Source organism: Anser anser (assembly GCF_964211835.1).
Source record: "Anser anser genome assembly, chromosome: 2".
Taxonomy (NCBI): Eukaryota; Metazoa; Chordata; class Aves; order Anseriformes; family Anatidae; genus Anser; species Anser anser.
The window spans coordinates 79,987,737-80,225,765 of NC_139721.1; the positions used below are offsets into that span (position 1 = coordinate 79,987,737).

A 238,029-nucleotide genomic window follows, 5' to 3' on the forward strand; every position below is an offset into this window, starting at 1 on the left:
GGTTTGAAAGGACCATAGTGATCACTCTGCCATGGGCAGGGACACCTCCCACCAGACCAGGCTGCCCAAAGCCCCATCCAGCCTGGCCTTGAGCACCTCCAGGGATGGGGCATCCACAGCTTCTCTGGGCAGCCTGTGCCAGTGCCTCACCACCCTCACAGTAAAGGATTCATCTAATCTAAGTCTACCCTCTTCTAGTTTAAAGCTAATAGGTCATGGAATCATAGAACTGTAGAATATCCGAGTTGGAAGGGACCCAGAAGGATCATCGAGTCCAACTCCTGGTCCATCTCCTTCTTGTGCTGGGGGCCCAGAGCTGAGCGCAGGTCTCCAGGTGGGGTCTCACAAGAGCAGAGCAGAGGGGGACAATCACCTCCCTCGACCTGCTGGCCACGCTGCTTTTGGTGCAGCCCAGGATACGGTTGGCTTTCTGGGCTGCAAGTGCACATTGTCAGCTTATGCTGAGCTTCTCATCAACCAACAGCCCCAGGTCCTTCTAAGGGCTGTTCTAACCTATTCTCCACCCAGCCTGTATTTGTGCTTGGGATTGCCCTAGCCCAGGTGCAAGACCTTGCAGTTGGCCTTGTTGAACCTCACAAGGTTCGCACAGGCCCACCTCTCAGGCCTGACCAGGTCCCTCTGGATGGCATCCCTGCACTCCGGCGTGTTGACTGCACCACACGGCTTGGTGTTTCCTGCAACAGAACCACAAACATCACCAACAGAATTTCAACATTCATGCAAAAAGACCAAAGTGCACCTTCAATGGTATCTGCAACCAGAGGATGTGACAGAAAACAGACTGCAGAATTTGACTTATTATTAATAATGTCTCAGAAGCCAGTGAGAGCTTAGCATGATTTTATTTTATTTTAGATCCAACAGTGAAGCTAGGGCAAAATATCTTTTTCTTTAAAAATCAATAAATTTAATTCCATACTTATTTCAGTTTCCAGAATATGGAGGTATGTCTTACTCTTTAGAGAATAGTTCAGCTGCCCACATTTTTAGAAATGCGCCTTTTACTGTCACCCCAGTCCATTAAGTAGCAGTTTTCAGGCAGAGGGAGCACCATAAAATACAACATTCTGTTCTGCTAAATACTTTGGCAATTATCTCAGACCTAAAAGCAGTGTTGGCTTAGAACTTTGGTTGTAGACCACTCTCTATTGCTTCTGTGCATAGAAACATAATTTGCTCTCTTCCCTTGATAAATAGTTTTCTGTATTTTTGTCCCCTTGGATTTTAACCTCTTGTATGGAGTTAGCAGAAACGACTGAGGAAGGAACATTTCTTAAGAGCTTCTTATGTGACAGACTGGGAAAGTAAGCATTCACATGCTGCCAAGACTGGAAGGTAAGGAGAGAAAGGGCATGTTTTGGGCAGGATGGGGATATTTTGTGGTAAACTGTCATACTAATCTGAGGTATTTTAGCCCAGAGAACTACAGCTGCTGTCAAAGAGAAAAGCTCTTCATTTCTGCTGATCTCGCAGCTTTGGATAACGTGTATATTTGCTGTTGCCAGTAAAACAAAGGGTTCTTCCAGAGGGCACTGCTGATCTAGAGGGCAAAGTTATATATATAATATTTTTTGGTATACCATGATATGTTGGTCCTAAGGGAACTCAAGCATCCAGGAAAACTGAAGTTAGAAACGTGGGTGGAAGCTTTACAGCCCACAGATATTTCTAAATCCAAACGACATCCTGAGGAAGTGAGTCTGGAGAGGGACTTTCTCATGCTGCGCTCTTTCCCAGCTATTAACAGCATTATGTGCTTCACAGCACCGTTCGTGCAACAGAAATGCAGTCACTTATCAGAGATGAAGGCTATTTAATCTACTAAGGAATTCAGCCTTTGGATTAATGCATGGTATGCTGCTGATACTCCCTCTCCAAACATAATGTATTGCAGCCATAAATGGTGAAATTAGGCATGACAAATTGAGACTTGCAGTCTAACTGCCTCCCAGATGGGTTTGGGTTTTGCATAGCCACCCACACTGAAAAGTGTGTCCTCAGCCCCTCAGCCATTTTAGGCGCAGTTGGAGCAGTCGTAGCTTTACGGAAAATGGCTATTTGCTACAGGTACTGGTTAAATCTGGGCACTTGTAATTGGATATGTAAATGCATAAGGAAGACACTTTTGTGGTGTACTGAACACAATTTTTAAGCATTTAGTTCCTGAAATTTTGAGGCAAGTATATGTCATGAGCAATTGGGCAGCTCAAAATACACGATAATTAGCTAGATGGAGTTGTCTACACTTCCTTCATTTGACTCTTAGATTTCTTTGGGTTCTTCTTTCTTTATACCACCCTCCTCTGTCCAAATGACAACATCTTTGTCTTTGTTCCAGATATCCTAAACCCAATGCCAGTTATGATTTCTGTACATTACTCTCATTTCTTTTCCCACCACGGACACAAATTAATAGTTGAAAGAAACAAAATGAGAGAAAAAGCCAAAATAGCGGCTGCAGCAGAGTAAGTGGTGAAACATATATACTGTTTAAAAAAAAAAAAAAAAGTTGGAAATGCTTTTTAGCATATTTGAGTCTGCAAAGGACTGAACTGCTGGGGAAGTCACAGCTTTATGATCTGAGAGCAGCTCTGTCATGGGATACCTCCTAGTGAAGATGTAACATCTCTGTGCACACACACATATACAAACACCCCCAAAACACATCTAGTATTACCTGGCATTGTAGAGATATCATAGGTAGAGTGTATTTTACCTAAAAGTTTTGGAATGATTTCACACAGCAGTTTCTTTGAATTTATGGCACCATTATAGCACAGAATTATTTCTATTTTACAGATGAAGAGAATCCGAGTCAATAGGGCTGGTGAATTAAGGACAGGTTAGAAGAAAAGGCTTAGGCAAATAGAGACAAATATAGAAAGGTATTCAGAAAGCTAAAGAAAAGCTGGATATTTTTTTGAACCTAGATAATATCTAACTATCATAATTCCCTACTGATAGCTTCATCAAAAAGGCTAAATAATTAAGAAACATGGAAAATAAACTGTTCTTCCCTCATTTTAAAGATCTCCAAAGCTGAGAAGAAGCCTCTTGGAAAGGGGTGGGCAGATGCTCATACTGGTACATGTGCAGCATGATTAAGAGTTTTTCAGTATTTATATCTTTCACAACAGGGATGCATTTTCAAAGAAAGAAGCACGAACTACTAGCAAATGACTTAGTGGCCTGTACAAATAAATAAATAAATAAATAAATCAGAAACTCTTAGGAGAAAATTACAGATTTAAATTTTTTTTTTTGAACAATGTCTTGCCATTACAAATCCTATATTACATGCCACTCACATCACCGCTACAGATTTCAAATTGTTCTGAGCATTTATTATGTATATTTTCAAAGACTATCTGGTACATTAACCATTTACTTTCCTTTAGTGGCATCAATATCCTTGTTATTGGAGTCTTTCTCAATCTTCCTGTTATGCTATGGTAACATCTGCTGGTGGAAAAGTCTCTATTACAGTAAATGACCTTCAAATATCCAAGCAACTTCTAGAGTTAGTTTATCAAGCTGCTTAAAAAAACTAGTTCTAGGAAACACTTTTAGGTGGTGTCAATTTCAAAAAGAAATTCATTAGGATCATAGAAACAAACAAGAGCGGAGGAAGGTCAGCATGTTCCAGCAGAGGAGAAGAATTTATTTCCCAAGTCTCCAACTTACAATAATATGCAGGGTTCCAGAGATTTTTCTGATCAAGTATTAAAATTCCTTCTCTCTAAAATGTGCTGCTTGCAAATGTTTGCATTTTGTACAGGAGCAAGGCCAGAGAACTGGTAGCTGGTGTGGTATGATAGTACTGGAGTTGGGTAAGGGAAATAAAATGAATTTATATCGTGACATCTGATTTTCTCTCTCAGTTAAAAATACGCTATCCTAGACAGGGACATTCAAAGAAAAATGAATGAACAAATAAATAAACAGGTTATGTTTGTAGGTACCCCAGTATGAAATCCAGATTTCTCAGACCTAAAATTCAGAGGTCTGTCTGAATTAGGACAGAAAGGATCAGACACAGGTACATTAGACTGTGTAAAAACAGAAGGAGAAGGAAGCTTCCTTCAGCAGATCCTATGCCAATAAACGAGTATACTGGCCGGAACACAGGAACAAATCTGTCCAGGGAAGGGATATCTGTAACTGGTTATTACACAGTCCCCTGAACCTTTGTTGGACGCAGGGCAGCTGGGCTGGAGAATGGCCTCACTGACTTGCCTTTTCTCAGGCTTTTCTGGCAGCAAGGCTGATGTGTCTTCAAAGGGCTCATTCACACTTCAGCACCTGTGACACTCAAGATGATAAAGAATATTTCCTTTCTCCCCCTCCCGATTAGATACTCCATGTCCATGATGTATTTTGTAGTAAATTATTTCTCAGTCCCCCTGCAAGCTTTGAAAGAGATTGAAAAAGAAGGAAAATAATGTTCTATGCTGCAGAAATGGCAATGGAAACAGCTTTCTTATGTGCCCGGGGGCTCAGCTTATAAAGACTGATTTGGTGCTATCTCCCAGTTTTGTGTGGGGGTGTTTTTTTTTAAAGGAGAGGTGAAGTGGGGGGAGCAGCTCGACAAACTTACCTGAGTTTTCTTTATTTCAAGCATTTCTTGTCAGGACTTACTGAGAAAAAAAAAAAAAGAAAAAAGAAAAAAAAAAAGAAAGAAAAAAATATTTAAAGAGCAAAAGCAGGAAAGGGCCATTTGGCTTATCTTGTTCACTTCCTGAAATCCAAACAAACTTTCAGAAAAGTCTGTATCACACCCTATCCATTCACCCTGTTTCCCTGCACTGAGGATGGGAGAGTCTAGACAAATCTCGGCTTTGGGAAGCCTTTGGAACTTTTTCTGAAAATAAGTTCCAAATATTTTGCATGCAAAGGCTTTGAACATATTGGAGAACACTAGCTGGGAGGTTTTTTTTTCTTTTTGTTTTATTTATTTGTTTTCACTCTAGGCACCGTTGCCAAGAGCGCAGGAGAGATGGGCTGGGAGGTCTGCACCAGCGAGCAATGACTCGCATGACGCGGTTTGGGTGACTTTGCTGGGATACCACTTGCCAGTAGTGACTCAGCCAGCACCACCCGAGGTCCAGCCGCAGCTGGATGTGACAGCCCAAGGGACCCTTCCACGCCTCAGGCGAGCTCCTGCCTTTATACCTCTTGCTCCAGGTGCAGCGGCCTGGTTTTCCAGCCTCTGCCGACCAGGCCTTCCTCTGGCTGTGCCCTGCGGCTCCTTGCTCCCTGTGAAGTTCAGCAGCACGGCTCCTCTTTACGAAGGCAGCTTTCTGGACCCGAGGAGACGTGGGTGTGAGAAGCTGCAGCCCCTTCCTGGTTCCCATGCCTGGTTTGCAACGAGTGGAAGCCAGGGCTACAGCCACATACAGGCACTGCACCCACATAAGGTGTCCAAAAAACTTTGTGTGTCTGGGCTTTGGTTTCTGCTGAACCAGGGTGTGTTTTAACTGGTGCCCGACATTTTCTAGACAGGCGAAAATCTGATTCTTCTTGCAAGTCAGATTAAACAAAAAAAGAAAGAAGAGCAGTGATGCAGATATCCACTGCAATACAGAAGGGAGGAACTTCCTCAGAGCTTACGCCCACCTCCTTTCCATGCTCACTCTGTTGGCCTTCTGCTATGGTGCTGGCTAATAAGTGTATTTTTTTCTTCTCTTGAATCCCATCCTTCACAAATATTCTGTTCTTTCTCATGTGTCCTGATGGAAGAAATGCTCTAGAAATGAGCCCATCTGTCTGGACATCCCAGGAAACACGTCTGTTAATTTTCTGGCATAAAATTGAAGCAGCCAGTGCAGCCTCTTCAGTCTGTGGAGATGTAATTGACAATTCACTGAGATAAGGGATGAAAGTTGGGAACCTTCATCGTAGACTGAACTTCTTAATGTCTTAAGCCTTTCTTGTGAGAACTATAGAATGGGCATGTTCAATCCTAGCTGTTTAAAGTGCTTTATCTAGTCAACCTATTTGCTTAAAAGCAACAAAATTATATATGAGGCTTTCAGAACACTTTTACTACTTGTGTAAACTTCTAAAATTTATTTTAAAAAGTTGGAAAATCCAAATGTTGTATAGCATTTTTGACCAGCTCAGTTGACCATAGAGCAACTAACAACCTTAGGAATGCTGTCAGGAAAAAAATATGGGACGATGCTTCTGAGATAAAATGAAGGATTTAAGAAAAAAATGCCACCAGAAAGATGACATGAAGGAAGTTTTGACTGGTTTCCTGTTAATATGAAAATCAACCCTCATAACACTGGTGTGAGCTCCTGAAGTAGCCCAGTTCCTTCGTTTATCTTATTTAGCAGTGGCTGAATGACTTTGGGAAAAAGCTAACTCACATGCTTTCCTGGAATACAGGTTGAGATTTGGGAAAGTGTGGGAAATTTGTGTAAACGCTTTTCACACACCACAGCACAACTTACATTTAGAACTGGAAGAGAAAAGAGTGGAACCGGGTGGTGAATTGGATTTTGGTGGTTCTATGTTTCTCATATATCCAAAATCAAGGCATTCTGGGGAATTCATAAGGAATCTCTATCTCCAGTGAAACTAGGACCAATTTCTAGTTTGGCCATGCACAGTAACAAATTTGGCTAATCTCCTGTAAGTTTGGATTAAACTGTTAATAAATTAAGCCTAAGCAGCAGCCAAATTTCACAACTTGCAGCTAAAATCTGTAGTTGATTGAAAAACCCTGTAGCCTGAAAGAAAAAGGAATTTTGTGCCAGTTTTATGTTGTTCCTTGGACCGGCACTCAACTGTCTCCTCATGAGAGGCTCGTGAAAACCCAGGGCCCTCCCATGACCTGCCCCGTGCCAGGAGCACGGACCCCCTGGTCCCCTCCCATGGCCCCTCTCCTGGCTCACACATGGCCACTTTTTGCATTAGCAAGCTATAGGGCCCAAGTGGACTATGCCTCATTGCATAAAGAGGAAGACAAATCCAAGGCACTCAGCCAGTTTGTACGGATTAAAGGGCATAAATAGTCATGGAAATGCCTGGAACTTAAATGATTCCTAAGAAGGGGGGAAAAAAAAAAAGGCCCCAGTCCATCCTGTAAATGGCAGCATGAGCATAATATCTCAAATGTGTGGTCCTCCTGTTTAAATAGAGAACTTTTGTTGAGTGAAAAATATGGGAGATATTTTTCATAGATTACATCTTGTAATATATATTCATGACAGGAACAGAGATAGGACTATAAAACAGAGCACTCCGGTACAAATTGTGGTCTCCAAAAAAACACATCCCAAAGTATTGCACCCTTCCACCTACCTGGCCAACAGCCCCTTTGGATGCACTACCTTCTGAATTTCCTTCATCTGGTAACAGGTGGTGGGGCAGGGAAATCTCACTGAATACCAGAGAGATGAAGCTGACTTTTGAGAGTTAAAAAAAAGGGGGGAGATGTAGAGAAGGGACAAAAACAGCTTTTGAAGGGTGGCAGAGGCAATTTGCCCCTCTGTATACTGCCACTTTTAATCTTTGAGCCAATTCTGTTGCACATTTATGACCAAGAAAAAAGGTCAAGCTGGCAGAGCCTTAAATTTGGGGTAAAGGGAGGCACTGGTGTTGTGGTTTGCTGTTTACTTTGGTTTCTTTGTTGAGAGGTGTTTTTTTTTTTCTTTCTTTTTTTTTTTCCTTTTTCCTCCTAGTCTGAGCTACAGTGATCCATCCATCTCTAAATGTTGACACTTTAACCCAATACAAATCCCCCTGCCTAGCTTTCTGTCTTTTCCATTTTCAGTTCAGATTTCCCTCGTGGACTTGCAATTCACTCTCAGGTCATTAATATCCTTTGCTGGCAAATCCTTCTCGATGTATGAAGTAATAGCGCCTGCCGACGACTGATCTTCCCTCACCTATTACTTCCAATAAGAAATGCAACCTCAGCTGCCTTTTGACATTTCCAGCTCCTATATTTCTACCCCTATCGTTCGTAGTTGCACAATGGCCACTTTACCTCAGTTATCAAGGCTCTTTATTTTTGCCCACTCTCTGCTGACGTTTGCCTGTAACCTCACTTTTCTGGAGGGGTGGCAGACAGGAGGCAAGGTGGACTCAGGCTGCTGAGCATGGGCTTTTCTAACTATCCAGGATGTGGCGCAAGCCAAGAAAGTTCCCCAGCGCTCTGAAGAAATAAGGACGGGGCGGAAAAAAAAAGAAGCAGCAAGCAAGTCTCAAAACCAATTTAGGCAGAATGAATGGGTCTTTGTTCTCTAGGGCAGGGTTTGCATTTATATTTGCTGTGTTAGCCACGGTCATGATTTAATTGCACATCTTAATGACTTTTGGTGTTTCCCTTAAAGAGCCAGAAGCTGGAATCAAGGGATTCCAGAAGGCTCTCTGCATTCATTCAGAGCAAAAGGTAAACCTTTATTTTTGCAACAAAGAGGAAGAAAATTCTCCCCAAAAGACTCCAAAACCCAAAGGAAAATAAAAAGAAATTGACTTATATTTTATTATTTTTTTAAGAAGTCTCAGCATCTTTAAGCCACTCTCAGGATTTTGGAAGGTGTTGAAGCTTTGATGCTCAAAATTAACAGTGCTGCCTTTACATGGAGTATGCTACTACTCAGGAGTTTGCTCAAGAAATTAAGGCCTCCCTCCATCTGCTTTGCCAGCACTTTTGGTCTGTTCCTTATTCCTTTGGTTCAGGTGGTAGCAGAGAGAGAAGATGCTGCCCATCTCACTGTGGCTGTCTTTCGAGATTGCCCATCGCTCGTGCCTTTGCTGGTTAGGCACCCTGTGATACCTGAACATGAAAGTTGGTGTCAGCACATGCTATACAGCGTGGAGCTTTTCCCATTTAAATGCAAACGCAAGAACACAGGGTTGGGGTTGGCAGAAGAATCAGGCCAGTGTTTGACCTCTCACTGTGCTGGGGTGAGACCCTTCCCCACAAACCAACACAACCGATGGGCCCCATCCCTGTCTATCCAAATCACCGGTAACATTGCCTTGCCTTCAGAGGTGCTCACCACGGCAGGAAGCAGAGCGCGAGTGGGATTGTGTCCTCCACCTTCTGCTGCCTGATTTTGCCTATTTGTAACAAACTATTTTCTGTAGCCTTCTCCCCTCCTTTACCCATTTTATCCTCAGGATGACTAATAGATTTGTCAATGTCTAGCTGAGCTGCTGGGCTCACATTCATGTCCCCACTTAATCGCCCACTTTTTTCAGGTGACCTAGCCACATTCCCTGCCTGTGTCAGGGACTTGTGCAGGCAGCAGGAGCTGCAGCTGGGATAAGCACCAGAGGCTGGAGCTGAAGCTCTTCCACAGAACGTGCTCGCTGGTCCACCAGCCTGCAGCCAAGCTGGCTGTGGACATGAGAAGCTTCATCCCACCCCTGGCTGTTCATCATCTTCCCTCTGCCAGAGCTGCACTTGTGAGTGTTTATTAGCTGCTCTCTGTCAGCATGAACTGGGTTAGCAATGATCTACTGCCTGAGCTCTGTTTTCGCTTGGGAAAGGCTGGGGAGCACTCACAGAAGTGGTGAAGCAGCACACCTGGGTGGCAGGGGCTTGCTGGTGGTAGTGGTGGGTGGTGGCCAGCAGCTGGGAATGCAGCTTGTTTAGACAGGAGAGCAGCGTGTGAGCAGGGCTGGAATGGGAGCAGACTCTGGCCAAGCCACTTTGCACCTCTGTTCTCTTTACAAGCTTGCTTGTCTGCTCGGACTGCAAACTGTGCGGGTGAGGGACTCTCTCAGTCATGAGATGGAAAAGCAAAATGATCTCAGAGCAGGACCCCTGGACATTATCATGCTATGGCAGTAGTAGTAAAGGTGCAAAGCAATTAAGCAATGAAGCAAATGAATTTGTTCTCATTTCTTCTCCAACTTCCATTCAAACATTCTGCTAAACTTTCAAAAGTACTTTTTCCTCACTGGCAAATGTAATACTGCTAGATTTCCTCACTCCTACTAGCATCAATATCGTGAGCTTACAGTGAGCCAGTTTTCCGATTTTTCTTAAGCCTGGATTACTTCCTAGCTCACTGCCATACTTGCTGTGGATATTTTCCTTCCCTTGACCCCCACAAACAGAGCCTTTCTTTATTTATGCAACATTTCCATAACAAGTCTTCACTGTTGATGCCACTTGTTTCTTTGGAATTTAAGCTTTGATCGAGAGGGTATATAGCTCCAGCCACCAGGGACTGGGGTGAAAACCCTTGGACTGACCTGAGACACTGCTGTCATATGGGTTCTGCACCTGGCACACGGAGAGAAGGCAGGGTCACTTGTGGAAAAACAGCATTTATTTTCGGGAGCCCAGGAACTGCCACCTGCACACTGACGTTGTTAGCCAAGTGCCAAAGGAATGCAGGCCTGCTCAAGGACTGGGAACTTGTGTCCTGGCAAGTGGTGAAAGCCAGGCACTGGGAACTTGCAGGTCTTTGCTGTAAGTTATTGACCTGATGACCACCAGCAAGGCTAATGGCAACCAGGAGCATGGAAATGGGCAGATGGGGAATGAATACGAAGGACCCCATTCTTCTATTACACCTGACACTGAGGTGACAGATAATGGCATGCCGTGTTGTATTACGGTGTCTGCAGTTTAAGAATGGCATCAGAAAGCAAACGTATGCATATGAAAGAGATACATGAAAATGGTGAAAAAGGGAAAGAGAATTATCTTAAAGAAAAGGTAATGAATGGGCTTGGTCAGTCTAGAAGCACATAAGTGAGGGGAAGATGCTTGCTAGTAGGGATTTGTTCAACCTGGCAAATGTAGGGCAAGACCCAAAGGCTGAAAGGTGAACAAAAGCAGAAGACGTAAGATGTATTTTTTTAAATGTGCTAAAAAAAAAAAAGTTTAAAAAGCAATTGCGTGAGCATTTATGCCATTTTATGTATTGAACAGCAGACATGGCCATCACAGAAGTCTTCTCAGATCATATAATTTCTGTTTCTACTTCAGTTATGTTTGTTTAGCTTTTATAGAAACAGAGGAAGAGATAACACATGGAACTTGAGACCTCTTTTCTTGTCCTTTTCCTCAGGACAACCATAGGATTTCTGTGCACAGAGTGAAGACAGAATAGGTGTTTTACTACGTAAAGAACCAGCCCTAGTTGTTGCCTAATGCTCTCACATCCCATTCAAGCCAGTAGAAGAGTGGTCGTCATCTCACTCAATGGATTTAATATCTGATAGGATCTCTCTCTCGATGTACAAACCATATGGTGGAGAGCTCTCTGTTTATGAGAGGGGTGTGCACGTTTCTTCATGCTTTTCTACTTATGTCAGCAGATTTATATGCAAATCCTAAATCAGATCTGTCTGCTGTTCCTGTTCTGCAGAGGAGCTAAGGTAGCGCTGTGGCTAAAGTGAGAGTGGTATGAAACAGCAGTAAGCAAAAAGCTCTCCTGGCTCCTCCATTTGTTCCCCACATTTGCCTTGGCCAGTCTCCGTGTTGCACAAACCCTCTGATCCCTTTCTGGTATCGTACCTCAGGCACTTCCCTACGTCCTTCTACGTCATGTAAATACAGGCTAAAACCTGTATTTTGTGCAGTGCCTGAAAAAAGTGTTCTATCAGTTGGAGGGGTTTGAAAGGCCACCCATCTCCGCATGGAGGGGCTGGCGAGGCGGTCCCTTAGTGGGACTTGGGGGTGCCACAGCACTGCGCACCCCAGCCAGCGTGGGCAGGTCTGGATACAGCTTGACTTTCCAAGGCAGCCCCTCAAGAAAGAGATTGGAGGGACCGTTTTATTGACTAAGAAACAACAATGCTGACCTCTCGCGGCCACAGCAGCCGTTTGCAGCAAGGTGTCTCAAGCGGCATCCTTGCTCAGCATCAGCTGCAGGGCTCTGCCTGGGGCTGCCTGGCCCTAGGGGTTGTACCAGCTCTTCGCCTCTTGAGACGCTCCCCATGGGGACATCACCTTCTCATTGCTCTCAGCTCCACCCCAGTGGTGCTGGCTGGCTGCTGATTTTGGCCACAGCTCAGGAAGGCATCCACGGTCAGGATCCATCTCGCTGATATGCCGGGAAATCAAGCTAGCTGCACGCTTGCACACTGAACAGTGACCAGACTGAAGGACAGTGACCATAACACATTTCAGTGAGGAAAGACCCTGCCATGTATTTCTAAGCCATCTCCAGCCTCTGAGCCCACACAGTCCAAAATGGAATTGGTATAGTTAAGGAATTTGCTCTGCTGCAAGTGAGTTGTCTTGGTATCTTCTCTGCGGACTCACTTTTGCTTCTGAAGGACCGAGATCACCCTTGAACATCATTTGCCATGACCTGTTTTCAGTGGTCAGATGTCGCACCTACATATGTTATGGAGATAGCCAAAGAAGAGGTTATGAAACCATGACTGGACACCTAAAGCAAAGAGGGGAGGTGCATTTAAGTTAGCTGGTGAGGGGTGGGTGAGTCTGGAAAAGGACAAGGTTCACTTCCCTTCCTCTTTCTGATCTGGATAAGAATCAGTTATGCCCTGAAGATTGCTTCACATCTGATTTTTGGTGGCAGTGAGCATGTTCCTCGTGTACCCAGTGGGGACGGGTGCAGGTCGGGAGGCTTTGGGCTGGGCAGCTCAGCACCTGAGGATAAAATAGGAGCACAGCAGAGGCAGGAGCAGCACTGAGGGGAAGACAGTCCACATGCTCCCTGGTTCACACCAGCGCTATTTGGCTTGCGTTTATTTCCTTATAACTGCTTGCGGTATTCAAGGGCGGAAAGTAACCTGCTTCTGATCTTAGGATGTCAAAGGTTGTTTCTGTGTGATTTTTTACATGACTGTATGCACTGCACTGGCTGCCAGGGCTTCCACTGGTTTGTTTCCTGATCTAAAGAGGGAGAGAAGCACTCTGCACGTCCAGCCCTGAGATAACATCACCTGGAGCTGTGAGCACTGGGTCCTCGTGTCCTCACCTCTCACCAAAGTCACCGAGAGCCGAGGGACCCACAACTCCCTGAGTACATGATGGATTAGCTCCCAAATGAATACCTGCCATGGGCAAGAAAAGTGCGTCACCCTTGGTGAAGTGATCTTTTTTTTTTTTTTTTTTCCCCCTTCCCTTCTCTTTGGATGAGGAGTCTTCAAGAGAGGAATTTGGAAATCTCCAGTCCCTTTCCAAAACCTTTCATTAAAACAGCCCATAAAAGCAGTCTCTGGAAACTTTAGGAGGCCTTTAAGAAAAAAAAATAAATAAAAAAAATTAAAATTAAAATTCGTTTTTATTGAACAAATGGGCAGGACTGAAAATATTCAGAAAATTAAAATTAATTTGAAAATAATTAAAACTAAGAGAAGCTTAGTGTATGTTTCCAAGTCCTGGGTAATATTAAAGTAGCATTAAAAAATTGCAAAAGAAATTTACTGTGAGCAGGTGTTTGAAATAATTGGGGGAGAAAAAGGGTTGACTATTAATTAATGAAGAATTATGAATGTCCCTTGTTGGACTTTTTTCCTGTAGTCAACATATTTTTAACCACATGCACCTAGCGAACACATTTTAAAAGTGTGGAGTTGCTTTACAGACACATATAGGGAGCCGAGTGTTATTTTATCCACATTATTTTATTTTTGCCAGTGGCATGTATTTAGCAGGAGCTGTTGAGATGACTGAGGTACTATGGCAAAGTCTTCCTCATCAGCTATAAAGCCCAGATGCTAATATTTTCAAGGAAAAAAAAAATCCTACATGAGGGTTAAAGGCATTTAAAACTAAAAAAAAAACAGTGACTGGCTTCAGAAAAGCAAATGAAGAGCAAACATGGGTGCAGCACCTCAATAAGTCCAAATAACACCATGTCACAGATAACATTAAGGACTGTTAGAAGACTTTTTCAGGAGAAAGGGAAGACAGAGCCTTTGTGCAAAGGCTACACAGCCCGCTGACTTGGAAGAGCAACCTCTCATCTCCTTGCATAGGACACACACCGAGAAAGAGGCTACCCAGCAGAGCTCTGTTGAAAGGATCGCTGGTCTCAGGGCTGCATTGAGCTGGTGCTAAGAGGCAGCATCTGCATGTTCTACACTCAGCTCTCAGAAAATTGTTTCCTGGGCTCTTTGCTCCCTCCAGCCCCAGGATCTACCAGCTGGGTTGTGCTGGCTTTGCTCTGTGTTGGCAAGGATTGTGGCGCTCCCCCGGGGATGGGGGTAACTTTTTGGTCAATTTAACTTATAGATTAACCAGGGGGTGTCCTGTTGCATGCTTCGATCTTATACCTGGAAAGCTTGGAATTAAGTGTGACTTCTACTGTAAGAAATCAAAGCCGGTCCTCAGGTCCTCAAGCATTGTAAATGTCTCAAGTGTTGCAACCAGAGTTGTGCATAAACCATGGAGGAAAAGTGCTGCCCACTGAATATAGCCCAGTGCCAATGAGAGGTTGCTTCCTGCTTTCTTATCCTATAACATTTTTCTACTTTCCTTGCTTTTTTTTTTTTTAATTAGAAAGTCCAATCTGAGATTAATTTAACACTGCAGGAAACATTCCTTTTGATTTCAGGTTGTTTTATTAGTTGGTGATCTCCTACATGGGTTAAGTATGTTCCTCAGACAGCAATACTGAATAACTAGCCAACAGTCCAAAGTGTAACTATTTAGGGATAAAAGACTGGCACCAGCTGCATTGAATGAATGAGCACTAGAAATATCAGCAATTTCTTCTTTCCTCTCCACTGATCTGATCTGAGGATGTGCAGCAAGATTTCATCCAAGGGTACGCCAAGCCCTAGTGATTTGCAGAGAGAGCAGTGGCTTTGCTACAAGGGGTGAGTAGAAACTGTAAGCCTGAGCAGACCTTTGGCTTAGGTATCTGCATTTGTTTCAATGGAAATTACTCTTCCTTTATGTACCTAGAGACCTTCATAGCTAGTACCTGGCAAAAAGTCACTGTTTCTTTCTATTGCTTACTAGCATAAATGACAGGCACATTAAATACAATAAACAAAAACGATGGAGTAAACAAAATCAGCATTTATTCCTGTCATCTGTTTACAAGGTTGCTTTATGTTTTTCATGAAAGAACACGTACGGGAGATATATGAGTTAATCTACAAAACCAGATGTGCAACGAAAATGATATGGTACATGAAAATCCACATGCTTTGTGATTTAGTTCTCATATGCCTGTTGTCTAAGAGAAGTTGCTGTGGGGTACACAAACATTAGTTCTGCCACACCAAAATGTGATTGCTAACTCTACTGACAGAGCTAAACAACATATTTACAAAGCATTATATCTACCAGTCTTCATCTAATACTTGAAACAGGTAGTTAGTTGTTCAGCTATTAAGCCTTCATGGAAGGTGAAAGAGTCTAATGTCCCTAAATGGATTCATGCAGTGTTTAGTTTTATTCACAGGAGACATGAGGACAAGTATATATCGGTGACACCGGAAGTAGTATGTGAAATTGCAGCATCCTCCTTGAAAGCAGGAAGGAGTTTGGAGCATTGGTGCTCATTCATCACCACTGCAGTCTTGACACTAAGCAGAATTACAATCCTTATCCCATATTAAGACACCACAAGCTAAGAAATGCTCTGCTTACTGGTGAGGCCAGGGGGAGGGGATGGGAAGTTTTCAGATCCCCATCAGTGGAGAAAAGCAGAACACTTGCTGGCAGGGGCCATTTTGCTGAAAAAGGCTGCCAGTAATTTGTAATGTCAGCACTGAACTGAAGATCTAAAGTATCTTGACTCTTACTACAGCAATTTAACCACTGCAGAAAAATATATCTTCACTGAACTACTTCAACTGCTAAAAAAGTAAGGTTCTTTTTATTTTAACTGCTGAAGACTAGGGCAAAGTAGGTTTTTAAAATTTATTTATATATATATATATTTTTTTTTTTTTGGTGAGGAGGGGAGATTAAACTGGGGTCTTGTGCTACTTGCATCTCAAAATGTGGACCAAGCATTTCCCTTATTTAATTCTGTGGAGCTGCACTGTTATTCCTGCTAGGAATCAAGTTATAGAAGAGTTTATCTTAGGTTTTAAGTTTTTTTTCAGCTTCTGACATTAGAGGAATATGGAAAAGAAATTAAAAAGTAGCTTCTGTTGTAATCTCCAGACCAGATTATCACAGATTGCCAGCTGCTTAGTCTATGAGGGTACTCAGGGGAGTGACCAGCTTCAGGTTTACACAAATATGGATATGATAGTATGGAAATATTTCTGTGGTAGAGGTTTTTACCCATTTCATAGCCTCCAGGTTGTTCAACACGTAAAGAGTTGGAAAGCCACTAGCATCCCACCTTGAATGAAACAAATTTGCATATAACTCTGATGATAATGTTAGACTACTCTAGTAAAACCTGAGCAAAACTCAGAGGTTTTATCTAGCTGGATCTCTCTGCTGTATCTATAGAATTAGGAATAACAGCATCCTAAATCTTTTAAGTGCCGGACAAATGAAGTTGAGCTTCCCTAAGTAAAGTTACCTCCAAGACCATGGGAGAACTTGGCAGTCAGAGAGTGTCTTCAGCTCCCCGTGAATTCCCACAGGTCATTCCTGCAGAAGGGTTGCTGTGTAATATAATTGTTAAAGCTGCCTGTGTGAACAGAAAGTTCTTTTCCTTTCTGCAGCCTAGCAGAGAGTCTGTATGCAAACTTGGGGTCAAGTCATCGCCCGGTATAAATCACTGTGTTCCAATGGTATGACCTCTAATTTTCATGTCTGGAAGAATACAATGGCATACACAGAACAAATACTTCATCTTGGCACTTTATCTCTTCTACCACAACTGATGTTTCCAGATCACTCTGTTCCCTTGTGATTCTTGCAGAACCTGCAGCCACCTCTGACTGTCTGTGGTTATAGAGCTGAATGGAGTAACTACAGCTAAAGTAAAGTGCCCTTCACACCTAAACCCGCTCTCAAGCACGGTAATTCACAGTTTCCAAATAAAGTCTCTAAAACCAATATGCAACAAAAATGAACAATAAGCAAACTCACATAGATGCAGTTGACTTATTAGAACTTAACCGACTTATTATTACCTAGTAGAAAATAAATAGTGATGTGTCAAAACAATAACTTAATATAGCAGTCTTTAGTTATTAGTCATTATAGAATATATTTAAGGAAAACTATCAACAACAAACTTAAACACACACAGAACAGCATGCTGCTCAAAGTGCGATGAGACAGAATTAGGAAGGCACTAAAAGGGAGCTGTGTCAAGTATTATTTAACTAAACTGCAACAGTCAGCAAAGATACAAACAAGCATCTCTGGAGACACTTTTCTCAGGCACACCACTATACATGGTAGTGATAATTATGCAGCAGTGTAATTCTTTTTACCCTTAATAGCACTTATGTTCGTAGTAATGCATATGCCTCCCTTTTGTCTCAGTGCTGCAAATCTAGTCTTTGGGGCAATAGCAAGAAGTACGCTTGGGATTTTTCCTCCTCAGCTGGATACCTGTAGTCCTGTGCTTGTGCCAGACATCAGTCACTGTAGACACTCGCGCAGTCAAACCCCCTCCAACTGTCTCATCCCTGCTTCACCCCTCGTTACAGGAGCAGTGGGGCACTTTACAGATGAGACTCAAGAATGTGACCATCATTATCCATGTTAGTGACAATGGAATTTAAATCCCTCGAAAATATTAGCACCCTGCCCAGTTGCACAAGCAAGGAAGTAGAGAGGTACCCTCTCCTTGACTCATGCCTTTTGAAAGGGCCTTCCCTCTCAAAGCAGGTGAAATATGTCCACCCTCCCTAGTAATTTATGTGTGTGTATTTCTGACAGAGAGCTGTACAGATGATCTCTGTGGCTGTGTGTAAGAGGCCACGTTCCCCAGTAGACTCCTGGAGTATCAGTGCCTGACTCAGTGCAACGCACCCTAACATGTGGCTGATCCTTATGGCACGAAGCTCTGCATCACAACTCAGCTGCACAGATCTACAAATGATAAATTCTCTTAGTTTAACTGATCAACAAACCAGATAAGACTATAGTCACACTGTTATTTTAGTATAGTTTTAGTATATTTAGTATAGTTACTAAGAGTCAAAATGACATGCAATTATTCATACTCATGTAAATGTCCACCACAGGAAAAACAAAACTCAAACCTACAATACTGGCACTGAAGTGCACGATGAGATCTAGTCATTCCAAAGTTAGCCTGCTGTATGTTAGTATGATCGTTGAGTTGTTTACTGCACAAAAAGCTAACTGTTCTGAAGGTAGTCAGATAGGAGTGGGAATTCCAGCCCTAACAGAAAGGTAGCTTCTCTGTTTATTTTGCACATGGAAACTTGAATGGTGGCTAAAAATAAGCAAACTAGTTTCTATCCTAAGGTCATATTCTGGTTTTCTTGCATTGAGGCTGCTCAAGAGCAACTTTCCCAAAGAGACTTCCATTTCTGCTAGTCAACATTTACTTCAGTTAAGACTACAGATAAGGATTTTGAGGTGGCAGTGCTCTACATGGTATCATAGTTACATGGTAAACCATTGTGTGATTGTAGTAATGGTTCTCATCTATTTGCAACAACTATTACAACACGTCAGTATTTCTTAGATTTCACAGCTGTAAAAAGCCCTGTTTGTTTACAGAAGCAGTCTCAATAGATCTACTACAATGGCGTTAAAGCATTGGATCAAACTGGCTCTAGAGAATGTCATGATGTGATGTCCCATTAATGGGCCCCTTTTATTTCATATATGAGTGCTATTCAGAAAGGACAAAGGTATGAAAACAATGCATTGGGTAGTGATGAATAATGCTGTTGAGTTTTGTCTTTATGTTGATCCCCTTTAATAAAAGACATAATTCAAATATAAACATGTATGAAATGTATAGATAAATATATAGATAATACTATGTTAATATGTAGTTTGATCAGAACTGGATTAATCAAAGAAAACCTAAAGGCACTGCGATACGTGAGCATCACGGAATAAAATACTTGCTATATTTTGCATGTATGTAGTTCTGAAACCAAGCAGTCAGAAAGCCATATACAGCAGGGAATAATTCTTATTATTTTAACCTCGCAGCCCAGGCAAGTAAGATTCAGATTCACTTAATGAAGAGCCATACTCAAACAATATCAGGTAAAGAATTCCGTTGTTTTGATTCCCATTTTTTCCTTACTTAAGAATCAGAAGGACTTGGTAGCAATATAAGAAATGAAAACTAGAAAAACAGAGGTTATAAGGAGCAGCTCTGAGTTACACTTGCATAGTGGAGAAAAGATCCTGCATGGATATGAGTGAATATTGCCTTGTTTTCTTTCTTGTTGAATGAATCCAAGTGTATTTAAAATGAACAGCAATTCATCAGGCTAAAAAAATCCTAAAATGTATCACGGTTGCAGCAAATTCACCTACCTGCAAGGAAAGCCTAATTTCTCACTTCCATTGGTAGTACATTATCATGGCTTTAACTTTCATTGAGCTAATCCTTAGCTCATTTTAGGATGACAGGAAAAACAAACTTCAAATCTACATAATGCAGCTTTAAATTGGCTCTTTGTTTGTTTGTTTGTTTGTTTTTCCTATGATTTGATTCCAGGGTCAAATCATTTTTGGCTACACATATAACACAGTGCCAATTTGCCTTCTGGCTGAGGAGAAACAGTCAATTTAACCTGATAATTTGAATCCTAACAAGCTTTGATAACTAAATGACCCTCATGAAGGCAAGTTAGAGAAAAGATTGTTGTGAAACCAAGCAAATGTAGCACTCCCAGACATGGAGAACATGGTGCTCTAGAAGAGACACCTTCCTCAAACTGGAGAAATACTTTCCTTCTTTTGAGAGCTGAATATAGAAGCAGCAGCTCAGCAATGCTGGGATTTATCCTGCAGCTAAAATGCTGTTGGTCCATTTAGTAAAAGACTCGGTCATGGCAGGGGGGTAAAGCACCAAGACTGCTGATATTTTCAAATCTCTTAGCAGCAGTAACCACACAGCAGCTTTTCTGCAAAACAAACAAAACAAGAATCCAGTTAATTCAGCAGTGTGCTTTTTTATTTGGTTACGCGTTCTAGGACAACCACATGGTGGTTTCTTTGTGCATAAGGAAAAGAAAGCAGTGCTGAAGCTTCTTGCTTACAAAGGGTTCTTGCAGCCACCTTATTAAAAGACACCTTAAAAAGACAAAGCTTCTTTATTAAGTGGAGAAAAGGTCCTGGAGGTCTCCCTTGAAATGTAGCTACTCTGCTTTTTTGCCACTCTTGTCATACAGATCCCAGCACGGAAAGGGAGGGTGTAAACCTCTCCATTTATTTGTGTTACCGCTGCAAGCATTTATGATGCCAGGCCTAAATCAGCTGGCACTTGAGTGTATTATTTTGGGTTAAATGTGGTAACCACACTACTTGCCTGATAAAAATAGCTAAAGGGATTCTTTAAAAACAAAGTAGTGCTATGACTTTAGATCCTCTCATTAAGTAAACTCAAACTCCAAATAGAAAAACACACACAGAGGAAATAACACTGCAAAAGCCAAAACCAGGTTTTCCTGCAGGTTAGATCATGGGTAAGTTATGACTTTACAAAACTATAAAAGGTTTATTTAAAAATAATTTTGACTACCATTGGACAGACAATTTATCTCAAAGATGATCTTGGTTACAATAGTAATCTGTGTAATACAGTGCTTCCTGGTTTAAAGCAGGAGAGTTTTCAGCATTTGGTTGCTGTGCAGACAGTAGCTTGAAACGGCAAACACAGATTAAACAACCAGGAAAATCTGTTTTGAAATCTGCTATGTAGAAGCGCACCAGTGATTGGACCAAAGCTTCGTGTAACATGTCCCCGCACCACCGAAGCTGGGATGAATGCTGAGGGTCACAGAGAGCTATTCATTCCCAGTGGATTCCCACTGCAGAAGGTGGTGCTGGGACTTTATGTATCAGGAAGTTATGTGGCTTCACAGGGCAAGCAGGAGATAAGAACAGAACCTTAGCCTTCACTGACCTCCAGTGTACCATGGAAAGGCAGCTTCACATACTTAAGAGAGCTCATTTAAAGATAAATAACTTGTGTGGGACTACACCACACTCATAAAATCTGTGCTAATCCTATGCTTAGTCAAAAATTTCAACCACTCACAATAACCTGTCTTTTTTAGATGTTTCTGGACAAAACCCGTTGCAAGTAAAACCCACCACATCTCCTGCCCTATCAAGCAGATGGTGGATGGTGACAGCACTAAAAACTTGCAGGCGGTGAGAAGTGGACCACTTTTATTTTGGTGTCCTGGTTGTTACGCATGATGCATGATTAAAAGGAAGTGGTTTTACAGTGTGTGTGTTCTCAGCTTTGTTCACATCTTTACCCTCCACTGAGTCTTGTCCAGAGATGCCCCCAGAACCTCTGAGTGGTTCCCATGGTCCTTCAAGAGAGGCCCCACCTCCTGTGGTAGTTTGTAAAAGGGGCTGTGGGAATTGGTGTGCTGGTTTATGGAGATGTTGCGCTGCCTGAGGTAGCCGGTTTTCGAAGTGGCTGAGTGAGCATGCTTTGGTCAAAGACCAGAGACACAACATGAGAGCAGACTTTGCCTCTTCCTGGCCACCCTGGGGGAAGCAGCCAAGCCAGCCTGAGAACCACGAATGAAGAGTTTGTTGATGAAAAGGCAAGGACAGGGAGCCAGAAAAAAAAAAAAAAAAAAAGGTCAGAGAGATGCTGTTGAGATTGTTCTGACCGCTACACACTGAAAGAGCAGAGAAGTGCCCTGTCAGAATCAGGTCCTCTAAAGTGTGGAGCAGCTTCTTTTAGGGGACACCTCACTTTTCTTTCAGTACAGTTACTGGAACTGCCCTAAGGGTCTGGCCCGGGCTTTTGCTAAAAAGTAATTACTTTTCATATTTCTAGCCCTTTAAAACCATACTCCTAACCACAGCATGAAAACCTGAAAGCTTTCAACACTGAGAAGTTATTGGGTGAAATCCTGCCCCATGAGAGTCAGGGGGAGCATAACCATTCCCTCTAAAATGGCCAGGGTTTGCAGCACATATGGCTTCGTATATATGAGGGGTTCTGTACATTGCTGTGACTTGGTATAAGTGATAGGGCCAGCTTACATTTTGAATGCATTCCAAACAACAGTGAGGATGGTAGTGGTGAATATATTTTGGCCTGTACAGTTAGGACTGTGCAAGGTTTTTGGCCTCCCACCGATCCCTTACACACAGGGGCTATGGTATTTATGTCTGAAGAAACACTCAGGACCCCATACAAACCTTCTGTTTGGCAGCTCTTTCAGAGAGATTATGGAGCCGAGGGTGCTTGGGACACACAGGTGCCTTTAGCCTTCTTCTAGTGAAAAACAAACAAACAAAAAAGATAGTGAAAGATAGTTGCCATTATTGGAGCATTAATTGAAGATCAGTCCCATCTTACCTCTAGTTAGGGTATTGGCAGAACACTGCAGCATCAGCATGTTTAGTGAAGCTAGTTTAGAAAGTGCAAGAGGTACAAACAGAAAAATACCAGAGGAGGAGCCACAAGGATGAAATGAGTTGCGAGGTTTCTATGAGGATAGGGTTTCCCCAGAAAAAAATTGCTGATAGGAAGCAGCGTACCAGCTGAGCAGCCTGTACCTTTGCAGCATTTAGAAAGCCAGCCTGTTCTCCAGGCTGCAGCAATCAGAGCTTCACTGGAGCCAAACTAAAGGGGTTGAATGCTACCCTATGAAATCCTCTACAGTAGGTGAAAAACTCTCTTATTTTTACTGTGTATGCTCATTTATAAATCTAATAATCTTATGGTCATTGTTATACTTGGAGATTATCAAGAAAATTAAGTTTCAATTAAAGTGATAACAATTTATTTGATTATTAGTATTTCCCATTTCATCCTATTTCTAGTTATCCTTACTTTGTTTAATAGGAATATCTATCAAGGATAGAGCTGTTAGGACACTACTCAGTCCATCCTCCCCAAAACTCACACCACCTTACAAGCAGAGCTACTATTGTTTTATTATCATTGCAATCTTTGATCTTATTTTAATAAAATTGTTGTATTAATTAGTAAGATGGTCTAACTCTTAATGCTGGCTGCAGTTCAAAAGGCACCTTGACATATAAGTCCTAGGTACTACAGCGGTCATTTTATTTAACATAGATGTGCTTTGCCTTGAAAGGAATAGTGAATATTGCACTCCAAACTGAAGACAAAAAAAAAAAAAAGGGACCTGCTTAAAATGATGATCCCCCTTGAACCACTAAACCACAGCATGGACTCAGTTAGATTCATCCAACAGCAAGGTCATCAACAGTCTGAATCTCCCATACTTACTGAGCACTTAAGAGAGAAATAATCAAAATGATTTAAAATCACACTGATTCTCCAACTCAGCCAAATTGATTTTTTTGGGTGAACAAACAATGGCTTTTTTTCTTCTGGCCACTAAGCTGACTATACTTAAGGGGCAAGAAGGTGCTAAAATAAAAAGATATGCACTGGCTGGGGTTCCAAGCCATACTGGGAAAAGTAACCCTTGGGAAGAGATAGGATGAAATCTAACAGCACTCATATGCAACTTCAGGACAGCCTGAAAGACTTTTCAAAGCAGTAAGCAGAATCATCCCCAGCTGAGAAACTCCTCATATTACCATATTTCAACATATGGTAATTCTGTGTTCATTATTTAAACAACCCCATTTTGCTAAGAAATGGATCCACTCAGCAACACACACCAGTTGCATGATGATATATGTCTTCCCAGCCATGCAAGAACTGATAAGCAAGTGTGAGCATGCAAATTATAACAGCTAAGTAAAAACAAAGGGACACACATGGCTCACAGTAGCAAGAAATACGTCAGAAGGGTGGACTCAAAAACAGATGAGAAAAATGTCAAAGCAAATAGTGATACTGCAACATGAGAAGGCAATAGCAGATCTACAATGCACAAGGATATTTAAATTTAGGGACCTGGAGTCTGCAGTGGAGCTTGTGGTCTGATAACCAGGGGTGTTTTAAGGCAGCAGTTGCACTTATTCTCCAGCTAAAGGAAAACCAGAATGCTAGTAAGTGTTTTTCCCAGAATATTACAATCCAACAATTATCTCCTACAGCTCTTGTGTTCTGCCATCATGCAATGCTGTTGTTTCAGGATGCTTTATGCCAGATGGCAGCTAACCCATGAAACCAATAACATGAAAACAAAAACTCATTCACGTAACTTCACAGTACTTTATGGTCATAATGAACATCAGTGAAGTGGCATTGTAATATTTTACATGGACATTAAAAACTTTGATAAGTCATGATAATTCTGCAGTTGGGCAGTATAAGTTATACATCTGTGGCATGATGGCATGGAACACAACAAAAAAAAAAAAAAAGAAAAAGACAAAAAGACACAGTGACTATATACCATTTTTCCTTGATGAGAAGCTTTGAGATGAAATCTTTGGCCTGATCAGAAACACCTCGAAATTCCTCATCTTCAAAATCCCAGCTGCAGGCCAGGATATTGTTGAGAGTCTCACTGTCATCATCACCCAAAAAGGGAGACAATCCACTGAGGCTAAAGTAAAAAGAAATATGTTAAATCCTTCTTTGCCCATTTCTGTACATAATCTCTGATGTGCCATCTATGATTGTTCTGTTACTCCTGGCCCACCTTGCAACTTGCTGTTGTCTAAGAAAGTTTCCGGACCATTCCCATTTTCTCTTTTACTTACATTTTTAAATAATCACCCTTCTTCCCCAACAAATCAAGCATTATTTTCTTTCATTAAATTCTTTCATGTTCCAGACCACTGTCTGCTCTTGTACACACCTACTGGCAGTTTATCAAGAGGTCTACATTATTCTGGAAGTGTAATGTCCAACTGCTCAAGAGAGATGCTTAATGGAACAAAGAAGAAAAGTTCATGGTGCTTGAAAAAGGGGGGGGGGGGGGGGGGGGATTCCTGAATATGGAATTTGGAAAGAGGCCTACATTTTCTATTCTGTCTACAAATTTTGTCAGTATTCCAGTATAACAATGTATTTGGTTGACTGACACACTTCAACCTAGAAACAGCTTACAAAGCAAAGACTGAATCCTACTTACAGCATGTAAGCAATGACTCCTACACTCCACATGTCTGTAGGAAAGGAGACAAACTCATAATTCACAACTTCAGGAGCAAGAAATTCTGGAGTCCCAAAGTTAACTCGAAGTTTTTCCCTGGGTTTATATCTAGGCAAAGGAAACATTAACAAAGAACATGAAATACAGCTCTAAAGTTATGTTGTAAGTTGTCCAGTTGGATTTCAGAAGCATACAGGACATTCAGGAGGAAATCAAGGACAGACAGAGGTACAAAGTAATAATAAATGTACACATATATATAAGAATAAAAAACGTTTGCAAGCTTTATATCATACTTCAGGACAAAAACAAATGGCAAAATAAAGGAAGAAATTCAGATTTCAAGGACTCCTCAGGGCAGCTGTTACCGTCCTTTTGAACCTTCCCTGTATCATAGGCCTGGAATTTTTAACCAGTAAATTCTTCACTGAGGTTATGGTATCTTCTTAAACTAGAAAGCGATATAGCATGGGTTATATTGTAAGAGCCTTTTATGGTTTCTTACAACTCTCTTTTGAAGAACCTCACAACACTGGTAGCAGGAGACCAGATGACAGGTACCAACAGTTTCAGCTGTTCCAATATACTTATGTGCATGCTCGGTCAGAATCAGACCTCTTTCAACCTTCCACCCAAAAAAGGCTTCAGAACAAAACTTTTTACTCAGCTTCAAACCTTCCATATTAGAAAATGTCCCTGGTAAAAAGAGCCATACTAAACTTGTCCCAGGAACAGTAGGAGACCATTATTGGTCAAATGTGTCATTGCAGAAACGTGATACTTTTTTTCATTGTTTCATAGTTCATTTACAACTAGCAAGAGCACATGCACTTACCTTCTTGCCAATCCAAAATCAATAATTTTTATTTGATTTGCAGCTCGGTTCACACACAGGATATTCTCTGGCTGCCAAGAGACACCAGAAAACACTTCAATGAGAAACAAGTATGACATATTGGGCTTTTAGCAAAGTGTAGTATGAAAAAACATCATACAAGCATCTTTTGCTTTCCTCCTTGGTCAGATTTCTCTGCATGGGTACCCCCCTGCTATCACATAGCAGTCGAGGTTGGGTGTTCTGTGCCTTGTAACTGCTGCGTCTCCTTTGCATTTCAATTTGACATAAGGCAGCAGTTCAGATAAAGAACTCATTAGGGGAAGTGGGACAGAGAACACAGACTTCCAAAGAAAGGTTTCAGGATGCTGGCACTGTGATTTTACAGACCTTATTAAGCTGACACTGGAATTTAAAAACAAAAACAAAACAACAACATATTTTACAATTATCTTTTAGCTTTACGTTTCCGAGTTCATGGATGTTGTGGCAGTAACTGTCTGATTGAACACTGGTATGTTAGCTAGTCACATCAACTTCACATTTTCATTAGCTATTATAGCAAAAGGTGGGATTCACAGGTTAAATCCCTCTGGATTTTCACATGGCCAAATGTAGTTCTTCATTCTCTGGCAAGAATCCACTGGCTTCCTAGAATTTGTCCAAATTCATACAGAAAGGACTGAGAATAGAATTTGGCCAATTGTCTTTGAAATGTAAATATCTAAAATAGAGTCTTGTATTCACTGCCAGAAGTTTTATAGCTACTCTGTCTTGTTGCTCTTTGAGTCCTCTTTGAAATAAAACAGCCCTCAGCACTTAAAACATTAGTTAACCTTTGTCACCATTACTAATTCTTTTTACACGTAGGACTTTTAAACACCATATGTCCATGGTTTCTGAGGTCCTGGATGACTATGGTCAGGATGGATTTCTTTCAATTTCAAGCTTTCTTCCTCAAACTCATGTGTCTGTGAGCAAACAAAACAGAAGGGAGAGGCCATAGCTGGGTAGCACACGAGAAGAGAGGTCTCTGGGAAGAATTTCTTGGATTATATATATGTCTTTATGTCAGCAGTTTGACCTCATATTTAAACTGTGCCACCTCCAAGAACATAATTAGCGTGTCCCAAAGAACTTTGTGAAATTCTGCTTGACAGGTTTCTAGTTATCAGTATGTTTATAATCAAAGAGAAAAGTGAGTCTGGTCATTGATCAGCAACTGAAGCAGATCCCAATAAACATCTGCTCATTTGCTTAACCAGTACTATAATGTAAATGCTAACAACATTAAAGATGTACTATGTTAACTCAGTTATTACAAGCCAAAAACAGCACTTGTAGTAAAAATCTCATCAATGAGAAACCCCTCTTGTGCGCTTTTTGTTTCTTTTTGCTTTGTTGTAAAGCTCAGGGATCATTAGGGGGCTTTATAACCAGTCATAAAAATTAAGACATCATCCCCTTTTATTCCTGCACTAAATAATGGTAAGAAACATGTCTTTTATTTGATAAAAACCTGGTTTAAGGGAAAAAGATGCAGCTTAAATGTCCAGCTTAATGAAAAATACCGTTACAACATGCTTTCTGAGGGGTGACAGTTAACCATTAGCAATCAACTAGTGTAAGAACATGCAATTGGTGAATTCATTTTTTGAAAGAAAGAAGGGGAAATTTTGTGTATACTGTTAAATAGTTCACAAAACTAAGCAAGCTCCTGATGGAGAATCTGCTACCCTTTTCTGGACTTTCAGCTGTACTGGCAGCTATTGTTAAACACAACACAGAGATGCCATATCTGTTCCATCAGCCACTGACTGTTTTTTATTGCTTCCATTTTAGCAAGTACATTTTAATGTATTTTCCCTCAGGCTGGCTATCTAGTGATGCCTTTTCATGACCACAACAGTGCAGCATAGACCTTAGAAAGATATGCTGGGTTTTCACTGACCACAAACGACCCTCGAATGACCCTCCACTCACTCTTGCCTTGGTTTCTGCATGGTAAAAATGCAGTTAATTCCCATGGCTGATGCATAAGACAGAGATCTTGTGCAGCTGAATTAAGTAATAGTCACACAATATCTTGAGATCCAAATATCAAAATTGAAAATAGCAAGATATTGTAGCCAGTTGCTGGCTTTCTATAAATTCTGTAGAAAACTCAAGAGCTATAGGGCTTGATGACATGTGACCACATCTCTCATCTAAATTACTTACCCCTGTAATGATTTAACTGACTCAATGTGATTAAAGTAAATACCCATCAGTTTAAGGAAAGCAGAATAAGGACATTTGTTGTTTCTGCCATGGGAATCTGCTAAGCTGTATAGCCTACCCTGAAGAAAGAGAATTTCTACAGCTGTCATTGCACAAAACAAACATGTCAGTTCTCTACCTTTAGATCCAAATGAAGAATGTACATTTGGTGCATGTACTGAATTCCCTCGCAGATCTGTTTTATGAATGAAATAGTATCCATCTCTGTCAAATTGCAGTTTTCATCAATAATTCTGTCAAATAATTCTCCTCCTTCCACACTGATGAGAGAAAGACAATGAAGTGGTGACTAAGCCCAAATCCAAACCCATGTAGTTACAGTAATACATAATTTATACAATTGACTATTTTAATCATTCACAGTCAGGGAGGTGTGCAATATGAGACGGTACTCTCATCTGAACTTTCCAAGTGCTGGGTTTTGATGCATATCGTCCTGAGCTTCTTCAAGGCTTGAGAGCCCAGTCTCCCATTCATTGAGATGTGCCATCTTGGGATGTAGTTTTGCACCAGTGGAATGAATGAAGTCACATGGAAAAACAAGACAATATGCTAGACAATCTGCATTTAAATACTTGGCCTTCTGCCTCAGAGTTTAAGGGGAACATGATCCAAAATCTCAGTGTGAAGCATGCAAAATCAGTGAAAATGACTTCTTAATTTCTTATTACATTTCAGAATGTCTCTAGCTTACCAATTCATATCTACACAGACTTTTAGCTTATGTGTTATGCTAAACATGTAGATTAAATTCATAGGGCTATATAAGAATATACTGAAGAGTCAAGATCATATGACTTCTAACCTTTTCCGATATATTTCATTGTTTTAATTACATTATTTTTGGCTTCCTTAAAATATCTTTTTATCCTGACTTTAAGGCAGCAATTTTGAACCCAATTAGCTTGATAAACTAGCATAAAAGCCAGGTTAATCCTTCTGGGGACCCAATATAAAGATTATCTGCAACATGGACAGTTGGCTCCTCTTCACTCTAAGATGTATTTTCATTTGCCTCACAGAACTGGAGATATTTTGAGATGTCTGTTTCTTAGCTGACACAAAATACCATATGAAATTAAAGAGAATCTGTATAACAGTACTTTAAATGACGTAATGGTTTTAAAGCACCAGTAGTGTGGACCATCACTTGAAAAAAATGAATAGATGGTTCCATGGGACAACTTTTTCTTTAATTCTTGAATTTTTATTTTTATTTTTTATTCCTGGGGACATCTTTTATATCTTTTCACCTGTTAGAAGCCTTATTTCTAATATCAGGAGAAAGTAAGAAGGAAAAAGATAATTCCAGCAAAAGTGGTAAACATGGAAAGGGAAAGAAAAGAACACACTTACTATTCCATTACTAGGACAATATCATTTTTGGATTCAAAGGCATCATACAGCTGGATGAGGTTCACGTGATTCAGCTGGTTCATGACACTTATTTCATTCTTCACTTCATCCTGTAAAAAATCATGAGTACTGTTTCAGAAGCCTTTATTCTAAGAAAGCTACACGAACCAGGACATCATCAGTTTGAACCAAACATCTACATTATCGTCATGTTTTCATTCATGGCAACCATACCCAGGGTTTGCCTTTGATTGCTCCGGCAGTGGTAGATATCTCTGGACTGAACTCATAGCTTGAGCAGGGGACTGCTTCAGTTATATATTAAAAGAAAAAGGAAGGGGAAAGAAAGAGGGAGAGCACCGATGGGCAACTGGTGTGTTCAAAGATATATAAAGAAAAGACAGAAGTGAAACAGGATTTGTTTCAACCAGCTGTAGGTATGAAAAATCAATATGTGTAAGAAATGTCCAAAACAGTCCTCAAAACCTCCCTTTGCAGTCAGGGGAGAAAGACTGGTACCTCCATTCAGCCCAACTATTTTACATGCTTTGGCTCCAATTATGCCATTCTCTCCAGTGACTGTAAGGGGATTCTCAGTGATCAGCTTGGCCACAGACAGCTATGCCTTAGACAGATGGCTGAGACAAATCCCACCCTTGAATGCCATTAATGACACAGCTGTCATGAAAAGGATGCTATGCATGGCTTTCCTGTGAAAGCAAGCCCCGGATGGCTATGAGGTTTGCAAAACATGCCAGACCTGTAGCTGAAGAACAATGTGGGATCCATTATGGAAAAAAGACTCTACCAACCTTCTCTTTAGCACCTCTGGCTTTTATAATTTTGGCTGCTAGCTTGAGACCCGTTGCTTTTTCTTCACATTTGTGCACTTGACCAAATCGCCCTCTAGGGAAAAAAAAAAAAAAATCATCCAGTGGTGCTGGTGTTGATCCTGAATGTAAACTAGGTTATGCACAGCAGAAATGATCCTCTCCCTAATGAGCTCCATTTCAGTTGCTCTATCGTTGCTATTTTGTTGTGTACATTAAACTTGTTACTACTCATTTAGGTGCACCAAATCACACTGTTTTAGCTGATATTCCATTTGTATGATTCAGTAATACTTGCTTCATTACATCTACAAGCTTTTAATATGTTATGAGGTATCCCAGGCAAGCTAACAGCCATACATACTGTAAGGATAATAACTCACTTAAGTGTACAATCTGCCTCTCTCCATGTCATCATTCTTCTCCAAGGGAAGGATGTGATTTCATTAGCAGCTGCTAAGACCATGCTGCTATCAGAAATTACATCACTCTATCCTAAATTATGTCATCATGAGAGATCAAGCAACTCTCATCAAGCAACACGGCCTGGCAGATTAGCTTTCTGATCTATCTGAAAACATGCATTTTCAGGGATGGGCTGTGCTGATGGGGAGAAACCTACATGTCTCTACATTCTGCTGGCTGCAATGTGAAGTACTACAGAAACATAGGAGCACCGTCACAGAGCCTGAGGGCAGCTGGCTGACCTAGAACAACACCAAATACAAGCCAAGTCTGGTGATGTCAAACCTTCAGCCAAAATTCACTCACACAGTAAAATCAGCCTCCTGTTTTCATTCCTCTCTAAAGCACTGTTAGAACTTAGACTTTCATGACTTTGCCTCTAGTGAGGCATGTTGCTTCCATTCACCTCCTGGGGTGTCTGGCTGTAAATTTTTGCCTTGCTTTTTGTCTTGATTGGGTTCACTTGACTTACCCTCCCAGGATTTCATTCTTGTTGACGTTATAATAACTGCTGATCCCCACCCTTTTGGCTGAGACAATCCGGTGATCAAATGGTGCTGGTGGAGTAGAACTATCATCTACAAAAGAAAAAACAAACAGCATATGAGAGGTCACAAGCAATGCTCATATATGTCTCATATATTTTAGTCCCTCTTCCCCCCAAATACGTTAAGAACTGAATATACCTACTGTAAGTTATATAGATAGTTCTTTGTTATTTAAAAATCATTTTACTCCAGAGCTCTGGCTCAGAAAACGGGGTGTTGTAATTGGGAGCTACGCTACCAAGACAAGCACTCATTATTTAGTTAGCACTTTTTGCATTGTGAGTAGCAAGAGTAGCAAGAGGCAAGGTGAAGACAGCTAGACTAAGCCAGTGTAGCTTCATGCCCACAAAGAGCCTGAGCAATTTGCTTAGATGTTTTGGAAGGAATCTGGCTTTTTCTCTAATCAGATTTTTTTTTTTTTCCTCAGGGACTGTTAATAGATGAGTATGTACTGTAATTCTCTCTTGGGGAAGGAAGAGAGAATGAGATCTCCTGCAAGCCCAGCTAGAAGAGGTCATTTCCCTTCATGGAAACACCTTATGGTGTTCATAGTGCAGAAATCCCTTCTCTACTGACAATCTGATTGACACAACTTGTCATTCTCCCCAGCATGGTCATTGCCTTTAAAGATTGCGTTTAGAGCTTGTGAACGTGATGGAGTTTCATCCCGGCAGGTAGCACCTGGGATTTCCACTATGGCTCAGGGCCCAATGTAGTAGGACACATGCTGCTCTGAAGAGTTTCTGTGCTTAATAAAAGAAGGCAGATAAAGGCTAAAAAAGGACACGGGGAAGGGATGGCTTCCCAAGATCACCCTGCAGTGGCTACAGAGTTTTGACACAAATGCAGATCTCCAGTATTATTGTTCAGACCTTCACATGTTGGACCATTCTGCCATCCTGATGTCAAAATCCCTGCTGGAGACCAGCCCTGCATGCCTAATTTCTCTTTGGATTTTTTGCAGGGTGTTGCCATTTCAATTTCATACCCATGTTGTTTTTCATTTGATTGATAATCCCGAGAGTGACCTTTGGCTGACCAAGGTGACAAATACTTCTTCAACTGGTTGGGAGGGCTAGAGCCACAGTGTTTCAACATGAGCTCTCTGGTCTGGAATGCTGGCTCCCTTTTGTGTGGGTCTTGTTGAGCAATTTTAAACCAGTCATTACTCCAGTGAAAATGATTAAAAACACAAACAAAAAACCCATGACAGCATGTAGCTGGCAGGAACACTTTGGTCATTAATGTAACAGTGCATTGTCCTTATTCACAGTGAACGTCCATTTTTCCAGGACACCAGCTGTGTACCTAGATTTTTTTTGACAGTATTAATAACTTACATGGTCAGGAAGTTAGTTCATGGTCAAGGAATTGAGAAAAGCTGGGACTCCTGGAAGTTTGCCACCTACTTGGGATTCTGCAGAGCTTGAATTGCATGTCCTTGAGTATAAGCCTTTGCATGTTACTGAGACCCAAAACTTGCCAAGAAAACCTCTATCCTACAGGAAGAATTTGACCATAATGGCACAAACTCCAAGAGCCCCAGCATGTAAGAGACAGAACATGGATTTTGGAAAGCTCAGTTCTCAAATGTTACCAAACTTTGGGCAAGGAAGTGCTCATTTAAAGAGGCTAGATTATGTGCCAACATTTTAGCTTTCAAGATTTTCTCAATGACAGACCCTCAGTTTTAATTTTCCTACACACCAAAGGGAATTTCTCCCTATTAAAGAATGTTCTGCTCTTACAGATGAAAGATGCTCCAATAGAGAGAAACTAACATTAATGCCACTGGTAACAGTTTACAAAAGCTTAAGACAGATAACAGAGTTCACAGTTTTAGTACACTATCTCTTATTTCTGCTACCAAATCTAAGAGCCTAGCATAGACATTTAATAACTGTTTCCTTTTTCCACTCCACCCTCCACTCCCAAAGCAAAGAAATTCATTGTGTGCTATGCGTGCACACGCACATACATATAGCTTCAAGTGCATCAGGCCACCACCTCATGTTCTATCATTTCATATGCAGGGATAAGCACTGAAATCCTCAAGCAAGAGATCTAATGTTAGAAATCTCTGCTTCACTCTGCTCCAGAGTTCATTGCGTGAACACCATTTATCTGACTGTTTGGCAGCATCAGTCAAGCTCCCACACAACAGTCTGTATTTCTTTATTATATAGACTGCAGTTGTTCTCAATTCAGATTGCAATGGTACTAACAGGAGAAAGTTGGTTTTGCAGGCTATGTCCAGAACATTGTAGATTCTGTGTTAACACATGTTCTTAGTACTTCCACAGGTCAACCAGTTTTACCACATATGATGTAATTTCTCCCACTACTTTATATCTACAAGTTTTAGCTCACTGTTATTAAAAGAAGAGGGAAAGAAGATGGTAATAGTAGAGTAGTTGTGGGAGAAGCAAATCAGTTGCTACTAATTCCTGTCAGAACAGAAGTCTCTACGAAAAGATGATCCAACTCCTCAGGCAGTAAATTTTGGTATAATTTGATGCAAGCAAACAGAACCATGGTATTTCCCACCAGTTTAGGATGTGGCCCATGAACAACTGCTTCCCATTGCAGTTACCATGCTCTTCTTTTTAATAATTATGATCATGATGTCATTCCTTTTTACAGATGTCTTTGCCTGATCATCACTCTCAATACCAGTGGAATCAAATGTTTGGGTTTTCCCTTTAGGACTACTTTCTGTAAGAACTTTTTTTTAGTTTTACGTATGCCACCAGCACTTTCTGCATCTAGCCTGCTCTGTTGTCGTCTTTGACTAGGCCTTCAATGTTCACCCGATGCATACTGCTACTGCTATGCTCAAATTGATGAGTCTGCTCAGTGACTGAACTATAATTTCCTGTACCTTTTCCGCAGCCTTTACACCTGCAAGGACAAAACATGGCATTAGAGTACAGTACACATAAGCAGAACAAATTTAGAAATATACATGAAAAACACACAGACACATATTGCATTAGGCTATTTCGTGTTATGGTGTAAAATAATAAGGTCAAATAAACTGGTTTAATAGTCACTTAGAGGAATAAAATGACCTCTAAGTAATCGTGACAGCAAAATGATTGTCCATTACTGAAATGCCCACTTGAATTCTACTGATTTTAACATTTGGCTATCAATCTCACCTTTAAAGCAATGGGAGAGGACTGGGATTTCATTCTGTTCATATAGGTTCCTGAGAGCTTAAACTGGTTTATCCCTGAAGGGCTAAATATAAATGCAGCACAGAAAGAATTACAGTAAACAAGTTTATCAGTTTAATCGCCTGGGCAAAGTTTCACAGTTTTATATTACCAAGTAAGTTACTAAATGTTGTAGTAACTTAATTACCAGTTGGTACGTGGCCTAACCTAACCTTACTTTGCTCACAGGTTATATGATGCTGCAATGTATAAACATGGCAGAGTGGGAGAATTCTCCTCAAAGATTAAGAATAGCATCACAATTTCCATCGTCCTAACCTTTCTCCCAAGCAAATCATCACAGCACACTGCCAGTACCATAGATTGCCTGTCTGTTCTCAGGGTATAACTTCAGTTTAGAGCTTAGATCTCAGACAGGTAAACTAACTTTCCACTTTTGTATTAGGCTGTATTTTCACCAATATTTATATTAAGCAGCCACTTTGACGTGAAACTTGAATTATGTGTTTTTCCAAAGCAAGTATCTCTTAAACATGTATAGCCTAAGTTTCAGATCTTACCTTCCCTCTGTTGCCTCTTCATCTTGGCTTTGTCCTGCCTCATCTTGATTTGGAGAAAGTGCTGGTGGTTCCTCATCCTCTTTTTCATTCTTATCAGCAACTCCTTCCCCTTCATTCTTCCTCTCTTCTTGTTTTTCAGCTACAGATACCCGATGTTCCTCCTTCCTCTCCCCATCTGCTGGGGACTCACTCTCTATCTCCTGCCCATTTATCCTTTGACAAGCATCATCAACGGCTTCTTCTTCTTGCTGCCTTTCTGTAGTAAAGGATTTCTGAACAGAGCTCCTCCTGTGTCTGTTATAGCTTTCAAAAGCCAAATTTTCTTGCTTCTGCTCTGGCCCTTCAGGATGAAGTCTGGGAGGATCCATTTGAAGCAGAACAGAACTTTCCCTCTTGGCATTTTCCTGGTTGAGTTTATCAACTTCTTCTTCATGAGAGCAGGACTGGCTCTTCTGTATGGCCCCCTCTGTAAGTAAACAGATCAAGAAGGAATCTGTCAGTAATTCCCTGACAGTCAGTAGCGGTATTAAAGTAGGAGTTGCATGCTCAGCATAACTTCCATTGCTTTTTGAACTAGGCACTCACTATCCTTTCCTACTTTCATGTTCAGTGTAAATGTCTCATAAGCAAGAGAAGGGTTATAAGCTTCAGCAGTGTACTTTTTCTTTAAAACTGGGATGTCATGGGCCACAGATTCTTTCCTTTCAGACATAGCACTGGAAAATGTTTTGCTCACTCAAATTTATTAACAGGTTAATAAAGTCCTTATGCAAAGCACTTCTTTGAGCAGTTTGCCACTATGTGCATAGGCACATGACAAGTTAAGTTGCTTGGATGTGATGGCAACGTGATGTTATATGGACAATTCACACTCATGCTGGTGAGCATGCATGTAACCCAAACAAGAGCTGCTCAGGAGAGTAAGGGTTATTTTTGTGAAGAAGTAAGGGCTCTGCAGTTGTACCCTTAGGACAAGAAACTGATCAGAAAAAAAAAATAATAAAATAAATTCTAACCTGTTGAATCTGGAGGTTTCTTCTCTTTTATAGAATTTGTTCCCGTCTCACTTAAATGTGACTTTTCTTTGATGTCCTGTGGAGAAGGCAATGGATATGTTAGTGCGTACAGTATTCATGTTGCATTGTTCCTCATGAAGCTGCAGCCTGATTTGTTTAGTCAAATCCAAATACTCTATGATCTAACTCATGCTTCTCCTATGAACGACGGTGCTTTTTTTAATCACTACCAAGCTGATCAGGTTGGTACTGGTGTAAAGCAGGAGAAATGATCTCAGTTGTAATCAGTATCATTGTTGGCATAAAAACAGCCCAGAAAAGATCAGGATTGAGCCTCAGGGACTGAAAGAAAAGCGTTCCAGGAATGAGCTGTTACCCTGCACCAGCTTTTGCTGTTAAAACTAGGTTAGTTAAAACAAAACTAGGAATATTTAATATTCTACTAAAATTTTTAGTAACAGTCTTACTGACATACTGCAAAAAGATTTTTGCTGTTAATCAACGTCTGGTAACAGCATTTCTAATGATCCATTAATTTATTACAGGCTGACCGAAACAGTTACCATGAATCAGAGCATATAAACCATCCCATCAGCTTTGTAGTGTTCTCTTATCTACATTTTACAATATTACAGTGACATCTAGAGGTGCTCTATGCTTAGCCAGTTCCTCAAAAACTTAGCTATTACTTCTATGTTTGTCCCTGTTTACAAATATTCCTCTGCCATTTGCTCAGTGCATTTTTTCATTGGCCACTCCTCGATGTCGTAGAAAGGTGACCAGTGCTTCTTTTCCACCTACCTTCTTCCTCTCACAGGACTATGGAACTGGCACCATTATTAGTAGTAATAGATCCAAAAGGTGTGAAAAATGCAGATACCTCCAAACATTTTCCAGAGAGACTACTTTCTCTCTTTGAGCAGCATGGTACGTTTCAACAAAGTATACAGGGGTAAGGCACTAAACTTTGAGTGTTTTAATCATGTAAGCAGTCCCACTGCTTATTCATATTGTACTCTGGGCATGAGTCAGTCCTGTTACTAAACACATTTCTGGTAATCCCTCTGCATTTTTATGCCTTTTTTTAATTTTATTTTATTTTAATTTCATCAAGCTATGCAGAAAATAGGCATGAAAGAAACACCCTGAGAAGCAAAAACAGTTACGAAAAACTGGATAAAACTGCATGGAGGGATTTCAGCAGGACTTCTTCAGAAAATCTTAATCTGCAAGGGACAAAGAAACTGTACTGTGAGCATGAGAGTTGAGACTGACAATTCTTTGGGATGCAGTCAGTCCCATGAAGGTGCAAGCTGCAAGATGAGAAATGTCTAAATACAACAAGCCAACTAGCCTTGAAATATAAATTGGAGCCTTGTTCACATGGAATTTAAATATAAATGTCTCGGCTCCAGGTGGATCACAAAGAATCAACCAATGCTCATTCTGTTTTTCACAGTGGAAAAAGCACAGAAAGAGGCACGGAAAAGCCTTGGAGTTATTCATTCTGCAATGTGACCGCAATTAGTAATGCACTCGGATTCCTGTAAGTATGTCAACCTCACCACACCACTGAGGACATCAGCTCTGATCAAATACAGTCAGCTGAGCAAATAGCCAGAGAAACGGCCTCCAAGCTCTTTGATGCATGGTGCCAGATTTCACTTCTGCATTCAGAATTAATTGCAGGCACACAGTGCTTCCTACTCAATATTGCTGTAGTTTGCAGGTGTGAAATATGGAAGCCAGCTTTTGAAAGTCCAGCTAGTGGAACATTGGATGATGCTGAATATCTGAAACTGCCATGGTGTTACATAAATTACTACAGTGTTTATTCAAGCATCACTTCTGATCTCTTATATTTTAACAGCAGAGGAGGAGCTCATACTAATCCAAATGAGAGCAGAAAAAAAAAAAGAAAATACAAATAAAACATTTACTGGTATTCTTCAGAATTAATCAGTGCAACAATTTGCAATTAGTATAGGGCCGGTAGTGCATCAGAATAAGAAAAACAAATACGAGGACTAGATATTTGACTGATACAATCTATAGACACGAGTGGCCTGTCTGTGCACACTCTAGTTCACTCCATGTGAAGGGTTTTGCTCTTAGTAGCAGCATGTGACTTCAACTTGTCAAATTATAGTCCAGCAATAAAAATATGACTTTCCCCTCACTATTTCTTCCCTTGAAAGGGTGAGATCACACCAGATCTCCTGAAGTTGAATGAAGTCAATGGGCTCCTTCACCTGTGAGCAGCCACGGCCATCACACTTCTCTGAGGACCTCATCTGAAAAGTGTGGGGGTTCGTAACACACTTCTTCCTTCAGTGTGGGTACAGCTAAGGGTCCTTTTAACTTAATCCTTATGGGACTTTATTTATTCATGCATTATTCTTCCTGAAATTTGGTGGTGTGACTCTTTTCAGTCCATACTTCCTAAAATTATATGAATTAATATTTCTCAGTGCAAATTTGCCTCCACCCTATTATTTTCCCTTTCTTTAATGACTCGAATATACACAGTGAGGTTTATGGCACTACAGATATTTTCCCTACTCATACAAGCCTGAATCTTTTAATGAAGTTTTCATTTTAGTTCCAGAAAAGGTTAAATATTAAAATTTAAATTGTGAGCCTACAAAATATACCAAAGCATAAAGGTGTCTGTACCCATACAAGTTGGTATTGTGTATTCAAAAATACATTTTCCAAACTTAAACATACTCTTTCATATTCATATTTCATTGTTAGACCCTAAGTAAGAGAGAGAGAACAAAAGCCCACATGGTGATAACAGAATAATGTAAGATACTCTGGTGGCTAAAACTCCAGTATAGATCACAGAAAAAAAGACACTTTAGGAAATTATTTAAATTGACTTCAGAAAGTATGTCATGAAACCTGCAGAAATTAAGCAACAAGCAATCGTATGTATAAATATAACATATTTTAACAGAGATTTCAAGTGCAGTGAGAAATTAATGTTTTTTATAGACATCTGACTCCTTTTTAATGAGCTGTACTTAGTTAAATTCCTTCTTTATACTGTAGCAGTCCTAACCTTGGAATGTTTTCCTAGCTAACTTTCAATTTTTTTTATTCACCTAATAAAACTCTTTGATTTTTTTTTTCCTACTGCAAAAATTTTTGTAATAAATGGCCTCATGAAGCAGCCCCAGGCTTTTAGTTAGAGGTCCTTTATCACTCCATTGCATTTCTCTTGATGTTAGAACATTACGTTCAACTTCAGTCGGTTGATACCAAGACACAAAACTTTGCATATGCCTAGAGCATGCTTCTTACACAGTTTCTCTTTCTCAGGTTTTTAATATACTTTGCAGAGCTTTATTATGGTTTTTGTATAAGACCTGGTCACCAGCCATTTATCAACATGATTTCAGCAACTCAGGCTTTGTGAAGATTTCTTTTCACTACCAGACAGAATTCAGACATGGGTTTTTCCACCTGAGCACAGCACAGTGGATCCTCTCAGCATCTCCACACTGGTACACAGGAGAATGTGTCATGTATGAAAGAGACCTTGGGGCATCAGAGTGCATGGTGATGCCTCCTGTGCTATCCCCAAAAGACAGTATCCATCCTTACCTTGCTCTTCAATATAAACCCTGTTTTTATCTTCCTCTCAAGAACCCAGCAATGTAAAATGTGAATGCGTTTCTGATTCAAACTTATTAATGAGAGAAAATGTACACACGGGAACTCTGCTTTTTCTGTCAGGTGGTACATCTGCCTCAATATCATTTTTTTCTATGCTACACAACCCACTGGCACCTTCTGGCAAAATTTTTGATTTTCCACAATCTTTACAGTGCTCCTCGAACTAGATAACGAAATCACTTTTCTGTATAAACCAAACCCAAGTCACAAGACTCTTTCAGTCACACACACAAATACCCCCGAGCCATGAGTTATTATCTCGGAATAACGTCACCCTAGGTGAGACAGCCTCAGATCCACCCCTTCTCCATACTGCTTGATGTCCTCTTGTATGTGAGAACTGATAGGGTCCCATGTGCTTCACAGGTGCACATGTACGTCATATGTACCTGGGCCACATCCCAAAAACTTCCTAGGTGCTATTCTCCACATTTTTCACATTACCAATAAACATCTCATCCTCTATAGCGGGCTTCACTTTTGTCACACTGTGAGAAAGGAGGGGAAAAGTCAGCTCAGAAGTCAATAAAACCCATAAACCACCCATCTGCCAAACTACTGGGGCAACTTTTTGCAATTGTATTGGTTGAGTAGCCTCATTGGTATGAGAATATTTCACAGGTTTACATACTTAGCTGAGCTAAGCATGCAATGATATGCATGGCAAATATGTTCAGACTTCTTGAACCACTCCTCATAAGTTGCTTTTGGGAAATCACACCATTGGGAGATTTCCAAAGGGTTACAAACTTCAAAAATCATCCTCTGCAGCTCTGATGACTCACTTTTAACTGGAGTCCAGAAACGCAGGTTTCCTAATAACGCACTTCATTTAACATCAAGGGGTTTTGGGTGGTGGTGGGGAAGATCTGGGATTTCTTTATTTCCCTTTTACAGACACACATTTTCCTGTGGCACCTCACCACGAAGGCAGCACACACTGAAAGGAATGTGCTTGGACTCATCCCAGGCTCTGCTGGGGCCGCTGCCCAGCCAGGCATCGCTGCTCCGCATCACTGGTGTGTGCGCACCAAACCCAGGGTGCTGCCAGTACAGCACCAAATTAATTACGTTCCTGAACAGCTACCCTTGTCATCAAAAGCCAGCATGGTGGAGAGCCTGCCTTTAATTGGTGGTCTTCTGATGACTGGCGTGGGCAAAGTCCTCTTGCCTGGGCAAAACCCTCCTACCACTGTCTCCCCTCTTCAAGGAGCCTTTTGCAGGACTCCTCTCCAATAACCTGTCTTGTCTTGCTCCCCTGCACTTACCAGTTACCTCTTTGTCTCATAGGTCTCTCTAGATTTGCAAAGGAATTGTAGTGGATTCCTGAAATGCTGACTGTAACACGCAGCACTGATGTCATGCCAATAAGCCATATGAGGATGTATGCAGTTATTCAGAAATCAGAGGTGCCTGCTTTAATTCCACACGTTCCTCAGAGGTATTGGGGGAGCAAAACCACAGCAGCAGCAGCGCCCAGGGCAGGATGCTACCCAAGGAACATGACAGCAGAGAGCAAGTTCAGAAGCTAAATGAAAGCAAAATTACACAGCATTCTGAATTGGAAGTGCATGAAAAACCTCCTGTGGTTGACAGCAGGGGAGAGAATGGGGCAACATTAGATGAAGATGTCTTGTCTGAATAAAACACCCTGGTTTTATAGAAAGTGAGGGGGGAAAATATAACTTTGATATTTTAAAGCTCACTGGAAAACTGGAATGCTCTAGTGAGGAAATATTTAGGTAAATGCATCAGTCCTGAGGGACAGAAAAGCATTCCCAAATACAAAGGCAGCTAAAGCCCATGCAAGGCTGCAAAGGCAGCACTGACGAGCTGTGTTGCCCAAGCAGTAGACGACACATCTGCTGAGATCCTACAGAAAGATTCTGCCCTCAAAACCACTGAGGATTGCAGAAACTCTTGCAGACAGAATAAAAAAAATGAAAATCAATTCCTGCCTACTTGGCTGGAATATGAAAAATTTACAGAACACAGCCAATCTGGAGAGAATGTAAATAATGCATAAGGGACCAGTTAGTATTTGTAGGCAAAGTGACAGAATGAGAAGAATGGTAAGAGGCTGAGGCTGAACGGATCTTAAAACACAGGTGGCAAACAGAAGTTTCATTGCAGACTTCTGCTAAAGCAAGCAGTGACTTGCAATCACAGTGATACCCGCACAGGAGGGACAGAGGATTGAAACAGAAAGCACAACTCCCACTGCTGGGGAGTTTTAGTGTGGGAAACAGCCTTAAATTGCTAATAGTCATTAGTCCTGTGGCAATGCCTGTAGAAATGGCAGGAGACTGAAATTATAGCAACCTGCAGGCAAATGCAGAAAGTTCAGCACCGCTTTTATGATGGCAACAGAAGGGGCTTTCTGACTCTCCAGGTGAGTATTTGCAGGTTAATAACATAGGATCTCTAAGCCATTTAATTTGGAGGGAATAAGTGAAGTATCGCTTTACCCTCTTTCTTTATGGGTGGAAGGACTAAGACTGCAAATGGAGTTACAGAGTCATTTTGCAACAGGATTATCACGGACTACTTAGAAAGGTGAATATGAGGAAAACCTCAGGACTTTTAAAGACACTTACTGTAGAACTGCTGATTTCCCTGGGCAGTAGTAGTGAGAAAATAACTTCAAACAACAAGTAATGCGTGCTACTCCTCTCAGCCACATGGTGACGGGGTCATGCTGTATGCGGTGGAAAATGGCTGGGAGACATTTGGCAGCAGTGACAAAGCACGAAGTGTCTGCAGGCTACACAATATTATAACTCCAACCCCAAACAGAAATAAACTAACCTCCTGTACGAGGCAGCAGAGGTATTTCAGGATGGCAGTAAAAGGCAGGAAAGCAGAAATTTTGTTTCAGAGAAGAGTGATCCCTATATTTTGCAGAGCACAAAAAGTCCCTGTGGAGGCTGTGATCTGGAAACTGTTCCAGCTGCTGCTGAAGCCAGAAGAGAGATTACACACCCCAGCTGCTTATCACCACTTCTCTACCTCTCTCCCGTTGCCCTTCTTCCCTCCCAACAGAGGCAGCTGTCCCCTTTGTTCTGCCTTTTCAACTGCTCTCTGCTCAATCCGGTTCCGTAAAATGAGCAAGTTAGGAAAAAATCAAAATCATCCCTACAATTAAGAAAGCGGAGCACCTCTCCAAAGAGGGAAGGATGGAAGGGCAGGTGATTCAGCAGTACGTAAGCACTGCTTTATCCAAATGTATGGTGGCCACTTCTTGCACAGCTTACTAGTAACTAAGGATGATTGGATTATTTTGCAGACCCAAGCTGTGGACAGCCAGGTATTTATCAGAAAGCTCAGCCACTATCAGGCAGCACGTGCTGGTAGCTTGGGGAGGGTGGGTGACAAATTGGCCCGTCACCCAGGACACCTGACCACCTTCAGCAGTGCACAAAAGCAGGTGCTGTCCTTCCAAAACAACTGTAGAGAGCGGATCATCTTGCTCATGGCCATAAGGGAACAGAATAGGGCTGTCCATGTCTGGAGCGATGGCAGGGTTGCTCAGTGATGCAATACGGAGTCCACCTGCAGTAACAGCAATTTTGGTCTTACCGACTGGTGGCCAGCACTTCTGTGTTGGTCAAAATTGTCTTCAGGTGGGGGCTGGGGACAGCGATAAGGACTGTGTTAACAGAATAAAGGGTTAATTTTTGCACAACTGGGTAGGTCTGTTCATTGCTATGCCACCAGGTATCACTGATATATTTCAGGTGCAAAATTCTGCAAGGGCGAGAAGATACCCAATCCGCTATTTCTCAATTTCTTTTTGAGAAATTCCGTTTTGCTTTTCTTTTTCTTTTGTCACAATATTTTAAAACTCCATTTGTAAATCTGTTTTGAATAAGTGGCAGGCAGAGGCACAAGCAACCGACTTCACAGTGTCTCATGCACCTGGTGTTTCACTAACTTGCTCAGAGATGCTGTTTCTACCTCCTCAGGCAGGGGAGAGTGCTTGTCCTGAACGCTGATGAATACTGGCTCCTACCAAACTAACACCCAGGCTCAGCAGTCTCTGCTGAAGGATATCATACCGTTTTCCATTATTCTTAATGCAGGGCTGAATTCAAGTCTGTTTTTACTTAAAACCAAGATGACTGAGTGTTTACTAAAGCCAGCTGTTGTTCGCAAGATAGCTTGATAATTTTATGATGGTCCTTTACTAATAAATCAAACACACAGCGAGGAAGGTAATGACAAGCTAACATATGTATGCTATCTAATAAAACAAACATAATATTAACAGAGTAATAATATCACCAGCATGACTCCAGACGTGCTCCTGCTGCCTTTGCTAAGCCCTGGTGCTAGACAAGCTCCTACTGAGGCCACTCTACATTGCCGAAAGTCTGCCTGAACAGCAATGAATTAGCAAGGGGATTACAAATGGAGCTGCTTTTGGAATAAAGACAGAACCCCCCCTCACCCCTCCTCTTTTTGAGTCTTTTTCAGTAGGCTGCCACCGGCAAAAAAGCCAGCACGGTCCCCTCCTCTCTCTTCCCCCATGTTTCTACAGCAGACGACAGCCTCTGTCACCGACACAGGCAGAGCTCTACCTCAGGCTGCAGTGATCGCAGCTTTACACAGATGCCCTCTGCGTCTCTCTCTGTGCATGGGGCTTTCACAACAGATGCCTTTGTTGGTGTTTTAAAAAGTAAAAAGTAAAAGAAGCCTTAACTGCAAAATAAATAATATTTTCTCATCAAGGTAAGGGCACAAAAGAAGGAAACTTCTCTTTTGTTCTCCTGCATTGAAACCAGCCCGACCTGATGTTCAAAGAAGGCCTGTAAAAAATCACTTTTATTGCCTGTCTCCTTTGGCAGGGCAGCAACTTCTCCCCCCAGTTACCGATGTCCTGGGAACAAGGCTGTGCATGTTATATCCTTACATGGTGGCAGAGCAGACAGTTCAATGGATGGAGCTTTACAAGGAGCTCCTCTGCTGCTGTTCAGCACCAGCCGCCGTGAAGTTTCCCATGAGGGCTCAGATGCTTCTGGTCTAGCTGAGAAGTGGGGCTGCCTACAAATAAGCCAGCTGAGCAATACTGGGCGCTTCTGTTTTCAAGGGAGGCCATTTCCAGTGATAACTTCACACGATGCTTCTCCTGCTCAAAAACTTTAGAAAACCAATCTCCCTTAATTACTCTTTAAGTGTATCAAACAGTGAAGCCTGTATGTGATCTTTTTTTTCTTTTCTTAAGGGGGAAAAATAAAGCAAAGCAGAAAAAGAATATGAAAGGCAACCTTTTTGGTTCACTCCGGGTTCAGCATACTTTGTTAGAAGAAATTCCTTCATTTTCTAGTGCTATTGGGCTTCTTTACCAAACAAAGAATAGTCAAACTGCCTTACAAGGGCCTATTCTACTCAGTGGAACCTTTCAAGAGATTTTTGTGGTCTCTTAATCTGGCCTGTAAAGAACAGAACGAAACTCCCATTACGGTGACACAGGCATTTTTTCCCCTGAGGAAGTTTACACAAGCCACAGCTCTGGTTACAGTAACCTTACCTCGGATCCCAGTTTAGAAGCCCTCCCTCCCCACTGATGTCAGCAGAAATACCAGATCGGAACAGCACACTTAAGTTGTTCTTTGAAATAAAGGACATCATACACATGCACAGCCCCAATCCAAAGTCCACTGTAGTCATCAGAAGGTTTTTCATCAGTTTCACTGAGTGTAGACTACACGACATACAACATGACTCCTGAAACTTGATTTCCCCCGATCACTATAAATCTGGTGAATATCACAGTAAAATGTATATCCAGGACCCAAGCCCACTGAACTCTGTGACAATCTTGTCACCGATGTCAGTGACCCCTAACTATGCATTATAACTGTAAGGAGATCATTAGAAAAAAATAAACGGGGTTATCACTAAGTAGATTTTTGTATCTTTTCCACCAAAACTTGCTCAGTTTGTTCTAATACGATTCCTTTTTAAAGCATATGGGTTGTTCTCGCTTAAATGTTAATGAAATGACAGAGCTAAGCATACAGGAGAACATATCTGTGGCTTGCAACGATTCTTGACAAGATGAAAAACAAACCTAGGCTCACCTTTTCAATTTTCTTCTTGAGCAGGGCACCAGCTGTTGTCTGCGAGAAAATCTGCATCCCAAAACCATGTCCAGCTCCTTTTGTGTAATCACCGAACTTATAAAGCTTACGTTTTTGAACATGGTGTTTTAAGCTTGAATGATGAATTATTAATGTTTTAACCTTTTCAGCCAGAGGCCCTACAAGCTTCTGTATTCCAGAAACACTTTGCTCCAGTCCATCTAGTCTTTTAACTTGCTGCTCTGCATTCCTGTTTATATCAGAAAGAGATTTTTTCATTGTAAGGCAAAGCCTCTTCATTTCTTTACTTTTTAGATTTTTGTTTCTTTCCATCCTCGATGCAGGTTCAGATGTCTCCGCTTTTACAATCTCAATATCTTTTTCAATGCAACAGATTTCTTGAGAAACACTGTTAAGCTTCTTAAGGACATTGTCTTGCAGAGTCAACAGCTTATCTATTTTTTGTTCAAGGGAGGCAAACTTCATATCCATGATGTTAAAACTTTCAGATGTGCTGACATCACTGCTTTCAACACGAAGAATTTGGGGTGGCTCCATTGCAATATCAGGCCCTTGGTTTTGCAGAGCATTTGGATCAAATATTTTGGCCAAGTTGTTGACCTTAGTTGTAGAAGAGCTCTGCCTGCTGGATGTGGTCATTTTGCTGGCTTGTGTAGGAAGAGAAAATGCTCTGATGCTCAGCTGCTTGAGGACGCTAGCAGTTGCAAAGGCTTCCCATCCAGACTGCGCAGGTATACAGGCTACTTTGGCAACTCCAGCTCAACTAATTAACAAACTACTCTCATACATTTGACTAAAACAGAGGGAAGAGACACCCAAATTATTTAGGAAGGAAAGCGCCTTGAATCCATTCTTTTTTTACATACATATCTGTTTCCAAATGAAGCAAATAGAGAGGTGAGCATCCTAAATGCACTTGGTTCAGTGACATCAGCCCTAGCAGGGACAGAAGTATTTGCACGCCAAAGGAATTTGTCAGCAAAAAGGCTACACGATATGTGAGAAGCCTCTAAGGGCAGAGGCGCCTTGGCACTGGTGCTGATGCTTTTCAAAAGCCTAGTATGCAATGTGATCCCTGCTCTGAAGAGAACAAGGGCCCTAACAGGGACCTTAAATGTGGCTGCTTGAAATTGCTACGTCTTAAGGTGTGCTTTTCAGATGAAAGCCTCTATTGCTTCAGAAGTCTCTTATTCCAGGCAGGAAGTTGATAGAGTTGTTAAAAACAAATACACTACAGAAAGTAAAAGAAGGAGATACTGGAATGCAGATACTTGAAATAGTCAGAGCTTTTTCTCTACCCCATAGCTAGCTCTCCACACAAGCAATTCCCTTCATAGCCAAAATATCATTTACTTCTGTATTTATTGAGACTATACTAATTTGCCACAACTGAAGAGGCTCTTACGTTTTACTTTGATCTGGTCATATAAATTCCAAAATACAAAGTTTGATAGAGAGTCTATTCTTTTCTTTGTTTGCCTGACAGTAAAAGTCTCAAAACCAGTGGTTAGTATTCATAACTCAGACAGTTTGTTTAATTTTTTGCTTCTGCAAAAGGCTTCCATTTTTTTTTCAGAAAGACAACATCGGACAAAGAAGAATCAGCATGACTGGGAACAGGATTCCCCTAGGCATAGGTCTGAATTGTTGGTCATTTTTCATGTTGGTTGGAAAAATAAAAGCAGATCTAAAAAATAATAAAACCAGAACTTCTCATCTGAAATCAACCATATTCCACATGAACACAAAGCACATTAGTATGGATCACCTTGAGGAAAAAAGGCTGTCTCTGAAATACAAAGAAAAGGTTACCTTGGACAAATGACTGCCACAGATTGACTACGCATAGGTCAATCTGCGCTGGTGCGGTGCCTCTTACAGAAAACAACAAGTCAGCCCGCTGGTTGGAAGACAGACAGACTGTTGCTCTACTCAAAGGATCGGATCAAGAGCTTCTGAGATCCCCGTGATTTATTTCTTTTCCCAACCTCAGTTTCTCCAATCTTTAAATGAGGAGTGTGAGGAATTATGAGGTAGAGCACATAGTGATTTCTGAGTATCTACCACACCATATATCCTGTCAAAATCAGTAAATCAGTTCTGCTCATAAACTGGAGAATGTGAAAGGTCTTCTCCTTATTATTATTATTTTTTTTGGTGCCAAGGATGTCTTTTACAGCCAATCACAGCTGATGTTTTTAAAAGTTTCCAAAGGCATTCTCACACAGTCATTTATGAATCGATATGTAGACAGTGTTGATAAGCTAATTCAGGAGCTTGTTCTTAGGTTACCACAGGTTAATAAAGGAAAAATGTTCCTAGGTACATTTGTCACCTCCTGAGAGCAGCGTGTTACTGTGAGTGAAAGGTGACCTGTGTCCATGCGTGACCCTAAAACGTGGATTGAAATCTTTTCTTTACATAACAGACATTACCAAGAGGTGACCACCACGTGTTATTGTGTGTAGCATGTTCGCTGAGTGGATTGAGAAGGTTAAAGGATTTTAAAATAGGAAACAGGACAGGAAAAAAATGAAAATAAAAAGACAGGGAGTTTAGAGATCCTTATTTCATTGTAAGAATAATATACAGGACAGCAGTTAAAAAAAAAAAAGAGGAATGAAGCAAGGAATACCATGGAGTCTACTACAGAGAGCAGTTATGTTTAAACCCTTTTGCCTTCTTTTGTTCATCTCTGTTAGAAAGATAACTAAACCCTTCTGACATTTTCACGTTTGCAGAAGCCCGTTAGACACAACCTTCCAGGAGAGGTGTTTGCATGACTGTAAAATGGACTGGTTTGAAAAGCCATTTACCTTGGGTGAAGCATCCAGGCAAAAGTTCACTGAGAGCTTTCTCCTTATCCCCAGGTCCCCTGCAAAAACACGAGGCTAAAGGTTTGTTGTACCTCACCACCCATCCAGCTAGGGCTCCTGCTCGGGTGGATTTCACAGGGAAAGCTGTCAGCCACCAGGATCCTTTCCAAAAGGAACATTATTTTGTAAATGCACGGAAACGATAAAAAAAGGAGATACAGATAGTAATGGTAAAATCATGTGTTATATTACTGTGCACAGCCACATATGTTAAACATTTAAGTCTCTTCTAACAGTTGTCCAGGGAAACGTTACATGAAATACCTCAAACCAGTACTATAAACACTAATAAAAGTTTTAAGCACTGTGAGGTAAGATCCTATTATCAGGTATCTTCTGTAAAGTCCTATTGATTTAATATTATGCCATGACATGCAAAAATGCCAGACACGTTTAAAATACAAAAAGTCAGCTACAAAAATGCTTCCTTACAAACTCATCAGTATGTGCTAGTTCTGTCTGAAGCTGAAGTGAGCTGGAAGAGAGCACTGCAGTGTAGTGGTTAGAAAAGAGGAGCAAATGAAAGAAATCTAACAGCAGCTTGCTTTCTGGACTCAGCAAGCTCCTGTCAGTAACTTCTTCAGAGCTGGGAATCTGTGAACCCTGCCTCTTGCTCTGCAAACTGGAAATGCTCATACATGCTCAAATACCTCTCAGGAGTTCAATGGGAGTCAATTATTTAAGGTAAAGTCTTCTGTAAAAAATAGTATTATTTAAAGTATTTGAACATTTCTTTCTTTGCAGGGTGCAAAAGAAATATTACAATATCTCAGAATATTAGCAATATGCCACTACGTTGTGGAATTGACAATATCAGCCCAAAGACTGATATTGAACACTGGGAATTTTTACACACAGTAACAAACACCTGCGCTATATAACATAGTGCAAATCAGCTGTGATAGTTCGTGGTATTTAATAATCTGCCAAGAGTCTTATTTATATCCATACAATCGCTGCTCTTTTTGAATTCTTTTAAATGGCTCATATATTATAATAATAATAATAATAACAACAACAATAATAACAACAACTGTATTTCTTTTTTCTTTCAAGTTCAGTGGGAGAAGCTCTTAAAGAAGCATGTGTAATTTTCAAAGTATATGAGCACCTAAAGTTTGAGAGAAATAGCAAAAGAGTAGCAACGGAAAAGTGGCTGCTCCTGTCATTTTCACATTTTAAACACCTCTACAGACATCATAAAATGAGTCTGCAAGAGATGTGATAAAACTCTATACTTAGCATTAGTGTTACATTTGTAAACAAGATGCATATTTATGGTTGAAATTCTGCCGTTAGATGCATAGAAAATGATAAAGGGGTTAAACGTGAAGACCGGGCAGGCTAGAGAACCAAAAAGTCTTCCTTCTGCTTTCTCTCTTGAACTCCACCTGTGGTCAGTGTTATTTTCTCTGGACACATGAATATGAAAACCTGGCTAGCATTAGGAAATTACCACCAACCAGCCAGTTTGCTACCCCAGGTCCATTAGCTCTCTGCTTCTGAACAACAAGCCCCAGGTTCAGAGATGCCCAGACCAAGCTCTTAGCACGTTCCAATGCAAAGTCTGTGAAGGACAGGAGGACCTCAAGCTCCGTAGCATTTGGATGTCAGTCTCACAGGTATAAGAGAAAAACAACTTAAAAAAAAAAATCCTGATAGCCCAAAACATCCAAACAGTCTATAATCAGTAAAAAGAGCTAGTATTTGCTTTTTTAATATATATTTCAGATGTGAGAGTTTATCAGTGCAAAGAAAGCCCAAGAACTGCTTTCTGCTTAAAAGAGATGTACATTCAATCTTCACCAGCTCTCGGTCCTCTGACGCTACTACTGAGATGCGAAGTTCCCTGCCTTACCTTCTCTTCTTCTACTGGATTCGTGTTATAAGGATTTTTCCTCCCTCTCCCCCAGTTTTGAACCTGAGTCTTTTCAGTTTAGCTCAGTTCTTCACATTTCCTAACTGTTAAAGGCCCAGACAGAGCACCTCGTAAATTTACTGCTGCTGGCATCAACCATTTAAACAAGAGCACAAGTGGAAATGTTTGAGTCCTGGAGTCTAATTCCAACTTTTTGGGCTGTAAGCTGTGCAACGGGATATGCTGAACTGAACTTTATCTGGAGAGTACAGTACCAGGCTCATCTATCTCAAATTGGTCTAAACAACATATCCCCCAAACTCCCATGACTGGTTTGATATTTTACTATTACAGAGGGTTGGGGTGTCTTTCCAGTGCTCTTCTCCCCCAAATAAAATGGGGATGCCTGCCGTGCAGGAGTTAGCAGCATGTGTGTGACGCATGCTCCACATTCCAGCCATTGCTCTCTCCTATGTGTAAGCAGCATGTGTTCTTTTGACTTTTCTGTATTTACGTCCTGGCAAGGATCAGGTTTGCATAGGGCATATATTTATGAAAAGAAAAAAAAGGAAAGTGTGAACAATTAGCTGTGACTTACAATTGCTAATTTAGACCAGGCCACTGTGACCTCCACTTTCAGAAAAAGAGGCATTAGAAAACAACCTCCCCAATCACTCAGAGATGAATTTTATATGCTTTTACACAACCTAGGTAAGAGTGGATAGGATGAGATGTATTTCAAGTTATATCCATACTGAATCATCCTGTACACCTATTATTAAAATGGAGGGAAGATCTGGAGGAAAGACAGCTGTCTTTATGCTGCTAAAAGGCAGCATGTAGCAAATCAAGTTTTTCATACAAAAGCTTGGCTTATACATTAAGCATTTTAAAACTTTCAGTGCTGAAACTCCCATAATTTCTGTAAGCAGTCTGCTGCAGTGCTGACAATTTTCAATGTTAGAAAGTTTTCTTAATCTAAATTCCCCTTTGTGAAACTGAAATCGATTTTTTCGTGTCCTATCTATGGATGACAAGAACAGTTGTCTTCTCCTTTTCAGACGCCTTCTACTACTTGAAGCTTATTATTGTATCCCTCTCTTGGTCTTGTCTCTAGTGTATATGTATATAGTACACATAAAATCATTACCAGTGTGAGTGGACAGCATTTTTGTTAAGAAAAAAAGGGGGAAAATGCTCATGAACATTTTTCTTAAAAAGCTGCCTTACTACTGAATAGAAAGTGGAAAGATTCAAGAGTGGGGTGGAATATGCAACCAATTCCTCTGTGAAAATGGTACAGGTCAGCTTCTTAAGTTGTATCTTCTAGAAACAAAAGTAAGATTTGGCTTTCCTTTGAACATATTGATTTCCTCTTCTATTAAAAAAAAATAATTGCTCACATCCATAAAATAAAATCTCAGAAGAGATGAAAGAAAAAGAGACATTCAGAAATATACAGCAGGAGTTAACTTTTCAGAAGCTCAGACAATAAAATAATCTATTTTTTTTTAATGACTTAAATTAAGACCTTTGTAAAATTAACTTCATCTACAACTTCCTTGTTTTTCTGCCATCTTTTCCCAAGCTGTTTGTTTATTTTTAATCCTTTCAATGTCTATTTTGTGCGTTATAGCACATTGCTCTATATATCTGGGACTTACATATTCTTCTTCCCTCCTTAAAAATGAACTCTTTCCAGCAATCTCGACCACCTTCTTGTCCTCAGCTTTTATCCCAGGGTTTATCTGTACTCATTCATTTAATGAAAACTTAGCCATAAACCAAGAAAGAGCAGGGAATATATGTATGCCTACTTTTATCAAGTTCTACTACAAATTCACTATTCTAATGCTGGATCTTTTGCAAATAAGCAATAACAATCTTTTTCTGAAACTATGATCAAGGGAGATGCAGATTTTGTTCTCAGATTCGCCTTATATTTTGTGGTTGGACTGGCCTTAGGGCTTAGCAGAGAAGTTCCAATAATATTGTGTATCTTTGAATCATTGTTGTATTTTACAGACAAATGATGTATTTGTATTTTTCCCCATTGTGATAGTGGTCATAAACTGCAGACGTCCCTAGCAAGAAGACTTCCTCTTTTAATCATTTGCAAACAAGGCATTTTGAGGAGGACCGTTACATCATTTACAAAACATTTATTTAGAAATCTCCAAAGCCTCAAATAAGAAACAGCTTTGGACTACGGGGTACAGGAGAGCCACTATCTGAAACTTTCGGGGATTGCATATGCTAGTCACGAAGCAGAGAAAGTACTGTATACGGTAGTGCACAAGTGAGAATTAAAGCATGTCTGCTCTTTCTCTAGTACACAACAACATCTCCCTGAGAAACAATATAAGCTTACAGCTGCTCAGCTCTGAAACAGATTAGAGAGCAAGCATGAAAGCTATGAAACAGATTCAGAAAGTCACGCTGTTTACAGAAAGTTCACAGATGTCAATGATGGTAGGAGAGGAAAACCATTTTCTCTCCCCCCTGCCACCTCCCAAAGGAATCAGGGAATTTATCCAAAATGATACATTTCTACAATCAGCAGTCATGTTGGACTCCTTCACCATGGGGGCTGAAATAACTGTATGGCTAAGATTAAGTGACTTACAGTGTCATAAGTGATATACATTTATGGCTCCCCTGGGGACTGCCCAAACCATTAGTCTGGAACTTTGCTCAAGGTCAGAAAAGGAAACAGCTTTATACAGGGCAGAAGCATACAGCAAGGGAAGTCTGGCACTGAACTTCATGAGGTAGGACTAGGGAATTTACTGCTCCACAGGGCTCTCTGCATACAACTACTCTACGACCTGTTAATTAATTATGAATTCTGACTTCCTTTGCTATAATGACCCTGCTAACTAAGTATCCTGGAGATACCCTAGTGATAAATCACGAGAGCAAGTCCCCAAAACGAACTGCAGAGTGAGCCTGGCTATAGTTCAGTGATCAATCTGCAGATGCCATGCAATGGCCATTCAGAACTAACACCACCGTCGATTTCTGAAGCTCTCTGAAAGCATTCCTACAGTCACCTTTTGCAGGAAGGAAAAAAAAAAAAAAAAAAAAAGTGAATTGAGCTTGCATCTTACTGTAGAAAATATCTAGCTCTTTGAAGATGGAGATGATGGTGGAGGACAGTAACCATATTCTGGGGGTGATGTTCTCCATACTGTGGAGCTCTGAAGACCTCTTTTATATGGGAAGATATTTGCTCAGGAGAGGCAATCAACTGCTGCAATCGACTGCAAGACACACGGTGCAGCATTTGTACAGGTCAAGCACAACTCACTCACTCAAGGCATCCCAGAGTTAGCAGATTTCTCGGGGTGAATAAGAACTGCATAGTGCATACAGAAGCCACTATAATCAGCATCTGTATGCTTAACAGCTGAAGCCGAAGGTGAAAGCACTGCACCACTGAAGTTCAATCACCATTGACATTTCTCTGTTGAAGGTCAGTCTCCACTATCATCATCTCCAGCTGTCAAGATATCACCTCAAGAGTCTCACCTCTGCTTGGCTGTCCCCATTTTACTACGTTAAAAAACAAAACAAACCTCAAAACCCAGAGTTTTTTAAGGCTGAAAAATACTGTGTGATAAATTACCCATTAATAGCATAAAACTCTATTTCCAGGAAGCCTGTTTAAAGGAAAATTCCTGACTTTCTGAGGCTAAAGCAGAGGTGTCATAACTCTGAAACAGAGCAATGAAAGAAGTACTGTCTCCAGGTGCAGCAGGAGCTGTACCTCATTTCATCTGCTGGGTAGACTGGTTAAAATCTTTGGTAGCAATCCAAAACTTTCTGGCAGCTAGCATCCTGTATTAAAATTTATAAACCACGAAAGGCCTTTTCTAACAAAAAAGTTAATTCAGGATGGATAGGCTGAAAAGACTTGAAAGGGACAGTCATCAGAAGTGGTTATATGGAAAATTGGATGTAAGTAACACCTTTCGCTCCATCAGAACATACTAAAAATACAGCAAATGTAATTTCAGTGAGAAAGGGAAACTGTATTGATTAAAAGTTCTTTAAAAGGGCTGTGGAGAAGAGCTCCAAAGCTGCCTGGCCTGTTGGGAGGTAGGAGTTTTACAAAGGATGCATTATCTCCTCCAGAAGAAGCATACCAACAGCTCAGGTGGAGCTGTAAAACTTACCTATCACCCAGTCCCTGGTATCAGGAACAGCGGGCATTGTCTGTGGTGGCTGCCCACCCAACAGGCAGCACCAACAGACAAAGCAGGTGAGACCGGTGGGTGTCTCGGGCTGTCACTCTGTGACCAGCTAGATTTGTGAAACTAATCCTTAAAAAGCGAAGGCAATTACCTTCAGATTCATTAGAAATGAACCTACTGCTTACTGTGAGAACACTGCAAAGATAACAATATCAAGCTTAGCGAGGGTCCCAGTGTGGCTACTGGGGGAACGTAGTGCTCTTCTGCTGAATTCCTGCAGACTTGTTTTCACCTGTGGTGGGTGGTTCATTCCCTGCTGCCTTCTGCTGTGAGACTGGCCATGGAAGTGCAGAAGTGGGAAGAAGGGTTTGGGGTTTTTTTGCTTGTTTGTGTTTTAAAATGCCAGTAAACTCTCTCCACAGCTACTATTTGGGTATTGCTGCATCATATACTCACTAAGAAATTATTTTATCCTACTCTGCTGCTAAGGCACTGCACCAAAACCAGGAATCCACTCATCCTGCAGGTGAGCCAGGGCATTGCTTGTTTAGCCAGGCAGGCTCTGCTGAAGCAAACACTTCTTTACCACTATGACTGCAACCAGAGTTGGAATTAAACAGATTTGAACTAGTAAATCAGCATGAAAAGCCATGTGCAGAAAATGATCCACCTTGATCCACCTCGTCTTCTAGAAAGTCTAGTGTGAAAAGTGTGGAATAAATGGCACATTCATATTCAGCATGTATGTCAGAATCCAAGACTGGGTAGAATAAGAAGAAAAGCACCCTGAAATGCACATACTGAAGACCAGTGTTTTTAGGGAAGGGGTAATTTGAGCTGATTTTATATGTAAGGTTTGCCAATTTTGGTGTATATTTGTTGATATTTTAATAGTTTGTAAGTTGTACCTGGCAAGTTTCCATAGCATACCTTTACGCTTTAGGGGAGAAGAATTCAAAGAAAGGGTGTTACATAAAACTTAACTTCTGAGCTATATCAAAAAGACCTAAAATCCAGGAAGTTAAGTATTATAGTTTTCCTGCGTTTTGATCTGTTTGTTGCATACCAAAACAAATAGCCCACTCTGCTCAGTTTCATATGACAGGAGGAAAGGACGTGAGGTAAAGGTCACAGAAATCTCCCTCCCTCTCTCCCTGTCCTGCCTATGGTACAGGTGCTAATACTGTTTTTTGATGGTGGATATTCTCCAAGACAGAAATGCCTTTCAGCTACTTCTTCTTTTGTAGCTATTTTCTTCCCCACGGAGCGATCATCCCAACAAAATGAAACATGCTTAACCTTACAGCTGAACTTTGAAAGCCATCACAGTCACCACCTATTTTTGTATTGCTGAACCCCCACATATTCCAACTAAATGATCATTCCAGATGCCTGGCCACCTGGCTGTAAAGATTAGCCACAATCAGTGTCCAACTGAAGACATTCAAGGAAATGAACAATATCAACATCAATATCAAGCCATTAGAAAGATCCTGTGTGGGACTTCAGTTTTCAATTACCTGATGAGATCTGAAAAGTGACATAGTAGCTGGCAGGACAATAATGTACCAAAAAAAAAAAAAAAGAGTCAACAATATCTTCTATGTTAAAACTTTTTCTCTCGTAATAAATAAATAAATAAATAAATAAAGTCAAACTTTAACAGTTCAGCTTAAAAATTCCAAAAAATGAGCATCAGTTTTGCACTTAATACTGTGAGTACATTCAAATTAAAACATTTCCAAGAAAAAATAAAATTAAAAAATATGTTGTACGTATGCTAAATATATTGTTATTACCACTTAGACAAATATTAGGGAGAGGGGTTTTGCTGACAATTACCTACTTTTTCTAACTGAATAGAAGAACACTTAGACCTCATTGATTTTTAAGGATATTGCAAAAGAGACTTCACAGATTTTGTTCATTCATACTTTCTCCGAATATTATATTTACATGGAATTTGTGATCCTGGAGGGCATTGAGTTGGGGCAGGGTTTTCTTTGCAGATAATTCTCTTGCCTTCAAGAGCCTGTAGTGGCACTGCCAGGTGAACCTCCGCACACTCACATTTTTTTCTTCTGTGCTTTCACTTCACTCTGTGACACTCTTTAGGCAGACTAAAATCAGCAAAGAACCTGTTTAAATGGAATGAAGTGAGTAACACAAAGGATGCACTCAACGTGAAGGAAGAAAAGTCCTGAGAATCAAAATGCTGTGAACAGTCTCCTCTTTATTGTCCAGGAAGGTTACTAAAATATTCTGTGTGAACAGATGTTAGGACAGTCCATAAGAATGAGGGGAGAAACTCTGAGGTTGCACATTCATCGTTTTTCAGCTTCTCAGTGCTTTTCTTGGGAAGCAGAGCTCCTTTAAGCAGGCCAGGAGTAAAATAACAACTTGATTGTCTAGTAAAGAAGATGAGCTAAGGTTTTATTTCATAGAAATGCTGCAAGGAAACTGCTGTCAGAGGACAGTTTGGGCATCTGATGAATACAGTGACCCCAAAGACACAGCTGGATTACGGCACCTATCACTGAAAAACTATTTCCCTACCTTAATGTGCAGGATATGTAAAATCATGCAAGATTTAAGGTTCTTGGCCTTTGGGAGAAGCCCAACTGGCTGAGCAGAAAGAGTGCTTCCTTTGGCCAACCGTAGCTTTTCCCAGACAGAAGTTTCTTTTCACAGAAATTTTATCAACATGCAACGCTGGACTAGTCTGTGGTTTGAATAAACAATAAAGTACACCAGTGTTACAGAAGCTGGCTAAATAAAGCAGTCTAGCATTACTGATTCGTTAATATTCCACTGCTGAAAGGGTGTGTTTCAGCCTGTAAATGTTGAGGAATTACTTCTTATTTTTTTTTCTTTTTAGAAATAAATAATTTATTAGCGTTACATTGCTTGCACTGATACCATGTTGTATCATTTACACAACTGCAGTCCTACTTCTTAAACACCTGAATTCATGTGACTACCGGAGTTTTTTTCTCTCTCCTTTCCTTTTTTTTTTCCCCAGAAGATGTGAGGCAGTGTTTCATTAGACTTTGAAGGACTCCAGTAGTCGGCACTATTAAACCAGGGTCCAGAATGAAAGCCTTGTGCTAATAAAATGGCTTAAGTGCCTAAAGCAAGGTACATTTTCCCAGCAAGTACAGGAGAACCAAACCAATACACTCAACCTGCCTGCTCCAGAACTTAGCAGTTGAGCCATTCCTTTGCCAAAATGCACACATTGTGCTTCCTTTTGTCACCTGCTCCAAATTATAATTCAGTTACAGTGCACACCTGCAGGCTACTGACCCAGAAGCTTTAAGCTGTTGCTAAATCCATGCTGTGGGATTTGGAGTTGGGTTTATGACCAGGACTTTAAGCTAAGGACACCAGAACTGAAGTATGATCCATTTAGGAAGGAACTTCCACATGGGTGGCCAGAACAGGTGCAAGGCAACCTTTGCTAAGGGTAGTCATGTTTCAGTGTGCTTCACCCCCTGGTATCATTATGTGCATCCAGAAGTATTTCTGACTGCTCTTTGAGAAGTCTCAGGGGAGAAGTTTTGCCTGCTGTTTTTTCTTACTTGTGAACTTCTGAAGCCCTGCTTGAACATTCAGGTGAAAACAACTGCACTGAGATGTTATAGCAGGGGGAACTCCTCAGAAGCTGTAAAGTGGCCATCCTCTGAACCAGTCACAGAGGACTCCAGCTGCATGCACTGGCTAGTAGTTTTTTAGTGAAGCAGGTGGCTGGAGCAAGCACTACCTTCCAGAGAACCTCAGTGCTCTCCCAGAAACAAGTTCAGCTAATAGGAAGAGAGGGAAAAAGTTCACACCCTTACCATTCCCACTTGGCCATGTAGTTGGCCCAATCACTAACTGGTTTTCTTATCTTATCCAAGAACAGAAAAGGGGGTGATGATGTTTAGCCAGGATGGTCTGCTTGCACCTGTAGGTTCTCATGCATGAGGGGGACCAAAAGCTATCTTTAACTTTGCGTAGTTAAAAGGAAAGAAACAGGAGAAACGTCAGGACTCCTGCTGCATTGTACAGTTGATCACAGCAAACTACCTGTATTCTGCAGTACTACAACATTCAATAAGCCCTCACAAATAGGAAACTGACTTGAAAAATCAGCAGGATTAAGAAACATTATACTTATGCAATGTAAGAAAAACGAGATTCTTGAGGAGCCTGATCTTTTGCATTTATTGATGTTTTCAGACAACATTGTTTTATTTTTCCATATTAAATAGATAATTAAATAAGCATAACATTGGTCAGAATAAGTTTGTTGTATTTATGTTAATGAAAGATTAGTTCTGAATTCCCAAGTGTCTAGTGACTCTGCTTCTGGGACAGGGAAACACGAGAAGAACAGTCTTGTTATGAAACAAACTCTCCTTTTACCTCAGAGGACCTCTCCCCTCTTCCCCTGACCTATCCTCATCTGCTCACTTCTTCTATTTACAGAACTCCATCAACGTTACTCACTCTAATTTGATCACAAGTTTTTGGGCTCCGTACAGAAACCACCTGGCCAATTTCCACGGCCTCTGCTCCGTGGAAGGGCAGAGCAGAGGATCAAAATGGTCCTTTCTCGCTTCATGCAGTGGTGGAAGCTTATATTGTAGGCTATTTTTCTTTTAAACTCTGTAATGCCTTTGGAATCACAGACATTAAGTCACACAGTTTTTCTCCTTCCTAATTGAAGGGAAAGCATAGGTAGATAAAGCCCTACTGACATTCCTGTCTGGCTTTCCTCTCCTCCTCAGCAGCATAGCCAGTAATTGGTACCATTACACTTGTTAAAGCTGGACATAAGCAAACAAAGAATAAAGTTACAGAACCTCTAAAACCCATAAATCAAACTCTAGTCATCTAAAAGATGTTTTGACCCTCTATAGTCAAGGGAGAGAGAGAGAGCGAGCTCTGCAGGACAGTCACAGTGCAGGACAGATGGGAAGAAGTGTTCCTGGTGGTACTGCTCTTCTTTCTGACTGAAGAGACAGACCTGCTTCAGTTGGACACCTGATTTTTCAGGGATGATGGACAGAGAAGCCTAATCTCACCTTTCATCCCCACTTCTAAAATGGTTACAACAATGCTTAGAAAACAGACTGTCATCACTGCAGAAACTTGAAATACGGCTTTCAGCATTGTTGAAATTCAGTCAAGGACAATCTGGGCAGGACAATGCAGTTGTCCAGCACATTATGAAATGAGTCTGCCCTGATCCAGTGTGGTAGGTTCTAGTGAGAGACAACAGTAAAACAGTCTAGTCTTGGCTCAAAACATTAAGTAGTGGGGCTTTGATTTTGTGAGAAGATGTGGTGGATGGCTTTTTTGTCTTGACTCCTTTGAATATATTGCTCATGAATGTTGCTTGGAGAAATGACATCAGCAGGGATCATGGATTAGACTTAGTCCTAAGGATGGGAAATATATGAGAACTGATCAAAAAACAACAATTACTTCCTCACTCAGCCTACACAACAGAGATTTGCTCTGCAAAAGGGATTATTTCTCACAAAATGTCCAACTTTCACTCTTTGGAAAGGCAATATTCATGAGCTGGAAAAAATCCGTATTCTTTTGAAAGGCAGGGCAATTTCATACAACAATTTCACTTTGCAATTCTGCCATGCTCTTTGGTTCCTTGTTAGTTTGCTTAGCTGGTTTTATAGTTTTGTAAAACAATTCACTCCTTTCCCTCTCACTTGCTCTCTCCCTCTCTCCCTTTCTCTTTTTCTTTTTTTTTTTGGGGGGGGGGGGGGTATTTTTAAAAGAAAATCACTGTTTCTAACTAGTGCTTTTTCCTTAATCTCAGTATTTACTAAAAAGTTATACATATGCCTTAAGTAATATCATGGCTCTAAAAATCATGATCACTGAGATTAATGGGGAATGACTGATTGCTATTTCTCCCAGTGCAAGAAGATGAAGATGCTCAACACAGTTACTACACATCAGGTTTCAAATGAGAAATAACAGATCACCACGGCAATTACATGTTGGTCTGGTGGCAATGGGGTAAATGGACAGAAAAAAGGTATTGGACGAAACCACAAGGGATAGTTTCAGTAGTGGCAATAGTGAAGATGTAACTTCTGGCCAGGTGCTATCTGACTGCCTGAAGCTAAGAGGGTTTCTCTGGGCAAGAATGTCACCTCATGCTCCATGATTTGAGATGCTGCTACTAGACATCTGTAGCTGGGATGCTGACCTAGCTCTAAATCTGGAATATTGAAATGAAAGTCCCTGCTTAATTGCTACTAATCCTTTCTTTCTGCCACTAGAGTATAGTGAAGATATTTCTTTCTTCTAGGTCTGTGCTACCCAACAGCACAGAAGATTTCAGTCTCTTTGGTTTCTCTTCAGTCCTGCTTGTACCTGGAACCATTTTGAAGCCTTGTAATGACCTCATTCACCTTTCCACCTGTGGGATTCAATTTCATGATTGCTGCATTATTTTTACCTAAATTTTTCATTTAACATTATGTAAAATGAATTGTGATTACCAAGAGTGCAAATCTATTCCCTGACCAATTCATATGATCCAATGTGAGAATTAAAAATAGTTGTCACTGGAGCTAATCAAAGAGTTTAGAAACAAAACACTAGACTGTATTGGAAAATGATGGCTCATGAAAACAGATTACTTTGATGGACACATGAGAATGTGCTACCTCCAAATAAAATTAATTGGTGAAGAAGGCAATCAAAGCAATGCTTTCAACCCTATTGGAATGAAGCATGCATACTTTTCATTTCAGTGCAATTTTGTATATTACTTTCCTCTCTTCAAGTGCACTAAATCATTACAGTGAAACTGAAAACCTTATGAGATGAGGCAGATTATCAATTTCTTTGTAAACCAATTTCAACCAGCTTGCTTAGTGAAAGGCTTTGTTAGCTTCTGGAAACCAGCTGGCTGAACCTAAATTATAATTGTGGAGTGGAATCAGCTAAATTTGACATAAAAATATGATCTTATGTGAAGCTAGGTTTTGTTTTAAATGCCAGTCCGCTGAGCACAACATACAGAGTTAAGGCAGAGCATGAAGCTCTGACAGCAGATATATCTATTGGGATTTGCACAAATGTATTTTTTTTAATATTTCTTCTTTTCTTTTTTTTTTCTTTTTACCCCTACACGTCTTCTTCTTGCCATTTTCCTCAAACTATATCATTTCTTAATGTCATGCTTCAGCCACAGTACCCACACAGCACAGCCAAATCCTTCAATTCTTCAGTTTTGCTGTACTAGCTGTTTCAAATTTAATTTCAGTGGTAAACATGCCACAATGGGCAACATCGCCATATATCAAGTAGCTGTGATCAGGCAGATCAGGTACCAGTAATTTTCCTGATGGAGATCCAGTGTCAGAGATCAAGCACGAAGGATCAGATGTCTAGCTTGCCGCAGCTCAGAATCAAGTGTCATGGATCAGGACTGTAACTGCAAGGAATTAAGTGTCACGTGTCACCAAGCAGGGAGTAGATAACGCCCTGGACCTCATGGGGGACTGTGTGTCCACAGCTTCACCACTGGGCATCAAGGATAAATGCAGCAAAGGCAAAGGTGGTTAAATGGTTGCTCTCTTAGTTGAGCACACAGCCTCTTTGCCCAACACTGGTTTGGTGTCATATTATATTCATACAGGTGTGTCTCTGGGTGAGAATTACTTGCAATACTGCTTGTGCACTCAACCTTTCTTGACGCTGCTAATTATGCATTTGACTTGTTACTCTCTTTACATATATATTTACATGTGTTTTAAGAAAAATGCATTGAATGCACATAGTGACAGGGAAAAGTACCAAACATGCAAAACAGTGCTCCTGAAGGGACTGAAGACATGTTATTTCTTGAAATGATCCAATCTGAATCCCAAGGATCCATCAGCACTCCACTCCTCTTGTATACGTTATCATTCTGCTCAGGTCACTGTTTGGCAGCATTTTGTGCAAAGCTGTGGATCCGTGTAACCCAGGCATTTAGACACTGCAGAGCACCTGTTGGTAGCACACTCCCTGCTTCACACTAACTCCATGCACAGCATTTCTTAGACCTTGGAAGTATGAAGAAACTGTAAAAGAATAATCGTTGACTTAACATGGAGATTAAGTATGAAGTTGCTGGTGGGCTCTAATTCCACACCATTTCAGCGCACAAACATGCATTTACCTACCCGAACAGATTAAACTTGACCCAAGAAAATTTTCACTGACAAAAAGAGACTGTCACACATAGCAAGCAATTTATGTGAACCTCAAGGCCTTATTCCCTTACAGGGGACAACGATTTACAGGTCCCAAATAGAAGCTTAGAGGTGTACTTTAATATCAGTAAACAATGCAATTTGCTTTTTTGAGGTTTCTCAGGCTTTCAGTCTCATTGAAACTTGCAAGGACAGAGTTAAAATTGATTGCAGACTAAAAAGTTTCAATCTGCATCACTAGTGCTGCAGTCCCCCTCACACTACAAGTTAGTCTTCTCGAGTTCGGGATAGACTATTTGAGCACCATTGCTTTAAATTTTAGTTTGTTTTTAAAACACTCAACAGAAGATGTAAGCCCACAAAATATGAAAGAGCAAGACTGCTAGACTGAAAGACAAAAAAATAAAAAAAAAACAAATCCAGCTCTTCCACCCTCACACCTTCCCAGTCTATTGGCAGGTACAACAACCATTTGAAATGTGAAATCCTGCAAATGCCTTTAATCTGAAAAATATTTTGGTGGTAGCATGTATCCTGGCTTTCCTTCATCCAAGATGGACTATCTAGACACTGATCATCTGGAAGGACAAAGCTTGTTTCTGCCCTGCTTCCTCTTGAGCTGGGAAGTAAGACAGATGCAAGCAGCTTTATTTTTTTTAATGTTAGTATGGACAGTCACAGATCTGTAGATTTTAGGATACGATAATTGGTTTATAATCATATATTCTAATTAGCTTGCATTAGTTCGTGAAGATTATCTTGAGATTCTCAAGAATCCCCAGAAAACAGCCCACTGTCAAGATGCCTACCATTGCTGAACCACAAAAGGAAACAATACTGCCCTCAGGAACCACTCCTGGAAGGTACTGACACAGGGAGGTTCACAAAGAACATCCAAAACTGTGGCTTGAGGCTATGACACATTTTGATAGTGCTTGGTATTAAGTCCTTGGTATATGAGCCATCTGTAAATCCGATCTATTATTAGCAGGGATAACAGAACATGCCTGGAGCCATTTAAGGAACCATAACAATTGGAGAGAGGTGGACTTGTTACACACAACATTCATTTCACTGGACATCACTTTTAGTGAACTTAGGGGACTTGGGGGCTTTGTTCCTTCAGTTCCCAGCTAGCTTTGACATAAATGATTTAAAAGCTGGGACAGAGGAGCCAGCTACACCCATTGCACCGCTACATCTCGTGTCACAGGTCTGAACCTTTGTCACACCAACACCTGCTGTGCTGCTGACAACTACAGTCTCCTAACTTTTCAAGCTGCCCTGACACCATCAGCATATCTCCAGAGGTCCACAACCTCTCCCAGGGGTGTGAAACTTGATGTCTGTTTACCAGTGCCCAGAGATCACTGGAGAAACCTCCCAGGGTGAGAAACACGTCTGTCCCTGCAGAATTAGCCGTGGCCATGCCTATTAGCAGTTCTTCATCTGAACTCCAGCCTGAGCCCTGAAAATCAAACGAGCAGGCTATTCTTACGCATGTTTGCTCCACAGCGTATTAGGCGTATGCATTTGATTTCCAGGAATTTGCAAAGTTCACAAGGAGCAAACTACGGAGAAATTCCCAGAAGTTATGCTGGCTCCCTGCCACTATGGCACAAATGCTCCCTATCAGCTAGGACTTGAATATGCCCCTTTACAAGCATAGCTGCCTCTTTGAAGCCCAGCATAAGGCAGGCAGAAATGAGATCAAGAAGGGCAACATCTCCTTTTCTTTTACAGGGGCAACTCCCGTGCAGTGTGGCTGTGGCAGAGGTACGGAAAGCCTCCCAAAGGGAAATGCTTAGGGAGGAGTTATGGCAGGGTCAGTCCAAGCACAGTTTACAGAAGAATGATTCTATGCTTTATCTTTCAGTGGGCTGCTCTGCTGTGTTGTTTAATTACTTTGTTTGTTTGCCAGACTTTAGCCCGTCTCAAGCAAGACAAGGTACTCCATTCTGATAATCCCTCAAATAGCTCTTCAAAGAAAGTCCCTGAGAATTAAAGACCCACTGTAACCAGCAAAACCTGGCTCAGAAAGTCAGCAAACAAGACCTCTTTGGCAAATTCTGAAACCTGGTCTTCATACCTGTTTTTTTCTGTGTCTCTACCAAGATATTCCTAGGAAAAGACAACTCCCATTATTTGCTCATTGGCGACTTGGAATACATCCGCTCGAGTCACGCACACATGAATTTACATTCAGAACAGCTGGTCGAAGTCTGATGATTTCTGATCCCTTGCATGCCTACCACACAGCATATTTACTTGGTGTATGAAGTGTAGAAGAATGAAAATCATCTGGGAAAGGCAAATGATTGCTGTATCATATTAGCCAAAAAAATTTTTCCTCCTCTCGCCTATAAAACCACAGATGACCTGACAGCTTGACAACTCTTTGTAGAATCCAGCTCCATTTTCACCCCTGAAGATAGCTCTGTATTTCTACAGGGAAAGGTCAGTAATACTAACAAATGGAAGTATCATTCATTCCAATGAATGAAGCCTCATTCATTTGAGGCAGTCAGGCTAATCTGTGCTGCCCACAGCACAGAAGTCAGCACAGGCAAAGATCTCTAAAACATCTAGGTATATCCTGTCTTGCAGAACACAGAAATATCTTCTCCCACACCCAAAGCCAGATTCCAGCCTCACTATTTCCAAAAATCCACTCTTTCATACTGTTTGTGGGGTCTGGGCTAGCCAGATGGCTAAAACACTACAGAATCAACCCTTAACGTAGAAAACGGAAGAAGACAGTTTAAGTGAAATGGAAAAAGTCCTCAATTAACAACATATGGGAAACTTAACAAATACAGGGGAAAGCTAGAAAGACAGATGAGGAAGGAGCTGAAAGAAATTGTGAGCATTGAGGAGGCTACAGAAAATAAGAAAGAAATGGAAGATTTCTGAGGGGAGGAAGACCAGAACCGTTTTCATGCTATTATACCAGGAAACACATAATCAGCAAAGTCTCATACTGCTCACATATAACATTGCTCCAATGACTATTATTAATCATTATCAATCCAAAAAGCAGGAGAATCCTGCAAGGAAAAAAAATCCAATATAAGAAAAAAAAAAAAGCAACAACAGAAACACAGCACAAAATACAACAAATAAATAAATCTAAATGATTTATGAGACCGAGACCTGCATCACCTAACCCCTCTGATGAATGATTTCCAGCCAGATTTGGGCTATTAGCTATGTCATTCCTTGATAAAGGTTTTTCACCACTGGAGGTCACTGTAAACTTTAGTTGGGCTTTACCACTCCCTGAAAAAAATGAACTCTATGCAAGTTATGAAGGATCCACATTTTGGGGTGAGATTGAACTAAAGCAACACTTGCAGAGTATTTGAAAAACACCTGTAGCTAACCGGTGAGAACTTCTCTGTGCTGGAGGCAGACTTACTCTTGCTCCAACTTACACTAAGTGAAGCAATTGGAAGTACGCTGAAGGAGTAGACGTGCCTGTGTGTACACACTGATCAGTTTTGCATCTGTCAGCCTGCCTCTCTTACCACCAGTCTTGCAGACACTCTGAACACCAGCAAGCAACACGCGGTAAGGTGATGGAGTCACACTGGGAGACCTAATAGTGTAGCTCCTAAAAATCATAGTGGTTTGTTGTTGTTGTTGTTGTTTGTTTGTTTTTGAAGATGAATGACGATTAAATGCAGTAGAATCTCTAAAAAAAGAAAAAAACAGAAACAAAAACAAATGTTCGGCAACCAATCCTAATAAAGAATAACCATCTTAGGTTGGAAGGTTTAATTCCTGTGTAACCCATAGATCACAGTTCATCTGAATGCAATTTTCTTCTCTCTTATCTTTGCATTCAAATGACCATTATTGGGAAGAGTCTTTCAAACAGTACTTAGTACAGCCCATTTAAACAGATAGCAGTACATATATAATATAAGTATTATGGATTTTAAACTGATGCTCAGGAAGTAAAGACATGTTAGTCCAAGTTTCTGTCTCCGATACTGTAGGACTCCTACTAATATGCATATCAGAAGACAGAGCTGATGTTCACAAAACAGAGATGCTGTGCCACTTTCAGGGAAAATAAGTTTGAAAACACTGGAAAAGAAAAAAAAAAAAAGAAACGAGCCCAACTAGTTCTCAATGGCTTTCAAAAAACACAGCTTCTTAAACCAAGGAATTTACATTTTAGGGACACAACTGAAACTCCCATTTGACCACCACTCTGACAATGAAGCAGTGGCAGCTAGGCAAGTTTTATCTGAAATGGACATTATATTTACCAAAATTCCACATTTTGTTGGTGAGAGGGAATCATCTGAATACAGATTTCTTTATTTTCTGCTCACTGAAACACAGCAGATCAATTCATGGCTTGTGTCAACCACAATAGCTCCAAAGCAGTTTGATCTAACGAGAACTTTTGTAAAACAGAAACAACCTGGGTTATTTTAAACAGAAATTAAAAAGGGGCCAGCTTTTCTTCCCCCCTCCTATTCATCTTCTAGCTTTACCTTTACTCCTTTGCATTTTAACTTATTTCAAGGCATCAGCAACAGAAGGCTGATCGCACAACCCACAATACAGCAAAATGCCAGCAAAAACTAAACCCTGTAGAATGCAGCTTAAAAAAAATCCTCTGATGTGATTAAAGCATTATACGGTAAAGCAAAGGATATCAACAAAGACAAGTTCACTGCACTTGATTGCTTGATTGTGTTGTTCTCCTTTTGTTTTTATTTACACATGGAATATGAGGTCAATATGAATACTGAAAGAATAACTGTCTTTTTACTAGTTGTATGTGGGGCTGAGGATCTTACTCAACCTCAGTTCAAATAAATACATATGTTATTAATAATACCTAACAACACTTATTTAACAAAGCATTTCAGCACATGCTTAACTTTAAGCGTGTGATCACTGTGATCGTTTTATCACTGCAAATAATGTGTAATCCAGGACCACCCACGTGCTGAGCTATCTCCGGACATACCCTCTAGCATGTGGTTTTAGCCCACTGGAAAGTAGAAAATCTCAGCTTTCCACTGGGACGAACAGTACTTGCTCGTTTGCAATTATAATTAACTAACAGATAGCAGTACTTTATATGCCTTATGTAGTTCAGAAAGCTATCTTCTAGTTTCATCTAGTTCTTTCTAATAATGAATGACTCTTCTGGACTACTGTGGAGTACCTCAAAGACTGAAAGAAGAATGCCTTTATAAGCTGACAAGGAAAAAAAAAAAACCAGATATTGAACAATGGGTGAAGAGATACTCTAATGTCATGTTAAAATTTATTCTACAAAATGTTTACTTGGCATAAACTTCACTGTTTCATTTGAAACTCCAATATAAAGTCCTGTTCCAAATTCATGCCAATAAATCTTGTATATAACACTACCAACATGAACTTCTTTTCTTCTTGACCTTCCATGTATTGATGTATTTCTATAAATTATCATGATTTCCAAACTGAACTGTGAAATGCAGTTTCTAAAGTCAAATGTGATTTCTTTTTTTTTTTTTAACTTTTAAGAGTCTAATTTTTTCTTTGGTGTCTGCTGAAGACTTTTGGAAAGCATTCATAGTGCCAGACACTGCTTACATTAACAGTATGATTCCAGATGCACGAGATCCTGGGAACCATGGAAGACTTGGCAGATCTGGAAATACAGCTCAAGTCATTATTGCCAACTCATATTCTTCCAATTAAGCATTCCACTGATTTTGGAACCTAGAGGTAGCTAAGAAGCCAATTTTCTCTACCACAGTCACATGATGCTGAAATGGAGATGACTGAAGAATTTGTGGGGGGAAAAAAAAAAAAAAAAGATCCCCCACATACTTGGCAAATGCTAGCTAATAACATAGAGGGTTTCATACAACATGTGTGAGAAAATACATTTCCAGATATATGAAACAGGTGTGATGAGGAAGACATTTCTTTCATTACAAGGGGGTCATGCTGCAGTAGCCCTGGCCTGCATAGCCCTGCTCGTGTCACAGACCTGCTGGGTGACCTTGGATGTTTCTTTCCATCCCCCTGAGCCCCTGCTGCTCTATACAGTTCTATAATGGCCAGCCTACCTACACTGTAAGGTCTCCAAAGTGACAGCTGTCACTCATTTACACTGTTCACAAGTAAACTCTAATGCGGTAAAACTTTGCATTGCCTGAGGAAATAAAGGACCAAATGCGCATCCCAAGCTGGCCTCCTGAACTACCTAACCATGCATGAAAATGCCACTAATGAGGCAGGGGGAAGAAGTACAGCACAGGCGTGAGCCAGGAATAGTGCAAACAGGCACCACACAAACTTTTTTTACAAGTCCCACGCTAGCCCTCACAAATATTTTGAATCACTCTGCTGGCAATTGGTGGCAGACAGAAAATATTTTATTGGGATTCTTTAAGAAGATCATTAAATAAAATCCATTTGACTTGTTAGGAATTTCAACCATGAATTCCTAACTAAAGATTTTCACAGTTGTTCTCTGGAGTAGACAGAGGTAAATGATTTTTACATTTGAGTGACTTACAGTTGAATTTACATTTATACAATATATATATATAAATTACATTATATTCGTACAACTTTGTTATAAAGATTTGTAATACATATTTTATTATGCACTATTTTGTGTACAAGGTGTTCTCTTTATAGAAAGAAGAGTGCTGCAAGTAGTGTGCTTAATGAACGCAGTAACGTGACAGAAGAGGCAGTAGCTGTATGTATGCACCTCACCTTCATCATGTGGAAGCAGGGCACCTAAGAGAAAATGCTTCCAAAGACCTGAGCAATTCAAGTATTTGGATAAACCCACACATTTCTGTGTGTGCCTCTATTTTAACAGACAGTGAATTTTTCTATAACTAAAAGTGAAGCTTGTCCATAGCAGACTTTAAAGATACCAACCTTGGATGTAGTGCTGGAAAGAGGCAGATCTTCTGCCTCTTAGTGCCTAGAATATTGCCTTGAAAGAAGAACAACTTTGAGATTCTAAATGAATAAGGGAAAAATACATCTTTATAGAAATCACAAGTTAATAGTTGTAGTAAATTTATCTGATTCATTTGTCCTAATTATCTGGATTTTTGTCATTTTCCCATTTTAGTACTGCTATATGGACTTAAGATCTTTAGACCCTACAACTCTTTAGATGCCCTCACCAGCAAGCCACATTTCCATACTGTACTTTTTTATTCTTACAAAACCATAATAAAGCCCTGATAGCATTATGAACTGGAAGAAATAAATACATACTGTAAGCTTAAATAGGAGAACTTAGTTACCTTTGGGATGGTCTAAAATAGGTAGAACCAAGATGCTTTAGGCAATTTATCCAGGTTCAGAGCTACCAAACACAGGTCTACCATGAATTTCCAAAAACAAACAAACCAAAAAAGAGCAGAAAATGTTTGGTTTGGCAAATGAGACAGTTCTCTTGGTGAACATGTCCTTTAAAATGCAATGATGATGTTAAGAGCTGTGCTATCATCAAAGGTCAACAGAATATCATCCTGCACCTTGTTGTCTCACTGCCAACAGCCAACATAAAGGGCTGTAATTTTCTCCTACCGTCTTCAACTATAGTCACTATTTAAGATATGAGGTCAAATAAACAGGCTCATAAGTAGATAGGGTCATAGCTGAAATTAAACCTGTCTGCCCATGTATCTGCTCAATCACTGTTTAGTCCAGGCGTGAAGCTGGGGAGATCTTGTGTACCAGTATGTCTGTTTAGTTAGCCTTGGAGACAGGGAACTATGGAAATATACTCTCTTCTCATTTTAGTATCAATAACAAATTCCTTTATATGTATTATAACAACATCTTACATGATTTCTTTAGTGTCAGGACATATTATAGAACATCACTTTCATGTCTCTCAGGAATTTCATTTGTAAATGCCAATCAACTAGTTAAAAGTACTTGACTAAAAAAATTCTCCTTAATATGCTATTCAATGTGTACCTAACAGTTATGCTTTTAATATAAGCAATTAAGGGACTTGTTTAACTCAAGAGAAAACTAAATATTTTCAGTAAACATGTAAGACCCAAACACTAGGAATTATGTTGGACTGTCCATATAAGTGGAAAAATGAAGATCCTCAGCTCCTTCAAATGCTCATTACACAGGAGGTTTCTCTTTGAGATGATGGAAGTGTGACCTCTCCTGTGCAAAGGCCCTTGTTTGGAATCCTCACGCTGGGCTCAGCACTGGAAAGTCATTTTTATTGCACCGTGACTTCTGCTAAACGTGTCCACTAGATGTTGCACAAGAGTGCCAGAAGAGAAAGGTCACAGGGACACTCTGGATTTATCCCCCTGCATCTCAGTGTATATTACAAATTGGCTGGGTAGGTAACCTGTAATGAGACACCTTTGAATGATCACAGCTGAAAGAAGTCTATGCTAAGCCATGCATCCAAGGGCAAAGAGGAGTTTTTAAGGAAAGGAGGTATTTTTCTAACCAGCCAAGATTTACCATTTTTTTTACACTGAAATAAGTCTCTATGCCTTTGATGTATCAAAAGTGATCTGTTTTTCATATGTTTTAACAGCCACAAATTCCAAAGGTTATGATAAGCCTCTCACCACAGTACTCTTAGGATCTAAATAAAAACCAAGGAGAATGAACTGGGGGAAGAAGGAGTAAATTGCAAGTAAACGAACATCAGAAAAATAATGAAAACATCTAGGAAGCCGCTGCGGATTCCTGAAATTTTAGATTCTGGATCATATAGCATGAAGGACCTTTGCAAAGTAATTAGCATTCATGAAATGGCTGGGATCCAGCAGGCTGAGGGTTCTGAGGCATGCCTCTTCCCAGATCTCAGCATATAGCTATGTAAAGAGGATACTAGACAGAGAGTCAGCAATTTCATTTCCATATTACAGTTGTGTCTGACACTGACTGAGAGCATGACCTGAGGAGACTCTTCATCCATCTCTCTGTTTCTGATTTTACTGATCTCCTATCCAGCTGTTCAGACGATGAATTCTTTGGACCAGATCCTATCTGTACAGTGAGTGCCTCATACAATCTCAGCTAGGGTCTCTGCTTGCTCATAATAACACATATAGTAAGTATCAAAGGCTGTTTACAGCCAGCCCACTGAGCAGCTAATAAAAGCAAAGCTAATGAGGGAAACCACAGCTATTTGGAAGTTCGTTTATCATGCTGAACATCATATCTTCCAGTGCTGCACATTCATTACACTCTTTGTGGAAACTGAGTTCTTAGTAACTGAGTAATGGGTCTCTCAGAGGCAAGACAGAACTGAGCACAAGGTGGATGTTTGCTTTCAGTCATAGCTATTATCCATCCAGAAAAACAATAACAGGGCTGTGACGTTCTCCTGCCCAACCATCTAACTTGTCTAGAGGTCAGTCTTACAGACTCTTTCTGTTTAAAATACATGTAAGCTGGCACATGAAAAAGAGAAAGGTCCAAGAGCATAAATACCAATATGCACAGGTCTAATAAGATCCCACAGCCTTCAAAAGATCAATAATGTTGATAGGACAGGATGAATTTAATGCAAAGCTCATCTCATTGCTGGTTGAAGGCTTACAAAAGTACAGTTACCTGCCTACTGGAAGTGTTCTTCTGCTGCGATATCGCATGTAGAAATAAAATGCATCTGCTGGAAGTTGTTTGTTATAGCTCTAAATTTTCTTTCTCAATTAACTCTGCTTTGAGAAGGGAGCATCATGACCTAAGGGCAGCACTGTTCCTTCATAATCCCTTAGGAAGCCAAACTCACATTTTTTCCAGAATCACAGAAAAGTGAGCAAGATCCTCCTAGACACTCTTTAGATCCCATCCCCTTCTCTCTGCACTTTGGGAGTTCCTAAAGTACCATTCTCAAATACAAACTCAACTAGAGATCACCAGCCTTTCTGATCACACCAGCCAGAGGTCCAAAGGTTCACAGGTCTGAGGGCCACAAGACACGTCCCAGCTTGCAGAGGAACCAGGCAACTCTGGGAATGGTTTACTTGCAGATGACAACAATACCTCTCTAGAAAGAGAAGGGAAGGGATGAGTCTGGAATGGACATGCCATGGGGTCCTGAGATGACACTGGTCTCAGCCTGCTGTTGGCTCATTTCCTCCCAGAGCAAAGGATTCAGATTATCCAGGAGTCCCTGCACAAGCACAGCCCTACTGACAGTCCCTGGCAAGGAAGCTTGCTCTGCTTCTGAAATACTTCTGAGTCCATGCCACCTTTCTATGCATGAGGGCTTAGGAGATAACCTGGGAACCTTGAACTTCATATGAGACCTTTTTACTCAAAAGAACAAACATAAAGTAAGCTGCACAGCAACCGAAAAAACAGATGTCTGACAGATGTTACCACGCTGAATTTCAAAAGTGGATTTGTGCCATGTGAAAAAAAAAACTGACAGAGAGCTCAGATAGTCACTGACCTATGCAAAATTTGGGAAAAGAATACTTTAGCACAGGTAAATACTACAAAACAATCTCTGATAGTCTTAACACAAGGTATTTTAAAACCTATTTCCTTCACAACACAATGGTTATGGTCATCTTGCTAACAAATAACAATTAATACACTAGCCTTAGACAGATAGGTCTTAAACACTGGAAAATAATAGTAGCAAGGCAGTAGAAGTACAATAAACAGAATAGTGTTATGAAATGAGCTTCCTTTTCCTTACATACCAAAATTCACCCAAGAAAAAATGCAAAATTTTAGTGACCTAAGCATAAACAAAAAGAGAATATTTTTCAAACTTATCTGCAAGCAAAGTAACAGCTCAAGACTGCATCAGAGATAAAATGCAAATCACTAACCACAAACTTTATTTTTATCTGCCAGTGAACCTAAAGAAGCCCCTTTCTATAAAGATCAGGGTGCTAGTGTGGTTTTGACATGTATATTAGTTGTTTCACTTCTCTTTACCACTCCTGATTGACTGTCTTGCATAAAATGCACAATTATATGCTGTTAATGGCTTAGTAACTGAATGTGACTGAACTTTAAATTCAGCAGAGCTGCATATCCCAGACAGCATTCTCCTTGACAGCACGGTACTCAAAAGCTAGCTCTTCATCTTCTGTCAAGTTGGTTGAAGAGTGGACTGAAAGTTCATTACTTAAGGTGAATGTTTCAAAAAATAAAATAAAATTATCAAATCATCATTCAGTGACACTTTATCAACTTAATTAACAACATGGATAAAGACATTTCTAATATGTTTTTACTTTTTGAGTGTACCCTTAGTTTTTCCCTTCTTTCTACTTCTCCATGCATGTATATACCATAAAGCAGAATCAGTTTAAATGGGAACAGCATCAAAAACCTTAATACTGTCTGGCCTTTTTTTTTTTTTTTTGCTTCTACTTAGAAAAATATTAGTTCAGATTTCTGGGAGAACAATTTTTCTGATGAATTAGAGGACATCCACATAATGAGTTTCTTAGGTTACCATAGAAGAGTATTACAAAGAATTCTACACTACTTCTTGCCTTTCTTCTATCTCCTTATGTATCTTATTATACAGAGTGCTGATATACCTAATAATCTTTCAGTTATTATCCTCATCACTGTCCTTTGAGCTCTTCACCCAGCACATGAAAAATTTTGTGGTATTCCCACGAGATCATGGCTCCCTGGCTAATAGTAGTAGACAGATATGCGGGGTGAGGTTGCAGACATTTCAGAATGCAAACCCTTTACATGAAATCAGTTTTGAGATTACGAGAAAATTCTCGTTTGCAGCAAAATAATTAAAAGCCTAAACATTCAGGCAATTTACAGCCTCAGAGTTACTCTAGAGACAGCGTCTTCCTTTTTGTCTTTCCGAGCTCATATATTTCTTTCATTCAAGCAATGTTTCCTGTCAAGAACTCTTCTAAAAGCTGTTGAGTTAAAACATGTCTGCGCTGTATTACTTTGCGGGAAACCACAACAAACTTATGCACTATCCTTGACTGCAGCATCTAGAGATATAACAACGAAGCACTCCCAAGAATTAGCTGCTAGTTCAGTGGGAAGAAAATGCTACACAGAAGAAAATAATGGGCAGTAAGTAGCCTTTCCGGGGATCTCTGGGTCTCACGTCAAGACGGGCTGGCGACCTCACTCCCACCATGGCCAAAGAGGGTACCCTTGAGGTAATCCCTCGTACTGTACCCAGCAGAGGTCACTAGAGGATGCGTCATGTGTTAATGGAAGCCAAAGCACCCTGACAGCAAGGGCAGAGATGCACCTTTCTGAACAGCACATCAACAGCGATCTGGGACTTACAGCAGGGTATGCTCTCATAAAAGAGAAGAATATGTTCTAAGGGAGAAAAAGACTTTTTTTTGTCCTCCACTCCAAGAAAGAACACACAGGTTTAACTGGCTACATCTAAACACAAGCAGCATTCACCCAGTTAAACAATATCAATACTGATCAGTGGAATACATCTTAATTATTAAAAATATATCTACTACCTGTGTACTTCCAGGAGCAGGAATCTTTCTCTTTCTTCCACAGCTTAACACAGCCCATAATGCATGCCAGAGATACGAAGCCAAAAAGCAGAAACTACCTGCAATCCAGGCAGCATTTCTTTGCAGGGGTAGATCCATCCCTTTACTTTTAATCAACTGATTAACTTGGGTGTCTTGGTCTAGCAGATGCAATTTGGCAGGCACCCTCAAAACCCTCCCTAGTTCCATAAGTACCACCTAGCTAGACAAGGCTTGGAGACGCGGCAGGATCCCATCTCATACTTCAACACATTCCCTGAACCTATAAGGAAAAGAAGTGATGGCCTACTGACAAGTTTGAAACAGGTGCAGAGATCTACACATGAGATGTGTATTGCATGGACTTGAATGGCAATTACTCTGACATCCCAGAACTTCTCAAATGAAAGCAAAGTGTCAGCGCAATCCTTTTACAGTTAGCAGAGCAGGCCACTGGTCATCTACTGGGTCCTTTTCCTCTTTTAGTAGACAAGAAGTGGGAAAAAAAAATGAACAAACAAACAAAATAAAGCGCAAAATTCAAGACATTCACTTAAAATGTGTCATAGTGCACATGCACAGGAAAGTCGATTTGAAATGCCATGGCTTTACTGTCTGCAGTCCCTTCTGTTCTTGTACTTACAGTCTACTCACATTGCTCTCATATCCAAACCACCTCCATGCACCGAGCAGTTCCTACTTCCCCATCTGATATCCAGTATCTGCTCACTTGCCAACTACCAAGGATCTAATGGATGGAGATGCTGGATCATTTCAACCAAAGGGATATGACACTTCCAGTATCATCATGGCAACTTCTTTCCCCTAAAATTTTAAGAAACAGATTTCTTTTGCTGAATTTTCCCAAGTAATTCAATGTGGTGTAAATTCTGCTAGGAAAATTTTGGCTTGAGCAGCCAAAACCTGGAAAGGTTTTAAAAAACTGAAAACAGGATCTTAAAATTGGAAATAGTAAGCAACTTTAGTTAAAAAAAAAAAAAAAAAAAAAAAAAGCCTGCAACCAGCTCCATTACGAGTCCAGGGAAGCTGTTTTACTTATAGAGACAGAAAACTGAAAATCTGAGAAACAAAGGGTGTCATGTTTCATTGGCACATGTGAGGATGCAAAGAATATATAATCCTTACATATAAGGATATATTTAAGAGGTGCCCATAATTACCAACAGTCATTATGGAAGATGAAACAGTAAGAAGACTGCAATTTCTTTTCCACTTGTATATTTCTTTGATCAGGGCAATGAATTTAACACACTCCCTCTGGCTATGGGGAAATATGAGTACTGGAAATCTCAAGTACTAAAAATTCAAAAACGAAAGTATAAAAATCATATCATCATTTGAGAAATCAAGAGATTCAAATATTATGACTGTCATTCTTTCCTTACTCATCTTTTGGTTTCCAAGTCTTCAGAGCACTTATGAATCCCATTTTGAGTTGTTATGTAGTTGTTACGTTGGGGAGGGTGGCTTTGGTTGTGTTTTGTGGTTTTTTTTTTCAATCAGGTAATCTTGATACTCCTTCTTTCTGAGAAAGACAAATTCTTGTAAATATGGGAACTGGGAGCAATAAGTAAAACACAACTGCCCGAAATCATGCAATCGCACATATTGATACACGACAACAGGCTGCCGTGAACTTGGGACCTGAGGAGTGCACTGCAGAAAGGATGTTTTGTACAGCCCTGCCAGACTGAGCTTGGCAACAGGATGCCTGGTGACAGAATTTCAAGCAAGCTAAAAAGGAAGTTGGGAACTTGGTCCGCTTACATTTTTCTGACTATAACAAGGCAACCTTTAGACATGGTGCTTTGATTTAGAGGCTGTAGGAAGCCTTTATTAGTTAAGAAGTCTCACTGAAAATGTACAGAATCCCTTGTAGAATTTTGTCAAAGAGGCATTCTTGATTAAAATGGTAAAACAAGAAATAGGTTTCTGTCAAACTATTTAGATAAATATCTTTATCAGTATTTGTGAGTAAAGGAAAGTTATTTTGGGTTAAATTACTCAACAGTGATCATTTTGTTCCCTGTTCAAAATACTGCCATGAGCCTGACCTCACCTAGAAAAAGAAATGTACAATGGTATCGTTACCACCAAGGCCATTTCCTCCTCTGCAACACAAAGGACGCAGCAGAAGGAACTATTAGAGAAATTGTGGTGGTGGTCAAGAGAAAGAAAGCAGGCCCAAAGGAGAAAAGGTTGATCCCATTCTTATTGGAGACAAGGAATTAGAGGACAAACAGCTAACACCAGATCTAGCTTAACTGAATCCCAAATACTGAGTATATCCAACAGGACTATATCTAACACTTCCAACTGGGATAAATAATTAAAAGTTAGTCCTTAAACTGTTTTCAAAATAGCATTAAAGGGATATTTTGGCATGGAAATCTGTATTGCCAAGTAAAGAAACATTAAACACATGTGGAAAAAAAAAGATTTAAAATTAAATTACTATTTTTATTTTTGATTAAAGAAATTTTCTTCACAAAACGACAACGAGAAGTATTTTTTCTAGCTTTGTTAAAAAGAAAAAAAAAAGACAAGAAAATAATTACCTGTCTTGAAAGTGCTTCATATGTCTCTAGAGCTTCTTCAAAATGAACTGGCATAGCAACGATCTATTCAAATAAAACTAGCTAGTGGGAATTTAACCTCCTTTATTCTTTGTTGCTTTGTTTCCTTATAAGAACACAACTAAGAAGGCCTGAAATATGACCGTAAGGAAAGAGCAGCTCTGTTTCTTGCCAATTCTGTTCTTTCAAGGAAGACAGCAAGAATAGTAGAGCTGCTAGAGGTTATTGCTTATACAATAACAAGCTGCAGCTGATAAAATTACTTTTTTAGCAAACATTAAAATTCACATTTATGTTTACCAATAATGTCAGAAATACTATTCTGGTACATGAGGCTGTGCTTTAGCCAATTTAATATATCTGAGCTCATGAACTGAACTGCAGTGACTAGAGAACAACTCCACAAATGTAAGGTAAAGCATAAGAGGTAAAATCATAGGGAAAAAAGTTTGAATCAACGCCTTTTACCAGTGCCTTTTCTTTCTGTTTTGGAGAAGACTACAGACAAATGTGCATGTAATGTGTGTGTTGCCACCACTCAGTGGACAGCAGGTAATGCATTACCCGCAACAGTCCAGCTGCATCTAAACTCCAGGTAAAGGCTCTTCACAATGCTTATACCTCCAAGGAAAAACTGATGTGCATGTATAGGGAGCAACTCTACTGTCATAGCATGTTGCCCAAATGAATGCTGTACGGGCACTACGTAGCAAATAAGTAAACGGACGGTAAACCAAGGTAATGGCCAAGCCTTGTAGCTGCAAATGATAAGACCCAGAAACCCAACAGTTACCCTGTCGACTTGTAATAGATTCAACCACAGGAACTGCAATTGTAGCTCCAGCTCTCTAGGTTGCTTTAAGAGCAGTAGCTTTATGCTTGGGGAGAGACCCTGAGTTTCAATTCTCTTTCCCTGGGTGGTCTGCCAAAGTTCAGAAAGCTTTGAAGCTTTGCTTAAGACTAGATTTAACTTTTGTCTGATGTTTATTTAATATTGCTCTCCTAAAAAAGTGGTCATTTAATTATTATCCAACGTGGGTGGGTTTACTTCATTTTTAATTTGTAAAATATGAGCCTAGCAGCTTCAATTGTTCTGAACATTTCTAACAGAAAAGAATCAAGCTGTGCCCATCAGAATCGTGGAACCAGGGTTTAAAAACAAGTCATTGACCATGAAGAGGACAAGTTTACAGCATTTAAAATGGCTCTGTCATTAGGGATAGGGAGTTAGTGCTCTAATTTCAGACAATGATTCAAAATAGAATAATGGCGTTGTCTCACCCATCACTAACCAGGTAAGATCCAGAAGGGAGAGACTGCAGCTTTGATGACCATGAACATGCAGCTTTGGCTGGGCCATCAGCAGCAGAGTAGGTGGGGAATGTGGAGCTCACTGGGAGGTAATGCATTTTTGTAAATCATGTGGTAGTTTCACAAACATTTTACCTTTACACAGTTTAGTGCTGTTGTCAAAAGAGTTGGTTTCACCCTCTCACAGCTGCTCAGTCCTACCCTGCGCCACCGCCTCCCTTGGACCAGAACAACCACTTGGTGTGGCTATGCAGTGTAATGGATCGAGGAGAGATTTGGATTTTTTTTATTTTTTTCATCTGGTTCTTACACACAGACAGAAAATTGTTCCTATAAAAAAAATGTCTTTCACTTGTTAATGTATCACCTGAAGCAAAACCCTGTGTTGGTTAAACACGTGCTGCCAACTATATAAATGGAGGCAAGGGGACATTCTAAACAAAACACATGTAGAAGAGGTAAAGAGCCGTTTTATCATGAGTCCTTTTGAGTCATCCTCTCCAACAAAAAAAAAAGGTCCAGGTGGAGAACTGGTGTGGCAAAGAGTGCCATCTAGAGGACTGCAACACTGAAGCTTCTTGACAGTTCAAAGACATAAATATTATACTGTAAAGTCATTATTCATGGCTGATGGTCAACAGTTGGTGGGTTTACTTTCCATAGTTGTACTGCAATGGCTGTGGAGAGACTTTCTGTTTAGAATTGTTTTGTTTTGTTTTGTTTTTACAATACTATACTGAAAGATTAAAATTGTGCTTGCTTACGTTAGAAAAAAGTATTTCTAGAAAAATAGTTGTTTTGAGGAGGGCAATCATTTTCTTCTGTAATTATATCAGTTAGTCGAATCCAGCATTTATTTCTTCTAGCAAGTACAGACTTTGACCACTCTATGCTAGATGGTCTCTTGAGTTGTAACCTACTCCCACCAAAGTGAATAGATATTTTATCTCTGCTTTCAAAGTGAGCAGGACAACATTCACAGAAATTATGTACATATGCCCACAAATATACACATGTAAATGCATACCTCTGAGCAGAGTTTATTGCACTTCCTGCCACCACAATCATCTTTCTTTCCTTTCCCAATCAGTATAATCAAACTTTGTCAGGGAAGCAGACCAAGCTGAGACCTTTCAAAGTAAGGTCTTGGTTTTCCTTTCATCAACATTCACAGCACAGTTAGGACCTAATTCTGTATCCCACTGAGAAATTCCTAAAAATTTTGTGTGAAAGTTAAGCTTTACAATTAACTTCTAAGCTTGTAAAAGCTTAGGAAAAATATAACTGATGTTTATGTATCTGGAAACCTCACTCCAGTGATCTGGTATATTACCAGACTTCAGTTGGACTGCCTTTCACCTTTGAAGTCTTGTCCCCAGGAGACTGAGGAGCTAAAATGGGAATACAGAGCTATTTCTCCAACTAGCAACCAGCTGTTCTTCTTCTAAGCCTATCCACTTTTCCCCTACTGCACCTCCAAACTCTTCCTGGCTTATCTTACAGCACTCCTAACAAAGAGCTAGCTCCACCATTAGACTGAAGAAGCAAACATCAAGGCAATCGGTTAGAGATTTTGCAGCAAAAAGTGAGGAAAAATCCCACCATCTCAATTACTATCTGCAATTTGTCATCAAAGATACATTAACATACACAAAGCAGCTCTCATGGCTATGTATGAAGGTTCACACTTAGTTCCTTCTGCCTGACCGTAAAGAGACACAGGAAGAGTCACGTGGCAGCGATATCAGCTTCTGCTTTCTCACCTGTGCAAGTTGTGATTTTCACTGGAAGAAATCTGTTTTAAAAGAGGTGAATAACAACATCCAAACCACAACCACCCAGATTTTTTTTCTAATTTTCACTGTAATTCTAAATGAAACTCCCTAAACACATCCTACTTATATGAGACGTACTTTGTTTTAATATGCAGAGCATTTTCTTTTACTAAAAATAAGAAGTTATTAGTTTACTGAAGACTGAAATATTTTTGTACAAAAGGGACCTAGCAGATTAAGAAACATCATCAAAAATTATATTTTTTTTTGTAGTTTTGAATACAAACTGAAATGTCACCGAATTTATACCAATGCTCCAGGATATCATATGAACATGAAAATATTCAGAATATTTGAAAAACTGCTCTAGCCTATCAGCACAAATAGTGCACAATCAGCCATAGCACAAATTTTTCTTCAAGCCTTTTCACAAACTAGTGTGTACTAATTATTTCTCATTGCCCTAATGTAAGCTTATTTCCTTAGTTCTCATCTAAGTGACATATCAATAAAAACAGTTGTTCCTCTATACCGTCCCACAGAAAAAGCACCACGATACAAGGAGAGTTTTGCTATTTCCAAACACATTTTGGCTGATTGAGATGGAAGATGGTGAGTCAGTCATCTTCCCGCCAGAGACCACTCAGTGTAGCTCCCACTACTGTTCTTACCAGAGACAAATGTAGCACAGAGCTACAGTGGACAATGCTTGTCCCTGCCACCACGGCACACTGCAAGGAACCATGCCCTATTCCCCCTCTGTTAAAGGGAAGCAAAGGATTAAGCTGCCTTAGTTCTTCTGGGAGATCTGCTCTTCGCATGAGACTCATCCAGTCCCCACAAATTCTACTGCTGTTAGGTAGGACCAATGCTTTCAAAACATGAATCCAAGGGAATCTTAAAAACCTTCTGTTTTTTAAGAGCCGCAGAACCACACAACTTCTTTGGAACTTCTGAATTTAAGTAGGTAAACCCCCAAATAAAAACATACATGCTTATTTCTATGAATCCAAAAGACTAAAAGATGCTGACCAGACCCTTGTAGTGGCAATACACGTCCACAGACAGAAATGAAAAATTCAATTCTACTCTGAAATAGGCATAGTAAACTCTTTAACTAACTGGAAGAAGAAAAGAAGCATGCTTTGGGAAGACAAAATTAATTATGCAGTTAGTTACCTTTTCATCTTCTATTCCAGGATCTGATTCACTGAATTTTTCGTCCTGAAAATGTGTAGTCCTCTCCACTTTTTCCATGCTCTGAAAAAAGGCTGTTTTTTCCAGCCTGTTGCTGTTGTATCGTGTATTGATTTCCTCCAGCCTGTTAATCTTAAGTAGCTTCATACTGTGCCCAGTTAATTTACTGTCTGTTTTCCTCTCCACCTTAGATTCGTAAACCAGTGAACACTCATACCTTCTGATTTCTCCTCTTTCTTGTCTGTACAAAGGAAAGACAAATAGTAAATATCAATGTTATTCATGAATTTTACCTTAGAAAACTGCCAGTGTTGCAAAGTTTTTTATATCTCAAATATCTATTGTTATATATTCTGAACCAATACAAAAATACAGTATTAACAGCACTCTTTGTCTACATTGAACACTAGATAATTCAAGAAGGCTACAGGACCGATGTAATTTAATTTGTTTGTAGAGACTATTTAGCTCTACCAAATCCATATATATTGATGTTGCTTGTAAACCTTGTTTATGGATCACTACCCAGTTTTTAATCACTTGAGTAGCTCCCTGTTGCTCAGAAGTGTTTTCTTTCTCTCCACTGCAGTTCCAGCAAGTGACGTGTGAGAACTCTGGGACTGAGCCCATGAAATTTTAAGATATTAAACAAAGTGGTTTAAGCCTGAACTCACTCCTTCTCTCTCTTTCCATGGTCCTATACCATGAAAAAAAAATGTAATTGTCAAACTGATTGTGATCTCAGGCCTTCTGTAAAATGCTGCAACAGACCACATACCTCAGCTGGGTTCCTTTCCACTATAGGTCCTCACTATGTGTTTAGCACTTATATAGGATCCACTTATATAGGATCCACTTATATAGGATCATCAAGGCTTGTCTAACAGTAAAGTTGGCTGAAAAGTTATTAAGTTATTGCAGGTCAGTTTAATCTCTGGTTGCTACTTTTGATTAATCCTCTATAGAAAAGCCTTTATTCCACAGCAAGGTTGTGGGGCTCCCCCCCTCGCCTCCCCCCCGCCCAAGTAATTCATTACACTTGGAAAATATGTCCTTTTTCACAATTAATTCTATAAGACTACCAGAAACTACACTAAAATTTCACTTAGCAACTCAGAATAGACTCAGGAAATACAGGGCAAAAACCATTTTCATTATTGCAAACCTTCCTTCACTGGACTAGAAACCCAGCTACAAAAGCACTGTAGCAATGCTTTAGTTCTAGAAAGTTGGATCTGGTCAATCTCATTAGTTTTTATTTTAACTTGCATAAATACCATAAACTATATGGCATAATTAAGAATGTATATACAACCTTACATTCATCAGCAGCATGGGGAAACAGCTCTCGGTACACAACCAGAGACCCAATTAAATCAGTTATTTTTACCTAAACACCTTCCAACAGAAAATGTTCCTCGTTGTATTTCAACTCCACATCTGTACACATGCAACAGATTATATGTATACCTACACCAACTCACCTTACAATGCCCAAAGTTATTCCTCCAAACTCTTCCCAGATGCGGAAGATGCCTTATGCTATCACAAGTGACACAGGAGGTGGCTTGCTAGTGGTGACGTTTATAGATCATGGCCAGTAAAGTGCAAGCTTGCAGCTAGCAAATAAGCCTTCTAGGAAGATTTGTTACCACGTTATTGCAACATGGTGGCAATATGGGACCAAGATGCTCACAGACCTGGCAGCAGGTAGAGGGCCCAGGGTAGGAGCGACACCCCAGAGCACACTGTTAGTAAGTGAGATGCATGTACACCAGCATGGAACTGTGAAACGTCCATTGTCTGAACAAGTCTTGCACTCAGTATGCAAAAACTCTAGGTCTGCTGCCTCTAGCCATCATCACCAGCTCTCATGGCTCTGACCTCCCTTCCCACCTCCTTCAGGTGAAAGGACACTTTAAGAGCTATTTCTCTACCAGGTTCTCAGATCAGGGCTTGTGAGTTTTGCTAAATGCACTAACAGTTGCAGGCTACATACCACAAGGGCTTAATCTAACCTTTGAGCCACAATTCTCTAGATCATTCAATCTATACAGCACCAAGAGGTGATGGAACATACTCCAAAGCTGTTAGAAGAAGCGAGTGAGGTTTCCAGATTTCCTACCCCCACCTCCATGTCTACAGCTATTCAAAGCCATGTGTTTTTGAGCTACCTGGCTGTGAAAACCACTTTTGACCTGATGTGACTGCAAACAGGGAAAGTTGATTCAGGCCCTCCATAGTTCTTCAAAGAGCACACCATCCTGTAGGTTACGACCACCAAATGCGGCCATCCATCTAATGAGAATGACATGTCCTGCTGGAAGGGCATGTTGTTCCCTCATAAGTGACTGATGGGTCACTTATCTGGGAAAGTATTAGTGGGGTGGAAAGCCTGAAGGCATTACTGTGCTCCATTACCCAAGAGAGATTAGGATCGAGTCCAAATCTTACTGACTTCTCCCCCATTACCACTTGTACATATTACTGAATTGATAACTTAAACAATGGAAATTTTTTGAGGTGCACAGAGGGCAATTTGTTTGCAACTGCCCCCTGCACAGTCCCAGAGAAGCAATCCCATTCTCATCATGTGCCACTGTGCAATGTGAGGCTGTAGCACTCCACGTTTTTGAAAGGAGAGAGAAGAAAATGTGTTCAATTAGATGTTGAGCTCTGTTTCTCCCAAAGGAGGGTGAACCTTCCCCCCATCATTTATACACCCTAACTTCGATCTGCTTTATTTTGGGTCTTCCTCAGCAAGCCAATCTCTCACTTTAAGCAAAATAACTTGCTTCATGTGTCACATCTTCACTTATACACTCAGAAATCACAGACCTAACACAGCAACACAGAGACTTGCCCAGTTGTATGCAGACGGGGTATATACAATCCTACACAATAGTAGCATGAGCACAATAAAAGTGTAAGTGATTAAGTGAATGCCTTTAAAACTGCTCCAATATAGAAAGAGGCAGGCAAATGCGTGTCAGTCAAAAGAAAAACCCATCAACAACCTTTTTCTTTCTCAGTTTTTAGTTTGTAACCCTTTCAGCCAGAACTAGGTTTACATGATGGGTTGCACAGCACTTTGCTCAAAACTCGGTCCTTTGGCCTCTGTCTTGAGTTCAAATGAAAACTTTATTTCTGAGCTGTTGGTCATTTGCAAACCAGCCATTTTTAATATTTAAGCTGGGAGACAGGTACTATTACATACATAGTAGCCAGACTTGTTTACCTCATAGATCCTGGCATAGCACATCTTGACATTAGACTGACCTGAAATTTACAAGCTGGGAATGATTATGTAATAGAATATAATTAAACCTAAATATATAATTCAGGAAAGAAAACAAGACGTAAGGTGGAAAGAATTACCAGTGGGTCAAATTCAGGTGGTAAATTAGGATGCTAACAGCACTGCTTACTATACTTTTCTTTAACATACAAACCACTCAGCATTCTGTGTAATGCGGGAGCTGTATTTTCTTCTTAAAAAGAATTTATTGGTATTTTGTCAACCAAAAAAGAAGCTTTGGTGTATTTCATCAAATGACCGAGGTGGACCCCCAAATACAGACTATGATTTAATGTTAATCAGCGTGAAACTGAAGCAAGACCACCGCACTTCAGGCCATCTAATCGGGGCTGGTGTGGCCTGGCTCACCCTTTCCCAGTGCTTGGTTGTACAATCTGAGTCAGATCATGCAGCGTGCTGGCTGAAAATGTGCAAAGCAACAACAACAAAAAAGCAGCAGTGATAACCCTATGTTGCTGTGGAATCACAGCCAAAGAGACCACAGAGATGCTGCACATCCCAAAAACTGGAAGAGTTTTTCAACGTGTTTCACCTCGAGTACTGTGTTCAGTTTTGGGCCCCTCGCTACAAGAAGGACACAGAGGTGCTTGAGCAAGTCCAGAGGAGGGCAACAAAGCTGGTGAGGGGTCTGGAGAACAAGTCTTACGAGGAGCGGCTGAGGGAGCTGGGGTTGTTCAGCCTGGAGCAGAGGAGGCTCGGGGGCAACCTTATTGCTCTCTATAGGTACCTTAAAGGAGGCTGTAGCGAGGTGGGGGTTGGTCTATTCTCCCATGTGCCTGGTGACAGGACGAGGGGGAATGGGCTAAAGTTGCGCCAGGGAAGGTTTAGGTTGGATATTAGGAGGAACTTCTTTACCGAAAGGGTCGTTAGGCATTGGAATGGGCTGCCCAGGGAGGTGGTTCAGTCGCCATCCTGGGAGGTCTTTAAAAGACGTTCAGATGTAGAGCTTAGTGATATGGTTTAGTGGAGAACTTGTTAGTGTTAGGTCAGAGGTTGGACTAGATGATCTTGGAGGTCTCTTCCAACCTAGATGATTCTGTGATTCTGTGTTTTCAACATGAAGGCAGAAGACAGCAGCTTAAAGACAAATCTAAGGATGAGCAGGCCTCACTCTGAGAGGTTTGCCCCGGGGCTCCTATGGCTGCGCGGCCCTGACCCCCTGAGGGCGCCCTTTTGGCCCATGCCCGCGGCAGCCATTTCGCCCCGGGGCTGTCGGGGGCTTGGGCGGTGGCTGTGTGGCTCGGACCCCCTGCCCTCTGCGGCATGCAGCCAGGCTCCCTGCGGCTCCTCCGGCCGCTAGGGGCGGGCTGGGCGGCAGCCGGGGCGGACTACAGCTCCCGAAGGGCTGCGGGAGCCGAGGGCGGGCGGTCTCGCTTCCTGCCCCGCCGGTGCCCGCCGCGGGAACCGATGGAGGGCGCGGAGGAGGAGGCGGCGGTGCGGTGCCCGGTGTGCCTGCGGGAGCTGCCGGGCGCGCTCATCAACTCGCACCTGGACCGGTGCTTGCAGGCAGGGGAGGGCGATGCGGAGCGGGGCTGGTCGCCCCCTTCCAAGAAGCCGCGCCTCGCCGCCGCCCCATCGGGGGAGACCACCCCGGCGGCCGCCCCCGTCTTCTCCCTCTTCAACAAGGGCCGCGGCGGCGGGCAGAGCCCCGGAGCCCCCGGCGGGAGGAGCGGGGCTGGGCGGGGGGACGCCGCCGAGAAGGCGGAGGAGGGAGGCCTGGCGCTGGGCGGTGGGACAGCGCTGCGCGGGGCCAGCGTGGCGCAGAAGCTGGAGGGGAAGCCCCTGGCCGACAGGCTGCGGCCGGACACGCTGAGGGATTACGTGGGGCAGGAGCGGGTGCTGGGCGCCCAGACCCTGCTGCGGTCCCTGCTGGAGTCCCACGAAATCCCCTCCCTCATCCTCTGGGGGCCGCCGGGATGCGGCAAGGTGAGTGGAGCCCCGGGCCTCCGGCGGCAGCTCACGCCCAGCGTCTTCCCTGGTTCCTTTCCAAGTCCGATCAACCCCGAGAGTGTCTCTTTTTTTTTGTATTCCCTCGCATTTTGTTCTTTTTTCCCACCCCGTGTATTATTTTGGCTTCTCCATTGACTTTATGCTGACTGATGCCCGCTAGTTTTTGCAGAGAAAAACACAGCTTGCCTCTAGAATGAAATATAAGCAACCCACACTCTACCAGCCAACCTCCCTACAGCCTGCATTTGGATTACACGAGCCAAACTTGATTCATTTCAGACAATTGGCTTGTTTTAGTAAACTCCAAAGCCATTACTAACATGCAAAAGCTGGGAAGCTTGAAAACAGCAAGAAAACAGAATCTATAAGAATATCGAGGAAAAGGGGTGAGATATTGTCAAATTTCTACAGCGTGGCCTGTGAGCGCAGGTTTGGTTTTGCCCACAAATTCTGTCTCCTGACAGGAAGAGACTTTGGTGTGGAAGGGAGCTAAGACAGTGGGTAGGTATACTGTGCTAGGCACTCATCCATCTTCAAAAAGGCAAACCAAAAGTGGTCAACCCTTCCAGCTTTTGGTCACGTATCCTGGCTACTGCATGCTCTTGTTCTGCCTCTTTTAAGATGCTTGGGGCAGGCTGTGGTAAATCACCAAAGGCACTGTAATTGCAGCACAACAGTGAAGGAGTCCACAACTGTAGTGAATGAAAGACCAAATGAATGGCTCAAGTGTGTTTAGGTGGGAGCACTCAAAGATCTCAGCCTAATTTTGTCATTTTTCCCTGTATTCCCAGTTTTTGTTGGAAAGAGCTAAACAAACAAAATATGTAGTTATCTCTGTCAGGCTAATGTGTACACAGCTCCGAGTTTTGCATACATATATATATAGATGTCTTGGCTATGAAGGAGAGCATATATGGGAAATCTGGGATAGGGAAAATAATGACTAATGAATTGGTGCAAGCAGAGGAGTTAACGACTGAGTTGCAGCTTTTTTTTCTTAGTATACTTGTTTGAAGATAAATAGAGACATCGTGTGTGTGGTATTTGAATAATAATCATGGTTAATTACAGTTAATCACAGTTAATAAGGAGCAGGTATGAGAATAATAGATGGCTACTGTTGGCAAAGATGCAGTAGGTTGTTCAGGCTAGATAACATGTACCTGAAAAGAAACAGGTGGTGAGCTTATGTAATCGCTGCTTCCTTTAAAGTACCACAGTAATATCAGGAAAACCCAATGAGATAAAGAAAAGCACATTCTACAAATTTGTTAAAGGGGAGGTTGATTGACTGAAGTAAGACTGCTGGAGAGAGAAGTGGAGTTAAGCTCTTTGGTTAATTAGTAGTCTAGTAGTTTATTAAATAAGTAACTTTCAGGGACCTACTTTCATGTTTCTTCATGTTATTCTGTCTTTGGTTTCTGGTTGTTTGTATTAACAGTGCTTGCTTGGTCTTTCTTGAAACCCTTTTTCCTTAGGAAAAAAATATGTTCCAAACACAGTGGTCACAAAGTGAAGGCCACATACAGTCTCTGGAAACTAGAACTGGACTCAGTAGGCTTTGGATTGTGTTCTGATAAATGCACCTTCTTTGAAAGCCTGTAGAAATGCTTGTTCATAAGGTGGTGATAACTTAGTTGTGTTACAAGGCTTTTGGAATCTCCTGTGGTGCCTAAGATAGGCTTTGAATAACGAGTGGTCAGTTTCCTGTCTGTAGTAATGAAGCTTTCACTCTCCTTTCTCAGGACCTGTCTTCCTTGCTTGTATGCCACAAGTGGAGTTGTATTTAGTAAGCTTGCTTTTCACCAAATGCTACTGTTCATCAGATTAGACTTCTGAATTGCATAAGGACTGTCCCTTTTGCCCCATCAGGAACAGTTCCAAAGTCTGGTACTCTCTCTCCAGATACTTAAGTTCTTGGCTAGTTCATCTCTTTTCTAGGTTCCCCCTCAACAAATAGCTCCAAGGCTTTGCTCTTTCACCTAGCTTTTAACGTATTCTTTTGAAGTGTCAGGACCATATATGCCTGGCTGAACCAGGAACTCCTACTGCAAAAAGCTGAATGTTTCCCCTCACCAATGCTTACTAATATTTCTAGGATGGTGTTGGAGTAAAATTTCAGTTCAGGCCTTCTTCTCCATAAGTAGTGTTTGATTTGGTTAAGTTGCTGAAAGTTCTGTACTTCACTTTTTTTTTTTTTGTTAATTCCTGTCCTTAGAGATTTAAAATGCAAGGTTAAAAAAAAAAAAAAAAAGTCTTCCCTAAGGATGGTAAAAATTGTCTGTGGATGTCTGCTTGCATCTTTCATGTGCTGTTTGGAATGTGCATTTACAAGATGTCTAAGAAAACGTTTCATGAAGAAGTAACCTGAAATGGGTGGAGGACTGATGGACAGCAAGCGTGTTTTCTTTCTACGTGAAGAATCACATAGATTATTGTTTGAAATATTTGAATGATCTCGTGAAATAGAAAAGTACTAGCACTGCCTCAGGTCTTAGTTGGGCTGATAGTTAAAAACTTTCTGTTGCACAGTTCTTTTCAGTGGGGAAAAATATTAACAAATGACTGTATTATCTAGCTTCAAATGTAACAAGCCCACATGTGAAGCTCTGCCCATCAAAGAAGTCGTACATTAGTGGGCAGATGCTAAAAGGAATATTATTAAATATATTGGTCTAAACTCCAAATTGCTGTGTAAGGTGGTGTTTTGGACTTCTTAGACTTCTTCACTCTCCTCCTACCCATGCAATCTGGTTATTGCTATCCGTCTGTGCTTTTTTCCATTTCTACAGCCAAATGCCATGTTAACTGATACTTCTTTTAAAAAGGGTAGGCTGAATCAAAAAATAAGTGGACATTGAGTTAACCCTTGGGGACAAATTTCAAATGAATTTATGTATTATTTATCAGTCTGGGCTTTTACGAGAGGTGTTGTAGTTCAACAGACTTTTTCTGAGCAAGAAGAGAATCTTTGCTGTTAAACTGCTGCAAAAGTATTTGATATTGAAGGTCAAGAACACATAGAGAATTTTTATTATGAAGATAACAAAGTACCTGATTAAAAATGCATTGTGCGTTGTTTTGTTCTGATCAGGTTAACTTGTCCCAGGTGCACTTGAATATTCAAGGAAGCACAATCAAAACCAAAAAGACAAAATCAGGATACTTTCATTGAGGGCTAGCTTTCTTTTTTTGATTTTTCATTTGTATTGTGCCTTCTTACTTTAAGGGAGCGTGATCTTTGTACTTTTATTTTGTCATCCTAATTTCTTATGAAGCCAAAGTGCTTTAGTTGAACTTGCTTTGACTCCATTTTTTTTTTAATTTTGTGACTACTAAGTATTAAACCCATGAATGTATTTTCCACTTTAAGAAGCTGACCAGACGCAGGCCAGAAGAAACACTGCCTCAAAGAGATGCCGTGGTTATTAACTTATGAACAGTTAGCTTATTCATCCTGACTACGCAAATTTTTAAAAGCCTGTATGAATCCTAGTGTAATCCGAGTAAGCTGCACTATGATTTATGACACCTTAATGCAGGGATTTACATTTTTGCTTGTCTGCCATGGGGCGCCAATTTTAGTAGAGTTAGCGGGGGGACACGAGTAACTTGAGCAGAGAATAATTTTGCTGCCACAGATAGGGTTTAAGCTTTATAAACCTGAACATTCTGTTTTTAAATATGGTAAACATTCCCTCTTACGTATGTCGTTTAATGAGGGGAAAAAAGAAGGCAACAAGTAGCTGGAACCTGCTCCCTGTAAACAACATGGCAAAGTGTTCATGCGTGATTTTCTTGGTCTGTGTATGCAATCTGGTACTAAGTTAACATATGCCATGTTGATATAGTGCAAAATGTTTTTTAAAAACACCCAACAACCGCAAGTGGTCTTTGAAGTTTCCATCAGATCTCCACTGAGTTTATGTTTTATTTCTAGGAGTCCCTTATTTCTTCTTATGATTTCTGTTTTTATTCAAGACTGTCATGCAGTGCTTTGAAACACAGGTGGCAATTTTAAGCTGAAAATGCGCGGTGTCTTTTACAGTAGCATAGAGTTCAGAACAGCTCTGAAAAATGGGTTCATCTTTGCAGTTACATGGAAGAAGTGTTCAAAAACTGCATGCTTGAGTTTGCGTATGTCAATTTAAATTGGCAATATCTTTGTATAGTTCTCTGAGAAGAGAAGACTGGAGTTAGCTCATTGTGTTTGTAAAGCATGATGAAACAAACCTGGATGGAGCAAATGAGGGCACAGCTCTGCTTCAGAAAACACCATGCAGTGACCTTGCCTCTGTTTATGCCAGGTCTGGCTTGGATTTTGGAAGTGCTGGAAGCCACTTGCTGTTGTTCAATGACACCTTACTCCTCCAGTAGTCTCCCTGTGGGCTATTTGGGGTGTGAGGAACCAAACAAGAGGAGTAAGAATAGCATCTGCCCTTATATAAATGCCAACTGCTGCCACTTTTGATTGCATTTATCTCAATAGGCAGCGTCCTTGAGCCATGCTCATCTGCTGTCCTGGCAATTTCCTTTAGGCATAACCTGACTCATTGCCCGCGTCTTTGTGACACGGCGTGGTAGCCTGGGTTCAACTCAGTGGTGTTGGATAGGACAGACCCCAGCTTTTTTAAGCTGTATCCCAGGGAGCTGCTTTCCCAGTTGCAATCTAAGGGTGCTGGCACTGTTGGCACTCTTCACGAGGCTGTGCAACCAGGCATGGCCTGTTGTGACTGGTCATCAAGTGCGCTGTGGCCCTGCTGCCCTCTGAGGGAGGGCTAAGGGTGAGGGGAGGCTGCTGATGGTAACACCATGGAAACAAAGATAGAGAAATCTTGGCAGGATAAAGGAAGAGGCAAAAGTACAGGGAATGTCATGGTGGAGGGCAGCAGGATGCTGGAGTAGAACTCGGATAACGTGATTGGAGACCCTACAAGTCTGCAGATGTAGCGAGCCAGCTGGGAGAAGCATGTGTGTTGGAAGAGAGCTCCTGCACTGCAGTGTGTTCCCATAAAGTGTAGTGTGAATGTCAGCTCCTCGGGAAGAGGCTGAGAGACAGGAACAGAAGAGTGTGAGCTGTTCTGCACACCTTGCAGGAGCTCCACAGCGTGACTGCTGAAAGCAATGTAGATGACACTTGAGACTCAGTGTGTTTTCTCTGACCAGCATCTACAACAGCTGTTTTGCCAAATTCATGCAATTTAAGAGCAAACAGGGAAAGGCTTCATGAACAGGAAGCCATGGGCAGATTCGTTAACAAGGTCTGCCTGATCTTCCAGTGCAGCGAGGTAAGGATGACCTTAGGTTTCACAGACAACTTCTTGACTAGGGTTTCCTTTGCTATGATCTGATCGTATACACAACCCTTCCAAGTTTTTCAATTTTACTTTCTGAAGAGAGAGAGGCATTATTGCTCTTAATCCCTACAAGGGGCTGTGCAGTGGGTGGTGTTTAATCACCTGGTATAAAGCTGCAAAAATGAAAACACCACCTTGTTTCCAATTAGTAATGCAAAGTCATTGAACATCAGCCTAAGTGGGACAGGCTACGTTTGTACTTGATTTTTCCTGTTTTCTTCCAGCCCTGGAGGTGAGGTTGCATTTACTAGTGGCAGCACAGAATGAGGAAATAGGTTATGTTCAAAGAGAGCTGCACAATCAAGGAAATTCATAGGTGTGCAGAAAGTTCTTGTCTCCTGCTACAAACATCCTACTAACCAAACCAGCAAATCTGAGGGACTTAGCTGCTCTGACATTCAGAGGTGTGCTTTAATCCAGGACTACTTCTATTTCATTCATAGCTAGTATCAAAGCATGGAAGAACCAGTAGCACTGCTGCTGGGAGTGGGCTTGTTTGGTTAGTGGGATTTTTTCTGTGTTTAAATCTTGGTTTGTTGCAGCCTTTGGGGAAGGAAGTCCCAAGTCGGGTTGACATGAAGAAATTTCCAGTGGAGGAGGGCTTTGGTATTCAGGTGTTCTGTGTGTAGTAGATCTGGAAATAAGTGACTGCAGGGTCAGGTTGAAGGTTATTAATGAGTCATGGTTCTTGACTTTTTGCGTAGCATAATACTGGCTTCTGCTTGAGAAAAAGCAGGAAAATAAATTGGGCTTCAGCTAAAATCAGTTTCTTTTTGGCTAACGACTATCATTTGCTATACTCGTATATCTTGCAAAAATTGTGAGTTTTGACTCGCAATACCAGCTGTGCTGATTGATAGAAAGAAAAAACATGTTCGCTCTGGGTGTAGAAAAAGTGATCTCTGCAGACTTGAATGTCTTGATTTAGACCTGTTCTTAGACTTATGCTGACCGTAACTAGGCCCTTCATCTGTGTGACCTGATGTTGATGAAGTGCGAGCTACCAGTTGAAGTGAAGCTATAAGAATAGCCGTTTGTTTGTTTGTTTTTTCCTCTCACCACTGCTACTTTTAGAGAAAGAAGAGGTACTTTTTTCTTTTTCATCTTCAGATTTGATATATTGGGGTTTTCCATGCTTTCAGTGGTTTTGAGTTATGGATAAATCCTTCAAAGGTACATTCTGAATCAAGTTGCTTTTGTAAGGAAATGCTAACTTTTAGTTTTATGGTTTTATTCTGTTAGCGAAGTCTTAAGTATCACCTTTTTTCCCTGGTCTCCCAGCCCTCCCTGATGTCTGTAGGCTTGGCTGTGAGCACTTTCCAGAGTATTATTCAAGTCTTGTCTTCTGCAGCATTCTCAGGAGGGAAGGGGCTGGCGCTTTGAGCTCCAGCAGATGAGGGGATCTGACACGGGGTTTGTATCTTGTATCAAGAGATGAAATGACACCTCTTCTGAAACCAGTCAGGAACCCCTTACTAAAGCTAAAGCAAGGATAAATAATTATATATCCTTCCCCTTAGCTTCCCTTCTCTCATCTTTGTCTGGTCGCTGTTTTCGGGATGTGGAAATCCATTAAAGAGACGGCAATGCTGGTGGGGCAGCGAAGGAGGTCCCGCCAGCACCACTAGCAGTGGTCTGGTAGGTGGTTGCTCCTGCAGTCTCTCTGCAAGAAGGTCAGGTTTGGAGCACTTGCTGCATTAACCTGAGTACCTAAAATATCTTCTGAAGCAGTTTTGTCAGCACCTGTTCTGCTCCTCAGCTGCTGAGGCTCTCCTGGCTTCTGTCTCCTTGGGCTCCTTCATTACTGGAAGTGAGACTGATGGAAGAATCACCCATTTTTCCTCTAGCTGTACTTTCAAATGGAGATGCACTTCTCAAGACATGCAGATACACCTGCCTTTACAGAGGGGAGTGAAGGAGGGACTGAAAACTATGCCCGTATTCAGGTGTACTCAATCTGTGTGCAAGGTAGCGCTGCAGGCTGCTTCTCTGCTTTAGTGGGTGCAGTGAAATTCCCTATGAATAAATTCTGATGGGAAGGAGTTGTCTACAAGGAAAGGAAGACGATGTGAGTGCTCATTAAAAGCAGGCAATGTTTTGTTCAGCCAGCAGCCCTTTTACTTCCCTGAGCCAGCACTTGGTTACTATTGACTATTTAGATTTAGAGTTATGTTTTCTGAGGTCTGCATATAATTTTTCGGTATTAACTCTCTCATGCTTTTGTAGAGAACTACTTTTTGATTAATTTCATTATTACAAGGGGTGAAAATAGAAAAAGCTTTAGTTAACAATGTTTATGTACCTTTTTCTTTCTTAAGTAATTGCAGTGTAAGCTCTTCTGCAGGTATCTTGGAATGGTCCAGCTCTTTATTCTTTAATGTACTCGACAAAATAGTTGTGTGGTGAATTGTAGTCAACCCATCTTCTGTGACAGCAGCGTATTTGGAGAAGAGTTTTCCTTCAGTGATAAAGGCGGCAGCTGTCACTGCTGGCACTTAAAATATTGAGACTGATACTTAAAAGTGCAGGCCCTAGAAATGCAGTGGTGGAATTGGCAGCCACAATAGCGTGAACTAAAATATCCTACTCTCTAAACTGTCAGCACTGTCCCTTTGTCCTAAATATATAGCTTTGCTCTTTATATACTGTCTTCGCATGAGTACTTTCTGTATCCAAAATGATTGTTACAAGGCTAGCTCCTACCGCTTTTTCAGACCACCCTGGCACACATCATAGCCAACAGCAGCAAAAAGACGGGCACAAGGTTTGTGACACTGTCAGCCACAAGTGCCAAGACAAATGATGTTCGAGATGTCATCAGTCAAGCCCAGAATGAAAAAAGACTCTTCAAGAGAAAAACCATTCTCTTTATTGACGAGATCCATCGTTTCAACAAATCTCAGCAGGTATTGTACTACATCACTTTTTTGGAAAAAGCTTTTGTCGGAACTTCTGTAAAATTCCCCACTTTGCCTTAAGATGGTAGCGCACTTTGGGCTTTTGTTTTTAGTGTTTGTAGTAAATAAATTAGAGTTATGAAAATTAAATTCATAACTAACTTCCAAGCATCAATGTGTAATTACTGTTATTCGAAGATTTAAATAAAAGGCTGAGCTATACTTGTAGCTGACTTACATGCTGGACTCTGTGATATTTTCCTGAAATTTTATTTCTCCAAAGACATGTTAGTAGCATTTGCTGTACCTGTGTTCATTTCAGCCTCCATGCTGGGGATTAAATTCCATGTTACCTTTAAAAAGGTCTGGAATGTGGATGTGCATAGGGTGTGTTCGCTTTAATGTTGTGCACTCTTCCCTTTGAAAACAGAAAATTAAAGCATGGCATGGTACTTTGGTGTAATATGTTGCTGCAGCCATTGCTTGAGTGTTGTAGTATTTTAATTTTTCTTTTCCTAGGTATTATTACCTTTAGTCACGCCATGGAAAGCTCAAATTTTGTCCTGCTGGTTAAATTTTTATATGGAACCATGTTCTGATCCTACAGTTTTCTGAGACATCCTGTTCAATTAGGTAGAGAAATGTAGCCCTAAACATTGGTTCAAGGAGTTAGAAGTAGCCTCATTATTTGATATATTAGATAAGTTATTTTCATGGTATTTTGATTGCCAAACAATAAAACAGTCACATAAACTAAAAATTTGCAGATTCTTGACACTTCCTTTTCAGCTGGGAGGGTCATTCTCAGTGCAGGCATGGGTTATCAAGGTGAGCAGCCCACTGTGTGCTCTATGCATGAAATTAAATCATTTAATTAGCCAAACTGATGAGGTGCCTTGTCAGTGAGGTTATTTGTCACATCAACAGGGAACCCAAAGACTCACAACACCAGAAAAAAAGTATTTGAAAATGCCAGATAGCCTACTCACATGGGATGCTTGAGGTTGTCATTGATTGAGATCAGGTTTTTCTGCTTCCCTCCCATGCTCAGGACACTTTCCTTCCTCACGTTGAGTGCGGGACAGTGACTCTGATAGGAGCGACGACAGAAAACCCGTCCTTCCAAGTCAATGCCGCTCTCCTGAGCCGATGCCGGGTGATCGTTCTGGAGAAGCTCTCAGCTGAGGCGATGGAGGCGATTCTGATGCGGGCCGTCAGGTCCTTAGGGGTCCAGGTTTTGGGCAAAGATGACCAGCCCGACAGCTCTGCAACTGGCAGCGGCAGCGAGAGCTCGGAGTGAGTACTTTATGGGCTGCAGGGTGTTAACGTGCACAGCCTGAGGAATTGACTGCCTGCCAGGGAGACGATGAAGCAGTTGGGGGGTGGGAAGAGAAACCCTAGCCACTTCTGATAGTAAAGAAAAGAGGTGGCAGCATATGGCAGGGGCGGGGGGGTTGGGGGGGTGACAGGAGAGAGAGAATTCAAAGCACTGGCTCTCCATCCAAAACATAATCTCACCGTCTGGATTAGGAGAGAGTTTTATACTTGGATCTGTAGCTCCTGACTCACCCCCCAGGATATTTAAATCCATTCTGCTGCTGGGGATTTACTGTGGAAGCCTGTAACTGAGTCTTTGTCGCGTCCTAATGTGTGTTACTTCTTGTTAGTGGTTGTGAAAACATCGCATTACCATTAAGTGGCAGATGGGGCATCCCCTCTTAAATTAGCTTGGAAGTGCCTGACGGAAGTTTGTTGTTTTCTGAGATTTTTTTGGAATGAGATCAAGAGAGAGTACTACTGTGCTTTAGCTGCAGCATAAGTGCTATGGTATGTTTTACAGTATGCTGGGGAGGGTGTTTGCTGTGAGATGTTAATAGATTATCTTAAAATGTATTTTGTTTTTCTCTGCCCCTTTTTGTCCAAACCAGATAGTCATGTTAAACATTTGGGAGAGTATTTGGAAATACCAAGCTCAAGATACATCCCCCTATGGACGTACATCTGCCTTCTGAAATGGCTAGCTGGCAAATAAGAATAATGCTTGATTCTGCTACTTTCACACAAGATGTTGTTACAGTTTCTTCATGGTGTACTTGTGTGTACTTGTGTGTACTGCTAGTAATTTACAGTGCATTAATGCGGTACTAATTGGGCAGGCACTCTTGATGCAATAAATAGAAGGAAGTACGCTTTTTCCTTTTAGCATTATCACAGAATAGAATCAATAAGAAGCAGTAACCTGAATGCTGAGGTCAGGGCAGGGAATACAAGCTGTCCCTTCCTCCCTCCACTTCTTTTTTTTTTTTTTCCACCAGCGTACCATGCCTCACTTTTACTCATTTATAGCTTTTGCATGTTGTAGTAGTGTGACTTTTAGAAGAGAGGGCAGTACAGCATGTCATCCTTAATGTAATGGCACAGCTGTGGCTGTGGCTACACCCTGACTGGGGTTTGGAGACTTTCCTTTATGTATGGGATTAAAGTAGAAGGCATAGTTTCAGCTGCAGTTGTTTGGGTTTGGGTTTCGCTAGACTCTCGTATCTGTAACCTTCCGTTAGCTATGGATGATTTAAACAGCGTGGTGTGGTGCTTAATCAAACTGAAAGAAGTCTGGCAGGCAGGCTGTCAGACTAGCATGGTTTCAGAAATCTATCCATGAAGAGAGAGTGCCCCATACCAGTGACTAAGCAGGAGCCAGACATTTTAAAATGAAAATAGAGCTAGGAATTTTAGAGCTTTTGTTACAGTTGTGTGTTCAACTTTTCTTATCTTTCCTACCACTGTCTGGTTTTGGTGTGTAGTTAATACATCCTGTTGCTGTTGAGTTTGGCTTTTTTTTTTTTTTTAAACCACCCTGTCCCTTGCTGTGGTTCAGTTTTTGGTCTCCTTCTTCATTCCTTCTTGCTTCGCTCTCCGTGCCATTTTTGATCCTTCGTTTCTTTTCCACCTCCTACCCTGCAGGAGCAGCTGCATCTCTTCTTTTATCTCTTTATCTCCCTACCTCTATGAAGCAGGGCTAGTGTTAGATGCAGGCAGGTAAGAGTTCATGCTGTTCTGAAGAATAAACAAAAGTATATCACAAATTACAGTGGAGTAGATTGTTCACTGGGCTCACATCTGTTCCAGAGTTGGAAAAGGTGCTGCAGGGCAGCATGTCCCCATATGTGAGGCATACCCACTTTAGAAGGGATGCAGAGATCCAGCCAGAAGACAGAAGAGGTGTGGACGTTGTATTATGGATTTAATCTCCTCAAGGAGTGAGTTTTCCTGTCCAAACCATGTGCAGTATGAAGTTCTGCATGTGCTCCTTGGAATCATTTTATCAGATTGTATCACAACACTTTTCTGACATGATATCTGACCAAGGTGAGGTTTTGAAGAAGAGGATGATTCTTTGTGGTCTCTTCTTTTACCTGAAGAGTAGTGTGAGGGTGGGTCTTCCACAGTTTCTACAGGTATATTCGAGCTCAGTGAGAATGCAGCCGCTGCGGAATGATTCAGCAGGTTTCATTGGCTCTGCACTGCGTGCATGGGCAGCAGTTACCAAAAGGAAAGTGTGCGCTACTAGAATCTGTTTACGTTTTCTCACTGGCTTTCTCTTGTCTTGCTTCTTCTGTTGCTGAAGGTTTCCGATAGGATTAGATCACCCGGCTTTTTTCATCCCACTGCATCCTTTTCTTTCTGTAAAGCTGAACTAGAACCACTGGAAGCCATTACAGAATTTGGTATCCTTTTCTGTGTGATGTCATTGCACTTACAAAGTTTCTTTAACAGTTTTTGTATGAGTTACTGGGTTTCTTTAGGATAAGATGTGCTTTGTGTTATATCTTCATCAGCTTCGCTGCCATCAAATGGTGCCTCATAAAGCCTGCAATAAACTAAAAGAGGGGAGATTATGAAAGGAAGTTTACAGGCATGAAGAAGAAAAGGAAGGAGACGTGAATGTGAAAGATGCTTTATATTGCTGAGATTTTGCTTGTACTTTTTGCGGTTTTTGCCATCTCAGTAACAGCACAAACTGTACCAGCTATGCACTGATGCAGTACACTTGTGCTGTGTCACTGACAGAGGAAATCAAATTCTTCTTTTAATTCTTGACTTTTTATTATTTAGGTGCTGCCCTCAGAGTGCGCTCTCTGATTTGTCAGATGGTAAACTGGGTGGTAGATTAATGTATTGAAGTTAGGTAGCCCAGAAGGCACGCAGCTGATTGAAATTGAAGATTCCCAGTTTGTCGTTGGCAAGCCTAGACATCACGCAATTCAGCTTGTTAGTGGCTATATTACAAGTACTGACAGGTTTTGAATTTGCTGGTTTATAAATCAGTATTTAACGTGGGCTTCCTTTGGGTCTTGGGTGTTGAACACCTTTTGAAAATTGTTCTCTTTTTGAAACACCTGTCTAATTTTCTTGCTAAAAATAGAGTTGCTCGGATGAGGCCTTCTTCAAAGACAATGCTGTAAGGCTGTGAATAATTGATATCATGCTGCTTCATTTAAGATGAAGAATTATATTTGTCCATAAAACTGTTTCAATCTGTCCAGGAGTGACTGTAGTGAAAATAATTGCATTATGAATGCTGTAATATACAGATTTATACGTGAAAGAAGCAGTGGATACTTTATCTCGTGCTCTGCTCAATTATTTCTAAACCTTTCATCGTACAGGTTCTCCTTGCTCGGACTTCCTTGCATCTACTCTCATTGTATCAAACGCTGGTTTTGTGCAGGTTTTACGGGTAGTTGATGCTACGTTTCATACTGGTTCTTGGCACAAACTGCGTTGAGGATATTGTGATAAGGAGGGAATTGGAAGAATGATTTATTATCCCATGGTGGTAGTTTTCCATTACTTGAGCTAGTATATCACCTTCGGCTCAGTGAGTGATAGATACTGGGGTGTCCCTGTTGGCTTGTTTTTATTTTTGTCTCCAAGTATCGTCAGTTACAAGGTAGTAACATTAAGCATTGGCATCCAGGGGGTGTTCTGTGTTAATTTTGGAGAGTGAAAAAAAAACAAGACTGCCCATCTGCAAGAGGTTCAGGAGCTTGTGAAGAGGTCAGAACCTATGGGAGTTGTTCTGCCTCAGCGTTTGAGGGTGTGGGGAAGTCAGGGTAAAGAGAAAGGGTGTAGGGTGCCTGAGCTTCTGAGAATAGGATGGGCTTAAAAATGTAAAATACAGCGAATGATGAGATTTAAGATCTTAATTTCTTAGAAAAATGAACTGAATTCACTTATTCTGAGTATAAAACATTATTTATAAATTCTGAGTAAGAAGGGAGCTGAGATTATGGAATTAGGGAAGCATTACGTTATTTCAAATCATTGACTTCATCAATACACCGCGAACAGCTTGCCCATATGTGGAAGGTTTTTTGTTTGTTTGCTTTTTCCCGTGGCCTGTATGTGTAGTGCTGTTGTTATAGACGACGACTAGATTTGCCCAATATATAACACATTATTTGGAGTGAAATTTCTGTTACCAGTATATTGTAACTTGGATTTCACCATGGAAGCGGGACAAGAACTTGCTTGTAACCAGATTTTTACATACCTCGTCGTGTATTTTTATTTTAATTTCTGTAATGCTAAATGCTAGTGTTGAGTCAGTGGGGCACTTACAGTCAAGTAGTGAAACTGAAGAGACAGAAATATAACTTCTCTTTCTTATGCTGCTCTTATTTAGCAATTAAATGGTAACAGGGCTCTGAAACCTTGATTCTTTTGGGATTCCTTGCAGGTTCACATGTGAAACCTTCTCTTCAATCTGCCCTGCTAGTGTATTGAGGTGTTTGCTCAGTGCACTGCATACTTGGTTTTGTTCCCTGTTGATGGAGGTATTAGCAGTAGGGTGTCTGTGTGTAGTGCTTGCTGTGTTTTTACAGATAGCCTTTGCTTTCTTTGTTGTCCTGTTTAGATGCATATAGAAAAATGTGTTGCCCACCTGTAGTGGTGAGAGTGAGCATCGCTCCTTGCTTTCCAAGTAACTTGATGTATAAGCTACTTGACAGAATTAAGGCACTGTGTTGTTATACTCTGCTGTTTCCCCTTTCAAACACAGAGGGTGTTTGAAACACCAAATGCAAGTTTTTGGAAGCTAATGTTGCCATTCAGACTACTTCTGACTAGCATGGGAATAAGGGGGAGTTCAGAGCTGCTCAAATACCTGTAGCTGCAGAGCTGCTTGCAGCTGCTGCATGCTTAACAAAAACATTTTTCATAACCCCATAAAGAGGTGGGCCAAATAATGAAGATTAGTAGAGCTGCGTGTCTGGGAACCCTGGCATTATCTCTTTGTACACCACTGGTAATAGCAGTAGTAAATCTTTCTGGGAATGAGGTGCAGGGCTGTTGGTGAATCCCTAATAACTTGGTGAACAAGGGCTTCATAAGAAATTGCCTCTCCAAGTCCTGTGCGTTAATCCCTTGCTGATGTGTCACTGTTCATTTTCAGTGCAGTTACTAGAAATGGCAAAGTTAAGGTGATTACTTCTGTCATGCTATAACTCCATCGGCTTCTGTTTTCAAATCAGTTGTATCCTATGTCTGGCAAACACCTTAGCAGTTAACTTGTTTATGCAACTGAAGTTTGAGGGTCAAATAACAATATGCATGTGAAATGTGCAGTCAGGTTGGTTTGCATAGCACTGGGAGCAGGGATTGCAACCCAGTGAATGAAAACCTGGAGAAAGAGCTGGAGTGCTTTACTGTCCCAGATTTGCCATAGATGGGCTATGAGACCATGGCAAAGCCTTCACCTGTTACTGCATTTCTCAGCTCTTCCTGTCTTGTTTGTTTATGTTGTGTGTTCACTGGAATTCAGCCTTTTTGTTATGATGCGTTCTCATAGCCCTGGTGTGCTTAAAGCAGTGGATGGCAAGAACAGGGACTTGTGTGTACTGGGGTTACTTCTGTTTTTTCACAGCCTTTCTCTGTGCTGAAATAGCTTCTGTACCCCAGTGACTGAAGTTGTACCTGTTACCATTTCAAATAACAAGGTGGAATGCATATATGCTTTATGATTTACATCAATGCTTCTTGTCATAGCTTTTTAAAGAACATCTGATAGCAGCTCTTAATGTCAGTAACCATTAGTTTAAATACTCAATAGTTACTTTGTGCATCACTATATTATCTCATGCATTTGGATAGCTTTCTACCTCTTCATTGTCCTTTCACCAAGGAATTCTAACTGCTATCTATGAAATGCTGATGGAGTAAAACTGTGTGATGTTCAAATGACTGTGCCAGAACTGTGCTTCTGGCAAAAACCTACCTCTAGTTTCCATTGAACTTGGTGAGAGGAGGTAATCTCAAGGAAAAAATAAGGAGATTAAATAGATGAGAACTTCTGTGGGTTTTTTTGTTTGTTTGTTTGTTTGTTTGTTTTCTGGCATTGTATTTAACATGCATTGGACAGGAGGATGAGGGGTAGGATTCCACAGTTTTATCCCAGGTTCTGCAGTGCTTAATCATGACAGACAGAATGAGTTAAGGACAAAACGTAAGCCCAGTTGCCTCTCAGCAGACTTTGCAAAGAAATGCAATATCTAGCACAATATGCAATGAGAGGAGCACAGCGTGGGATAACAGCTTGTGGTCATTTTGTTGCAGATTCCCTGTGTACATAGAGGAGAAAGCTCTAAGTACCCTAGCCTACCTTTGTGATGGTGATGCAAGGACTGGATTGAACGGACTTCAGTTAGCACTTCAGGCCAGACTGGCAGCAGGGAAGACCACTCCTCTGAGTACTGCCAAAGGATGCTCTGCTGATGGAGTTGTGATAACAGAAGAGCACGTAAAGGAAGGTCTACAACGATCTCACATCCTATATGATCGAGCAGGTGGGTACCTGATGCAGTTTCTGCCATGCAGCATTCTGAAGAGCCTCTGTAATTCCCGCTGCTTCTTCCCCTTTCATACCAGTTGCTCTGGTGAAGCAGTGGCTGTACGGAAATTTGGCCTGAAAAGTTGCATTTCCTTTACAGTATAGCAGGCTCATCCAGAAATTCCTTCTAAGCAGTTTCCTCTCACTGCTCAGGAAGCATAGGTTAGTTGAGAGACTTCCTTGCAGTCCTACAGACAGTCGCATGGTGAAATTACTTTGTTCCTTCAGGTTATTAGAATATTGAGGTCAAAGAGGGTTGCAAGGTGAAGTACTATTTTGATGAGAAGATTTGTTCTTGGAGGGCTGGAAATGCTCTATTGTAGTTTGCTTATATTTTTAGAATTGCTTTTAGAGGTAGTGCATTTTGTAACTTGCTTAGTACAGGTTACATAAATCTAATTGCATTTCAGGCTTCTTAATGGGGTAACCACTCTTGCTATACTTGTAATTTGGCAATGTTAGGCACCATAGTAGTTGGCCTGTACCTCTTTATGCAGGTGGTTAAAGGCCAGGGACTGAATGTTTGAAATTAAATGAATCGCCTTGAATGCATGTGCTAGTTCTTCAGCAGTACTTGAATTACTCTGCCATAGCATCATACAGTTATGCCAGGCAGTGTTTTTCCACTGTATCTGATATGCTGAATTAACTGTCAATGTTTAAAAGCTGTGGTGAAATTTGTAGAGGTTGTTTGCAATGCATTTGCCTGCTCTCAGCCTTGATACAAAGAGGAAGTGTCGGCTCATTGTCAGTAAAAGTCAGCTGTGCAGATATTGATATGTTGGCAGCTGAGAAGGAGAGGATAGGTAGGGGGAGGGAGGAGAAAAAATTTATGGGGTATGTGGCAGGAAGAAGTCATGATTAGGGAGAAGGAGGAAGGGGAAAATCTGTCCAGTTTACTGTTGCGACTCTCCTGTGCTGCGTAGGTCCCTTGTGTGTTTGCTGTCGCCTTGTGGCTGCTGTCACACAACTCATTTGTGGCCATTGCTCCCAGCCATCCTCTGCCTATTTGCTTAGTTAGAGATGGCAGAGTGACTCCGCCTAAGGCTTGTGTGAAGTCTAGGTAGTGTGTGTCAATGATTCTTTGAGCTTTGTGTGGCTTTTGTCAGATTTTCTTTCAGAGGTGGGTGGCAGCAGTGAAAATCCTCTTTCTTGATTGTATGAATGTCAAAAAGCCTGTGATTGCTAATGTCACAGTAGCAAGTTGCATGGGTATGTGCTTTTAAATTTTCTTTTGCAGAATAGTCTGTGTCTGGATTGACCACTTTTGGCAACAATAGAGATAGCTATTATGTTTTATGTATAAAGTGCTTCTGGATAGAGGCTACTGTATAAATATTGATATTTTTGTATTATGCTTTAATGCTTTTTAAATCTCATTTCTTGTGCTGGAATCCGCAGCCTTCTTTTAAAAAAGGGTGGGGGCTTCAGCCTTATAAAATGAAGAGACATGATGCTGTTTAAACATGATGATAGCAGCATACGTTTGAGTGTAGCGTGTTCACATAGCAAGCACCAGATAATTAGTGTTCAGTCTGAGTTGCTTAAATATGGAATTCAGTCTTTATATAGTTTAGTTTTGCTCACCTTAAGCAATATTTGCCAAATGTATACAGTTGTGCATGCCTTCATGTACTCTCACTGAGCAGTCTAGGAAGGAAATTATTCTTAATCCAGGCATTAGCCTATTGCTTTGATTTGGGTACAGCCAAGATCTTTGCGTAGATAATCTATGTATTTTAGCTGTCAGAACAAAGAAACCACTAGACAAATTTCACTGCCAGGCGCAGCCTGCAGCCCTAACAATGTGAAAGAAGAACTGTTTAGTTGTATTTTAGCTTTTAATTGTAGTTACATTTTATTTTGATTTTTTGAGAAAATGATGCAGCAGCTAAATTAATTGTTAACTATAGATGGACAAAGACTTGATTTTTTTAAGACGGAGTTTTATTGTCTCTTTTTGCTTTTATGTATTGTGGCGCATTGCTTCCACTGATTTAATAATGAATACCAAAAATAAAAATCAGAATAATGGCAGGATTGTTGTTTTCATCTGTGTATCAACAGTGTCAGCTATGGTAAAGAAGAGAAATATGTTGAGATGAAGATAAAGTGTTCCAGATTACAGAATGTTAACTGCTGTGCCATCCTATTTTATGAAGGAGGAAAGAGAAGGTGCCTTGTTCCGTTGTATTTGTTTGCCGGCTTTATTGTTTTCTGCTGGGCCAGAATGAGAAGGCCTTTTACCCATGCTCTTATTTCAGCCTTTCTTCCAAGGCTTTATTCTGTACTTTATCAGTGAGCAGTTGATATACCTTTGACTAGGACAGGAAATAATGTGAGACAGGGACTGTTATATTACTTTGGCTCGCTATATTTAGGGATTGCTGAAGGAGTCCATACACTAATTATGGTCAGTGAATTTTTTTTTTTAACCTGTCTACTATCAATAAGATCTTAGAGAAATGAACACCTTAAATTAGCTGGAAAACTCTTCTTAAGCACATAAGTGATTTAGGGGCAAAAAAATGAGAATCAACATGATTTATGTGTCTGTATACATTAGATACTCTAGAAAATACCATCTTCCCTGAAGCCTTTTCTAAAGTGTCTTGTTTCTCGTAGGAAAGGTATTTGCCTGTGTGGGAACTTAATAGAACAGTTGTGTTTTGATTCCAAAAACTCTTCAGAGATTTGATTTCAAGAGGCATCTGGGATGCAGAGCAGCAGTGATAAGTTTGCATATGTATCTCTGTAAGCTGAATTCATAAGGCCAGAATCTACAGTGGCTAACTGGCATGAGAGACAGAGCTAATAAACACAGGTCTCTAAAGAGTTTTGTCTAAATTTTTTAAACTGTTTCTGGTATCTCATGTAGCGTATAAACTGCATATTTAAAAAAGAATCATAATACACAGTTTCAACAGAAGGAAAAATATGCAGTTACATGCATCGGCCAAAGAGATTTTAAGTACAATTCCACAGTTTTTTCTGAATAAGTCTGTCCAGCGTATAAATATTGTCATTATGCTGGTGAGTCAGTCACACAAATAACTTTGAGGAAGGAAATAGAGGGAGAAAACTGTCCCCTTGCTCAGCCAAGTACTCTGAAGGTTGGTGTCTTTGGTCCTAACCTATCCATTGGATTCCTTCTGCCTCTGTAGTTGGCATTCCCAGGCACGACACGTTACAGTAGCCCAAACAGTGTATAAAAGCACTTCATCTCTCCCCCCCCCCCCCCCCAAAAAAAAAAGCAAAAATCCAGGCAGATGCAACCTTTCAAGATATTTAAAGGCTGTCTTCCTTTTGAGAGACCAAAAGACGCCTCTCCCAAGATGATGATGCGAGTCCAGCTGCTTGGGTTTATTGCCACTAACTCAAGTGCTATGACAGAGCACAGACATGCTGTTTATGTTGGCGTGAGTAATGACTACATACCACAGGGCTCTTTGTGTGCAGTCCTATCAAAAATAGCTGTCTGCAAGCCTGTGTACTCTGGGAGTGCACACTCTGAATTCCCCACAGAACCGCAGTGCAGCTTGAGCAGCAACACTGGAAGATGGGCCCAGTTTCTGACCTGGAAGGTGGAAGTCTTACTGACTTTGAAAGGAGCAATTGCAGTGGTATGGAGGCTTTGGTTTTCTTAATGACATGTGCAGCCTTTTATTTTGCAGGGACTACAAATGACAGTGATGTCTTCTGATACAGCCCTGAGGCTGTAAATCCTTTTAGCTGTAGGAAGAAGAGAAATGTTAACAGATGGCTGTGCACGCAGCCAGTTGCCTTCATAATATGGTTAGCTGTGAGCCAAGGAATGCCAGGCACTTTGAGAAGTAAAAAATCAGATTATGTGGAAAGTTTAAAAACCATATCACAGGAAAATACTCTTATAAGTTTGATTAAAAGATATGCATAAGAATCAAACCCAGCTGCATGGCAAAAAAGTTGCAAGCAGGAGGGGTCTCAGTGTACCCAATAGTGCCCCCCTATTTTTAACTATAGCCCTAAAATATCTGTGAAGTGGCTTTGTTTCTCCTTGGAATTCATGCTTAATCTTATATTAAACTTTAATGTTTAAAAAAAAAAAAACAACTTCCTTGTAAATCATTGTCTCCCCACCCTTTATTTAGCAGTCTGGTATTTCAGATAGTTGGTTGTTTTTTGTTGTTGGTGGTGGTGGTGCTTTTTATTTAATTTTGTTGTTGTTGTTGTTTGAACTGGTTATAATTTTTAGGACCTTTCCTAAAAGGTTGCAGTTGTCCACAGCTGAACCCAGCATTTTGTAGTGGTTTTGTCAGGGCTCTGTGCTGTGATTCTATTTCCTCCAAATTTTGTAGTGTCGTCATTATATAATTACAGCAATGTTTTCTTTTTTCCATGTATAATATAGCAAATTCACATCTCATTTACTGGATGCTTCATTTTCAAATTTTATTTGATGTGAAATTTCTTGTTCTAAAATATCACCAGTGTTACACAACTTTTTTTCTCTTCTGTTGCTTCCTCACTGCTACCTACGTGTGTTTGTCAAAAAGCAATGTTTGATGGTTTATACATTCTCATACTTTGCCTATTGTGAATTAGGAGATATAAATGTAAGATCTTCTTCCTAACTGTTTAAAATACCAGTTTTGTTTCCTACTTTTGAAGGAAAGTTCATAGGATATCAAAATCAAATTGCCTTGTAATGTGTAAAAGAAAAAAAAACTTTCCTTTTCATCTGCTGTTGCTCTGATATGCTTATATAGTTAGTGGAATGGTTCTGGTTGTTTTCAGCATCTTCATGTTTTGCTTTGATGAACAACATAATGATACATGCATAAAAAGAACTTGAAAAAGCAGGTTATGTTTACCTACTGTGACTTGGGAAAATATATTCTGTTCTTTTAAATGTATCTCACTTAATTTCTTCCAAATAGCTTTGTATGTTTCTTCTCACCCATTCCAAATAGGAGAAGAACATTACAATTGCATCTCTGCCCTGCATAAGTCTATGAGAGGCTCAGATGAAAATGCTTCCCTTTACTGGCTTGCTCGAATGCTTGAAGGTGGTGAGGATCCACTCTACGTGGCAAGGAGGCTGGTAAGATTTGCAAGTGAAGATATAGGTAAGCAATTGCAGTATTTCTTGTTGGAATATTATGTTAAATTCAGATTTTCCAGCATTCTGGTTTCCAAAGATTGGTACAGGGAGTAATAAATGCTGCATTTGGAATAGGTACAAAATACTGAAATGCACTATATCTGACAAAAGTTTAGTATATGCACACAGAAGCCTACATTTGATGTCATTGTTTTTCCTGCAGTACATAGTCATCACAAAGATATTTTTTTTTTGAGGTTAGGTTTTGGCACTGTATTAATATATATTCTTTCAACTTTGGTGATGATTATAGGTCTCTAGTAAACTTGTGTCACAGAGAATGTGTATTTCAGGGATGTCTGGGTTTTTATTTGTTTTAGTGACTGTTGGAGCTAAAAGCCTACCCTAGCATACAAACTTCAGATTTGATAGCTGGCTCTGAAGTTTTAAGGCATCTTCTTATCCAAAGTAACAGATGCAGCAGTGTTTTTAGTGCATGTGATGGGTGAAGAGTTACTAGATTTGGGGAAGCTATGTCTGTACAGTGTATTTCCCCACTTTTTCAATTCCAAAAAGTAAGTGGATCATACACTATGTGCTACTGCTCAGACTGCCACTGTGTGGCAACAGATTCAGTTTTTTGGGGGGGCAGCATGGAAAAAGGAAGGTTGTAGGTGGAGAGAGTATATCTTAAGTACTGCCAAGTATTGTACCAGACAGTCTGCCATCTGAGACAGTACCTTTGCAGTGTGCATGAATAATCTTCCTTCTTAGAAGAGGGGAAACAAAGGTGATTAAAGTAAACTGACTTTAACCTGCTTTCATCTGATCCTTTTCTGTAGGGCTGGCAGATCCTTTGGCTTTAACGCAAGCAGTTGCTGCTTATCAAGGTTGTCACTTTATTGGAATGCCAGAATGTGAGGTAAAAGCTTCTTTAATTCACTGATATTAAAGTACTGTAAATTGTAAAAAAAAAAACAAACAAACAAACAAACGAAAAAAAACTATTTCTAATTGTAAAAAAGAAACAGATTGCAAGGACAAGGCAAATTTAGTTATTTGCTCATTCTACGCAACACTTCTTTGAGTAAGAGAATATTGTAGCTCTAAAAATAGAAGCTGTAGTTTGAATTTCACTGCATATTTGATATTAAAAAGTGGTATTTGAACTAATTTCAGATTTATCTATCTCTTCTGTTTTCTCTCCATTACAATTAGTCATATATTTTGACATTCTAAATTAGTTATTCATTTCTAGAAGCAAACATCATAAAGAACTGAACTGTTGTTTAATAATATTCATATTGTAGTAGCCCGCAAGGTCAGTATAAAAATACAGGCCTTTTCAAGCTGCACAAAATGTCTGAATAACAGTCCCTTTCCCAAACAGCTTAGAAAAAATCATTTAACACTTTCTCTCTTCTTGTTTGCAGGTCATTCTAGCACAATGTGTAGTGTATTTTGCAAGAGCACCAAAGTCTATAGAGGTGTACAGGGCTTACAGCAACGTGAAAGAATGTCTGAGAATGCACGCAGGACCTCTACCACCTGTTCCACTGCACCTGAGAAATGCCCCGACAAGGCTTATGAAGAACTTGGGCTATGGTAAAGGCTACAAATATAACCCCATGTACAAGGAACCTGTAGAACAGGACTATCTGCCAGAAGAGCTGAAAGGAATGGACTTCTTTAAGGAACAAAAAACATGATGGGCTTGCTCTGAATGTTTTTCATTTTATGATTTATAAATGTGTATTGGGATGAAAATTCCCTGTATAGTTTTAGCCCTGTATTCCTGAGGCTGAAAGTATCAAAGCACTGAGCCTCTGAGATATTTCTCATTTTACTGCTGTCATTCCAAAGTAGTTTTGTAAACAATTCCACTTAAGCAATATGGAAATGCAAAAGTAAACTTAACCAATATAGTATTGTCACCCTCTGATTCAAATTTAATGGTGCAAAACAATGAGACTTGTGTTTCTTACTCTTGCTGAGAGACTAGGAATATTATCGTGCTGCTTTTTAAAATCAGTATCTATTTCAAAAGTTTAGAATGTTTATTTTCAAAAAAAAAGTTGTACCTCCCCATTAAAATATTATAAGCAAAATATAATTACACTGTAATTCTTTTGTGATGTTCCAGAGAAATTTTGTACAACAACATTTATTAAGCTAATAAAGTTGTTGAAAACAGTCTTTGCATATGTTTAAATATTCTTGTGACAGCAGTGTAGTTTTGAAAGTTTGAAATTCCTGTAGCTTTATCATGCCTACTTTCCACAGCAAGTCCAAAATGATTCTGGAAGTAGAATAGTCATGAAAATAGCTGGATTATGTTTGTTTTTAAAGTTACATCACTTAAAATCGTTAGTGTCATGATGTTTTGAGAAACGCTTTTGGAAAGGAGATTTCTGGTAGCAAAACACCCTCGTGTATTTTGAGTTGTGTTTTAGCAATTCCATTAGTTTTTAATTGGAAAGTTGATACACACAAATTGACTTCCTGCTTTTATAATATGAAGATAAAGCCAAATTCTCTAATGAAAACATATCCACATCCAAGGTTGTTGGGTGAATATTTCTGTTAAGTGGAACATAAGGTCATGGCAGTGTCCCGGATGTTGACAGCATTCCTTCATGTAAGTGCTGATTTCTCTTTTTTCTCTTCAATCTTAAGTGCGCAGTGATCTGGTGTGCTGAAAAGCCAGTAACTGCTGTAACAGCATATAACCGTCATAATTACTTCTTGGGTAGTATAAGAGGACTGTTATTGGCTGGAATCACAGTAGATAATTAGCTAAGAAGATTTTCGTTATTGAAATGCTGAGTAGCCACTGGGGCAACTGTCTGCACTTGTTAAAGTGCCATGGAATAATCTGACCGCCAATGAACAGGATATGTATTGTGGCTGAAAAATGCCTCCTACACAAGAGCACGCTGCAGTTACAGCTGGATTTGCTTGCTACATACCCCATATACTTAGCAGGCCTGTGGTGGTTACCTGATGGATATCAGGGATTCCTATGCTGATCCTACTTAGTTTTATGAAATGTGCTGAAATCAAAACTTAGCATGCTTTATGTATAACTTCTGATCTTCTTTTGCTATTCTACTAATAATATGTCCCCACTAAATGAAGAAGGTGGCTCTGCTGACTTCTCTGAGAGGTGCCAGAAAGGTACTAAATCCCCTCCTAAAGGTTTACTTACTACATTTTTTTTTAGAATTATTGAATCGTTTTTTCAAATGTGTTATATTCACTGAACAGTGACTGGTGCTTTATGTCATTTGCAGTATTTGACAGTTTTTTTAAAACTTTAAATTCAGATACCTAACTCAATTTGTAAATGACGATTTCATTTTTTAGGGAAGGAGGAAAAGCAGTTTGCATTGGAGTGATACTGAGCTCCTTGCATCTTTCTTGTGCTGCATGTGTGATACAACCCAGCCACCTGCTGGCTGGCTACCTGGTACACACGAGTTGCAGACAGATATTTCTTAACAGTTGAGGTATTTGGTCCTGTGTGGAGCTTAGATCAAAAGGGATGCCACGACTTTACATCTGGAGTTCATTCAGAGCAGCTTTTGCAGACCAGGAGGTTTGTGGTCTGAAGATGGGGTTCCAAGTCAGGAAGCTAACTTTCCTGGAGGAGGAAATTCAGCTGATTGCTCTTATGTATCAAGATACTTTGGTGGACTCTAGCCTTGATGAAAGTTTTTGAATACACAACCCAAAAAATCTTTGCTAAAAAACTTATTACTGTCTTTTCTTAACCAAGTGTTACTTGTATTGGAATTGATTTTGTTCTGAGGCTGCCAGCCTGGTGGTAGTCATTAAGTTGTTCTCCATGAACAAAGTATAGAACTTAAGCTAACGATCACATTGTAACTTAAATGTTTCAGAAATTAAACTGAGTAAATGTGTATGTACTGCTAGAGGGTTTGAGTCAGATTCTTTATGCATTGTGTTCTTCTTCCTCAGGTAAGTACCTGTATTCATCACAACGGCTTGGTTTAGCAGGCCAGAATATACTTCTGAATTTGTCTCTGCCCTTTCAAGATATTTAGATAAATGGGAACAAAGACAAAAACATGGGGAATGTGTAAATTCTCTAAAAACTACAGGAAACTTTTTGTTTAGGTGAGACTTACCATGAAGGTAATGAAATATTCTTTACCAATAGATGTATGACATAAATGGATGTGTGGGGATTGTCATTCATGTAATTTTATAGAAAAGTTATGCAGTAATAGAAGTTTCAGAAGATGGTTCTGTTAAATGCTAACAAAGGATCAATCCTCATTCCTGACATTACAAAGAAAATGCCTTAAGTGTAAGCTGTAAACTCTTCAGCTGTTCAGGTGTGTAGCAGGGACTCTGTGTTTTATCTGTTGGAAAAGAATGGAGGAGATGAGTGAAATCATTATGTGACTACTTTTGTTAATGAATAATTATAGTGTCTGTCCCATAATAAAGAGTAAGTGAACCTTTGGGAAAAAAAGCAGATTAAGACATTCAGGGTAGTATTATAATGATAAAATGTATGAGACTAGATGTAGTACTTGAAGGGGAGAAATTTTTCATACTTTGTAAAACCTTTCCATCAGCTTTCTTGATCTCATATGTGATAGCCAGAAAATAATTACTTATGGAGATCTGAACTTCAATGTGAAGTGACTGACCAGGTGCATAACACATACTAATGCAGGACGTAAGGCTTGCCATATCTGTGAGGATTTAGATACTAGCATTTATGTTGTTACGTGCATATGAGAAGTGTCATGGCCTAGAACAGTATATATTGGTTAGTTAAAAATCCATTAGTGGATTTTTATTTCTGAGACCAGTTTAACTCAATATTTGCTTACTAACGGATGCTGAAGACAGTTACAAAAACACAGTTGTATTTTTATTTGCTAGGCTAGTATTTGGAGGACATTGAGTGTTGCTATTTGGGTCAGATATTAGAGGGTATTCCTGGTGCATGCTTCTGGAGTATGCTGGGCAGGGGATTCAGTGATGAAGAATACCAGCGAAGTGTGAATACAGGTTTAGAATTACTGGGAAAGCATTTCAGACTCATTCCTAGTAATATTAGGTTTTATGTATTGCAAGAAGTTGAAGCTACCAAAATAATTCAGCTTTAAATTAGGTTTTGGCCAGAGGTTTTGGTCAACAGCCTCCCTGTCTGGTCTAAACAGTGGGTTACAAAATTGTCAGTAGGCTGACAGGAGGCCTGACAAATCTTCGCAGGCCTCGGATGAGGCCTGGAAGTGAATAATACTGATAGTATGTGATAGCTTTGAGCAAAGTTCTTCCTGAAGACAAGGAAGTCTTTTGACAAGCTTAATTTACTTGAATTTGCATGGTGGTTTTTCTTTTTTAACCCATCACTTTCTTGTTTTTGTGGCTTGGTTTAGAACTTTCTTGTTGCTTGAAGTAACGTACCCGTGAGTGTGCAAGTGGCAGAGGCCAGGGGAGAATGCCAATAGCTCACCCATTATATGAGGAGGATGCACCCTGATATCTTTACTTACGACAGAGTGTACTGCGTATGCTGGGCAGGATGAGTTGAACCCATCTCTTTCCTCTGCTCCTCTCTTTCCTTGGTTGTCTCCTCCTAGGCCCCTGTTTCAGAACAGGGTTAGTCAGGGTATGGTTTCCAGTGCTGGAGTAAGTCTAAGCAGCATTGTTCTCACCTTCAGAGGGCAGCACAGCTTGGCAAAATGGTCAGAGGTGCTTTTTCATTGCTTCCTCAGTGGGTTTTTCTGTCAGGGCTGCAGGAAAAGAGCTCCTCACAACAGCTCCAGCAGACATTGAAGTCTAGTGACCTACTAAAATATTGGCACCAACAACTTAGTTTCAAAGTTGCCATACCTCATGGCTTCTTTCTCTGCAAATTATTAATCTTGGGTTCCCATCTTCCCTGTGGTAATTAGTGTGATCCTACACTGTAAACAGAGTTGCTTTCCTTTGCTCTCTCCCTCCCCATGATGCATATCTCTTACAGCCATTCCCTCTAGGGTCACCTCCACTGTTTGAAGAACTCTGTCCTCTGTTAAGAAGTCTGTCAGGACCAGATGTATTCATAAATGGACACTTTGCACCATTTTCTCTCTCTCTTAAATGATCCAAAGGCAAAATGTCCATTTTCTCTCAAGATGATCTATAAGTCTCTACGTAGGATTGACACTGCTGTCAGCAAGCAGAGGCCAAACTCCTACTGAGATTAATGTCAATCTCCCTTTTTTCTTTATATCAGCTGTTCCACAAAGAACTGGTGCAGACCACAAGAAAGGTTGTGCCGTAGACCAAGTTTGGGAATTGAGTACATTAGAGAAACAACTTGTACCAGTACAATTTTTAAAATAGTCAAATTCCCCAATAGTAAAATATCAATGTCAAAGATACAGATAGTAAGACTAGATACAGTGACTAAATATGTTCTGAATTAGTTCCATTGTAGTTTTTAGAAAATTAATGTAGTGAATATTGCTTCCATTATTTAACTACTTTGACTCTCATGGATGAAAAACTGGAATAGTAGTTAGTAAGGAGTTGTCCAGGCTTTTATGCTAAATATTAATATGAAATTATTACTCCTACTTAATTTTTTTGTATTATTTTCCATGCACAAAGATTTTAAATCCTCAGTTAACCCTGGGTTGCATTCTTCCCCTTCTCTCATTTTTCTCTCATGTTGAAAGAAAGGTTCTTGGCCAAAGAGACTGTCTGCCACTTTCCGTAACATGACTTAAAAAGAAGCAATTACACAAACTGGTTGTTTCCAGTTCTATTTAACCGGAAAATGCATCATTTTCTGGTTGATGTGAGGAATTTGAGGAGAGGTTGCCTACAGAACTGCCAACAGCCACTGCACATGTTCAATGTGTTTCCAAACAGACGGTGCTGCAGGACTTTGGCTGTATTTGCTGTTTTCTATTATTAAGTAGTGAAGGATTGTATAGGTCCCTTAACGAATATGGATAGGAATATGTATTTAGTTGGTGCCACAAGATGGCATGACAAAGCTAGACAGGTTTGCTAAGAAATAAGAAAATGACTAAAAACCAATTTCTGATTTCAATTGCACCTTTTTATCTCTGTAGTCTCAAATGGATTGCAGTTGTATTTCTGTCTAGTCAAGACACATTGAAAAAACAAGCCAAATATCTGGGGATTTGATCAGGTTTATGTGCTTTACCAGCTTTTTGGTTACATATAAGTATGTAAAAGATTTAATAATGAAAGTCTTACTAAACATGCTTTGAGTTAACTCACTATATAAATTTATCTCTAAGGTATGGGAACTTAAAACCCAGATGTAGCTCTCTACCTTATCCAGGATATGCTATTTACTTTATACAAAGAGCAACTTAAATTCTGTGAGTCAGATATCAGCCCAATGGTATAGAGGTTTTATCTTTTTTAATTACTGAAATCAAAGGGCTATCATAAAGAGTCTATGTAAGCAGTAATACAAGTCTGGCTTACTCATCACATCGCAGTGAACATATATTGCTCTGAATTTTGGATTGGTATAAAGCACAGTGTGCTTAGGGAGAGAGCAAAATGGATTACCTTTTGTAATTCTCTCTTCCATTGGAGAAGAAACTTGTATTTTGCTGCCTTAAACTAGTAGCCCCTTGCAAATTGGTTTTGAACAGGGAAGTTCTTTCCTATATATTTATCAATCCCCTCCCAGGAAATTTATCTGCAGTCGGTCTTTTTCCTCTTGAATATTACAATTCCCTCAGTTAATATAAAGAAGGGATCTTATATGGAAGTTATTTTTGTGTATTGTGCATGCAGAGTTATGATTGCTACTTAGTTAAGGCTAAAGTAAAGTTAGGTTCCTGATTTTTGTATGTAGACTTGTGATTTGGCATTAATCTTGTATGTTTTATCTTTAGCCCATTAAATTTACAATTTCTTCTTTAGTCTTCAGTTAAAGCATACTGAAAGTTATCAGGCTTTGAATGCAGAGAGGCCTCAGTTCATTCAGTAGTTTTAAAAGTAAAGTCCATTGCATGAGCTAGTTGAAGCTGCGTTTTTCAATTTATTTTTTGGCCATATGAATATAATTAGTATTCTACTTTTCCCTGTTACAGTCAGTCCTTGTCACTTGTTCTGAGGAGCACAGGAAAAAAATAAATATGTAAAAACATCCACCACTCTGTTATTGTGGGGCATGAAATACAGGAGGGAATTACCTGCTCGTAGGTTTGCTGGCTCTTTTAAAAATGGCCACATGTGAAGAAAACAATACTGACATTTATTGAAATTCTTATTGCTGTGATTTGATTTTCTGTAGCCTGCCTGTAGAAAGCCAAATTTGTCTCTGTATAATGTTTCAGCTACTGAATCCTGAAACCAAAGTAATAAATTAATGTCTCTACATAAAACCTTGCATGATAGTATGAAGCAGTGTAACTTTGTCTACTTTAATCCCCTGGTTACGGTTACAGCCCTAAAAGCCTTCAGAGGTCATGTGTTGACTGAGTTGACTGGGTTTAAGCATATTAAGATAAGGATGTAATATAACTGAGTTTATGATCCTTACTTGATCAAAAACCTATCTATGGCAGCAGAATCTTTATTTGCCTGGAGGCTACAACCAAAGGCCCAGAAACCTAGAACTAATGCAACGCTAAACTATCAATTTTTTACACAGGTTTTGAGCTGGTGTTTTTACCCACTTATAAGACTTTTTTACAGCCTTGGTGCAGAGTGGCTGGAAAACTGTGCAGAGGAAAAGAATCTGGGGGTGATTGATGCTCGCTTGAACATGAGCTGGCAGTGGGCCCAGGTGGCCAAGAAGGCCAATGGCATCCTGGCTTGTATCAGGAATAGTGCAGCCAGCAGGACCAGGGAGGTGATCGAGCCCTGTACTCGGCTCTGGTGAGGCCACACCTCGAGTACTGTGTTCAGTTTTGGGCCCCTCAGTACAGGAAGGACATCGAGGCCCCAGAGCGTGTCCAGAGAAGGGCAACGAAGCTGGTGAAGGGCCTGGAACACAAGTCCTGTGAGGAGCGGCTGAGGGAGCTGGGGTTGTTCAGCCTGCAGAAGAGGAGGATCAGGGGACACCTTATTGCTGTCTGCAGCTACCTGAAAGGAAGGTGTGGGGAGCTGGGGGTCGGCCTCTTCTCACAGGTAACTAGGGATAGGGCTAGAGGGAATGGCCATGTTTACCAGTGTGCAGACCAAGTGCTCATGTCATTTCACATTAACTGTTATTCTCTTCCTGTTCCCTGTGCTAGCAGATGGTCATTACAATTACAGGGGAAGCTAATGCTTCACTTATTAATCTCTTTTCCAAAGACAAGGTTGTTTTTTCAATGTTTCCACCTACTCTGAACAGGCCAGGACCTTCATATAGCTGATCATGCCTACTGGGCCAGCAATTTTCTTGGAGCTAGCCTTTCAGCCATGTTGACGATTACTTTTGTACTCTGAAATACTAAGTTGTGTGCAGAAATTTCCATTTTGAACACAGACTTATAAAGTCTTTATTGGTTACTTGAAGACAAAATTATTATGCAGTTTGCAATTATATAAATGATTGTGCCCCACTTACAGCTGAGGTTGTACAGGTAAACGTTAGAAACAGTACCCAGCATATACATGAAACAGGTAAATAATATCCAGAAATAAACACAACGTTAACAGTGTGTAATTACAGTGGCTACATGGCAAAAGGCTGTTGCACAGTAGAAATAATTAATGAATAAAGAGGTAGTGGAATGGAGAGCTCAATAAATGTTGAATCCTTGTACATAAAGAAACATCAGGTATTTGCTGCAGATTATTGATAGTTGTCCTCTGGGAAGCTGAGGAAGAGGGGTTTTTTTGTTGTTGTTTTGGTTTTGGGTTTTTTTTGAGATCTCACAGGTTCTGGACAGAAGCTATACCATCCCGAAAGCTTGCAGAAAGGTACCCATTACCTCCAAGCATTTAAAGCTTCCTAGCCCTGACAAGTGGTCACGCATCTTTCAATAACAAAAATGGCACCAAACTATGTATTTGAAAAATTGCCTTTATGTCACCTAAAGATATTACTCATCTCTCCTTCTTCTCCTCATTTAAAAGCTGCATTATAAGTTTTCTGGGTAATGTCTGGAAGGGGTTGCTTTTGTTTAAATAGCTTAATCCTTTCTCTATTAATAGATGTCTCCAAACAAATGTTATCTGACCTTCTGCTCCATGACAGAACTGGGTAAACTCAGCTGTTCACGAGAATGCCTTTTGGTGCCTAGAAGTATTTTATTAATGCATCTCTGAAAAGCAAGACTTTAGGGAAGACATAGCTTTTCATGTACATGTGCATAAGGAATGACTGGGCCAGTCAACACTGAAGTTGTTATATCAAGGTTTTGTCAGCCTTAACAGCAAACACAGAGAAACCCATGGAAAGAGATAGGGTGAATGGGTGTCTTAAAAGTCACAAGTTTCTTCCAATAATATTTCTATTTCTCATCCAATTTCAAAAGAAGATTTCTTCTGCCTACAGTTAAGTTTGTCTCGGTTATTTCCTAGTGACTAATGCTGTTCTGAATCTCCAGAAGAAGAAAAAAAAAAGAAATTACGAATCAGGTTCTCTGGGATTGTTTTCACAGTAAATGCAGAATCTCTGTGACAGTTACTAAGAACAAGACAGGGAGCCTCAACTTTGTGTGTCAAAATCCAGCTCATTCATGAGCAAAGTATTTGTCAATTGCTACAGGAATGATCATGCAAATGATAGGTTGTCTTTCATGGAGAAGCATATTTGCCAAAGAAAAGTATGCTTTGAGTTGGGTTGTGGCGAATAAAGAAAAGGAAAGGATGGTCAGCATTGAAATCCTCTTCCATAACCATGCAGAGCATAGCAATGCCAGCAGTGGCAGCTGCAGCTTCCGTGCCTTCCTCATTCACTTCTACAAAAGCCTTGTGGACAATTTTAGAGAGGAAAAGGTCACGTGCCCCTGACATTCCTGACAAGTCAGCCTTGGCACTCTCAAACAAATCCAGCAAACCCATAGCAACTAAATCTGATTTAAGGTCATAGCTTTCTTCTAGCTTAAATTTTGGCAAGTGCACATGAACATCAGTTGAATATAGATGCTCTGGACACGTCCATTCCTGGAGCTTCTCTAAGGTGAGATGCTTTTCCAGCTAGAATTAAAAACACAGAAATCATTACGTATAGCCAGGGTAGAAATACGTCACTTTCAGTAGCATTTAGAGGGCTTTATATAGTGCTATACAACTACAAAGTAACTATACAAAAATGACCATACCCTTATTTTTGATAGTTCCACATAGATCAAATGAATGCTAACAAAATTAAGTGGAGTCAGTGCAATTTTTAATTGATAAAGTAAAACAAATGTTTGCTTCCTGCTGCTGTGCAGAGAAGGGAAAAGCATGCACTGATGGCAACTAAAACTAATCATTCTTCCTGTTTAATCTGAGTGGAATTATATAGATAAAAATCAGTAACAAAACTAATCATCAGAGAGATTGAAGATGCTGATATGTTACTGGTTATCTAATGGAAAATAGTCTAACTACCATAAGGCTAAGAAAATAAAGATTTTCAAAGGTAGCAAGAGAAGGGTTCTGTCAGAACAAAGCAAAAAATAACGCAAAGCATGTTAATTTTGTTTTCATAATCTCCCTCATGGTTCTTTTCAGCAAGCTAAAGGACACGGGAACACAAGCTACAAAAACAGGCCACAATTTCTCTCCCTGAGTCAGCATGTGTGTGTGTTCCTTATTGCAGTGTTAGCAGAGTATTATCTAAAAAAATATGCTTGATAGATTTGGGGCTCTAAGAACTCATTAAGGGTTCATTAAGGCTTTAATTCTGAATGGCTGAACTTATCCATTAAATAACTTTAGCTTAGCTTATACGGGTCACCTTTTGCAGTCCAGTGGAGTCATCTTCAATATCATCAGGTAACAGGATGATCATACTAAGTTCTCTTCCCTCATAAGGCAGCTCCAAAACACGGATCTTCATGTCAGAGATGTACCCAAAACGAAATTTCTTTTTCTGGTACATCATTTTCACTGTTTTTCTTTCATTCTGGATTGTTAAAAGGTACAGAAAACGTTAAAATACTAATTTAAAGATCTGACAGGATACAGACAAGAATTGCATGCTTGCAAAACCCCCTCCCTCCTCCACTATATCAGGCAATTATAAAACAACCTTCATCAGACTCCTGGCTGCATGTTTAATAACATGTTTTTCTAAAGATATAATGAATTTTTATAATACTTGGTTTTACTTTGGTTTTTATGCCACAGTCATTGCCGAAACTGAAAAAAAAAAAATTCTTCAAGTTGCTGTACCTTGCTCTAGCAGCAAAAATGACTGGGGAGAGTGTTAAAAGTCAAAGATGATCAACCCTGTTCAGCATAAATCAGATAACTGTATAGAGCATCTTGTAGAGCTGTTAACATAAGCAGAACATATAACAAGAAAATGGGGCTCAAACAATATGTGCAATCACTTTAATACTGTTTACCTGGCATCACAAAGAGGTACAGTCCATAGCAGCCTTTGGACAGAATGCCAGGCACAGTCAGGGTCCTTGTCTACACATAAGAATCACCTCTGATATTATTCCAATAAGTGATAGAACAAAGAGCTTGCTGAATACAGAAAAATGCTAAAATCCATAAAGAACCTCTTTCGGGTAAACCGAAAACAATCACTATTTGCATTCTTTTATTATTTTACTTGTAAGTAAATCTTTAATTTAAGACCTATATTTTTTGACCTTGTCATTAAATATATAACACTAAAATGCATCTGTTTTACCTTATTCAATCGAAATGGCATCTCAACGGTGTTGGCTTCTTCAAATTTCTCTGCCCAATTTCCTTTGAAATAAATAGCATTCACCAAAACAAGCTTGGTCATGCCATCAACTGAGCCTTCAGACAGCAGGTTAGGGATTTTACCTTCAGAGGGGACAACAAAAGGAAAGTCACAACAAAACCTCGTAATATACTGATTGTATACGAATCATCCATAAAATTACTGATGCTATAGAAATACTACAAATATAAAACCCTTCCCCATTCCCATGATAAAAATGGTGTATTTCAGCACCTGCTGCTTCACACCATGCTTGTTACTAGTACACACTACTATAACTTTTGATATACCATAACTTGATGAAAATGTAATATTTTAGCTTAAACCGTCACATATGACTCATTATCTCTCATGATTTGATTCTAGCTACCTAGATGAAAAGAACCCGAGGCAACCCAAACCACAGAGAGCTCCAGCACATTGCTTCAGAGTCAAATTCCTCTGCTGTATCTGCAGTCAACTCTGCAAGGACTAGAAAATACCCAGATTTAGCCTTATTGGATTTAGAAATATATAAGATATGGACCAGGGTGTCATTTTAGTCAAATTTAGACAAATTCACCAATTCATTGTTACAAATTTATGTTTATTATAACTATCCCAAATCTACCATTGGCCTGAACACAAAAAATTGAAATGACTTCGGATTTATGTAACTGTTGAAATGTCTTGCTTAGGTATTCTCTGGTTCTGTCAATGAATCAACTGAATACCCTGGGGCAAAATTAATTTACTCCATAGGCAGCAGGAAATAAAGTCTATTCCTGCTCCTAAAGTATGAAAAAAAATGTCTGTTACTTTATTAATGAAAATAGTTTACCTTCAGTTTTCTCCTCTACCCACTGGTTAATTTCCTTCCGGGCTTCATCACATGCCTGAAGAAAATCAACTGTAGCCAAATCAGCTCCATATAATTTCTGAATATTAGTCAGGAAATCCTAGATTTTGGAATGATAAGGACAGCTTTTATTGCATGTAGATAAGAAAACATCTCTTTATGATACAGACAACATGCAAATCAAACGTTATCACCCGCTCTGAGGTGGGGCTCTGACAGTGCACTGTCTGGGTTTTTTTCTTTGTTTTTTTATTGCCATTTCCGATTGAAACACCACTGAGTAAGCCTTATAGTACATCTGCCACGTATACATCTGTAGTGCTTACTACAGGTGTTCCAGTGTTCATCTGTCATTCTCTTGAAACAGCCTCAAGCATGGCTAGGAAAAAAAAAATAAATCCCAGAAAGGGATAAAAACAGCAATACCTGGATATACACAAAGAGGCGTGTTGTTTAGCCACACAGGGAATCCCAGATAAATGTTTTCAAAAATATTCTAAATAATGTGGTTCTCCTGACCAATTAAAATCCTAAAAAGCTGGTAACAACAGACATAGGAGAGGGATGTTATTATAGTTACTGTAAACAACCTAGACAGCTTGCTTTTTGCCTTGAGCCCAAAAGCAGCAGATGTGAACAAACAAACAAAAGGCTTTGCTGCATAACATCCTGTAGGTGCATCCTTCAGATTGTGCAGATGCCGACAGATATGGAAGTGCATACACATGTATGCAACACTTTTGTTGATTGCCCAGTAACTTTTAGAAATATGCCAAGAAATATTTTTACCTCAAATTCTCAAATGGCTACATTTTCAGTAAATTTTCTCACTTACTAAAGCAGAAAGTTACAGGTTTTACATTTGGACTTACTCTAGTGGTATTTTTGCCAAAGGGCATTCTGAAAAACAGGAAAGCAACTGATGGCTGAGTTTCAAAGTCTCCCACCAGGTTCCACCACACAGTTATGATCTGCATAAACGTACCGGCAAAAAGCTGTAGGACTTCTCTCCAAAAAGCCGATTGGCAATCCGTAGGAGATAGAAAGCATCCCTTCTGTTTATATCTGTGGTCAGAGTCCGAAATCTGGAGTGAATGTCTTCAACTTCATCAAAATGAAGTGTCTGAAATAAAAGACACGAACTGCTGCTAATACTGTGTCTAAGCAATATGCAACGTATCTGTACAGTCTGCCTGGTTTGTTAAATTGGAGAAAGAAAGCAAAAGAAGCTGGAAGCTGCTTAAGAGACTTCTGTAGACTCCAAAGAATGAATGAAACCATTGCCTAGGGGCTATGTTGGCCATGTCAGTCACTTGTGTTAAGCTACTGCTTTATATTTAGCCCCGAATGAAGCTGTTGACTGTAATCTGGAGTCCTACTCAAGTGATGTCTGCATATTTCCCCTCCCTGGGCCACTGGGTGATAGGTCTTATTCCAAATGGGAAATTGAAAAGAAAAATGATGCCACAAAGACACTTTAGGTTTCTTGCCTCTGTCTTCGGCCATAGGGAGCTTGGGTTTTTGGTTTTCAAAAGATATAATGAAAACTAGGACAGGGTTTATATGAGCACTTAAGGAAGATGAGGTCTGGAGAAAACTTAGAACAATTATTTTTGATGGTTTCATGAAAATATAAGCACTTTCATATAATAACTATCATCTTAAAATTAAATGCAGTTATATTTTATATTATATATATAACATATACACACATACTTGCATATGTGTGTGTGTACACACATACAGACACCCCATACGCAAGTATATACCATATTATACACCAGTACCTCCTTTCCCAAAGGGAAGCTGGCTAGCCAAGTCTTACAATAGGATAGCAAGAGCTACCAGACCTCACAGACAGCAAAGACTAGAACAAAGCAGGGACATCTCACCCGCACTTAAATCAAGTATTTCTCAGTAGGGAAGACTGCTGTGTAACAGCCACTGAATCCAAAGCAAAGCCCTTATTTTACCTCCCTGGGTTTTGGGTCAGGCCTTGCTGCCCACGTGAATTCAATCTGTGTTGCACATACAGATAGATGAGCAAGACTAGCACAGAGACAAATTACGATAGGATTATGACCACAAAAGCAAATTTCTATATGCTTGTAAACTGCCCTTCGTGCTTATCAGTCACTGTCTCCTTAATTAGCTGTGTTTTGATAAATAAAGCATTACGCTATGGGAACATGCATTACTAAAATTTAGTGTGCCGAAACACACACAAGCTTCTTTTGCGTTATTTCTGATCTCAGTAGATTTATCCTGGGTGGGGCTGACAGTTGAATCATAAGAAATATATGTTCAAAGTCTGTTTGTACAAGTAATGATTCAGTTTTACTGTCTTATTCAGTAAGCACAGCACTGGTTAATAGTATAAAACAGTTCTTCCTAAAGTTCAGAATACAAAGGTGAAATTAATCATAAGCAAATACGTTACAAGGACTGCACTGACAATTCTCATACGCCCATTTGCACTAGCAGATGTTTGCCTAACAAAGAGAAAAACAGCAGCAACTGAATCCCTTTTGTGCAGGAGACCCCAGGGGAAGTTGGCACACTCCTACCTACACCAGCTTTTGTAACTTGCACTCAGAGTTGTGAAACCACCAGCTCTAGAAGACTAACTTAAAATGCAGAAGCTACTTGCCCCAGCTTTCACGGGGCAGGCTGTTGAACGTGGAAGGGCTGATGAGCTGGGTCTGCAGCAAAACCCAAGGTGAACATGCCAGACCATTGTCTTTTGAACCCTTCTACCTACCCTATGGTATGAGTAGGCATGTGGGCTCAGCTCCTCACAGGTATCTGGGTGCCTAGCTGCTACTACAATATTGATGTTTAGGTAGCATCATCATGCATTATCATAGTTGTCATGCTTGAAATATAAAGCTATATTATTATTTCTTACTTACAAAATACACTTGGTATTATTAAGCGTGCTGTTAGTAGCCATGTATTACAAAGCAGTAGTTCTTTGTGGAAATGTCTCATGAAAACTAGTAAGGACTTGCTGCTGGAACTCCACTCAATTTAAATGGTGACTGATAAATTAGTGCAATTAGTTTACTACCTCAACAATTAACTTAAGTGAAATTACTTAAGTGAAATTAAGTGAGAGATGGGGATGATAGCAAAGATGGAAAGACAGCGCTGGAGAAGGACAGGCAGATAGCAGAAAGAGACCCCGTGAGTGTGAAACAAATTTTGCCCCTCGCTCATAAAAATAATGCCCTTCTTTAATTTTTCCTGCCTCTAAAATTTAATGTCTTTTAACGTTAATAAAATATAAAATGAGAGAAAACGTTGCTAACCTTCAGCACCTGTGCCTCTGTATTACCTTTGGCCCCTAAAAGGACCATAGCCAGAGCTGCAGAAACACTGACAGGAGAGAAGAAAACATTTCCTGTTGGGTTGGTCTCATTAACCCTTCTGAAGAGATCAAGTGCAAATCTGCTGTTCGCATTACTCAGGTTCTCCATGGCTGTAGCTGAAAAATAAAGCATTCAGTAAGGGCTCCAGGAAGCACTCCTGAAGGAACTAACGCGACTCGGTGAGTCACAAGGGCTGGATTCATCTGGGTGCATCTGGGTACAGAACCAGCAAGAAGTTCACTCTCAATTCACCTTAATAAAAAAAAAGAAATGGAATCTGTCATGTTGAAAAAGCATTTTTTTCTCCCCCACGTACATTTGTATATCCCACCCTTCCTCAGCACGCTAACTTTAAAGACACGGTTTAACCACACAAGAAGCCGCATGCCTCGGTAGCACAAACCACGCTGCAAAAAGGCGCCAAGCCCACCGGAGGCATACTCACGCTTACCTCCCGGGACGTGTACGGCACCGCTGCTTTCACCAGCCTGCTCTGCCGAGGCCAAGCTCCCACCAGGGCACAGGAGCACCTGAGCAGCCCCACGAGTGCAGGCAGGGAGCCCGGGGCTGCTGTTAGCTGCTGGGGCTGTGCCCGCTGCTGAGAGCAGGAGCAACCCACAGAACAGGTGCAGCTCCAGGGCGGGCACTGCACGGCCGGAGCGGTGATTCGTTTTAGCTACATCCCCACCAGGAGCCCTTGGGAAGCGGGGTGAAAGGTGTGAGGGCTGGGTCAGGCATGGAAACGTACTCAAAGGCTGGCGGCGGTACCGGTTAGTACTGTAAAACCTTCCTGCTGGAGCAGGGAGACTTTTTCTCTTTGCTTGCAGGGGGGATTTTAGGTTTGGTGGTTTCTAGCTTCTCTCTTCTGTAAGGTTTCACTTCACCGTGGACATTTTGTGCTCCCTCCCCCCCACAACCAAGGCAGCAGCCCAGCAGTACCACCGCGCTACCGCCCAGACCCAGCTACGTGGAGAAGCTCGCGCTGAAATCAGGGGGTTTCCAGCCCAGGCTTTCTGTAGAAATTCTAAAAAAAATCCCACTGCTTCAGCTGCCAGGCAATCGTGATTTTTTTTTATTTTTTTATTTTTTAGAAAAAGCCTAGATAAAAGACAGAAGGAAAAGCGTACTTTTACTTTCACTTCAGTGGCGCCGGGTGTGCGCAGCCCCCCAGCAGCACCCTGCGGGGCGTGCAGGGGGGGAGCAACAATCCCTCTTTCCCTTCCGTCATGGCCCCATTCCTGCAGAAACCGCACTGGGGCAGGGGCTGACCCACCCCCCTCCTGCTGCTTGCCCACCTACCTGCACCGCGCTGTGCGGAAGCCCCGCTGCGGTCCAGCAGCCTCGGGGTGGGGAGAGCCAAGGCCGGGGGTGTGCGCAGCGACGTGCAGCCCACGCCTGCTGGTGGCTGCTTCCCTGACACCAAACGATGGCTTCGTCCTCAGCACCTGGCGTGGCTGATGCACCGCGCCCACCCGGACAAGCGAGCGCCCTTTGGATGCACTCCGAGGTACAGGCAGCACCGGCCTCCTGGCCAGAAATGAGTGCTTGGCTTCAGAGCCCCTGCCCTGAAGGCTCTTCATAATGAATCCTAAGACGGACCCCAAACTTGGCAGTAATCCCTGTCAGCACCTAGGGTTTGCAGCATTTGGCAAAGCCCATGGTAAGGAACGAATTTCTATTGTTAGGTGAAAGCTGACTGCCCTCCATCAAGAAGTAGTTGTTTTCTTCTTGTTACAGGTGTTGCATGATTTATGGTCACCAAAGAAAGGAACTCCCACAGCACTCACCATGAGTTCATTTATTATTTCAGGAACAGCAAAACAAATCACTGTTAGCAAAGTCATTTTAGTTTTTATCTTTGGCAAAAGAGGTTTAACAAACCATGAACAGGAAAAACATGCAAATAGAAAAAAATAAAACTTTGGCATTTAAATACCACAGAGGAACCATATGCTTTTTTATTACATTCTTTGTTAAAGGACTAATAAACTAAGTGATAGCTAATATACCCAGCTGTCACATAGTGGTAAGACAACTATCCTTACCCCATGAAAACCTGCAAGGTCACTTATTACAGAGACATACTTTTATTCCCACTCTTGTATAAGTGCTGTCCAGTTATCATCCAAAAAAACAAATCTAGTCAGGATGCTTAACAACATATAGCAGGTTGCCAAAGCCTCCTTTCATCTCCCTTCACCTTTATGAAAACGTTAAACGTTCCGGGAGAATGAAAAAAGACAAAAAATACTGGGGATGGGAAGAAAAACAGGGAACACAGCATGAGATGTCTTCCAATCTGTCAGAAACAAAATCTACTTCTTCCTTTTCTGAGATGTCACTATCTGATTCACTGTCTGGTGGCCACAAAAAGGAGACTGATGGGAACTACAAGCACAGATTCAAGCGTTCACTGAGCATATTTCTTGTCAGCAAGAAGTTAGAAAACTCTCTACTCAGGTGCTCAGAACAGCAAACCTGTTTTAAACGGCAGCTGCTGTGTATGTCTAAGTGTCTCTGGTACTCTACTGAAGCCCAAATTAATGACCAGAGAACTGGATTCAGGCACAGTTGAAAGAGGCAGTTAGTGCAAAAGAGTAATCCTATCCTAAAGGAACAAAGTTACCGTGTTAACGGCAGCACTTTGTCAAGACATATTTTTAGGGAGAGCAATATCTGCCACAAAACAGAATGCTGGAAGTTTTATTGTGCCGGATGAAGAAGAGGAATGGATGATCAGCAGTGAAATCGGGAACAATCATAGCACAGCGCATTAACATCACTCCTGCCGTGGCAGCTGCTGCTTCAGTGCCTTCTTCATTGACTTCCACAAAGGACTTGTGAACCACTTCGGAAAGCACTAGCTCGTTACCAGCTGAGATGGCTGAGAAGTCTGCCTTCTGTAAGTCAAATGCATCAGGCATTCCCATGTTGCTCAAAAGAGGTTTCAGATCGTAATTTTCTTCCAATTTAAATCTGGGCAAAGACACGTTCACCTCTGTCATGTCCATCATTTCAGGATTAATCCAATCTATCAGCTTCTCATATGTAAGTTCTCTTTCCAGCTAAAAAAAAAAAAAGCCTCCAAAGTTACATAATTAAAACAAGAAGAGTCACAATTTTATGCAGGCATAAGTGCTGATTACTATATCTGTTTATAAAGTGCATAACGTGCATCTTTTTCTGGAGCTCACAGGGTCTTAAGCCAAAGTACAAATTTTATTACTTACTAGAGACTATGGCTTCAGCTGAGATCAATCCTGTATGCTCTCTGTGGTAGATACATTACTATGAGATAGTATCTCAAAGTTTACTTTTATAAAACACATTAGACTGTAAAAAAATATATATTTTTACATATGGGAAGTAAAAGCACAGAAGAACTGATGACAAGGTCCAAAAGAAACCAAACCCAGTTCTTCCTTTTAACCAAAAGATCCTATTTCAGGACCTTCCAGCTGACAGGCTGGTGAAAAAGCCTGCCTACAACACCCTTTGTAGTCAGTGTTCGAAAAACTTACTAATTGCTTGGCCAGAGCACAAGGCAACCAAAACTTGTATCTCTAAAAACTTACTAATTGCTTGGCCAGAGCACAAGGCAACCAAAACTTGTATCTCTACAACAGAGGAGACCACAGACTTCCCTGTGAGCATTCTAAGTAGAGGGCCAGTGACAATGTGCCAGCTGTTCAGTACGGAAGACCTATGGGACAAGCTATAGAAAGTCCGTATTGGAAATTGTAATTGCTCCACCAGATCTGCTCTCACCTGCTGCTCACCGTACTAGGGCTTCACTATAACCACAGCTAACTCCTGCTCCTGATGAGGGTTACATCTTCCATAGCCTCTGACTTAGGGGGCAGCACACAGCTTGACCAGTAGTGAAAAGAATACATGCCACTTTGGGGTCAGGGAAATATGGGACATATTTCAGCCAATCCTGAGCGCCAGTGGTATAATAGCTTTGGAACTGAACTGCAGGTTCACATGCTGTACCAAACTCGCATCCCTGGCCGGATACAAACTGTCTGGATTTAGCTCAACAGCTTACCTTTTCCAAGCCAGTAGATTCATCCTGGATTGCATCAGGGAGCAGGATGATCATGCTGAGTTCATTGCCAACATATGGGAGCTCAAGGACTTTGGTCTCCAGGTCTCCAATATAGGTCATGTTAAATTTATCTTTTCTGAACATCATCTGCACAGGTTTGGTCTCATTCTGAAATAAAGACATCAACAGTTACTACTGAGCCAGTATGCTGGTCTTAAAATGCAAAGCAGGCAACCAGTTACTTAAAGCTTTTTAGGTCGCTGTACAGTCAAATTCTAAGTACACTTCAGTGTACAGCCTTGTCACTCTTCCATAAAGTAAAAGATAAGAATTAAGGATGCCTAAGATTTAATTTTTAATTGCTAATGTGGAAATATATGTGAAATTTGTTTTAAGGCAAAGAAGCAAGAACACACATTTGTTCAGTTAAGAACTACTGAGAAGCACTAAGGAGAGCTGGTAAGAAGCAGGGCCTAGGTTCCTTGCTTTAAATTAATACAAAATAATTTCTGTGTAGGTATTTTCATTTCACCCCGTGTGGCTCTAAGCACTATAACAAAGCAATTGAAATATTTTAATATGCTACTAAAATGCTAAGGCATTGAGAGCATCATTTTGAATTTTTAAAAGTCACAGGGGTAGTAAGAAGGTGTAAGATTTTTGTTTCATTTTTCACCATCTCCTTCCATTTACACATGGAACATCAGCTACTTTTGGTTTACATTTTCCTCCTTTTTAGTTAAGTTTAATCACTTCTCCCCTTACCTTTACAAGATAGCCATGCAAGGTGTTGCCTTTTTTTTTTTTAAAGGAAAGTCCATTGAAACAATGCCCTCAGATTAATTATGCCAGAAGTGATTTTGCAACAGCAATCAATGACGCATGTAAAGGATGGATAAGCAAAGAAAAGGCCACACAGCATGCCAAAAATCATCCAGCAAGTCATAAGAAGTGCAAAAGTCAAAGATATACTAGATGTCATAGGATTCTGAGAAGACTACCGGGATGTTAAAGTAACTCTAATCCTGGACAGACTGTAAAATAACTAGCTTAAAGCTTCAGGTTAGCACCTGGGATTTCCAACTGCTCATTTGAGCCTACTCATTGACTTCTGCAGCTCATCAGTGGCTAGTCATTAGCAAGATGAAAATACAAATTTAAGCCATTCGGTTGTAACAAGGAAAGAGGTTTGCAGCTGTTTGCATATCTAAAAGTGAGTTCCTTGGCTGAGCCAAAGTAGCATTACTCAATCTCACAGCTACTTGGAAAAAGTTGTATCTTGATCTCAAAGACTAGAATCTTCAAAAACAAGCAAATAAAACTGTTTGCAAAGAAAACGGTTATCCAAGAGCTAGGCTGGGCCTCACACCCTTATACATCATTGGATCTGTCTCTGCAGGAGAGGAAAGAGCCTTAAGCAAATACATAAGCCTGGGCTTTGTGTCATCTCTGTGGGGAAACCGATGGCAAACCTTCCTTCCAAACAGGAACCAAGTCAGTCCAGTGGTTTCTGAAGTGCTACAGTACATATAGTATGGGGAGAGCAATATAATGCCCTATATGAAAAGTGGAGCAGTTTCAAGCATTCTTGGATATACTTCATCACTGTGAGAGTGACAGTTTGAAATCAGGCATGAGGGCTTTAATTTTGCATAGTGCTTGTTTTAAGCAGGTGAGTTCTTACAGAATTCACATTACCAATTCATTTTCATCCTGGAGAAATACTTGTGTGATATTAAAAATCCTAGTAATTACATGAACCTTAAGAGAAACTAAGCAAAGAGCTTTCATATCAAGGGGACAGGCAGTAAGAAGCTCCATGCAGCCTACCTAAGGTAACGCTGCCTGAATGATTTTTTTTCCTTCCAAGTTAAATGTATCATTGTATTGTCAGCACGTTAGTACATCATACCTTGTTAATTTTAAATTGCGCTTCGTTTGTCTTCTCTTGGTCAAACTTCTTTTCCCAGTTGCCTTTGAAATAGATGGCATTCACCAACACAAGTCTGGTCATTGAATCAAGAATTCCCTCTGCCAGCAGGTTTTTAATTTTACCTTTAGGATACAATGAAAGAAAACACAATTTTTAACAGTGGCATGTATATAATTATCACAGATAGTATCTAATGTGTATTAATTATTGGCTAATTAAAGGAATTATGTACCTATCAGAGAGAGTTCAATAATTGTGGCTTCTTTTTTTAAAAGAAAAAAAGAATCACAATATGACATCTTGAAGTAGCTGTTTATGCAAGCCCTGACTACCACTAAATGCAGCAGGGAGTTCTGCAAAACACTCACCTTCAGTCTTTTCTTCTACCCAGCCATTTATTTGTTTTCTGGAATCCTCTGAAGCATTCTTGAAGTCAGTCTGTTCTAGTCCAGCATGGTAGAATTTCTGACTGGATTCTATAAATGACTGCCAGAAACATTCAAAACAGCTTTTCACCAGTATACTCTTACTGACATTCAGTCACAGATGATTTTTAAATACACAGAAAAATCTATTCCCTCTCCTCCCCCAGTTTCATATAAAACTATTAATGTTTTGTCCTACACGTTCCAATTAGTTGTAGTATCACCTATTGAAGCTAGCAATTATTTTCCCCTTTAAGTCAAATGGCTTCTTTTATATGCTACAAAGTTCTACAGACTCAACTGAGAAATGATGTGCCTAGGATGTTTGTTCTTTTTGCTTGAGTGAGAAAACATATGATGTTACAAGCTTCTGCCCACATAAACTTCATTGTCAAACTTCCCAGGCGAATGAAAACTTTTAGGGCAGAGGGGAAACAGATTTTTCTTAGAGAAAAGAAAAATTCTCTCAGATTTAATATAATTAGATCTTTATTCACAAATGCAAAATTCAGAGTATAATCCATGTAATTTTAGTCTAATATAGGAACAAAACTAACATTCTTCATTAAAAAACACCTGTAAATTAGGAAGCACTATAGTGACAAACAGTGACAACATAACAGCATTTGTTTTTCTGCAGAAGTTCTTAGACATAGAACTCCATCACTCCCAGGAAAAAAAAAAATTAGACCCATACCTCTATTTCTAGGGAAGTACCTAAAGAACCATGTACCTAAAAGTACCTATTATCCTTATTTACATATTCTGATAAGGAAAATATTAAGAGTCACGTACTCCTCCTAGTATGTTCTCTGGATGACTTAACAGAGAAAAGAAACTCCAAATACTGTCCATGCTGGACAGCAATAACAAGTATTTTTCACCGTATTTACACATGATCAAAGGAAAAGAGATTTGTAAACCATTTGGCCCATAGCACCCCCAAAAAGAATGGGTGATGAAACCCAGAAGATCTATAGTCTGATGGATTTTATAGTGCTTTGCACCAGTTACGCATTCAGATCACAGGGTCATCTAAAAGGATCTGCTCCACCTAGTTCAGACCTCAGTCTTCTGCACTAACTCTCAGGTTGGTAGGTCTCAACCTAGAAAGACTTGGGAAGTAAAACCCAAAGCCTTTGTCTGACCTCCAAAGGGAATACCTAGTAAGTACATTATACTTAAAAACATCACAAATTTAATGTTTACTTACAGAGAGAAACTCAAATGTCGTTTCTCCGTAAAGTCGGTTAGCAGTTCTGAGGATGTATTTGGCGTCTGGATCGTTAATTTCAGAGAGAAGTGACTGATACCCATTGTGAGCATCCTCAGCTTTGTTCAGAGAAAGCACCTGTAGAAAGACAAATATCCTCAATGTAGTCCATGTCTTCTTTGAAGCAATTGCTTCAGCACAACTGTTTTTTGTTTCTTTTTTGTTTTGTTTTTTAAATGAGCTTTGGGCTTAAACACTGACTTGAAAACATATTTTTCATCATATCTCCTGTTGTGCAAGTAATAAATAAGGTTGCAGAAAAGAGAGCAGCATTAGGTTCCTTGACTCTGGCTGAGGGTTAGAAGACCACTGACTGGTTGAGGTTAGAAGGGACCTCTGGAGGCCATCTGGTCCAACCTCCCTGCTTTCTAAGGAATCCACCCAGCCCCCAAAGAAGTCTGTGTCTAGACACATCCTGCCTTTTTCTTAATGCTGCACAAGGTTCCTCTTGGAAAACTGGGTATTTATAATCCCTATCCTTGAAAGCCTAGCAAGAACTCTGTTAAAATCCAGAGACCAAAAGAACCTGAAGTTAAAAACAAAGCAAAACTTCACAATTTCACATTGTTTATAATAGCACCAAAGGATTTTATTTAATATCTTAGATCCAAACAAGGGAGGATACAAACCTGATCCAGTCCTTCAAGCAAAAATCGAAAATAGGCTGCTGTAGATGTTGTTAATGCAAGCAAGGATTTAAACTCCTATTAAAACAACATCCCAGCTCCACTCTCATTCTTCTTCATCACTACTACCATTGCTACAAGTGTAAATGCATAAGTGATCTGTTCCAAATTACAGTGCCAGGAAGAGGGAGGCAGGCCGTACCTCAGTGGATGTGGGATAAGCTGCGCTGCAATTACTGATGGGTCTGAACATGCATATAGGCAGACCCTACCATTAATACAGCAGTCACTGTTCATTACACTAACTCCCCTCTTGTTAACTTACTTCCAAATTTACATCATTAGGTTTACTTTTCATTGATCATCCAGCTTTGTCCTGTTCTAAACCCTTGCTCAGGTACCCACTGGGACTTCAAAGCTATGTTCTTAGCCCTGCACCACTTCCTTCTTCTGGATGTTCCAGGATTAAAATTCTAGGTTGTGAAAGCACAAGCTAACATACCAGATGAGCAACTGGTGGTTTTTCTTGGTTTCTTAAAATCTGGGACTAACATGACATGCTTACAGGTTGGATTTTTTTTTTTTTAAAGTGCCTGGCTACATGTTCAAAACATGCACAGTCTGACAGTCTGATATTAAGCCCAAAAAAGATGATAGAAAAAAATATTTTATGTAGGTTTATATTTGTATAGCTATAGGTGAATCTTCAGCTACAAGAAAAAAAATCCCAGATACCTCTTAATGACATACTAAGGAAGATCTGTATCTCCAAAACAAACCCCCCCACACAACATAAGAACAGGAACCTCTTAATTTTATACTGAAGGAAGGCCCCCCGCTACGCAAGCACAATAAAACACATGTACTGCTTACGTGCATACCAAATAAAGATCTCCGCTCTCCGAATCCAGAATGATTATAACGATTTAGCATAAATGGAGGTCACAGACTATAATACAGACTTACTGTTCATATTGTTCATCAAATTCAGTACACTAAGTTTACAGAGACATACCTTTGCTATTTGGGCTTCAGTGTTACCTTTTGAACCCAGCAAAATCATAGACAAAGCAGAAGAAATACTAAAAGGAGAAAAGAATAGATTCCGTGTGCCATTTTTCTCACACAGCTGTCTTAAGAGGTCCAATGCAAAAGTGGTATTTGCTGCACTGAGGCTATCCATGATTCAGAGCCTAGGAGATAAAACACAAAAAGAAAGGAACGGCTCAAATTTATTTGAATACAAACTGATAATCTGTGTTTTACGTTTCCCAATATAAACTATTCACAAAATGTCTTGGTTAGGGTACAATATTATGAAAAACTGGTTTGGTGGAATAAGTATCTTAAATCCCATACTAGGCAGTAGGTGGATTTATTGCTTTTATATTTCAATCCCGGACCTGTAGTAGAAGGAACGATTCCCATTGGCATCATTGGGCTTATTCACTGGCTAAATAATACTACATCTTTTGAGATGTGCATTCATGACAGTAATTTGTTTAGCATTTGTTAGAACAAGTCTCCTTTGACTCTGCAACGACAATTATTCGCTTTAGAGGATAACCAAAGCAAAACGGCATTAGAATGGCAGAATTCCAAACTTACCTTCTCCAAGCCTGTGTATCTGTAGTAATTCCTTCAGCGTACTTGTTTGTGCGCAAGCTGTATTTTAAACCTAACAGCAAGCCTGGTAGAAGTCAGCTGAACGAGTTGACCTACAAGATTCAAATGAAATTTATCTGCTCAGCATGACAGATTAGTGCAATTTCCTGCTGCAGTACAAAGAAAAAAAATCAAAGTCCACTGCAGCTTGGCTTTTATTGTCTACAACACGGAAATATACATGATAAAATAGACTGGTCATAGAGAACTTGATGGTACATGCATGCTCCAACACATGTAACTCAATGCCTGTCAGACATCAGCCACATAGCTAGCTAACTAACCTGACATTAGACCACATACCTATAGAAGGAGCATTAAATGCCTGAATGCCGAGTTAACTACAGGTAAGTACCACCAGATGTAAGGTATCAACTGACAGTAATTTGTGTGCATATGTGTGTTTTTATTGTTGAGGCAGTGCCTAGCGTTGGTATGTTGCTACAAAATACAAAACCAACACCTAATTCATATTCCTGATTCACCATATCAAATAAAGAGGACGAAAGAACAAGTTTGTGCATGCGTTCTTTTCCTTCTATAAAAATATCCTTGCTAGCAGCTTTATTACAGACAACAGTAGGAACTTTCTTGTGTTTCTCTTCTCCTCTAACTGAAAAGAAAAAAAAAAAGTTTGGATTGAAAAAATCCTTCAATTCTGTCTGAAACAGGAGTGATGTAACTACATGCACTTTACAGCGTAAGTAGGAGGCACTTTACATTTTCAGTTCACGTTGGTTATTCCGACAACCAAAATTTTCGCTGTCAGACCGCCAGCAAGGAGGTTTTTGACGTGGAAGTGCCAGAAGTTTTTGTAGGCTTTCCATGACAGGCAAACCTTTACAGACAAAAGGACGCATCTCACACCATTTGCCTCAAAATCTGTGCATTTAGCCAAATGTCAAGGAACAGCGCAACAGCTGAGACGTTGGGCAAGGAGCAGCATCTTTAGCTATCCACGCTCTTCCCACAGCTCAGGAACCGTAACATAACCCAACAAAGGGCTTTTGGAGACGATGCAGAACAGCGTAAGGAACAAGAAAACCCAAGAGGCAAGCGCACGTTATCTATTTCCACCTGCCTGCCACAAACCCCTCAGAGACCATGCCATAGACAGGGAGCTAGGCACACAGCACCGCGCCGGCGGCAGCGATTTTGGGGTGTCCTGACCCCAAATCTGGTCTCCTGCGCTTTGGGAAAGGCTGCTCTGAGCTTACAGGGCTCCCCGGGGCACCCGGCCCCAGCAAGCTGCGGCTCTGCCCCGGCCACCGCCCGGTGGCCGCACCCCGGCGACACCACGGCACGGCACAGCCACCGGTATGCAGCCGGCGGCCCAGCCGCAGCTCCCTGGCTGATACAGGCTTCCATGATGGGAAAGGAGCTTCAGGGAAGCGCCAAAAAGTCCCCTGTTCCCCTCAAAAAAAAAAAACATCCAACGCACACTGCCCGTAGAAAACAGTACAGCGCACCAGCCTCCCCACTCACCCAGCCGGCCGGCCACCGGCGTTTCCCCGGCCTCCGCTCCGCCCTTCCCCCGGAAGCCTTGCCCGGCCACGGGCCGCCCATCGCCGGGGAAAGGGGCTGGAGGTCGGCCCCTCCATGGCCGCCAACCGAGGTGAGGCTGGGGCTGGGGGCTCCGCCGCTGCGCCCCTTCCCCGCTATGGCCGCGAGCGTCCGGCGGCCATTTTGGCCGCAGCCCCCCTCCATCTCCGCAGGCCTTGCTTTGCTTCTTGTTTCCTACCTTCTCTTCCCCCTCTCCTCGTATAACTGACAGAAAACACCATCAGGCTATGAGCGTTATTCGATGTTATTATTATTATTAACGAAGGCGAGCTGTTGCTGTAGCCAGAGGCTGAGCATGGTTCTGGCACGCCTGTAGCTCTAAGTGAGGCAAACAGCCCTTACAGGGGTGTGGTTTTTGTAATTATTTTTTGAGGCAGTCTGTGGAAGAATGCATTGATGTGAAATTCAGAGATGACGAAGACTTAAGCCTGGGGAGGTGTAAGAAACAAGGGGGGTGGCTAGCTTTGCTTGGGAGGGTCTGCCTCTAGCTGCAATGCAGGGACCTAATCAAAGGCTAAACAGGCTAATTATAGCAAGGTGGAAGTGCAGACCACATCTGAATCGGGATGTGGTCATGAGGGTGAGGACTGGGCCTCACGTTTGCATGCACTGCAGTGAGGGAAAGGGGGATGACAATGCCACGGCTGATAGTGGCTGGGGGACAGAGTTACCTTGATGGCCTAATCTGAGTGCTAACCAGGGTTGCTCTGTCAACACGAGGCATTGTGTGCTCCCCTAGGCACTGTCATAGCTGTCATTTTGGGGTAGGAGAAGCAAAAGGAGAAGCATTGCTTCAGGCCATGGGGTGTGTGGTCTGATAGAGAAGGAGTCCAGGTCCTGGTATCCCTCCAACTGCAGCAGGAGTATCAGGTTTTACCCCGAGCTGGCAAACCGCTATCTGCTGCTCTGCAGGGAAGGGAGTAATGCTGACTAGGGTGAGCAGAGTCTGCCAAAGAAGAGGATGGTTTGGGATTTGTTGTGTCTAATAAAGAAGAGGAAGGGGTGGTCAGCTTTAAAAGTTACTTTAGGTGTTCTTGATCTCATCACCAGGACACCTGTGGCAGCTACTGCCTCAGTACCTTCTTCATTAACCTCCACAAAAGCTTTGTGAATAACTTTTGAGATGAAGAGGTCCTTCTTCACTGACATCCCTGTGAAATCAGCCTGAACTGGATCAAAAGCGTTTCGTATGCCCATGCTGCTCAAAGTGGATTTAAGATCATAATTTTCTTCCAGCTTCAACTTGGGCAGGTACAGTTCTACTTCAGCTTTCATCATATTGTCTGAGTTGGACCATTCAGCCAGTTTCTCATAGGTCAGCTCTCTTTCCACCTGCAACGAAAGGAAGAAAATAGTCATAATGCAAAGGACAAAGAGAAAACATGCACACCAGAGTATAACACTTGTCAAGATGTAAAACAAAGTCCAGCTACCAGCTGGATACGCAGCTGGGATGTTTTCCATATTCTTAGGACGTGATCCTGCAAAGTGCTGAGTGACTTACAGTCTTGTCTATTTCCTTAAAGGTGGTAAGGTGTAGCCGTGAACCCTCAGAATAGTTCCTTATTTTTTGTGGATGCGAGAAGTATTGCTTTTTTGCGATGTCATAATGATATTAATAGGCCTTCAGTATATGTGTATATGAAAGATATTTCTCTTAGTGGTAAGTAAGTAGGATGCATAGGACCTTGGGTACAAATAAAAATGTTTGCTCTGATCTATTTAGAGTCTGAAACTGATCCTGGCATGATCATGAGTGGCTGCTGATACCTTGTGGGTCAGGATAGGACAGTCAGTGCTTAGTTTGAGAATCCTCACCACAAAAGTATCAGATGCAAATCCAGACTGCAAGTGACATAAAATGATTAATGCAGCTTTCAGAAGAAGATTAATTCTAGGGCATGATGTTTCAGATTTGTTTTTTCCTTCCTTGTTCTGCTATTCTGGCAATAGAAAAGAGGACACAAAATAGGCTAAGACAGTAGTGTGGACAGACTTTCTTAGGTGTATCAAGTAGAATATTATGTTTGCATCATTAACAAATGCCATGAATCCTAGGCTGAGAAATCATTGTATTATAGCTTATGAAACAAATTATGCACACAGCAAATCCCTTTCTGCCATAATTTTGAAGCTCATTCTTCCTCACTATTTTCATCTGTTTCCATTAATGTCTCATAGTGTATGTGATGCAACAGTATGTAAATTTTACCAGCTCCAGACCAGTCGTGTTGTCACTGATGTCATCTGGTAGGAGAATGAACATGCTGACTTCATTTTCCACATATGGCAGCTCAATGATTTGGAATTTCATGGTTGTTTCATGAAGGATCAAAAATGTATCTCTCAGAAACATCATCTGTACTGGCTTAGTCCTGGTCTGTGAAACAATTAAGACATAAAAAATAAGTAGTACTTCTTCATTCCTTAGAAGTAATGAAGATTAGTTGCTTCTTTGAACTGAAAGCAAAGATTTGTAAACAAGTGTAAGACTCAGCAACGTTTGAATATTTTTCCAGTACCGTTTCCTTCAGACAGTATCCCATATGGCCCTGTTCCAAAATCAATGGAATCTTTGAAGAAAAATCCATATAGACACATATGCTATCTACCTGCTAACTTAATTACATGTAATGTATTTCTCACTCTAAAAGCAAGGAGTGAGCTTTGATAAGCAAATAATTACTCTGTATTTCAGGTTTCCTCACAGACTGTACATTGTTGGAGTGAATGTGTTGTGTGAGGGTTGAAATGTTGACTTTCTTTCCTTGGATACCATCAACTCTTTTGCATACTCCCAAGCAGTACTGATTTTCTTGATTTGCCTCTGAACCATATTTTCCGTGACCTGTGCTGGCTTTTCCTCAAACCACAGAGGGTTTGATTACCAAATGGAATAAAATTACCCAGCAATTTTCTGCATTCCCAAGCTGTGTTCATGTTCACAGACCTTTACTGATATATCCACTCTCTCCTTTCCATTGTTACACAAGTGCAAAAGTTCATCTGTTTGCAGGCTTTGCTATCAGATACGCTGTGAATTAAACCCTCTCTGTGTGCTGTGTACCATGAGTAATCCTAAAACCACATGTGTAGTGTAGTAGCTGTCAGATACACAGCCACAGTATCGACGCAATTGCTTCAAATCACCCGGTATACAAAAGATGTTTGCATGCTTAATCTATGTCAAACAAGGTATGTGTTTCGATTGACAAATCCTTTTGCTCACCTTTGACATAAAAATACTCATGCAGTGAGCTACTGTGAATTGTCAGTGCATGAATGTTTAAATAGTTAGCTCAATCATATCCTCAGCGTATACCGAACACATCATCCACACGCACTTGGCTAAAATGTTGAACCCTCATGAAAATTCCACATGAGGTTTTGCGCAACCGCAAGGGTACATTAGGAAAGAGCAGTTGGTTCAGATAGCTTGAACTCAGATTATAGACTATCTGTCTCAAAAGCATAAAAGAGACCTAGGTGTCTAAACACTGCTCTCAGAAGTAGCTCAGTCCCTTTTGAAAATGGCACCTCAATACTTAGAGAAATTTCTTCTTATGCTTAAGTTACTTAACCATAGTGTTTTGGTAGGAAGGAGCTACTAATTAGAGAGAAAATCTTATTCTCGTGCATCTGTGTAAATAAGATAATTCTGTCTTCTTTTCACAATTGCTCTTCTCACTGAGTTTATACCATGTGCCTATCTACAGGTAGTGTTGCAGAAATGCAGATGAAATATTTAGAGGTTTCTCACTCTTCTGTAATAGATAAATTGAAGGAATTTACCTTGCTTAACCTGAATGGTGTCTCAGAAGTATCTTTTTCCAGAAATCTCTTTTCCCAGTTTCCTTTGAAATAAATGGCGTTTACTAAGACCAGGACAGTGTGAGAATCAAGAGATCCTGCAGGCAGCAGATTCTGGATCTTCCCTTCAAAATCAGAGAAATAAGACTGTTATTTCAGTATGACAGTGTGAATTACCAATTTTAGTTGTGCTTTCTCTGTGCCTGTGTATCTAGCAAAAGTGTTTGCATCTGGGAGATTTTTTCCTGTACCTTCTTCATAGTATACATATGGTTAAAAGTATCTCTATTTTTTTAATATATTTGCTGCAGTTTTGATAGTAGATGACATTTGAAATTGGTTAAAGCTTGGACATTCTGGGAAGCTGGTTAAATGCAGTTTGAAACATTCAGAAGGAAAGCCTTCTTTAATCAGGGTGGAGCCATTCAGTATCTACTTCTGCCTCCAATGAACAGAAATAATTCAGAGGAGGCCACGACTGGAAGGATCAAAGGAAAGACCTTGTGAAGAGCAGCAGTTAGGTTTGGAGGGAGCCACTCTTCAAGCCATTTAACTGCACTTTGCTTGTCACCGCCCCTGAGTTTCCATCTCTTGTGGATCCCTGGCTGCAGGAGAAATACAAGTGGAAATGCAAATGATTTGGAAATGGGAGAAGAAAAAGGCATTAGAGTGGTACTTAACTTACTTTCTGTTTCATTTTCAACCCAGGAATTGATCTGTGCTCTGGCTTGTTCCGCAGCTGTCTTAAAGTTTACAGCTTGTGGTTTTACTTTGTAATACCTTGTAATGAGTTCCAAGAATTTCTGAAAGATAAAATTGGAAAATGAATGCTTATGTAGTTAAATTTAAGCTACAAAAGTGGTAGAAATAATCACTTCAACAGTTATACAATCTGCTAATACACAATTGGTGAAAATATAATTAATTTGAAATTAGATAACCCTTAAAATAAGGTCTGATACATTCTGTGCTAAATATTAAGTGAGGACTGATCAAAATTCAGTGCTTCTGTCTCATGGAGAGTGATACGTCATGTTTTTGTACTTGAAATTCAAAATCGAAATTTGTAGTTTTGAAATATCACGTGAAATAAACATTTTTCACCTTTTTTGTCATTGTTATTTCTCAGAATGACCTTTTCATATCATTGAAGTATTTTCTGCTGTGTGATGTAGAGTTCAGTACAAGAGGGAAGAATAGCCTCACAAAGTTGAAATAACATTTTTAGATTTACTTCAGAGTCAAGGAACCCGCCAAGAGTTTGTGAGGACAATAGAGGGTCAGGCATAAAAGGAATGGCATGGTAGGATAACACTGTGGCAGAAAACTAGAATCGACTTTTACATTGCTGTGAGACAGTTCTGTGAGACAGTTCAGGGAGATTCCCAGCAGGAAATTCTCTAATTAGTCTTAAAGGGTAGATACATGAGATTGTGGAGAAAATGAGCAATAAGCATTCAGCAGGACTTACTTAATTTAATGACTGAGTAATTGCTAATTACTCAGGAGATGGAAGCAAACTCCAAGATCAAAGAACAGTAATCTCATTTAAAACCACCTTCCAAGAAACTGGATGATGATTAATACAATGTCACTTCTTAAAAGGATGTCAAAGATACGGGGAACTACAAACTCATGAGCCCACAGGGCACATGAATAAATAGGTTTAGCGGGCATGTGGATAAGCATGATGTATTGGAGCAGCATTTTGTAATAGGAAGTCCTACATTACAAATCTGTTGGAGTTTTTTTGAAGGTGTCAGGAAGCCTGTGGGTAAGAAGGTTAAGCCATTACAGCCTATTTGGATTACCAAAAGGGCATTTCAGAAGAATTCCCACCAAAGGCTTTTGAAGAAGCTGAGTATCCGTGGGACTACAGAGAAAGATCTCGTCCATTTAAAAGAACGGAAACCAACAGGAGGAGGAAATAGTGTTCATGGTAAATGGATATTACTATTGGAGTTCTGCAGGGATAAGTGATGAGATTTGTGCTAAAATATTTAATTTATAGAACATAGATCTAAATATTTACATTACAATATACACATAGAAACATCTGTAAATAATCCAGTGGAGGGTAGTATATAGAGCATGATTACACTTCAGGAATGAGGTGTTGAGGCTATAATGGACAGTCGTGTGAAAAATACCTGCCCGGTAACGGTCAAAAAGGCAAATATAATTTGAAGGGTTAGAAAGAAAGAAGTTAAGTAATAAAAGGATGAACATTAATTGCCACTCTGTAAAGCCATGGTGTGCCTATGGTTTGAATTCTCTGTGCAGCTCTGGCCTCCCCATCTCAGAAATGCTGGAGTATAAGTACCACCGACAAGGGGAACAAGGATGACCAGGGATACAGAGAAGCTTCCTTTAGAGGAAAAACAAACCAACAGTGATGCTAACAAGTAGCAGGCTGAAAAGACACAAGGAGCTTCCTACACTTCAGCTGTGGAAGTCCTGGTGCTAAAGTCTGCAGTAGGTTTAAAAGGCAAGTCTGCAAATTCATGAACAAACAGCTCTCCAAGGTCTGTTAAATAGATGTGGCCTCTGGTTTGGGAAGTCCCTGAGCTGCAGATCGCTTGGTGACCAGAGTGGATTCCGGAGAAGCATCACTATGCAGCAAGCCATGTACCTCCTAAGCTTTTGCCCACTGGTGGAGACAGGTGGACCTCTTGTCCAGGTAAGACTAGCACAGTATGGCTGTCCTCACATTCTCACTAAAACCGCAGTGCTATCATTTGGAAAATTTTGATCACCTCTATTATCAATAGCTTTTAAACTCAGAATATTTTTAAGCAAAAACGTTCAACTCACAGGCAGTAACGGGTAGGTCTCTTCCTCAAACAGTTGGTTGGCGCTTTTCAGCGAGTAGGTGTTTCTGGGCTTGTTGATGGCAGACAGGAGCTCTTTGAAGCCTGCATGGATGTCTTCAGCTGCCTCATGCTCAGGACCCTTGGAAAGAGATATCAATTAGTATGGAAATATTTTTTCTCTCTGGAGGTTTGCACCTTCTGTGGTCATTTGAAAAGCCTCAGGTCATTTTAATTTAAAAGGAATGCCAAGAGCTAGAGCTCTTTTTTGTTTGAGTATCTAGCATATTTGCGGCACTACGTACAACTGGACAAATTGTTTCTGTCTGTAGGGTGAAGATTTGATTCTGCAAAGGTGCCTAGGCCAGTGGGGTCATCCGCTGATGGTGCAGCCAGGAGGTTGGATCATCTCTTTTCAGTCATAGCCTGGCCTAATTTTGAGTATCACTAGGACCATTAAGGCAGCCTTGCAACTTTTGAGCTTTTTGAGCTTTTGACAATGGGCATCTATGCAATTGGTGCATGGTGGCTTAACATTAGGTTGGTGAGGCAGCATTCCTCGCTTTAGTCTTTTTTCACTCGTGCTGAGACATGGACTTCTAGGAAGGACACATGGAAAAGCACTTGGTGGTCAGAGGATAGAAGAGGTTGAGTTTTGCAAAGGAATGGGGACAGACTGAAGAGGTAATGGAGAGAGATGTCTGGAGAACCACATCAGGCAGACCTTGCTACAACTTAGAAATTCAGTGAATTACTAAAATGAATGCAGATATAATGATTTATCTTGAGGATTCATCCTGAGCCATCTAAAAGGAGAATTATATTTATTTCTCTGAGTCTTTTGTTGTAATACATGCCATTTCTCCATTCTTTGGTCTCCCCAAAGAAGGCCTTGTTGTCTCAGAAGAACTTTCTTCTCTTCCAGTCTGGTTAAAATGAAGAACCTGTGACAATGACAAATTTTCATAAAGACAGCTTGTTTTAAGAAGCTAAGCGTGCTCAAGTGTATGTAATTGTATTAGTCTTCTACTTAGGAAAATTCACCGGTCATGCACAATGTTAGTTAATCTACTGAAGTTAATGAGGACAAGACCTTACTCTCAATTTATACTCTATAATTATTTCATAATTATATCTATTTTAGTTATACTTACTGCTTAATAACAGAGCACTATCATGGCTCAGACATGAATTTATTTGGAACAATGGTCAATTCATGCTTAGTTATGTGGAATTTATTTTCAGATCCTGACTAATCAGAACAAACAGCATAGTGCAGTTCAGAGTCTTACTGCTGGGATGCCAATGTAAAACTCTAAAGTTAATGTATGTACCTAAATGCATATAGCCTAAAACAGTACAAGACCAACAAGTTCTGTAAAAGTGATCATGAGATCATTTTTTCACTTCTAGTGTGTCTCCATTATGCATGGGAGGAAAATTACCTGATTTATGGACTAACCATGTTACAAGCAAAGATATTTGTACTGCTCCTGTGCAGTCAGGCTTGGAATCAGGAGAGCTCACTGATTTGGGTGTGCAGAATGAGAACACAGATATACCACTTTCAGAAACAACTGGGGTCTAGAAGCAGTGATAGTATCTCTGGCTCTCCCTTCTCTAGAGTGTTGCATATTAATTGCATATTAATTTTGTTAATAAAGATGTCTTTATTACTACTTGAGCACAACGTCAGGTGAATTATTCTCTTCAATGGCAATTTAAATGGAAGGCAGAGTTCCCAACAAGACTGCAGTAGTCTCTAATGTCAATAACTTCCCTCTGGCAACTGTTAAGTGTAAGCTAAATGTAGGGGTAGTAGAGCAGGGAGCTCTTGGAAATAAACTGGAAGAACAGTGACCTGCAGGAATGAGATTATTTCTTGTACCCAACACAATGACAAATCACTGTTTTCCCCATGTTGCTCCTTTCTGTTCCACATAGGCAGGTGGGTAATGCGATTTGTGTGGCAACCAGCTTTAATACTGCTAATTTCACAGCCTACCTTAGCCATCTGTGCTGCAGTGTCACCTTTTGCACCCAGATAGACCATGGCGAGAGCAGTTGCAATACTCCAAGGAGCAAAGAAAATGTTCTGGCCTTTGGAAGTTTCATTCAGCTTTTTGTAAAGGTCCAGAGCAAAGCTGTTGGTTGATGCTGAGAGAGACTCCATCGATACAGCCTGAGGTAAATGATTGGCAGGCAGAGGTGATGACTGCTTCTTCACAATTTAAACAAAACAAAACATCAAGCAAACACAAAGCTCCTAGTGGGAGATTGCCTGCACCCGCTCAAATGCAGTGTTGGGATGTCCCTGTTAATTGTCAAAATACTGCATAGATACCAAGTACAGTCAGATAGTAGGATTTTTTTTAAGACCTGCATTATTTCTCCCTTCCCCATCGCTCCTAAGTATTTATAGTCTTGTTTCAACCCTTTTACTTAGTCATCATCAGATAAGCACTATTTTAGCTAGGAATGTTTTCACAAACTAAAATAATAAAAAATGAAAGCATTTGCTTAAGTTTCATATAATTATTCTTTGGTTCTGAGGTTGTGAAACAGAAGCATTTCCCACTGTGCTTCTTTGAGCTCTTCTCCTTATTTCTTTAAACTTCCTTAAATATTATTTTCCACCGAAAGAAGCATAGTGAACTCATGCAATTCCTTACTTGTATTTAAAAGGCTTCTAGAGATCTGTACATTGCTACATGTTCTTTGTGGAGATAGATCTACATTTGGTACCTGTAGCTGGATTTGTTAATTACTGTTTTTCAAGTAAACTCTTGTATCTTACAACCCCAGAAATTCAGAAATTTCCATTGCCTTCAACAGTATGAGGACTGCTCATACCAAAGACAGTGCATGGTTGCATCAGGTGAAAGACTAAGCAGTAGATCAACAAAAACAATGGAACATTTTAATCCATCTTCACCCACAATTTACATGCTTAAATCAAAACCAGCAGTCCATAAGACAGTTGCCATGCAGTGTTAGAGATACCTAGAGCCTCCAGGATCCTCGAATTTGGATTTCAAAGTTTCCCAAGGCTCCAAAACAGCTTCCAACATTCTCAGGAGTGCTTCAGAGGTGAACACCCTGCAGTGTAGCTCATACGTAAGCATGTTTAGGACCAGGTATCTCTTACTGCTGTGCCTGGAGGAGCTGATCAGCTAGATACTCTAGCTGATATCTAGGAGCAAGAGCAGATCTAGGGAACAGGGCTGAGATGAATGTTTTTGCCTGAAGAATTTCAAACCAATCTCTGCTGTTTCCAGAGTGTGCCTGAACTGAATCTGCACGCAGCAATCAGACATTTCTCAGGCTTGAGAGAGAAAACAAGTGCAGGTTTGTGCGAAGTTCATCAATCTACTAGACGATTTGGTCATCCGGGAAAGAAAAATTCTGGATGCCTGATCCAGTAGTTTTTTTTATACAAATGAAGCAGCGGTTTGAGCCAATGCACCCAATGCTGACTGTCCAAAATGCTGTGTTAGAGAGTCATGCTGTCATGTGTCTCTAGGAGCGCATTCTCTCCTGCAGTCTGTACTCACTCCTAAACCAACTCGTAGCCTGGTGATTAAGGTAGGCACCCTGCCTACTGTGAGGAAACTTTCTGCCCTCTCTGGCTGTACAGGTTTTGCACAGTCTGGGTTTGCATCCTGATCACTGCGCATTTTGCACAGTGTTTTCCAAAGAGCTGCAGTTTGTACTAAGAAATGAACAGCCCCTTCCCCTGCGTGACATTTATGCCATCATTTAACTGCTCAGTTCCAATGAATTTATACAAATTTTTAAGACTTCCAAAATAAAGCTGGTTATATAGATATGAATGTTTACCCTACCTGAAATCCTGCGAGAGAGGGAAGAGTTAAGATGTCTTCAGTCAGGATCTGTTGGTGGTATGTGAGGCAATGAATATTTTGGAAATGTAGAAATGGTTGCACCTCCCTTTTCTTCCCTACATCCTCCTCTTGTATTAATGTGCCTGTTCCCTCATTTATTCCCATTTCTTCTTTCCATCACCAGCTTGCAGAACTTAAAGAGAGGGAGAGAAGGAAGGTGAGGTTCAAAACCACTGCTAGTTGGTGTGCATCCTGAAACCTGAAGGCCAGTACACCTTTCTCCCAGTGGTGTCTAGCCTGCAAAACTATGGGAATTGCAGAAGAGAATAGAGCCACACTGCATTGACAAAGGACACGCTGAAATAATTTTACAGCTTCCTTTTCTTATTACTCTGCAAATTGGGAAATTAATAGAAACTAATCTAAAAGATTTGACTGAAAAGGAGCACTGAAGTAGGCTGTTATTGCTGTTGTCAAATGGCAAAATGTGACTTGTCAAATTTCAGAGGGGAAAGGTTTGAATACTCGTGTCTGTCAGGTCACATAAAACCCTTATTTTGTGATATTTTACACTTGTCCTCTTATGTCTCAGAAATCAGATCCTCAAGAAAGCTCAGAAGGTACTACCACAGTCACCTAAAATACATGATGAGATATAAGTGAACACTGGGCTCATTTGAACTGTTGGATGGTGCTTTAACAAAATGTGGCTCCTAGCAGAGGAGGTGAAGGTGCTTTAGATAACTACAGGCCCTGCACTATACCAAGCTCCTTATTCCTCTGTTACAAATGAAGGGAGTTTGGATCATCCACAAAAAACTGCTTGGAAGCTCTGCTTGTAATGACTTGTTTTACTGAAGCTGTTTGTATTGCAGTAGAGAGTGAAAACAGCAAAATGCGTAAAATCAGAGATCAGTAGAGACATACTACAAGGCAGTTATCTGTATGCAAATATTTTACTTTAACCAACATAATTAACAATTCCAGTTTTCCTCTGCTTATATCTGTGTGGCTTAGATTAACTGCATTGATCCATTTCCTTTGGAATCATTATTTATCTTTTCTGGTACACGTATGGTTACTTAGGAGTGCTCCCTGCCCACAAGTTTGACAAATGCACAACAAACTGATTACCAGCATGCGGTCAACCTATATGGAAAAATCATCAGTATAAAGAGTCCAAACACATATTTAGAACAAGAAATACATTTTTGTGTTTATATTCACTTTGAATCTGACTGATATGTATGCCATACAAGGTTTCAGGAGTGATATATGTGCCTCTCTTTTTTCATGTTTTGTTTCTAAGTGCCTGCATTTTTCATACCTGGAATATCCATCTTTTTTTCTTTCTTCCGAAATGTAGCAGACACTTATATTTAGTTATGTGCTTAAGAAATGTTCTTGCTACATATCTGAAATTGCTGTTACCTATTTTTTTTAGCTAAATGTATAGGAGAAGGAAAAAAAACAGTTAGTGATGATAATTACTGTACTGCACGCTGCAAAGATTGGCCAAAAATACAGGAAGATTAAGAAAGGTTGCCCAAATTGTGTAGACACTCTTTGTGGTATCCACTGCAAGATCCTGTTAAGTAAGAGAGAGTAGAGTTTCCAAGGGGAGCAAACACGTGAAGGAGAAGGTGCTCTTGGTTTTGCCATGCCACGTAGAGGAAATAGTGACTTGCTGCAAGCAATGGTGGAAACAGTGTTTTGTAGCATCAAAACTCCTGACCTGTTGTCTGTAAATACATTGGCCTCTGACAAATGGCCATAAGAAGTCTTCTGATAAAACTAGTCATTTTCCTCAGGCAATCCAATGAAGTGATTTTGGACTTTTTGAAGCCATTTTTCATCCCCAGCTTGCTCAATGTGGATGTGAGTTTGCATCTTTCTACCTGTAGTTGGTTTACTCAGTAGTCTGTGTGGACTCTTTGGGCATTTTTTTTGACAATCAGTTCTCTTGTGGTTGCATCTGTTTTAAAAGTAGCACAATTTAAAAACAGTCCTAGACTAAGTCTGGTTATGTGTTTGTTTGTTTGTTTGGTTTTTTATCTGTGGAAAATCCCATTCAACTGGTGGAGATACTCAAAACCCAACTGGACACAGTCCTGACCCCACCTGAGCAGGAGAGTTGGACCAGATGACCTCAGGTGGTCACTTCTAGCTTGAATGATTCTGTAAGGGTTAGCCTCAACTGACAGCCAGAGCCTGGTTACCATGAAAGCAGTACAGAGAGTCACAAAAAAAACTCTTCAACTCCCCTTTTCCCCTGTGTCCCAAGTACATTATGTTGGATGGTATGCTCTTTAGCAGCACCTCCCAAGCAAAGCTGAGGCTGGGACTAGCTCGATACCAAAGACAGTCTGTTTGACCCTTTGCACCTCTTACAAGCTCTCAATACTGTGCTGTAATTCCTCACAGATGCTCAGAGGTACTGCTTTTCAAACCTCTGCATTGTGGTATGAGTGAGGGGATGCGCAACATTTAGTATGAAAAGACCTTTTATTGGGTTTGGCACAGGACTCTTCCCATCTCTGTCTTTGGGCAACTTCTGCTGTTACACGGCATGACTCTGCAAACAGGGTAGACACAGTTTAGTCTTTCCCAGCAATTTTTTATTGTGAATACACACAGCATAGACCTTGGACTAATATGCTATAAGGCCAAGAATTAATATGCTTACCAACCCGATGAGCCTTTGCTGGCCAGGCATCACTCAATGGAGGGAGGGCTGGTCTTTATTGCTCCCTAGAAGATGCTGAGCCTTGATGGTGCTGGTTGTCGCCTTCCAATTATTTACTTTTTTTTTTTAATTGAGGTTTCAAAACCTCTTTGTGTTCGTGTTTCTCCTTTAAAATCCTTGCTGTGCTAACTATTCAATCCTGACAATAACTCCTCTGTTTGTGGTTTTACTTGACTTAGTTTGTGTGGCCATTACTTACAAGCTTTTTGACACCTTAATAATATGTTTCTTAATAAAGCTGAGTCAATAGCATGCAGCTGGGCTGCACCAAGGTAGGTTCTTGATGACAGACAGCTGAACCCTGTTCTGGGGGTTACAGGTAAGGGAGACACTGATTTTAGAAGCAGCACTTTGTACAGGGAAGATGATGCAGGTGTACTTTGCTGGGTGGAGGCATATTTCCAAACAGACTACCTTTTGTTGAGGTGGAGGGTGAGCTGTAATTATAGGTGGAATTTTGCTGAGAGTGTTTGTTTTTACAGTACTTTCCTCCTCAAGCCTTGTTGCTTGATATAATGTTCTCTGATATGTGGTTGCTTTGTACTATAATGGCTACAAAGCTTTGTGCAGTTCCTTATAAGCATAGGAAAGCACAGAAAGGGATATTTGGAAGCTGCTTTTCTGGGCTATAGGCTCAGGTCAGACTTCTTATTTCTAGTGTATTGTGACAGGCAGATGAGCCTTCTCGGTAGGTCCAAGGGAGGCAGATAGTGCGATAAGCTGTGGTCAGAAAGGGAAAAGGAATGCTTACCATGAAAGAAAATTCAGATGCCTTGAGTCTCTGAGCAAAAATTTGCTCACCAGAGTTTAATTTGATTTGTTGTGTCTAGTAAATGTCTAGAATAACATGCTGAATAACAGCATTTTCAGTGCTGTTTGATACCTAGAGGAAATAAGACACTGGTGTATCAGAGTGACCCAGCTTTATCTTTTGGGGTGATGTGGTGGTTGGTTTGGAACAGGATGGGTGGAAATGTATGTCAGCTGTGCATTGTAAAGGATGCTCTAAGAGAACCGGGTAAGTCAGTACCTTGAGTAGCACAAACACAACTCCGAGTTCATTTATTGATTAAATGCAGATCATGGCAAAATTATGAAGTAAAGCATCAATCAAATTCTCACTGGTGTTTCTCTCAGAACCAGAACTATCTTGGCTGAAATGCACTCTTAACTTACAAATCCTACATTTATCAATGCATCGTATCTGATATCAGGAAACTGTGCAGGCATTACCAAGAAAACAAGTATAATTACATTAAATTAAAAAGAGGAAGCAGATTTGAATTCTGGAGTTTTTTGATTGCATATAAATAAGAGGTAGCAAGAAGACATGTTGCTTGTAGTTTTCTTAGCCTTTATGCTTGTTGGAACTCTTAGCAACCTTATCCTTGAAAGTTTATGGAAATGAGGACATACTGCAAAATGAACAGAAGTGGGCAATTAAATGTTAAAGGCTGGACCGTTTTCCCTCACTGCCCCCTTTTTTCATGAAGCTGCAAGGGCAATATAGAGAATGCGTGTGATGTACCTGTGTGCATGCAGTGAGATGGGGAGATAAGGGGCATTTTGAGATGAATTTGGGTTTGTATTAAGTATTTAATTAACTTCCAACAATCTTTAAAATAGTGAAGATAAGGAAGCTATACTGTAATGCAAATGCAGGTTTCCCAGTAAGGAAAAGAGAGTATATAGATTTCTACATTATTTTTTTTCTCTTCCTTAGGGGATTTTTTCCTCTCTGAGAGGTCTAAAAGTATAGGCTGCATTTCCCTTGAAGTCAGCACCAGGCATGGGGCTAGATGATGGGCTGCGTGCAAAAAGCCTTTATGACTCCTCCTTACTCTTGAACAACAAAGCCAGAAAAGCAGGTTTGATGCAAGGGAGCAAAATTCAGCGTTCTGCTTTCTGTGAAAAGCTGTCTCATTAGCACAATGGAAAGCAACTGCAGAATGACAATCTTTGAGGCACAGTGTGGTCTCTGGGTGCTGCCTTACTTGGGGGTGTGTGGAAAGAAAAAGGACATATACGTTCAGTACCTATGGCTATATGGCTTAAGGCTGAGCTTTGAATGCTGCAGTTCACATGTTTCTTTTGATAAGTGAACTTTAGGTGATGTCTGGGAGCAAGGAATAACTCATTCTAAGGGGAGCAGAATCTGCCAAAAAAGAGGATGCTCTTGGATTTGTTGTGTCTGATGAAGAAGTGGAAAGGGTGATCAGCCCTGAATGTCAGAGGTTGGTCGATAAGTGCAGTTGTGTGTACGATAACTACAGCAGTAGCAGCAGCTGCCTCAGTGCCTTCCTCATCAACTGCAACAAAAGACTGGTGAATAACTCTGGAGATAGCCAAATCCTTCTTATCACCCATTCCACTGAAATCAGCGCTGTTGGTGAAGGCAGTGGGCATTCCCATACTGATCAGATTATCTCTGAGCTGGTATTTCTCCTCCAGTTTGAACTTAGGCAGGTGCAGATCCACAAGAGTTTTTGTCATCTTCTTTGAATCAGCCCATTCAGACAGCTTCTCATATGTCAGTTCTCTTTCTAGCTGTTGTTCAAGAAAGAGGAGAAATTTGATAATTGCAAGAGAAAAACAACTGATTATAAAATAATAAATTTTTCACCAATTGAATGAGTTAAACAGTTTTTAAGTGGCAAAGTTAACATTTAGGTGAAAGCACGAAATATAAATTGGTTTCACTGATGATCAGAGACAGGGTGTGAAGCAAACAAGAGACACAGCGTTGCAAGTTTTTAAGCGCCACCTCTGCCAAATTCATTGCAGAAGAAAGACAGGGCACCCAATGCCTGCAGCTGACATCCCCTGAGGTAGTTCTGTCCTCTCTTTTAATTCAGTCATCACGTGAAGGAAATTGCTGGGAGATTCCCAGCTGTGTGCCAAGTGGCTTGGTCCAGTTCCATACAGATGTCAAGAGGAGAATGAGATAGGTATTAAAGGAAATTAATTCAGCTATCGGGGGAGACCAAACTGCATGTCCCCAGAGGAGGAGATTTGGTCACTAGTCTGTCCTTTTTGTTTTAACGTCTGGGTGGTGATACAAAATGGATGTAGCATTTTTTTATTTTTTTTTACCTGTTCAAGACCTGTAGTACCATCTTTGATGTCATCGGGAAGTAGGATGAACATACTGAGTTCACGTTTCACATACGGTAGCTCAATCATTTTGAAGTTCATTGTTTCCATGATAAGAAGTGGAAATACATGTCTCATATACATCATCTTCACAGGCTTAGACTTGTTCTGTAAAATATTTATTTATCAGTTACAAATTATTCCTTGAAAAGAAGAATGAAGATGACTCAGCACAGTGGAGAGAGAGAAAACATTTGTAAGCAGCTTTTATAACAGCAACTTGTCATAATTTTTCCACAGCTCTTCTTGACTGGGCAATATTGTTGATCTTGGTGTTTGCCCCAGAGCATTTTTTGGGGGGCTGAGTTGACTGATTTTTCTCTTCACCCCAGAACATGCACAGCAGCCCACAGAAGGAGGAAGAGAGAAATGTCTGCAAGGATTAGGGGGACAGAGCAGGCATGGCATACAGCCATCCAACACTACAGCAGAGAAACAGCTACGGTTTGAGAGAGCAAGTATTGTGCAGTTTTTCTGTGCTCGCCTCTCTCTGGCAATAAGGGACTGGCTGATCATTCTTCATATCACAACCCTTAACAGAAGATAGTGCTCATTGCTGTGCCAAGGGGTTCATGGTGAGGGGAATTTCCACCCTGTTTTGCAAAAAGGCCTTATGTGACTCTAGTTAGTTTTTGGAAACTGCATAATCTATCTGGATCTACTTATCCTTTGCCTGAGCAGTGTCTTAATTTTGCATAAATGTTGGTGAGCTGACCACTGCCACATTTTGCTGTAACCAGCTTTTCAGAGAGTCTGTTTACTGCAGGGATACGTAAGGACTGATGAATGGAAATACTGCAGCAGGAGATGCTGTCACCAGGCTGTTCACTGCAAGGAAGGCAAAGAGGAGCTCACCTTGCTCAGTCGGAAGGGTTGCGTATTCGTTGATAGCGCTTTAAATTTCTCTTCCCATTCTGCCTTGAAGTAAATGGCATTTACCAGGATCAGCTTGGTGTAGCTTTGCACATCTTGTGAACTCAGCAAATTCTTGATTTTACCTTTTGAAATCAGAAAAGTCAGGTTTTATCCCACTGTAGCACGGTGAGGGCATTTTGTTTGTTTGTTTTTCCTTCAGTTCAGCTCCTTAGTGAAAAAGTCCATGCCTCAGTTCCCTACCCCCTAAATCGCTTCCCTGGCACAAATCAATGAGTCTGTTTGCTGTTTCCAAAGCTGCTCACTGCCTACTTCTTCCAGCTAGCTGACAGGGATCAGCTCCTACCAGCAAAAAATGCCACAGCTTCACAGTAAGCAGCTGGGAGCAGAAAGCCGTGTGCTGCCTCTGCCAGTGGGTTAGGCCAGGCACGAGGAGGCTCGCACCTTTGGGCAGTGCAGGAAAGTTCCTCCAGGCAGGCATCCATCCCCACCTGCCTTGGAGGAAGTTCCCCAAAGACCTCACTGAGGTCTGCATCAGGTATTTCGGGCTGTCCCAGTGCTGCTCTTGCTCTGCCCTCCCACTGCATCTCTGCTTGCTGCCCATTCAAGGGCACCTGCCCAAAGGGAGTGTCAGGCTGACTTATTAGCAGAGTAAAGATGTTGGGGTCAAGCTCAACTTACCCTCAGTTTCCTTTTCCACCCAGGTGTTGATTTCCTTCCTGGATTGTTCTGATGCTGTTTTGAAGTTAACCTTTTGTGGCTCTGCCTTGTAGTATTTCTTGCTGAGCTGTATGTATGTCTGGAAAATGGCAATAAAAACAAAAAAGAAAGAAGCTCTATAATGTACTGTATTTTTTCAGCCCCAAAAGGAAGTTGTTAGCTCTTGGACTTCATGTTAACTTCTTGTGCATAGAGGGCTGTGGGATCTAGCTTTTTGCCCTCTATTGGGCTGTGAGTTAACAGTTAAGAAATAAGGACAGAAAATTCCCTGCTCTTCTTCCCAGTTTAATTTCGAGAAGGGAGAAAGACTGCATATCCCATGGATGTGCTTATTTTAATGTCCCATTTACAATTGCATGTACTGCAAATCCTAATAATAAATTTCCTAATAATAAAGCCATACTGCATGAAAAGAAATCCTGCATTACTGTCAAAGGATCCTTATATACTGGGAGAATGCCAACTGGTATTTTCCAGTGAAGCCTATCACTGGAAGTCAGGGCTCTTTATTTGAAGTACTGGGGGACAGCTTCAAACCTGTTCTATTAATGACAAGTAAATACAATGAAAAACTTTTTTTTTTTTTTTCAGCTTTTCTTAATCCTCTCTGAGATAAAACTGTTCAACTTACAGGCAGCAATGGGTAGGTTTTTTCCAGATAGATACGATTGGCACTTCTCAGTGAGTAGGTGTTTCTGGGTTTATTCATGGCAGCCAGGAGCTCTTTGAAGCCAGCGTGGATATTTTCAGCTTGCTCATGCTCAGGGTCCTTGGAAAGAGAAACCATACATTTAACTATTACATTTTTAATGAAGTTTTCAAAGCATGCTAAGTGATGCATGTGGGGAGGGATTTGTGTTCCTCCCTCTTATATTTTCTCTCTCCAAATTTACCACCACTGCAGTTTGCAGGGCTCTGTTAATGACTGATTTACCATACAGCAAACCTTCCAAAATAGCCCAGTGACTTGTCCTTCTTTTGAGTCTGAGTGAAGAGAACTAAACTTGAACATGTTGTGAAGCGTGTTGGGTTTTGTACTTTAAATATAATGAGAGATACAGGTGAGAAATACTGGGCTGTTAAAGCTGTATCTGGACGTTTTGATTCTGGAGATTCTTTATCTTATCTATTATCTCTAATAGATACCATTCTTCTTCTTTTTGGTCTCCCCCGAGAAGGTCTGGCCACAGAAGATGACCCATCAGCTCCCGCAGCTTTAGTGAAATGAAGAACCTGCAAACAGTTTCCAAAGGTAAGAAACGGGCATGAAGGGACTTGCATGACCTAAAGCCTAATGGAGATAAAATGGTTGTCTTGTTTTACTCCTTACGATAATTCATTCTGCTTGTGTGACTAATCAAAGGGATGCTGAAGTTGTAGTATGTGTAAATCCCACAGAGTAACAAAGGACAGCACTGATCCCCTCCCAGAACATCAGTGTTCGTGCAGGCATGCCACAAAGCTGAACTCCCTTCCACAGCAGTTGCACTCAGCAATAGCAATGCATTTGTGTAAAGCCAGATGGTTTTCCCCAAACAGGAATGCTGGGCATTTCCCTGAGTCTGAACAGGAGTGCTGGGCAATGCTGAGCACCACAGCTTCATAGAGCAACCTACCTCTGCCATCTCTCTTGCTGTATTGCCTTTTGCACCCAGGAACGTCAGGGCCAGAGCAGATGATATACTCCAGGGGGAAAAGAAAATGTTTTTGTCCTTATTGGTCTCATTCAGCTTGTTGAAAAAATCAACTGTAAACTTGCCAACTGCTTCTGAGACCTGTTCCATTGCTACAATCTGGAAAGAGGCAACAGACAGAATTTTACTGTTTGAATGTTTAAAATGATGTATGCAATGCATGTTAGTGAGCAATGTTACATGTGCAACACAATGCATGGGCACCTACTAAAACTAATAGCCTAGTAATATGTTTCATCTTCCATGCAGATACTGTTTGCCACCTGTTAGGAGCAGAAATTTGTTAGGTTTTTGTTATTCAGCTAATATTTCTCTATAATTATAGATATGTCCTCTTTTACAGAGCTGCATTTTTCTTTGTGTTTCTTTCTGCCTTTGGTTTTCAAAATGGTACAGATTTTTAAACTGCATATTTTTGTTCCATTTCATTCTTAAATTATTTATCAAAGTAATGTTCTCAGGGGAATCTAAATATCTCTGTGGTTTTATTACATGGGTTCATAACACATCTAAGCTTCCTGCTACATCATTTTTGATCTATATAGAATTAAGAGCTGATACTGAGAATGTATTTATGCATAATTCTTAGGCTTATGGTATTTCCCTGTCTAGCTACCCATTTCAACTAGTACCATGTATGGCTAAGTTGTTATTTGCTTTTAGATTGCAGTATTTTATTCACAAAGTCTAACTGCCACCTCTTCTGTATGTTCTGACAAATTTATTTTCCTCAGAAACTGGCAGATTCCTTGAAGCTACAAGTATTCCAGGCTTTAAGATATTTGCCCAGTAGTACCTGCTTCATGTTTTCCAATCAAGAGACCAAAAAATGTTGTTGTTATTATTGTCATTATTATGTAAAGAAAGATTGATACCTACGGAATGGCACTGCAGAAATTGTGGGGTAATCTCTGAAGTCTACAGGTAATTATTGAGTGGTTGGTTACCAAACCACTACAGTTCTTCTGGCAGTCATTGTGAAGTCTATACCAAGTCTGTACCACAGAGTGATTTCCTTTGAGAACTTGGTCAAATAAGCATCAGGATGGAAATCTCTCTGCTTATCTCTAATGTACACTTCTCTGAGTCCCTGGCCTGAGAATGCACAGTGCTGTGCCATTGCAGAATGAAAATGGCCTTTACTTCACCTGACTCCTTTATTAAACTACAGATTTTAATTAAGACAGTTACTGCCCTGAGAAAATTTTCCTTCTCATGATTAATTCTACCCCCAACTAACCGTTTTCCTTAGCCTGACAAGTTAATTTTCTCTAAGGCTTGACATCTAGAAAAGCATAAGTCAAGAGAAACGATTGCAGTGTAACACTGGTATGTTACAATTTACTTATACAGTCATACAAGGTACAGACCACCTTTTAAAAGCATTGGAAAAGTTACTTAAATTGGTTTAAATATTTACCTGTGATCCCGTGAGAGAGAAGACTTAAGCCTTGTCCTCAGCCAGGTTCTGTGCCTGTGTGTTAAGCAATGAATAAATTTAGAAACATGGTATAGCTTGCACCTCCCTTTCCGTCTCCCCTACATCCAGGCTGTTCCCGCCTACCCAGAGCTGCTCTCTAATGAATCCCCAAAAGATCTCGTGCAGTTTTTCCTCCTTGTTGACCTTATCACTTTTTAGTTTTAGGCATTTCAAAGGGACAATGTGGATTATAATCTCAGTTTTGCTGTTCCACCACAGTAGTCTACTGACAGGATAGCAAACAGTTCGCCTACTCCAGTGGTCTTCTGATGTTTTGTAGACAACTGGTCTATTGTTTAAAATAAATGAATCTAGTAAAAAGGTTATGGAACCAGAATACATGGTTTTAGTTTCTGAATGTAAGAAAGTTATGTAAGTAATGTCAGTAATGTAAGGAAGTTATGGTAGGCCTGATTCACCTCTCCAGCCTTGCCCAGCTGTTACTCTTGGGTTTTGTATAAGGTATATCAGCATTAAGTGGCAAGAGATCAGTGACTGAATTAGACTCTGAGAGTCCAGCTTCAGAGTCAAGATCATTAGGAGCACAGGCAGAGGCAAAGCCATGAAAGAGGTAAGGCTGGACACCCCTGCTTCTTGTGTTGGCGAAGAAATCTTGTTGCATTCATGGCTGGAAAACACCTAAGAGAAACACTGCAAAACATGGAGCTAGTGCACAGTACTTTCATGTGCTTGAAGAACAAGGACTGAAACAACCCCAGTGGCAGGTCTCGAGCAAAGATGGAGTGAAAGAATACAAGAGGGGCAAACACGGCATAGTGGTCGTCGCTCTACTGTCCCAGAAGAGGGCTGCTGTTGGGTGGTGGGAGAAGAGGAAGGTGGTGGCAACATCTGTAAGAGTCTGGGGGACAGGGGAAGGGGAATGGAGGAAGGGAAGGAAACTGTACTGTGTGCTAAGCATTTTGCTGCAAGCCTGATTACAGGAACAGAATGGGTCAAGCCTTCTGAAAAGTAGAAGAAATCACTGTTGTGCAAGGCAATGAAGAAATGCCAGAAATTAAACAAGTGGTGGTTTTAGTATGATGAGCAGAGTCATCAAGAAATCAGGATAAGATAAAGGCTCACTGAATGGTTAGGTGGTGGGAAAGGCCGTGCTGGAGAGACTCCAAGTTCCAAAGAAGTATGCTGACAGCAAGCAAGCTAGCTCCCTCTGCTAGTCAAGACGCAAGAATGCCAGAGAGGACGAGAAATGGAGATGAGAAGGCAAAAGGGGTGTTGACAGCAGAGGAACAAGAGAGAGAATCACACAGGTTGGTTGACAAGGATTTCCAGAGGCCAACTCCCACTTGGAGCAGACCCATCAGTAGATAAGGTCACCCACAGTCCTTCCAAGGGTGGAGTTTCCCCAGCTTTCCTGGGCAACCTGCTCCAGTGCTGTGCTGCTCATCAGGGGAAAATGTTGTTCCTCAGCATGCAACTCACCCTCCAAGTTTTGTTGCCATTTGCCCTTGGTAAGGATCCAGCACCGCCAAGAGGACACTAACTCTGTTGTCTTTACAACCATGCCTAAAATAGAAAAGGTGACTGATATTTCTAATGACTTTAAAGGCCTGTGCCTGAGTTTGGATGCATGTTGTCAATGTTTTGTTTCTCCTTGGCCTCCCAAACATGACTTTTATATGTTCCCGAGGAACACCAGAAAGTGCTTGAGAGGCTTGTTCATGGAGACATGAAGCCATTCCATTAGGTGAAGCACAACATGTCAGAAATGACATACAGAGATCCTGTGACATGTCTCACAGCTGAGACAGAAGGCAGCACTTGTGAGGCTGGATGGGGATGGAATAAAGCACTTGCTTTACAATGCTGTCCCTGTGCTCCTTCCCATTTGTGAAGCAGAGCCAGAGGGGAGCCTGGCAGCAGTTGGTCACATGGAAGAAAACAGAAGGGACTCGCTGACAGCCAGCAGCCTCATCTCTGCCAGGAAAATGGGGTCCTGCCTTCCCAGGAAGGGATGTTTCTAGTGAGATGCTGTTGGTATGTGCAAGTGCTGTAAAGAGACCCAGTCCTTTCCTCTCTGTTCTAAATTCAGAGAGCTAGGAGCATCCTCTACAAATGTGCAAGACTGATTAGGATGCTCTCCTTTTTAGGAGAAAGAGCTATGACAACAGTGAACATGTAGAGGGGGATTTGCAAGTAATCTTCCGAAAGGTGCTTAGAGAGTTAGCATTACAGACTTGATTCTCCAGTTTGATCTTGCTTGCAAACAGTGAAATAAGTGCCGAAGGGAAAGTAAAGTAAAGCAGTGTTGGGCTGGCAACCGCTGAATGAAGGAAAGGTTATGACAAAGGAGAGGGGTTCAAGGCACGTGTTTTATTTTCCTCCAGTTCTGTGTTGTTGTTTCAGTATTTGCCAATTGATGTAGGGCAAAAATTAGAACGTACATGTGTTAGCCCCTTTGCATGCAAGAACAAATCACCAGTATCAGGAACACAGAGGAATTTGCAGGTTTATTTCATTACCAGCAGTGCCAGGCTGTGAAGTTGTTATAAAACTGAGCAGGCTCTGGTTGAGGTGGCCCTCCTGGAACAGCTAGCTTAGCAGAGATGTAGCAGCTTTCTGCAGGAAGGAGTTTTTCCCATTTCTTTTCTTCTTATGTGCAAAGCAAGTGTGTTGGGAAGTACTCTTTTAGATCAACCTAGTCTGTTGTGCATAGTGACAGTTCTGGTTTGGAATCAATGTTGTTCTGCCACAGTTTGGTGCTTAGAGTGCTGTTCTACAGTTTTGGGGTTCTTTGTCCAGGAAAGTGAGCCAGAGGCTTGAATTCAAGTTATTTTTAATGTGCTCTCTTCTAACAGAGATTGTCAACAGTACAGGAAAATGGTAAAGTGCACAGACTATGGAGAAGTTCTTCATGGTGTGTATTGTGTTCGTTATTGTTGTTGCAAGGGCGTGTTTAGTAACAGTCAATTTTTTATGGGGAGCAGAACCTTCCCAAGAAGAGGATGCACTTGGTGCTGTTGTGTCTGATAAAGAAAAGGAAAGGGTGATCTGCTACAAAAATAACAGCAGCACCAAGGCTTCGTGATGTCAGAGCTGCTGAACTGGCAGCTGCTGCCTCTGTACCTTCTTCATTGACTTCCAGATGACACTTGTGAAAAACTTGTGACAAAACCAGATCGTCATTCTCTGACATTCCTGTGAAATCAGCTTGACCTTCAGTGAAGGCATCTTGTATCCCCATCTTGCTCAAAGCAGATTTGAGGTTATATTTCTCTTCTACCGTGAACCTGGGCAGATACAGCTCCACTTTAATTTTCTCCATTAATTCTGGGCTTGTCCATGCAGACAAGTTTTCAAAAGTCAATTCTCTTATTAGCTGCAGTTAGTTAAGAAGAGAATCAGAAAATTAGACAGCGTTCAAAAACCTGGGCCCTAAAGATTATTTCTTCTTTTTTCTTAAACTGAGAGCTTTTCAAGCTGTTACAAGAATACAAAAAAACAGCAGTGAAATACCAACTGTAAGATCTTTTGTACTAGAAGAGAGTATATTGCTTTACAGTAGGTCAATGCAATATTTGAACAGTTCTCAGTAATCATCAGGTGACATAGCAGGGTTAAATATTTGTAAAACAACAACAGTGTTAAGTAACAATAGCCTGGTTGATTTGCAGCTCACATTTCTGTCTTTTGTACAGCTTAGAATTTACTGAAAACATTTTTTTCTCCTCTATGAACACTCACTAACATAAATGAAAATTTAGTAAGAGTTTACTCTCTGGAGGCAGGATCAGTGTCTTTACAGAAGGTGGCAGTGTATATATATATTAGCTCTGGACATCGTGAAAAGTAGTGGAGGCTGTTCAGTTTGTGCTTTTCTTTTTGAATGATATCACATCTATCTGAATTGGAACAGACAGTGAATCTCAGCAGGGCTGGCTTTCTGTCCTCATTGTTCTTCAGCTGGAATTAGAGCCAGTCTTGCTGGGTTTGGGCTGCCTCTTTCCAAAGGCAATGAGCAACATTAGGAATCACAGAAATGCCCCCTGCCAACAGCTAAAAAGATCTCCAAGAGGTTCAGTTTCACAGTGTTGGGCCAAGTTTGGGGTTTGCTTTTCCTTGAGTCTGATCAGTGCCCTCCTTCTTAGAAATAAGATTGCAGCCCAATCTTTTACCTTGGACGTGCATAAAATAAGTAAATAATGGCATTCTTGTTTCTCACATGATTTGAGTTCTCTGTTGCCGCTTACCTTTTGTAGGCCGGCGATGTCACGCGGTAGGAGGATAAACATGCTGAGGTCATTATTGACATATGGAAGCTCAACAACATCAGTCTGGACTGATTCTATGTAGGTCCAATTAAATTTATCACTCAGGAACATCATTGGCACTGGTTTAGTTGCATGCTGCAACAAATCAGATGAAATGCTTGAAATTTGTACTCTGAACAGTAAAGCACTAAGTTGAAATAGCACAGTGGAGGTACATCCTTGTGGCTCTTAGAGGTGGGACACAGGATCTACGGACAGCTTCTGGTCTTCTGGGGAGGTGCTTGGAGGCTAAGCAGGCTACCAGAGCTGTCTAGGATGACGCATATTCATAGGAAGCTGTGTTCCACTCTGATTTATTGTATAGTTGAAAATATATAGAACTAGTTTGTACAGTTTTGTTCGCCTTGTTTTTCCTGCCTTAAGAGGAGAATGGAAGTTTGTTTCAAGTCAGCTTCTGACAATTATACTTGTGCTTCTGGTGCTAGTATGTGTGTGCAGTCTTTGTACTGAAGATGTAGTAAGGAAAATATACCATATGATTTAAATGAATTAATTTTAATGCTCTGTGGATTTAAAAAATGACAGGAAATTATTTCCTCCATCTTTTCCATTGTTTTTTCTACATGCGGTCTAGTATATAAGGCATTATATTCCCATACCGTGTTTATTCTGAAAGGCCTTTGCCTGGTAGCTTCAGCTTCAAACTTTGTTGCCCAAGTTCCTTTGAAGTAAAGTGCATTTACCAGGACTAGCCTGGTGAGTGAATCTATGGATCCAGGAGGCAGCAGATTTTGAATTTTACCTAGAGAAAACCAAAGGACATTTACACATTTGTGCAGCTTTACTGTTTCAGAGTAAACGTTGGAACAGTTTCTGCAGATGTAAGGCAGGGAAGTTATAATTGCTGATATGGCATGCTTTTAGCTTGAGATTATTCATAAATACATGGTAACCATGATTTACAAAGAAGAGTAAGCCATGTTCCTCTCCCTTTCAGATAGAGGAAGAATTTTAGTAAGGGCTTGCCAGCAGATGACTACTTTAGGGAAAGTAGTGATCTGATTTACCTTTCTGAGATTAGTTGTTTACCTGCCTTGGGCCCCTTGCATAGAGACATTGTTCAATAGTGAAATTGCCTCCTTTAGGACTGGGAGAGGAGAGGCTGGAGCTTACCTTCAGTCTGCTCTTCGACCCTGGAATTGATCTCTCTTCTGATTTCGTTTGCTGCTCCCACAAAGTCAACTGCCTGTGGCTCTGCATTGTAGTATTTCTTGGCTAACTGTAAGTATTCCTGCATTGCAAGAGTGGCAGGCAACAAACATAAGACAGATGTCTGTGTGAATGCCAATAAATAACTAGCCAAGCGAAAACACCATAAAATGACATAGGCTACAAGCACAGCATTTTGTCAAAAGAATGAATTATTCTTTTTAGTGGAAATATGCAATTTAAATGTTTTCACCTAACCACATCTGTGAATCATATTGAAATTAGATACACATCCCATAAAAGTAAAATTATAGTGTCTGAAGTCTCAGGAAGAGCCTCACAGGAAGTATGTACGTTACCGATAATAACACAATTTGCAGAGGTAATGAAAATATTTTAAATTATATCATTTATGGTTTGTTGTTATAGATAGATCATAAAGGTTGATTAGCACTTCATATTATGAATAAATGGTCTACATACCTTACTGAAAGGCAGTGATTTTTCTCCATATAACTGGTTGACACTTCTAAGCAGGTAATTTTTAGTGGGTTTGTTGATTTCCAAGTTGAGTGCTTTAAACCCAGTGTGGATATTGCCTGATTTGCCAATTTCTGTCTTCAAGAGAAGGAAAAAAAAATGTTATTCATTTGTTCTGTAGAGCTGTTCAGATTTCTAATTTCTCTCCTCATGCAGCTCATTGTAAAGTATTGCTTGTACTGCAATGCAAAAGATGTACTAAATTGAACAGCTATCAAAAGAATCATTTGAAATTGCTAAACGTTTCAGGTACACTATAGGCTCTGTAAGAGCCCTGGAATGCAAGTGGTAAGAACCTGAACTATGTAAAACATTTAAGGGTTTCTAAATGGAGGTTGCAAAACTAAGTATATCCAGAGAGTGAGAGACAGAATGTAATTGCTAAACTATGCACGCAGATTTGGCTGTGTGACTCCTGATAAGTTTTATGAAAGTCGAGTTGCATGGAAAGTTTGCCCTACTTTTCTGAACCTTGCTCTAAATGTTAATATTTTGTAAATTCTTTGATGTAGCAATCCTGGTAAATTGTTTATATTGAAGTAACAGGATGAAATGATTGTGGACCCAAACTCTCAAACCACCTCAAGGAAATCAAGCTGTGAATTAGTAAACTAAACCTCTGGGTCTGTACTGCATTCATCTTGTCATTACATCAGAGTAAGAGGCATGAACAGACATTTAAATTTCTAAGCTGTTAGAACGGTCCCTTTGCCCTGCCCCCAGTGCTCCCTAATTTTTACAGTTTGGATGGGCATTAATCATGAGGAACAATCCCTCCCTCTCCTGTTCATGTAGAATAAATGGGTTGTTGACGTAGGCCCCAGAATAAGTCTTCCCACTGTGGGATTTGAGTGTGGGATGCAGATTCAAGTTCCCATTCATCAAAACTCACTGCCGCTAGGGTTTTGTGGGCAGACTTCGGGGAAATTGTTCACTCCATGAAGAATAAGGATGACTGGAAATAGCAGGGAGAACTTTAGGCCACCGTGGCTGAATTGTCAGTGAGGAAAAACTGCTTTTACTGACTCAGAGGAATTATGTTTGATTTCCAGATTTTTCCATTTTCCTAAATTATAGCTAATTTGATAAAAGATGCCTGCTATTGTGTCAAAGAAATGTCTCAGGAATATGCCAATTTCCATTTCTCTAAGATTTATGGCAAGCATCTATTGGTCTACGCTGGGAAATTCCAGTATGCCAATTTATTATGCTAACTTATTGAATGAAATGGAGACTAATTTCTGAAATGTATCAAGCATAGGTAGCCTGTAAAAATTAATTCTTTTCTGTTGTTGTTGTGTTGATGCTGCAATCAAATGTGTGGGAGAGTAGCTTTGTTACTGTGATTTGTTCTCTCAGACAGGGACCATGCCTTTTCAAAAAGATCAAGAGATCCATTGACAGGGAACAGCCACATTAGATTTTAAATTTTGCAAATTTGAGGTTAGATTTTGCAATTCTACCTAAAAATGGGAAGTATGTCGTAAGTATTGCATTAGATGGAGGTACCATAGGATGCTGTACCAATTAATTGTGTACTCTGCATTTGAGGAAGGCAAACACATGCAAATGCAAACATGGAGGGAAAACAAAAGCAAGAGAAAATGTTACAATGCCCATAGCATGATAGCTAGATTTGGTGAGATACCTTCTGGAAACAGGCACGTCGATTTGACAGATGCTCTTCTGTTCTGGAAAAGACTTGCATTCTTATGGTTGTGGTGACATTTCTGGCTCCTTCAGCTTCATTAAAGTGAAGTACCTATAGTGGAAATCACAATAATAAATGTAACAACAGAAAATTTGCTGTTTCAGTAAAATCTTTCAGTGATGTCATAGGACTGGTGATGAAAAGAACCAAATTCAGATTTTACTCTTGCATCCAGTCCTGACTGAATATGGAATTTGGTTAGGCTTTGGGGCCCATGCTTTCAAAATGGCTTGAGCACACTAAGATGAGGGTTGCAGGGCAAAACTTTCATGTGCCTGGCATTTCTAGAGGAATTTGCCTGCTTTGAGTTAGCCCCTGGGCTGACAAGACAATGACTGGGAAGAGCCAGTTATCTCCAGATGGGGACTACCAAAGCAGAAGTCTAAACGGAGAGCTGCTACATGTCAGAAAGCAGGAAAACGCTGGGGGCGGATTCATGCCCTGAGTACCTTGCTCTGGGCACGTGCACCTTACTCAAGCTGCAAAGGGGTACATCTAAACTTGGAGCACTTCTCAGAAGATCCATGCCTTTTTGTTTTGTTTTCCCTGCTTCCTAACGGGAGATCTCTCCTTTCTTTGAAACCATGCTGCCCCTCTTTTGTCCTGTAGCTCAGTAGTTAGACTGCTGCCTTAGCAGGTGGGACAACTTCTTTTGCCTTAGCAGTTGCAAACTCACCAGCTCCCATTTGTTGGGGGCCTCTGTTTGCAGAAGCTATAGTAGGCTCTATCTTTTGACCTGCACAAGTGGAGAAATGATCTATTCACTGCAGTGGACAACAGGGGCAAGATAGGTACTGGCATACATGGAGAGTTTTGTTTGTTTGTTTTCTGCTTATGGTTTTCTTATGAGCTATCATAGTAAATTTCTGGCATAGAGGATGTTATTCCAAGAGATCAACCCTCTCAGACCTTTTGGGGCCCAGACTCACCTTTGCCATCTGATCTGCAGTGTTACCTTTTGCTCCCAAATACACGGTAGCCAGGACAGATGAAATACTCAAAGGGGCAAATAAAATATTCTTGTTGCCATCTTCTTGACACTGATATTTGAAAAAGTCAAGCGCAAAGTTTGTGTTTGCTTTATTTAAAGCTTCCATTATTCTGAACCTGCACAGAAAGGGAGAAAAGATGCAATTAGCTAAGCATTAATTGTGACTGCTATGTATCTACAGGTTTCTTTTCACTTTTTTTTCTTTATATTTTTATTTTTTGGTGATTTGAAGGCTTTCTAAAAGTATTTTCAGAACTTGTGTCCTTTATAAGATTGCTAGTGCAGCACAGTAATCCTCTGCATGACTGAGACTCACTGGTAGTGTATACAAATTAGACCAAAGGCAAAACCTGGACTGTGCCAGGTATTTTCTTCAGCTCTCCTATGACCTCAGGGAACTGAGTGAAAGTGTGCTGGCTTGTCAGTACTGCTACACTATTCGTTTCTGCCAACTTTGTTATTCATAGTGTTTGAACACTCCTTCATTCACCAGAAGTTCACGTGGAGAGACAAATATCCATGCAAAAGACAATCAGGAGGAACAAATGAAAACTCATCGAATCAGGATGGTTACACTGTTGCACCACCCCAACTTCTGCATGGTAAGAATCCTAAATTCCCTTTTGACTTTCAATAATTTCCTGAAACTCTGTCTTATGGTGCTAGTTCAGATCCTAACTTCCCAATCTTCAGCATGACGTCTCCTTAATCAGTAGACCACATGTGCTGCTATTTACTGTCTGCATTGTGGTCGTAGCTGAGAGACCAAGGCATGGACTAGGAGCTATTCTGGTTGGTATAGGATGACCATAGATTAAATTGTTCTTGATCTCAGCAGTTTGCAAACCAGGAGCTGTCCTCACGTACATGAGAACTGAAGAGCACAGGTACAAGTTAGCCAATTTAAGCAAACACAATATTTCTCACCTTGCTATGACATATATGCTAGCCAGTAAGCTCTAGAAATTACAGAACTATGTAGAATAAATTGCTCTTCCTGTATATTTCTAAGACTTGCCCCTCCTAGACCATACTTCTCCCATCTTAGTAAAATATTTTCCCAAGCATTTGTTGTTTCCCATTCAGATCCCTGTTGCCTTTTCTCTATGCATTTGTCAACAAATTAACATCATCCAAGAGCATATGAAATAAATAATCTCTAGAAATAATGACAGTTACCTTGCTTTGTGCAGGGAGGAAGACTGCTGCTCTGGGTGTCTCCAAGGTTTCTGCAGTTCACACGAAGGGTAGGCTGAATTTATACTCTGTCTGGCCAGTTCTGCAAAGGTTCTTATGACTCATAAGTATGCAATTTATTTTGCCCTGAAGGCCACATCCCTATGGAAGAACTGAATCATCTCAGAGTAGGATGTGAAGTGATGGTGAGAATGATACCACAGAAAGACCTTACAAAACTGACTGCAGAAATACTTCTATAAACATTTTTGTGGCAACAGGCTAGTAGCAACTTGAACCATCACTACTTGAAACAACATTTCTTTTGCCATTTTGAGGATAAAAAAAATAATCAGTAGCTGACCTACTTTTATGATTCCTCTAATAGAAAAAAATTCTGAGGAACAGACAGTGACATCATATTTGTGAGGTTTTTCTATTGTCCGTTTCCTACTGATAAAGTATTTGTCACTTCTGGTGGGTTTTTATTTTAGCAAAATGAATTTTGTTAACCTTGGAGAATTATAAAATTGTACAACCAGGGAAATATTTTCACTGTGAGACAGTGAAGGTTGAGAAACAAGCATCAGACCCTTGCTTTTCTTATCACTGGCAATGTCACTAGAACATGATGTGGGTTTTAGATTAGACTTCTCTTTTCTCCTGTCTCAGTTTCCCTGCTCTAATCTGAAAGCTGCTGTTTCACCTATATAGCACCTTAGGATGTATTCCTTATTTTCTGTTCCAGAAAAATTATATTCTGTCAGATACTGTCTTCTCACCTTGGCTACTAAAACATCTCCTTCCCTGATTCTCCTCGCAGTCATGTTGTCCCTATCTTTGTTGTCTTGCCCGTCTCCACTCTCACTTCTGACTGAAAAATTCTGTGTAATCCTAGCTTTGCCCTTTGTTTTATTTTTTATCTCCCTGTTCTGTTGATACTATCACCTTGAATACAAAGACAGGAGCTGGTTGTATTTCCAGGGCTTCCTCCTCGACACTGAGCAAGACTCAGTCCCAAGGTCTATCCCCTCGGCATAAACTGCCTTCTGAGACCTTTATTCTGCCCTCCTGTCCATCAGCTGGCACAGTCTCCTGTGCTGAGGAACAAGATGTGGGAGTACTTGGAAAATTTGGTGTGGGGCATAAGATGTTGCTGCTGCAAAGGACACCTTGCCAGTGGTGAACCGTCTGCATCAATATGCCTTGGGAACTGAAAGTTTTGCTAACATTGTTTTCCTACTCGTGAGCAGCCACATAACTTTAATAGGATGGTGTTTTCCTGCCCCTCGGGTGTTTTTGAAATTGTAGCTACATAAAAACAATGTGTTTCAGTGTGGGTTATAATTAGATGCATCTGTTAAGTTTTCCAGAGAACAGGAAAGGTGTTCACTGCAGAATTAATTGCTTCCATTGCGCTTGGGAAAGTTGTAATTTGTTTATATTGGCTTTAAGTGATTTCCAAAGCCTAAATGATTTGAGTCATCCTTGCAAATTTAGCCATGTTGTTGAACAAATGATAGATACACTGGATCAACTTCATCCCTTGGAGCAAGTCCTAGGATTTTCTGGTTTTAAAGCAGGGATGAATTTAACTTGTAACACTGCTCGCTGTGTTACAGGAGGTGGCTGAGGTGTTTTGTATGTGCAGAAATGCTGGATTGGACTGAATGAGGGACACCAGAGGGCACGTGTCTCAATGGGTGGTGCTGCGGCTGACTCAGTAGCAGCAGTTCTCCCACTCTATATTAAGTCAATACACGAGCACACTCAAAGTTTTATATTTGTGCTGGTAGCATCCTTCCTGTGGGAAGTAAACCAGTAGGCTCATTCACTGTGGTCATTCATGTTTCCACTTGGTCAAGACATCAGTGCCCTGGCCAGTTCTCAGCTGCATAAAGGCATTTTGTTTTCCTCCAGTTTAAGTGTAACTTAGCACAAGTCAATGTGACTTCTTTCTTACACAGTGCTGTTCTGTTCATTGGCACCTGGGCTCAGGAGTAGGTGAAATTCTTGCTGTCTATATATAGAACATTTATAAACTACTCTAAAGGCTCTTGAGGGTCCTGAGAGAGAGATTCGGTAGCTTCTGTTTTCATGGAATTTTAGGATACAACTTGCCATGACTGGTTTTCGTGTTAATCAGTAGGTTATTTTAGCTACCAACTCTTCATAGTTCTTAAAAATCTGATTTATTTCAGACCATAGGTGTTCTATATTTCAAAAGAAAAATTTTTGGAAGGAAAGCTATTCAATTTCCTTGGCAACTAATATTTTTTTTTACCAGCAAAAGCACTGTTTATTTACTTGGGAGGGAATAATTTCAGGTTCAGACAGCAAAGCAGTCTATCCACATTTCTGTCTCAGGCAGAGCAGGCCAGTAGGTTTTAAACATGAAAGAATTTTAAATGTCCCCAAACCTTTCTAAGGATTTCAGGAGGTGAGAAGCATGGGGAAAAGAAGAGTTCTGAAATCTGAGAATATTGGAATCCTGTTGGAGGTCTGATTTCTTTAACCTCTGTGTGATTTAAAATTAAAATTTTGACTTTTATTTTCATAACAGCCCTCTTATTGACAGGGACCAAAACTATAACGAGGACAGGGGCGCAGACACTGAGGAGATGGTAAGGGTGCTGGATGATGGGGTGCTTAAACTCCCCTGTGCTAAGGAGGCCCCTCTGTCATAATGTCATTGAGGGTGCAGCACGAGCTTTTCCTAACCTTGTCAACTAAAATATAACAATACCTCTATGTTTCACCTAGAACGGTTGCCCCAGATTTTGGTTTATGTTCTAGAAGATTTTTATGTGGGATAAATTTGTATCATCCTGATAGTTTTCTAAGAGTATCTGTTTTCCCTATAAAGCTTTGGTTGGGAACATGTGTCTTTATTTTAAAATAGAGTAGATAGCTATCTGTTGTGTACACACTACACGTAAGTTTTCAAGCCTTCCCTTGCCAAGCAATCTTTGCTGACATATTCTAACAGTATTTAGACCTTATGAGTTGCTAGAGGTGTGGCGATGTTCCTGTATAGGTATTACTGAGACAATTTGCTCCACACCTGCAGAAAGCAAAGGTGTGGTGAGATTTGGCACATGAATTAAGCACTGGCACAATTCATCATAGTGCTCTATTACTTCTGTGTGCTTTGGCTTAGACACTGCTATAAATTAAGGCAGTGTTTTTCCTGAGAAATTCAGTTCTGTTAACTAGCGCAACACTACTGAGGAAGGACTGGTCTCTATATCTGAAAAGAGATAAGTTTATCAGTTAATGAACAAATACGCTGTTTCCACATATACAATGGTGCAGTACTCCTTTGAATGATTCAGATGGCGAGCATTTTTAATGTAACCCAGGTAGTAGTTAACATCAAAAATATGAGGAGCAGACTGAATTTCTCAATCACAATGCATGATACTGCATTGTGAGTAATGATGTACATATGGATTGTATGCACTTTAGCTGAAACTTGTCATTTTTCTGAAGAAATTTCTCAAAGGGTGTAACTGTACGTCAGCTGCACAACTGCTGAATCAGAAAGCCAGTTCCTCCTTGGTGTTGCTGGGAGTTTCCCAGGATGCAGTGCTATAGTGCAAGGTGTACATGTTGTGGGATGAAGAATACAAATACCAAGTCAATGCACCTTCAAAATACAAGAGTTCATCCTGAACTGATGTGCAAGAGCAGGATATAGAGAAAGGGTTATTTTTCAAGAAATCCATTTAAACATTTGTTATTTCTTCATTCAACTTGATTGCAAATGCTCTTGCTTGGTGGCAGTCAGTTTTCAGGAGGGAAATTTCCCAAATACTCGCTTGTGGAAATGTGCTGGCAATCTTCGCAGTTCACTGATCTGCTTGACACCTGCTTCGTATTTTCACATGTTTTAGGCTACTATTGGGACTGATGTGAAATACTTGATTAAATACATATATGAAGGCAACAAGCCTTTGTCCTGAAACACAGTAACCCCCAAAATGGGTCTGGGAATAGAATTTTCCCCTCAGAAAGACAGGCACCTTGGGAAGCTGGATTGTAATTTGTTAGCATTATTTGGGCATCTCTTACCAGTGCCTTTGTCATTGCAAGATCCTTCCCCCTTTTCATCTCTGGCATTCTCTCCCTGTTGCACAAAGTAGCTCAGTCCCTTGAGACCTGATGTGCTTTTACATGATTCAAGTTAGCAAGCTCTGCATAGTAGTGACCGAGTAGAAATTAATGATGTGATACACACCAAGTAAGACAAGATGATCTCATATTCCTTTCTGATTTCAGACAAAATGAGAGGCAAAGTTTTGATTTTGCTCCTCACGCCTTTGTGAGAGATGCATCTCTTTGTCTATTGTCCTGCAAAAGTAAGAACTTCCAGGGCATTGCACTGAGGACTTTCTTTTGAAATATTCTGATGATCACATACTCTTCTTTACCACAGCATTTCTGAGCTCTTTGCAGCTGCTCTTTCCAGTTGGAATTCAGCTATATGCAGACTTCTGTGACTACATTGTCTTTTGGACTGCTATATTTTGAGTCTTTTATGTCTTTCAAAGCCGAAAGCATAACACCCAACGTGTGGTTTAAAACTAGTGGCATTGTCCCCTTGAACTGCTCTAGACTCTTCTTTCTTCTTGATTTAGCTTCACTTACTAAAACTATGACTTTATTTTCAAATGCTTTCTTATTATCCCTTCCTTTCGAGGTTGCTAATTCCTTGTCTGGGAACATAGACAAAGCCTGTTTAACTTGGACTCTGCATTACAGAGGCAACATCTGGCTAAGAAAAATTAGCAGAGTGCATTCAAGGAGAGGCAAAGTAGTTGTTCTCTGTGGCTGGGGGAATGGCGTTCATCAGCCCCCACCCCATCTTCTGCAGATGCAGCTGAGATGCAGCTTGGCCTCTGTAGTTGAGCAACACAGGCCTTTATTGCATGACAGATGGTCCCGCCAGGCAGCAGTAGGAGGAGGAAGGCTCTCCTCCCACTCCATTCCTTAGTCCCAAACATTTCTCTCCCTGGCCTTTATCCTCTTAGAAACAGGGCTTGGCCTCAGCTCTGCCTGCTTCCTTCACTGCCCCAAGAAGCAGATAGATTGCTGAAGGACAAGGAGGAAAAAGGAAGATGTGGTGAGGATGGGGATAGGTAACAGCTTGGGGAAGGGGAGTTACTGGATAGCAATGAACTGTGCCCATGGGAAATGAGACAGAAGAGACAGAAAGAGAGAGGAACTGCTCTTACATTCATCCCTGTGAAGCTTAATGGTCCCTCTCCAGTCTTCCTTGGCCACCTTTAATTTCCATATCTCTGCATTCCTTACAGGAAGACGTATTAATCTGACATCTTGTTATTCTCTCTCTCCCATACTGACCTTTTACCAGAGCTTTAAATTCTGAATTTTACCTAAGTTGGCCTTCCAGTGTAAGGACTTGCTCCCTTCCAGGATAACATTCCTGTTATATGTAAGGTGCCACTACTAGAAGTTCATTGCATTGATTTCAGTTTCTGTGTTGCTATTGCTAACATTTAGCAAAAGTAGCAAAGTGTGTCAGTTGAAAAAATAAAAGCTCAAAATGAGTTTGGGATTTTTTATTTTTTTTCCCCAGGAGTACCATGCAGTTGTGTTTGCTCATTTCACAGGACAGTTAGACTGTGTAGTATTAACGTCTTTATCCTGTGATATTTAAGAGTGTCATAGGGAGGAAAGGGAGGACAGACAAAATGATTGCACACTGATATCCACATGACAGCAAAATGGAGTCAAAGTATAAATTATGCTATTAAGACTAAAAATGTGTAGCATGCAGCTACATATATCTGACCTTTGCTCCTAAGTGCTGTTAACCGTCCCAAGAATTTGTTGTTCACATGGTGACTAAGCACTGTTTAGGGTTTACAGAGATAATCTGTAGACTTTGGTTCAAAAGGGGTTAAAAGTCAGGCAAGACGGTGAGAGCTTTGTGGGCTTCAGGAGAACCAAAATGCAGGAACTGGCAGGGCTCATCCTCACCCGTGACCAGCTCTCATTTGATGAGAGAAAGCCAAGCCAGCCAGATGGCTTCCACTACTTCTATGTGAGTGACATTGGGATTTTTCTTTAAAATGAAATGAAACAGAAGGCTGTGGGTTCTCCAGCCTTCAAGATATGCAGCACTTGACTGGGAATTTTTCTTACATTCCTATATATTTGAAGAATTAGGACTGAAACAAGCAGTAGGACCCTAGGGCCATATTCTGTCATCTCTATGGAAACTCATTATGTGAATTACCTCCCTACTGGTGTCAGACTGCAGGCAGGCAAACAGGTGTGGTCTTGTCTCTGTGCAACTCACTAATCCATTGCGTCTCTTTGCATGTGTGAAATTACATGTGTATATGGGGTGTGGTGGCAGAACAGTGAAAGCCTCTTATGATGGGTCCTAAAGCTGTGAGTCTGACCCTTCTGTGATTGTGCTGAAAGCGATACTGGGGATAAAAGGGAGAGTGATCCAGATGCACATCATGAGACAGGGGAGAGACAGAGGCTCTGGTGTGCAGTGCTGACTGGTTTGCATTTGTGGGGTTGTGGTGGTTTTACTCGGGTGGGCGGCATCGCTCCACCACAACCGCGCTCTCACTCCCCCTCCTCAAAGAGGAACAGGGAGAAAATATGATGAAAAGGGCTCAAGGGTTGAGATAAGGACGAGGAGATCGCACAGTAATTATTGTGACGGGCAAAACAGACTCAGCGTAGGGAGATAGTAAGATTTATTACCTATTACTAACAAGCTAGAGAAGTGAGAAACAAAGGAAAGAAACCAAAAGCACCTTCCCCCCCATCCATCCTCTTCCACCTCCTCCCCCCGAGCGGCGCGGGGGAACGGGGGAATGGGGGTTATGGTCTGTCTATAGCACTTCTTCGCCGCCGCTCCTTCTCGGTCACTCTCGTCCCCTGTGCTGTGGGGTCCCTCCCACGGGATGCAGTCCTTGGTGAACTGATCCAGCATGGGCTGCCCACAGGCAGCAGCTCTTCAAGAACTGCTCCAGATATGGCTCCGTACCACGGGGTCCATCCCTCAGGAGCGAACTGCTCCAGCCTGGATCCCCCACAGGCAGCAGCTCCTGCCAGGTCACCTGCTCCTGCATGGGCTCCTCTCCACGGGCTACAGCTCCGGCCCGGAATCTGCTCTGGCAGGGGTCTTCCACGGGCCGCAGCCTCCGTCGGTGCAGGTCCACCTGCTCCACCGTGATCTCCTCCATGGGCTGCAGCGTGGAACCCTGCTCCACCGTGGTACTCCATGGGCTGCAGGGGGACAGCCTGCTTCACCGTGGTCCTCACCACAGGCCGCAGGGGACTTCTGCTCCGGCACCTGGAGCACCTCTCCCCCTCCTTCTTCACTGACCTTGGTGGCTGCAAGGCTGTTCCTCACTCCTCTCACTCTCCCAGCTGCTGTGTGGTGCAGCGTTTTTTTTCCCTGTCTTAAATATGCTCTCACAGAGGCACAAAACAACATCACTTATTGGCTCAGCTCTGGTCAGCAGTGGGGCCCTTACCTAACATGGGGCAGCTTCTAGATCCTTCTCACAGAAGCCACCCCTATGGCCCCCTGCTACCAAAACCTTGCCACATAAACCCACCACAGGGGTTGGAGTGAGAAAGCTGTACCCTTCTCTGTTAGCACAAAGGAGAGGACTTATTCCATGCTATTTTTCCTCATCTGTGTACGAGATGGACAGACTGCACAGTTGGTTAAGGTCGTAGCTACTGAAGACAAAGAACACGATTGTCTGTTGCTCTGCAGGCAGAAGGCAGTAGGAATCAAGAGACAGGATTGGCTCTGTCTGCATACGGCAGTAGATGTACCTTTTTGCATCTTCTGTGCGTGAAAAAGTATGTTTTAATTGATAAGAATTCCAGTGGCCTAGAAATAATGCAGTTTTAGAATAAATCTGGTAAAAGCTGAGTGTCCTGAGGATTTTGAGTACTCCCTTTCCATGGACAGACCAACAGAAACTCCAGGACAATAGTAAACACAACGTTATCTCTCTCATAATAAATTTCTCCATTTGTTATCTCCTGACCAGCAATTGACTAAGTTACAAGAAAGTGAGGGAAAATATTTGAACTATTTATACACCAGTGAAGGTGGTACCATGTTACCTTCTTTCTTTTGCAAGATCCTGTTTGCTAACAGCAAGTTATGGCCCCTAGGTGCTGCCAAAGTATGTGTTATCTTGAGGGAGGGAATGGGGGGAAACTAAAACAAGTAGAACAAGCAAAATACTTTGGGGTGGAACTGAAAAAAAAAAACACAACCTACCACCACAGACCACCCAGTACTGGTGCCATGCTTTTCATACTGGAGTGAGGAAAGAGCATAGCATCCTTGCAGTAACTTCACACCTCAAAACCCTCCTCTGTCACTCTTCATGCACTTCCGTGACAGTTCCTTGCAGGTCTGTTTCCTTTCTTATTTCGGGACTGGAGGAGGACTGGAAGATGGTTTCATGGACAAAACAGGCTTGGCTTGGGGAAGAGTAATTGAATTTATTGCCAACTGATCACAAAGTAGAACAGTGAGAATTAAAAACTTTAAAACAAACAAACAAGCAAAAAACCACCTCCCCACCCTACCTCCTTTATCCCAGGCTAAACTTCAGTCTCGATTCTTCTATCTATTTCCCACGGAGCAGTTGGGGGGTGGGTGGAGGGTGTTGGGGAATGGAGGTTTCAGTCAGTCTACAACACTGTCTCTGCTGCTCCTTCATTGTCACTCCCCCCAGGCCCCCTGCTCCTGCGTGGGCTCCTCTCCACGGGCTGCAGCTCCGGCCCGGGGCCTGCTCCTGCGGGGGCTCTCCATGGGCCGCAGCCTCCTCCAGGCCACATCCACCTGCTCCACCGGGGGCTCCTCCACGGGCTGCAGCGTGGAGATCTGCTCCGTGTGGGACCCACGGGCTGCAGGGGGACAGCCTGCTCCACCAGGGGCCTCTGCACAGGCCGCAGGGGAACTGCTGCTCCAGTGCCTGGAGCATCTCCTGCCCTCCTGCTGCAATGAACCTGGGGGCTGCTGGGCTGCTTCTCTCACATTTTCATTACCTCTCTCTCAGCTGCTGAACCTTTTCATCTATACAGTTATGTGCTTTCACAAGTAATACTCGGTCTAAACGTATTTTCTAGCTGGTAAATGTCTCTTGAAAACAATGAGAAGTAAATCAGGGAATTTCCTGTGGAAATGTTCAAACATTTTAGTAGGCAATCACAGCAAACCATATCTTACAAACATGTTCTTTTGCTGTTCTTAACCTGCTGATACAAGCATCAGGCTCTATAGCCAGTGTGCGTGCCACAATACTGCTGTGTCCCACCTCCATGGCCTGAGGTGTCAGTGCAAGGGTCTCCAGCATGGGTTAGTCAATCTCCTCTCAAAGTCCTTGGTCCTTGCACCCCTTTATTCTGCAGCAGCAGCAACGAAAGGAGAATGGGGTCCTGCTTTGAAAGCCAGACCCTTCCAGCTGTGACTGGTCCCTTCCCACCCTGTCCCTGTGGAGTACCATCAGCAGGTGAGGTTGGCAGAGGCTTTTTTGGACAAACCCAGCTCCTCTAGAAGAGCCTCCAGGCATGGTACAGGCACAGGGGAGGAGAAGTGGCTTTGAGGCAGTGATTTGCTCCACGCCCTGTTCTTCCCCAGCCTGAGAGTCTCTGGTGCTGCCCAGTGGCCACGTGCCACCAAAGCCTATTCATTCCTGCACACTAGCCCTCTTGGGTGGCAGAGGGGACAACTGACTGCTGCTACCATCAGCCACCAATTTCTGAATTTGTTCTGGTCAGTGTGAACAGAATTTGCTCAGCTGTTGAGCAAATATGAGCTGAGGCAGCTCCTCGGGTAGCTCAGGGTTGGGCCTGGCAGCCCAGGCCTGTCCCATCACCCCAGCCAAGAGCAGGGCATCAGCAAACTGGACACAGTGCTCCAGATAAGGTCTCACAAGTCGTGCTTAGAAAGGCGAAGCAGTGCTTCCTTCCCTCCCTGTGCTTTTTTAGCTGATGCATCCCCATACATGGTTAGCTTTAATAGCTGCAGGGGCACCCCACAGACTCTTGTTCAACCACTCACCACCTATCAGGACTTCCGCAGAGTTGCTTCCAGCCTGAGTGTCCGTGCTTATTCCTCTGCATAGGTCCTTCCTTCTCCGGTAAAAACCCTTGCTGCATTTGAAATACTACAAATGAGATGTGTTTGCTTAAACATGTTTTTATTAAGATTAAAGTAGTAAAAGAGTACATAGACAAGACCCATTACATGTGAATACAAGGAAAACAATTTGAATAGTAACATGCCATATTTGGTCATGATGATTGAGCCAAAAAAGTTTAAGGAGAAATGTGAATTATAAGATTTCTATAAGGCATCTTAGAAAAGTGAGGAAGAGCCCTGCAGTACCAGGAGCACAAAGGAAAAGCAATTGCCTTGTCAGCACAGGAATGGTTGGTGACAATCGATAGTTTAATCCGAGAGCTTTCAAGTGACTAATTCTGGAGGAGTCACCACAAAGCCTGGTCATGCAGACACCTGGCTTAATTGGAAGGCTGTATTTTTTCCCCCATAGGACTTCTGCTGGTAAATCAGGTTGTATTTTTCAGTGCGATGATTCTGATAATTCAGTACTATTACTGAAATGTTAGTTTGCAGCAGGAACATCTCTGTTCATGATTATGCTTTCTTTGGGTGCAGTTTTCATTCCCTTAACCCTTTATCCATGATGCATAAAGGAAAGGCAAAGGGTGCATGTTCTCATATTGTAATCTCTCTCAGATTTATGTTGTGTGTGTGTTTTTTTTTTTTGTTTGTTTTTCCTTATATGGCTGTGACAGAAAATATGCCTTTCTTTTTTACCCTTGGTATTACAGTGCTTTGGGTCTTGCTGTAAGGGGCAGAAATTCTTTCAACTTTCTTTTCTTTAAGGGGAAATCCATCTGCCAAAGAAGAGAATGCTGTTGCTTGGGTTGTGCTTGATGAAGAAGAGGAATGGGTGGTCAGCCCTAAATTCTTCGGAGACGCTTGTAACATCCATCCCAGCTTCTGCTGAGCCTACCACATCTCTGCCTGCTTCAAAGATTTCCACACATGCTGCGTGGACAGCCTCAGACATCTTTAAGCTTACTGTTGAAGAGATGCCAGACATATTTGCTGATGAGCTGAACAGGTCAGTCATTCCCAAGGCCATGAAGACAGATGTGAGGTTATATTTCTCCTCCATCTTCATGCGGGGGAGGTACACTTTCATCCTCCTCTCTTCCATCATAGTAGAACTGGTCCATTCTGTCAGTTTTTCAAAGCTGATTGTAGTCTCAAGCTGCAAGGAGACGAGAATGACATCCATGAGATGACAACTTCCTTCACAGTACTTTGCAGTACCATGTACCATTTACCATTATGGGGTTCTTTTTATTTTAAACTGACTGCTCTTGGCATGGTGCTTTTCTTAGGCTTGTAAAGATTAATGGATCTAGGAGAGGAAAGCATAGTATGACTCTCTGCTCTGTCCCATTTTCTCTTTCGTTAATAGACTCACTGTCAATTCCTTTTTTTTCTTTTTTTTTTCTTTTTTTTTTTTTTTTTAATTTTGATGACTACTCTGCAAATTTAACCTAAGGTCCTTCTCTGTATATCTTCTTTGCTCAGGAAATATATTCCAAAAATCATTCTGTGCTTTTGAGTTTTAAGCTCTCTCTACATTTAAGATCTCTGAGTAAACAAGATGATAATGGTAACCAATTATTGATACCTAAACAATCAGCTGTTACTAGATTAGGAACTGATATTTTTAAGAGAACTTTGCTTTTTGAAAATTAGAAACTTAGCTGTAAAGTATCCTTCCATTTTAGCTACACTGTACGAGTCCAAGATCACTTGATTCAAAGTTATCTTTACCATTTAAAAAAGAAAGTGTAAAATAGCATAGTGACTGGTTGCACTGGTAACTACTAGAGGAGTGAGAATCCCTGTTAGTGATAGGCATCCAGAATAATTGGTTTCTTTCATTATTACTGATATTGCTTTATACCTAGTAATGTTTCTTTCCCTGATAACTTAGCAAATCCCTCTTACATGGATCTTGCCATGACAGGTTGTAGAAATGCCATTTCAATATATTCTCTCTCATCACCTTTATACAAATTATTTTTCTTAAATGTGCAGATTCTCTTTAATAAAAGCTTTTCTTTTTCAGAATTTCTAGTCAAAATGCACAGTGCTTGTTTCCTACATATACATACTTTTTTTTTTTCTAGAACTGTACATAATCTTCAGTATGCATGTCTGCAGTCATAAGTGATAGAAATTGTGTCTTTTCATCTTTGTAATTTAGATTCATGAGTTAGTGTGCAAACATTTCAATGAATTCTCCTTTGTTACTCTGCATTTCTATTCAGATTGTCATTAGGAGCATTGTAGTTAACATCCTATTCCTGTATTATGTTCATATCAGCAATAGTATGTTATGTACTTATTATTTTCTGAAATTGCTTTACCCATTCCACTGTCCTTCATATCCAGTTTTTAATATAGGTTAATTTATGAGGGTATGAAGGAAGCATGTCAAGCACCACCAAATGAAACTATCGTTAGAACCAGTAAAGCTAACATGAACTTCCAGAGAAGCTCCTCAATGTGCAGTAATGGAGATAAGGCCTCTGGAGCTCAAGTCACTGCAGTAACAGTTGCTTAGCTGAGAGAATAATTTCTTCTGTGGCCAACGTTTAACCCTGTTAAGTACTTCCTTAAGCAATCCATGCTCAGGACAAACTATTGCAGCACCCACCGAGACAACTGTATGCTTCTAAGCAATAATCACATATTGTCAGTGTTCAAATTTGTGCTGGTGAAATGTTTTAGGATAACTTTATTGAGAAGGGCTTTGCAACAGCTAAATTTCACTGTGTTTATGATTTTCTGAACCCAACTGCTAGGGCCGTACCTGCTCCAGGCCAGAGACTTCATCAGGCAACAGCACGCACATGCTCATCATTCCACTGGCAAATGGAAGCTCCAGGATCTTCACTTTCTCAGAAGTCACTGTGGCCAATTTAAATGAACCAACCTGGTACATCATCTGCACAGGTTTGCTTTCTTGCTGCAGAACCAAAAAAGAGAATATAATTTTAACAAATATTATTCTTAGAGGGTGGAAATGTCTAGTTATGGTTAAAATGACTGATTGCTCTTGTCCAGAAGGACTTTTTCAAAGGAAAGTTGGTGTTTCAAATTTTTTTCTTAGAAGCTTTATAGTTTCAGAAATAGTGTGAAGAGAGAGACATTAGGAAAATTCCCTGTGATTAACAAAGAACAGAAGTAGACAAATAAGCAGATATTTTAATGTAGTGTCTGAATAACAAGGTGACTACTCTCTTCACAAATTCTAGATGACATCTATAAGGTGATGCATGCCCATGTACCTCGGTCATTCTGAAAGGCATGGTTTGAGTGTCTTCATCCTTAAATGCTTTCTCCCACATTCCTTTGAAGTAAATGGCATTAACCAGGACCATTGTAGTCTGGGAATCCACAGAGCTTGGCTGAAGGATATTTTTGATGATTCCTTTAAGAATGAACAGGAAAAAAGAATTGTATAATACATTGACAATCACAATGTTAAATACAGGTTGTAGAATTTGTGGGGAAGAGGGACAAGGACATTGTTTTTTTTCTGCAACTATAATCTTGTACTTCCAAGGTTGACTTGCTCACTGCTGTTGACAATAGCTGTTTTCCTCTCTGCAAAGAGTCACAATAAGAGCTGTAGGACCCAGAAATTTATGTGTTACAAAATGACTAAATCTGTAAAATTTATGATAAGAAGAACCACTAAAACCTCTTTTATCTGAGGATGATCTCCAACCCAAACAGTACCAGCAAACATAAATATACTTGCTTCAAAGTTGAAAGAGATGTTTACATAAAGAATATAACAGGAGAGGAAAACATAATTTTACTCTGTTTTTTTTTCTAATATTTTGCTCCTATTTATTCTGCAGTCCTCATGCAAGCTTTAGCAAGCGCCTCATGTCCTCTTCCACCAGTAACTTAATCATCGCCTGATTTTCTCCTTCAAAGTATGACACCACACCAGAGGTTGCGTGGTTGTCAATGTTTTCATCTCATTAGAGATATTAGAGATTGAATTCAGTTAGAATTCACTGTCTTTTATCTGTGTTTCAAGCAGAAGGGAAAGGAATGCTTTAAGGAGGTGAGGAAGAGACTAGAAAAAAATGGAGGAACCACATGGAGAAGCATTAGGGCAGAAATCAAAATCATGATACACCTCCCTATCATCCCTTAACTCTGGTTTTCCATTGCCTTTACCTGTTAAGATTTCTCAAGTGCCTTTTGACTGCATGCCCTACTTAACAAGTACACAGCAACTCTGGGAAGCCTGGAGGAAAACATACTGGCTGAGGGAAATCAGGATTCTCAGTATAGGGTGAAACCAGTTGTCACTGTGTACAAAGCATGTTTTAATGCTGTCCTTGTCATTAGGACTGGAAATATTACATTCCTGTAAATCCCCTGCAGACAGAGAGTCCTCTAATAGAGGGGTGTCTGGATAGTTCCTTATGATGATAGTTCCTTATCTGAGAACTGATCTATTTTCCAGCAGCAAGAACAAAAGGAGAGGTTTTGTATTTATCTCTCCAGACTTAAGTGCTCTCCTGTGCTGTTCAAATATGTTGGCAGAAGGGAAAATACCTATGCTGACATTTTGCTTGCCCTTACCATTTGTTTGACTTTCAACCCAGGAATTGATGAGCTCTCTGGCTTGATCTGCAGCTGTTTGGAAGCTGATAGACTCCAAGCCTCCTTTATACAGTTCCTTCACACATTGCAAGTATTCCTGTTAAGGAAGATTATGCAGTTTTCAGATCAGAATTTTAAAACAGTTTGCAAATGTAAAATGCACGACTGAAATTAACAGATGTGAATAAGATACTAGTGTAAAATGCTATTCTATACTATATATTACTACGTACTATGCCTTATAGTATATTTACTACAGTAATATGCTGTAGCTCTATTGATTAGCCTTAATAAGCAGTCACAGCAATAAGACATGATTCTACTCCATAAACATTCTAAGATTTGGCATTTACTGCTTCAAGCAACAGTATATGCTCAAATTTTTCAAGTGTTTTCCAGCACTGAGTTGGATCTAAAAATGTTCATTCATTTCAGTTGAAGTATGCTTGTTGTCAGTTTGCCCACTTTTTATTTTGAAAATGTTTTCCTTTGCTTTCCAAATGAAATGTTCCTTTCAATTGGAAAACCTGGATATTTTGGTCTGAAAGCATCCTATGGAATATTTTGAGAACCTGAAGTTATTTCCATGTTTGTTTTACAATCTGAGATAATAGTTGGATTTAACTCTTTCCATCAAAAATTATCTTTACTGATATTACTGATATTATCTTTACGTTACTTATACCATGACACAGTTGGATCATGACTGTACTTTGCACAAACATCCTTTTGGCTAGGTACATACTCTCTGAAGACTGTACAGGTTTAGGGCTGTGATAAAAAGAAGTCATGAATACTGCCTTCCATATGCAAGAAAACTTCTTTAGCAGAGCCTAGACTTCTGACAGTGCTTTAGCATTACAGAACAGTAGGGCTTTGACACGGAAAAGTCTCGGATCAGATTTTAGAGCAACTCACCGGCAGGATTGTGTATGTCTCTTCAGCATAAAGTCTACTGGCAAAGCTGAGCGAAAAATTGTCACTTGGTTTGGTGATTTCAGTGAGTATGTCTCTAAGTGAAGAATGGACACTTACAGATGTGCCACACTGAATACAAATAAAAAGATAAGGGATGTTATTCTAGTTTTAGTACTTTGTAGGTTTTGAATAGTGTATGACAAGTGTAAAGTAGTTCAGATATTTCTGCTTACAAAACTGTTGTTTGTTCCATCTGTCTTGCTGCTTATAACTATACTGGTGAAGTCCTTTTCTACTATATACAAATTTTGTGCTGTTTTTCTTCCATAATTTTCTCATACTTCTTTCTGCAGGACTCTTAACTGACCTCTGCAGTAATCTAGCTCCAGCAGATCAGGTAGGCTTTCCATCTTTCCCAGCCAGACCCATTTAACCACCATCATCCAACTACCTGGCCTAAGCATGCAAGTATCCACAATTTTGTGTATTTGCCCAGTATTTTGGTCCTGGGTTTTATCTTCTGTTTGTTCTGAATCCCCTGTTAACTCCCTTCTTTCTCGATTCGTACAAACAAAGAATTCCCCCAACTGCTGGATGCAGAGCACTAGATGCTCATCAGAAAGGGCTTGGAACTGAGAGATCTATCTACTCCATCTATCTAGAGATTTATCTATTAGACATAGAGAAGGAGATGAATTTTTTTCTTTACCTGAGCTTCCATACTCTCTCCAAATCCTGGGATTTTATCGAAGTGAACAACCTGTAATTGAAAATAATAGTAGCTGAAATAACAGGTATAACAAAAAAGGTTATGCAACTGAGATTAATACATGATGTTTGAAATATAGCTGTTGGGTAACTGGGAGGCTGTATGACTAAAAGGGTCAATCTATCTGTACCATCTCTGAATATCTGTTCATACTGCTGTCTGCTTTGACAATCTCTTTTTTTTCCCACAGTAGACATATGGAAATCAGCTCCGTTACATGCTGTTAAGACTAAATTTCTTCCAGGTAACAATTCAACCTTCCTCTATGAAGGAAGTGAGAGCTGTAGGAAACTCATGTGATATATTTTGCAGACTGGAGATGGGTTTTGGCTTTCTTCAGATTTTATCTAGTTTCCTTGTTCTAAGCAAAGAGCCACTGGAATGCATTGTTCTTTTGAAGAATCCTACTACTAACGATGATAAAATTCAAACTAAAATCCAGTTTCAAGATTTCTGGCCAGTGCATTTGTTTAACACTCTGGGAGTTGGAGGTGATGGCAGCTTTAGAGAATTCTGGTTACAGATTTTTTTGCCTCTGATCTATGCAAGTTCCAAGGTACATTATCATATAATTAAGTGCTGTGGCTCCATTGAGCAGGACAAAGGTTTTCATCCTTAACCATAGTCTCACCTGATCTATCTGGGTCCTGGTGTTGTCTCTTGCACCTAGGTAGACCATGGCCAGAGCTGAAATGATGCTCAAGGGGGAGTAGAAGATGTTCTCATTGACATGCTGGACTTTCAGCTCCCTGAAGACATCAAAACAAAATTCCGTGCTTGCTGCACCGATGGAGCCCATTGTGAAATCCGTGTTGTCTAGAGCAAACAGCAGAAGCACAGTGACAATGTAATGATGGAATGCTATACAAACACAGTGCGATGCAGGATTTTCTGTAGTGAGCCACCCCTTTAAAGTACCGGTAGTTTTTAGGCCATTCAATAAAAAAAAAACAAATAGTTTTAAAGTCATTCTTTGTTAACATGCCTATTGCCATACCCACCTCTCCTGCATGTTCGAAACTGTATTCATAAATCTATTTCTTTTTGCATTTGCATTCAGTTGCCTTTTTAGCAGTACATTTTCTCAGAAGTCTTAGTTCCATATATAGTTTCTGTTTACCTTTTAAAAGCAGTCAAACAACAATTGTTTGTACATATTTTCATTCAGTGAAAGATAGAGTTCCTCTGATCAAAACAAGAAAATATGACCTGTTTGATAGACTTGCAAAGCTGGAAATTCAAAGTGCAAATTTCAGTAGGTTTGGACAGATAAATGTGAAAGCAGAGGCTCGCTGACTGTTTTTATATTCTAAAACTAAATAAGTGAAGAAAAATATCTACTTGTTCCATTGTACCTACTGCCAGTGGATCTTTAAAGGCTTGCATTTCTACTCTTCTTTTAGTAATGGAAGAATAGATAGGGAATATAATTTGTCTAAGTCTAGAAGAGAGACTGATGCACATAATTCATATATATGAATATTCAATTCCACCCTATCGTGCTTTCAGACATACTTGAAAAAAGCAAGCTATATGTATATATCCTGTACTATAACCTTTCTGAGGAGTTAAATTTTGTTAGTGACATTCAGACAGAAGAGGAATGCAGACATGAGAAATTAGCAACTATAATACAGCACTGTCAAATGAATAGTTGTGTAAAGCAGTAGGATCTTTATATTTGTTTCTGTCTTTAACTACTATGAAGTGCCAGGCTGTACAAGTCCTGTATAGCTAGTATGCTTATATAAAGCACAGCTTTTGAGGTCAGCATGAACCTAGTTTTCTTCCTGTAATTTATAGAAATTGCTAAAGTTATTTGTCTTCCAGAATCCAGCTTCTCATATAGGTGCTTAATGCTGGAGCCTGAAGTTTGTCTTTGTCATATTAAACCCCACCGAGGTTTTTAGTGACCATGCATGCGAATTAACACACACGTCCACATGTTTCTCTCACATTCTTTTCTGTAAACAAATTAACATTTATAGATTATTGTAAGAATATAAGTTTATACACCTACACGTTTTGATCTTGTGTAGAGTTCAGCAGCTGTATTTTGCAGGAATTAAACTGTTAGAGAAATTTCACACTAAAATAACCCTAAAAATTCACTGAATGCTACAGTGTTGCTCTCTGTGCATTCTGTTGAACTGGAAGTCGATCAAGCAAACTGCAAAACATCAAATTTAAAAGATACTGAACAATACAATAAGGTGCTCTGAAATAAAAACATATTTTAAGCACAAAGAATAACTGTTTTAGAAATCTCCTGAAAACCAACACATAGTTTTTACACATAATAAAACAGAGCAGAATACATACACACAGGTGAGAAGTTTTTGTAGAGAATATCATGCAAATATTCTGACCTTAAAGATACCAAGCATAAGACAATAATAATTATTTTTTTAAGTTTAGGCACAAGCAAGAGCAAATATAGTGGGAAGGTAAATTTTCCTAGAGAAGCGCTTACCGTTTGAGCTTCAGCACCAAAGGTAATACAGCTTTCCAGCTGTATGTTGAGAGACTGGCTGCACCCTGGGGAATTTATACAGTCTGAATTTGGACCCACCCGCTGGTGCCCTTCAGAAGTTTGACCTTTGACACCATAAAATCATTTGATGGAATTGGGTCAGATTTACTTTCAATGGGTCCATTCTGGGTTGAAGGGAGAGCAAATATTAGTTTCTTATTCTGTGTAACAAAGTGTTTCCTGCTAGTTCTGCTAATCCATCAGGACTGTTGAGTAGGACAGAGGACTTTAAGCCTCAGTTACAACTAGGTACCTGGATGTTAATGAAAACAACAACAACAAAAAAAAGAGAAAAACTTTGTGATGGAAAACATAATTAGCAATTATTAGTTAATCTGCTTGTTATTATGGTTGTAGGAACAGAACAGAATTCTATTTCAGTTGGTCTTTCTTGAATGTACAACACGCATCTGAGCCATGCTAGACAGGAGATAAGTGAGAACAGGACTTAGCCTAATTTTCTCCTGACAAAATGAAATGAAGAAGTGTGCATGTGAGAAAACCAGCTGAGATGAGAATGAAAAGCAGACGCATTTTCTTTGGAGAGCTGGAATATTTAGAAAAAGATCTTTTGATGGGTGTGAAGGCCTTATAAACAATTTTTATTCTCAGGGAGTAATAGAAAAACATAGCTCCATAGAAAGCAAAATGTATTCAATTCCAAATGTGTTTATGGTATGCATTTCTCATGTTTCTCATGAATAACTTAATGGCCTGGCAGATGACGGAAGAAGTGTAAAATTTAGCTAAAGGAGTGTTCATGGTCCAAGGGACAATCATAATATACAATAGCAAATATATTTCAGTTATAGAAGCTATTGTCTTCTAAATAATAGAAGACAAACAGTAAAGAAACCATTCTGACCTCTGAAAAGCATTGTGTGATTTAAAAAGAGAAAAAAGAGTTAGTACAACATAATTCTTCAGAACATATGTGGGGATTGCTGTAATCTCTGTTAAGGAGAAGAGTTAGGTTCCTATAGCTCTAGCAAAAGTTTAGACCATGCAGTTTTCTTTTCCTTAGTCTGCTTCCTTTTGTGAAAATAAATATATTTCTACAGTATATAAGTCTGAGGACTTAAGCAAGACAAGATTGTAGTGGAAATGTTATTTTTTGCTAGATATCTACAAGTGCCAGCTGAGGCTTTTGTTGCATTTTGTTTTTAAGCAAGACTGCTGCTTCTATTTCAGCCCCTAAGAAAGTCTAAAACCCTTGTCTGTTTTTTTCTAGTAATAGACTTGCTTCTCAAAGTGTTATCTCTAACTATAAAATATGTATTAGTCTGCTGATAGAGAAAGGAGATTGGGAGTAAGTCTCCCCAGATACACTTTTAATCCAAAATCTCCAATCTGGTGTCAATCAACACCAATAATAAATTATGTATAGGTATCCTGCTACTATATATCCTATTCTTGCTATGTGTTTCTTAATACGCAGATTGACATAGACCAAGTAGTCCTGTCATAATAAAACATCCTGGTGAAATAACAAGGAAAAGAGGGTCAGTTTTGGCTCTCACTGAGGCAAGGAACTGTTTACCGGACAGGCAGATGCTGGAGAGGACATCCATCTTCAAAAAGATGCTTCCACATACTTGGAGATACTGGGACAGTGCTACCATAGCTGAGAAGAATGGCTGAAGGTCTCCTGAAGAAGGAGGCAGTAAAGAGGCAGTTTTAGGGGGAAAATTTCTTTCTGTTCGGAGGCTTAGTCTGAGAGCATGTCACCCAGAGAACTGGGCAGCTAAGCCAGTACCTTAGCTGCTAGCTCACAAGCCACTCACAGGGAGATCAGCAGTAAGAATTAACAAGCCTTGTGAAACAAGGAGGATGAAGTGCTTTTTAATGAAAACTCTCTAGGAGAAGCTCTATTCTTGACTGAGTTGTCAGGCAGGATCCTTAATAACTTCTGTCTCAGAGAAGTTTCTGCTAAAGAAAAGGAACAAGGTACCCACCATGGCCAAAACTGTCAGACATTTTGTTTGAGCAAACAGCAGATCAGGTCAGAAAGGGTTAGGTATTTCCAAAGTAATGCTGGCATATATAGTAAACCGTATGTATTTATGTATTTATTTATAATACGTAAAACCTTTATGAATGTAATTTAGTGCGTTGCCTCCTTCGGGCTGTTATGAATAAATGTGTTTATTAACACTTCGCCATAACTTGTCTTAAGAGTAGTGAATAACAGTTCGGTATACTGGGAGCCAGGGCACTGAACTCAAGTAAGCACATTCACTCTTTTGTATCCAATAGCAGAGAGGGTACAAAATTTCATTTCTGTAGCTCAGGAGGTAGTATTGGGTCTGTGTAGCAAGTTTTTGAGAGTGGGAGGGTTGCCCCTCTGAGCAGAGCCCAGAAGCTGCCCCTTTTAGACAAGTGCAACTCCCATTCCCCACTCCTATGTGCCATGCAGGGAGAAGAGGTAGAAAAAGCCAGGGGTGGGAGGAAGGTGCTCTTAGTTTTTACTGGTCTAATCTGTTATCAATAGGCAATCAATAATATTAATCTTCTTTATGCTGAGTCTGTTTTGTCCATGACAGTAACTGGTGAGTGATCTCCCTGTCCTTATCTCAACCCACAAACTTTTTGCATTATCTTTTCTCCTTATGTCCTTCTGTGGAGAGGGAGTGAGAGAAGAGTGTGGTGGTGCTTAGCTTCCCATTGTCGCTAAACCACCACAGAGGTGAGGTGATAAAGGCAGAAGTGATTTCCAGTGCTAGGTGTCCAAATGAAAATTTGGCATATAATAAAATACTGGGACGTGTGCCTGGACAGTGAGTGTCAGAAGTGTATCACACCTTGCTTTCCTTTTAAGCTGTGTGTCCACAAAATTCTGGTCATCGGGAGGCCTTCAAAGCTGGAGATTAGAAGTCTGAAGAGGACATATCAAAGTGGGCAGATGCGTCTACAGCTAATAAGCTGGTTTCTCACATTGTTCATACTGAACCTCAGGTCTGTACCACTGTTTTAGCTTCCTATCCCTTTTCTGTTCAGGACCACTTGGTGTTCACAGGTATTTATATTTCCACATATTAGTCTTCCATTGCTTCATATAAGACTTGGCCAGTACACTTGACTCAGTCAAATCTGCCTTCAAAGTGTCCCTGAAGCCTCTTTCTTAGACAACCATGATTCCCCTAAGGAAGAATTTAAGATAAGTTCTGCTTTGATAGTGGGTGAGAAAGATACTCTACACTTATTCCAAGAGGTCTGTTTTGGTTTTCTGTGCTCAAACTGATAGTTAAGTTTGGAAGGCCAGTTGACAGAAGGCCAGTTACAAGCAGCAAAAACTGTCCTTGAGCAAATGAAGATCTTGATCAGAACAGGCCGTCAGCATAGCATTACCAACACACAATGGGTCTTGCATAGTCTTCTTTGCATGTGGTCTAGAGAGAGTAAGCAAACCTCATAGCAGTTGGAAGGCTACCTGGGGCAGCTGGCAATGGCTTGCTGTGTCCAGCACAGCTGTGCAAAGCAGTACAAATAGTTTTGTCACACATCCTTGTCTGACAATGCTTGTCCCAAGTAAAAGGTCATCTAAGGCTCTGCTACCCTTTCCACTGCCAAGCATTTCATTGTGGAGCTGTCCCTAAACCAACAGACTCTTGAGTAAGTAAGCCTTGGACACCTGAAAGTATAAAAGACACTTTCTATACAAATGCAGAGGAAGTCCAGGTCAGCTCACAGATCAAAGCCTCCTATCCAATCACAAAAACCTGTGCAGAACTTGAGATTTTGTTCTCCTCTTTGCTACTGCAATTTTGCCAGCAGGCAGAAACACGTTAATTCTTCTGTGTTTGCCTTCATCCCGCATTGTGGATATGTAAATTGCCTTTCCATGAGGGACAGAAGCAACCATTCACAGAGAAGGAAATCATCTTGTCCAGATTACAGCTGACTGTCTAACTGGTTGCCATTGCAAACCTTGGTGCTGTAGCTATCGATGATGGTTTCTCTCTCAGTTGTTCTGTGGGATTATGTTTTTTCTCCAGACCAAAGAAAATGACATGTCTGGTCAATTTCCTTTGGACAGGAACTCTCCAGCAAGAGACGGGGAGAAAATACAATGAAAAAACTTTTCTGGATTGAGATAAGGACAGGGAGATCACTCACTATGGACAAAACAGACTCAGGATAAGGGAGATTAATATTATTTATTACCTATTGATAACAGACTAGAGCAGTAAGAACTAAAAGCAAACTACAAGCAACTTCCCCTCATTCACAGAATCACAGAATCATTTAGGCTGGAAGAGACCTCCAAGATCACCTAGTCCAACCTCTGACCTAACACTAACAAGTCCTCCACTAAACCATATCACTAAGCTCTACATCTAAACGTCTTTTAAATACCTCCAGGGATGGTGACTCAACCACTTCCCTGGGCAGCCCATTCCAATGCCTAACAACCCTTTCAGTAACGAAGATTTTCCTAATATCCAGCTAAACCTCCCCTGGCACAACCGAAATAGCCCATTTCCCCTTGTCCTATCACCAGGCACCTGGGAAAACAGACCAATCCCCACCTCGCTACAGCCTCCTTTAAGGTACCTGTAGAGAGCGATAAGGTTGCCCCTGAGCTTCCTCTTCTCCAGGCTAAACAACCCCAGCTCCCTCAGCTGCTCCTCATAAGACTTGTTCTCCAGACTTTGTTGCCCTTCTCTGGACTCTCTCGAGCACCTCGATGTCCTTCCTGTAGTGAGGGGCCCAAAACTGAACACAGTACTCAAGGTGCGGCCTCACCAGAGCCGAGTACAGGGATACAATCTCTTCCCTGATCCTGCTGGCCGCATTGTTTCTGATCCAAGCCAGGATGCTGTTGGCCTTCTTGGCCACCTGGGCACACTACTGGCTCCTATTCAGCCGACTATCAACCAATACTCCCAGGTCCTTCTCTGCCAGGCAGCTTTCTAACCACTCATCTCCCAGCCTGTAGCGCTGCTTGGGGTTGTTGTGCCCCAAGGGCAGGACCCGGCACTTGGCCTCAGCCCATCGGTCCAGCCTATCCAGATCCTCCTGCAGAGCCTTCCTACCCTCAAGCAGATCGACACACGCACCTAACTTGGTGTCGCCTGCAATCTTACTGAGGGTGCACTCAATCCCCTCATACAGATCATCAACAAAGATATTGAAGAGAACTGGCCTTAATACTGAGCCCTGGGGGACACCACTGGTGACCGGCCTCCAACCAGATTTAACTCCATTCACCACAACTCTCTGGGCCCGGCTATCCAGCCAGTTTTTAACCCAACGAAGTGTACGCCAGTCCAAGCCATGAGCAGCCAGTTTCTTCAGGAGAATACTGTGGGAAACGGTGTCAAAAGCCTTACTGAAGTCAAGGTAGACCACGTCTATAGCCTTTCCCTCATCCACTACGCTTGTTGCTTTAGGGGACATAGAGCCAAAGCAGGGACAGCGGGCTGTAAGGGGACATGGCATGAGTGGCTTTGGGCTGAGTGAGGGAGTCATGCTGTCCTGTGGGACCTTGCTGGGTGTGGAAAGGAGGACCTGGCAGGGTGGAAGGGGGCTTAATTAGGAGCCTGGCCTGAGTAAAAGGTGAGTGCTGTGGGGATATCAGAGCCCACAGCTAGGCCAGTCCCACAGGAAATTTTATAGGAATAAGGCCCTGCATGGCCAGAGACTGGCCAGGGCCCAGTCCCACAGAACCTGAGCAAGATCTGGAAAAGAATGGTTGGAGCTAGCTCAGAGAACATGGCCAGCTTCAAACAAGAGTCCAAATCATAAGGCAGTATCATGGAAATGGGGCACATCCAAAGTCAAGCCAAGAAGTCCATTCACAGGTCAGAGTTAGGATCGAATCCAGTGATGACTGGCAGGTTCTTATTGGCAAGGCATGGCCCAGGTCACACGAGGAGTCCTTGGCCAGCTATTGGCACAGCTGTGTTTGAAGTGGAGACTAGTAAACACTATACTAGGACATCTAATGTAGCACAGGGAAGAACTGAAGGCCCAGGGCAGAGCTTAAATCATAGAATCCCTTAGGTTGGAAAAGACCTCCAAGACCATCAAGTCCAACTGTTAACCTAGCACTGCCAACACTACCACTAAACCATGTCCCTATGCACCACATCTACATGTCTTTTAAATACCTCGGGGGATGGTGACTCAATTACTTCCCAGGGAAGTCTGTTCCAATGCTTCACACTGCTAGCTCATATTTGGCCACCTATTGACAAATACTCCCAGGTCCTTTTCCTCCGGACAGCTTTCCAGCCACTCTTCCACCAGCCTGTAGTGTTGTGTGGGGTTGTTGTGCCCCGAGTGCAGGACCCAACACTCAGGCTTGTTGAACCTCATACAGTTGGCCTCAGACCAGTGATCCAGCCTTTCTGGATTCCTCTGTAGAGCCTTACTGCCCTCAAGCAGATCAACACTCCTAACCAACACTCCCACCCGTCATCTGCAAACTTACTGAGGATGCACTTGATCCCCTCGTTCAGATCAAATAGAGCTCCTGGGTGCATAGGTGTGTAAAGGCTCCAAGTGTGTCAGGTCATGGCCATTAAAGGCTTGTTAGTGCACACAGGGCTTTGTCACCCATTTAGGAACAAAGGAGATGGCACTGGAGACATGGCAACAGCTTGGGTCTGAGGTCCATCAGGAGGCAGGCCTGGAGACAGGCACACCTAGAGTGTACCTCAGGCAGGAACCAAAGGACTAAGGCTCAGAAGTGGGCTTCTGTTGTGGGCAACAGTCTTGACTGGGGGAGTTTCACCTAATTTCTTGCTGATTACCAAAAAAAAAAAAATAATAATAATCAATGCAACAAGCTATGAAATTGACATTTAAACATTTCTCCGCTCTTCTCCACAGTCAACTTCAGTTTATCACCTTTCTTTCCTTGCTTCCTAGGTTTTATCTTCCTTGTTGCACTCTCTTTAGTGAAGCAATGTAAGATGTTGGGGTCAGTATATAATCTTTTCTGTCTGCCAGTAGTTGCTGGTTACTTGTTTATTCTTCTCTAATGTGCTCCATGGGATGCTTCAGGGGCGTCCCTACCCCAGTGTCAGTCACCTGCAGGCTGCTGTCCCTCCAAGGTGTCACTGGCCTAACATATGTTGCCCATGGCCACAGTGCCTCAGAGGCTTGTCCTCTCTCATGGAGCACCTCCTCCCAGGAGCGTCTCTACCTGTGCTCCCAACATCTCCTTCCACGTGTCTCTTCTGTTTTGTTTCTCCAAAATCATCTCTCACATTTCTCCTCACGTGTCCCCTTTTTCTGACTCTCCAGTCTTCCTTTTTTGTGCCTCCTTACATATCTCCTGTCACTAGCAGCTACCACCTTTTCTTAACTATGTTTGAGCAGAGGTGCCATATACTTTTCTGACTGGCTGAAGATTGGGCGCACAGGGAGTTGTTTTCATGAGTTACAGAGTCACCTGCAACTGGCTGTGACTGGCCCAGGGCAGTCCATGGCTTCCTCTCACAATGATCACCCCTAGTACAGGTGTGTACTTCACAGTCTAAATTCCCCTCACTTGGAAGAAGCATTTAAACTGCACCTCTTGATTGTGCTTCTTGCCCAAGCTACTTTGCATGTCTGTGCCTGGCCACGAACCTCACTGAGCTAGACTTTGTAATGCACCACTGCAAGAGTTCCTTTTGGGTACCAGTAATAAAGACACTCAGACTTCATAAGGTATTGATTAAAATACCCTTAGCTAACATTGAAATACTTCTATCTAATGCTTTTAGCTAAGACAAGTTAAAAAAGGAGATAGCACAGATAACTGCACATCCCATCAGATTCTGGAACTCTAAACTTTGTAGCATTGGAGGAACCTTTAGTCAGGGCACAGCACATTGCGCAGATCCCATCCATAGAAAGGTTCACTGGCATTGTGGTCTTTACAGTGTTTTTCTTAGGATGTTCTTAGAAGTAAGCAACACTGTTGATCATTTCTACTGCTGAGCAAGAATGTATTTTTTATGGACACATGCTGTTTCACGTCATGATGAAGACAAATATATGCCAGTGGCATCATCACCAGGTGCCAGTCCGAGGACCTCTACAGGTCCTCCATTACAATTAGCAGGCTAAAAGTTTATCCTGCAGCTACATGATACTTTCAGCAAAGTACATGCCTGGAGGACAAGCAATGAGGGCAGCATAACACAGCATAGCATAGCACAGGCCTGTGCTTGATCAGGTCAACTTTTATGTGAGCCTCTAACTCTTCAGCATACAACACTTCAGGTTAGGACCGCTACAGACCCTGACCCATGGTCTTAATCTTCTGGCTTGATCTTTGACCTACCTCACCATTACAGACTTGATTGGGAATCCCTGACTTGTGGCTGTAGTCTTGCTATGCTTTCTCAAGTATCTTTTGGGAGCCCAGAAAAGCTTTCTCACTTGAGTCCAAGATGTTCTCTGAGTGCCCTTCCTCTGGTGACTATGACTAGGGCACACTGCCTGCAGAGCCTTGTGACTTCACCTGCGGATTTGTTTTGCTTACAAGAAGATAGTGAAATGTGCAGAGACGTGGAATGTTCGCGGATGGTCTCCAAATGATTTTGTGATGGTCCCTTCTCCAAATGATGTGAGAAGGAAAGGTACACTCAGTCCACAGAGCGCTTCTCATGAGACATTACAAAGAGTGTGATTGCACCTGGCTATTTTCATTCCATATAGTACTGCATATCTAAAACAACACAACATGGAGAGAAAATGGGGTGTAGTGGCACTTACTGTGCCAGCTCCTTTACAGAATATCCTGCTGGCCCAGACCAGCAAAGCACAGGTACAGTTCTGGGCCCAGACATTGATACGGTGGATAGATTTCTTTCATCTTTTCTGAATCTGTATTTTTACCTCTTGTTTTAGCCTTGAGAGAGAGAGGAAGTTTTCTCCTTCATAAACTCTCTCTTCTGTATTATTCTACTCTGACGCTCACAGGCTTGTCATCTTAAAATGCGTCCGGACTTTCATCAAATAACACCTCTGACTTCCCCCGAGAAAATCACTTGGTTCCAAGCACAGTTCCACTGATCAACATTTTCAATATATAGACCAGAATCACCCACTTGCACAAAAATTAAAATAAGAACAAAATTGGAATCTATATTAAGCACCCAAACCTAGTTTTCAACAGATGTCTATCTTTCAGAAGTCTGATAAGCATTACTTTTTATCCCTAATGATACCTAAGGGGCTATTTTTAAAACAACAGTCAAATGCTTCTGTTTCACAGTGAGGGTATTAAGTAGACCCTGTGTCTTTAAAATCTCTCTTGGGTGTAGTTTTAGGAAGACACTTATCATTTCTGTCATGATTTTCTTTTCCAGGACAATATTTTATGAGTCCTGCTTTTTTTGTTTGGTTGGTTTTTGTTTGGAGTTATAGCGAAAATGTGTTGTCTGCAGTTATACAGGAAGAAAAACATAATGTACACATTAAAACTTACGAATTCATATCTCTTGAAATACCTTTTTGTTTGTTTGTTTGTTTTCCTTTAATACTTGTGTTAACCATAGCTAATCCTTTATGACTGTCTTGGGAAGACCAATAATTATAGTTCTCCCATAGACTTTGTAGTGGGTATAAAAATGTGTTTTCCTGCTACTTTTCTCATGTTTTTTTTTTAAGTTGTATCTTGTAGGCATCACCTTGATGTATTTATTGAGACCCTTAGAGAATTTCTGTAAAAACTATGCAGAAATAAAATGGAAAATTCAAAGAATTTAGTTACTTTATGTGCTATCTGGAGAGAAGCTCAAAGTAAGACTAGGAGCTGTAGGGTTTACCTTGCTTAAGCTCAAAATTAGAAAAGAAAAAAAAGTCTTTAAATATTCAGTGACCTCATATATGGGTATATTCTGATTTTGAATATAGGATATAAATACCACTCTAAACCACTTCCGTCAATATTCATTACCCACTATAACACATTTTTCAAGTTGTGTGGTGCAGTAACCCAAAATAGGTAATGACATGCTTAGTTTGCAAAGCTTTTATTAGAATAAATAGAAAGACAATGCACGTACATTCAAAAAATCAATGATATGTCACTGAAATGAAAAAGGGCAATAATATCAATCAGGAAGATGTTGTGGTTGGAGATTATTTAAGAAGAAATGGTAGACTGTCTGTATGCTCCCTCAGAAAAAGAGGCATGGCCTTATAGTATGTGCAGCACAAAGAAGCCCAAATGCTGGAAGAAGAATGATCTGCTGAAGTTCAGAATTTCATCTGAAAGTTGTCCAGGCATCAATTCAAGGATGGTTGCCCAGCAAGTTCAACAGGAAGGACAAGGATTATACTGCAAGCAGTGTTTATTTCACAAAGCTCCTATAGAGAAACCAGATCTCAATAGCAATGGCAGGATTTCTCACAAAAAGGCAAAACATTGGCCCTGTTTCCCACATTAGTCAAGGACATTGGGAAATCTTCCTAAGCTACCTGCTGAAATTTTCATTCAGCTCTGGATGTAAGTCCTGAATCCAAGCTTATCAGAAATACCTGCACATAAAGATCTGAAAATTCACATGCTTCTTCAAGAATATCTCCCTAGATATTAAAGGCTTTCCACTTTGATAAAATATTGAGATGAAATTATGCTACACTACTACAGTAAAAGGGTTCAAATTCTGAGGGAGGGGAAGGCATGTGTTATTTCCAACTCTTTCTCTTGTTAGGGGGAACAATATCTACCAAAGTAGACAATGCTGTTGGTTGGGTTGTGTTTGATCAAGAAGAGGAATGGGTGGTCAGCCCTAAACTCTTCGAACTCAGAGGAATCCTTGATGTCTCCCATCACCCCTGTTGAGCCTGCCACCTCTGTGCCCTCTTCATTGACTACCATGTACGCCCCATGCACAGCCTGAGACATCTTCAGGCTCTCTGCAGAAGAGATACCAGACAGATTGGCTGAAGGGCTGAAGAGGTCGGTCATTCCCAAGGCCACTAAGACAGACGTGAGGTTATATTTCTCCTCCATCTTCATGCGGGGGAGGTACACTCTCACTCTCCTCTCTTGCATCATAGTAGAACTGGTCCACTGTGTGAGTTTTTCAAAGCTGATTGTGTTCTCAATCTGCAAAGAAAGGCAAGAAGTGAAATGCCTAAGGTAAGAGTATGATGGACATTACAGCTGTGTTAATACCATTTGTTATTATTTTTTTTTCATTTATTTTGTGTACAAAATAGAACTGACAATCTTAAATGTATTTGTTTGTCTTGTATGCTTCCTCCTGACTATTGGCTAAATGACATCTGTCTTGATGAAGTTTTCCAAAACTGTCATCTGAAAATTTCTCAGTGAGATCAAATGTTTTTGTGTAAAAGCAGTTCTTGAAAACATTAAATCAGATATATGACCATTTGCAGACCTATGCAGCTAACCTTTCAGTGAGACAAGATCTTTTATAATATCCCTCATATTTACAAAAATCCAATTCTAAATCTAATTCTTTCACTGCTTTGTGAAAAATCTATTAATGATTATTAACAGGACAATTGGTCCCTATGACTTGTTAACAGAGTTTGAGCTCTACTTTATCACTGGGAATTGAAATCTCTCTCAAATATATATATATATTAAAAAAAAATAATCCTTCTAGCATACTTATCTCTGGTACCTGATGACACTGCATATCCCAACATCCCCTTCTGCAGGGCTACAGCAGCACTGCACTCTGTTTTACCAGATTGAGTCCCAGGCCCCTGCTGGCACCTGGGCAGCTGGTGTGCTCCCCTCATGGTGTAAGAGGACAGCAAAGCTCTGATGGCAGCCAGGTGCCACCGCACTGACAACTCCTGTGCTTCCCCTGCCAGGGCCGTACCTGCTCCAGGCCAGAAACCTCATCAGGCAACAGCACCAACATGCTCAGCTCTCCGCTGGCGTATGGAAGCTCCAGGATCTTCATTTTCTCCACAGCCACCGTGGCCACCTTAAACGTGCTGTTCTGAATCATCATTTGCACAGGCTTGCTGTCTTGCTGCAAAACAGAAGCATGAGATGATGTGAGCAGGGAGCAATTTTTCCTTTAATTGGGTGTATGTGCAAGCCTTCAAAGGAAGTGGGCTCGATCCTCAGGCCGTGTCTCCATTTCCTCTCTTGCCTTCTGGTGTGCTCTGGTCAGCTGCAGCTCTTGCCCACGCTCCGTGGCCTTGCCCCACGCGCTGCCAGCGAGGGCCCCAGATGAATCACCCGGCCGATGGCCGCAGCACGTGGGGCCTGTGGCACCCCGCCTGCTGGCCGTGCGAGCTGACAGCTGACCTGGCCACAAGCTGTGCCTGTGCCCCTACCTTTGTCATGCTGAAGGGCAGTTCCTGAGTGTCTTCTTCCTTAAAGGCTCTCTTCCACGTGCCTTTGAAGTAAATGGCATTAATGAGGACCAGCGCAGTATTGAGATCAACGGAGCTTGATACCAGGAAGTCTTGGATGCGTCCTGTAGGAAGGAAGCAAGGCAGAGACTGCTGAGACACACCTCCTCTGGTTTTCATGGGTGCCTGCAATGAAGGGCATGGTGAGCTCTGTGGGATTTTGCTTTCATAGCAGCAATCAACCTGGTGTTGCTTGATCTGCTTTTTCTCATTATGAGGAGAGGAAGACAAGGGTCTAGATTATGGCAGCTAAGGGCAAATATTTTTACTCATTACCATTTGTCTCTTTTTCCACCCAGGAATTAATGAGCTGTCTTGCTTCTTCTGTAGCTGTTTTGAAGTCAACTTCTTCCAGCCCTGCCTTATAGAATTCGTTTGCACATTTTAAGTATTCCTGTAAGCAGAAGAATTGCATTTGTCAGATTGTTAAGTACTTTAAAGTATATGAATGTGAAATGCAAAATTACGAAATGAAGCAGAATTGTTGGTTAAAAGAAAAGTGAACTTCTATCACACGCTTGAACATGTCAATCAGCTGTCTTGCTGTAACTGAATCTTGAAGCTGGACAAGAAAGGCTACTTTACATATTTAGACTTGGTACTTTTTTCTTCAGATAGGTTTCTAAGTTCGGATTTTGAAATATTTTCCTCATTTTACCATTACACTTCCAGTTTAGCAAACATTATTAAGGACAGATGGTATTTGTTTCTTTCTCTTCGTGCCCACTTCTTCTTTTGAATTCTGTGTCTGTACATTCCTATTTTTGATTTCAAAACTATAGTTTTCTTTCACTGGGAATATTTTATATCTGGCTTTGAAAAAAAATGAGAAAAATATTTTTGACAATTTTGGTCCTTGTTCTTTCACGTCATATATTCCAGATTCCTCCCTAGAAGGCTGCATTTTTCATTAAAAGGCATTTTTATTGAATAAACAGCAATGTGGATTACTCCCTGTAGCTATTGCAGCATGGGCACATTATGCCATTATACCATTGCCTGGCCTCCCCCTAAAAGCCGCAGAAAGGTTTGGACTGTTCCTGGGGCCAGAACCAATTCCCCTCATGGCAAACAGCAACCTGTTCATCAACAGCCAGCAGACTGCTGTCAGTGGTGCTTCCCTAGGGGGGATCTCGCTGACGCCAGGTCATACCACAACTCACCGGAAGAACTGGGTATGTTTTGTCAAGGTAGAGTCTGTCAGCGATCTTGAGTACATACGTAGCATTTGGCATGGCAATGCCTGAGAGAAGATCCTTGAATGAATCGTGGATGTGTTCAGAAGGGCCACACTGAGGGGATGACATGTAAACAAGACAATACGTCACGTTAGTTTCCTAGCTAGAAAATCAGACCCTGAAGGACAGTCCCCACCAGTAGTAACAGTCAGGCCACAGTGGAATCCCTGCCCCAGACCTGGAGCTGTCCCCTTTGCGTCAGCAGCTGCCGTGATGGTGGTGCACTGAACTGACAAATACGCCTTTCTCAAGGTAAGTCTCCTGAAACACGCTTTTTGCAGGAGTGCAGTCATTTCCCTGTCACTGAGTCTTCTGGGCTGTTCCTGCCCACCATCTCCTTAACCTGCTTTGGAGACTCGCCACTGCATTCTGCCTGCCGTACGCTGGCTCCAGGTGCTGAGCCCCTTCCACATGCTGTCCCCCAGCAGTGCTTGCAGGCGTGCACATGCTCCCCTGCCCAGGCAGGTATCCTGGTGCCCAAAGCACCCTTCCCCATCCTGTCACTTGTTCTGGTGCAACATGTGCAACCTGCCTTCTTGCCCTGGCTTTAAACATGAGTTACATGTGTAATGAGTTACATCCCTCCACAGACCTGCTTGGTTTGAGAGAATTTCCATCATTTTTCATGGTCTGAAACTGCAGATGCAGAATAGTTGTAGTTCCGTCTGGAGGAGAAAATAGGGCAGAAAGGGAGGTAAGCTATTTCCTTACCTGGGAGTCAGTGGTGCCTCCCATTCCTGTGATGTTATCAAAGTGAAGAACCTGCAGGAGAAAATGTCAGTGGGAGAAATGACAAGTATGACCAAAAATGTTACGCAGATAAAATTTACATGTGATGTTTGAGGTGGGCCTGTTGGCTCAGAAAACAAAAACAGAAACAGACAAAAAAAATGCTGACTGAGAACATAGATGAACTGAAAAGTTACAAGTGATCTTGCAACTGGTTTATACCTCAAGTAGCCTTCTGAGAAATTGTGAATATCACCCTTTTCTTAAGTGACAATTTTTTTCAGTGAACATCTAGAAATTAACTCAGTTGCATATTATTTCTCATATTATTTCTCATTTTATTTCTCATTTCATATTATATATATATTTTATATATAATATTCTTTCTCTTCCTTTCTTCCAGGGATTTATCTTTCTTATACCAAACCAAACGAAACCAACCAACCAACCAAAAAACAACAACAACTACAAAAAACACATTATCTGGAAGATGTCAGAATTTAGAAAAAAATAATATAGTAAAATTTCCTGACTGGTGATCCATTTAGTTACTGTCCTTGATATTTATTTTTTCTTAGTTGAAACTAATTGCCACCTATAGTGAAAATACACACATACACACACACACATCTTTTAGAATGTTCTCCAGCTTTAAATAATCTCCAATCTCCATTTTGTGACTAGCTTATTTCTAGTGCGTTAAAACATGTGAGAACCTCATCAGTGAACAATATATTTCAGTGATGTTACTTAGAAGGATCGACAAGCAGAAGCAGAGGCCACTTTACACCCCAAGTAAGTAACTTACCTTCTCCATCTGAGATTCAGTGTTACCTCTTGCTCCCAGGTAGACCATGGCCAGAGCTGAAATGATGCTCAGGGGAGAATAGCAGATGTTCTCGTTGGCATGGTGGACTTTCAGCTCCCTGAATACATCAAAACAGAATTCTGTGCTTGCTGCACTGATGGAGCCCATTGTGAAATCTGTGTTGTCTAAAGCAAACAGAAAGAGTCTGACTTACTACATTGAAATATAATATTAATTGCAATGCAAGAAAGTCAGTGCACTTGAACCCTTGTACATGGTGCTCAACTTTTTTAAGTAAACAGAATACAGTGGTGTGTATTTAAAAGGCAGGTGTGCGATCAAAATGCTGGATAGCTACCATTTATGTGTAGGCTGGTGATTCTTTTGTTTGAAACTTGAGTTCTCCTCTGTCCATGTATACTATATTGTTGAAAATATTGCAAAGTCTATCAGTTAACTTGTAAGAAGCTCGCTGACAATCTTTTCTTATTTTGTAGGGAAAAAATGACACAGAGCTTTGAGCTCAGATTCTTCATTCATGTGAGACTCCAAACCAGGTTCTTCACTACAGTTTTTAATATCACTTTTAAAATCAATGGGTTCTAACACCAGCCACTTCATCAGAGGTCTCAAAAGTTAGCCTCATTACTTTTTTTTTTTCTTCTTTTTTTTTTTTTAATAGGATAGTGGAGACAGCAAATAATTTACCAAATTCATCCATTTTATGGCAAATGTGTGTAACTAATATACATTCCATTCCTTGTTGATTTAATTATATCTCACTATTTTTAATTTTTTCTTTAATTTTTATTGTCATCTTTTTTTTATGAAAGCCACCTTTTAATTAAAAAGGGCTTGTTTAGTCTGTGTTTAACTTGCAGATAGTTCACATCTTCAGTGTTTAAACATTTTCTCTGCCTTTTTTCTGACACTGTTATAAAATTGTCCCTGCAACAGCAACACTGTAAAGCCTAATGCAGCAGTAGGGTGTTTATACCATTTATATCTTTCCATAAGTTGTCACAAGCAGAGAGAACCTTTTAGGGTGGAATTTCTCCATGTGCAGGGGAAATCCAGGGTACTCTGCCAAATGTATCACTGTCCATGTGGAATCAGAATATTCATGTGACACTCATCCCTTAATTTGGGATAATTTGAACAACAGCACATCCAGCTGTTCCCCTGGATGCATATTCCATTTCACTCAACCACTTGTGTAGGTGATGTAAGGCAGACTTTTGGATTATTTACTAGTTCCACAGGGTATTATATTTTAGGCTTTAAGCTCCGTTTATGGTCTTGTTGAAGAAATATATTCTTGAAGCAAACAATAGAGCTTTTTTAGTTTCAGAAAATATAAAATTTAAAGACGACACAGAGCTGCAGTGTGCTGTTGCCACCTTGAACAAGCTGCATTCCTTAACTTCATTCAGAGAACATGTTCATTAATCCCTGCAACTGAGCTCTGATTCCATCTTCTTGAATTCAAACATATTCAATATTGCATATAAATTCTAAATTAGAAAGGGATAGAGGAAAAAGGAAGAAAGTCTGTTTTAACATAGCACCAGCTTTTCAATGTAAAAGTGTTAGGAAACAAAGCTTTACTTCATACAAACAAATACTTTGACTTTATGCATATCAGACTGTGAAACAGTACAGTAATGCAGCACAAGGTGAGATGAGTTTTTTGCAGAAGCCGTCCTTTAATATGTTTCTTCAACTGATCTAGAAGATCACAAACATGAAGCTCTATCAATCTTTTTCTAAGTTATAAGGTCATTTTTAAAAATTGCAGGTTAGAACGTAAATCATAATTGAAGGAAATGCTTACCTTATCAGCTTCACCTGTGATGGTAAAAGTACAGCTTCTCCGCTGCACTTGGGAGAGACTTGCTGAACTTCTTGAATTATATCCTGTGTAATTTCATGACACGCCCCATGCTGCCCATTCTGTGTTTGCCAAATCAAGTGATGGATGGAGCTCAATGTCAGGCACACAGTTTTACTGAGAGTATGTCCATTATTTGTAATAATAATCCGTAAATGAAAGCCTTAAATCTCCAGAATTAAAGATTCATTTAACAGCATGTATCACCTTTCAGAAAATGGTGGAGCATATTGAAAAGACTGAAGCAAAAGTAATGATAAAAGCTGTTCATTGAAATTTAAATACTAAGTATGATTAGGTTACAGAAGCAAATAGTATGGCACAGCTAGTGAAAACAAAGCAAAAACAAAAACAAAACAAACAAACAAAAAGTGTGAAATTAAATCATACACAATGTCTCTAAAGAATTCTGAGTTACTTTCCTTATCTTTCCTCTGTAAGGAGTACTGGCAGGCAAGATCCCTCTCAGTCACCATTCTGTGAACATAAAAAAAAAAAAAAAGCAGCTCATGCAGGACTGCTTGCTGTGGTATGCCCACACTACACTTACTGCAACTTTTCTCTCTTCTGGGGTTGGCTGGACAGATTATCACTATCATTAGTCTTCCTTCCCTTAAAGGTCACAGACATGGCATTTCACAGAGCCAAGTTTCATCCTAGAGCAGTCTATCCCTAGAGCAGGGAACTTACACAGAGATATACTCTGTGCAGATTGTCAGTGGAACAAAACTATAAGTGTATTGTATGAATGTAAATTAATTTTGAAAGCAGTATTTAGAGCATCTGCATTGGGAAGATTTACAGAGCTGAAGAAGTATGTGTTGTGGCAAGAGGGGTTGATCAGGGAAGAGTCTTTTGTTGCTTTTTAAATTCAGACATTAGGATATTCAGACCCCAGTCAGATGCTGCAAGAAAAGAATTTGAACTCACTGCTAAAATTTCAAAGGGTGATTTAAGATGAGTTGTTCTTTTCCTTCTCCACAGGTCACAGCACCAGATGCTAGGTTCAAAAAGTGTGTTTTGTACATACAGAGACCATTCTTTGAGATCTTCCACCAGTAACTTCATGGCACATCAGGTGAAACATTCATGGTCTGCAGGACAGTCATAATATACAATAGCAAGCATAATGCAATCTCATAATTCCTTTGAAATAAAAGAATGAACAGACAACAAAAGAACTACTTTGACCTCTCTGTATGCCATGTGATTTTACAACAGAAATCCAAAGTCAATACACAAAATGCCTCTGAAATTGTCTAGAACAAATTATGCTTTCTGCAGAGAAGAGGTGGACTCCTTAACCCTTTCAGTTGTCTATGCAAGTGGAAAGCCTCTGAATGGTCCATATCTTTCTGCCTAATCCAGTCCTCATTAGTCTTGTTCAGCCGCAGGTGCTAGAGCAATAATAGTTGTGAAGACCTCAGTCTTGTCTGGTGCATTTAAGTACAACTAATACTGTACATGGCACTGTCTATAGCTTAGGCCAGTCTGCTACAGCCATTGCTATGCAGTGGCAGTACTTCTGAGGAAAAATCATTAGACCTTCTGTCATGTTGGTCGCCCATCACTACAAGCCTATTTTAAAGAGAATGAGCTATTCCCTTGCTTCAACAGTCACCACTGTTGTGAGCCCCATTTAGATGAAGATGGTATCACTATGCTGGTGAAAAGACAGGTCAAGTGGGTGAATGTGTCTGTAAGGTGTACAGTAAACACCTTAAATCACACAATTCAGAGTGCTCCGGCGCTGCAAGCTGTTCCTGTGGCTGCTACCCCTTCTGCCTTTCCTGCTTAAGAATGCTTTGTTTCTGTTCAAGCAGGCTTTAACACTCACCACCACCGTCCATTATTGTATACTTTATAGCTCAGACATCAAAAGATATCCAATACGTTGTACCCTGTCACTTCAAATTTTTGAGTATGCCCTGAACCTTTGTCCTTGACTTTCAAATTGTCTAGCAGTACACTCCAGCTCACCATACAAGAGCCACCTTATCATTTCTGCACCATCTGCCTGAATCATGTTTAGCTTATCATAGATAGCCTGTAACTCAGTATCTACAAAGATATCCAGTGAGTCACTACAATATATGAGTAACTGCTACTATATGAGTTAAATATACTCATTGATGAGACGCATTTTTTGTTTTGTGACAAAGAAGGGGCAAGAAATTCCTCCAGAAGCATGTTATTGCACATCCCAGGTTACTGTTGCTGTTAGGTGTTTTTTGTTTTGTTTTGTTTTGTTTTGTCACATGAATGGTTAATTTAAAGGAAGGTGCAGAAACATCAAAATCAGTCCACAACAAGCAAAAGCTTTGAACATGGTCACCCATCAGTGCAGAATCATCAGAATATAAGAGGTCATGCATAGTCCACTCATGGACTTTAGATCTTCCATGAAGTCTAGTGAGATGAAGCAGATCCTCCTGTAGCTGAAATGCTTCCTGGAATAACTAATAATGGATTGCCCTGTCCAGTACATCTGTGTAATGTTCCACAAACACAAAAGGATGTATTTTGTCACATGTCCTTGTTTCGACAATGCTTGTCACAAGAAAGAGGTCAGGTAAGACTTTACTGCCCTTTGCTCTTCCAGGCATTTCATTGTGGGCCTGTCCCTAAACTAACAGATTCTTGGACATTTGATCCTTTCCAAAAGAATATGAAGTCCAGGTCAGCTCACAGACCAAAGTCTCTCATTCAATCACAAAAACCTATGCAGCTAGAGATTTTGTTCTCATCTATGCTTTCACTCTTTTGCCAGCAAGAAGGAGCATATTGATATTTTTGTGTGTTTTTCATGTCCAGGGTGACTGCCAGAGATTTTTTAGTTAGTTGTGGTTGCAAACCTTGGTGCTGTAGCTATCAATGATGGTTTCTCTCTCAGTTGTTCTGTGGGATTATGTTGTTTCACCAGACCAAAGAAAATGATGTGTCTGATCAAACTCCTTTGGACAGGAGCTCACAGCCCACGCGGCACCTTTCTGCAGCAGCACTGTGCCACTCTGAAGAGACTGAAATAGTTGCCTGCAGTGCTGCCTTTCTCCTTCACAGACTATGTCAAAAGTGTGTATTTCAGTCTCGGCAGCATGGATTTCTCCAGTGAAAGCACCTGCAGAAAGATCCTGTGATGGCCTTGGCCACAAGTATCTCACACCTACTCATTGCATTTGCTTAATAGCAAGAACACAGCGTCCAGGGTCTGCTGCTACACCAGTTCTGGTATAGGCCACACAGTCTCCCCTTTGCTGATCACCACAGAGTGTCCAAAATCCCTCCTCTCTTCCTCAAGTCCCTGTGATTAGCCAACAGCCAGGGTGGTCTGGACTTGGATGGTCTTCCTTCACCAAGTCCTAGGGAGGCAGCATGGTAACCAGGCCCTTACACCCCCTGTACTTGAGCTGGCCACTGGCATTGGTACAGTTATCTCGCTGGCTGTGCCACATGGCAGATTATCTAGCAGGGTCCCTCCCCACCAAGAGGCCTGTTCATGGCGGCCTGTGACTAGCACTGCCTGTGTCACCACGCCTGTCGCTTTAGCTTCCATCTCTCACTGGAAGGCTGCCCAGCATGCTGCTTGTCTTGGAGTATCCTTCTAGAAATAATAGCATTTTTCTTTTGCACAAAACAGGATAAACTAATCTCTCAGATTGTTCCAACACAGGTATCTTTCCATAAAGCCTTTCTCCCCTTTTTCTGACTGGTAGCCTCCTGAGATTCCTCAAAATATTCCTATCATGTTGCCTGGCCCCTGCAGGAAAGGACTACTGTAGAAAAGAAGAAATTTCACTGTACAGGGCTCAAAACCATCATGTTGCCATTGCAGAAAAGAACTTGGGGGTCCTGGTGGACCCCAGGTTGACTTTAAGCCTGGAGGGAAGAAGGCACAGGAGGGATCTTACCCGTGTGTACAAATGCTTGATGGCTGTGGGTAAAGAAGACGAGGCCGGACTTTCTCAGTGGTATCCAGTGGACCAGCAAGTGGGAATAGGCACAACTTGAAACACCATACCTTGTATCCCTCCCTGTGTCTTACGTGCCAGCCCTTCTGTCAGGTGCTGCACAACAGTCCCTCAGAGAAATAGGGTCTTAATTCTTCAGAAAACAAAAATGCCAGTAGCCTGGTATTTTAGCAGACACTATGGCAAAAATTCCAGTAGCATCAGGTAGGTTTTCAAGATTATTTTTTTTTTTAGTTAAAACTTTTGAAGCATTCTAATACTGTTAACATTTCAGCCTTTTTTTTTAAAAAAAAAAAAAAAAAAGAAATACTCCTAGGTGGCTATTGGCATGAGAGCCACAAGCAGGCCTGGGAATTGAAACCTGCCAGGCTAAAGCACAGAGGTGCTCCAGCAGAGCACGGGGTCCCTCAGTGCTCCTGGAACACCTGCACTCTGCTCAGCAGGCAGGGTAAAACAGCTTAACCACAGCACCTGTCTCTCTGGGGCACAGGAAGGGCTGCTTCTCCCAAATCTCCCCAGAGCTTTGTACTTGCCTGTAAGCAAGCAACCTTCACTTTTTTTCACATTCCTTCATTTTGACCTTTGCTGTTGTTCAGGAAACAGTGTAGGTCACTGAGGCATATCTTTGCACTTCAAGCACTTTCCAGTTTAATAATCATGGAAAGGCTAACTTGCAAATATAATCCTTTTCAGTCTTCATATTGTTTACATATATTGGTTTTTACATTGAGAAGACTGGATCGGCTGCATCTGGCTATAAGAGATGAAAAAGGCAAGTGCTTATGGTAAACATTGAGATGTTGAAATTTCTCTTCTCTTGCAACTGTTCATATCACTGCTTCCACCTCTAAAGAACAAAAAATAAAGCTTACTTGGTAAAATACTTATTTTTACCACTGAAAAACAGATGGGTCTGTATCACACATATTCTGATAATATTCAAATAATGTAGCATCAGCTGTTTTTTTCTAGAGATCTGTTTTTATCGGACCCCACTAATGTTTTAATGCTAATGTGGAAATAACCTATATTAACAGAAGAGTTCCTCTGCTCAAGACTCCAGATAGGGAAATGCTTTGCCTAATAGTTTTAAACCTATTTAACCTTTCTTATGCCTTTCAAGTTATATTATAGGATCATGGAATGGTTTAGGTTAGAAGGGACCTCAAAGATCATTTAATTCCAACCCGCCTTCCACTAGACCAAGTTACTCAAAGCCCCATCTAACCTGGCTTTGAATCTGGCCATTGTTTTTCAGATGATTTCATCATTTAAAAGGGCAAAACTGCTGGAATAGTTGTTCCTTGAAATATTTTCCAGAGAAATTGTCAGAGCATCTTTAATACCTGTTGGAATTGTATAGAAAAATACACATGAATAAATTAGTATTCCATTGTGCTATTTCTTGTTTATCTACAGAGAGGAATAAATCTCAGGTTGTAGGGCTTCATGGAGTTCTACTTGAAGATCAGAATTTTCATTAAAAAATTTCATAAATACCTAGGAAGTTTCAGATCTACATGCTTTATTCATTCTCAAAATATAATTTTTGTAGTAAATCACATTTTACTCACAGCTGTTCAAATGTAATGATATTTTTCAGTGTCATTCATAAAGTTAATATCATTCACACGACATTCAGTTCTCTTTTATTATGTTAACAAAAACAAAATCAATTTTATGCATCAAAATCAAAAATGTGCAATTAGAATGAAAACATAACATTGAGCCAGTAGATCCATATTTGCAGATTTCCAGATGGCAATTTGCACATAGGAAGAAAAGATAGAAAATATTAGGATTCTCATATGTTTCTTAGAAGATGTGATCACAGGAACATAGAAGCCCAGCTACATTCATGGAAGAATTTTTTGCTCCAGTTTTGAACTCCACCTGAGAGCTTTCCAGGGAGTAAGTGAAGATTACTAGCTAAGAAAACTCAACAGAGACAGGGATAATTTTGAAACTTTTTTTTTTTTCCACATGACTCCCATGGAGAAATTCTTTTACAGATTCTTTTACAACATCTGCAGGATTTTACAAATACATACACAAACAGACAAACCACAATTTTCTCAAATTTGAAGTGTCTTCCAAAGTTTTAAACAAAAATTCAGACAGTTCTTTTGCCCAGTGGTTCTCACTAAATTCTGGATTATGAGGATCACTTGGATCTCCATGGTTCAGGCTTTGAATCTATACTCTGTGAAAAGGCATAACTGTACCTACACAAAATTAGATCTAGTTCCCTTCTCTGGAACAGAAGGGAGACTCTTCATGACATTGGATAACCTCTGCAAGAAATTCAAAATTACATGAGGAACTCATGGTGAGAGGGCAACTCTGGTAACAGTGAACGTGTACAACATTTCCCAATAGCTAAGTAAAAAACTTAAAATTTACAGAGCCACCAGTCAACAACCTGCACCCTAGAAACTTTTCCACAAACATCTCCTCCAGACCGGAGATCTCAAAGCCCACATTTCAGGAGTGGCAACATGGGTTTGTCAGCCGGATCCTGCTGGGGATTGAGATGACCACAGCCCATGGCTTTCTATGTGATAGGTTCCCAGTGACTCAGGGTCATGCCTGCAATTTGTACCTTGAGTGAAAATCACTTGGCCCTTTCCTGGCTGATGAGTGCTTTCATTCTCACCTTCTTTTTGGCTCACTCTTTGCTCAGCTCAAGCCATTCTATAACCAGTATGAGAAAAGAAGTAGTAACCATGCTTGGTGTTGTGTCCTCACCTGAGGGTATGTCTTTGCTACAGTAGCTTCCAAAATAGGCATTTCTTAGATCAGGCTTTCCAGCTGGAGAAAATACTGAAGAGAGAAGATTATACAACAATACTACAGTAAAGGGATTTTCTTTCTGAGGGGAAGACGTGTGTTATTTCTAGCTCTTTATCTTGTTAGGGGGAACAATATCTACCAAAGTAGACAATGCTGTTGGTTGGGTTGTGTTTGATCAAGAAGAGGAATGGGTGGTCAGCCCTAAACTCTTCGAACTCAGAGGAATCCTTGATGTCTCCCATCACCCCTGTTGAGCCTGGCAACTCAGTGCCCTCTTCATTGACTACCATGTACGCCCCATGCACAGCCTGAGACATCTTCAGGTTCTCTGCAGAAGAGATACCAGACAGATTGGCTGAAGGGCTGAAGAGGTCGGTCATTCCCAAGGCCACTAAGACAGATGTGAGGTTATATTTTTCTTCAATCTTCATGCGAGGGAGGTACACTTTCACTACCCTCCTTTCCATCACACTGGGACTGGTCCACTGTGTCAGTTTTTCGAAGCTGATTTTGTTCTCAATCTGTAAAGAGAGGTAGCGCATGAAATACCTGGGATGGCAATGCAACTTCTTCCCAACATTCATTTTAATCAAGAGTATGAACACCCTTCTGGTTTATCATTTGCTTCTCTAATACTACCTGTGTCACCTTCCCTTTTTCAGTTCCTTACCCATCTGACACATCCCCTTCTGTACAACTAGACTTGTGTCTGAGGTGGCACAACATAGCAGTCAGCTTGTGAAAACGATTGCAAAAAATGCCATGAAAATTTATACACAGTCAATAGTACCAAACAAACAAGAACACTTATAAAACTTCTACAGTGTTCTGAGAGCATCTTATTTATAATGTTTGATGAGGATTTTTCAAATAAATCATAAGGGATTCCTGAACCTCACCAGTTCTAACAACACATACTCAACAGTTTATACAGGCGGATGGGTGAAATTACCTCTCAATGAAAAAATTTCTCCCCATACATACATCACCTTCTGCAAGGTTACAAATGAACTACACTCCTTTACCTTTGTTTTGTTGGCTACGCTCTTTGTTCTTTCAGACTGAGCGTCAGGCCCTCCTACGAGGCCAGTCTCTACCTGAGCACCTGCTGGCACCTGGGCAGCTGGTGTGCTCCCCTCATGGTGTAAGAGGACAGCAAAGCTCTGATGGCAGCCAGGTGCCACCGCACTGACAACTCCTGTGCTTCCCCTGCCAGGGCCGTACCTGCTCCAGGCCAGAAACCTCATCAGGCAACAGCACCAACATGCTCAGCTCTCCGCTGGCGTATGGAAGCTCCAGGATCTTCATTTTCTCCGCAGCCACCGTGGCCACCTTAAACGTGCTGTTCTGAATCATCATTTGCACAGGCTTGCTGTCTTGCTGCAAAACAGAAGCACGAGATGATGTGAGCAGGGAGCAATTTTTCCTTTAATTGGGTATATGTGCAAGCCTTCAAAGGAAGTGGGCTCGATCCTCAGGCTGTGTCTCCATTTTCTCTCTTGATTGTCGATGGCCGCAGCGCGTGGGGCCTGTGGCACCCAGCCTGCTGGCCGTGCGAGCTGACAGCTGACCTGGCCACAAGCTGTGCCTGTGCCCCTACCTTTGTCATGCTGAAGGGCAGTTCCTGAGTGTCTTCTTCCTTAAAGGCTCTCTTCCACGTGCCTTTGAAGTAAATGGCATTAATGAGGACCAGCGCAGTATTGAGATCAACGGAGCTTGATACCAGGAAGTCTTGGATGTGTCCTGTAGGAAGGAAGCAAGGCAGAGAGTGCTGAGACACACCTCCTCTGGTTTTCATGGGTGCCTGCAATGAAGGGCATGGGGTTGGAGGGAGCTTCTTTGAGGGGTTTTGTTTTTGTAGCTGTAATCTTGCATTTTAGAGGTCAACCAACATGCTGTTACTTGACTTGAATTTCTCCTCTTCAAATGACAGTGTGTGGAATTCAGATTCGTGAGGATGATTTAATACAGAACAACTAACACTTGGTCAGACATTTCTGCAAGAAGACAGGAAGGTTTGAAGATTCATACACATCCCAGGAATATCTCAAATAAGTGCTTGGAAAAATATTTGCACAGATAAGTAGGAGCAGGAGAGGGAAGTAGGGAGACAGAAAATCTGTATCCCACTGTGCTTCCTTCTCATGTGTCACTCTTGTTTTTCCTCTCATCTGAGCCCTGATAAATATATGCACGTGCCTTAATCATTCTTTTCCTGCCACCACCCTAATGGCTCCATTACTTTCTTTCATGGAAGCCCATTTTTTACCCAACCAGCACGTACTTGTAAAATGATGTCAATATGTTAGGGAAGCTGGGGCTAATCTTGCAAGAGTTACACTCTGCAGACACAGAAATTGTGCATGCCCAGGCACCTCTGCTTTTGCCAGATATATTTAAAATGCACTCCCACACAGGTGCAATATAGTCATATATTTTTCCATATTAATGGAAATATTAATTTTCCATATTAATCCATAGCAATGGATATTTTCACAGGAAATATCCATTAATGGGGATGGAAAGAAGAAATTTCTCCTCTACTGTTTAGTCTTTCCAGAAGTTGTTCGAGTACAGTTGTAATGAGAAATTATATTTCAAACTCTTCTCTGACCTTACCCTCTGTCTGTTTTTCCACCCAGGAATTAATGAGCTGTCTGGCTTGATCTGATGCTTTTTTGAAGTTCACTGTTTCCAGACCTACTCTGTACAGTTTCTTCACACATTTTAAGTATATCTGTAAAGACAGCAGTTGTAGCCACCAAACCAGTCAGTTTGTAAAAAGACTATGATGGTGAAATAAAACACAGATAAAAAGACTCCGTTTTTATAGTGATGCCATGGCTAGATTTTTCTCATTGCTTGTTTTCTGGACAAAATAGTTAAAACTGGGCCAGAAAAAAATATTCTGATGCATGATATTTTCAGGTCTGACATTTTTATTACTTGACCAGTTAAGAGTATGTACTAGAAATGCAGAAATATTTTCTTGAAGAAAGCCTGATCCAAAATCAGCTTCAGGTCCACTGGAGAGTGCTTTGTTATCATTATGTCCACTCTTCCTTTTGAAGCATTTTTCCTTATTTTTAAGGATAATAAATTTATTTGATTTAGAATATTTGTATGCTTTGTTTTGAAAATGTCAAATGAATGATTTAGACACTTCAAAAAGTTGTTTTTGAGGTGGGGTTTTCAAATGAAGAAACATGCTGAAATCAAATTATTTCTTGCAGGGAAAAAAATGAGAGGAAGGAAGGAAGGAAGGAAGGAAGGAAGGAAGGAAGGAAGGAAGGAAGGAAGGAAGGAAGGAAGGAAGGAAGGAAGGAAGGAAGGAAGGAAGGAAGGAAGGGGAGAAAGCTGTTACAATGAAAGGAATTTGTGGGGCAGGGAGAGGGAAATATTACATTCCCAAATAGTTTTCTTTATTAACTCTATTCATTTTTGAAAAGGGTCATTTTTTCCCTGGAATTGCTTTCCATGCAGGCTATTTTCAGGGGCAAAGGGAAAAGCTGGGGGAGTCCAGTGAGGAGTGCTGGATTAACACAACCCCTATTCCAGGCAGTACTCTTGGATTACAGGTTTATGCAAGGCTTAGAAAGAGATCACTCTGAAGTACAACTTACTGGTAGGATTGGACGTGACTTTTCAGCATAGAGTCTGTTGGCAAGGTAGACCGAATAATTGGCTTTTGGTGCAGTGATATCAGAGAGAAGTTCTTTGAATAGTATGTGGATGTTCATAGACTTGCCACACTGAGTTGTTGATGAGAAGGGAAAAAAAAGAAAGTATAGGTGTTAGCTTACTTCACTGGACAGACAGCTACTTATAATCACACATGAAAACACACAGTATTAGGACATTTGCAGACAAATGTATTAGAGTTTAAAAGCTCCATGGGAGGGATGTTCTTTTAAGCAATTAATGATGTATAATTCATAGCATTTAGTGATACTCAGTCTAGGTTATAGCAAGCAGAAAACCTCAGTGATGAATCTGAAACCACATGCCTGAGGATCAAAATGATAATTGAAGAAAAATTCAGCTGTCTGATTACATTTGGTGAGTTGTCCTGCATACAGTGTCTAGTTCCCTGCTTCTGCTTGCATTTTCATGGCAGCTTTGTGCTGAAGCTGCAGATAGGAGAAGAGCGATAGGTGACAAGGGAGTCAGGAAGTATCTTATAGTATAGTCTTATAGTATAGTCATATAGTCTTCTAGTCCTTTCCAAGTCCAACCTCGTTCTTGGAGATCCAAAGTGGATGGGGACAGGCCTAGGAGAATGTCTTGTGTTATCTTTGCAGCTGCAGCAAATGAACATGGAGAAAAGCACACAGGTGTTTCATGTGCTGTCCCCCAGCAGCACCTGAAGGTGTGCAAGCTCTTATTAATCCAGGAAGGTATCCTGGCGCCCAATGCATTCTTCCCTGTTCCATCACTTTTTCTGGTGCAACATGTGCCTTCTTTTTTTTTTTCTGCCTTCTTTTTATGATTTTTTTTCTTTCTTTTTGTTTGTTTAGTTGTTTTTGGTTTTGTTTGCTTGCTGTTTTTGTTGTTGTTGTTGTTGTTTTGGGAGGGGGGGATTTTTTGAACAAATTTGAGTTTTCCGCTTGCATGTCTTGAACTGAGAGAACTAGCTAAAGTTTGGGAAGGGGATTGACCTATTTGAAGCACAGCCAGAACAGTTTTATTTTCTATTCTCAGGAGAAAAGATGTGAGAGAGAAATAAATGTACCTTAGATTTCTGTACCTTGGTCTGAACACTTCCTCCAAGTCCTGCAATGCTGTCAAAGTGAAGAACCTGCAATGGGAAGTAACAGTAGAAGAAATGAAGTATGCAAAGTCCACTGAGAGTTACTGCTATTTGTGTTTATGCTATGGGCTTGGAATAACTGGGTCCGACTGAGTCTCATGTGAGCTTGAAATAATTATTTTTTACTGGATGTGCTACTACGAAAATTTGTGAGTATGATCTTCAGCTTGGATCACTTATTTTCCAGTCTAGAAACCAGCTACAAACATACTGTACTCTATAACTGTGACTCTTTCTTTCATCTTATATATTACAAATTGTTCATTCTATCTGGAGGGGGGTTAGTTTGTGAGATAATATAAACTGAAGAGATCTGTCTTAACCATTCTTCAAGACTTCTCCTTAATGGAAGCCATTCTTGCCCTTCACGGTGAAAAGCAATGGTAAGTGAAGTTAGTTCCTGATCCAAACATGGTTTGGCTGAATGGTTGAACGTCATTCTTCTATCCAAGTTTGAATCCAGTGGTAAATGTGATTGAGGCTGGCCCCTCAACTCGAGAAGTCTCAAAGACATTGATGGGTAATCTGTTGCTGTTTTGAGCAGTGTCAAAAGGAACTTGTATCTGTTTTATGTAACTTACCTTTTCCATCTGGTACTCAGTGTTGCCTCTGGCTCCCAGATAGACCATGGCCAAGGCTGCAATGATGCTCAGGGGGGAGTACAAGATGTTCTCATTGACATGGTGAACTTTCAGCTCATTGAATACATCAAAACAAAATTCTGCATTTGCTGCACTGATGGACCCCATTGTGAAATCGGTGTTATCTGAAACAAACAGAAATATGACTGTGTGCTGCTGATAGGTGGCTTCAGAAAGAGACTGGCTCATCATTCAAATGGTATCTTGTTCTTGCCCATCTTGTTCATTTAATCTCTGCTGTTTTTTTGGTTGGTTGTTTTTTTGTTTGTTTGTTTTTGAGAGAGAGAAAAAGCACATGTATGTATGGCATAAATACAGGGTTTGGCAGTAATGCTTGATGGACTATACAGCTGCATTAGTTCAATCAGGTGAACGTCCTGCACGTTCAAGTTAAGGTCACACCTTACGAGTATTTATTGAAATCTACAGTCATTCTCTTTCTTGAGTCTGAGACCAAGAAGGCTGTATACTGTTCTTCTCTAAAATAGTTAAAGTTGGAGGAATAGCATATCCATGGTTTAGGGCACGTGTTCCACTATGTGACCTGAGAGGTGTCTTGTGCTAATGACTGTGGAACCACAGGTTGTGTGAATCATCTTACTCTGCCTCACCTGAGTTCTCCAGAGAGTGAGACTGAGAAAACAAATGCTTTAATTCAAAAAAAAAAAAAATTCTTAAAAAGATAAAAGAAGAACAGTTTTAATGTGACACCAGATTTTTGAACAAAAAATAGAGGTATCCCTACTTAAACTATGGTGTACAAACACTGATTTTGCACGCCTAAAACTATTTGACAGTCAAACAATATAAGACATATTGATAAGGCAGTGTAAAATTACTATATAGACTTTAGTGTTTTTTTTCCATATCTATCTTATACTTACCTTAAAGTTCTTAAACATAATATTCCTTTTTTTTTTTTCCATATAAAAGAATACAAATTAGAAGTTAAGTTTTACTTGGAGAAATACTTACCCCACAATCTTCAAAGAGGCACGTAATAATCCAGCTTGCCAGCTGAATCTACGCAGATTTTCTGAGCTCTTGGTGATATATACAGTACCATTTGGGACACTCCCCCTGTTAGCCTTCAAAGAGTCATCCTTTGAGTTACTACCCTTCGTCATTGCTTTTTGATTCATTGCCCTTCAAACTATTGAGTAGACCAACATTAGACTGGTGCTATATTTGCAGCAAGCCAAACTTTGGTGAAGTATATTACTGGAGTAAAACCTGATAAAATAAAGGAATGATTCAAGCTTTTTCTGTATCTTACAAGGCTGTATCAAGGCAAGTGGAGTTCAAGTCTACAAGCATGTTTTGTGTTATTCCTTTGAAGTTAAACATTAATTTGATTGAGACGTAGAGGTAACTAGAGCCAAATGAATAATGAAAAAAGGAAAGGAAAGGAAAGGAAAGGAAAGGAAAGGAAAGGAAAGGAAAGGAAAGGAAAGGAAAGGAAAGGAAAGGAAAGGAAAGGAAAGGAAAGGAAAGGAAAGGAAAGGAAAGGAAAGGAAAGGAAAGGAAAGGAAAGGAAAGGAAAGGAAAGGAAAGGAAAGGAAAGGAAAGGAAAGGAAAGGAAAGGAAAGGAAAGGAAAGGAAAGGAAAGGAAAGGAAAGGAAAGGAAAGGAAAGGAAAGGAAAGGAAAGAGGAAAAACAGCGTTGCAAAGTTATTTAGCAAACCATAATACATTTTTAATAAACTTAGCTATAACATCAGAGTGAGTGATTCTCACAGTCAGATGAATCTAAGGATCCTAAAATATTATGAGAAAATAAGATGTAGTTATCATAGAATCATAGAATGGCTTGGGTTGGAATGGACCCTTAAGGATCAGTTCCAACTCTCTGCCATGGGGGCAGGAACACCACAGTTCATCATTAATGAACACCCGCAGCTATAGCTGAGAATAGACTGTTCTTCACTCAGTTTTTCACTTGAAGTAAAACTGTATCAGATATAAGCCCAAGGCTATACAGCATACATGTGTAAGGAGAAAGCACATTTTACTGAAAATTCATTCTGATGAAAAGAAATCAGAGCAGCAGTGTTGAGATGAATTAGCTTGTGGGCATGGCAGAGGAAGAGATTTGAGGAACAGTCAAAAAGTGTTTGCTGCTTTATGAAGTCAGATCCCAGAGTATTCAGATATTCAGAAATGGATGTTAACCAGCCATTAGAATTTAAAGGATGATTGGAGGTGCTTTTAATTTTCATTCTCCACCGGTCACAGAAACAAGGCCCGTTGTACATGCACAGGCCATTCTCATAGATCTTCTATACCTACCTTTTAACTACGACAGGTAAATAAACTACTGAATCTATCTGAAGGAACATTCATGGTCTGTTAGACAATCATAATGCACAATATCAAATATAACTCAATTGTAAAAGGTTATTGCTCTTTATTGAAAAATAGACTTGATGAGCAGTAAAGAAATGAATCCAGCCTCTGTAAAAGCCATGGGAGGGAATAATAGAAAACCCTAATTTTTACATATTAAGGCAAGAACACACAGTGGTAGTTGCACCCACTGGTGAAGGGGAAAAGAAGTTACTTTACCCTTTGTGGTGTGTTTTGTTTTGCTGGAGTTCAGGCATGTTTGTGCAGACCCTGATAACTGGGGTAGCTTTCAGTTTCTGAGCTCAGAATGAGCTTTTCATCTGAGGATGTTATAGCAACCATGGGATGGGAAAATCTACAGACAGTAAGCAGCTTTCCTCCCGTCTTGTTCAATGGTCTGTATTGTATGGCTTTAACTATCCACAAACCTGTGGATGTGGTTTACCTTGACCTCAGTAAGGCTTTTGACACCGTTCCCCACAACATTCTCCTCAAGAAACTGGCTGCTCGGGGCTTGGACTGGCGTACGCTTCGCTGGGTTAGAAACTGGCTGGATAGCCAGGCCCAGAGAGTTGTGGTGAATGGAGTCAAATCTGGTTGGAGGCTGGTCACTAGTGGTGTCCCCCAGGGCTCGGTACTGGGGCCGGTCCTCTTTAATATCCTTATCGATGATCTGGATGAGGGCGTCCAGTGCACCCTCAGTAAGTTTGCAGATGACACCAAGCTAAGTGCGTGTGTCGATCTGCTCGAGGGCAGGAAGGCTCTGCAGGAGGATCTGGATAGGCTGGAGCGATGGGCTGAGGTCAACTGCATGAAGTTCAACAAGGCCAAGTGCCGGGTCCTGCACCTGGGGCGCAACAACCCCAAGCAGAGCTACAGGCTGGGAGATGAGTGGCTAGAAAGCTGCCTGGCCGAGAAGGACCTGGGAGTATTGGTTGATAGTCGGCTGAATATGAGCCAGCAGTGTGCTCAGGTGGCCAAGAAGGCCAACAGCATCCTGGCCTGTATAAGAAGCAGTGTGGCCAGCAGGTCTAGGGAAGTGATTGTGCCCCTGTACTCGGCTCTGGTGAGGCCGCACCTTGAGTACTGTGTTCAGTTTTGGGCCCCTCGCTACAGGAAGGACATGGACGTGCTCGAGCGAGTCCAGAGAAGGGCGACCAAGCTGGTGAGGGGTCTGGAGAACAAGTCTTACGAGGAGCGGCTGAGGGAGCTCGGCTTGTTCAGCCTGGAGAAGAGGAGGCTCAGGGGCGACCTTATCGCTCTCTATAGGTACCTTAAAGGAGGCTGTAGAGAGGTGGGGGTTGGTCTGTTCTCCCACGTGCCTGGTGACAGGACGAGGGGGAATGGGCAAAAGTTGCGACAGGGGAGTTTTAGGTTGGATGTTAGGAAGTACTTCTTTACCGAAAGGGTTATTAAGCATTGGAACGGGCTGCCCAGGGAGGTGGTGGAGTCACCATCCCTGGAGGTCTTTAAAAGACGTTTAGATGTAGAGCTTAGCGATACGGTTTAGTGGAGTACTTAGTGTTAGGTCGGAGGTTGGACTCGATGATCTTGAGGTCTCTTCCAACCTAGAAATCTGTGATACTGTGATACTGTGAACTTTATCCTGTCAAACTTTTCCTGCCTGAGGACTCAAGTTTTGTGTGCAAAGAGCTGTAGTGTGTAGTGTGTCTTTTTTATGCTACCATATTCACATTAGAGTTCCAGCCACAGGTCAAGCAGTTATTCAAACACGCCTTCAAGGCTTCCTTGAAGAGCTTTTCTGGGTACCCACACTCCTTTGTATGCTTGGTTTCAGTGTGTGTATCCTCTGTGGGCATCTGTGGAGCACGCACCTGAAGGACACAACCAGCCCTGCACAGATGGCCAGTGTTTTCACCTCTGACTGACGTCCAAGATTTTCTCCACACTTTGTTGCACCGTCTCCTCTAGCATAGAGCATGAAGGTGTTTTTGACGTGGTCTCCCAGCCAGTATATTTGCCTTCTTTGCAAACTCTACCTCTGCAACAGAACAACCACTACAACAGTTTTGCACACAGGTAGGCTGAGCATCTGATAACGTACCATTTCCCTGCTCAGTTTGTGAATGACACTAGGTTTCTTGATGTGAAAAACTATTTCATCAAGGCAGGCAAGGTAGCTTAAAACACCCAAAGTGAATGAGCAGTTGGACAAGATGAAGTTTGGTTTTGCAAGTGGTCAGAGATGGGACAGAATACCTTCTCCAGAGAGTAGTCTGCCACTATGCAGGCTTGGATTTGTTTTGCATTTTTTTCTACACTGAATATTAGTGCAAAACTGGTTGCAGAAGCAGCCTGTGAGTAGCCAAAAATTTTGACCGCAATGGGCTATCCATGTGTAGTCATCAATGGACAAGCGCTTTTTTGTAACTTTATAGAGGGCATTGGGCCAGGGGAAGTCAGAGGTGCCTCCTGAAATGGAAAAGCTATGTGTGTAAGCAAGACAAACAGGTTAAACGCCATTCCAGATCTGTTTTTGTCCCAGGAAAGAGGTCAGCAAGGACTCTGATGCCCTTTCCTCTGTCAGGCAGTCCATCGTGGAGCTGCTCCTAAACCAGTTCATGGGGTTTGCCTTTCTTTCCTAACGTTGGCTTAATCAAGGAGATATTAAGCAGTAGAAAAAGCATCTCTTTCTAACATTTCTCCATTCAGATTTTCACATTTCATTTCCTGTGGTTGCTCAGCAGATACAGTGATGGGCTTGAGAGTAATGTTTGCTTATGCTTTGGACTTGTTCATGCCATAGCTTGGTCATCTATGTCACACTTAGCAGAGGCTATTCTGGCATCTCTCAGTGGCCTTTAATGAACCAAGATGTGGCCAGAACAGCCACATTTACAGGATTTCAGATGCTTTTTACTCTGTCATGGTATTTGTCGTGCTGGAGATGATCAGCTCTCTGTTGCACACACACAGTCTGAGGCAGCTGGTATTGGTGCTAGCACTTTGAAGTCAACCAGCCCCTTGTATAAAATCTCTCAGACAGTCAGTGTGTCTGGCCTGGGGTAAAATTAATGTCTAAGCTGCCCTTCAGAGCTCATAGTAGCTGGTATGTCAATGTGTATTGTGTGTGCACAGCAACCCGAGGCAAGAGGAGGCCAAGCACATCTACCAGTCCGTTATGCCCCTTCATAGCTGGCTGGCTCTAGAAACAGCTCAGTTTGATGTAATAAAGCCAAGAGTAAAACAGTTTCACATTGTTTCAATGCTTTGTTATTCTTCTTCTTAAATTAACAAGGCAACTAGAAAAAAAAAAAGATTATGTGAAGAGAAGATATAATTTTTCTTTATATTGTATTTTGTTCCTGGTTTTGAGATTATCTAGATATACCTGGAGAAGGTTTAAAAAATTCAAAGATCATAAGTGTTTACTTCTGCTGTAGTAAAGTGAGTGGCAATCATTGTTTCAGTCATACTTCTCTTTTGTGCACAGACAGAATTCCTTTTCCTGTTGTGAGACTCATGTTCTTCAAAATAATATTTTACAGCACTTGCCCTCATCATATATGCCATAAATTCTGTTTTCTTTGAAGTTTTATCTGAAATAAAACAGATCTGGTTATGCAAACTAGTATATATAGGCTAGCACTTTTTCACCTTTCTTTTTTTTTAGCATAAGTAATACATGTTTGAGTCAAACCAGATATATTAAATACCTATGGTAGTTGCTGAAAAACACACATGGCTATTTTTCACATACTCTCTTCATCAGAAGAATCCACAGCTTGTATTTGGCATTCTCACCTTTTACCAGCTAATTAATATGAAAATTCTGCCTCTGCCAGTAACTTTACTGTATCAGACGGTATTTCATATTGAAATTGCAAGACACCTCATGAGCCTGATTTATTTAGCAATTTTTTAAATGCATGGTTCTGTAATTTACAGTTTTTCATGCACATCTCAGCATTTGGGAAAGCTTTTCAATCTGCAGTTCTGAAATAACACTAGTATGTTCCCAGTAGTTACCTTCTTCCCAAAAAAAGAGTAAGAGGAAAAGCAGGGTGAGTCATCAAAGGGTTGAAAAATTTTTCCTTAAAAAAAAAAAAAAAGGTATTTTTTATGGGTCTGTGGATTCTGGATATTATGTGACACCAAATTGGATAGGCTGCTTTTTTCTCCACAATCCCTCAGCTATGCCTTCCCACCACCTACTCCACAACATCTGAGAGGTGGTTTAAGGGACTACGTCATCAGCAGGCTTACTTTAGCAAAAATTTTCCCCTTGATTTAGGTCCCAGTGAATTGCTCATCACACAGTAATAATGACAGCATAAGGGAAGGAGCAGAAACACATGGAAGGAAGGAGACAATGGGAGCATCATCATCCCCTTAGCTGCCTTAGACTGGCTCATCCATGTCCTAAAACTGCACTCTTAATTCCTTCATAAAATCAAATGCAAGAGAGAAATAGGAGGTGAGGCTCAAGTTTTACCTTTCCTAATGTCGAGTTGTCCTGTGCCCATACTCAGAACAATGAATATTTAAAAATGGGAGGTAGACTACAGTATTACTTAGACACTTTAGAAATGATTGCCATTATTTTTACTTGCTTTAATAGAACATTTGCCTGTCCACTTAGTTCTGCAGACTACTACATTTAATAATTACTTTGCAGTGGTTTTATTATTAAAAATAGAACAAATACAGGCTATCCACCTAAATACCATCACCATAAAAGTTTTATTTTTATTTTATTCTGATGAGGGATAAAACAGAACACGAAACTTGTGCTACTTCGCTACTCCCATACAAAATGGCATTTTTCTGGAGATCTACGCAAAGCTCATGTAGGTAAAGCCAAAAGAGATTGAGTACCTAATTACATACAGATATCCTTCTAATGCAGATTCTCTATCCTCTTATCTGCTTCATGCTTGAGAATCTATCACCTGTCTTTAGGGCACTAAAATCATAGCTTTATTGTAGGAACACTACATTAGGAAAGGGGAAAGCTCAACAATAGAAAAGATATGTCTATTGCTTTTTAAGGTAGAGGCTATTTTAGCTTGTCCTTCAGATTTATTAAGTCCCTCCTAAAAGTAAATCATACCTGGAGCTGATACTAAGAATTTAACAGTTAAAACTTTTTAGGTTTTGATCTCCAATTTTTCCCTTACGAAATCTGTGAGAACGTGCTCTCTTTTGTCCTCTGTAATTGCCAATGGGAATGTCAGTGGGGAGAAAGATCTGATTTCCAAAATAACTTTCACTTAAGGGGAGGAATATCTGCCAAAGAAGAGAATGGTGTTGGTTGGGTTGTGTCTGATGAAGAAAAGAAATGGGTGGTCAGCTTTGAACTCATAAGAAATTGGGCGACTCAAAGGCATTGCAACAACCTGTGTGGCAGCAACCGCTTCAGTGCCCTCTTCATTCACTTCCACAGATGACTTATGAATGGCCTTGGACATAACCAGACCATCTTTCCTAGAGATTCCTGATAAATCCGCTTTTCCCCAGTCAAAAACATTCATCACTCCCATCTCCTGGAGAGTTTTGTTGAGAACGTAACTTTCATCCATCTTGAACTGGGGCAGGTATACCTTCACTGTCAGCTGTTGCATCTTATCCAAACTGGTCCATTCTGCTAGTTTTTCATACGTGAGGGTGTTTTCAAGCTGTAGGGGGTTATTGATAATAACAACACTGTAATGAACGAAAGGAAAAGATAAAAAGGTTCTGTTTTCCCCAATGGTTTTCTGACCATACTGGAGCAATGTTAAAGTATTGCTCTGTATTCACCCCTTTATGTATGTAACTAGAAAGTAACGAAAGTATTACCTGTTCTAGGCCAGTAAAGTCTTCATACACAACTTCAGGAAGAAGAATAAGCATGCTCAGTTCATTATTAAAGTAAGGGAGCTCTATCACTTTAATTTTTGGTTCCTCTATGATGGCCAGCTTAAAATAACCTTCCCGAAACATCATCTGCACTGTCTTTCTCTCATTCTGGAACACAAGAAACAGATGAAACAGAAAATACAGAAATGTTCACCCTGGTTGTGACTGGTTTCAGTGCTGAAATTAGAGTTCAGTACAGAAAACATTGTTTACTCTGACCAGAGCTTAGTGTACTTGTAGAATTGACTTGTTCCTGTCTCTTAACTGTAGCTCCAAAGAAGTTATCCAATTTAAACAGTGTAAAAACTACTTTTCCGTTTGTACTTGTGACAGTTTACTTTACTTACAACTCTCTCTTTACTTTCTTCTTCTTTTCTGGCATGTCAAATGAGAAACAAATCCATGAACATTATTGAAAATGTCCCCTGGATTAAAATAAAATAATTAATACTATCAAACATGAACTGAAATTCTTCATGAATAATTGAAATTCTTCATGAACTCTGAGATAATTTGACTCTAGACACTTCTTTTTTCCTGAAAACAAATGTTTTTCTGTTTGCAAATAGTAAAAGAAGAAGATTCCTCGAATTCAGTTCCAAAAGCAAGCTATTTTGAAATAGCTTTTAGTTGTGAAATCTCCAACAAAGCCAGAGCATGTACTCAGTGACTTTGGCACAGCTGGGATCTCATCTATGCAAGAACCACTTCTGCTGTGAAATGATATAAAAATTGACATACTTGATTATCAAACCGGAGAGAAGGTGTAGGACTCTAGTGTTTTAGCTGAAGAATAATGTTTTGTCTTGAGATAACAGAGAAGAAGAAAGCTTCCATCTGTTGTTATAGAAGACAGGCGTCTGACTTCCATCCCCCCAGCTGCTTCATTTCCTGCCCATACTGTACCTTGTTCAGTCTGAAATATGTTTCCTTGGTATCTTCTTTCTTAAATTCTACTGCCCACTTTCCTTTAAAATATATGGCATTGACCAGCACAAGTACAGTGGAGGGATCAATAGACCCAGCAGCAAATAGGTCTCTGATTTTACCTTTAAAAATAATGAATTAGGAAGAATTTTTACTTTTGTTTTTTTGTTTGTTTGTTTCAGGCAATCCGTTGCGTTTAACTATTAATAATTACTCCCATAAAACTGATAAGTAGTATAGTGGCTTCAAATAAATAACAAAAAGTTTATGTAGAGCTTCTGAAGCCAGGAACTCAAGGCATTTTTGTGCTTCTTCCTATATTTATTTCCTATTAAGCAAATAAACAAATAAATAAATTATGCAGTAAGTGTTTAATATATAAAAATATGGCTACCTTGGGGAAAAAAGAGGGAAACTGAAATTTAGATCCGATATTCCTAATGGTTTGTGTGCAACCAAACAACTTGCACATATTCTTTACCTTTTGTCTCATTTTCCACCCAGAAGTTGATTTTCTCTCTGGCTTCTTCCTTAGTATATTTAAAATCAACTGCTTCCAGTTCTGCTCTATAGAACTTCTTCGTGGAATCCAAGTATTGCTGGAAAGCAGAAATAGTAGAATTTCATCACAACATGAAAATTTTTATAAGATTGATAATTTCATGGCTTCAAGATAATTATATGTTGTAGATCAACAGGAAATAAATGAGTAAAAAAGGCATATATAAAAAAATCTTTGAATTAACTCAAGATACAATTTTTAGAGAGACATTATTTATAATAAACCATGCTTGCAAATGTATTTTTTCTTTATTTTCAATCTGTACTGAGCTGCAGAAATGTCTCATCACAGTAAAAAATACCTAAAACCAAAGCCTGGTACCTTTCCTTAAGCTTGTATGTCATTGTTATGTTGCCTGTCTTCTCCCACCTACCAAATTAAAAAATTGTCTTATTTTGGAAAAATTAACCATGATGTATAACATCACAATGAGATATGCTTCACTCTGCATAGGCATAAACATGGTAAAACTTATATCTTGTATTAATTATAAAACTTTTCCAGGCTGCTGGGCACCTTCTTCTGGCTTTGAAATTTCTCCCCGTGCCTAGAAAGCAAAGTTCTGGAAAACACCCTAGTTCTGGTTTCTTGAGGAAATTACCTGAATGCAGTTGCACTGCCTGGACTGTCAGTGTTCCCCAGTAAATTTCTGGGCTGCTAAAATGGACAGTACAGACACTCACCTGGAAGAACGGGTAAGTGATTTCTCCAAAGAGCCTGTTGGCAGTGGTGAGAAAGCAGCCTGGGCTGGGTTCACCGACTGCAGCTAACAGTGCCTGGAACTGGGAATGGACTCCTCCAGCTTCTTCACACTTCAGACAGGAAAACGTAAGTTTCTTAGTCAGTTTGCACTTTCTAGTGCAAAGCTGCACCTGCAGGTGAGTTGTAGCCTCTCTGTATGAGAAGCCTGATATTGGCGTTGTAATAAATGGATCAGGACACCACCTCTAACCCTGTACCTTACGTACAGAGTGACAAAATAATTCCTCTTCAGGCCCATGCTAGTCCACTTCCAAACCACATTGTATTGTACAGTGATCGCTCTGTGCACACTGAGCAAAAATCTTGTAGCTTAGAGCCTGAGAGGAGCAAGCTCCAATGTGCCTCTGGCATGCCCTGTAGACAAACCTTTGCAGCTGGAAATTTAAGCACTCAGCATGTTTTAAGTTTTGGTTAGAAACCTGTAATGAGTAGGCTTAGCTGTTGAAAAGTGTGATTTCACAAGGCCTCTTATATAAATAATAAAAGAACATTAATAAGCAGGTCTGAAAATCCAGACAGAGAGGCTAGTCAACCCTGCTGTGCTTTCTGATTAAGAGATGGGTTCGATGGAAAAGAGCTGACAAACCAGCACCTGTAGTTTCATCTCAGAGCTGCCACTGTCTTACCTTCTCAGAAGGATATCTGGCTCTCTGCGTTGTATCAGTCAAAACTTCACCAAAATGAAATACCTGCGAAGTAAATGTTGGGTGAATGCAACTGCGGGACAGTACCTCAAAGTTGAGAGAGAGTTGCAGACCTATCCCAGACCCATTAAGTGGGGAAAGTCCAGTTCATCCCTTATGATGAGATCCTTGCAAATGAACAATAATATTTTTAGAGGGTGAAATCATGAAATTTCACAATCTTTCTTCTTGAGAAAGAAGAACTTGGGTCTTCTTGGGCAGAGAAGGTAGAAGGTCATACCAAAGGGAACCACCACTTCTGAGCCTTGGACAGCTGAGTGATACATTCAAAACACTTTTGAGACGTTCTATGATTCTCTGTTGTTTTTGTTTTATCACTAATATATTCATTGACGGAGCAATTGCTATAACAGAGTTTAGTTGGAAAAAATAAAAATACTATTAGGAATAGCACAAGATTTATATATATATATATATATATATTAAGGCACCATGTGTGCTTGCATATTGTGTCTTTGGAAGCTTAGGAAATGTATCAGACTGTACTATCAGCCAAGAGAGTGCCACGAGAGCAAAGCAAACCCACCTTCTCTATCTGTTTGAGTGTGTTGCCCCTGGCACCGAGGAGAACCATTCCAAAGGCAGCTGAGAGACTCAGTGGTGAGAAAAAGATGTTTTCATTTCTTTTCATTTTGCTCAGCTCTTTGAAAAAGTCAAGACAGAATTTGGCATTGGCTGCACAAAGCGAGCCCATCGTGATGTTGTCAATGCCTGCAACAAGGGAAACAAAAGATTTAGTTTTCTAGTCCTTATGCCTGTTAATGTTAGATACTACGGTAGAGCATAGAAGGGTTTTCTGGAGTAGCTTGGCTGAATTGCTCGCACAAGATTCCTGACTAGCCACGTCTGGGATTTCACAGTGAAATTGAGTTTGAAGCAATTAATCTGAAAATCAGCAACCTGAATAGCAGAAGAAACACATTTATAGAAACAGTATTCTAGGTTCAGCTGTTTCTTATCCCAGGCAATAGTTATAACTTTGTTAATCAGGCCTAACCTTGTCCTAACCACAGTGCCAGCTCACTTTATGGCCTGAGCTTACTTGCCTCAAGTCATGTAGGCATAGTACTTACTAATTACTCTCCGTAATGACACCTTATGCTCTGTATCTCTCTAAAAACTTTTTGCATATTAATCAACTGTGCCTCACATACCGTGTCTTTCCAAGGATGGTTGCTTAAAAAGCATTCTACAGAAAACTGAACTACAGAAAAGCTGACTTAGCAATATTTTCAACAAAGGCACATTGTGCATTACTGGAAAATTCCAGTCATATACTTTATTCTGTATACTTTATTCTACATCTGTCGCTTTCACATTTTTCCTTGATATATACTTCAGTTATGATCAAACTTATTACTAGGAGGTACTCTTGAATGTTCTGCAAAACTCTTCACATTCTTAGACCTAGGATAGAGTAAGTCCCATTTTTATGAAAGTCTTTTCCCTATGTTTTCATACAGTAATGTGATATAGAGATAGCTGATCACTCAGAAATTCAACTCAGCATTTTATAGATTCCAGCTATTCTAGGTCCCTTTGTTTTGATTGTTATTGCATCTGAATAACTTTCTCCACCCATGCAGAAGATACCTTTCCCCTCTTCCTAAGAAAAAATTAAATTACTAGTATATATATATTTAAAATACAGCCCGGTATAGAAAGATTATACTTTCATAAATTACCAACCTGGGTCATGCAGAAAAAGTGAGAAATGGTTTGGTTTTAATCTTCTTTAGAAACACACCTGGTACAAGTTAAGCACAGCTTTATCACACAACTCATAAATTTTAATACAATCCAAAGCATTGCATAGCATCTTGAAAATAGTCTTACTTCTTCAAGGTGATACATACAGTGTATTTATGCTAGGCAGATATGTACATCGCTAATGTATATATTAATCCTTATAGACACATCCTCAATATATCATCTGTAATGTGAAGGTTAGAATTAAAGGTCAGGGAGATAGTTACCTTCTCCTCAGGAGTGATGGTGTCAATTTGACTGTAAGGCTTGATGTCAGGGCTGGTAGAGCAATGGAATATAAAGCCATTGCCACTCCCAGTGGCAGCATAATTTTCATTCATGACGAATCACATTCCTGTCTGTTGCAAGCGGTTAGGATAATTAGGGGACCTTTAGTGGGATCTTGAACTTTTTCTTATCTCCAGGAATTCACAGAGAAGTCACAATTTTAAATGCATACTGTTACATAAATTAAAAATAAAATAAAATAAAATACCTATTTATTCAAAGAAAACTAATAGAAACAAAGGAATTTTCAGATGTTTTACCTGTAAAAATAAATTCTAAAGACTTTGATGCATGTTGTTATTAAAAATTATGCCACCAAATTTAAACACAGATGTTTTTGTAATATAAATTAATTATTAAAGTTTCTGCAGGTGGCACAGTCGGAAAGGAAAAAAAAATATAGAATATGAATTACTGAAGTACCTATTTGGCCAATTGTGGCATAAGGCAATGATTCCAGAAGAGAGGTAGGGCAATTCCCTTTGGCTGCTGCAGTTCCATGCTTCTGAAGACTTCTTTCTTGAAGATGCCGTCCAGGGAGTTTTACCTACCTGTTCTCTTTTTCAACTGGAAATTTTGTCCATCATGGAGAAGAGGAATGTAGCCATTTGTTCCATAGTTTTTTGAATGCCTAACAGGTTGGAAAACAGTAGTTTGCTTTCATTTGCGTGACACCCTAGAAGAACGGGCATGGTGTGTGCACAGAACAACAATGCCACGTGGGCACATTGCGTATGCTGCAGCTGAGCACTTTGCAGCTGTTGCAGTGATGTGGCTCAGACCGTGTGTGTTCATATCACATGCAGACTAACCCAGGTACACCTGGGATGCTGTGCTTCCTGCAGAAACACCACAGCAGGAGCTCCCCATGTATCAACTGCCCTTCCTTAGTTTTTCCAGGTCTGTTCCTCTGCTGGGGATTCCTGATATTTCTACTGTAAATGGGGAAGGCTTTCACGGCATGAGAGGCAAAACATAGAAAAGCTCTCTCTGTCTACACAGTCTTCTTTCAAACCTTTGCATGCTGCAGATGTGCTTACAAAAAAGCTGGACTAGTTTTGTCCAGAAATACAAATACACACAAAATATTGATGCGTCAGCTAAGTTTAACCCAGGACTTCTCGTTGCTCCTCATTTCATCGGTGACTCTAAGGAATTCTGGTCCTTACCTTACGATGCTTCAGCAAGGCATAGGCAGCAAGGACAGAGCAATGTAATTATAAGAAGTAGTACATTTCTGGCGTTATTTTCCTGAAAAAAAAATATGTCTTCCTTCACATTTATGTTGATATGGCGTGTGGGTGGGTAAGTATTTGCATGTGTGTGTGCAAGCACAGGTGCTTACAACAGCGTTTTGTAAGAAGTGCTTAGTTATCACTACTAACATATACTTAGGTATCAACCCAATCAGATAGTAGGCTTCTCTGTCTAGGAAGCTCTGAGGGCAGTTTCATATCAGTCGTAAAATTTTCATGAGTTTATTTCCTTTATAGTTTGAATTGCTCCATTTATTGAAGGATCATTTTAAGTGGACCACTTTCTGTCAGTACTTGAATTATAATTAATGAAAGAGATGAACTGGAATTAGTTCCCAGAAAGGAATATTTTTTGCTGTTTTTGTAGCCTCCTGATACTTCCTGTTCCTTCTAGGTAAGTAAAATGCAGCTTAGAGAGTGGGTTAGTGTAGTATATTCCCGTGCTTTTTCTAAAATACAGTAAATCAAGTGATAGAGGGGAAAGAAAAAAAAAAAAAGGCAAAATAAAGCAGGTAGTAAACCCCATGGGACCAACCTGTTTGAAATGTCTTGCTCTTTTTCCATGAATGCTCCTCAAACCACAGCGTACTTCTGCTCAGGGCATTGGTTTAAGCTCCTTGAAAGATATAACAGACGCTCTAAGGCCTTCTTGTTCTCTGCACTCTAGTTTTTGCTGCTTCTTTTACTCTTTCCTAAATGATAATGACTATCTCCATTGCCAGATTCAGCAAAGGCTGGTGGGCCCTCAGCAAAATCTTCTCTATAACTTGGCCTCTCTAAGGAGGTACCAAAGCTTGCCTTCACATGACCTCTGTCATGGAGGTGCCTGGGAGGTGCCCACTCTGTCCACAGGGTAAAGGGTCATGGCTTGGATAAACAGGGTCCCTATGCCTGTGCCAGACAACAACTTGCCCTGCAGTCAGCAGAGCACAGGTCATCAGCAGTCCCCCCACTTTCCCCTGCTTCCCACAGCTCTTGTCCCAGCTGTACCTTGCTCAGCCTGAAAGGCATTTTCCTGGTGTTTTTCTTCTCAAATTTTGAATCCCATTGCCTCTTGAAGTATATATCATTGACAAGGGCTAGCATCTTTGTATTAGAGCCAGGAGGGAACAGCACTTAAATTTTCCTTTTAAAATAACAAACAAAGGTGAATTAGGCTTTTTGTCTGACCATTCACTGATGATGGCACAGTCCTCCCATTGCCACCTCCCTTGGAAGAATTGTCTCTTCACTGCAAGAAGTGTTCTGCAGCTTTTGTGGAGTCAAATCTCCCAGGAACTAGGGGCCTTCTTATGCCCCAAGCTGCATTTATGGTAGCCACACGCAAAATGAATCACTCCACAGCATTTCTGAATGTTGCTTGATTCAGGAAGAGGGAGACATAAGCAAAAATCTCCAGAAAAGGGAGAGAATCAGACACCAGTTAGTGACTTCCCGCTCACCCCTGATGCACCCTGCCCAGGCAGCTAAGCATGGGCCTTCTCCTTGCCACTTGTTTGCTTTTCCACCCAAGAGTTCATCTTCCCTCTGGAGGCTTCAGCAGCGTAAATGAAGTCCACAGCTTCCAGCTCGGCACGGTACAGGGCCCTGGTGAACTCCAGGTATTGCTACAAACCAGGGAAGACAAGTTTTCTCCCAATCATAAAAACTTGTGCTGAGTAGTTGTCACTTGCCTGAAGGAACCAAAAAGTCACTAGAGAAGTGGTTGATGCCCCATGCCTGTCAGTGTTCAAGAGGTGTTTGGATAATGCCCTCATGAATATCTTTTTTAACTTTTGGTTAACCCTGTCCTGGTCAGGCAGGTGGACTTAATGATATTTGAAGGTCCCTTCCAACTGAACTAGTCTAGTCTAGTCTAGTCTATGCTTCAGATATTATATCACATTTCCAGTGTAGTTCTTGGTTCTTGGACTGGCTGTGCCTAGCACCTGATGAAGATGAAGCACCTGCAATGTAAATGCAGTGTAAATCTATGTAATCAGATAAAAGAACACACAGAGAAGGCATCAAGGCTGCACAGGAACTTCACGGGTGCTGCAGCTCACACAAGTGTGTGTGGAAAGGAGAGCTTTGAGACCCACAGCTGCCACCTGCCTCTTTTGCTTCACTCTGCGTGAAGAATATGGTCTGGAGATATCTACCATAGAAATAAGGCTCCAGCCCCTTTTTCATTTCTACATGGAAGCCTCCACTAACAACTCCCGAAAGAAGGGCAAGGAACCTACCTTCTCCATCTCTTTTGCTGTGTTGCCTCCAGCACCCAGCTTGACTATGCTCAGGGCAGCGGAGATGTTCAGTGGGGAGAAGAAGATATTCTCATTTCTTTTTACTTCGATCAGGTCTTTGAAAAAGTCCAGGCAGAACTCGGCATTGGCTGCACTGAGCATGCTCACCGTGGCATGGCCGAGGCCTGCAATAGCACAGCCATGGAATTCATCTCACAACCTTTGCATGGTCCAAACCCACCATGCTGGAAATAGGGAGCCTCTCCCAGGCACCTCAAGCACCCACATGCTTCCAGAAGCAGGTTTCAGACCACACTTAGCACTTCAGAGCAAAGTGCAAACCACCCCCTGGCACCAACATCCACCTCTGGACAAATCTCCCTTCTAGGTGTACCCTGACCTATCCTGGTCTGCTCTATACCCACATACATGCCCTTAATTTATCTTCTAAAGGCTGGACACTCTGGTCATATGGCTGTGTAGGCAACACCTTCTTTTTCTTTGAGGGCTACTACATAGTTTAGTAGCATTACTCAGCCTTCAGACACTGTACTTCTTTGAAGTCGATTGTGTAAAACCTTCTTCCCTTTGATTATTGCATAAAACATGAAGAAGGATGTATAAGAAGAAGCAACAGAGAAGCCAGCAAATTGCGCTTTCAAGTCTCAGCCAAACAATAATGTGGAAAGGCCTTCTTCTGCCTCCCAAGGTTGAGGTGGCAATTTCATAAGCTGCCTGGCAATTCTAAGATTGCTGCCTTGCCATTTATCTCCTTTTGCCTTTTAAGGGAAAGAAATTACCAAATTCCTTTCTGCTGATGGATGAAGTTATTCACTCAAGCAGAGAATTTGGCTTCCTACAGGCTGGAATTTCCGCACGCACAAAACATGGAAGTTGTCCCTGTGAGAACAAGTCCCACAGCCTGCACCTGTGCATCACTATGACACGCTTTGCTCCTGTCCCAGGTCTCCTTCCAGCCCTGACCCTACCCCGAGGAGAGTGAGAGCTGAGAGAGCTACCTTCTGCTGGGAAGAACTGGCTCTGGCTGTTTCTTTGCTGATGGAGGGTGGTGTCCTGTCTCATACTAAGTGGAAAACACCACCACGTAGTCAGGCTCCCTGCGCAGGTTTTTCTGAGGAGCGAGAGCGCCTGGGAAAATAAAGGGCTGACAGGCAGGTACCAGGAGCCTGGCTTCTCCTGTACCACAACAAAGTGGAAGGCATGATCCAGGATCTTCTGGTATTCACCCTCTGAAACATGTAGGGAGAGAAGGAAAATGTTTTTCTCCTCCCAGGGAGGACGCACCCTATAGATGTGGCTGCATCCCCTTAGTGTGCACTGCTGAATCGTCTCAAAGATGTGCCAAGTATCTGCAGGAAGCATACAATAACAGGAAGAGAGAAACCGAAATATATATATATACATGTATATATATATCAGAAAATAATAGTGACTCACAGCATTCAGAGGGGCACTTCTCCCTCTCACTGAAGGATTTGTGTGCTTCTGGTAACGTTGTCTCCAGGAAGCCCTGATCCTCCTGTGGCAGATGATGGAACTGTAAGTACAGCATGCTTTTCTTCTTTAACCCCAGCCTTCCCAGAGAGGTGCAACGTTCCCCACGGTGATCCAGCAGCTTCTCTGCCTGAAGACAGTGAGAGCACTGTGCTGCAGCAGCTCTTAAATTCAGACCAGTGCTCCAGGCCCCTCCAAGGATGCACATGGGTTTTCCCCATGACGCCAAAGAGAGATGGACACTGCAATCAGAGCACTTGCAGCTGGGGTGCTCAGCTCTGGAAATATGCTGCTCTACTCCAGCTATGGATCTAGACTCCTACCCACTAGATTTTCACCACAGTTTTCAGCAGAAGTGTGTGGGGAGCTTGAGGCACATGTGGTTTTGCCTTGGGCTTGAAATGCATACAGGGCTCATCAGGCTCTTATTGATCTCTATGGTCATTGTCGCTGCACTTTTCACAGAGTCACAGAATCATCTAGGTTGGAAGAGACCTCCAAGATCATCTAGTCCAACCTCTGACCTAACACTAACAAGTCCTTCACTAAACCATATCACTAAACTCTAAATCTAAACGTCTTGGATGGCTTGCACAAAACAACAAGCCAAAAAGGCATCAAGGAGGAGTTGCTCCTGGCTGGAGGCACAGGAGATACACCAAAGGCCCCTGGGTATGTCTTCCAGGATCCCTCCTAATCATTGTCATTCATGAGCAAGGAAACGAGCACCACACTACCAAAACACTTCCTCTTAGCTTTCAGTCCCAGAGGCTGTTCTGCTTCACGAGCAGCAAAAGTGGTTTTTACAATATTCCCTCCACCAGGTGTCGGGAGGCTGATTGTGGTCTGAGTGCTGTGTTTGTTTTAGGCCAACAGGCATCTGTGCTCAGCAGTGCTCCAGGCGTAGTAGTGTATTTCTCACAGGGGACAAGCAGCTGACTTAATTGAGCAAAATGCAGCTAATTTCCAGTATAGATATCACATGATCATCACATTGATGTATTCAGAAAACAGGAGCTGGGGGATATGGTACTAAGAGGGGACTTTCCCCCATCATGAAACTCTGGATTGAGGAACCTTTTCCCCTCAGTGGTCAGCCTTCTGTCACTCACTAAGAGAATTTCTCCCTCTGTAGGATGAGGGCTGTAGCAATGGCAGCAGGAGACATGACAGACATAGAACAACCTTTCTCCAAGCCAAACATTTTACAGTCTTGAAGGAGTGTGGCTGTTCATGCACATTTCAAACAATAGTGCTTTGGGGAAGAGCTTTCCTTGACAAGTTTTTCAGCAATACTAAAAAACAAAACTAAACAAAACGAAAACACCACCCACAAAAAGCCCCACAACTTTCCATCTGATACTATTTTTAGAAGGCAGAATGAGATAAATAAACTTGTAGGACAAGTTCCTGGTGGTGGTGCTGCATTACCCTGCCCTGTGCTTTTAGTTCATGAATGACATACAACACACTAGAAAAGCAAGGCACAAGACATGTGGCAAGAGATGGAGAAGCACTGACATACTTTTGTATCCTGTGTACCTAGGGCATGTGCTCAGCACAGTTACTTTGCAAGGTGTTGCTCAAGATAAGAAGACATTCATGAGAATATGCAAAAGAGGTCCTTCTGTAGGACCTTTCCCATCATGTTTAAAACAGATAGAACATGTTTGGAAAAGCTGGACTCTCTAAACTGTATCAGTCAAGTGAGGGAGTGATCTGAAACAATCTGGTAGCTGTGTAGATGACAGTGCTCTTACACAAAAGCCATGACATGCTGTCTCAGAATTAAGAACACATCATTTCATGCTTGAGGATTTGGTTGGAAAAGCAGCACCACAGCACCCTCTGAAGAGTATTAAAGAAGCTCACAATAGAAGTATTGTGAGCATTATTAAGAAGTTAAGGCAAGATTCATGCTATCAGAAAGATATAGAGCAAAATAGTACTCCATTATTGTTAGGATATTGACCCATATGGATACTTTTTTTCTGTTAAAGTATTACTAGATTACAACAATAGTCCTAGGAGCAGAGACTGGAAACCAGAACTCATATAGTAGATGTCCTAGTTGCTGAACTGTAAAGTTATCAGTCCTTGAATTTCCCACTTGTGTCATTAAGTTTCATTCATTCAAGTTAGAGCAGAACTTCAAAAGCAGGGTGTGTATTTCTGTGTATTTTTTCCACTGAGTGTATGCTAAAACCTAGTGCCTGACAGTGCTTGGTGCATTCCTCTGGAAGATGCAGGCTTGAATTCCATCAAGGATATGGGTTTCACTGAAGATAGGTCCTTCATCTCCTGAGCCACATGATTTCTCCACTGCAGAAGTTATGTACCACTTTCACTTAAAAAACATGAAGTCTGCTCTAATGGCATTTTCAGGGAGCCTTCTTCGAATAGGCATGCTTTGAATTCATTTACTAGATGTTCTCCAGAAACCTGTGCTTCAGTCCGTTTTGTTCCTGGATTTCAGTATGGGAAAAGCACCTCATTGCTCACATCAAGGCAGTTCAGAGCAAGCAAAGGAAAATGCCAGCTGCTAGAGAATTTACAAAAGGTGAAAACAAAATGCCTACAAATTTTGGATACTTACACATGCATAATAAAAGAGAAATTTTCATTTAGATGGGTTTTTGGAGATATATGCTTAAAGCCAGACTATGTTTTGTTTAGGACAGCCACATTCTTATTTTGAGTGTTCAGCTTCTCCTTTCTGAAGTCATCCATAATTCTGCATATTAAACATGTTCTTCACTAATTCTCCATTACATACACATGGAAAACTACAGTCAGGAAGTCTGATTTCTGAATCTGGTTTTCATAAAATACTATGAATACTATGATGTAGTACCTGCTAGAAGCAATTATAATACCATATAGAAAATGAGTGCACTTTATCAAGAAAATAGAATCAAGGATTTACTAAGAGACAAAATTTTAATAAATATGGAAAATATAAGTCAAGATTATCTCAATGCCTTTCCTGTGTGACTGACTGCACAGCTGGAGCAGAATAGCACCTTGTGCAGAACGCACATTTGTAGGACGTTTTACACCT

At 40.8% G+C, this 238,029-nt stretch overlaps 8 protein-coding genes and 1 long non-coding RNA gene across 14 annotated transcripts; 2 read left to right on the top strand and 7 right to left on the bottom strand.

Annotated features, from left to right (window-relative positions):
• Positions 1 to 995: 995 nt before the first annotated feature.
• Positions 996 to 37,578, top strand: LOC310893271. Its single transcript, XR_014578858.1, has 3 exons — positions 996 to 1,356; positions 35,480 to 35,601; positions 37,264 to 37,578. It is a non-coding gene; the product is annotated as an uncharacterized lncRNA (long non-coding RNA).
• MYLK4 (myosin light chain kinase family member 4) lies at positions 14,567 to 46,823 on the bottom strand. The gene is made up of 14 exons (XM_083821956.1): positions 45,917 to 46,823; positions 36,150 to 36,225; positions 35,134 to 35,599; positions 34,276 to 34,295; positions 31,319 to 31,424; positions 30,364 to 30,457; positions 29,552 to 29,661; positions 28,314 to 28,455; positions 25,916 to 25,986; positions 25,060 to 25,188; positions 24,376 to 24,528; positions 23,931 to 24,003; positions 22,232 to 22,307; positions 14,567 to 19,965 (listed from the first exon to the last, which is right to left on the bottom strand). Exons 1-13 carry the CDS (start codon positions 46,574 to 46,576, stop codon positions 22,260 to 22,262), a joined length of 2,148 nt encoding a protein of 715 aa, XP_083678082.1. The 5' UTR covers positions 46,577 to 46,823; the 3' UTR covers positions 14,567 to 19,965; positions 22,232 to 22,259.
• Positions 46,824 to 86,768: 39,945 nt separating this feature from the next.
• On the top strand, positions 86,769 to 111,144 carry WRNIP1 (WRN helicase interacting protein 1). Of its 2 annotated transcripts, none has more exons than XR_014578857.1 (7): positions 86,769 to 87,705; positions 95,801 to 95,992; positions 97,035 to 97,279; positions 103,598 to 103,827; positions 108,824 to 108,954; positions 109,797 to 109,876; positions 110,388 to 111,144. XR_014578857.1 is itself a non-coding variant. In XM_083821949.1 (7 exons), the coding sequence occupies exons 1-7, from the start codon at positions 87,043 to 87,045 to the stop codon at positions 110,661 to 110,663; spliced, it is 1,842 nt and encodes a 613-aa protein (XP_083678075.1). In that variant the 5' UTR covers positions 87,028 to 87,042; the 3' UTR covers positions 110,664 to 111,144. The 2 variants fall into 2 exon arrangements, 1 of the variants encoding a protein (XP_083678075.1); XM_083821949.1 differs by having other exon boundaries at positions 87,028 to 87,705; positions 108,824 to 108,979.
• A 7,294-nt stretch (positions 111,145 to 118,438) lies between these two features.
• LOC310893268 (leukocyte elastase inhibitor-like) lies at positions 118,439 to 127,616 on the bottom strand. Of its 4 annotated transcripts, none has more exons than XM_083821952.1 (7): positions 127,334 to 127,616; positions 125,975 to 126,150; positions 123,649 to 123,786; positions 122,646 to 122,763; positions 121,766 to 121,908; positions 120,857 to 121,024; positions 118,439 to 120,108 (listed from the first exon to the last, which is right to left on the bottom strand). In XM_083821952.1, the coding sequence occupies exons 2-7, from the start codon at positions 126,140 to 126,142 to the stop codon at positions 119,707 to 119,709; spliced, it is 1,137 nt and encodes a 378-aa protein (XP_083678078.1). In that variant the 5' UTR covers positions 126,143 to 126,150; positions 127,334 to 127,616; the 3' UTR covers positions 118,439 to 119,706. The 4 variants fall into 4 exon arrangements, with proteins under 4 accessions (XP_083678078.1, XP_083678081.1, XP_083678080.1 ...); XM_083821955.1 differs by lacking the exon at positions 127,334 to 127,616 and adding an exon at positions 127,162 to 127,319; XM_083821954.1 differs by lacking the exon at positions 127,334 to 127,616 and adding an exon at positions 126,783 to 127,102.
• A 201-nt stretch (positions 127,617 to 127,817) lies between these two features.
• Positions 127,818 to 148,215, bottom strand: LOC310895540 (uncharacterized protein). Its single transcript, XM_083827009.1, has 17 exons — positions 148,036 to 148,215; positions 146,196 to 146,372; positions 145,048 to 145,134; positions 144,195 to 144,332; positions 142,066 to 142,183; positions 141,363 to 141,505; positions 139,783 to 139,950; positions 138,502 to 138,902; positions 138,169 to 138,179; positions 137,493 to 137,774; positions 136,728 to 136,845; positions 135,358 to 135,529; positions 133,657 to 133,794; positions 132,387 to 132,504; positions 131,998 to 132,140; positions 130,086 to 130,253; positions 127,818 to 129,099 (listed from the first exon to the last, which is right to left on the bottom strand). The coding sequence occupies exons 1-17, from the start codon at positions 148,198 to 148,200 to the stop codon at positions 128,695 to 128,697; spliced, it is 2,952 nt and encodes a 983-aa protein (XP_083683135.1). The 5' UTR covers positions 148,201 to 148,215; the 3' UTR covers positions 127,818 to 128,694.
• A 3,597-nt stretch (positions 148,216 to 151,812) lies between these two features.
• On the bottom strand, positions 151,813 to 168,675 carry LOC310895541 (uncharacterized protein). The gene is made up of 15 exons (XM_083827010.1): positions 168,561 to 168,675; positions 167,320 to 167,497; positions 166,328 to 166,441; positions 164,623 to 164,757; positions 164,104 to 164,221; positions 163,590 to 163,732; positions 162,910 to 163,065; positions 161,637 to 162,038; positions 157,144 to 157,320; positions 156,674 to 156,760; positions 156,159 to 156,296; positions 155,489 to 155,606; positions 154,790 to 154,932; positions 153,875 to 154,042; positions 151,813 to 153,328 (listed from the first exon to the last, which is right to left on the bottom strand). The coding sequence occupies exons 2-15, from the start codon at positions 167,485 to 167,487 to the stop codon at positions 152,921 to 152,923; spliced, it is 2,475 nt and encodes an 824-aa protein (XP_083683136.1). The 5' UTR covers positions 167,488 to 167,497; positions 168,561 to 168,675; the 3' UTR covers positions 151,813 to 152,920.
• Positions 168,676 to 178,771: 10,096 nt separating this feature from the next.
• Positions 178,772 to 189,780, bottom strand: LOC310893267 (ovalbumin-like). 2 transcript variants are annotated; one of them, XM_083821951.1, is made up of 8 exons: positions 187,485 to 189,780; positions 185,643 to 185,827; positions 184,952 to 185,002; positions 184,243 to 184,371; positions 183,304 to 183,421; positions 181,986 to 182,128; positions 181,508 to 181,663; positions 178,772 to 179,884 (listed from the first exon to the last, which is right to left on the bottom strand). In XM_083821951.1, the coding sequence occupies exons 2-8, from the start codon at positions 185,808 to 185,810 to the stop codon at positions 179,489 to 179,491; spliced, it is 1,161 nt and encodes a 386-aa protein (XP_083678077.1). In that variant the 5' UTR covers positions 185,811 to 185,827; positions 187,485 to 189,780; the 3' UTR covers positions 178,772 to 179,488. The 2 variants fall into 2 exon arrangements, with proteins under 2 accessions (XP_083678077.1, XP_083678076.1); XM_083821950.1 differs by lacking the exon at positions 187,485 to 189,780 and having other exon boundaries at positions 185,643 to 187,464.
• A 7,321-nt stretch (positions 189,781 to 197,101) lies between these two features.
• On the bottom strand, positions 197,102 to 232,979 carry LOC310895542 (serpin B12-like). Its single transcript, XM_083827011.1, has 19 exons — positions 232,219 to 232,979; positions 231,764 to 231,844; positions 231,142 to 231,223; positions 230,396 to 230,603; positions 229,912 to 230,043; positions 228,462 to 228,646; positions 227,858 to 227,920; positions 227,153 to 227,281; positions 226,389 to 226,506; positions 225,887 to 226,029; positions 224,921 to 225,088; positions 224,355 to 224,757; positions 202,671 to 202,855; positions 201,845 to 201,895; positions 201,059 to 201,187; positions 200,172 to 200,289; positions 199,818 to 199,960; positions 199,352 to 199,507; positions 197,102 to 198,603 (listed from the first exon to the last, which is right to left on the bottom strand). The coding sequence occupies exons 6-19, from the start codon at positions 228,627 to 228,629 to the stop codon at positions 198,202 to 198,204; spliced, it is 2,376 nt and encodes a 791-aa protein (XP_083683137.1). The 5' UTR covers positions 228,630 to 228,646; positions 229,912 to 230,043; positions 230,396 to 230,603; positions 231,142 to 231,223; positions 231,764 to 231,844; positions 232,219 to 232,979; the 3' UTR covers positions 197,102 to 198,201.
• LOC310893270 (ovalbumin-related protein X-like) lies at positions 210,404 to 217,743 on the bottom strand. The gene is made up of 7 exons (XM_083821957.1): positions 216,714 to 217,743; positions 216,055 to 216,120; positions 214,946 to 215,074; positions 213,942 to 214,059; positions 212,923 to 213,065; positions 212,547 to 212,702; positions 210,404 to 211,843 (listed from the first exon to the last, which is right to left on the bottom strand). The coding sequence occupies exons 1-7, from the start codon at positions 216,963 to 216,965 to the stop codon at positions 211,442 to 211,444; spliced, it is 1,266 nt and encodes a 421-aa protein (XP_083678083.1). The 5' UTR covers positions 216,966 to 217,743; the 3' UTR covers positions 210,404 to 211,441.
• Positions 232,980 to 238,029: the final 5,050 nt, after the last annotated feature.

Coding starts and splice junctions, on each gene's coding strand:
- LOC310895540 (XM_083827009.1), bottom strand. CDS start 148,200: ATGGGAATAAATGAGGGAACAGGCACATTAATACAAGAGGAGGATGTA. Junction 144,333..145,047: donor GACCAAAGAATGGAGAAATG/GCATGTATTACA, acceptor TCTCTTTCCAAG/GGTCCTGAGCATGAGGCAGC. Junction 138,903..139,782: donor ACACGACTGGTCTGGAGCTG/GTAAAATTTACA, acceptor CTTTCGTTGCAG/GTGGAAAGAGAGCTGACCTA.
- LOC310893268 (XM_083821952.1), bottom strand. CDS start 126,142: ATGGAGAACCTGAGTAATGCGAACAGCAGATTTGCACTTGATCTCTTC. Junction 123,787..125,974: donor CAGAGGCACAGGTGCTGAAG/GTTAGCAACGTT, acceptor CTTTTATTTCAG/ACACTTCATTTTGATGAAGT. Junction 121,909..122,645: donor GGTAGAGGAGAAAACTGAAG/GTAAACTATTTT, acceptor TCCCCTCTGAAG/GTAAAATCCCTAACCTGCTG.
- LOC310893270 (XM_083821957.1), bottom strand. CDS start 216,965: ATGATGAGCCAGTCTCTTTCTGAAGCCACCTATCAGCAGCACACAGTC. Junction 215,075..216,054: donor CCAAGGTACAGAAATCTAAG/GTACATTTATTT, acceptor TCAACAACTCAG/TGTGGCAAGTCTATGAACAT. Junction 213,066..213,941: donor GGTGGAAAAACAGACAGAGG/GTAAGGTCAGAG, acceptor TCCTTCCTACAG/GACACATCCAAGACTTCCTG.
- LOC310895542 (XM_083827011.1), bottom strand. CDS start 228,629: ATGGGCTCGCTTTGTGCAGCCAATGCCAAATTCTGTCTTGACTTTTTC. Junction 224,758..224,920: donor ACTTTACTGGCCTAGAACAG/GTAATACTTTCG, acceptor AACCCCCTACAG/CTTGAAAACACCCTCACGTA. Junction 199,961..200,171: donor GGTGGAAAAAGAGACAAATG/GTAATGAGTAAA, acceptor TCCTTCCTACAG/GACGCATCCAAGACTTCCTG.
- LOC310893267 (XM_083821950.1), bottom strand. CDS start 185,981: ATGACTTTAAAACTATTTGTTTTTTTTTTATTGAATGGCCTAAAAACT. Junction 185,003..185,642: donor CCAGGACCCAGATAGATCAG/GTGAGACTATGG, acceptor TTTCAATTACAG/GTTGTTCACTTCGATAAAAT. Junction 179,885..181,507: donor AAGTCTCTGGCCTGGAGCAG/GTACGGCCCTAG, acceptor GTCTCCTTGCAG/CTTGAGACTACAATCAGCTT.
- LOC310895541 (XM_083827010.1), bottom strand. CDS start 167,487: ATGGAAGCTTTAAATAAAGCAAACACAAACTTTGCGCTTGACTTTTTC. Junction 166,442..167,319: donor CTGCAGATCAGATGGCAAAG/GTGAGTCTGGGC, acceptor TTTCCACTATAG/GTACTTCACTTTAATGAAGC. Junction 155,607..156,158: donor AAACCTACCCATTGCTGCCT/GTAAGTTGAACA, acceptor GCCATTTTCCAG/ACATACATACAGCTCAGCAA.
- MYLK4 (XM_083821956.1), bottom strand. CDS start 46,576: ATGACCACATCCAGCAGGCAGAGCTCTTCTACAACTAAGGTCAACAAC. Junction 28,456..29,551: donor ATTGTCCTAGTAATGGAATA/GTAAGTGTGTTC, acceptor TTCTCTCATCAG/TGTGGAAGGAGGAGAATTAT. Junction 22,308..23,930: donor AGCTCCACTGCAGACTCCAG/GTCCCTAAATTT, acceptor GTTTTTCACTAG/AAGAAGGCTAAAGGCACCTG.
- WRNIP1 (XM_083821949.1), top strand. CDS start 87,043: ATGCAGCCAGGCTCCCTGCGGCTCCTCCGGCCGCTAGGGGCGGGCTGG. Junction 87,706..95,800: donor GGCCGCCGGGATGCGGCAAG/GTGAGTGGAGCC, acceptor CCGCTTTTTCAG/ACCACCCTGGCACACATCAT. Junction 95,993..97,034: donor GTTTCAACAAATCTCAGCAG/GTATTGTACTAC, acceptor TCCCATGCTCAG/GACACTTTCCTTCCTCACGT.